General features: G+C 51.4%; 12 protein-coding genes and 1 pseudogene across 22 annotated transcripts; 8 read left to right on the forward strand and 5 right to left on the reverse strand.

The window, feature by feature from the left end:
* Window positions 1-20,238: 20,238 nt before the first annotated feature.
* Window positions 20,239-56,475, reverse strand: MED12 (mediator complex subunit 12). 2 transcript variants are annotated; one of them, XM_065643226.1, is made up of 44 exons: window positions 56,291-56,475; window positions 55,848-55,952; window positions 54,855-55,046; window positions 52,930-53,089; window positions 51,458-51,633; window positions 51,064-51,174; window positions 50,314-50,568; window positions 48,146-48,292; window positions 47,756-47,855; window positions 47,168-47,304; window positions 46,229-46,360; window positions 45,700-45,826; window positions 44,832-45,061; window positions 44,339-44,419; window positions 43,288-43,461; window positions 42,869-43,013; window positions 41,819-41,937; window positions 41,525-41,668; window positions 40,580-40,743; window positions 40,191-40,322; window positions 38,521-38,748; window positions 38,180-38,324; window positions 37,786-37,906; window positions 36,992-37,093; window positions 36,156-36,269; window positions 35,731-35,894; window positions 32,604-32,783; window positions 32,356-32,427; window positions 31,903-32,063; window positions 31,650-31,811; window positions 31,453-31,564; window positions 31,118-31,207; window positions 30,576-30,685; window positions 29,956-30,091; window positions 29,522-29,683; window positions 28,603-28,980; window positions 28,126-28,276; window positions 27,716-27,921; window positions 27,175-27,255; window positions 26,713-26,930; window positions 25,809-25,971; window positions 22,890-23,075; window positions 22,643-22,724; window positions 20,239-20,624 (listed from the first exon to the last, which is right to left on the reverse strand). In XM_065643226.1, exons 1-44 carry the CDS (start codon window positions 56,387-56,389, stop codon window positions 20,581-20,583), a joined length of 6,498 nt encoding a protein of 2,165 aa, XP_065499298.1. In that variant the 5' UTR covers window positions 56,390-56,475; the 3' UTR covers window positions 20,239-20,580. The 2 variants fall into 2 exon arrangements, with proteins under 2 accessions (XP_065499298.1, XP_065499297.1); XM_065643225.1 differs by having other exon boundaries at window positions 22,890-23,078.
* Window positions 56,476-57,324: 849 nt separating this feature from the next.
* On the forward strand, window positions 57,325-62,506 carry IL2RG (interleukin 2 receptor subunit gamma). 2 transcript variants are annotated; one of them, XM_065643420.1, is made up of 8 exons: window positions 57,325-57,466; window positions 59,327-59,417; window positions 59,640-59,824; window positions 59,980-60,125; window positions 60,235-60,397; window positions 60,841-60,949; window positions 61,021-61,105; window positions 61,208-62,506. In XM_065643420.1, the coding sequence occupies exons 1-8, from the start codon at window positions 57,379-57,381 to the stop codon at window positions 61,406-61,408; spliced, it is 1,068 nt and encodes a 355-aa protein (XP_065499492.1). In that variant the 5' UTR covers window positions 57,325-57,378; the 3' UTR covers window positions 61,409-62,506. The 2 variants fall into 2 exon arrangements, with proteins under 2 accessions (XP_065499492.1, XP_065499493.1); XM_065643421.1 differs by having other exon boundaries at window positions 59,983-60,125.
* A 604-nt stretch (window positions 62,507-63,110) lies between these two features.
* C12HXorf65 (chromosome 12 CXorf65 homolog) lies at window positions 63,111-64,660 on the forward strand. The gene is made up of 6 exons (XM_065643688.1): window positions 63,111-63,135; window positions 63,275-63,361; window positions 63,537-63,671; window positions 63,774-63,842; window positions 63,952-64,073; window positions 64,547-64,660. The coding sequence occupies exons 1-6, from the start codon at window positions 63,111-63,113 to the stop codon at window positions 64,658-64,660; spliced, it is 552 nt and encodes a 183-aa protein (XP_065499760.1).
* A 368-nt stretch (window positions 64,661-65,028) lies between these two features.
* On the forward strand, window positions 65,029-71,366 carry LOC135993351 (sestrin-3-like). Of its 2 annotated transcripts, none has more exons than XM_065643149.1 (9): window positions 65,029-65,184; window positions 67,102-67,305; window positions 67,512-67,694; window positions 67,810-68,046; window positions 68,132-68,243; window positions 68,506-68,624; window positions 69,057-69,247; window positions 69,569-69,713; window positions 69,995-71,366. In XM_065643149.1, the coding sequence occupies exons 1-9, from the start codon at window positions 65,119-65,121 to the stop codon at window positions 70,082-70,084; spliced, it is 1,347 nt and encodes a 448-aa protein (XP_065499221.1). In that variant the 5' UTR covers window positions 65,029-65,118; the 3' UTR covers window positions 70,085-71,366. The 2 variants fall into 2 exon arrangements, with proteins under 2 accessions (XP_065499221.1, XP_065499222.1); XM_065643150.1 differs by having other exon boundaries at window positions 68,506-68,609.
* A 3,009-nt stretch (window positions 71,367-74,375) lies between these two features.
* On the reverse strand, window positions 74,376-96,309 carry FOXO4 (forkhead box O4). Its single transcript, XM_065643413.1, has 3 exons — window positions 95,798-96,309; window positions 83,707-84,948; window positions 74,376-79,689 (listed from the first exon to the last, which is right to left on the reverse strand). Exons 1-2 carry the CDS (start codon window positions 96,179-96,181, stop codon window positions 83,725-83,727), a joined length of 1,608 nt encoding a protein of 535 aa, XP_065499485.1. The 5' UTR covers window positions 96,182-96,309; the 3' UTR covers window positions 74,376-79,689; window positions 83,707-83,724.
* Window positions 96,310-97,186: 877 nt separating this feature from the next.
* Window positions 97,187-100,589, forward strand: SNX12 (sorting nexin 12). The gene is made up of 4 exons (XM_065643224.1): window positions 97,187-97,382; window positions 99,152-99,247; window positions 99,452-99,576; window positions 100,047-100,589. The coding sequence occupies exons 1-4, from the start codon at window positions 97,218-97,220 to the stop codon at window positions 100,147-100,149; spliced, it is 489 nt and encodes a 162-aa protein (XP_065499296.1). The 5' UTR covers window positions 97,187-97,217; the 3' UTR covers window positions 100,150-100,589.
* A 1,475-nt stretch (window positions 100,590-102,064) lies between these two features.
* Window positions 102,065-105,266, forward strand: LOC135993683 (transcription initiation factor TFIID subunit 4-like). The gene is made up of 9 exons (XM_065643689.1): window positions 102,065-102,689; window positions 102,766-102,879; window positions 103,209-103,334; window positions 103,429-103,515; window positions 103,688-103,861; window positions 104,201-104,301; window positions 104,567-104,639; window positions 104,857-104,928; window positions 105,092-105,266. Exons 1-9 carry the CDS (start codon window positions 102,065-102,067, stop codon window positions 105,145-105,147), a joined length of 1,428 nt encoding a protein of 475 aa, XP_065499761.1. The 3' UTR covers window positions 105,148-105,266.
* A 5,622-nt stretch (window positions 105,267-110,888) lies between these two features.
* SLC7A3 (solute carrier family 7 member 3) lies at window positions 110,889-119,281 on the forward strand. Its single transcript, XM_065643099.1, has 12 exons — window positions 110,889-110,995; window positions 112,951-113,359; window positions 113,564-113,722; window positions 113,809-113,971; window positions 114,073-114,185; window positions 115,624-115,846; window positions 116,021-116,160; window positions 116,241-116,343; window positions 116,648-116,859; window positions 117,459-117,625; window positions 117,897-118,005; window positions 118,116-119,281. Exons 2-12 carry the CDS (start codon window positions 112,990-112,992, stop codon window positions 118,247-118,249), a joined length of 1,893 nt encoding a protein of 630 aa, XP_065499171.1. The 5' UTR covers window positions 110,889-110,995; window positions 112,951-112,989; the 3' UTR covers window positions 118,250-119,281.
* Window positions 119,282-122,229: 2,948 nt separating this feature from the next.
* Window positions 122,230-123,250, forward strand: LOC135993329 (serine protease 23-like; annotated as a pseudogene).
* Window positions 123,251-126,687: 3,437 nt separating this feature from the next.
* Window positions 126,688-129,963, reverse strand: LOC135993494 (nuclear cap-binding protein subunit 2). The gene is made up of 4 exons (XM_065643410.1): window positions 129,781-129,963; window positions 129,429-129,610; window positions 128,112-128,250; window positions 126,688-127,451 (listed from the first exon to the last, which is right to left on the reverse strand). Exons 1-4 carry the CDS (start codon window positions 129,865-129,867, stop codon window positions 127,353-127,355), a joined length of 507 nt encoding a protein of 168 aa, XP_065499482.1. The 5' UTR covers window positions 129,868-129,963; the 3' UTR covers window positions 126,688-127,352.
* Window positions 129,964-130,119: 156 nt separating this feature from the next.
* TEX11 (testis expressed 11) lies at window positions 130,120-165,361 on the forward strand. The gene is made up of 29 exons (XM_065643361.1): window positions 130,120-130,200; window positions 130,282-130,490; window positions 132,584-132,668; window positions 133,818-133,897; window positions 134,357-134,437; window positions 134,520-134,639; window positions 136,086-136,166; window positions 138,649-138,734; window positions 140,205-140,262; window positions 141,096-141,191; window positions 142,757-142,838; window positions 144,607-144,685; window positions 145,480-145,631; window positions 146,341-146,426; window positions 146,804-146,941; window positions 147,696-147,798; window positions 148,910-149,034; window positions 149,783-149,868; window positions 150,507-150,560; window positions 154,427-154,467; window positions 155,789-155,875; window positions 157,520-157,590; window positions 158,139-158,255; window positions 159,113-159,185; window positions 160,677-160,826; window positions 161,841-161,949; window positions 162,952-163,072; window positions 163,939-164,103; window positions 165,138-165,361. Exons 1-29 carry the CDS (start codon window positions 130,170-130,172, stop codon window positions 165,210-165,212), a joined length of 2,841 nt encoding a protein of 946 aa, XP_065499433.1. The 5' UTR covers window positions 130,120-130,169; the 3' UTR covers window positions 165,213-165,361.
* Window positions 165,362-171,882: 6,521 nt separating this feature from the next.
* DLG3 (discs large MAGUK scaffold protein 3) lies at window positions 171,883-250,449 on the reverse strand. Of its 7 annotated transcripts, XM_065643590.1 has the most exons (25): window positions 250,373-250,449; window positions 248,401-248,532; window positions 241,075-241,223; window positions 239,050-239,205; window positions 210,573-210,626; window positions 202,450-202,500; window positions 199,293-199,417; window positions 198,661-198,830; window positions 198,162-198,298; window positions 197,717-197,861; window positions 197,405-197,564; window positions 193,085-193,241; window positions 192,139-192,241; window positions 186,510-186,624; window positions 182,691-182,867; window positions 181,916-181,991; window positions 181,284-181,383; window positions 178,372-178,413; window positions 177,611-177,661; window positions 176,562-176,663; window positions 176,195-176,367; window positions 175,516-175,625; window positions 174,535-174,626; window positions 172,741-172,870; window positions 172,634-172,651 (listed from the first exon to the last, which is right to left on the reverse strand). In XM_065643590.1, the coding sequence occupies exons 1-24, from the start codon at window positions 250,386-250,388 to the stop codon at window positions 172,764-172,766; spliced, it is 2,700 nt and encodes an 899-aa protein (XP_065499662.1). In that variant the 5' UTR covers window positions 250,389-250,449; the 3' UTR covers window positions 172,634-172,651; window positions 172,741-172,763. The 7 variants fall into 7 exon arrangements, with proteins under 7 accessions (XP_065499661.1, XP_065499663.1, XP_065499664.1 ...); XM_065643589.1 differs by having other exon boundaries at window positions 171,883-172,870; XM_065643591.1 differs by lacking the exons at window positions 181,284-181,383; window positions 239,050-239,205; window positions 241,075-241,223; window positions 248,401-248,532; window positions 250,373-250,449 and adding exons at window positions 179,531-179,576; window positions 224,339-224,665 and having other exon boundaries at window positions 171,883-172,870.
* Window positions 250,450-250,906: 457 nt separating this feature from the next.
* On the reverse strand, window positions 250,907-262,305 carry GDPD2 (glycerophosphodiester phosphodiesterase domain containing 2). Of its 2 annotated transcripts, XM_065643311.1 has the most exons (16): window positions 262,233-262,305; window positions 259,543-259,691; window positions 258,323-258,426; window positions 258,157-258,250; window positions 257,871-257,930; window positions 257,401-257,499; window positions 256,924-257,017; window positions 256,332-256,477; window positions 255,781-255,863; window positions 255,096-255,246; window positions 254,327-254,542; window positions 253,331-253,482; window positions 252,829-252,976; window positions 252,511-252,593; window positions 252,034-252,062; window positions 250,907-251,726 (listed from the first exon to the last, which is right to left on the reverse strand). In XM_065643311.1, exons 2-16 carry the CDS (start codon window positions 259,654-259,656, stop codon window positions 251,674-251,676), a joined length of 1,626 nt encoding a protein of 541 aa, XP_065499383.1. In that variant the 5' UTR covers window positions 259,657-259,691; window positions 262,233-262,305; the 3' UTR covers window positions 250,907-251,673. The 2 variants fall into 2 exon arrangements, with proteins under 2 accessions (XP_065499383.1, XP_065499382.1); XM_065643310.1 differs by lacking the exons at window positions 259,543-259,691; window positions 262,233-262,305 and having other exon boundaries at window positions 258,323-258,648.
* Between the last annotated feature and the right edge of the window lie 16,602 nt (window positions 262,306-278,907).

Raw genomic sequence — 278,907 nt, forward strand, 5'->3', positions numbered from 1 at the left:
CATTTCGTTCTATCATTTTTTAAAGACTTTTTCCCTCCATCTGCCCATTTCCTCACAGCACAGAATAAAGGCACCCAAACAATCTCAGTGACATGCTCCTAAGCCTTCCTATGTTTGGATTGTTTTTTCAATTACAAACCCGAAAAATGATGCAAACCCTAAATCTGGAATTCCCTGGGTTTCAAATGCCTCATTTGAGATTATTACAATACCCCCATAACACATCTTATACCCTCATATTGCTGTTCTGTGCTCCGTGCTTTCTGCTGTAATTTCATGTCAACATAACATTTAGGATGGGAATTTAGATTTAATTTAATATTAACAGACTCGCATGAAAACCCAAGCTCAGCTGCCTTCATTGGGGGCTGTTGCATGCGCCTTGCATTGCTGCCTGCTGCCTCAACAGCTCTTAAGCTTCCCCTGGATCTTTCAAAGCATGCAAAATAACCAGGAGATCTGAGAAAGGACATTTCGTTCAGGGAAGCGGTTCCTCTCGCATCCCACGGGAAGTGGGAGCAAAACTTCCCCAGTTTTGCCGCCTACAGTGCTCCCGTTCTTCCCTCCAGCAGCGAAGCCAAACACATCCCCCAGCGAGGACGGCTGCTGCCTCCCTGCAGCCCTGCGCCAGGAGGAGCAGTGCCTGCCAACTGGAAGGGAAACCAGTCCGGGCTGGGCAGATACAGCCAAACTGGGGATGTTCAGATGAGCACGCAGCAAGGAGCCAGCAGGATAAAGACACTGCGGGCATCCCAGGTCGCTCTGCCAGACCGCTGGTGGGGCGAGCAGAGGAAACGAGGCTGCTAGCTGTTAGGGATGTTATTCATGTGCTTTGGAAAACAAAACCCTCTATCGGTATTTCCACGGCTGCACTGTCTGCCAGACGGCTCCCTCCTCAGCACGGAGACGCTCTCCATGGAAACCTGGGCGGGCGGGATCCTCTGGAAGCCTCCCTCGCAGATGCACAGTCAGGCGTCTCAACACCAGCCAGACGAGCCGGATCCACACCTTCCCTGGCAGGCGGCCGAGGAGATGCGAGCAGACAGCCTGCCCTTCATCGGGGTCCAGCCTCCTGCCCCCGAGCACTCAGGCTGACCCAACCCCAAGCTCATCACATTGATGCTGTGGCCCTATGTCCTGTGTGTTCCAGAGCCAGGACAGACTGCCCACACTGCCCAGCTGGCACGGATGGATGATCTCCTCCCAACAGCAAGTGGATGGGATGTCCCATTGCACCCTCTAGCCACTCTGCCTTACGCAGCTGGGCTCGCCATCTGACCTTGTTGTACCACAGTGAGAGGTAGCTGGGGTCAGTCCATGAACCCCAGCACAGACATGCACCCAGCAAGCAGCATGAGAAACCTCTGCCTCCTCTTCCTCAGGGTAAGCAAGCTCCAAACCTTTCCACCAGCCTGTGCTCTGGGACCTCAGGCTGATGCTCAGCTCTGAGGCGGCAGCACCTGCCAGATGCGCTGCCCACCCTACCAGCTGCTTTCCTCTGCCAGACAGCAACCCTGGCTCTCATCAACCCACGCTCCCATCTCACCTGTCCTGTGATGCCACAGAAACCCCATAGGAAACCCTGGGGAGCACTGAAGCTGCAGCACAACTGGACTGACATCCTTGTGTCCTGGCAGCTCCTGAAGAGCAACCCCCTACCAGCAGGTCTTGGCTCACACCCTCTGATGCTTGTGGCCTGGGTTGATGCTTAAGGATAATACTACCGAGTAAAGTTGGTGGTCATGTGCTATGGATTGTGCCCAGCTGGTCTTTCTGACCCACTCTAGGTTACCCATCCATGCCACAGGGAGATGTTTCCCAGTCCCACAGCACAGTGGGAGCAATTCCCAGGACTTCAGGTCCACCGCAGAGCCGGTGCATAGTAACAGATGGTTACCAGTGGCTCACCGTTACACCGAAAGGGGACGAGGGTTTCAGAAAGGTCTGCTCTACTGCTGCTATTGCTCTGCTTTTCCATGAATGACCTAAATGACAGTACAGAGTATGTTTTAAAATCTACATGACACCCAGTGCTTTGGAAGCTAGGATGGGAATTTGACATGCTCCTGACAGACTGGGGAAAAGGCTGAGAGATGATGGGCAGGGCTATAAGTCATTGGGAGGTAAAAAATTGCACAAACAGACCATGGAAGAAAAGACAGCAGCGTTTCTGCCAGAAAGGTCATAAAGGCTACAGAGGAGTACAAATGGAATGCGAGCCAGCATGTCATTGCCACAAAAAAAAGACAAGTACAGTAGGATACGTGAAAGGGCAGCTTATAAAGATATGTGAAGTAATTACTCTGTTCTCCTTTCAGCTCACAGAGGGCACATCAAGTAATTATACTGTTCTCCTCCAAAGAAATAGTTCCTTCCTCAAAAGATTTGGACCAACTGAGAGAGGCCACAGGAGACCAGCAAGACCACCAAAAAGCCTTAGGCAAAAGCCTGGAAGAGTGGGTCTCTAGAAAAGACAAGTCAGAGGATGCAGTTTTATAACATGTAAAGGTCACTGCAAAAAATGTCAGAACAGTCTGACTGAACTTCACGCTATGTAGGAGACACATTCATGTTAAGAATGGAGAGTCAAGTGTACACCAGGAAAAGTTAAAACACCCCATGCATATCTGCAAAAGATGCTACATGGCAGATGGATGGACCGAACAACCTCTCAGCAACCCCTCCAGCCCAGTCTCCTACACTTCTCATCACCCTGGCTGGCAGCTCCATCCCTGCCCTCAGTCGTTCAGCATTTGTCACCATCTGGGTAAACTACAGCCACCTTGGCCACGAAGCCTTCAGCATTTAGGACTCTCTGACAGGGCAGAACATTTAGGAGACTTTAGGAGACTTCCAAACACCATGGAGCCCATCGCATGTGTTCCTTAGTATGCAGAGGTCTCCCCCAGAGCCTGGTGTCCCACATCTCACCCTCCTCCTAGAAGTACATCTGCAGCACCTCTGATATCTAGGCACCACAGTCACTCTGATGGGATGGAAGAAAAAACGGTCAAAAACCTCACCCTCATTTGCTTCAACTGCAAGATACGTCCCTGTGACTTGCCTTTCCTAACTTCTTCCCAGAGCACCACCAACATTTAAAGCAAGCTGAACGTCAGAAGCCTACAAGACACTCCACTGCACATCCTTTGCCCTGGGGAATGAATGAGAGACTGCATGAGGAGTGTCAGTTAAGTTCCTTAGTGCTGCAAGAACATATGTGGGACAGAAGCTCTTTGATAACTCCCAGACACGTGCCAAGATCCTCGAGAGCTCCCATTCAGAACAGAAGAATGTTACCCAAAATCCCTAGAAACAGGCAATTTCAAGTGCCACTTCTGCTGTGGTGCTAATGGCCTCCTGCCGCAATATGGCCTGTCCCTATTTGCTCTGTGGCCTTTAACAAGTCCTTCTTGAAGGTGCCAAGCCTGCCTTGGGAAGGACACCAGGGGCAAAGCAGACCTTTCCCTTGCCCACACTTCAGCCTTTCCAGACATTTTTGGTGTTGAATTCCAGCACACTGTTAGATGCTTGGCTCCAGAAAGCACACTACCCAGCAGGTGAGATAGCCTGGTTCATTTCCAACTTCTGTTTGGCATCAAAAGCTCCAAAAATGCAAGGGGGTTCTCAGTGTCACTGAGCTGAGACTGTTGATGCCGCTAAAGGACAGCCAGTGAGCACTGCAGCAGGGACGGTGTTGGGGTCAGCACCCAATACTGCTGATGCAAGCAGAAAGTGGCTTCTATAGAGGACTCAAGGACAACTGTGCTTGAAAGCCTGAGCCCTTTTGGAGTAGGCTACATGCTCACCTTGAGCTGGTCTAAATTTCGACTGACTTTCCTACGTGCTTCCCAGGAGTCTGGTGGAAATCTGAGGCAAGGCCACGTGGCACCGCCAGCAGCTGCTGTATGAGCAAGAGGCTCTGCCGGGACAGATCCCTCGCTGTGAAGAGGGCAGTGGCAGCAGCCTCTTGATGGGCTGCTGGGTTTCCACGTGGCTCAGGGATAGCTGCTGGAAGTAGGCCGTTTAGTACCACGTTCTGGATAGAAATAATCTGGATTATCTCATGTTACGGCTTCCCCGATACCAGCATGAAGAAATGGCGGCAAGTTTTCTCTCCCTCACCTTGCTGCTTGCACAGTTTCGATTTACAAATGTTTCCCTGCAGGGGCAGAGGTTAATGAGAACCACTGTCTAAACAGCACAGTGCCCTGGCCTTGGCACGGATATACATGGACCTGCTCCCCAGCCAGAACAACTGGCAGCAAAGGAAGAGAGTCTGACCCAGCCTGGAAGATCAAAGAGCCCTGAAGGAGACACCAGAAGCCCCTGGGGTTGGGTCACCGCACACACGCTGCAACAGCTGGATGCAGCATCACTCTGTCCCGTTCTGAGTGTGCCTGGTCCGGCCTGACAGACCCACCACCATGGGGGAGTGCTTTGTGCTGTTCCCTGAAGGTTGTGTGAGGGGGGAGTGCAGGCTGCTCAGTGCCCCCAGCCCTGCCCGCAGGTCGGTCCCAGCCCGCAGGTCGGTCCCAGCCCGCAGGTCTGTCCCAGCCCGCAGGTCGGTCCCTGCCCGCAGGTCGGTCCCTGCCCGCAGGTCGGTCCCAGCCGCGCGGGCCGGGCGGGAGCTGTCCGTTCAGCACCGCGCCGCTCCCGCCGGCCCCTCCTGCGCCGGGAGAACGAGTCTTGGTTCTTCTCCGAGCAGAGCCACGGCACAGAGCTGCAGCCCAGATCGTCTAAAAGGCACAGAGTATTTGCAGGAAAAGCATTTGGTCTCTCTCGGGCCGTTTGTCTGGACTTGCTGTGCAAATGCTGCATCACCTGGGCTGGATGAGGGGCGACCTCATTGCTCTCTAGAGCTGCCTGAGAAGGAGACGTGGAGAGGGAGGTGCTTATCTCTTCTCCTTGGTATCCAGTGATAGCATGCATGAGAATGGTTCAAAGCTGCACCAGAGAAGGTTTAGACTGGACATTAGGCAGCATTTCTTTACAGAGAGGGTGGTCAAACACTGGAACAGGGTTCCTAGAGAGGTGGTCTGTTGCCCAAGCCCGTCAGTGTTTGAGAGGCATTTAGACAATGCCCTTAACAACATGCTTTAACTTCTGGCCAGCTCTGAATTGCTCAGGCAGTTGGACTAGGTGATCACCGCAGGTCCCTTCCAACTTGAATATTCTGTTCTATTCTAGAGGAAACAGCACTTCATAATTAAATGGAATAATTACTCCAGTGCTCACTTTGTGTGGGCAGGTGACTGACAATGCAGAAATGCATCCACAGAACCCTGGAATTTTCAGACATCTATTCAGGAGCAAACTGACAGACAATCTGCTTTCCACAAGCCCTTGGCACCAGCACAAAGTTCATGCCAAGACAACTTGCTCACTCTCCAACACATCACAAACAAGCACCAGGCACCTACTTTAAGGCATTATAATCTCACTCACAAATCTGAGATCAACACTCTGCAGCTAGTGACTGGAGTGCAAATCTCACCCAGTGAAGGGAAAGCTGTCTGCAGAAGCAGCATTCCCCTCACTTCCTTCTCCAGCTTTGGCAAGCCACGCGTTGACATTATCCCAGCTGCTCATCACCATCCCCCTCACATCTGCCAGAGTAATGGCTCCTATGTCCTCTCTCAAACAACAACCTTGGAAACTACTACAACTAGTAGAGGCCTCAGTTTTTAAGTTAATATGGATCATTATGACTGAACCATATTAGGGAGCAATTACACAAGCACAAGGCTCTTTTCAAAGCAACAAGCTTCCAAAACTCTAAGTCTAAACACATTCATATTTCTTATGTTAGCAAAAACAGGTTTGAAATTTAATAAAGAGACTTCAGTGACTCAAAGAAGCTGGCTTGATGCAATGACACCCCCATTTCTGAAATGCCCCAAACTAAGCAGCAAATATGAAACCCAGGTGCTGATGGAATGTCCTTCCCCAAAACACCCTCATATCCCAGTCTCTCAAGCTTCTTTCTGGGCACCCAGCCATGCAAAGGACATTGATGCCCTCCATCCAACTGGGCCATGGGCAATTTGCTCCTACCCAAGCCACTCCTTGTGCTAATAACAGGTCAAGATATCTCACACATACTCCAAGGAAAGCTGAAAATGCACCAGTGGCTAAAGGCAGGCTGAGGATGTGCACAACCAATGCATTCCATGGACTAGCATGGCCTGGGAGAGGCTTTGAAAGTGTAAGGAGGTGGGTTGGGCAGAGAGAAGCCAACTGCAGCTTAAAACACAAAGGCTTCCTGTAAATACAACTAGGGAGGGTGCATAACAAAACCCAAGAGTGTTTTGAATGGGAAAAGCTATACCCAAAATAAGTTGTCAATGTTTCATTTTTACTGACTTAGTGCAGGAAGCCAAAGCCACATAATCACAGGCTGTAATCCAGACTGTGGCTGTAAGAAACTCTGGTTTCAGTGGCAGAGCTGATAAAAGATTTTTTTCCTTTACTGACACCTGCCTCAACCACCAATTTCTGCCTGACATCACTGCTCACTGCTCTTCATCCTCTGAGCAAAGTTTTGTGGGGCAGAATTGTAAGCCAGGTCATGAAGGTGATCCTGGCTAAAGGTAACGAAACCCAGGGCAAAGAACAAATATGAGGAAAATAGTTGGAGACAAGCATGAACTACCTTTTCCACAGAAGCTGAAACATGACATAATTAGTCATCTTTCCTGTGCAGAGATAAGGTCACAAGTTATCTGGCAGTGTAGACACACCGCCTTCCTGCACCACCCATTGCCACCCTGCCTGGTACCATGGAACACCAACCCAGCCAGCAAGTCTGTGGAGCAGGGTGGCTCTATGGAGACAGCAAATCCCTGTGCAAGCAGGTGTGGGTGCCATCCCAACAAAGCCACCCCTCCAGGGTCACAGCGCAGGCAGCAGGGCCAGGCGTGCTTCCTCACGGGGCTAGAAAGCCCAAGTATTGCAGTCCAGCACCAAATTATTTCCTCACTGCAGAGTCCTTGGTGGCAATACTCAGAAAAGCTGTCCCAGGAGATGTTTGAGCTAGAATCACCTCCACCATCCACACCACTTCCATGTTGTCACTGTAGTCCTTACTAACAGGTGAAACACCAGACAGGCTCCAGGCAGACTCATGTGCCCAGAGCCCGGGATGCAGGACTGTGCCACACCATGTCCCCTGGCTTCCCACAGCTGGGAGAGCTGCAGGTGCCATCCTGCGCTAGAGAGATGCCCTGGCTGAACCCCAGCCCATGACCTTACTCAGGGAGACGAGTGACCCAGCACACTTGGCCAGCACAAGCTGCTGAGCTGTGTGTGTCAGTGGCTCTGATCAGAGATCAGACAGGATTTTCTGACCATATTGCAAGAATCAAGCCAGGGTCAGAGGAGCAGTGCTTTGTCTGGCCAGCAAGGAACACCCAAACAGACTGATCATCCTGGTGTCACCATGCTGGTGCCCCTTCCAGGCCTGACAGCATCAGCAGTGACCCACCGCTCCATGACACTGTGGCTTTTCTGGGGACATGGCCAGCACCGGCAGCAGCCACCAACGAGGACCAGGGCACCACTCAGTCTCAGCTCTGCTGTGGCTGGCATGGGTGACCATGATCATCTCCTCACAGCACTGGTCTCCTCATCTGCAACAGAGGGCTGCTCTCTGCAAAGCACTCAGAGGTGGGAGACCCAGAAAGCTCTGGAGTGGGGCAGGAGAAGGGGAGCTGTGACCACTGGCAGCAATGCACATGGAGGACAGGGCACGGGCCAGTGCAAGCTGCATTTGCTAATGCTATAACACCCATTCCCTCTCCTCCCGCCAGCAAGCAGTACTCCATGGAAATGTCAGGAAGGGAAGATCCAAATGTGAAGGTGAGAAAATGCCATCGCTGCTGGAAGCACCACGGACTCGTTTGTCCACGATATCTGTCTGTCCTCCCAGCTTGCTGGTGGCAGAGAGCACCAGGTCCCTCTCGCTTGCCCCTCACCTCCGCAGGGCAGGGGAGACCAGCCCCGGGGCAGCACCTCTCAGCAGGGCTCCTGCCGGCAGCTGGGGCTGCACACCCAGAGCCAACATGACACAGCGTCAAGCAGCCACGTCCTGCAGCAGCCTCAGCTCCTCCGAGGTGACGTCAGCCTCCGCAAGAGCTGGCAGGCAGGACATGCTGTGCATGCTGGCCACGCTGCTCCCAGACACCGCCTGGCTCCAGCAGACACCGTGGCCTGTGTTCCTCACCAGCTACGGCTTATCTACAAATTGAATTTCACACTTGCACGCTCCAGAATAAGGCACAGGTGCTGGAGAAGCCACCTTCCCCCTCCACATCTGTCTTCCCCCTCGCCCCACCCTGCTGCTGGGTGCCGGCACCGAGGATAATGGCTGGTGGCTGTGGAGGAGCTCCTGGGCAAAGCCAGTGGCCCCGTGCAGCCGTCACGGGCTCAGAGCGGAGCCGCCACGGTGCTGGCAGTGCCCTCCACGCTTGGGGCAGCACCAGGGCGAGGGGAGCCCTGGGCGCCCTGGCACAACAGCCACCCACACATGCTGCTGGCACGGCATCCAAAAGTGCCTGTCTGCAGCTGAATAAGGTAAAAGCCCGTCCCAGAGTTACTGGTTTCCCCAGAAACCCTAAAGGCTTTCCCAGGAACTCTAGAAATGCACAGATTTGCTACATGCTCCAGTGAGCAACCTAAAGGGTTTATATAGGTGTCATGACCAGAGATTGCCGTCGTCGTAGGTCATACATATAGCTGGCAGCCCAGACAGATTCAGTGTCAGTCACCTTGGAAGGATCGCAAGCTGTCAGATGGTTCAGGCCAAGCCCACTACAACCTCTACTCAACTAAGATGAGCAGCTACCTCAAGCAGGGAAGCGTGCCCTCAGCATGAGCCGTCAGCTGCTCACCTTCCCAAACCAAAACAAAAGCTGGTGTGACCGATCAGAAGACCACGGAAACCCTCTGGCATTGGAGGGTTAGTCTGCAGCCAGGACAATGCCACAAAGTCTGACTCTTGCTCATACAACCAGGGTTTGCTAAAGACTGGCAGCCAGGCAGGCCAGCAGCTAGGAAGGAAGCCTGTTCAAATTTAGTCCAAAATGTATTTTCTATTTTCCCTTGTGGCTTTCTCCTCCCATGTTTTCTATCTTCAAGCATGAAAAAAGCAGAAAGCCTAAAACCTTTGGAAAAAAAAAATCCTTTAATGTGTTTTTCTGTAAAGGCTGCCTAGTGTTAAGAAATAAGCTGGACCGGAGCAAATCGTGCAGCCTGGGGATACCCTGTTTTGCCTGAGGGAGCAGACCAGGATGAAGCAGGACATACAGGTAGGCTGCAAGGACCAGCAATGCCAAGGAAAGACAATCAATAGGGCCAGGAAGGCTCCTGTGCTCCCTGCTGCTTCTCAGAGGTCACCAAGGACAGCTCTGCCTCGGTAGATGCCCATTTTGAAGCATCGCTCCTGGTGGACACAGGACAAGGGTTTTGTTACAAAGAGCAGGTAACCACTTAGCTCCTCTTAAGGTCGTGAGCATCAAAGTACAGCAACTCCCTTCCCAAGTCTGCAACCTCAGATCCTCTTCAGGAGACCCCAGCAGCAACAGAGACCCAAATGGCAATGACACAGAAACAGAGATTGTTTCTGTCTTGAGGCACAGGGTCTGTCCCTTTAGGGCTGTTAGCCAAGGGCAGATTTCACTTTTGTGACTTCAAGGACACCACTGTGCTGGCTGGATACTTCCCTCAGCCCTCGTGGACAGTGTCCTCCTGGAAGTCACAAGGATGGGCAGTAGAATCCTCTTCATGAGCTTCAACCTTGCTTGGCCTCATCTTGCTGCCCCCCAGAACCCAAAGTCCACTGGGGACTGCTAGATCCCCAGCTCATCCTTGCATCCTCCTCTCCAAGTCTACTTCTGCCACAAGAAGGAGCTGGGGGACAGCCTTCTGGGACACCTCGTATGCCAAGCTAAGGCTGAACTGGACCCTGACTGGCAGTGGGACACGAGTCTTTTCTCATCTGGGCATAAAACCAGGAACAAAACTTGAGAGTGATGTTTCCTGACGTGTGTGAGAACAGGCAGAACCAGGGGACTGGAGGAGGGGGAGATGAAGATCAGATCCCCCGTGATCCTACAGTGCCCACCACGTGCAGGGAGTACCAGGGAACTGGGACAATGCCAGGACAAGACTCCAGCTTTGCTGCCCGCGTGTCAGGCGGGTGCCCTGTGCCCAGGAAACCAGAGGAAGCAGAGTTCTGCTTCCTCTTCTGCTACTCCTGCCAGGTAACACAGAAGGGTAGGGATATTGCCATCCATTTTTGAACCAATCAAATTAGCAACTGTTTAGTGGACAAAAGTCTGTCAGAAGTCTCCAGCAAAGGGTTTTGTGATGCTGAGGCAGAGGAACAGAGCTTAGCATAGGTCTCACATCTCCCACCAGCTGCACCTCCATCATGTGGGGAGAGCATCCCATGCTCTCAGCGAGGAACCAGGATTTAGCAGGCATCTGTCACCCTGTGCCAAGCAAAGTAACACAGAGCTGGATGGGGACAAACCCATCGTTCTTTACCAAAGCCCTGTGCTCCCTCCTGGCTCCACGTGGCTCTGGCAGGCACAACGTTATGAAAATAACAGCTCAGGCCAAGGGTCCACCTTGCCCTATGTACTTTCTTGCCTGTAGTCAGAAGCAATTTGCGGCTCAGCAACAGCCCAAGTCAGAGGTGGATCTTGGTGTATTTATTGATTCTGGGGGAACCTCTTGTCCTTCTTCAATTCATCCTGTTTCTCCTCAATGTAAGGTTTCACTCTTCCTGACACCTTGTTCTGAGGACTTCTGCAGTTTGATAGCATGTCTGTGAGAAGCAATGCTCCTCCTCCTCTTTGGCACCTCCTGCTAGCTTCATTTGATGTGACCTTGTACTTGCATGGAAAGAAACAGTGAATAGTTAACCTCTATCTTTTCTCTCCTGGCCTCCTGTAGGCATATCTTATCCACCTTCTGTTGTTTCTTTTCCAGTCTGAAGAACCCTGCCTTATTTAGCCTTTTTTTTTTTTTTTTGCACAGAGGCCGTCAGACCTCTGACCATTCCTGCTGCAACTTCCAGGCATTTGACTCCACAATGATCTCAACACCCACATGTCTCTCCTAAGCTCCCTTGGGCAGCTCTAAAGACAGAGACACAGAGCAACCCCTGCCCTCTTCTCTTGCATCACTGTCCCATGAGTCCTCAAGTTGCTCAGCAATGCCTGGAGTCATGTAAGGTTAGAGGAAAGATGCGAAGACAGCCAGACGCACAGCCTCACCTCCACAGGTCCTTTAGCACTGGGTGCTGGCACCAGGAGATGGACACGGCCACTGCCGTGGTGAGTGGCACACGGGCACTTTGGCCACACTGCAGACTTGGGCTGCTTCTCCCACTCTGTTAGAGCAGCAGCTAATGAATGCCTGATGAGGGCAAAGTCCCTGCAGCCCCTGATCACCACACCAAAGGGCATTCTCAGCAGTCACCTCCCCAAGCCCATCGCAAAAACCTTCCTGACAAGCCTCTGCCAACCATTCTCACCCTTAGAGAGCCCCAGGAGTCCAGGCCCAGACCCAAACAAGGCTTGTCCACAGTTACAAGCCCTGTAACATGCTCTGTCTTGTAACCTTTCCCAAACTTTGCCACCTGCTCTGCTGGCATGGCTAGAGCATCTGGCCACTGGGCAAAGCTTCGGCTCTGCTTGCCAGGCACCTCGCAGGATACACTCATACTGAGATGCAGTTTGAAAATAACAGATGTTACTCCACTGTTCTGCATTTTGCAGTGTCAGGAACAAGGCTTCTTTACCAACAATTCGCTGAGCTTCTTGCCAAGGCAGTCTCAGCCCAAACAGTGCTCCCCGGCACAGTCTTGCTCACAAACAACCCCCCCACACCGCACCATGCCACACGCCTGCCCCACTGCAGGACAGACAACGTGGCAAAGGGAGTATATTGCAAGGGCAGAGTTTCCCCACACAATGGCAAGACTAATCAGGAACACAGGTTTCGTCATGGACTACAACACCCCAATGCTAAGAAGCACAGACAAGCCTCCAGACAAATGACATGTACCCTCCTAACCAGGGAAAACTTCCAGGGGCTGCACGCACCAGACAGGACCTGGCAGCTGCAGCCAGAAGCCCTGTGTCTTTCCACCGCACCCACTTCGTGTCCATTTCCCCACAGTCAGACTCGCTCCAGGGTCTGAATGATGTGGGTTCAAACTGCCAGCTCTGGCAATTGCAGGACCTTTTATTCATTCCCCTCACACCCATTGCAGAATCCTGCTGAGGCCAGCAGCACACAGCGCTGGTCACAGCCCGCTCCCTGCCCCCAGCATTAGAAGACCACTGGAGCATTTAGTCCAGCACAGCTCAGCTCTGCCACAGTCCTCAAACCCAGCTCTCCTTGAGCACCCCGGTACCAGGAGTCACCCTGCCTCCTTCTGCTGGTGTGCCCCTGCCAGCACGCTGCGACCACCTCCCACCCGTGCCGACCCAAGACCCGCGCACGCCCCTGGCTGCGGCTGTGGATCAGGTACAAATGCCAGACTCTGATTAAGAAGCATCTTCCAAGCGGCAGCCAATAACCACAGATCATCAGGGGAGGAGTCTCTGCCTGGGATCCCACAGGGACCAAATAATTGTCCCATCCCAGCAGCACTGAAAGCCCTAAGGACAGAGCCAAGCTGTCCCTGCCCCATCCCTCTACACGTGGTGCACAGCCCCAGGACAGCAGATACTCAGCCCCTCTGTGCTTTGCTGTGAGATTTTACGGGTTCCTCCATGGCTCTTCCACAGGTCATGCCCAGACACATGCTCCATGTCTCCATCCACTGCTTCCCACCATTTTTCCACCCTTCTCCTGTTACTGGATTCCTCCAGCTGCCACCAGTGCAGCATGGACACCCCACACCCGTCTGTCCGAGGCCACAGTTTCTCCTGGACAGCCAAGAGGACTTTCCTTCTCCCCTGCCTGCTGTGTGGAAGTAGCTCCTAGTAGGAATTGTATGGGAAGACGGCAGCAAACTGCTTGGAAGGCAGCAGAACCACTGTGGCCAGGGAGGTTTTGGAACTGACTGAGCTTCAGGGATGGTTTAGGTGGAGCTTAGAGACTCGATGACCTCAAGGTCCCTTCCATACCTGCTGACCCAAAACTCCTCCTCCATTGACACAAAGACAAGGCCAATGTGGACCTGCCAGAGGATTTTGGCAGTCACATCTCCTTGCTCTTGCTCACAGATTCAATGTGATCCTGGTCAAATGGCACCTGGACTGGATCCCTGTCTTGTGCTTGACCTGAGCGCCCAGAGCAGACCCCACAGAGAGCCAGGAAAGATGCAGCCACCACAGCTGGAGTCTCAGCACAGCACTCTGCCAATTCTCACGCTGCCTTCTGAAGCCTTGGCAGGCCCCTGTCTGCAGACAAGGCACTGCCAGCCTGCACAGCAGCTCTGCTCACAACTCCCAGGCTCTGCCCATCCTCGCCACCCTGCTCTCGAGCACCTTCACCCCAGCCCTTTCGGAGAAGAGCCTCTGCACCAGGTCTGGGAAGGACCTGGTGCCCCAGATGTAAGGTCCAGGGCAGCACTCTTGGCACCCTTCCTCTCCAACAGTGCTGCCCTAGTTGCACATTGCATGTTGAATATGGGCAGTTGGAGGCTGTGCAAGGCAGTAGCGTGCAGACCCTGCCAAGACGGGCATTGCAACTCCATTTCCTCAGCGCATCACTGTGCAGGGCCCACATGCCCAGAGCTGAGGGCTACCCTGCATCTCAGCGGCTTTCGCTCATGCCCTGGTGCTCCGAAGGTTGAGCGCTGCATGTTTGCAGGTGTCCAACGAAACTCCACATCCTGACTGCACATGTAACCATGGCAACTGCACATGCAAGTGGCAAAGCCTTGAGCTGGGCTAACTGCAAATGCAAATGAAGCAAACACATGCACAATGCTAAAAGTGTGACCTCTAAATGTCAGTCTTTAACCATTTTGCAGACACCCGCTCTGGTGGTGGCCACATGCAGCGTGCAGAGCAGGAGGAGACCTGCTTCAGTGGGGACCTCCGGGCACCCAGCCCTGCGCCAAGGGTTGGCACAGGTGCTTCGGTGCAGAGCAGGGAGAAAAGATGGTACATGCCTTTCCCAGAGCTAAGAGTGACCCTTGCCTTAGCAACGTGCAGCTTCCTCTCTGGGGACACATTCAGCTCTTACCCAGCTGGCAGATGCCCCTAATTCCACAGAGCACCCTGCTTTCCAGAGGAAGGAGGTCCCACCAGGCTGATATGAAGCACGGCCAGCGCAGGGACTCACGGGGAGCTGAGTCTGTCAGCTCTCCCACTGCACCTACACTTGTTCAGCAGTAGGGGAACCTCCAGCCCCCCTGCCGTTGCCTGGGGCCAAGCCGGCAGCAGCATCGGATGAGAAACATCAAAAGACAGAAGGAAAATCCCAGCATCCAGAGTCACCTCCTTGAGGTCAGTCTGTGGCCTTGGGAAGGCACTGGGGGTATCACCATTTGGGAGAGTGTGGTCCAGAAAGATTCTGGCTGGCCAAAGGCCTCATGTCCCTCATCACTTCTCCTCTCCCTTGCTGCTGACAGCACCGTACACGGACAGGTGCTGTCGCAGACCATCACCCACCACCCTCATCCTGCTCTGCGGCTTCAAGCGAGACAGAGCCAAGCTCAGGTGAGCAGTGCTGACTCCAGCCACAGCACACGTTGGTGGAGCCACTGGCAACCCTGCAACCCTGCACCACGTGCCCGACCCACCACCCTGCTCAGGGATGAGCACAGCCAGCACGACAGAGCCCCAGTTTGATGCTGAGCCTGCTCCACCCCGGCTCCCTGCCCGAAAGAGAGACACTTTTGCTCTGGAAACCAATGACTAATGTCATTCCCTGTGTTATGCCAAATAAACTGAGCCAAGGGGATCTCCTGCCTGCCCTTGACCTGGGGATGCTCACGTCAGCAGCCTCGCACCGGGCATCGCCAGGCACATCCTTGCACCCCAAATAACCGATCCCGCCTGCACCGGCACCCCTAGCCCCCCCGACAGCCCCGGGGAGGATCGCAGTCCCTGGGGGCGGGAGCGCCCGAGCCGGGACAGCCCCTGCTCCCCGCTCCGTGCTGGGCCCGACGGGCTGAGCCGGGCTGAGCCGAGCGGAACCGGGCCAACCGGGCGGCCCCGGGCCGGGGATGCGGGCGGGGGCCGCGCAGCTGAGGCGGGCGCACAATCCCCCTTTCAGCGCGTCGCCATGGCAACCCGCCGGCTCGCCGCGGCCGCTCATCCGGCCCCGTTAACCCCCGCCGTTACCCGCCGCCGCGCTCGGCCCCACCCGTTAACCCCCACCGCGCCCCGCCCCGATGCCCGGCCTCGAACGCCCCACGCTACGACCGGGACTCGGATCGGGAAGCGGGATCAGGAGGGGGACCAGCCCCCGGCCGCCCCCGCCCCGGGAGCCCTATCACCGCCGCAGCGGCCAGCCCCAGCCCCGCGGCGCGGGGCTGCTCCGGTCCCCCCCGACCCTCCTCCCCAGCAAGAGCCATCGCGGGCCGGGCCGGGCCGGGCCGGGCCGGGCCGGGCGGGGCGGGGCGGGGCGCACTCACCGTCGGGGGCGGCGGCGCGGCTGGGCCATGCCGGTGGCGGCAGCTCCGCGCCCCGCGCTCAGCTCAGTCCGGCCCGACCCCGCACCGGGAGCGCGCGGCGCGTGCACGGCGGGGGCGGGCGGGGGAGGGGCCGTACCGCAGCACCCCTTCCCTGCCGCCGTCGGCACCGCCGCCCGGTACCGGTACCGCACCGGTCGGGCATCTCACGGCCCCGCCGCTGCGCTGGCCAGGCCCGGTACCGCATGCCCCGGGATCTGCACCGCACCGGGTGCTGCGCCGACGGGACGTCGCACCCGCCGGGCACCGCGCAGGCCGGTACCGCGCCCATTGGGTACCGGCACTGACCGCATCTGCACCCCCTGGAATCCCCCTCGGCCCCTGGAACCTTGTGCTGTGCGCGGCAACGGCACTGCCCAGCTACCGGCCCTGGGGGGCAGGGGTAACCCCCACCGTCTTGACCGGGACACCTGCACACACTGGGGCACCCTGCACCACCCCAGCAAAAGACACCATCTGTGAGGGCATCCGCGCACCACCCTGGGCATCCTCTTCTACCCTGGGCATCCTGTGCCATCCTGGGCACCCAGAATCCTGCCCCACTGCACCCACCCCACCTGCTCTGCATGGGTCTCCTCCACTCCCCTGTATAGTCCTGGGCTGTGCTGTCCTGGCACACTCCACAGCAACTGGAGCACCCTGTGCCCTCCAGCACCAGCATCCTTCCCCATGGCCAGGGGAGCAGCCCCTGCCTCTCCCACTTGCTCCACAGTGCCCAGCTGGCCCAGGGAGGACACCACAGGTACCAGTATGGGACGCCCCATCCCCAGCCTCAACCCTGCGGCCGGGGGCAGCTGTGCCACTTGTCCACCCCATGCCATGCACCGGGCTGTGGGCTCAGCAGCCACAGGCCCATAGGCCCCAGCAGCAAGATCCATCACCTCTGTCATTCCCCTTTTCTGCTGGCGTGCCCCTTCCCAGCACAAGGACACCTTCCCTCTTGCACACAGGAGCTGCTTCTCCTCCAGTCTGTCTCTGCCTATGGTGGGGCTACCTCCCTGTTACAGTCCTGCCTGATAGGATTACAGAAATCATTTAAAACAGGGCATGGATTTGGGTCCTGCTGGATGTGTCTGCTCTCTGCATCTCTCTGCCATAGCCAGGGCAGCATCAGCCATAATACCTGATCAAAGAGGAGGACAAGCAGACACCTCCATGCTTTCCGATCCAGGCAAGGAGACTGGGCTCTGCCTCCCTCCCACTGCCAGAGCTGCAACCCAGACCCTACCCAGGCTCCACAGAGCAGCCGCTGCTTCCCATTTAAGATGCTCGTGCAGCAACATGTGAAGGGCAGGCATTTATTTTGGCTCTCCCACAAGCCACCAGCACATGCACTGAGTGGGTGAACATGCAGCCGCAGAGAGACCCCTGCACCCCAACACAGGTTGGGCTTCACCCGCCCTAGTGCCTTCCAGCCACTGCTGCAGAGCAGGTCAGAGCTTTCCTGCCCTGCTCCCTCTTCAAGGGGCTGATTGTTGGTGGTCGGCAGCCTGACTGATTTTGTTGCTGGCCTGTTATAGGCAGGTTGAGCTACACATTGCCACCCTGCACGCCCTTGAGGAGACACCGTGGTCCAGCACCCCGTGGGATGGATGCACAGCCCTGCCCCATGCCCACCAGGGTTCATCAGCCCTGAGAAGCATATTGAAGAGGCCCCTGGACTGGTGCTGGGGTGCCCTACAGCAGGCAGGGCTCCTTGTGTCCTGCTGCCCAGCAAAACCAGCCCAAGATGGGGTCATGGTGCATGGCTGCAGTAGTGCTTCATGGCCTGCTCCCCACCACAGGCACCTCATGGGGAGGGTTGGGTGCTTGCAGAGTTGCTCCACTCCTGGCTTCAGCTGCTTGAGTGGGCAGTGTTGGATTTTCTTGCACACCACCAGCTCTGACAGTGCCTGACAAGCCACCTTTGGCCAGGACATGGTCCCTGGGGACCACATGTGACAGGCTGCCAGGTGGGGTGGGTGCATGGGGCACAACCTGCTCCTGCCCACCCATCACCCCATTGTGCCAAACCCTGTGCAACCTCAGGCTTCTCCCCACGTGCTGGGCATACACCATGCAGCACTGCCTGCACACGCTGCCTGTAGATCCTGCCCAGGCACCCCTTGGGGCTGTCCCCAGGGAGCCCAGCACCAAACACACAAGGCCCAGCCTGGACTAGTGGCCACAGCAGGACAGCTGCATGCCTTACTCAATGGGCAGCATGTAATAAAATCCATCTGGTCACCTCTGGCTCTGTCACAAGGAGCATTTAGCCACGACTCAGAGGTGGAGCAGAAGGGCTGGAAGCTGTCAGACCTGCTTAAAACCACCACTGCTCAGCACTAATGTGTAGCACAGCAGCTGCAAGACATGCAGCCAGGCTGGGCAGAGCACTGCTCCCCAAACATGCTCTGTACCATGACCAGGTCTGGCCCCAGTCCTCATGTCCCCTCACAGCCTCCCGCACCTGCTAGAAGCCTCTGGGCAGCCAGAGGGTCATGTGGGATCTTGGACACAGGCAACCCTGGGTCTGTCACCATGATGGAGCTCTGAAGTCCTGCTCATCCCACAATGACCTGGCCTGCCAAGCAGCTGGCATGGCTAGGAGGAGCCTTTTGCGGGAGGAAAGAGCAGGGGCAGCCTCATTGCTTGGGCATGCAATAAAGCAGGGTCACCTGGCAGCAGGCACCTGGTCCCTGGGAGGGACGAGTTGTCCCCTTTTCTCCAGAGCGGCAGGGTGGTCCCCGGGGCACTTTCACTAGACCCCCGAGGCCCTGAAGGGCACAAAGCAGGAGGTCAGCACCTGACGCCATGCGCTCCTGCTGCAGTGCCCCAGCCCTGCGAGCCACCCGTGGCCGTGGTGCCTTCTGCCACCCCGCTCCGGCGCAGGCTGCTGCAGAGCCGCCCTCCTCCCACCTCCAGCACGGCAGCGATGCAGAAGGCAGCATCCAAGATGCCGCTTGGCGCAGGCTCAGCTGCCTCCCAGGGCCGGCAGAGGAGGGGGCTGCTGGCCATGACTGCACACACCAAGAAAAGGGGCTTGTTCTGCACAGAGACTGTGCCCAGCTCCCCCAGGCTGCGGCTCCACTGGCCCCAGGCCAGTCCCTGCCCCCACCCCAGGCAGGATAGGGGGGAGCACAGCCCTCCTGCCCCAGCCACAGGTCCCTCAGAGCAGGGGCCAGCTGGCACAGCCATGGCTGTGAGCAGTGCTTCCACCTCTGGGGTCACCCAGCACCGGCTGGGGACAGGCAGAGCCCCTGGCACCGGCCTCCCCTGGGACATGGAGGGACGAGGGACCAGACAGGTTGCTCCCCAGCATGATCCTCATGGAAAGGGACAAGCAGGGATGCACAGAGGAAGCAGCCCTGCACACACGTCTGTCTCTTTTCATTAACAAGGGAGTTCATCTCCATCAGGTCTGGCCAGCAACACTTTCCAACCCACCTGCAACACATGGCAGGAGCGGTGCAGTTTGGGGACGAGCAGGGCACAGGGTGGGGGTGCTGCCAGGCAGCTCATACAGCTGTCCCCAAGAGCAGCTACGCACCTGCTCCCAAGAAAAAAGGGCTCAGCTCCAGTTGTTGGGGCAGGACAGGGCTCACCGACATCCCTCACAGCAACCTGAGCACAGCTGAGGGCTCAAGCCCCAAAATTCCTCCTCCCTCTCTGCTCCACAAGTTTGCCTTCTGGCTCTGGCTAGCCCTACAGAAGTGTATATTTGCCCTTAGACATGACTGCAGCTCTTCCATGAGTCCCTGCGAGCCTCACCATATCCCACAGAGATGGGACAGAAGGAAGGACATTGGCCAAGAAAAGCTACCAGGGGGACCACAGGTCAAATGGTCCACAAACAAATTGCTGAGGAAAAACCAAAGAGAGAAGGCACTGGTGATGGCGGCGTCCAGGTTCCACAGACGGTAGGAATGGAGAGCACTAAGCTAAAACAGCCTGCTACAGACAGAGATGAGTCTCCATGCCAGCAGGCTGCATTAGCCAGGTCAAAAGTTGAGAATGCAGCATGTTACTCATCCAGTGAAGGCACGGTGTCTGTCAGGAAGGAGCTATCAGAGGAGCCCTGGTGCTTATCAGCAAACCCATGCTGCAATAAGAAGTGTTGTGAGTGCACTCGGGCTGCAGCTCCTCCTCAACTGCAGAGGTACCAGCTGGAGCATTTCAGGAACTGCTGTGGCGGGGAAGCTGGGCTCATGAGTACTCAGAATTACCCTGCAATATAACTCCCTCTTTGCTTTGTACCTCTGTCCTGGTGGAACATGCCCCAGACACTACTAGTAAAGCTCTTAATCAACATACAAATCCTACGAAGCTTGTGCAAACCCTTGCTAGCATGTGAACACCAGCATATGAAACAGAGAGGGAAGAAGGGCTTTCTTTCCCAAACCAAACCGTTTAGCCATTCACAAAAGTTGAAAACGCAGACATGAGTTCTACTGAGAAAGAGAAAAAGACCATGTGTAGAGGTGCTGCTGGGCTGTACTGGGAGGAGGGCTGAGGAGGAAAGGCAGGCTCTGAATACACACTCCTTTTGCAAAGTAAGCTCTCTGTATTCATCCGAGAAGGTCTGCAGTACGGGGTTCATCTGGTATAAATAAAGTACAAAATTTTACAATGTCTTAATTATTATTTTAACAAAAATACTAAAAACTGAGTAAAAACTGAAACCAAAGTGGGAAGGGAGACTAATAGCCACAAGGGATCTCCATAAACGTTTGTAGAAATCAGATAATAAAAACACTTTATCTGTACAATAAAACCATCCTCCTGGCATCTCCCTGCAAGACGGGCAGCAGCAGCACAGGGGGCACAGGCCCAGGGACAGAGGTTGGGGGCAGCCCCAGTTTGTGGGCCAGGCTGAAGAGGCTGTACGCAGTCCACAGTGATGTCTCCCCTCCTGGATCAGGCTGAAGTGCCCCAAATCAGTAGCGTCCAAAGGGGTTGTTGTTCTGCTGTGTCTGTGTATCTGTTAGGGTCAAGACAGAGTTCGACAGTCACAAGGTCTGGTTCAAACAAGAGATCCCTCTCCCCACATGACCAGCCCAGTATGAGGAGTGTGTCGCTGCCTGTGAGAAGGAAAATATAACCTTTATGGCACTCCCTGCTCTGCTCATTTGTCTGAGCCTTTAGGCAGCAGCACAGTCAGGACTCCACATTCTTTGAGGAAGAGATAGATATGTGCCAGTCCCGATTCTGAAGCCTCTCCAGAGGAGATCTCTCCATCCCTCGTGGTGGAATTGTGCACCATAACAAAGCCCTGAAAGGTGGCAGCAAACTGGGAGGATGGGTTTATGGATGAATTATTTCTGATTTTTAAAGAAAATCAGCCCTGTAAGATTGCACAACACCTGTAGCCACACAAGCTGCTCAGACAGCTCGTGTCAAACACTCATCCTGAAGCACACACGGAAAGCAGAGTTAGTGAAGGTTTCAGAGACAACTACCCTGGCTCCCTGTCAGTATCTCAGTACAAATGAAGAACATGCCCAAAGGACTTCCAGATGGCACAAAAAGGGCAGGAAACATGGTAAAGTTATATTCAAGAACCTCATGAACTTCCAGACTGCTGGGACTGAAGTTTTGTGATGTACAGTGCTCACAGTATACTTGGGTACCATCCAATTAATAAAACTCTGCAGTTTTTCTCCTGAAGCCCCATCAGCATGCTTGACCTTAAGTCAGACTAAGTAAAAGGAGATCGGTGTAGCCTGGCCAGCCTGCTCTCCTTCTCAGCTCTGCTGGACCATACAACATCCAGAGACACCCTAGAGCCTCCTAATACAGCCTGTCCTGGGCCCAAAGTATTCTTGTCCCCCTCCTACAGGCTGTTCTTGATTTATGTCCTGCTTTCCACTCCATCTCAGGCGCTACAAATAAAAACTCCAGATGGCTCCTAGTGGAACCCAATGAGGAAGCACGGAAGCTACATGGTGACACATGGCTGCCTTGGACCCACGCACCTGTTCCATATAAAACAGCCCCATTTGCTGTACAGACAAGATACAAAAATATGGCTATTCTGCTATATTCAGATTCTTATATGAGGTCTTCCTATACTTGAACGTCCTGGCTGAATCCTTGCACAGACTCGTGGTTTGTGAATCAGGCTAGTGGCAAACTTAGCACATTAGAACTTCTGGTTTGGCGAGGTTTTTTTTTTTGGTTACAAGGACTAAGAATTTTCCATCAGGGAACAAGTATAAGCAAAGTTTCCAAGCCCCTACTCCACACGTTATTACATCTAGTACGGTCTCACACTGAACACACTGCAAAAAAAACCCACCACCCTGTGCAGTCCACTTCTGGGCATTTTTATGTCAGAAAAGCCAGTGAGCTGACAGTAAAACAGCAGGCCATTCAGAAGGGAACAGCACAGACACTGGGTTCTGTTTCCAGGTCCCCCAGCTAGTAGTTCCATGGAGATTATAGGAACATAGTGCCAGGCTGAACACCAGTTGTGCGATTTCCATCTGTGACGGCAGCCACAGAAGCCCACAGGACACTGCGAACACAGGTGTGCAGCAACACTTCCCAGAGTACCTTCCCTCCCTCCAAGAAGTCTTGTCCTGATCGCAACACAAACACAGCATCTCAGGGTCAGCCACCAAGTGAGTGTCCCAGGATTACAGCCTCCCTGTGTCCCTCTGAGGACATCTGCAGCAGAGGAAACACCTCTGAATGCTTTAAAGCTGCAGACTGGATCCTTTTTGGAAAGCTGCATGGCAGCCCCTAAAAACGCTCAGTTCCCTCGTCCCGCTGCAGGCAGCAGAAGGAAGGCCTGGAAGGTTGCTCGCAAGCTGGCAAACACTGCCTGCCCTGCTGCTGTGCTCCCTTGGGCCAGAAGCTCCAAATCCTTATGCCACCTCCCTGCCAGCATCATTTATGGCCTCAGTCTGGCTTGGCCTTGCTTCTCTACACCAGGGTACCTGCAATAGAATATTGGGGGAGGAGACTAGGGACAGGATCAAGAACACTAAGGCTTACTGGAAAGCTGCTGTTGAAGCTGTCGAACCAGAGCAGCTGTTTGCTGCTGCTGCTGTGTCTGCTGAAGACCCTGGCGCTGGAACTGCAAAGAGAGAAACGTTATTATAGCCACACCACCTGGCTGGCAAACTCAACATTTGCACAAGCCCTGGGAAGCACAGGGGAGGGAGGAGGAGGGGATACAGGTGGAACACCGTTCGGTTTGTGCTGGATTATCACGTCCCTCTGCCTCCGAGGGAACACTCACAATGGGCTGCTGGGGGGGAAGAGCCTGCATCCCCAGCCCCGGGGGCTGGCCCTGCGCCTGTGGCTGAGGCACTGTGGAAACCTGGGGCTGCTGCTGGGGCTGCGGCTGCGGTGGCTGTGGCTGCTGCTGCTGTTGTTGCTGTTGTTGCTGCTGCTGCTGCTGTTGCTGTTGTTGCTGCTGCTGCTGCTGCTGTGAAGAGAAAAGAGAAGGGACCATCTGTGAACTGTCTGCGCAATGCACACAGCAACAGGGCACAGGAAGGGCTGGAGGAGGAATGATGTTCCATGCAATGACATACTCTACTACATCACTTTCCTTACAGGTATCAAAATTACCCAAATTTCACCAGGACCCTTCCCTAGGCTGAGAAATGGCAAGAAATACAGTGACAGTAAGAAAATTTGTCTGCAAGATGAGGTATCAACTGATGGCAGGAGGAGAACTAGAAGTGTACTGGTCAGCTGGGGAATGACTGGGAGCAAACAAGATACAAGGATAGAAAACAACTAAGAGCTACCTCAAGAGGTTGTCTGGTTCATCTCTTGCCTCCTCATTAAGATCAGCAATACAAACTTCACTGAGTATTTGCCTGTCCTGTTCTCAAAATGTTCCCACAGGTAGCAACAGAGCTCCTAAAACCTCCCTACGTGATCCACTCCAGGTCAGAGTCACTCAACTACTGGAGTTTTCCCTAATCTCTACCCTGAATCTCATACACCATGATTTAAGGCCATTTCTTGTCCTACAGCCAAGGGACAAGAACAGATACAGGTTTTTTGGCTTTTTTTGAAGACAAAAAATTTGGAGACTTATCTCACCTCTTGTCTCTGCCTCTCTATCTCAACACCCAGCTATTTCAGCCTTTCCTTCTCAGTCACATTCCCCAGCTCTTTGATCTTTCTCGCTGCCATTCTCTGCCACTCATGCCAGCTGGTGTTGCACTTCAGTAAAAGGATGCGGATAAAACTGGGTGCAGTGCTCCAACCTAGATGTTGACAGAACTAGTCATGTTGAGAATATTCAGCATGTCGAATCTGGAGTCAGAATATACCCACAAATATCCTGGTTTTTTCATTTCTCCTAATTTTCAGACATTTCTCCCACATGCCAATGTAGTTTTGAACTCTCTAGATCAACAGAAGAATTTCTAGCAGAAATAGAAAACTACTAATGCTGCAATTAAAAAAAAAAACCACAATACGGTGATATCAGCTAGAGTTCCGATCGCTGGCTCAAAAGGGTAAGGTTCAAAGCTTGAACAGACTCAGAAAACAGACAAAAGTACAATCAGGAGAAGGGTCAGGATCTTATGAGAGGAGGTTAGATAAACCTGACCTTTGGAAGCTGCAAGTGCTCCCTAAGAATACGTTGGGTAAACACCAGAGAGAAAGAGCCAGTAAACAACAGGACACAGTGCACAATAATAACTGGCTACAAGACCAAGTCACAAACACACTGAGGCTGGGATCAAGGATGCAACCCAAAAGGAATGAGTTTCCAGAAGAGCCTCCGAACTTCCATCTCAAACCAGTTTGGCCACTTAGGTTCTTGAAATGGACAGTATGACCTGGGTATATAAGAAAGCAGAAGACTGACTAAAGGAGCCAGGATACTCCTCTCGATTTCATGTCCTATCTTCTTCAACAGCTGACTACCAAGCCACACAAGACAAACCAAAAGGCCACCCATCGTTTCCACAGGCCACTGCATCCCAACAGTCAACTGAAGCACCAGGAGTCTGTTGTGCATTTGGAACGCCTCTGATAATGCAGCAGGAGTGACAGTAATGGGAGATTTGGGGCACTCCACTTTTTTTTTTAAGCAACCAAGCAAGGTCAGCTAAAAGCTGAAGGTACATAGGAAGTTACTGAGCTAGGAGAAGTGCTAGCCATTTGTCTAAAGCATGTTCTTTTTCTAAGTATGAGTGATGGAGAATGCTAAAAGAAACCAAGTGAATAGTCAGAGGTTGCTACTCATCAAAAGGACTAAAAGCTGCTGACCATGCTACAGGCAGTCTCTTGTCCACTGCAAGGCAGCAATTCTCAAATATTGCTGACTGCAGCTCTCTGCAGGAACCACTGTCTCGCTCAGGGCCCTCAGAACACAAAGCCTCAGCACTCAGTGCCGCAAAGTCTTCCCATATTCTACAGGTTTGCTAGGCCTTGTCATAAGGTATGCAATTCACCAATTTATCCAAACTATTTCTGGTTTCTCTGTCAATTCAATACGTCTGTAACTCCAAGAAACATATTAATATCTGTATATCATCTAAATATTTAATATTCATAAGACCATAATGCAAATCCATGGAATACTTCACACCTACGAACTTCTTCAAACTTAGAGAGTTGGGTCTATCAGCTTACTTTGGATCAGTTTTTCACAATCCGCTATGAAACGTGGAGGACATGGACTGATTCACATCAGATTTCCTGCCATTGGAAACTGCAACTGACACTTATTTCTATCTTGTGAAAATGCAGATATGTCCCTAAAAATGACCTTGTAAGGAACAACTCTACCTGCTCTCATGTGGGCAGGGGGATTTTCATTTTGTTTCTAGTTCCTGCAGCACTTTTAAGACAGCCAACTTTCTGCACAATCTTCTGGGCTCAGCTTGAGCAGGAAGAGGTGGGCTGCAGGCCACGAGAGGACTAAACAGACCTTTACTGATCCCAGCTTCCCTTTAGCTCCTGCTGGGTGACTGGCAAAAGGCAGCACAGCAGCAGGTGCCTCCATCAGGAGTGGCCAGCTCTAAGGAAAGGAGAGCTGCCCAGCAAATTATTGCAGACAGCCCCCAAGAGAGTTGACAACCTTCCTGGCACAGAGGGGCAGGGCAAAGCGGTGCTGATACAGAGGTAAGCAGTACCGGGCAAACCTCCTCCAGCTTCAGCAGTTGTCTTGTCAGCAACCACTCACCCTCAGCATCTGCTGCTGCTGTTGCTGCTGCTGCCTCAGGTACTGCTGCTGCTGCTGGTCAGGCAGTATCTGGCTGGGTCGAATTCCTGAGGGGACTCCTTGAGGACCCAAATGGTTCATCCCACTCATCATGGGGGCTTGCTGTATTGACTGGTGTGGAAACCTGCAAAAGAAAAGGACAAGCTCATGGAGTAAAAGACTCACGGGCAGTCAGCTTCTTTAATCCAAGCACATTCAAGGCCAGGCTGGACGGGGCTCTGAGAAACCTGATCTGGTTGAATATGTCCCTGCTCATCGCAGGGTGGTTGGACTAGATGAGCTTTGAAGGTCCCTTCCAAGCCAAACTATTCTATGATTCTACGAAACACAACTCCTGCCATCAACAAGACAGCCTGACCAGCCCCTTGCAATCCATGCTGCTGCTCTGCAGAAAGCTGAACGACACCAGTGCCTCTCAAGGGTTTCACCCAACCTGTTTTTTCTAGAAGCCCTAAGTAACAGTCCTCAGCCCACTGTTCTGTATGGTTTCCCGGCTGGATTTATGCCTGCTCAGGAGCAGTGGAAATCCCAGATCTAGCCCTTAGATGGTGATCTGGTGGTTAGATTTAAAACCGAAACCATGACTCTCCCAGACAATTTTTCTCATACTTCCCAATTCCTTCTTTCTCTGGCTGGTAACACTGTCTCCTGCCCACAATTAGCATCTCCAAATTTCATCCTGTCTCTTCCTTCCCAGGACTGAAAGCTGGATGAAGACGTTCCCTTGAGGGTGTGAAGGACTCAGATGCTGTATAACACAGCACAGAGAACAGGCTTTTCACAGATTGCTACTAGGGTTGTCTGAGCAGAGCAGGGAAGCCCCTGATGAAATACAGTTTATTAACACCCATAGGGTGGGAGGTACCTCTGTGTGTTGCCCAAGGTGTGCCCGTAGCCGGGGGCCTGCTGGTGTACGTAGCCGCTTGGTCTCTGCTGCATCTGTCTAACAGGATCCACCAGGGCAGGATTAGAGCTGGGGTGGGAATTCTGGTAGGGTTGGCCAGAATAGGTAGGAGGTACCATCGTGCCTGACTGGGAGGGATGCTGCTGAAGGCCTATGTGGGAGACGTAAGGGGTATAACCCTGAAATGAAAGAAAAAAAAACCTTTCTCAGTCACGAGGTAAGGTACAAAAGAGAATCTGGAACACGGGACATCAGCCTCCTGCAAATACTGTCATAAGGCTGCTCATCTTTGGGATTCCGGTTCACGCCGCCCAGTAAATGAGTGAGAAGAGCCAAGATATTTCAGGATTTAGCAGCAGAAATGAAGATGCTGCCCTGTGCTGGAGCCAGATTCCAGTATTACCTGCAGTCACTGCGACTTACCTGGGAGGGCTGCAGTGTTCCATAGGATGGGGTGGGAGCCATCTGGCGCACAGGCTGCTGTCCCATTATGCCTTGGCCCTGCTGGAAAGCAACAGAGAAATACTTTTTTCAACATCTCCAAAAGGCAGGACGCTTCTTCTCTCTTCTCAGCAGTTCCCACCAAACCAGACAAGTAGCTTCACTGCTAAACCTACAAGGCAGCTGCATGGCACACAGATGATAACAACTTCTGCCTTGGGACAAATAGGCCATTAACATCCCCAACACCCACAGCCAGGATATGCCTCTCTCACTGCTCAACATCCACAGACGCCCCAGTGCACCTCAGTGACAGCCCCCACCAACTGCTGGTGACATGGGCCCACAAAGCAGTTGGCGCAAACAGTGCTGCACCAGAAGAACAGACACAAGAGACAGTGTCTTTCCAGGACAGAAACACAGACAGGGTTGGAGAGTTCTGGCTAGAAGGGATGGCCCCAGCAAACAGCTTGGGCTTATGTAGTGTGGGTCCAACAAGAGCAAGAGCACAGCTCTGACTTACCAGTTTTGCTTGAAGCTGCTGCCTCAGTATCTGTCCCTGGGAGACGGGAGGCTGCTGTCTGTACACTGCTGGCTTGTAGGACGGGTCGATGCCCATCATGCTCCCCATTCCAGGAGGCAGCACACCGCTGTAGGGAGGACGACTCTGAACGAGTTTCCCCAGTGGCATGCGTACAGGTCTGTAGGATGTATCCAGGCGAGGGCCACCTGCAAGAGGAAGAGAAACAGACTGACTAGTCACATGCTACTGCTGAGCCTTGTAGCTCCAAATGACTGTTGATCACTGTATCTAGACACATGACAGGCAAAAGGAGAAAGTGTAGGCACCTGAATAGGACCATCTCACAGAAGGGATCCTTACAAGAGGTTCCCAAAGAGGCGCAATATTCTCACTTCTCTTTGTGCACCTACCTGCTGGAAGAGGCTGGTTCTGGGCATAGAGACCCACTGGCGACTGCCCATATGCCAGCCTTGACATAGTGCTTCCCGGCTGGTGATGCAAGAGATCTGTAGGCATACCAACTCCATATGAAACCCCTCGGCTAGGGCCCAACACAAAATCCTGCAAAGACAATGGGTAAGAAAGACCAGTGTGCACTGAGAATTTATGAATGTACGAAGACTATGAAAGAGTTGCACAGTCCACAGGAGGAAGCCTGGGATGCTGAGCTGGGCAGCCTCCCTCCCTCCCATCAGGTATTAATAAAATGTCTGCCCTGCCCCAGGCTAGAGAACGCAGAATAGAGCTCCAGCACTCCCAGCTGAGAGGAAACACTTCCCTTCTTCACCATTACACCAGTCCCAGGCTCCTCAGGAAGACTCAAGGGAGTGTTTTGTGACCAGGAGGGGCAGACATAGGAAGTCCATAGCTGTTGGGCAGCAAATTACCTCAGTTTTGTTGGAAGATTGGTTGCGTTTCTTGGTTTTGCTCTGTTTCTTCTTGCGTTCTTCAGTAGCGGTGGCAGGATTGGAGCTTGTTTTATCAGCCTTGGCTGGTTCTGCAGCTTTCTTCTCTGTCTCTAAAGCCACAGGTGTAGGAGGCTCTTCCTCTTCAGGGGGCAGTGGCAACGGCTCCAGGTAGTAACTGCGGGGCTTGGGTTTCAAGTGTGTGTGGTACAGAAGAAGCCTCTGCTGCTCCTCAAATCTAGACACCTTGCGATCCACCCGGACTGTCCCAAACCATCCCCAGGAGAGGGGGGCTGAGTGCTTTAAGCCCTCAAACAGATCCCAAGGGGAAATCTTCTGCTTTGTAGAAACTTGCAAACCCTTTAAAGCAAAAGAGAGAACAACATCCAAGTCTCTGTTGTTTCCCCTGTGAGGGTACAGGCAACTTTGTGCTTTCTTCAGGCTCTACCCCACATGTCCCAGTAGACAGTCTGAGCTCTTACTAGTGGTCCCTGCTCTTCCATGTGAGAAAGCTGTCATTTCTAAAGGTCTTCATCAACAACAACTGCCAGTCTCCTTCATCCCATCTCTGCCAGTCTTCTGCACACTGGCACTGCCCGGTAACTCACGAGACAGGGATTATGAGTTTCTCTTTATCCTTTATACAGCCATAAGTACAAACCCAAAGTTTATAACTTCTCAGGCCATAGCAGCATATATCACCAAGCATTAACACCCAGCTTTGTCCTTTTTAGACATGGTTATGTGCCAGCTTGTCTGTGTGCAGCCAGTCTCTTCAAGCTCAGCAGGCAACAAGGCACTGCATACAGATGCCTCCCAAGCTCTGTAGACGCAAGGCATCAGAGGACAAGGTGACACCGACACTCTGGAGCTATGATACAGATGAAAAAGCTTCACTTACCTCCTTCTTGAAGATGGAGTCAAATCCAGCTATTTTATTGCCTTTGGTGTCAATGAGGGATCCCTGAGGTTCACAGGTGATGACATCTCGGGTCTGCTTGGGAAGCGGCAGTAGCTGTCGCACCTTCTCTAGGCTGTCAGATTGCCGGTCCCCCAGCTCTTTCTGCACAAGTGGAATAGAGAAGACTTGAAGATTCCCTCAGGAAAAATAATCCAACGGCCATCTGTGCCTCTTCTGGTGTCAACCTCCATCTCTGCATTACCTGTCACCTTTGCACCCTTCAGCCCTACAGAACCATTGGGGCCACCCTCACTGCTTCATCTAAACAACAGCACTAGGACAAGTACCATTCATGAGACACAGGTTAATCTGCATAGCTGGACAACCACAACGCAGCACACACTCCTCCCCACACAGGGCCTGGTGTCCCTCACCCTGAGTTTCTTGACAAGATTCATGTATGCCCGCTTGTTCTCCTCCATGCTGCCCTGAGAAATGCTGGACATATCAGCAGCCAGGGTGCCGTTGATGAGAACACTCAGCATGTCCAACACGGTGGTGAAGAGCTCACTGTTGGTCAGAGCAGAAAGGTCAAAGTCACCTGAGAAGCAGATACAAAGCCTCTGCCACCATAGTAACAGCAAACACTATTAGATGGCTGAGCGTACTGCCTACAGTCACAAGTGCCAAGAGCTCTTCAGACTAACCTCCCACACTAATCCTCCTTTTGCTTATACACCACATGGTGTTCACATTTGAGTCAAGTGGAGTATCACAGATTAAGATTGGCCTCCTGTCTATCCATTCAGCTTCTCCAAGAAGCAGGTCCAGACTCAGCCCTCCCCTGCTTATCTCTCTGCACTTGGAAAGCCAGGTTTGCTCTGGATACTGGGACCTACGTTGTAGCCTGCTATTCCTCCACAGTCTCTTTTGGCTGTCTCAGTATTTCTGACAGATCGTCCAGAGAGACAGCTAGCTCACATGAGGAAAGGGGCCATGCTAATGACTGCCTCCCTTGGGAAGTGTATGGATCAGAAGTCAGCCAGAACGTTACTTGTTTGACTGCATGTCCACGGTGCCACTGCTGATGATGTCCAGGAGAAGCACAGCCCATTCAGTCGTCTGCTGTGTACTGCGTTGAACTGTGTCAAACATTCCCCCCACCTGGCAGAGAAAAGTAGTTTAGTCACATGGACACCGTGAAGAAACACTAAAAGTGAGAAAGAAGCCTAAACCAGAGCAACTCCTATGCTAGAGCAACTCCTGCTGAGAGCTGAAAGAGACTGCAGTCAGCAGGACAAACCTCAAGTGCAAGTAGTAGTGGTGTGGATTGCAAAAGCACTGAAATGGGAAGGCACGTCTCCAAAACAGAGACCAAGGCTGTGGATTTCATCTTGGCGAAATAGAGCAAAGGAGTTTTTCCATGCACCCTATCCCACTCACAGCTCAAGACCTAGAAGGAGCTCAAGTGCCTCTCCTACCTCCTTGCCTCAGGACATATATAGCCCTTCCAGTGTGTGTGTGTTCCAAAAAAAAGGAAAAAAGGCAGGTAACTCTGCACTCCGTATTGTTAAGCTTTTTTCTGCAACTGCTCACCAAATTCAGTCGTAGTTTCAGGGCTTCATGCATCAGCTGCTTGGCTTTGCAGTCATCTTGGTACTGATCTTCCCGCCAATTTGTAACAATCTAAGAAATTTAGAAGATACAACAGACCTCACAACCTGTATGCGGAAGTTTATGGAGAGCAGCTTGTACTGCCCACTGTCTAGTGACTCCGTGATGGTCAACTCATGCACCCTATACCAACCAGGGTAAGATCTTTGCCCTATTGAGCATAGAATCAGACAGACGTCATCGAGGACGTGCCCAATAGCCTGCCTGCTGGAGAAGCGAGCCCTTGAGCAAAGCGAAGGGAGAAGCAAGACACCTACCTGCTGGACCTGACTGTACAGAGAGGTGAGGAGGCCTTCCCGCTGCTCATCCTGTCCTTTCAAGCATGTTAACACCAGTGACAGAAATGGCTGCTGGCTCAGCAGAGACATGCTGCAGAGAGAACAGAGATGGAGCAACACTGCTGGGCTGGAGCATCAGCACGGCCACCATCACCTGCCCTTTCCCCAGGACTCACCTCTTCTGCTTCTGGCGATCCCGCTCTTTGCGGGATGATGACCCCAGATGTTGTCCTTTCTCCAGTTCTTCTCCAGCAGCTTTCAGCACATGGCCCTGCACTGATGTTGGAAGCTTGGCAATCAGAGGGGCCACCAGCCACACTCCTGATCTCTCCAGGGAGCTGTGACAACACAGGAGAGAAGAGCAGTTTGCAAACCAACCTGTGGTTCAGATTTGTCTACAGGGCAGCTGCATGCAGGCACTACACCTACCTGAGGATGGGTTTGGATTTGTTGCTGGCAGGTGTAGCACTTGCTGAGCTACTGATGTTGTTGACTCCGTTGCCAGCAGAGCTAGCAGAGCAGGTCTCTGCTGACTGCTGGAATACCTCAATGGTGGCTTTGGCTATATTTTCTAACAAGGAGTTCATCTCCTGCAGAAAAGGAAGAAAAGATAAGTCCTTCTCTGAGAGCACCCACTGACAGGCCTGCACATTTCAACACAACTCGGTACAAACCCAGTTTGCCAACTTCCCCACGGCTACTGCTCTTCAGGTCTGACTCATTGCATCCTTCTCATGCTTGGCTTTCACAGACCCAACTCCCTCTTTGTTTTCTTTCTCCCTGTTCCCACTTCTGCCAGGTCACCTTCCCACCACCGCACAAGGAACCACTTCCACACTGGCACCACATGTCCCCATACGGTCCCTCTGAGCAGAAACTCACGTTATTTGCCGTTTGCTTAATCATGAGCTGCAGCTCCAGTGAGGACTGCCTCATGGTCCACTGGTCCAGATTCTGCAACACACGCATGCATATTTCACATGAGTCCTTATCTCAATTCAAACAATGTCAACCCACACCCTCAGCTCCCATCATAACAGGGGCCTCAGAGGGCTGCATTCTAGACAACCCCACCTTAATGCTACATTAGGCAATTACTAGGACACTCAGAGTCTGACAGGAGCCTGCACCTGTAAGATGCGTTTAATCCTCTGCCGCTGAGGATTTTCTCCTTCTTCGTTGTCCAGAAGCCTATGTGGATAACAAATCAGCTGCATCAGCCTCTGGGCCTGTGTGCTGCTCAGGACAGGGTCCTGCAAGTCATTGCTGTCTTCACAGAGGGACTTCAGACACCGCTCACCTACCCACTCCTGCAAGACCAAGGCAGAGTCAGCACAGCCAAACTGATGTCTGATTCCAAACGAGCGCCCCTACTTTCAATCTCAGAGAGATGCAGGGAACACATCAAACTCATAAAAACCTTATTAGTACACAGTTATGCCTGATAATCATTTCTCTTCATGAACTGTACTATCCTGACTCAGCAGGCATCAGGCAATCACAACAGAGGAAACATCAACTTTGACAAGTCAGCAGTGACGAAACACAGTAGCTGCTGTTTCTTGTAATAAAATATTGGTACAATTTAACAGTTCACAGTCACTGCCATGCCCAGGCTCCATCGACTCTGCAGTTTGGGCTCAAAAGATCAGAAGGGATTGCTTAAAATTATTTGGTCTATTTCCCGCACAACAAAGCCTTGGAGCTGTCCTAAATTAAATAATTCAGGGCTGCAGCTAAGGCTAAACTAGATCGTGTCTTAAGGAAAAGCACACCCCTTAATTCTCAAATAGTGATGGAAAAGACACTGCCATCCTTAGTAAAAAACAATGACTTCTCAGAGCCTTGAAGGGGAAACAATTGACTGGACCCAAGTCACAAATCATGAGAAGAAGGCAGACAGAAAACTGTTATTGTCAGGCTCTCAATTTCAGTTGGTGGTCCCTAAATGTATGATAATAATGAAGGCAGCAGTTTCCAAAACAAACATGAGGTAGGCACTTCTTCACACAATTTACAGTTAAACTGCAGCATTCATTACAGCAGGATTTTTTCATGTTGAAAATCCATTAGGCTAATTCATTAAATTAAAGTCTATAGAGGACTGCTATATAAGCACTTCTGCAGCTGCAGAGCAAGCCTGGTCAGAGAATTCTTCCACTGAGAAGTGACAACCAGAGGAGAAGAGATGAGGATCCAGTTTGTGAAGCGCAGGTGCTGGTGCTAAGCCTAGAGAGCTGGGAACAGCCCCTCTCAGCAGCAGACAGCTCTCCAAGCACAAAGTAGAGCAAAAAGATCAGAAAGGCTAAATCTCTGGTTTGAAACCCCTGTGAAACCACAGCCTAGATCTCCAGCTTCATCTCAGATGCAGTTTCCACTTTGCCAATACATGTGATCTGGTGATTTTTCCAATGCCTATTGCATTTCCCCCCTTCAGTGATGCTACGTCATAATCTCTTGAAACTTCCTTGCATACCTAACATGCATATCCTTGGGAAGACCCTTTTTATCAACTGCTTAGCTTCCTACAAGAATTCAGACTTCGTCTCTGATCAACTTAATCGGTATAATCACACAAATAAGTATGACGTCAACTACCATCTTCAGGCTTGAGGGACTTCTAGCCTCTTTTTCTCTCTCTCTGTGCAACACTTCTTTACAAAACAGCCACTTCTGCAGGCTTTGTACTACTGAAACAGAGCTCCTCATCTGCCACTTCACAGGAGAGCACTAAGGACATGTTTTTCAAGCACTAAGGACATCTCTACCATCCCAATCACCATATCCAGGTTAGCACCTTAGATTCAAGCCTCTCTCTTGGCTCCCACTGTGGTTTACCGCAGCTTTATGAAATTAAACTCTCCAAAGGCCAGCCACAATCATATTTATTACTTTAAACAGACTAAAGGGCAAACCAGCAATTATGTCATAATCATTTGCACCTAAGAAACCCTTAACTTGATTCTATAACCTGCTCCTTTTCCCACACCCTCATGATGAAGTCTATTATAAAATACACACCTGAATACGAGATGCAACATTTTTTGAGTTTGAGAGATCACAACCTATAGTTTAAACCATTCTACAGACATTTCAGAATTGATAGTGTGAGCTCTGCAGTGTCCACTGCTCATAGTGGAGGTGCTAATATAAAACACATCATTTTACCAGACCTTTAGAGCTGCAGGAACCCTGCAGGAGCTTTGGCACAATTTGGTGGTACTCAATGGTGTCTATTGGAATGCTCACTCCTACATAACCAGTGCTGCCAACAACTGGTATGAGTAGTGATACTTGACACTGCTACTCCTTCTTGTACACACACACACACACTCTAACCACTGTGAGTCCTTCCCACATAGACTAGGACCAGGAAGGGAATATCTACGTCTGTCAATGCTGTAGTCAGGTTTCAGTAACACCAAGTATGTTGAATTTATGCTTGTAAATAGGTGGCTCCAATTCTTCTTTAGTAGGCTGGTAACATTGCTATACAGCAAGCCAATTAATCAACAACAGCATCACAAAGCATGAGGACAACACAGCACTAACGTGTTGTGTTTACACATTAGGAATATAGAATACAGATTTCAAACTGTAACACTGCATCTTTCCTGTTGACAGAATAAACTTGCAACAAAGGCCAAGGACATCTTTCAACACCCATTTTCATACAGTAGTGGTAACAGCCACTCCACTCTGCAAATAAGTCCCTTATTAGCCAGGTTTCAGTTCCTCAAATGTCAATTTTCCACAAAGGAACAGAAATACTGGTGCTGTAAGATTAGGCTAAGCAAAAGATTGTTGTTGTTGCTCTTTTAATTAACTAAACAGGGGACTGCAAAGCCCAGGGTACATTAGCAGCCTAGCTGCAAGCAACACTTCAGCTGCATACTGAAAAGCACCATTTATCACTTCAACAGGCTGTCTTTCTCATGCTTATCTTCCTTGCCCCCAGCACATATCTCAGCAAACCACTCCCAGAACTCCCCTCCTGAGACATGAGCCCTGTGCTGTTGCCAAAGCAAAGGGGCTATGCAGTCCCTGCATATACCGCAACACCTAATTCTTGTCAACTATTTGCCTATATTTTGCTTATGGTGAGCAACCCTGAGCGCCATCACGTGGCAGAACCATCACAGGTTCTTCACTGCTCTTTCAAAGAAATACGTGCCAAACCCAATCTGCAGAAAGTCATACGGGAAACATCTGTCTGCAGAAGGGACAGGGACAAACCTAGAGATGGGAGAGACTCACCTGTTGACATATACTCCTTAGTACATACTTGGCATAAATATCCAAGCTAGCTGTTTCTACAGTTACTACCCGACCGCCGGCCTTCCTGGTGCCCAGCTCATCATCCATGAGGTCATCAACACCTCCAGGGTGGGAAAAGCCAGAGCCTTTCAGTTCTGCATCTCCTACAAGCAAAGCACAGGTGTCACTTAATCATCAATGCTAAACCCAAAGCCTGACCCACAAAACATCCTGAGCTTTTGTAAAGTCTCTCTGTGATCAACAATCTCTCTGCAGCTAATAGATATGAAGGGCTTTAGACAAGCCACAGACCCACCAGAACAGAGCTCCTCTGGCCTTCTGTACAGCCAACACATGCAACACAGTGTCTTTCTCGCACTCCCCTGAAAAACATTCTTATGGTTCAGGCTCACACAGGTACGCACCCAGGACAAACACAGCCTTCAGCACTGCAAAGACGGCTCCATCCACAATTCGATTCTGGGAAGCTGCCAGTAAGTGACGGTCACAGGAAGAGCGGATTCCCACCGTGGGTTTGTCTGCAAAGAGGACAATGGGGAAGGGCAACAGCCAGTGAGAAAGAAAGGTACAGGCTCCAGAGCTGCCTGAATTATGTGCCAGCCAGTACTGTAGAATCCAGCTCAGAGAATCTTGAGGTTATTCCTTCTCCCAGCTGTAACATGGGGTCAATTTAATTAAGTTTCGGTAAGCATAATGTCAGTCACACTGTGACAACCGAACCATGAAACACAAGTGGGGAGCAGTGCCTGTGTCATGAACTCCAAGCTCCAACAGTACCCTAACCTAGAGTGCAGGCTGGGTTTAGAGATCTAAGCTATCAGGATACTGATGAGGAGCCAAGAACAGAGCTTCCTGGACTATTTCCATCATCAGACAAAAAGAGAGTGCTGTAAAATAGCAGCTTCTGGCACCAAGTTAAGAGGCTACACACAGCTCTAGACATAAAAAAAAAAAAAAGTGATCATTACTCTAATGGCTTAGTGACTGCAAGGCCACCTCTACTGGCTGGTTTCCTGCCTCCAAGGGCCTCCTCCCCAACACGCCTTGCTACCATGGAGTGACATAAATGGAAGGATATTGTTCTTTGTCCGCTGCAGAAAGCAGTGTCTCAGGCTTCGCCTGCTTTATTCAAAGCAAGCAGGTCATGATCTCTAATCATAGGGTCTAGGATCTCTTTTCTTGGGGTGCAAGAGCCTCAGTACTTTCACAATAAAGAAAGGCTCTACTTTCATTCACTTACTGCCATCTTGCTGGCATGGGTTCAGCTGCGGAGTCTTAAACAGATGAAGTAAAATCCGGCAGGTCAGACGTGCTCCTGGTTCCGAGTCCTGTTCACTGCAGGCTATGTAAAGAAAACAGTCAGCTGAGATTTCTTAAGCACTGGGGCAGCTGACTTTCACTCCAAAAGCTATTCACAGCGCACTGCCCTGGAGCAGCCAGTTGAGAAGCTGCAGCAGACTTATTGTATTTACAAATACGGAACATGTGCCACAATTAACATGCAAGTGAGTAAATCCATCAGTATTATCCCCAATGACATGCACAGCATTCTGCCTGCTCCATCTTCCCAGCTCCACCCTGTCAGTCTGGGTGCTGCAGTCCCCAGAGCACTAGGAAGGCTAGTGGCAGAGCCAAGGCAGAGTGATCCAAGCGCTGTAGGCCAAACTGGTTGGCTGGCTGCTCTAGCCAAAATGCTAAGCTGAACTGTGTCAGCAGTGGGAGGTGTACTGCTGGAGTTCAGAGCTGCGTACACTGGTCAGACAGGGTGGCCAATAACATCTCTTTGTGCTTATTTCAGCTTGCACACAAACTCCAGAGAGCAAGACACTGAAAAACCTTAGCACAACCAGTTTTTGATAGAAACCAAAAGGACAGAAACTCTCTAAAGCAAAATGTTCAGTTCTCAAGTACCATACCATAAAAGAAGTGTCGGATGCATGTTTCATAACTGTGGGGTTCACAAGTATCCATTAAAGCACAGGCCTTTGGGCCAGAACTGAGACTAAGACCAGCTTTCTGCAGGGATGCACTTACCAGCATTGAGGAGCGAGGGGATGGCAGCACAGCGAATCAGGTCCTCCAGCAGCAAGCACTGCCGGGCAATGAGAATAGCAACAAAGGTGGCCAAGGAATCATGGAAAGATAAGTCACTGACCTGGAAGAGAGGAGATCAGCCAGTGATCACAACAGCCTCTGCCTCATTTCCTCTGTCAGCAACTCCTCAGCTTGCCTAGAAGCTGGGGGGTAGAAGGGCCCATAACCCCAGGTCAATGTCCATGATCAGCCCAGGCTGCAAACAACACCAAAAGGTAACCCCAGTACTCAAAGCCTTTCCCCTGTCCTCAGAAGACAAAGTCTCTGCCCTCTCCCAAGGGATCCCTCCACTCCTGCTTCAATTCCTTTTCCCCTTTTGAATGTTTGCACTTGCATCAACATTGCAGAGAAGATCATTGAAGCCACAGGTCCCATTATTGGAGGAACAGCACAAAGCTTTGAGCACACCCAGCCACTCGGCGCTTAGAGACTTGCAGTAGCCAGTTAGCTCAGCACACAGGATAGCAATGTCGTTCACCCTGTTAAATAAATAATGAAAAAAGCAGAGGGTCACCTTTGCTACTCATGCACGCCATCATGTCAGTGATTCTCTAAGGGACCCCAGCCTTGCCTCCTTCTTCCTCACACCCCAAGACAGCCAAGGAATGGCTGCTGGCTTTCTTACCCTCACCTAAAGACTTTACTATCTCAGTAGAACCAAGTTCTGCCTCTCACCTGTCGGGATCATGGTGTCCCACACACACGTGCATAAGTGCATTACAGACAAAACTGTAGCGGTTAGCTGGGTTTTCATTAAGGCTCTTGCCCAGGTTGGTGTACGTAAAGTTATGTGCAGACGGATTTTCAATAGTGTCAATCATGAACTCTGGTTCCCACAGCATGTTGGAGTCAGATGGCTCAACATTGCAGTAGATTGTGTTCTTCACCTTGGAGCAGAAGTCACTAAACAGGACAGGAAAGAGAGATTAGGAACACAAAAAACTAAGCTCCCACTGAACTCTGATAAACAAAGCAATCCTGTGCAAGACAAGCCCTCCCTGGGCAAGAACATGTGGAAACTCAAGATCACTGTGTACCCACAAACACTCTCCCAAAACAGTGAAGATGGTTCTTTGCTGTGGAAGCACCTGGAAGTTACCCATGGGCTCAGTGAACACAGCACGGGAAAGGCTGTTCCAGGTCAGGTTGGGGAAACACCTCACTCAGGCCTTGGTGTCAGAACAGCTGATGCCCAGAGAAGAGTTTGAGAGCAAGGCACTTCCCATGCGTAGAACACCACAAGCACTAGCAGAGTCCTACAGGACTCCTCAGGGAGGGATCACCCTCAAAATACAAACTCCTTCCCTCTCCTTGTCTCCATCTCAAAACTATTGTTTGCCTGCTAGAGGATGTTCCCTTTTTTGTGTGGCCAGTTATTTTAAAGCCTTGCTGAACAACTTTTGGCAATTCAGTTAGCCTAATATCAGGTTTTGCATTTCCGTATGTGTGTTGACTCCTTCAAAGAGCTCCAATGCACCTGTGACCACCTCTTGCTCTCAATTCAGTCCAGAGAGAGACTTAAAAGGCTCTCAGCAGCCAGGATTTAGACAGCTGACACCGCAGCACAAGCCACTGTCACAGCCCTGCAATGGGGGTAACACCGACGGTTAGATGTCCCTACAGCACACCTGCACTGGGAGTGCTAACGAGGAGCAGGGGCTGTGAGAGAGGACGACGTGAAGCACTGCACTGGGAAACTCAGTTGTCAGGAGAATTACCCCTTCACGGGATCCTGTGAGCAAAAAGCCATGGAGATCTGTGCGCTCCACCTCTGGGCTGCTAAGGAAGGAGCTCCACAGGGAGCTGGTGCGGGGACAGTTCCCAAGAGAAGAACTGCAAAGGGCAGAAGGCCACAGAGTAAAATAAGCCCACAGGACAGAGCCTTGAGGCAACATCAGCAAAGCAGAACCTGAAGAGCCAACAGAGGCAGGTAAGGAGTGCAAAGTAGCACAGGAACAAACCCAGAACCAAGCAGAGCAGGTTCGGAAGCACTCCAAAGATTAGGGAGCTGAGCACAAGCAGATAACAACATTTAGGATGAGCTGCTCGGTCATCAGAGTTTGGTAGGAACAGACCTCTCCTGTCCTCTAGGAGTGGAGTAAGAACAGATCTGTGGAAGTGCAGAGGACAACTGAAGGCAATTTACCCAAACCAACTTGACAATCTAAAAGTCAGGATTATACACTGGGTCATTACTGCCTGTAAAACAGGAACTGCTCCCAAGGCTTCAGTTCCCCATTGAGAGGATGTAAGGGACAATCCCGTCAAACAAGATCACAAGCAAAGCTTAAGCCAAGGTGCTACACTAGTCAGCACCCACTGCATCCCACCTGCCTCAGACTCACCTGAAGAGCTCCCCAAATTTACTTTTGAGGTGACTGCAGGAGGTATACAGGTCGTAGAGATAGGCCAGGATACAGCGCTCTGCTGAGGAGCCATCTGAGCGGTTCATGCCATGTTTCACTACCCCACACAAACTGTACAGAGACAAAAAAACGTTGTGGCAACACAAAAAATAAAAGCTGAAGAAATAATCTCATTATATAGATATCTTCCTGAGCTCACAGCAACAGTGCTCACCTGGTAACACACCCCGTACCCTGCAAATTCTGTGAGCTGAACCCTCAGGCACAAAGTTGCTGCCTTTTAGGAAGGACAAATATATCCTTGCCCCTTACAAGCCCCCACAAGATACATTGCTTCCTTCCACACGGTGAGGGGAAGATTCCCTTACCCTTCGAAGACCTGAGCCATCTGGTCCTGGTTCAATATAAGGCAGGAGTGATAGTGCCGCAGCACAGCCACAATGCACAGGCACAAGCTGGTGGTGTAGCTGCCAACAAGGTCGGAGGATTTCAACAGTAGTTCTGCCTCCACCACGCTCAGTTCATTCAGCAACTGCACCCAATGACAGAAAAACCCTTCAACAGCCACAGGGGTAAGGTATGGTCAGAAATGGAGCAGGCACACCACACCCACAGCCTACAGGACCTGCCAGGAAAGGGACTGGCAGGCACTTTCTGCCTAGAGATGTACTCCTGGAATAGTTGGCACCCGGTACTTAGCTACAATGTCTCACTCAGTACAAGGGGCTGTCAGTGCTTGGGTATCAGAGGGCAACTGGGACATGGCCACAGATAGTAGCAGTAGTTTGGTAATTCTGTCCTGCAAAAATCTCACTTGGCTCTCTTTTTAAGGCTAACAGCCTCAATTCCATCAGCAACCACAGCAAGGCTTCAAGGGATACCTGCCACAGGCTACAGAAACCGCAACAGGATTTTAGCAGGACCCAGAAGGCAGCCTGCGCTGCCGTGTGCCAAGGATCCTTCAAGGTGAGTGAGGAGGGAGAGCTGCCAGAGACAGATGATCCCCTTCACACTCGGAACAAGGCCTTGCTGCAGCCAGAGACAGAGATGCAATGCAAGTCCTTTGGAAACAACCCTGAAGCCTCTGAAAGAGCAATCCTCAGAGCAGAACATGTAAGACTACCTGCCACAAACTATTCCTAACAGCTGCAGCCCAGGAGCACAGCAATGACCATCTAATCTGACCACCTCCATGACACAAGCCAGAGGGTCACCAATGATCCCAGGAGCAGCCCAACTATCGCAGCACAGATCTGCTGCCGTTCAGGCTGATGAACCCCTCCCCAGGAAGCGTTAGACCACACTGCGCTTACCTGGATGGCAAAGTCAATAAGACCACTGATATTGAGTGAATACTCCATCAAGTCAAATATGAACTGCACGTGCTGTACCAGAGGCAGGTGGTACGACATTCCCAAGGCAAAGCTGGTGATCTGTTCCAAGACATTGCGAGATACCTGCAAGTGCAAGACAACACACAGTACTATCTCCCTGTGCAAAAGTCCCTCAGCAGGTCTCTCTCTCTTTCTCTCCAGAAAGCTGCTCTCAGTAATGCAAAGGGACATAATCATGGCCCAAGAAGGACAGTAGTCTTTAAAGTTTCATACCTGAGATGTGACTTGGTGCTGATCAAAGTGAGAAAGGTGCTGGAACTTTGCAAAGATATCTTCTGCTGTTGGGAATGCTTCTGGCTTGCTCTTTTTCCTCTTTTGGCCTTCCTCTCCACCTACCAAAGTTGGGAGGACCAGAAAACAGTATTAGGCTATCTTCCTCATGAGAGGAGGACTAGACATCAGCCATCAGCACGTGCCAGTCCCTCAGCAAGACCAGTCCCTGTCACGCAGCACAGCCAAAAAGCCCGAGTCCCAGACCTTAAGCTGATAAGGACCATCTTGAATTCAAAACAGTAAATTGCTGAGGAAGGAATTCCCAACTTGAGAATGACAGCAGGGTTAGCACCTAGTTTATACCAAGTGAAGATACTCTTTGGAGGGGGAAAATACTTTCTCGATTTAGAGATACACTGATTCCCTGATGAGAACAGATGTTTTGGATTGGAGATGTTCAGCCTCAAATTTCTTTGTCAGGGCACCTCATCTATTAAAGAATCATCTTGCTATCACAAGTTGCCTTTCAGAAATCAGACTAATAGAGAAAATAAATTGTAGCCAGACTCTCAGCTGATGGAAATCAGAGGCTCTCTATTGACTTGGCACAGCTATCCAAATTTCCCATCCTATGCACTTAGCATGTGCCCCAAGCATAATGGTATGCTACATTTAATCAAGGTCTTTGTTGAATATACACAGGCAAAGTCCTCTTTGCTCCTTTTGCAAGGATCTGGATAAAAGAACTACATAAAGGAAATTTGAAAAGCCAAAGTTTTGGCCAGGGTCTGACTCTGAACCTGATATAACTAAATCCTCTTCTGAAGAAAAGTTCAATTAAACAGGTACTGTCAGCAGAAATCCAATCATCTTACTTGCTGGTTAGTATGTTTGGGAACAGAGCACCATTCCAGACTCTCAGTGACTGATACAGCTTACCAGGCACTGTAGATTAGATGAAATCCTTTCACTGGGAGACTCCAGACAAAGGAGCCAGCCAACTAGAAAGATGTTCCTGCTACAGAAAGGACTGGCTCAAGCTCTACTAACCTGTCTCTGCAGTGCTCTTTCTGTTTAAGACTTTTAGAATGTCTTTGGTTATTTTCTTGATCGTATGCCGAGCATCATCCCGTTGTTTTCCAACCCCAAAAAGAACTACCAAGCGCTGGTTACACTCATGACTGCAGGACTCCTCCTGGGGAACCAAAAGAGGCAACTGCATTAGCAACTACGCGCCTGAATGCTTTAATCTTGTTGCACATCTGAATCTCTTAAAGGAAAAGGAAAGCTTCATCTCAGAAGTTGGTTGAGTAAGCAAGGAGACTTCTTAAGTAGATCATCTCCTGCAGTAGTGCAGGAAAGCACGACTGCTCCTTGCCCACCTACAGCAGTACCGCAGGGCAACGCAGTAGCCTCACAACCAGAGCACAAGGCAGCAACAGGAGAGCAGTTACGAGCAGGTCTCATACCTGAGGAATAGGAAAGTGTGTTGCATACTGGATGTGCCGAGGCTGGTCATACAGGGATGCTAGCATTCCTTCCACAGACTTATCCTTCAGCAGAGGCTTTGCTTCCTTTTCAGGATCTGGTTTCTCAGGGGAAGGGCTGGCTTTAGATTCACAATGCATTGGAGGAGAAAACATCTTGGGAGACATAAGAACAAGAAAAAGCAGTTAGGGAGCATGGCCATGCAACAGTGAAGATTGGTGAAGGAAGGTACATCTGCTCAGGTCTAAAAAGGAGAAGGAAGAAGGAGGGCTGGAGAAACATCCAGTTCTTAGGGCAATGACCAAGGCAATGTGCTAAGATACTATTCCCATTTCTGCTTCTGGTTCATGTTGTATATTGAGTTAAAAACAATAGGAAACAAATAACCATGACTTAGGATTTTGGGAATGCATAACCACCACATAACCACAGCACATCACACCTGCCTAACACATACCTTGAAAGGCCAGAAATGGCTAGACAAATGTAGGTACTCAGAGATTTTTCAACCACCACAAGTTATTTTTATTACTAAGTGCTTCATTCAAAGCATTCTGCAAATATGAACTATGCCCTCAAATATTACGAAGAACTGTAAAACTGAAGAAGTATGGAAGGTCACACAGTTCAAAGATAGCAGACCCATGTCTTCTCCCAGGTGATCAAGAAAACCTCTGCCAACAGTAACTGGTCACTCCCAATCTCCTGGTGCTATCATGGTCATCCATTTCCTATCCACTTCCAAGCAGCCCACTTTCTACTGTGCCCAAACACCAGGCTGGCAGTGGCCAGAGCGTAAGAGACCCCAGGAATGACCGGGCCTCACTTGACTTTGATGGACCCCGACCAGCATAAACAGGTTACATGGATCTTTTTACAGTGTCAGCTGCCTTAAGCCCAGCCACTTCCAGCATGCTGGTTCTACAGCAGAGAGGGAGCACTCGCACAAAAGCGAGGCACGTGCTGTCCCTGGTCCCACTACAACATACTGACCTACTTACTGAGTAGCAGGTAGGAAGTGCAGGAACATACCGAAAAGTCTGTCTTCTCCATGTCATCGAAGATCATGCTGGAGTTGTGGTCGATGTCCATGGGCTCAGAAAGACCTGTTTCCTGGGAACAGAGAGAGCAGCTTCACACCTCAGTGATCCACCAGGGAACAAGAGAGCATTTCTTTACTGCAGCAGTCGATGTCCATGTTGAACAGACAGCAAAATGCCAACACACCCATGGTTCCTGGCGAGCTGAACCCTAATACACTGCAAACATCAAGGATGGGCCTCATGATATGCTGCTCTGAGCAATACAATATTTTCCTATCTGCCCCTTTACATTCTGCAGGCCCTTTCCAGCCTTAGAATACTTTTGAAACAGAAATTCTACAGAAATAGCTTGGGAGAAGGAGAAGCATGAGTCACTGGTACATCCTCCAGCAGGTATTAGCAAGGAGGCTGCAAAGCTGGTAAAAACAGACAAGTACAACTTGAAGACATGTACAGGAGGGCCGTGGTGCTTGTGCTCTCACCTCTAGCTTGATGCCACTGTTTCCCTCCGTCTCCTTTCTGTCATGCTCCTCAGCAGGGTCATCGAAGGGTGAGGGCGGGCGAGGCCCATGAGAATCCATGGCAAGATCACCCCGAGAGATGAGTGTGCACATGTAGATGTTGTGAGAGAAGACATCATGTCGGATTAGCTCACAGAACAGCAGCACAAGGTTAAAGAACTCCACCTTCTCATTCTCCTTCCCAGGATCAGCTGAAAGGACAGCACAGACAGTCAGGGCTGAGTTCTTCTGCAACACTCTGAGAAACATCAGCCACATAACCTAGGGCTACAGAAGGTGTTTCCAGAGATCTCAATGTAATAAATGACCGATACACAGTTCTGAGATTACAGCACGGAAGCCCAATCTCAACAGCTGGCAATTAAGTCAAAAGCTCTCCAGTTAGTCTCGCAGACCAGAGGCACAGGACTTCAGCCTGAAGTGCCATTCCTGGATGTACAAACAGTTGCCTCCATCATTCAGAGCCATATTCCATCCCCCTTAATCTGTTTGCAGTACTTCCACTGAGAGACTATTCCAGAGCTTTGTTATTAATACTTACTAGTTAGAAACCTCCTTCTAGTTCTCAGCCTGAATTAATTCCCAATTAGGCTAAACTAATTTATTCTTGGCCAACACTCTGTTAACAGAAGTGCTTCTGCATTATCTTTCTGTTGTCTGGCCCTCCAGGCTGTTTTCCCTCCCTCTCCCAACGTATGCTCTGGATTGCAAGGAAGCCAGAGAAAAAATTAAGGTACATCCAAGACCTACAAGAGAATAGCACACAAATTCAAAGTTTGCAGAAGAGGGAAAGCTAGAAACTGTGAGACCAGAAGTTCTTATTACATACTTAGCATAGGAGCTTGAGTGTCAAGGAACTGCATGAGGACATCCTGAAAGACAGGAGCGCTGGCTGCTGAGAGAGAACCCGAGGAGATGGAACCCTTCTCGTCCACAACTTCAGAGTCTCCACATCTCTGCAGAAAGAGAAAAAAGTACCAACTGCTGCCACAGAGGAGAAAGTCACTATTCATAAACCCACAAAAATAGGCTTTCAAGAGAATTTTCCTATCTTACACTTTCAAGAAAGCCACCACACAGGTTTCTGTAAGGTACTTCACAGTTTCCAAGTATGCTAGTACTTTTGCACTGCCATCACCTGTCTTCAAACACATCCAAGAAATGGGATACACACCATCCCACAGGCTCATTTATAACCTACCTTGGGTTAAAGAAGCAAATGCCATAATTAACAGCATTAGTGCGAAGAGGCATTGTGCTGATCAGCCTCTGCCTTTTGGTGTAATAGTGAGATAACTGTAGCTCGATAACCTCTGCTCTCCTTTACCACTGCTAGCCTTCCAGGAATAAGGATTTACCTCAGCCTCTATCTCTGCTTGACGCTTCTCCAGAAGTTTGGCCACAACCATAGCCCTGTGGCGTCCAGAGCGTTTATAGCTGACAGCCCACTCGCACAGCAAGGCCACCACTGCATCGTCATCTGGGGAGATCTGTTGAGATATAAGCACTACAGTGAGAACCTGAGGCAAACAGAAGAGGTTGGCAGTCCCAAGGCCTTGGGTTGGATGTAACAGTGGCTTTACTTCTAGTAGAGCCCAGCCTGAAGACTGCTATATTCCTTTCTTCCTAACACAGACAACAGACATGAATCCAGAGCCCTCCTGCTTTGTCTGACTTTGATGGCACTTTGCAACATGAGGTGATGCACAGCCCCTGACAAATCTCCAGGCTGGCTTTGCTTCAGAAAATCACCTCTCTTTCAGCAGCACATCTATGGAGTGCTTATCTTAGCACAGAGTGAAACACAACTTCTCAACAGCACTATACAAAGCCTGCAAACTACCAGTCCTGCAGCTCACTTCCTGCAACCAATGCAGTATTGGTTGCAACTTGGTCCCACACATCATAAATATGTCACCTCCTAGGCTAAGAGGAACTTGAACTGCGAGGTCCCAGACTCCCCAGAGTTTGACAAGGCCAGCATTTACTTCTCTCAGACACATAACATGTCTTTATTGTCAATCTGCTATTCAGACTAATGTCTTCCATCAGAAGACTCTCCTCAGCTGTGTGGATTCTCTCAAACTTAACACATATTTGTTAGTGTAGACTTTCTAGAGCACACACTTCCCCCATTCTCACTTTAGTACCTCCCTAACTTAAAGCTGCATTAAATCCTTGCATCTCTTGGCCAAAGGCCACCACCTAGTCAGCTGTCTGCAGACACCAGACAGTAACTGTGGAATATAAACAAGAACATAGCCACGACCAAGACCAGCAGCAAAGTCCCAAGGTACCTCATGACTGTCTTTGGTTGGACCCAAACCAAATATCCTGTTGTACAAGGAATCCAAAGAGTTGCTGAAGTCAGATCTTTCAAAGCTGTGGCTGTCCAGAACTTCTAAAGTGTGCAAGACACGGCCAATAGTGAAACCTAGAAGGGAAGAGAGAAGAGAAATGTGTATTTGGAAACCACTACAAGCGACTCTGGAGCAAAAGTTTCTGTGAGCTCATTGCTCAGGAGAGTGCCTAAGGAAAGCTGTATCCATCAGGCAAGGGTCCACTCAGTTTAGTATCCTGAGTCTCACAGCAGCCAACAGCAGATGTTAGCAGAAAGCATCAGAACACGGCACATATACAAGAGTATAGTTCCCTGGTACACATTTCCAGCTTCCAGTAACAGAAACTCCCCCTATACCTGGGGAAATGGACCCATGCAAGATTTTGCGCTGGAAAGAAAAAGAGCCATTTGGTTTTTTTCACTGCTGACAGTAAACACCAATGGCAGCCAATAGGAAAAAAATCAAAGAAAATAGCCAGACAGGAAGTTTATCACAGTAACACACGGAACAGGGGGAAAGAAACTTTAACCTACAGCAAGTTACCTGCTGTGGTTTCCTGGCACTTGTCAAATGACCAGCGAACCTCCACAGCCTGGCCACGTTCCTTTATCTGCTGCTCAATTTCACGCAGCTTTGCCCGAACCTAAAAGCAATGGACTTGTGTAAACATACAAAAGGATGCCTTAGAAGTCTTGTGTACAAAATTATCAGGAAACAAAGAGCACAACAGTAATTCTACGCAAGGTTAGATTTTGCCCATCTTCCAAGGACATCACTGTCTTGCTTATAGCAGAATGGGAGCTGTTAATTCCTTGGTAGTGAAACAGGACCTCCGGGTCTGCTTATCACACAACGTGAAAAGAAAATCCTGAAAGAGCTGAGATTCAGCTATTATCCTGGAGCACAAGAGCTCCATTATTGAAGGCTGCTCACCTGCTGTGTAAAGGCTGAGTTCCCTCCTGGCATGGGCAAGTTGGATGGGGCTATAGGCAGGTGGTCCAGCGGAGAGCCAGTCTTTATCCTGCTATCAGTCAAGGAGTAATGCCACACAAGGGCACTTGGGCAACACAAAATTATACTCTGCAATAGACAGGAAAGTTAGTATCAATGAGCAAATCAAGGTCAAAACAATTAAGTAAGACTACTTTGTACAGAAATAACCACTCCTTTATCCTACTGCCCAGGCATTCATCATCCTGTAAACATATTTACTATTGGGTTTTTTTCTGTTATAAGCTCTGAAAGAGTCTTTGGGCTAAATACCATATTAGAGCAGAAAGGAGTAAATCAGTATTTTCGCTGCACTGAGTTTCTTGCCCTAGGTATGTTTAGGAAGCAAAGATCAGAGTTCCACATTATCCAAAAGCAGCAACATGTTGCTCCAGAGCTCCCTGCTGCTTCTAAACAGAACTTATTTTCTACAACTCACACTCCCAATGCAGAATCCAACCCTCGCAATCCAGGAGCAGCATTTACATTAGTGACTTAGAGCCTCCATCAAGACTAAAGTGTGAGAATAAATGAGTGAGCAGACCCAAACTCATTATACCATATTATGTAATAATTACAAGTATGATTATGGTAATGATTATAATAACAATGCTATTATATGTGCGTTTTCATTCTTTTATCTTGTGCAGACACCCACACAAACACAGACAAAACTTCACTGAATTATTTCTAGGATACACCCCTACAGCTTCTGGCTCACAAGACACCAGACATTAAGATGGGCAATGAAGGCTGTTTTAAACACTCAAACCAAAGAATCCATCATATCTTGAGAACATTTGAGCAAAAGTTAATTCCATACACTGTTAGAAACGCATATGTTTCCAGCCTGATTTTACCCAGCTCCAACTTCCAACCGCTAGATCTTATTCTGCTTTAGCCTTATCTACTTTCTGCAGATCAGGTCTATAGACCTTCTATCAGAAGCTCTTCTGAGACATACTAAAAAAGATCAGACTGTCATTAACCAGTTTGAACTTTTTAAGCAGGTTGTGTTCAAACCCCAAAACAGCCAAATCTTTGAGGTATATATGCTTGTATATTTTCCCTAAAGTAAGCTCCCCAAACAAAGGACTTTTATATTTAAAAGGCATGTTTTATCACACAGAAACTAGAAAATAAACACCTAAACTTTTTTAACTGAAAGTGACCAAGAAAGACTTAACAGGAATACAAAGGGGTTATTTCTAACCTCCGCTTTGCTCTCTAGTCCCTTGCAGCCAGATCCTTCTAGCCAACTATACTCTAGGAATTTTCTTTCTACCCTGTTTGAGAGCTGGCTGGCTACTTCTTGGTCCTGTCAGGGCTCCTTGATCTCAAGTTTCTCTGTTGAGCTGCAGGTTCCCAAGCTCTGTGCTCTCTTCCTCTCCACCTCCTGCTTCATCATGCGCTCTCTGGAATCTCCTCTGCTTTAGCGTGCTCCTTTCCTCCCCTGGAAGGGGCAATCTCCACTCCTGCAGGGAGCCACCTGACCTAGTCACTTTTACTGCAAGGTATGGTTTAATCAATTCCAAGTATAAAGATTATGAGTTCAGAGTCATTCCTTTTCATAGCCTGCTGCCACTCCTTAGTGGTCTGCCTAAACCATTAAAGTTCTTCCACAAAGAAGTGGGAGGGGTTGGTTTTTGTGCGTGCTGGTTGTTTGGTTTGTTGCGTTTTTTGTTCTGTGGGGGTGGATCTTTCTGATGAGGCGTTGTTTTTTAAGAGTTCGCAAAATTACAAAACACTCATTTCTGGCATAATTTCCTTTACAAGATGACAACCTGTTACTGACATACAAGATGAAATAACCCTTTCTTTCTCATCCCCTCTTCTGCAAAGCTTTCCCAGTCATCTGAGGCACCTCTGAGTAGTGTGAAAGGCTCTATTCCAACCCTTTTTCCTTTCTTCAATCAAGAGCACTGCTACAGCACTGATGTGTGGTACAAAAGCTCTGTAACACGTCAGCAAAGATCTGCCCTTTGGCGATCATAGTTTGATATTTCTGTACTCAGGAAGTTACTGACTCAGACTAATGATTATTCTGTGATGACATACAATATAAACTGTCCCAGTTGACCCCACTACCACCAACCGCTACTCAAACCTACCTGGAGGATGCAGCTGAGCCCATAGACCACTGGCCGGTGCTGGGGGCACAGCAGTAAGTCACTGAAAGGGCTGGGAGGAGGATTCCCTGCAGCTGGCTGAGGGGTGGGAGTTGAAGGAAGAGGATTCCCTGTCTGGGCAGACAGGATGTGGGGTGGGTGCCCACCAGCACCATCCAGCTGCATAGCAAGCCTGCGGGTGCAGAAGTAGGCCAGACGTCTGGACAGGTATGCTGACTGCACAAACTCTCCAGAGTACTGTAGGGAAAAGGGAGGAGGGAAACGTCCTCATTACAAGCAACACAACAGAAACCCTGTCTTGTACAGACAGTATCTTTTTACAGAGAGCTCCTTAGCATCAGTGATTACCCACTGGCTCCTCATCATCAGAAAAAAACCTTTAAATGCTCTACAGCAATGACTTCATGCATAAAAATGTACCCACACCCAGCGTTCCCAAGGCTTCAAAGGTCTGCCTAGAATCTGTTGCAACAGAAAGAAAGAAAAGCAGTTTCCAGATGCGACATGGGCAGGGATTAGCAAATCCAGTGCAGGGAAACAGGGTAAAGGAGGAGGAAGCATAAGAGAGCAGAACTAAAACAATATCCTTCCCTGAGCTAAGAAGGATGCTCAGAGGGAAACTCTCTAGTGGTCTTGGTACAAAAGAGGTCATCATCCCTTAGGCAATAGGAAGGGACTGACAACAGCAGAAGTCAGTGCTCTCCTGAAGCAAGCCAGGTACATATTTCTCACCCGCAGCAGCAGGGGTAGGAGCATTTTCAGAAATTCATCTTCTCCTGACCGTATTTTCTCAAAGCACTCCAGGACCCACGTCAGGAATTCATGCCGGTCCAGCATGCCATCCTGCACACAGATAAAGGCAGAGCAAACAGACAAAAGCTGAAGCAACATCCACTAAGGAAAGGCAGAGCAGCGGCAGCTGCTTGCTTTCTGACAGTGGAAATAACTCCAGAAGTTTGCAGAGTTCTGTACTATCCCTGTTCTATTACTAAGCTCAAAACTGTATCCAGCCCTAGCAGTCTATTCACAGAAAAATAATATACTGCAAAAATAAATCATTTTGCATCCACTTCCTCTAGCCCTGCACTGCTACACAACCACCCAGCAGCCCTCTCCAGTCCCCCACCTGGAACATGAACATAGCAAGTTTCTCATTGTAGTCCCACTGCTTCAAAGCTTGTTCCACCTCCTGGGGCATTGGTCCCGACGGTGAACCACAGCCTTGCCCTGGGAGCTGTCTGTAGAACTCCGCAATTTTCTGCAGCTGCTCTGACAGGTACTTGGTTATGATCTGTGTCCATTCTGGAGAAGAGGAAAAAGGTTAGCAACAAGTGCTGTGGTAAACAAAGGCAGGAAAGAACCAGGCCAGTGTGCAGGTGGAAACTCTAAAAAGTTCAGGAAAAGGCAGAAAGACAATGAAAGAAAAATAAGTTCCCCAATGTCAGCTTTGCTTGTGGCCTGGGGGTGGTAGGGAGGAAGAGGCATCCACAGAAGTAGGGAACAAGGGCGGCAGGGTTACTTTGTACAACAAAAGTTGGGAAGAAAGATTCTTCAACTGCAGTTGCTGTGAATCAGCCTGTGGAGAGAAGAGGCTTTCCAGCAGGGAGCAGTGTTAGGCCAGCTTGGTTTATCATCTTCCATAATCTGACAGACAGCAGAAACACTGGAAATACTTAAACTCTGAACTCACTCTAAATCTCTTTCAGACTTAGCAGTATAAAGACATGATCAATGATTTTTTTAAAAAATTGTTTTTCCTAAAATCTAACTGTATAAGAGACAAACTCCATACACAAAATGACAGCAGGATTATACTCCTCTGGGACAATGCAGATGGCAAAACCCAAGGCAAAATATGCAAGAATGTGAAACAAACAACACTGACAGGGTCAGCAGTAGGACAAACAAATACTCAAAGGAACAGGAAAGTAAATGGAATAAATATATCTAACAAACCAATCAACCTTAGAAATAGAGCTAAGAAGCCTGTGTAATTTTTATGCCAAAGATAAACAAGAAGAAAAAAAAAAGATATCCATGGACTGCAGCTGCTAGTACTGCTTTTCAAAGGAGTGTGGTCAGGTCCTGTAGGCACAGCCATACAAACCAGAAAACAGCAAGGGGAGCTCCCCTGGACCCCGGTAATCTGGAGGAGGCCAGGATGCAAAGGATGTTACATATGGGATCCAGTAGGGCTTAATGTAACTGGCAACACAAACAGGGAATAATATACTGGAATTCTCTGGGAAATGTACTTACTCACTTGAGAATCAGCTAATCAGTGATCACTAAATTACATTTACATTCTTCATAGGGTAAGAAAAGAAACAGGTTATACTGAAGAGGAGCACGGAAGACCTTAATAGGGAAAAAGAAGAGACAGACTCTCAGGAAGTATTTGTGGCTGCTAAGACTTATTTTTCAACAGCATACTCTCATAGGTGGGCCCTGTTGTTTTAGACAGTTACGCACATCAGAGCACTTATCAGCAGGAACAAAGTTTATATGGATTTCCAGGCTACCTCTTACTATTCAAGAGCAGGCTGAGAAGGAAGCATCTGGGTTGGATAAAACCAGTGCTCCACACAAAGTGCTTACCAATGAAGGGATCAATGACATGACGCTTTTTCACCTTGGTTTCCGTGATGGCAGCATAATAGGCACAAGTCATTTTGATGAGCCAGGCTGCTCTCATTACTGGAACAGTGTATTTCGCCAAATAACCAAAGACTTCTTCCTTCTTGCTAAAGATGGGCACCTGTAACAGAATTGAGAGGGAGAATTGCAACCAATGGCTTACGTGGGAACTATTCCAAAGCAACTACACATGCTGTAGGCACTGCAAGCTGTGAAAAAGGTAAAAAGGGAAAAGGTACTGTGTTGCTCCATATCTCAAAACACCTTTTGCAAGAATTCATGTCTGGTCAGAAAGCAACAGTACCACAGCTGCATTTCAGTATCAACAGAAACAACAAATTGAAAGAAGACAGAAAATAAACTTATATCACTGTAAATCCGCAACCTGAATCCTGCAAACAGCTTTGAGGATATCCTCCAGAGAGGATATAAACAACTACAAAAGGTACAGACTAAGGACTGAGTCAGAAACACAGAGTATCTTACTGTACAAACTGAAGATAGGACCCTTCATTTCACAAACAAAGAAGAGTGGTTACAAAAAGTCTTGTAATATCACGAGCAGCCAACAGAAGACTGTGAGAAACAGGCAACTGAGTACCATAGTACGAAGAATTAATTAATCCAAGATTCAAAATTAAAGAACATGGGAGGATACCAGTGAAATCATCAGACTGCAGATCTATAAACCAGGAAGCAATAACACATCACAGGAAAAAGTACAGCTGTGGGGCTCATTTCCACAGGATACTACAGAGAGCAAAAGTATGCGTGTGTTCATAGAGGAATGAGACAAATTCACAGAGAACAGGTCCATTTGGTAGGTATCTCAAAGTCCCTGAACTACCGACAGTTCAATCACTTACTTGCTATGTTTCTTACATTCTTCCCAATTACTCTCCAATACTTCAAAGACACAAAGACACCGACCAGTTGGCTACCGACAGTCACTGCTTTCTTGTCTAATTTCATGAAAACTGATGGAGCCTACTGCAGGAAACTGGGGAAGGCCTTGAAAGGTTCAAGCTTTCACAATGTCTTCAGGAAACCGACATCCAACACGCAGAGAAGGACACAAGGACTAAGTTTATAAAGAGACAGATTCGGGGAAAATCAGATTACTTTATTTTCCCCAAAAGTGAGTCAGAACACTATGGACCAGGCAAACTCCAGCTTATAAACTATGTGCTCTGCTACCATTTCGCAACTGGGAGTTACGTTTCTCCACAATGCCTACTAGATTGCCGAGTTCCTTGTTTACAGGCCCACCCTGACAGAGAGTTAGTTCCCCTTGTTATTGGGCCCAATAAAATGGCAGAGTAAGACCCTTCTTTCTTCTTTCATACACTACAGAATTCAATGCTACCAGGGAAATATGTAACCCCAGTCCCCAGGGCGCAGAAATGCTCTATCCTGGCTGAGACCAGGCTATAACACGCACATTCTTCTCAGCTTAAAACCAGAAATACGTCACTGCAACAGAAGTCTGGGAAGGCACTCAGCTGATTATTTCCAGTAATTCTCACTATGACTTTTCAAGAACTTAAAAAAACCTCCACAATAGGAATGCTCCTAATCTAAACAACAGACCAAAGGCTACAGTGGCAGCTCTTCCGAAAAACATCTGAACCTTAAAATAAATCAGTCTAAAGCCAAAAGGCAAAGTTGAACACAACCTCCAAACAATGGACGAGAGACCAGCTCTTCGTGTGGGGACAACTACAGCCAGTGCACTACAAATCCTGGATACGTTCTTCAAGCTGAAAGCTTCAGGAGATGTAGAGAGAAGAAACTTCTTCAAATAGTGAAAACCTTCTACTATAGACTTTGGCAACAAGCATAGATTAAATGCTCTGCCCTGTCAGGCAGCCTCTCCTGTAACCTACCTTCTTAGCGAGATGAGTGAGGGGCTTAGTTCCAGCCAGATCTGTGAACCAGTTGTTTATGGCACTCTGAGAACGTGCTGTCACCAGCCAAAAGTTATCCTTCTGATTCACCTGGGGTTTCCGTCTTCCTGTGTCAGGCAGTGTATTGCAACGCAGCTTTTCTGCAATAATACTGCTAAAATTTGAACTGATCTGGAAAAAAAAAAAAAAAAGATAAAAAAGGATCAATTACATTTCTGTGTGCCTAAAATCCCATTTATCATTCCTACCATAAGTCTCACCAGAATCAACTTTTGAAACACAAAATCCTGCCAAAAATTTCCTGTGTTATACTTGCAAAGAGGAATGCTTCTAGACAACTCAATACAGTAAACAAGCAGGGAGTCAAGTTGAGAGGGAACAACTCTTTATAAATACTTGTCAAACCAGACAGAAGGCTTCTCGGACAGACGTCAGCTAAGGAAAACAAATGTACTGTGCTTATTGATTGCCTTCCATCCCAGGTCATTACTAGTCCTCTTGTCAGGGAGGCCAGGAAGTTAACATCTTGATTTTAGAGACTGGAAAAAGGGAGCTGAAGCCTGTTATATAATTCCTGTGTTTAAACTGCCTGATGTTTCAAACATTCTCACTTCTCTTCTACCATGGCCATGATGTAACCAAACCAAATAGAACTTTCCTGCTTCTGGTATCCTAGCCTTCTGCTTTAATTGCAAAATATAAGCTCTAGATGGTGGTTTAACATGGACTGCAGATACAGACCTACCCCTAAGATGTACGAAGGAATAAAAGAACCTGCTCTCTCAGAGATGCGACACAGTTCCAGAAGAATGCAGAGCTTTGGTTCTACAGGGACAGAGGGTTAGGTCCTAAACCCCCTATCCTGAAGGGAAAGGTCTCCTGGTCCTGGACACAGGAAAGGAACCAGACGCAGGACCTGCCCCGACAGGCTCCAAGCCCTGCCGAAGCGCCCACCGTCCGGGTGGCTCTCACCTTCGCTGGGTTGAAATTGACATTTTTGGCGCTGCCGTGCTCGTCCCCGGAGACCGCGGGCTGGTTGTTGAAGCCTTGCTTGACGTTCAGAGCGGTCAGCTCATCCTGCGGGGGAAGGACGGTCAGCAGAGCCCACCAGGGCCCCTCCGCGCCAGACGCCCGCGGCCTCCGTCCCCGAGGCGGCCCGGCCAGCGCGGAGAGCAGGGCACAGCCAGGGCCCGCTGCTCCCGGCCGCCCCCCGGCCCTGGGTGCCGGGCACAGGAACCGCGGGTTCCTCGGACAGATCCCCCCACCCACAACCCGGGGCCCGGCGGGACGGGCCCCTCAGAGCTCCCCACCCGCACCCCGGGGGCTCCCAGCGCACCCCCGGGGCCTCGTCACGGGCCAGCCCCGGCACGGCGGCCCCGCACCCCGGGAACCCCCCACACGCCCGGCCCACGGACCTCCTTCTGCTTGGGGTCCTGCGGGTAAACGTCGGGCGGGCCGAGGCGCGGGCGCTTCAGCGGACGGTGCTCGTAGCTGAGGACGCCAAAGGCCGCCATCCCGGGCCGGCCGGCGGGCAGAGGCGGCCGGGCCACACCAAGGACCGCCGGGGCCGCCCGCGCCTGCGCCCTGCGCCGGGGCCGCCCGAGCGCCGCCGGAGAGGCCCGAGCGACGCGCCGCTGTCACGGGCGCCGCCGAGCGGAGGCGGAAGAGCCCGAAGCCGGAACGAGGAGGAACGAAGAGTGCCGAGCGCCGCCGGGGAGGGCCCGAGTCTGCGCCGAGAGAAGGCGGAAAGTGCCGAAGACGGACGGGGCGGCCCAAGGGGCACGCGGCACCCCCTGGCGGAGGAGCTCCGCCGGCGGCGCGCCGGGCTGAGGTCACGTGACTAACCCCCCCCCCGCCCCGGCACCTTCATCGCTGCCGCCGGGACCTCCCCCAGCCCCCAGCTGCCCGGTTCGCCTCCCCAGCGCTGCACTCACAACTGTCCCCCCTTCACCGCCCCCATCACTGGCCTACACGAACACCCCCCATAAGTGTCCCCAACTCCCTACAACTGCCCCCATGAGCCCCTTTGTGACCGTTTCTCCGCAGCTGCCCCCCGGGACTGCCCCAGTTACTCCCAGTTCCCCCCAGTTCTCAGGGACGCAGCCCAGGACAACTGTGGTCGGGCTGTGGGTTGGGATCCCCGCACCGGTCCTGCTCCTGGGGGGCAGCCCTGCGGGGGTGACCCTGTGGCATGGCGGGGAGAGCTATGGGAACATGGCAGGAGGAATTGGGGGTCCCGGTGGGGCAGGCGGTGGGGGTCTGAGGAGTGAGCTGTGGGGCTTGGGCAGGAAGGGTGGCAGGGCCCCGGTGGGATGAGCCGCGGGGCCCCGGTGTGGTGAGCTGTGGCCCCACTGGAGTGACCCGTGGGGTGCCGCGTGGGGTGGGCCCCTCGGTGGCAGGCGGTGCCGTGGGGCAGGAAGTGGCGCGGGTGCGGAAGCCGGCAGCCCTGCGCGGTGGGCTGTGCACAACAGCTGCTCACACGCGCCCCACGGCTCACCCCGCCATGGCGGTGCCCAGCGCCTTCCTTGTGCCTGTCCTCCTCCTTCTCTGCGGGCTGGGCCCCTGCCTCGCTGCTACCCGCAGCCCTCCAGGTAAGGAGGCACATGGGCCCAAGGGGGAAGAGTGCCCAATGGGTGGTGGGGATGGGTGATGTCGCTCTCTGATAATGGCGGAAAAGGACAGGACGTGGGGCTGCGTGGGCTGGTGAGCCATTGAGTCATGCGCCAGAGACGCCAGGACCCCACGATGCATCCCAGGACACCCAGCGCCTATATGGCCCCTTGCAGTGGGGCTGCTGGGGGAGCCCTGTTTGGTGTCCTTGCTCTCGCCCCGGCACTAGAGCATCACTGGCACCACCAGCACTATGGCTACTGGCCCTGCAGCTCTCCTGGCCGCTTGGCTCTACTGGCCACACGAGTCTCAGCCCTGCAGCTCTGCCGGCCATGGGGCTGCCAGCAACACAGGCAGCGCTGCTGAGATGGACCCTGGCCATGGGGGTCCCTGTGGTGGGGGGTACCCTGGCCATGGGGGTCCCTGCGGTGAGGGGCAGCGGCAGGATGCGACGTGCAGATCCTGTTGACCTCTTGCATCACCTGGCCATGGTGGCAGCCGGCAGATCTGTGCCACCTGCCCTTTCCATCCCAGTCATGTCAGCGGTGCCACACGCAGGCGGGGACAGCGGCTCCTCTTTCTACCCGGCACCATGGCCCCAGCCATTGTTTTCGGAGAAAAAAATCCACTTCTTGGCTGGCTGTCAGTAAACCAGCAGCTTTCCATGGAAATGCAGCCCGTTTATCCCTGGACGTCCCAGGCTGCCAGGAGGGTGCCCTCCCTCTCCACTTGCAGAAACAACCAGAGCGCAACTCCTATTTGCTCCATCGTGTTCCATTACAGCCCAGGAAAGCTCAGCTCTGGCCTTCTCCTGCCCCCATGGTGCTGGCTGATGGTTTTGGACCTCAGAAGGGACCAGATGTCCCATTGCCTGATTTTTAGTGGGAAAAATCCCTTTTTCTCAGAGCCTCCAGGATAGTTCTCAGCCACCAGCAGCCGATTTGGCACTTGCAAGGGCTCTGCGAGGCACCTCAGTCCATCGGAGGGGCTCATTCTTCAGCGAGCCATGCTGCTGGCCACCAGAGCAGACTGTGGCAATAACTGCTGAGGGAACTGGCGTCGCCCTGGTGGCCCCGCTGCCCCCAGCCAGCCCAGGATGTGGCCTCTGGCTGTGTGGGCAGGAACGGAGCTGGCACAGCACAGCGGAAGGATGGGGCAGATGAGCTGGCGTGGGCGCCTGGAGCAGCTGCTCAACCTCCCGGGGTTTGACAGCATTTACGGCAGAGACTAAACCACTGGGGCTTGGCCCCATGCCTCATGGCAGAGGGACTGCAGTGGAAAGCACGTCCCAGCATAGACCTCATCACCCAGACACAGGGACACATGGGCACCTGCAAGCACCCAAAATATTGACAGCAAGATCAGCTTAGCTAGGATGGAGACATCAAGCACAAATCCTGGAAAACCTGTGATTTTTTTATTGGACAAGCAAAATGGGTTGGCAAGGAAGGGTTTCTGTCCTGTCCTACAGTGCCAGGGGCTGCACACAGTGTCTGCAGATGAAGGAATTGGGGTGAAACAGCACATCTAGAGCAAGAGGAGCCAGTGGCATGAATGCAGGAGTGACAGCTGCTTGGCCAGCAGTCCTTTGGAGGCAGATGTAGTGTTGCTGGCAGCCTGGGCATCACCAGCATGGCATGTGTGAATGGGGTGGCGCTAGCGCAGCATTGCAGGCAGGCTGCACCGCAGCTCCGCTAGGAAGAGCCGGGCTTGTTGGGCTCACACGGAGGAAGGTTGACAGGGATGTGCAGGGACTCCTGGCATGTGTCTCCCTGGTGCACTCCTGGGCCTTGGCGCAGCCACCCAATACCATGGTGCCCAGCTGTGTCTGTTCCTCGCAGGCGTGGAGTGTGTCGTCTTCAACGAGGAGTACATGACTTGCAGGTGGGGGAGCAGAGAGACACTCACGGCCAACTACTCCCTCTACTACTGGTAGGTGCCCCTGCCCCACAGCCACCCCACAGCAGAGTGTCCAGCAGTGAGTCCCTGCATGGGAGGTTCCTGCCAGCATTGCTGGTCCCAGCATCAGCATGCTCCTCGTCCCCAAGCCCAGGGTGGGGAGGTTCTGACTCTGTGGCAATTGGGGAGGGAGGTCCCGGGGAGGGTTGGGATGTGAGGGGTCTTGGGGAGCCCCAGTAACCCCTTGCGGCACAGGTACGAGAACAGGTCCCCTGTCGTGGAGTGCAAGCGCTACCTGCAGGACCAGGGCATCAGTGTTGGCTGCCACTTCAACCAGAGTGAGATCATCGAGTTCGAGACTTTCCGCGTCCTCGTAAATGCCAGCCTTGGTGGCAGGACCCTGGACATCCCCAGCGAGCCCATGGAGCTGCAGGACCTGGGTAAGGAGCAGTGGCGGGCACCCACTCTTCTCCTCTTTGAGGCTGCTGCGGGGCAGGAGGGGGTCTGTAGGTCCCCAGGGCTGCCCCATCATGTCCCAGCTGGCGGTGGGGCCACTGGGGCATGGGGGCAGCACTCACTGGGCATCACCTGCAAGCAGTGAAACCAGCGGCACCCGTCAACTTGACCATCTGTAACATGAGCAGCAACCAGCTGCAGCTGACCTGGACCTCCCCATACCCAAAAGCCCAGTGCCTGGAGCACGCCGTCAAGTACAAGAGCAACAAGGACACCAGCTGGACGGTGAGAGCCCCTCAGACATGGCACCCTCACAGTTGTGCCCAAGGATTAGGCGTGCACCAGCCTCCACAGCTGTGCCAGCCCTCATTGCATGGCCCATGTCTCTCTGCAGGAGCACCAGGTGAAAGGTGATGTCTTCTCCTTCCCCAGCGTGGACTACGAGAAGTACTACACCTTCTATGTGCGCAGCAAGATCAACAGCTACTGTGGCAGCACCCAGCTCTGGAGTGAGTGGAGCGTCCCCGTGGTCTGGGGCAGCAACTCCACTAGCAAGGGTGAGTCCTGGGGGCTGCAGCAGGATGGGATAGGCTGGGATGTGATGGGGCTCAGCAGGTGAGAGATGGCCAAGCAAGTGGAAAACTGGCCCAAGGCAGCAGCTGTAGGGGTGAGACCCACCTGGGCACCTGGGGCACAGGCAACAGCACTGGCCCCCGTGTCCTTTGCACTTCTGGAAGCCAAACACCCCCTGCCAGCAGGACCTGCTGACTTTTACCAGGAGTTCTTAACCCTGGAGGGCTGCTATGGCACACCTGGTCACCAGCCAGTTGTGGTGACAGCGTGGCAGGGACTGGTGACAGACCCCTTCTCCAGCCTCTGCTTCCAGCTGACCCCTGCTGTGAACAGTGACATGGCCACCCACAAAGGACCACCAGTGTGCCCACCCCACTGCCATGGTGGTGTGTCGACTGGGGGCCCATGTCACCCCAGTTCTTTCCAGATGTGGTGGAGGAGCAGCTGCACTGGTTCTGGATCCACACGGTCTTGATCCCCATCGCCTCCTGCCTCCTCTTGCTGGTCCTCGTCGTCCTGCTGGTGCGCATGGAAAGGTGAGTGTGGGGGGCTAGTGGGGGACAGCAGCGCTGCGTCTCTTCTCCTCCAACATGTCTCTCCCATGCAGGGTGTGGGTCATCCTCATGCCCCGAATCCCCAACCCCAGCAAGAACTTCGAAAACCTTTTCATCACCCACAACGGCAACTTCCAGGTAAGGCAGCTGTGCGCAGCCCTGCGCAGGCTCGTCCCCTGCCCCGTGGGGTTGGGGCTGTGTTGTGTGGTGGCTCCTCTCACTCTGCTCTGCTCCCCGGAGGAATGGGCCGGAGTCCCCAAAGACATCGTGGAGAGCTTCAAGCCCAACTACAGCGAGAACATCTGCCACGTGTGTGAGCTGCCCCCCAAGGAGAGCTACGAGCCCCTTTGGGAAAGCAGCAACCACCCGCCAGTGACAACCAGCGCCTTGTCTGTCCCCAGTGAGCATAGCCCCTACAAGAACAGCTACACAGGAGTGTGATGCACTCCTGCAACCCCTGCACCCCACCTGCTCTGCACTCCTGCTGCCCTGCAGACCTCACTCCCTGCTCTCCCCTTATCTCCCCCAAATACCCAGGACCTCCAGCCCTGCTCCCTGCCACAGCCACACTCAGCACCCTGCAACTCGGCAGCTGTACTGCACCGCGGGGTGCTGGGTGCACTGCTGGGTGCACTGGCTGCACTGGGTGGTGAATAGGTACACTGCATGGTGCATTGGGTGCAGCGAGTGGCACCCCGAGTGCCCTGTTGCTCTGAGTGCTCTATGTGGTGCATCGGGTGCACTGGGTCACTGCTCTGGGTGTGTTGCAGAACAATGGGCGCGCTGCATGATGTGCCAGCACCTGCCCTGTCCTTGGGGTGTCCAGGAGGGAAGGGTGACATCCCACCACAAGCCCTGTCAGATGCAGGAACCCTTGTAGGGTTGCCGCAGCGGAACAGAGCCATTGGAGGGCTGATGGGCTCCTGTTAGGAAATACAGATAGTCTTAGCCTAAGTTCAAGCCTTAGCTTATAGAACTATTTAGTATACTGTTTCTTATATAACTTGCTTAGAAACTGCTTATAGAGAACTTGTTTATCATAACTCAGCATAAGTAAGCTTTAGGCCACAAGCTGTGAACTTCTGAACTTTCTGCTTTGGTAAGAAGGGCCCCAGAGTCAGTTCAAGCCAGAATATAAGGGAGCTTTTAATCATCATCAGAAGCAGCATCCCTAGAGATAAGCAGTGGAACAGCACGTCTGAAGACAAGAAACAGCAGAATGTGAGAACTTACTAATGTTTTGGGCATTGCCAAGGACTTTTTTCAACTTCCCAGCTGCAGGTGCAAAATAGCAACTGGTGGTCAGCACCTAGATTGAAGTCCAGGCTGGTCAGTCAAAGACAAACAACCACTCTCAGAGATAAGAAACACATAAATCAAGGCATTCAGTGAAGAACAGGGAAGCCCCAGACTCTGATTTTACAACTGGTCTGAATTGATGTGCAAGGGGTGGGAAAATTAGCTGGTAGGGTTAAAATTGACCTGGGTTTTCTTTGCTCAAGGTCCCTGTCCAGAAGCACCCAGCTTGAGCTGCGATATACCGCTGTACCCTTAAAATAAATGACTTAAGAAAAATTTCTGGAATCCATGCCTGAGACTCTGCTTTGGGAAACCTGGGGAAAAGAGACTTCCTCAACAGCTCACACTGCTCTCCCATGGAGCTCTGTGCTGGGCTGCTGGAGGCACACCAAGCCCCCTTCCCTGCTCCAAGGTGCCCAAAAGGACACCCAGGGATGTGTCCCACAAGGTGACAGCCTAGGGATCCGGCCCCAGCTGATGTCAATCCCAGCTGTAGCCAAGCAGGCAGGAGCCACTGGCCAGTGACAGGGACACCAGGGCTGGGGAACAAACACCAAGGGCCAGAGGGGCCAAGCCACCATGTCATCCCCAGCCCCGAGGGCTGCTGCCCCGGAGGCACCAGGCCAGCCTGGCTGTCCCCCCGGGGCCTCACTGCTCCTTCGCCTGCAATAAAACTTTGCTGTGCTGGGGGTCAGCCGGGCCCCCTCGCAGGCCCTGGAGGAAGTGGTGGCAGAGCCACCCCACTGACCTCCGACCTTACCAGTGCTGCAGGGCACGGTTCGGCCCCACTGTTCCCACAGTCCCAGACCCGCCATCCCCACCGTCCTGGGCTCACGGCAGCAGCATGTTCATCCACATCAAGCACGGGGGTGAGTCCCCTCCCGGCCATCCTGTGGGTTGCTGCTCCCCAGGCACGGGGGGACACATGCCACGGTCTTGCTGGGCTCAGCCTCTGTGGCCGCTGTCGGGGCCGCCAGTTGCCCTCAGCCATGGCCGCTCTCCCTGCAGATGACCAGTGCCTTCTGGCCAACACGGACTGTGCCGTCCTGCGGCTGCTCTCCTATGTGAGGAGGATGGTGGGGATCCCCGACACCGGTGAGTCCTGGCTGTGGGGCTGCAGCTCCCTCAGCCTCGGCAGAAGCACCAGCGTCTCATCCTGTCTCCATTGGGGTGCTGCGCAGGCCCCTTGTGATGTGGGCACAGCGGTGAGGTGGGGGGCCCCCGGCTCACCATGCCAGCAGCCCACACACCTCCCCCCGGGCTTTTCCAGACGTCATCGACCTGTGTGACGAGCTGGGCACCCCCAAGATGCTGTTCCAGGTGACCAGCCTGAGCGAGAGGGCCAGTGACTTTCTCCAGCCACATGGCACCTACTATCTGTGCAGGGTGGAGTTTAAAGTGCCTGGTAGGTGTCCAGGCAAGCGGAGCCCCCCGGTCCCTGGAGGTCCCGGCAGTGCCCAGGGCAGTGGGCACAGCAGGCTGGAGTGACCACAGGGCCATCCCACAGGGAGCGAGGAAGACCGCACGACCTGGTCCTTCACGCCCCTCCTGAAGAACCCCAGCTCAGCGCTGACAGGTGGGTGACGGGACGGGATGGGGAGCAGCTGGCAGGTGGGCACAAGCGTGGGGACCCGGCACGGGGGCCAGGGGCTGCCACGGAGTCCCCAGCCCCATCTCCGGTGCAGAGGGCCTGCGGCTGCAGGGCGAGCGCCGACAGAGGAGGGCAGCTGGCACCCGTAGGATGGCAGAGGACAGGAGGACGCCTGACACGGAGACACTGACCTCCACGGTGCAAAGCCAGGCAGAGGTAAGAGGCTGCCAGTGGCCCCCAGGGCAGCGGGCGCGGGCTCGCTTACCTTCACCAAGGCCACCTCTGCTCTGGGGACCGGGGGACACTGTCAGCCACAGGCCAGCCCTGCCCAGGGGACCATCTCACCCCTGTGGCCTCCAGCACCACATGGGCAGGAGCTGCCCCGTCCCCATGCCTGCTGTCCTCACGCCCTGTCTCCCTTGTACCCCGCTGTCCTGTCCTCATGCCTGATGTCCCTGTGCCCCATCACTCTCATGCCGCACTGCCCTGTCTCCATGCCTGTTGTCCCCAGATGTCATTATCCTTATAGCCCACTGCCCTGTCACCATGCCTGCTGTCCCCATGCCTGTCACCTTCATACCCTACTGCCCTGCCCTCCACCACCTTCAAGCTCCATCCCTGTGAGCACATCCTTGTGCCCCGTTGTCTCCACACCCCTCCAGCCCCCAGCACCCTGCCTCTCCGCACAGGGGAAGGCATCGGGGCGAGACCGGAGCAGAGCAGGGACAGAGGGGGCCCGGCGCAAGGTGGCTTCACCCGCCAGAGCACGGCAGGGGCTGGGCCAGCAGGACACGCAGCGCTGAGGCTCAATAAAGGCTGGGGCCGTCCCCATGGCACCGCCCGGGCTGTGACCATCACTGGGGACGGGCAGGGCTCGGGTGCGGCGGGTGGCCGCCGAGGGAGGGGACGAGGACAGGGGCGACACGGGGACGCTGCGCCTCCCGCACCCCGGCCCCACAGCGCCCCCCAGCGGCGGGCAGACCCGGCCCCGCCCCCTGGTAGGCGGGGCCTCCGCGCTTGACTGACGGGTACCTTTCCATCCCTGCCCACGTGGTGCGCCGAGCTTACGCCCCCTCGCGGCCGATTGCGGGCGCCGCGCCGGCGGTCCCGCCCCCTCTCGGCGCTGATTGGTGGAGGCGGAGCGGCAGACACGCCCCTCGCGGCTCGGGCTGCCGCGGTGCCCGGCTCAGCGGAGCCGGGGCGGGCAGGACCGGCGCCGGGCACCGGTGCTGCGCACGGCACGGGGCAGTACGAGCTCACCATGATCGTGTGTCCCCAGAGCGTGGAGCACCCCCGAGGAAGCCGGTGCCAGCGGCTGCCGGGGCAGGTAGGACCCGGCCCGCCGCGACCACCGAAGCCCGTACCGGAGCACCGGGCTCGGCCCCTTCTCGCCGCCACCAGCCCGGCTTGGCTGCGGCACCAGCAGGCCAGAGCATTTCCGCCGCCCGCCGACGGTGCGCGGGGCTGGCGGGACAGCGCTCTCCCGATGCGGTGGCCGGCGGCCCGGTGCCGGTACCGGTGCGGCGGCGCCGTCCTCGTCCTCTTTGTGCGGGATGCGGGAAGCGCCGAGCCTCCATCACTGCCAATCAAACTTGTTTTTCTCTCTCCGCCTGCACTGCCCGCGCCGCGCACCGGGGGCGCTGCCGCCGCCCGCACAATGGAGCCCCAGTTACCGTTCGCCGGTACCGGCCCCGACATCGTCGTGGGGGCCCCGGCACCGCCGTGGGGACCCCGGCCGCGGGCAATAGCAGTTCCTCCGGCCCCTCGAAAACAGGGTCGGACGGCCGGGTAAAAGGTGCCCGCCGCGGCCGCGTCCCCAGCGGGCATCACCGGCCAAGCCACCGGTACCAGCGGAGCCGCGGTCTCTCCTCGCGGGCGGATGGAGCCCCGGGGCTGGGGGTGTCACACCGCAGGGTCTTGCCCTGCTGGGCGGGGGGGAGGCGGGGTCCCCCGGCCCTTCTCCCGCGGCGCTGCCCGGGCTTGTTCCCGGTCGCAGGGCGCAGGACCGGCTGGGCTCCTCCATCCTCTTGCTTGCTTTACATGCAAACTGCTGCCCGGCGATTGGCTGGCTGGGCAGCGCTGGGGCATCGTTCCCCCGGCAGTACCTGCCCGGGCAGGGAGGGGGTGAGTCTGGCGGCGGGTGCTGGGTCGGGGTGCCTATTGGTGTTCAGGGGGCTTGGACACACAAAAGACCTGCAGGGAGAGAGGCGATGCACCCACCGCCCGGGTCTGTGGGTGAGCACAGGAGAGGAGAAGGAAGATTATGACCGGGGAGGGTGAGGAAGGTGATACCAGGGGTTATGTGAGAGGCTGGGGAGGCAAGGCTGGGGGGATGTGGCTGGTGATGCCAGCAGGAGAGACCCTGGGTGAGCTGGTGCTGTGGGGAGCTGGCAGGAGAACCCAGCTAGGGGCTGAGGGCCAAGGTGGGGGGCTGCCCTGCACCTTCCTTCAGCCTCCCCTTCCAACCCATGTCTGCCTGGTTGCTCACTCCATCCTCACCTGGACAACCAGAGTGAAGAGAGCTGGTCGCCCCAGAGACTGAGCCGCAGGCTGGTCACACAGCTCCTTGCTGGGGACCATCTTCTCCTGGGGGGCATGGAAAGGCCCCCAGCTCCTCCACCTCTGCGCACCAGAAGATGAATGTCTGTATCCCCATGGGTGTCCTCAGGGCAGCTCATATTCCCAAGCAGGGGGACTTTCGCAAGTCACTTCTGGTTTGCACCTTCTCCCATGGGACAGACAAGCCAGTGCTCTTCCTGGTGGGTGCCAGGACATCGCTTGCCCCTTGGCTTGCCGGGGCAGGAGCCGCTCAGCTGGCTCCACAGCCCTTCCCCCCTCCCTGGATGCTCGGTGCTGGTGGTGCCTGGTGGTAAGGCTGATGGGCTGTTCTGGGAGGTCTTTCATCTGTCATGTTTCTCCTGCTTTGACCTTGCATTTGCCTCTAAGGCTGCAAGGAAACATCACTCCTAGTTTGCTCTTTGCTTCTGCTCACCAGGCAATGCCCTCTCCCAGGCGGAGACCAACCTGTGTTTCTTGCAGCCTGTCCTCCTGCTAGCAGTGACCCCACTAAGCAGTGCTCTGCCTATCTCCCCCACCCAAGTCCTTCTGACCTGGTGGTGTCCTTCTGGTAGCACCAAGATGGAAGAGGGGATCCCAGCCCCTCGCAGAGCCCAAGTGTGGCTGGGATGGGCTGCTGAAGCAGGGGATGCTCTGGGGAGAGCTAAGCAGAGCGCATTCCCTGCAGGTAGTGAAGATGTCCGGCAGTGACCCCGAGCGTCCCCAGTTCCTCTTCGTGAAGGTGCTGGCGAGCCGAGGGCGGCTGGAGGCGGTGACACAGCAGATGGGCTACCACCCGCAGTACCTTGACAGCTTCCTCAAGATGCAGCACTACCTGCTGCACATGGACGGCCCGCTGCCCTTCGACTGCCGGCACTACATTGCCATCATGGTGAGCCCTGCTGGGAGCTGCTGGAGGGGACGGGGGGCTCCACTCAGCCCTGCGAGGCTCCCTGCCCTCCCTCCACCAGACAGCCTGTGCCGCAGGCTTCTCTGCCAAAGCCAAAATCATGATGTCCTGGAGGTTGGGCAAGAGGTGGGTGTGGGGACCCAGGATGCCTGACGCAGTGTGGAGATGCTGATGTGCTGCTCTTGCAGGCAGCTGCCCGGCACCAGTGCCGGTACCTGGTGAACCTGCATGTGCTGCAGTTCCTGCGGGCAGGGGGTGATCCCCAGTGGCTGCGCGGCCTCGACTTCATCCCCCCGAAACTCCGCAACCTCAACGAGATCAACAAGATCCTGGCACACCGGCCATGGCTCATCACCAAGGAGCACATTGAGGTATTTAGCGGGGGGATATCAGCCAGGGACCAGGGCAGCAGTGGGAACAGCAGCACCCCCAGTGGGTGCCAGCATGCTGTCCGTGTTGCATCACTGGTCTGTCTGTGTCCTGCAGAAGCTGCTGAAAATCAGTGAGTGGAGCTGGTCACTGGCAGAGCTGGTACATGCCGTTGTCCTCCTGGCACACTGCCACGCACTCGCCAGCTTTGTCTTCGGCTGTGGCTGCGAGCAGGACGAGGGGCCAGGAGGCCGAGGCTCCCTGAAGCCCTTGTCACCCGGGAACCAGTGCTTCTGCGAAGCCACCGCTGGCAACGGCTGCAGCCAGGAGCTGCTGCGCATCAACCGCAAGCGGGTGAGCCCCCGAGTGTGGGTCTGTGGAGGGACGGGGGAGTGCGGCTGGGACCGCTGCCCTCACCCCCAAGCCTGTGTCTCCGCAGTCCCTGGACTCCTGCATGGAGCTGGATTCCCTCCGGGAACGCATGCAGCGGATCCATGTGGAGACTGAGGGCAGGGAGGAGACGAGGCTGCTGCAGCAGGACAGAGAGGAAGGTGAGGGGCAGGAAGCAGGGGTAGGTGTGCAGGATGGGAGTTTATATGGGATACCTGAGTGTTGTTCTTCCATGTCTATTCTTATGATTTCCATGAGGTATGGTTCAGAGAGGGGCTGCTGGGATGCTGGCGGCAGGGGAAAAAAATCAGTGGCACTTCCCAAAGAGTCACAGCAAGGCCCAGCTTTTGACACCTGCTGCAGCTGGGAACAGGGCAGCTGAGCATTGCTCTGACCCGTCTGTGGGGCTCTCCCCTCTTGCAGATACCGATGGGGAAGTCACCAGTGCCACCAATCTTTCATGCTACATGCAGGACCCTGACTTTGGATACCAGGACTTTGCCCGGCGCGATGAGGATCAGACGCAGGTATTCAGAGTCCAGGTGAGGTTCCTGCTCTCTCGGCGGGCAGCAGCCCGGGCTGCCACCTCTCCTCTCTTCTCCACTCCTGGTGGGAAGCAGACAGTCATGGGGGTGTCCGTGCAGCCCGGATCTGGCACAGCTGCTTTTGCAAAATGCCCAAGTGGGGAAACTCAGTTCTGAGGGGGGACCTGCCCCAACTAGGGTTGGGGAGAGGGAGGTGACCGGTGACTTCTGTTTCCGAGGGCTGCCGATTTCTTCACATGGCCCTCAGGGAGGCAAGGGTTGAAATAATTCAAAAGCTGTCTGATGAGGGATGTTGTGGTTTGTGGCAGAGCTGCCCTCAGAGCAAATCTATTGAATTCTGCTGTGTCCCAAGGTCTCCAGCCCTTTTTCCTGGGAACATGCCTTGGGCTCCTTTTTGCAGTTACGAAAGCCTCTTGCTGTGTTCAATAGGATTACTCCTGGGAAGACCATGGCTTCTCACTGGTCAACCGGCTCTACTCTGACATCGGGCATCTCCTGGATGAGAAGTTTCGGATGGTGGATGGTCTGCAAAGCAGTGCCATGGCCAAGCGCCAGGGCTGTGAACCCTCTGTCTTCAAGCGGGGCATCTGGAACTACATCCACTGCATGTTTGGCATTAGGTAGGGAAACCAATATCATGGTCCAGGGGAGAAAACAGAGCTGACCCAGGCAGCAAGAGGGTAGGGCACTCGGGCTGTCTTGCAGGTGCGTTTGGAAAAGAGACAGAGGTGAATTGCCTGCCTGGATGTTGGGCCAGGCAGGGAAGAAATACTCAGCTGGCCAGGGCAGGGGGCTTTGGGGACAGGACTTTGGTGCCTGGTGGCTGCTGCTGCGTGTCCCCCTGCCCAGGGCACAGCTGTGCTGTGCCCTGGGCAGACTATGGGTGAGATGCTCCACAGGGACACAGTGCTGGCCATGACTCGCCCCTGTGCTCCCCGCAGGTACGATGACTACGACTACGCAGAGGTGAATCAGCTCCTGGAGCGAATGCTCAAGGTTTACATTAAAACCGTAACCTGCTACCCAGAGAAGACAAACCCAGAAATGTTTGACAGGTTCTGGAAGCAGTTCAAGCACAGTGAAAAGGTGGGACAGTCAGCCCCTGGCTCTGACCGGCTGTGGTGGGGCTGGGAGTGGGCAGGGGCTGCAGGCTGGGGTGATGTGGGGAGGGTGCAGGAAACCATTGAGCCACCAAACCAGTCCAAGGCTGCAGGACTGCATGGAGGGGGAAAGGACAGCTGCCTATGTGGGAAAAATTGGTGGCATTTCATCTCATGCCAAAATACCACTAGCCCAGGCGGGCGCTTCCTTGCACTGCTGCCCACAGCACACTGCAGTTGCCTGAATGCCTATTCCTTCTCCTTTAGGTCCATGTGAACCTGCTGATCCTGGAAGCCCGAATGCAGGCAGAGCTGCTGTATGCGTTGCAGGCCATCACCCAGTACATGATCTCCTAGGAGGTGGAGAGCTGCGCTGCGGCAGGGCCGGGCAGCATCCTCTATCCCTGGACTCATGCATGTCCCGTCATGCTGGGACGGACAGCGAGGGATCACTTGATTTAGTTTACTTGACTGTCTTGTTCTTTTTTTTTTTTTTTCTCCCCTTTGTGGGGCTCGCTGAGTGGCCCCGTTACGTGCAATTACCAAACTGTGAGGCAAGTCCATGCTGCTGAGATGTCAGTGTGATGCTGGAGACTTGAACCTGTCCAAGGAGGACTGCCAAAGGCTGGGGAGAGGGAGGCGGGAGGGGACTGGGGGGCACTTTAGAGGGATGTTCCCCCATGAGCAGAAACTCCTTGCCTGGGTGCTGCAGAAGCCTCAGCTGCTGCAGGGAGGGCAGAGGGGAGAGCTGGCTTCCTTCCCTGTGCTGCAGTGGCTGCCCCGCTTGCAGGCCACCCTTGGGCACCTGGCCTCGTTGGGGTGATGCATCTTGTTTGGGAACAGGCAATGGGTGCATTGCAATGTCTTGGGTTGCGTGGTCAGGCAGGGAGGAGCGCTGGCTCCGAGCGAGGGCCATTCTCCAGCCCAGGACGGGAAGGGGATGCGCTTGCTGCTTACATGTCCTGCCCTTTAGGTCTATGTGCCAAACCCCTCTAGCATGGACAAGAGATGACCCAGGAGAACTTCAAACTGTGAAGCTCTTGCTGGCAAGGTGCCCTAGTGTTCTGCCTTCTCTGACAGGGGGTGATAAAGTGTCTGACAGTGTTCAGGCTCTGGAGGTTTCTGCAGGGGACTTCGGGCAGTCCTCGGGGAGCTTGTCCCAAAGCCCCTCCTCTGCCTCCCTTCAACAGAGGGGCAGGAGGAACAAGGGAGGCTTCCTGAGTTCACATGGCTTGTATCTTCTTACCACGATGAGAGGGCTGAGGTCCTGTGCCCACTCACTGCTCAACAGCATGGTGGAGGAGCCTGCAGTTGGCACCAGTGAGCTACAGGAAGCTTCTCCTTGAACAGGACGGGGGTCCTCCCTGGGCTGTCCCAGTTCGAATGGAGACAGCCTGTGCACCAGCCCTGCCCTCTGCCTGGCAGGCAGGAGCTCCCCAATGTCCCAGGGCTGCTCCCTGCCTGCACCACAGCCCCTGGCTGGGGAAGTATGAGGGACCTGGAGAGAACGAGGCCACCCGTGATACGTGGGAGCCTGAAGCAAGGGCAGATGTTGAGTCAGCCCAGCACACGCTGCTTCAGTCGACCTGTTTACTGCGTAAATGTACGGGGAGAAAACCTTGTGTATGGAAGCTACAGAAAAAGCCTATTTTTGCTATAAATATATTATGTTTGACATGGACGTGTGCTCCGTTTCTCCGTTGGGAGTGGGGATCCAAACTTACATGGCTGTTCTGAAGGCAGGACAGCAGTGCCTCGCTGACTGCAGCCCTGAGATGGCTCCAGCTCCAGAAAACCCACGTCCCCAGCCATGGTGGGGTCCTGTACCCACAGCTCTGGTTCAGGGCCAGTGGCTGGTCACTGAGGCTGGACCCACCCTGTTCAGCTCAGCTATGTCCCCTTCCCATGCTCAGATGAGCAACTCCCACAGCGTTGCATGTTCAATGGGAAAAGAGGGAAGATTTTCAAGGGTCTGTGGTGCTCTGGCAAGGAGGAAAGAGCCAGAAGAAGGAGCTGGCTTCTCCCCTGCTGGGGACCTGGCCACGGGTGGGTGAGGTGTGGGTGCTGCTTCTGCAGCTGAGGAAGAAGCATTTTGCTCATGAGAAAGTGCTCAGTGAGCAAGGCCAGAACCCAGGAGCAGCTCTTTCCCCAGCCCTGTTGCAGGTGCCCTCCCTGCAGCATGGGCTGGAATGACCTGCACTGGGGCTGGGCCAGCGTGTACTAGGCCAAGCTGGTGGCTGGGCAGTACTGACTGAGTCAGTACTGGTGTCAGGACAGTGGCACCAGTGCCAGGATGACTGGTGCTGGGACAGCTGCCACCATTATCCACAGCAACCTGCCAGCCCTTACCCTGCAGAAGCAGCTCTGTCCCCTGCAGAGCTGGGACATGCCACAGGAGCCAGTTACCCACAGGGCTCACCGCTCCCAAAGCAAAGAGCACATCTGCAGCCTGGCACAGCCCAGGGCTGGCTCCCAGCACGCTGCCAGCAGCAGCACCCTCGCCCCCTGCCATCACCCTGCGCTGCTGGGGAGACAGAAGGGAGTGACAGGCTGGTGCTGGCTGTGGGCGAAGAGCTGCCTGTCCCCAGGAGACGTGAAGCAGTTTCCCTTTTGCTCCCTATCTCTCTGTTTCTGCACAATGAGCTGGCCTTGCAGAAGCCAGGGCAGCTGCCACATGATCTCAGAACTAGAAAGCAAGAGATGAAGCAATCATCTACTCCCATCCCTGCAGAGCCAGCAAAGTTACTATCGTGTCCCAAGTAGGTCTTGTAGGAGATGACTCAAGTATGGAGAATTGTGTCACTGGGGAGCCTGTAAGGGTCTTGTCGACCAGACACTTCAGGGCAATTCTATACCCACACCAGTAACTACTGCTTAGCTTTTGAAACCCATGAGCTGGTCCTTAACCTTACCAACACCCTCTGCTCCTCTCCTATGCCTGGCCAAGCTGTGAAGCTGTTGCGCTCAGCGGAACCAGGCTTTGAGGCTCCCTGGAAAGGGCAGAGCAGGCACTACACCATTCGAGGTAAGCAAATGACTCTTAAGACGTGACATGCTGTGAGTCTGGCAACTTCAACACTTGGGACCCTGCCCTGGTGCCTCCTGCACCCTTCATCTGCTTACACTAGGATATTCCTCTCTATTGCTCTGCAGCTGGAACAGGGAGAGCTGCCAGAGCCTGGGGTCCTTCTCTGCAGGAACCCTCCAGGATGTCCAGCACAGCCACGAGAGCCAGGCTACTGTGACCTTACCTGGAATTACTGAGGGGAGGATGCAGGCACACATCCAAAGCAGTCACTGAGCTGCTTGCAACAGCCCATAGCAGAAAGGTGTGCTGGCAGGTGCAGCCAGGACTGCTTTTGTAACAGCCGACCCATCCCCAAGCTGGGCAATGGGAGGAATGGTGTGTCCTAGCTCACAGAGAACAGTAAGCCATGCTGCAGCAATGGTTACTGTCACAGCTCCTACAACCCACCCATTAAAAGCCAGGCCTATGGATGCTCGTCTTACCACAGCAGTGGAGGGTGAAAAAATAGTACATGGGAGCTGGGGATGGACTGTCCTGCCAGGAGAGCTCAGGAGCACCAGCTCCCCGTTCCCCAGGCTGCCTGCCCCACGCACCAACTATTCCACCACAAAAGCCACATGAACTAGGGCAACAGCCTTCCCCACTGGGCTTTCATATGTGGTCCCACCACTGGTGGCACAGGAGAAGCGTCCATCAACCAGCAAGCATCGGGGCAAGGCAGGGCTCCAGTCAGAAACTAAGCTGAGCTGAAAAGTTGGTCAAGTTTTTGCACCGGTTTCAGGTACTGCCGCTCAGCAGGCCACTGCTCCACAGGCCAAAATGCTTATGGTGGCAGCTCAGGAGAGCTATAAGGTCACCAAGACTGCAAGAAACACTGACTTACTGCAAAACAGGTGTGCTGAACCCACGAAGGTGTTAGGACAGAACATAGCAGGGCTCAGTGACACACAGCAGGACTCTTGGTAACTACTGCAGGCGGTGTCACACACATCAGAAGCAACCATAAGCCAAGGCAGCCAAGTCCCAGCCTGGCATCCGTTCTGTGCTTTGCTTTCCTTGGCAATGCTTAAGTGTCATAGGCCAATGCTTAAATCCACATAAAAAGTGTTAACAGCTACTGGGGGAACTATGTCAAGCTTCGAATGCATCCACTCTGATCTGATCAACAACTAAAAAAAAATCCACCCTTGGCATTTTTTCTCCAACAGAATCTACTGTCACATGCTTGCAGGAAGCCCCAAGAAGTGCCCAAGGAACAGGCGAGGGACAGACAGTTCCTTTAAGTCTTAATCCCCCATTTTTGGAGATTGGCTTAAATCTTGAAGCAGGAATCTTAAGATCCCTTCCAGAGTTATTTGCATTATCTGGTTTAGCTCCAGCTGGCAACTAGGACCACACAGCCACTCGCTCATTCCTCCTCCTCCTGCCTCCCCCAGTGGGATGGGGAGGAGAATGAGGGACGATCACACCGTGACCTTTCCACCTCTGGCCAGCTACAGGGCATTTCAGCAAGGGGTTGCCCTAACAGGTAAGGAGGGCAAAGGAAAGAAGCCAAGGGCAAGGAAAAAAATAACTGGTCCTCACCAGGGAAACAGAACAAACAGCATGAGACACAGAGCAGAGGATTACAGGTTTTTATTTGTCAAACATTCCCCTCTAGTCTAGCACATTCTACAGTCTTGCTAGCACAGATGGTAACAAAGAGCCTGTAATGGTTCAGAAGTTACATTGCTACAGAGAGCAAACAAAAGCAGAGATTTATTATGTAAAAAACTTTATTGTGAGAAACGGGTGAGAGAGTGCAGAGGGAATGGGGTGGAAACTACATCAGCTAGTGGTGCCTGCCCTGTGTGCGGCAGACGTCTGTGCTAGCAATGCTAAAACCCTTCCTGGGATCACACCAGGTGAAGACTCCACTGTGCTGGAAGCATCATTTCACAGAACCATCCCCATTGCCTTAAGAAGAAGGCTCCTTTCCGAAGAAGTGACCTATCTTCTACATAGCCAAACCTCTCAAGACTTCTCGGGGAGCACCATGGCACCAGCTGTGAACATCCCCTTCTACCACACACCATAATGCTGCCTTAGTCGAAGAACCATATACACAACACCATCATCTCTTTCACCTTCAGCTTCTGCTGTTCCTTCTCCCTGCTTTACACCATGATATTAGATGTGATTTTGATTCCATCACAGATTGTTTTCCATCACCTACAGACACACTGGGCTTCAGGGAGAGACATAAAGGCTACTGAAGAGAGGGGATCCCTTTCTTGAAGGGTGAGCAAACTGTGGCAATGGGTTACCTCATGCTACCGAGCTTTCACATGGACAGATCTTTCAGGCTTCAGGAGACACCTCTTTCTTGCTTTTCCCCACATTAATTACAACAGGTTTTTCATTAGACATGCAACTGAGGCAAACCCTAAGTTATCCCTGCTCATGTCCCAAAGTTGACTGATTTTTTGTGGGTTGACTGATTTTTTTTTTTTTTAAATGGGTCCAAACTTGCAATTATTTGGTGACAGTCTAGGACAGCGCTCCCAAAGGCACTCCTACCCGCGGCACCAGACACAGATTTCTCACTCCTGGAGCACGGCTAACCCTGAAGCATTTGAGCATGGCTATAAATAAGCAACTAAGTAAGAAAATTAACAAATGATGATCTACATAAAAGCTTTCTAGGCATTTCCTTTGGAAAAGCTGATTAGTGCTACTTGCTTCTAGTATGAGCCTGGTTTATGAATACACCCGGGCTCTGGAACGCTCCCACTGCTTTCATTCCTCACTTACCAGGATGACATGACTGCTGTTTTTAAAGCAGCACAGGGTAGGGGATGACATGATTTTAGACACACCAACAAGGAAAATCAAGGGCTCCAAGAAGCTTTCAATATTCCAAGCTCTCACAGGAAGCAGGGAGAATAATAAAATATACTTAAGTTATAAAGAAGGCTCAAGCAGTTTGCTAAACCCAGCTGTGAATAACAGCAACAAGTCTGTCTCCTAGTAGGCCTAGTTACCCAATTCTTTCATGGTCCAGAGCTGCATGGTGGCTTCATACCATGCAAGATGGCATTTGATCCTCTGGAGAGGAAGAAACTTGTTACCTGAGCTGAGTGAGGACAAGGAAAACACATAGAGTGCAAGAGCCTCCTGTCCACTGCCCTCAGGCACTTACCCAGGAGCATCCGTCCCCATGTCCCCAGCCCCTTCCATCCCCACTCAGCTCACAGCTGTTCTCAAAATCCCAGCCTAACACCTCGTTAGAGCAAAAACAAGCCCACGAGTACAGGGCCTCTGGTGCTAACACTGAACGAAGATCCATCAAGACCCCATCCTGAATCCAGCAGCAGTCAGTAGCAAACACTCTGGGCAAGAATACAAAAAACCTGGGCAAGCATTGAGAAAACCCCTGCCAGGTGCAGCCTTTCAGCAACCAGCAGTTTAGGAACTTTAAATTAGTCTTCTGTGTTCTATGAGGAAATATCCCAGGCTAGAAAAGCTCAAGGTTTATGAAAAGGAAATTATTTGGGAAGGGGCTGGAGAACTCCCCAATCCTCTGCATCCCTGCCCTCTGTGCCCATGATCTGAGCTATCCTGCTACGCATACAAACGAGAAGTTGCCTGCATGAGCCTGCAACATTACATTCATGGTGTATCAGCACTCCCAGAGCACCGTTAGTCTTCCAAACACCATCCTCAGCACTACAATGCTCTCAGGCTTCTTCGGCCACTGCCAGCTCCTGTTGTATGGAGACAGAGAGCACCTGCACGGACTGCCACCAGACAGAGAAGTCACTGTCAGCATGCTGGTACAGCAGGATTCCAGCCAGAGGTGCTCCTGTCTCCAGTGCTGTCCCCAGGACAGGCAGTTTCCCAGGAGTCTGGCCTGGGAGTATGGAAAATAAAAAATAGTGTGTATATATATATATATATAAAAAGATAGGTGCTCTATTCCTTAATAAAAGGAATAAAAGGACAGGGTGTCTTAAAAACTCGCACTGTAGGGCACCAACCATGATGAGCTTTGGTGTACCAGGGCTGCAGCTCCTTCAGCTGGAACAGGCTGAGCACACACACTAGCCAGAGTACATCAGATCTCCCCAGGGCACAGGGATCAGGCCAGGTCCCCTGTGCTGTCACACCTAGGGGACACCTTGGAACAGCCAGAAGACAGCACTTCTTCCCCACAGACCAACCCAGCCAAAAACGCCTCACTGCAGATTTGCAGGTCTGAAGCACTGGTTACTAATACTCTCCCTTCTATTGCTTTGGGCTCTGTTTTCATGAGAAATGAGCTAGAGATTCACATAGAACATAATCACGCATAGCAGGGTCTTCTCCTTTGATACACGGCTGGGAAGCACACGCAGCCAGTCAACTTGCTCTGGATATCATGGCATTCATGTCCCCTCAGGGCCCAAGCTGACAAAGTGGTGTATTATGTGCCAAATAACATGAATCCTCCCAGACTTAGTAGCTACAGCCCAGGATGGCTGATTCTTCTTTGAGGCACATGCCGTCAGGTGTTTGTGGAAAGAGTATCTCTCCGTTTGTGTAATTGACTAACTGCAGTGCAAATGTGCATCCATGACTCAAGTCTGCAAGACCTGGAATCCCAATTTAGGATCTTGCCTTTGTTTGTTTGTTACAGTGAGGTGTGGCCAGACATGCAGACTGTGGGTAAATTTGAAATATATCACCATGAAGTCTGCCATGACAACAGCCTTCAAAGCAAAGGTTATCAAGCTACTCAAAGACTTTGATGGTAGAGCACGCTGAAGATAAGACTGTTGAAGACTCCTTATTGCAGGTAACCTGACAAACCACTCCTCTTCCAATCTCCACTCAAATGAAATGAAACCCACGAAAACACGGCAGACAAGGTGGTAAAACAGTACAGCTGATTGCACTGCATGATACAAACCTTCTGAACAGAAACCACCACCACCACCATCTTCAGAAAGGACAGGAGAGGCTTTCTGCCAGACCAAGCCTATCAGAACACCATGAAAGCACGTCTCCCACAGATCGTGCCACTGCAAACACGAAAAACGTGAGAGGAACATGACAGCTAATGTTCTGAGCTAACCTCCTGACTCCCAGCTTCTGTCCTGCAAGAACCAAGAGATCGGCCAGGATGCTAGGCACGTCCCCAGGGCTGTCCCTACAGGCTTCAAGTTCCCTAGCAGTAGCAGAAACTTCAGCAAGAAAATTAAAACCTTTGGAAACCAAAAAGCAAGCTACCAAATACAACTGATCATTGCCCTCCACAAGGGCTACCCAGAACGTCAGCAGATCCAGCACGATCCAGTCCACACCATCTTCTTCATAGACTAGGGAACCTGTCCTATGTATCAGCTGCAGTCCAGCTACTTAAGGGATTAGCCAAGAACAAGCACACTATTAATGATTAGCGTTCCCTAACGTTGTGCTCTTGGTTTGGCAGGGATGCCCAGGCGAGGACAGAGGCTGAGGAACCCCCAGGTACAACCCTGGTGCCCTTCCCGCTTCTCCAATGACACTTTCAGCTTCTTGGCCCAAAATGCCTTTGGCCTGCCCCCTCCCATACTGTAGTGTTATCTGGTATCAAAGGGACAGCTGCAGCAAATATGTTGGGTTTGTGTTTTTGTGTTTTTCTTTTTCTTTTTTTAATCCAATAATCTCATTTTCAATTAAAATATATAATATATATTTAAAAAGGTTTAGAAAAGCTTTTATGTAATTTGCAGCTACTTTTACATATAGATTACAATAATGTACAACTTTTCCCCAGGGTGGTTTGAAACCACGGGGACCTGCTGATTCTTTCCTCTCAGTCATATACATTATCAAACATCGAATGTGTTTGTTCCTAATATCGCTCTAAAAAAGAAGTCTGTCACTGGTACCTTCTCAGAGGGAGAGATGCCTAATACGCCTAATAGGGACACACTTAACATTGGCTTCATATTCACTGTAGAAAGTCCTCAGATTAGTAAAAAAATATTTCATCTATAGAAAATGCCCTTCTGAAAAGCAGCCAGAGCTCTGTTAAGGCCAAACCCAGGCTTTCCATTTCTCTGCTGTAGTAAGACAGATCAGAAACAAACCCAAAATTATGTTTTTATGTCCCAGAAACAGCTATTAGCACCTGTGCTTATTTTACAGCAGCCTGGTGTATCAGGAAAGTGCTGAGAACAGCATAGGGACTTCTCGAAACATGCTTCCGACTTAATGGGGCTCAGTTGGCACAGTGAAAAACTCAGTGTCCTCCTTTTCCACTCGGGTGGACAAGAGGAAGCCTTCTACACCATGACTCTCACCCCTCCCTGCAGAACACCAACGGGTGCTCTGGAGATGGGTGCACCGAAACCAACCCCCGAAACAGCGCGCCCTTTTCCCACAGGGCTTCCACCAACAAGCTCCTTCTGATTCCTCTGCAAGTCTGTGGGATACCAAGTGCACATCTGGTGGCTTAATGAAAACATCCGACTACTTTGCCCCAGAGGGCAAACCAAGTGAGAGCAGAGCCAGCCCTCCGCCAGGCCGAGGCACTGGGAGCTTTCTGCCGGAGCAGAGAGAGGACAGCCGTTGAGAGATTCCTCCAGCAAACCCAAATCTTCACATGGGAAAATGCTGTTTGCCTGGCACAGAGTATTCTGGCTGAGGTTTTCTCCGGGGCTCCTCTTTGGACACGTACAGCCCAAGGTTTCTCCAGATGATCCGAGGCAGGGTCAGGTTTGTAGGAAGAGCCATGGCACATAACAGGATTATTATTTTAGAACTCTTCCTGTTGCAGCCAGATGCAGGTTGCCCCTTCTTCCCAGCTGGGCAGCCACTTCTGCCCAAGGCATGGTGTGCAGGGAAACCGAATCCAACGTGCTTCATTCTTTTCTCTGCCAGGGGTGGGAAGTGAAGTCAGAACCCGATGTTCAAAACCTGAAGGACACTAGGAAGAAGAAAAACAGAGTGAATGGTTAGATCTCAGCTTCAGTGGGAATCCTGGATGCATAGATAAGGAGTTAGTTACTATCAATCAGCCCCTGCTGCTTGAAGTATGCCAACTTCCAGCAAGGAACAAACACAGATCACAAGAGAACTTGATCAATGGAGAGTCAACTGGAGGATGTAACTGCTCATGTCCAAGCTTCAGAGTACAATTGAGGCAGAAAGACAAAACAAAAGCACAAAGGTCAAAAGCAAGTACTCCTGTACTCCTGCTGACAGCAACAAAGGTCTGCAAGATAAGGAGGTTTAAAGAAGAACTTGGCTAACACCAGAGGCATTGCAAGAAAGCAGCAAGGAAGAAGAAAATTCCTCTTCACCTTTAGCACCCACAAATATAAATTGGTACAGAAAAGACTAAAAAAAGGATTTTTAGAGATCAGACACTGAAACTGTTTATGCTTACCCACTTAAAGAAATCCTGTATCTACCTACGAATAATTAAACATTCTAGATATCTCATTTCCCTGCAAGTCTAAAGATCCCTTCTCAGGTCTTCTGACTCACCTCAGTGAAGCTGCCACAACTCGTTCGAACAAGCCTTGGAATAGGTCTAAGCGCTTAAAACACTGACATAAAATGCATCCAACCAGTTGCATCCAGTAACAGTGAGCACGACAAAGTTGTGGAAAAGGAAAGAAGCTGCAAGAGGTAATCAGCCCCAAACAAGAAAAAACAGTAACTTAAAACAGATGCCAGAGCAACAGGCTACTTTGGGAAACTGCAAGTTGATGGGGCTTTTATTTATATATTAATGTTCTGGTAGACAAAAATACTGTGTTTGGACCAAACGGAATTAGACAGAAAACCTTAAGTCCAGAACAAGCTGGGCAAGGGATAAAGAGTCTTCCAGGCTATGAATCTACAGGGAGTTTAATTGAACAACTAAAGATCTTTAACTGATGTCCACCAGAAGAGTGGATGGACTTCACACTTGTCAATGAGGCACAAACTGTACCACTGTACAAAAGAGGCAATTCCATTCCCAGGTATCCCTCCTACCAGCTTGCAGAAATACACAACACAGAGGTAGATGAGCAAGGCCAGAGGCCTTGAGCTGCCCAGAGACAGCCAGGTGGCCACTCACACTTCCCACGACCAGAATGGAGGACACTGAAGGTAAGAGTGGTTGCCCGTGATCCAGCACCTACATGCCATGGTCTCATTCCAGCTGTGGCTACTCTTTTCCCAAGACCTTGCGCACTAAGGCTCCTGTAGGTCACTCGGTATGGCTGCCACATCAGCACTTTAACCAGTGAAGGGTTAAGGCTTACAAATGAGCTGCAGCTACCAGACAACAGCAGCTGAAATTGTAGAATTTCTATTTTTCTTAGTTAAAGAAAGCATTCACACCCCAACTTTCTTCTGCAATTAATAGCAAGGTTTGTGGGTGCTGTATTGCTGCTGGGCAGAGGTAAAGTTTCCGTGTTTGATGTACGGTCTCCAGGAGACAGAGGCTTCAGACAGACTCCTGGGGAAGCTATGGACAAGGTCTTTAGCATTTAACTGGCAAGAAGGGAACAAAGTCAGGTTAACTCTGAGCACCACAGGTAACACCAACTAGATTGTGTCTTCCCAACTACTGCGGAGAGACTAAGCACTTATTCCTGAAGATCTTCTCTTGCCTATAAAGATAAATATTTCCCCAGCTCCAGTTTCATTCTGGCTGTTCAAATCACAGAGTGAGGTCACTGGCATTTATTGATGAACAGTTTTTGCTCAGCATTACACCCAAAACTGACTCAGAAGCCTACAGGTTAAGCCCACAGTAACTACTTGGAAGGACAACTTTAGGTTAGCAGAGTAGCTTTTTCCAATATGAATTTAACACGGAGAAAACACATTCACAGAAAGGATATGAAAGGAACAATACCTAGCAGCAGCCATGCTTTCCCTAACAGCAATTTCCAGACAGGAACGCCAATAACTCACTGCAGTAACAGATTCAGAGAGATGATGTCCTCACAGACACTGATGTCTGCAACTCACATGGTTTCAGAACTTGTAAATTTAAGAAAACATTGTCGTCTTTTCCCAGGGTCCTTCCTGGCCTCCAGGAACACTCCCATTTCTCTCCACACACACCCTGTTCCCCCTTTCTTAGAAACCTGACCCACCTCTCTGTCTTGGCAGCATTTTACACAATACCTGCTCTCCTTTGGGGAAAAAGCTCTCCTTCATCCCACACTCCATGACTTCCAGGATACAGGCAAAACTGAAGAGCTTTGCAAAGCTCAGAAAAAGCAAACATAACCTAAGGACAGTAGAAAAGGCTTGAAACAAAGCATGCTGAACAGGGTGACGCTTCTCCAAGTGCAGTGCTGCTGCTAAGAATCATTCACCCAGAGGTGTGCAGGTGCTGCACCTTCTGCTGAAACACAATATTCCTTCAGAACTTGTTCCATGTCTCACTCCTCTCTTGGAGAGCATGTGTCCAACATCCTTCCCAGAAAGTATCACTTCAACTTCATGCATGGAGCAAGGTAAATCCAGAGTTTCCAACATCAGACAGCTCCTCTGTTTTGATTAAGCAATTCACATGCCAAGTATGGAATAAGATGGAACAAGATCATAACCATGCTCTTAAGAGCTCATGTCCTCTCTCCTAAGCATTTGATTATAGCCACATCTTCACCAGTACTAGACCCTACCCTTTGATAAACATTTCCTCAGCTTCTCTGCTGTACACTCTTAAAAAAATAAGCTATACCTGATATTCTGTAGACAGAGGTCTTGTCTACCCAGTCCAGGTAATTAACACACCCAGGAACAGCTTGCATATGTTTTGAAAACATGCCAGTGAAAAACATTTCACCCCTGCAAAGTCAATGTATTCCCCAAATATGATGGCCCACCCTCACATGGCATGAAAAAACCCCAGAAAATCACAAAAGCTCAGAACAATATCCAGTACAAACACTGCTCAAAAGGTCACAGCCTCTGTCACTAACTTGCAAACAGTCCTAACACAAATGAAGGATGCCAATGTTGTGTCAACCAAATTTGTCTTTCAAATCAAAACTTAGTTTCTGTATTCCACCTGAAGTTAGGATATTCAATTTAAGATAGACACTCGGTAATTCAGCAAGAGCACAGTTAACAAATGCACAAGACTATAAAAACACTCATAACGAAACAGAAAAGATTGACTGATCCTTCCTCTCTCTATAGTAAAGAGATCTCTTGAGTACAGACAGAAGAACGTAACTAATAAATGAAATGCTAAGCAGTGTGGTGGGACTTGGAATAAGACGGAGTTAAATTGCATTTAAAAAGTCAATATATAGCAGTGTATCAATATTCATCCACACTGCATACTCCTGTTTCCCATTCCAATAATGAGTACATAAGCAATTCAGCAGTCAATGCTGACGAACCAGCTTTCCAGACTTTACAGACACTATCCCAGATAAAGGAAGAACAGAAGGTCTGACAACTGAAAGCGATTGTGTCCTGCTACACACAGGGCAAAGCAGGCTGTCATGACACAGACACACTTTGCAACTATACATACTAGAAAATTCTGCATGGATAATAATAACCTGGATAGAAACACAACATGTGCTTGGCTCAGTTCAACCACTCTCTATATATAGGATCGTGCCTTTAGTTATGGAATCAGCATATGCTCTCATGTCAGCTTCAAAGCTATAGGCATTGCATGGCAGAGATAGACGTCCTATAACAGTCATCTTTGGTAACAAAGGACAACAGGAATTTCATTCGGGTTGCTGCTCTACTCCATAAAGGAGTTTAATACCTGGTAAGTTAAATCTCCCTACCTTTACTCAGCTTTTTCTCATTCTAAAATGGGATGCGGCTCTCCCAGAAGTCTTTTACTCAAAGGGCACCTGCACTTCCAAAGAGGTATCTTTAACTGCTGCAGAGTTGGGCGCAGGAACCGTCTCAGACAGGGCTGTTCCCACTATAGAGCTGTGGCATTTTACATCACTACATGTACCTTTTTGTGCTCCTGAAGTTAACTTGGTACCCAGGTTTGGTTGGAGGCCTGCGAGGTGCTGGGATAGTTGGGAGTACCCAGAATGGGTTCAAAATTGAAATCCAGTCCTTCTCCATCCATGAGTTCACTGTTGATTATGTAATCCATATCACATTCAAGGTTCTCCATGTACATGTCAATGTCCAGGTCAATGGGCAGCCTGTCCTGGTTCAAGCCCAAGGGAGCAGGGCTGGCAGAAGAAAGAAGCAGTGGACTGCCCAGCTGGACCGACTGGGCAGTTGTTGCAGAAACTGGAGCCTTCAAACTGATGATGCTGGCAGTGTTTTGAGGAGATGTTACCATGGGAAGCGTTGATGGCAAAACACTGGCACCGACTGGTTCCGCCTGCTGCTCTGTAGGCTTTCCTCGTGAATCGCCTGAGCTCATCTTACTCTGGGTAGTTTGTCCACCTAGAAGCAGAAGAGTTTGGCTGTTCATCCTGTTACCAGTCTGCGGGAGAACTGGATCCACCTGAGTCATCATAACATCCCTCGGAGGTGGAGAGCTGGGTGTCAGAAGAGCTTCCAAGGTCTGAGGGGCAGTGAAATGGCTGACAGAACTCTGCAGCGAGATATCAACAGGGTTAAACAGGGAATTGCCAAAAGTAGTGGTCTGACCAGCCGCATTTGGGCTCCGAAAGGAAAAGCTGGAATCTCTCTGGATCTGACCACTTGAGGCAGATTGCTGGGTAGATAACACGGATGAGCTGGGAGACATCAAATTTAACCCATCGATGAGCTCAAGTTCCTCGGTCACAGTTGGCGGAACATTGCTGGATGCACTGGAGTACACGAGAGAAGGAAGCAGCTCTTCATCGTGAAGGTCATCCTGCTCTGTCAGGATTGGAGAAAGCCTGGCACTGATGGTGCTTGCATTGGAACTGGTTCGAGGCCGGAAGGTGTTCCACACGTCAGAGTCCTCGTTGCTTCTTGAGGACGGGCTCCCAGGCCACTTAGGGAATTGGGAGCCAGGACTGTCAGCAGTGGATTCTGGAGCAGACTGGAGAGGCGGCTTCTTTTTGGATGCTTTACCTCTCACTTTTGCGAGTTTGCTGCTGTTGTCCATGGAGGCAGCTCTTCTTCTTGGTGCTTTCCCACTTTTACCACCCTCAGGATTGAGCATCCACCAAGAGCTCTTCCCTGTGGCTTCATTATGGACTTTAATGAACTTGCTGTGCAGGGACAGGTTATGTCTAATAGAGTTCTGAAAATAAATTTAAAAAAATAAGAGATGAGTACCTGACAGTTGACACACATCCCATCTAGAAACTTCACAAGCATAAACGCATTCAGACAGTATCCAGAGAAGAAAGTTATAACAAAGACCTACCCATAAAAACCTGCTATTTCTGCCTGAACATGCTTGACAGCACCAGCAAGTAGTGCCATGTCTCACTGCAGCACCAAGGGTGAAACTACCATGAAAACTAGCAGCTTCCAGCTAGCAAAATACCAACACAAAACCTTTTTCAAGACCATATGGAATCTGCAAACACTAAGCGTATCACAGAGCGAATAAGCAAATTCCCAAACACAACATGCAACTTCAACATGAGCCTCACTGAATTTGAGCAAATGCTGCTCCCACCCTTCTGCCAGCCCCGTTAGCCAGCATAAGCCTGGCTGAAGGTTTTAATTTTCATATGGCCAGCGTTCAGATGGATTCAAGCAAAGCATAGCAGTAAATCAAATCGATTGGGTGAAGAGAAATGGCAAAACACTTCTAATTCCGTATACCCATTACCATCTTCATCCTAAAACCAGAGAAACGAGAGAAACTTTGTGGAACAAGAGTCCTAGTAATCCTGGAACCTGGCAGCCTCACTCTGCAAGGAGCCAGGACACCATCCTCCATGTGCATTTCTAATGGGGTAAGATGTTCAGCAGATAGAGAACTCCCATGCAGCACATGCCAGTTTTAGCCTCTCCCATCTTCCCGTTTGGCAAGCTACGCATCCCTTGCCTCCCCCAACTCCCTCCTTTTGCTGTAGTTTTGCTGGAAGCTGCAAGCTAACATATCTGTCCACTATCAAACTGAATTTTCATCCTGCAACTGATAAACTCCCTGGTATTTTAGAATCAGCAAGCAATAATATCGGTTTGAGCAGATCCTCCCTACACTCCCCTTGAGGCCTGTGTTGCGCATTTGTTTGATATTTGCATTTAATTTGTTCAGATGGTCAAATTACACATCATTAAGGGTGCTACACTGGCAGCATAACGGCAGTCCAAGAGCAACAACTTTTTCTTAAGTCTAAAAGGTATATAGCAGCCTTCAGCTTTCATGCATGGTCTCGGAATTTTGAACAAAGTTAACTGTGCTTTTATCATCTTTTCCCACCACCTCTGAACACAGTTCTTTCCTGCCTGCTGCTTTCCCTCTCCCCACCCTTTTCCTCTCGGACAAGTCCTCACCGTGCTAATTTTGGCCACTTCACCAAAAGTACTATCCTAGAACAAAGCAGATGTGTTATAGATGAACAATACAGGCAAAGCAGAAAGTTTTCAGAGAGGGGGAAGAAGGATGATTCTCCATTAGTTTTCATTTCAACCTTGGCTGTTGAGGACTTGGAGAAGACTGTCTGCTTGTTTTGATCCATATCAAAGGACACGTTTGCTCTTACTTGGAGAGCACCCCAAGGGTTACTGCAGAGCCAGGACCTGATAGAACATGTGTCAGTCAACGCTCTTACATAGTTTTATTAATTGAGTTGTTCACAGTAACAGCTACACAACAATCCTGCCTGGTGTCTTCTCTAAATAAAGCTTTCTTTTCTTTCAAGTCTCAAAAAAAGTAATTCAGACTGGTAGCCTGTCTCCTGCTTTTATTTCCAAAGAATTGCCCCCCTTTTTCCAGGTAAACGTGCATGACTCTGAATGCATATTCCTGCAGCGGTAAGAATCACTAGGTAGTCACTAATTCTTCATTTATTCTGAAAGTAAAACGTGAACTCATGATGACGCTCAGTCCCGTCATGAACGACCCAGTAGCTTGTACACACAGTATACATTTGTACTCTCATAATCATAACAATTTATTTTTTAGCTCAATTTACTAAAATGGAATTTTAAATGAATAGGTTCAGGATATCAAAATTTCACAACTAACTATATTATGTTTTCTTCTCATGCATGACTACAGCCAGGTTTTAATTCCTGTGTCAGTGAAAGCACACTGCACTGGTGCAAGTATTTCTGCACTGGTACAAGTATTTCAGTAACACTGAAACCTCAAGAAAAATCAGCACCACTTCAGGTATCATAACTGACAATTTCAGTAACTAGTTTTCTAGTTTTTTGGCTGAAAAGCAGCCCGAAATAAGACATCTTGGAATAAGACTAGGATTCACATGAACACAGATATGCGAAGCCTGATACCAGTCTCGAAGTGTTTTTACATGTTACTGCTAAACTGACATAACGGCTAATAGCTGAAGAAACAGATAATTGCTGGATCACTTCTTCCTTCCTCATCCTCGAGCTCTCCTCCTCCCATAACATAAGCATCTGTGACCCTATGAGCTGGTTCGGAGAACTAATCCAACCAAAAAGCAGCCCTATCCTTCCCTGAAAATTACTTTTATCTCTGACTGTTTCCTGAACTAACTCACTGGGGGGGTCAGACACTGAAAACTAAGGAAGCGAACAGAATATGTGGTTGGAGGCAGAGGAAAAAACCCCAACACTTCTTACATTAGGGTTAACTGCTGTCAAAACTGCAATGCCTCAATTGTCACTTCTGCATCTCTCCCACAGGCTTGGCAAGGCAGCTCAGCACGCAGCACCCCGAGCCGCAACACACCTGTGTGACTGAGCTCACCTGCGTACTGGAGACTCGAGTCCAAAGAGTCCCAAAATAAAATTTAAGTGATGCACCTACCAGCCTGGGTGCTGCGAGACAGCACAAGAGATTCGCACTTGCATACCGCACGCTCCCTAGCACAATAATGCACCTGCTAGAATGATTTAATACACCTAACGCATGGAGGGCACTCTCAAATCTCACTGGGAAAGTGACAAATCAGTTGTGCTACAATAATCTCAGAGCTCCAGGTCAAACCTGAGGGGAGAGGAAATGACAGAGTTCTGTCACCCAGGCAACCCTGACGTATTTCCTTTCTCAATGTTAAGAAACTCAAACCAGAATCATACAGACAACATTAACTTTTTAGATGCTCAGCTTTAGCAGTGGTTCCTCTGATCACCTGCAACCCACACAGGGTCTCAACTCTGCAACATCTCTGACTGTAAGGCAGCGTGACCTGAAGGAACAGGCACAGGCAGGAACCCTTCAAATCCTTAGGGACCTTTTCAACAACTAGCTAGGGGTGGTTATTGCTGTTTATTCAGATATCTTAGAGAGGTTCTTATGGCTCAATGTTAAGTATGGCTGTGAAAAAAATGCCAGTTTGCGTCTCTAGTCCATCGCGGATCAAAGATGATTCCTGCAAACCACATTCAGGAAAAAAAACATTCTGAAATTAATGACAGATACTATGTAAAATATAAAGTTTGGCTAGAGACATTTATTGTACACTGAATGGTGGACCATTCACTAGGTACCAACCACTGTGTGTACAACTCAGGATATATGGACCAGCCAGAGGAGTGTGCCTAGCAGCACACACAAACTATTTCCTAGATCTCAGTTACCACAGCCTTAAATTTTCTTCTTTTATAAAAATCTCCTAGCCCTATTTAAAGGGCAGGAACACTCCTCACCATTGTACCAGGCCTGCCCCCACACCAGCGCCAGTGCTTTGGTCTCAGGATGGGGAATTAGCCATGGGAGCTGGCAGCAAAACCAAGCAATTATCCTGCCCGGTCAGCCTTCTGGACATCTGCCACAGACACCGAGATACCCGAGTAAATGCACAAATGGGTCATACAGAAGACAGAATGACAGTGACAGCCTCTCCAGGGGACCATACAGCTTTGTAGGTAAGGTTGAGGTTATCTACCCTAAAACTGAGTTTTACTCAGAGCAGGCCAGAGCATTCAGGATCGTTTGTTCAGACTTCAAGGTTCCAAATGCTAAAAAACAAGCTTAAACTCACCCTCCTGTGATGTACTTTCTTCTAAGCACACCGATGTGACAGGAGCAGAGGGAGGCTCTGGTGCCCTGCCCGGAGCTCGGCCATGCAGCAGCAGCGCATGACCTGTGCTAACAGAGCGCTCGGGGCCAAGCACAGGCTGTGCTGAGAGAGACACAAGAAACAGTGGCTACCCTTGAAAATTTTGTGCTTGCTCACATTTGTCTGCATTTTTAATCATTGCTCTCTAGCACCAGGGCCATTCTCCCAGGAAATGTCAAGTTTCTGCTACAAACCACAGAGGCACCAGATTTCTTAACAAAAAGGCTCTCTCAAGAATGAGCAACAACAAGAACAACAAAAAGAAAGATATGCAATCACTGCAGCTGCCTGTAATACACTTGCACTGCCTCGGAGGCACACAAAGAACATGGTCACATCCCAGCATGAGGCCGTGTTCCAAAGCCAGGCCTATAATTGTGCCGAATTATCATTTGTCATGGCATTCTTGGGAGGCTGCAAGGGGAGAACGCCCCGCCTGCTGCATTTGTCAGTGCCTGTCTCAGCGCTCACCCGGCCGCTTGGCTCAGAAGGCTTCAGGAAAAAGTCTTCGTTCCTGAGATTTTGCAAACTTAGGCTCCAGCAAGTAAACAACTGCTCCAGAGCCAGAGCTGAGACATTTCCCCAGCAATCTCCTTCCAGAAAGCACACGTGAGCACAGATGTCAGGCTTGGCAGACGAGGAGCTGTACCTTGGGAAGAATATTTTCCTTTCTGCAATTTTTCAATGGGATCAAGAAAATCCTGGTCCTCTAAAAAAACAAAGACTGAGGTGATTTACAAGTTCACCAAGACAGGCAGGCATATACAACAAAAGCTGCTCAAGATTAGATAGAGCAGAAGAAACTTGTTGGAACAAGTAAAACCAGCAGCTCAGGAGCAGCCGTCTCCAAGTACTGCCTGAAAAATTAAGCTGTCCCGCAAGGAACAATCTTTCAGCAAAGCAGTTTTCCAGAACAAACTGGCAGAGAGCAGGAAAGAGCAGCAGCAAAATCTTAAGGTAATTAGATTGGCATTGTTCAGGGCAGACGGACTTTCATCAAAAAGATGACCTCTGCCCAACTTTTGAGGGGGACAACTACACTATATAAGGCTTTGAATTAAAAAAAACAAACCAAAAAACCCCACAAACAAAACCCACACCACCACACATAAAAATAACCCACAAAACTTCCATACTTACTCAGGGCATTACACCCTGTTTGGAAGAGGGGGCTATTAATGTCACTTTAATGAGGGCTAAGTATATGTCACTACATTGCAATGGTGGGCTCTCATTGCAGCTGCCTACTAGTCAGTAAGTTTGATCCCATCTGAGAAACAGGACACCTGGTGACCCCACACTTGCACCATCACCCTGTTCCTGTGCACTGCCACCGGCCTCATCTTCAACACCCAGCACTTCACCATCCTCCCATCCACGACGCCCTGCCAGGCCCAGCCGCCTTCCTCCCTTCCCACCTGGCCCTCACCTAGGCCACACTACTTACTGGGGCCAGACCACTTAAGAATTGGATTAAAAGGTAAAAGATTCCGTTAAAAGAAAGACTGATGGACAAAAGCCACCCATGCTCCTCAGATTTCCACGCTAGACTCTTCACTACAGCCTCTGAACAACCATTGTTCAGCTCCTGTTTGTTATTTCCCCCACTGCTTTGAGGAAACCCAGCGAGGTTGTCAGCGGCCGAGACAGAGAACATCTCCCTGCTGCCAGGACGAAGCACGTTGCTACCACCATGTGAACGCATCTGGGGGCACACAAGGTAATGGCGAGAGTCCAGCAGCTTCCACCCATCCTGGAATCGAACAGCCAAACCTTCCCTTCCTCTTGCAGGGCAGCAGCTTCCAAGAAACCAAAATAATCCCAACTTAGTAGAAAGCAGCACCTACAACACCACTAAAGATTAACTGGACCTTAACTACTGACGATGACAGCAGTGACATGCCTATTCTGATTCCATTTACAACACACAATTCTTCATTTTCAGTGTCAGAAGGTTTAAAGGGGAATTGGATAATTTCTGGAATATAAATAACTGGGTAACAGGAATTGTATAATTTCAGGCATGTGAACTTGGGAGAAAACACTACAGGCTTTCTCATCACGATCAACAGAAAGTGGTCACCTTTCCTCCCAGACTGAGGTCGATGGCTCTGTGCAGAGAGAGACCCAGACTCCAGACTGAGCCTCCCCTGTGCACAAACCTGCATCGGGCTGGGTCACAATTATACTCTGCTCAGAGCTAAGATGCTGAGTTTTAAGTTTTATGTTTCCTTTTTCTTTACGGCATCAAGTCGGTTATGCCTCAGTGAGCAAAGACAGGGAAATATTTTGAATATCTTCTCAAACCATCATCTTGAAATTATCATTACCAAAAGCAAACCTATGTAAAGCCCTCCCACCAGATGTTCCTTTCCAGATAAAGGGTTACTTTGTGGAAATAAAGAAAGCTCTCCTGATAGTGATTTTGGCCCTTACCCATCCATGTTAAGAAGCTACAATTCTGACAAGTCTGAGCCAAAACACCTTCAAGGATACAGGGACACTCCAGCACAGTCCAGATGGATATAAGCAAACAGCTAATGTGGCTATTTTAAGAACTGACCATTGCTTTTTGTTGTAGATCTGACTACAGGAAACAAACAAAAAACCAAACCAAAACTGGCTAACAGCAGTCAACACATTAAACTTTTCAACTTTACCGAAACAAGTGTTCACGTAACTTTTTGTCTGCTGAACTGGGATCTACTTGCAAGGCATAAGGATAACCTGGCAGAACCCAGCAGCTGCAGCACAGCAGAAATAGTCCAGTAGACAAACAGGCTTGCTTTTGTCTGCTGGTCTATTACTGTTTCATGCAGGAGCTTCAGAGGGCCACGGGGTGAGCAGCTGCTCCAACCTGAAGGAGCTCCGTGCATCTGCCAGGTGACAGTGAAGTCACCATCATGAACTGAATTGCAAGGTACGTGCAAGGAAGCACCTGAGAGCCCTCAGCCAGGTCTCTTGATCCGTCTGGTCAACTGTTACTGTCAACTACATGGAATATGCATGTAACACAAGCATAAAATGGAAGGGTTTAAAGTAAAATGCTGCCCACTGGAATAAATATTAAGAGGTAGCTGAGTTTCTCGATGGATGACACCTTCTGTTTCAGGCAAGCAGAATGCTTGTTAATTTTTAATTTGTAATACAGCTACTTGAGTTGTTTCACATATGGATGTGTATGTATATGTACACATTTGAATTGAGGTGAATGAGAAGTACCAGAATGCAAGGTGTGACTTCAGCCTCCTATAACTAACACAGTACTGCACAATCATTTGTTCTTTCCTTTATATTGCACGCATAGGCAACATCTGATTTTTGCTTCAGTGAAGTATCTTTGGAGGGTGAAAAGGATGGGTTTAAAGTTCATTTTGTTCCTACAAGGGGAAGACAACAGCTTTGGGAGACAGACTAGTCCTTAACGCTGCTCCTCGCTGTGTCAAACTTGCTCCTACTTATGGATGTGAAAAATGCAACAACCAGTGCGAACTGCTTCAGCGGGCTTTATGCACTTCTACTTCATTCAAACCCTCAACACCTTCCTCCCGCAAGTAATCTCAAAGCCAGAAGGAATTATCCTCTTATACACAGAGCAGCTTGCAGGGCACGAAGGGGAGGATTACAAAGAAGCCCCACGACACACACCTGCAAGGACACTTCTGCCTCTCAGGCTGGTTAATCCTTAACTTGGGCTGAGTTACTGTAGGGAAAGGACAGGCTGCACACCCAGCAAATCTGTCCTGTACAAAGCGCGTGAAGCAGTTCAAGAATGGCAAACTGCACCTTCCTCGAAAACACAGATTCTTCCGGAATTCACTGAGGTTACACCCCGGCAGCCTGTAACAGCTGTATTTCCCCCAATTGTATAGTGGAGTAGGACAGCTGTAAAGTAATTATGAAGTAACAATGAGTTTATGGGGTTTATATTAACTCGAGTAGAATAAAAAAACATCCTCAAAGACACATTTATTTTAATTTCCCATTTAAAACTCTTCTATGAGAACTACACTACATACAAATTGGACTTACTATCAGTATGGCCATGCCGAAACACCACAGAAATACCAGAACTCTAAAAGCTGTAGTACTATCTTAACAGGCATCAAAATGCTCAATCAGCATTTAGCAGCAGCTCCACATTAATATCCTTTATCCAAACTTATTCAGTCCAAAACTGAGAAATCAATAAAGCTAAGACAACTCAAGAAGTTTTTCCTTTACTTTACAACTTTAAAAATATGCAAGCAGAGCTTCTTAGCTTTAAAAACAACATGGAACAGCAAAAACAACAACAAAAAAACCCCAGGCAGGTCCATTCCTCAACTGAAGAGACATGCTTTGTTTATTCAGTTTGTCTTATATTTACTTTAAGTCCACAAACCAAAACCGAACTGATTTGATTGATTCTACATATTTAAAACTGTAAATGTCTAACCTGCCTTCATTTAATGCACCTTAATGCAAATAGACTAAAGTAACTAAAAAAACCAAAACCTCTTGCAAATCTGCATAACTGCATGTTAACATAAAGCAAGACTAGAAGTCAGAGCTCTGTGGTCACATGTGATGGGGGACATGTCCTGCCAAGAGATTTGAGAGAGCGAGCAGGGAGGAAAACAGAGCAGAGGGAATATACCACAGCCCCTTTTGCCTCTCCTGGGCACATAAGAGTAACTGCGTACTCCCTACATATCAACCCAAACTTTCACAATATTTGTTAAAAATGAAAACAAGCTTTTATGAGACTTTCCCCTGGCATTTAAATAGTTTCAGCTGTATTTCTATCATGGTTTTCTGTCTGCTGGTTAAAATCAAGGGGTTTAAATGGCCCTAACCATAAGACAGGCTGATTCCCACCACAGCTGCTGTTGTTCTGCCCTCCCTCATCTTTCCTGGCAAGAAGTTTCTGTTCTCTTCTCCTACTAAAGCCAGCCTGAATTAATCCATTCCCAGGCTGAACAACTACAAACGCATTTCACACTGAAAAGTCATCATAGAACAGCTACAGCAACAGTGTCTGAGCAGGGACCTCAAGCCTTGTATGTGCACAAATTCTCATCTCTTTCTGAAAGTTAAATCCAACTGTATGTTTCCCAAAAGTGATACACGACTAAAACACAGAGTAAAACCAGAAACTGATGGTCTCGTTACACGTGAACAAATATTACAAAAGAACAGCCATACTGAATCAAGCCACAAGTCCACCTACTCCAGCTTCCAGTCTGGCAGGACACTTCACTATATTCCACCTTCCCCACAATATCTGGGGACGCATTTCAGAAGCCAAACTGAGCTTTAGTCTCAGGCTCTACTGCCAAACAGCTACAGACACATTCCTGAAGAGAAAATGCACCAGTTCCATAGACTGTCTGCCAAAATAATGTGACTCCACACAGCAGCAGCAGGACCAGGACAACATGCCTAGCCTGAGGAAGCAACAACTATATTTCAGTGAGACCACCAAATCTTCTCAAGAGAAAGAAAATTCAGTGAGACCACCAAATCTTCTCAAGAGAAAGAAAATTCACCCAAGCACTGTCCCAAATCTGAACTTACTAAGGAGGATCCAACTCGCACTCTCTAGGAATTGTCAGTGAGCCAGATAAATGGGAAAGGTGAAACATTTTGTACCGACCTGTGCCAGCCTAAGCTGTGACAGCTGCGCCCCTCTCACCATATCCCTGCCCTCTCTCAAGCAAACATTTGCACTTATGCAGCCACATGGTGTGCCACTTCAGAGAGCTGAGCCAGCTGAGAGCTAACCTACCAGAAAAAGCTATCCATTTTTTTTGCAAAATTAACTCCCTGTGCTGACTTATTGCTCGGTCACACAGGCAGAGGAACGCGTGGCTAGAGTCATGGAAGCCCCAAACCACACTGGCTCAAACTGCCACAGAACTGCTGCATGGACAATCTGCTAACCAAGACCACAAACAGAGAGGTACACTGCAAACAAGAGCATGGCATTAAGTGTAATTCCAGTCTGCAGCAAGAGGAATAGATGACACTCTTTAGACTCCAGTCACCATGGTATCCACTGCGATATATTGGGACAGCCTGAGGGCCCATTTCACATGCCAGCTCTCACATCTCCCCTTCTCTTTAACGACGTTTGTTTGACTAAAGAGAGTGGGAACATCAGGCTGGCACCCACAGAGGATGGAAATGGAGTTTAGCTCTTTTAACAGAACTCGTTTCCCAAGTGAAAGGAGAAGACTATGCTGAGAATTTGGAGCAGTATATTGCTTTCCCTCTTCCGAACTCCAGCAGAGGTCCCCAGTCCCTGCACAAGCACAGCACCAGCACTGCTCTGGGACACAGCACTCTCTTTAAAGGGAGCCTCTTGGAAGCCAAGAATGCCTACCATGAAACAGTTATTTATACTTGGCTTTAACACAGTCAGGTCACAAAGAACCCTGGCCTTGTATTTAAAAACCCTTTAACTGGCACTTTGTTTTGTGCAGAAGCTTTTAACTGACCCTCGGCTCCTTTCCCGGAAAACATTCCAACCGCAAAGGGCACAAGGAGAAGTCTCACAGGGCCACACCATAACCACCCGCCCAGAGAAGCCCACCGCTCTCAGCTCCCACTGCACAGAGCTTAGGCTGGGCCTGACAAGACCCTGCCCCACACTCGGGGGCGGGCAAACACACCAGCCAAGCGGCTTTGGGCAACGCTGACCCCCGGGCTGCAGCCTGGGGACCACGCGCTGGCACCGAGGCCAGGTGTGCGGAGCCGGGCTGGGGACGGGCGGTGACAGGTGAGTGCGGGGCTGCGCAGCCGGCAGGACAGGCAGCAGCACCGGCTCGGGAAGGCACCTCGGGCCCCGCTCCTCACCCGGCCGCACCGCCCGCCCCAACCGCGGCACCCCGCCGAACGCCAGGCCCGTCCCTCCCACCCCGGCCCGGCGCGCACCTTCCAGCCGGCGGAGCTGTTGCTGTCGCCCTTGTCCTTGAAGTAGGGGACGGAGCGGACCATCCACTCGTAGATCTGCGCCAGCGTGAGCCGCTTCTCGGGGGCGCTCTCGATGGCCTGGCTGATGAGCTCGGCGTAGGACTGGTTGCCCCAGGCGTTGCGCCGGGAGCCGCCCTTCCGCGCCGCCGCGCCGCCCGCCCGCACCCCCTCGGCCCGCCCGGGCCCCGCCGCCGCGCCGCCTGCGCCCTCATCCGCGGCGCCCGCCGCGCCGCCCGCCTCCGCCTCAGGCCGCGGCAGCGGCCAGGTGCAGGAGCGCGGCCGACTCTGCGGCTCGAAATCGGGGTCGATGTCCGGCGCCGCTGCGGCGCCGCCCACCTCCGCCATGGGCGCCCGCCTCAGCGCCGCCACTGCCGGGTGTGAACCGCTCCGCCGCCGCGCATGGGCCCGGCCCGCCGCCCCTTTGTGAGACCCGGGCCCCGCCGCTGCCGCGCCGCTCTGTTTACCAGCGAGCAGCGCCGCGGCCTGCGCCTGCGCGCGCGGGGCACGCCGGGAGCGGTAGTCCCGACGGGGGGAGCGGCGGGCGGCTCGGCCCGGCCGATGGACTACAACACCCAGCATCCTCCGCGCCGGAGGGGCGTGGCGGGGCGTGGCCCTGACGGGTGAGCGTGGCAGGCGGTGCGTCAGCGCGACTACAGCTCCCAGCGGGCACCGCTGCAGCCGCGCTTACATAACCGGCCCCGTTACCTCTCACCGCCCCGGCGGGCGCTAGGGCTGCGCCGAGAACCCCGCGGGAGGAGCCGCTCCTTCCGCCCGCGCCCTAGCCTGTCTGCGGCATTCTGGGGCGTGTGGGCACGGGAGTGCTGCTCCCCCGTCCCGTACGGGAGCCCGCTTCCGGGGCACGCCCCGGCGCAAGGCGTGATGGGCCCGCGCCCCGTCCCGCTCCGTTTGTCAGGACCAAGCTGCCAAGTTCGGGGCCCTGGCACTCCCCGCACCATACAGCGGCGGGGGCTGAGCCCGCCCAGGACGCTGCATGGCGCAGTCTCTACGTTCGTTTTTCGGTGGCGCGGCTGGTTTCCAGGCCAAGCACCCAGCGCAGCCGACTCGGACTCGGCTTCTGCGCCGCCCCGCGGGGATCCCGGCTGCGACAGCCCGGGAGACGCGGGGCGGCGGCGACAGCGAACCCGGTGCGCAGGTTCCGGGGCGACGCCATGCTTTGCCCCGCGCCCTGAATACCCGCTCCGCTTATGCAGGCAGCGGCGCTGGCGTGCGCGGGCGGGGCGGTGGCTGAGGAGCCCCGAACCCTGGATACCCGCTGTGTTATGCATGCGGCGGGCGGGCGACGCCGCGTATTGCGCGGGCGGGGCCGGGCGGGCTGCGGCAGCGGGCGGGGCAGGCCGGGCGGGGCGGCGGCACCAGCACCATGTCGGAGGCGGCCGTGGCGGACACCCGGCGCCTGAACGCGAAGCCGCAAGACCTGACGGACGCGTACGGGCCGCCCAGCAACTTCCTCGAGATCGACATCTTCAACCCACAGACCGTGGGCATGGGCCGCGCCAGATACACCAGCTACGAGCTCCGCATGCGGGTGCGGCCCCCGTGGGGCGGGCGGGGGGGCGCAGGCCTCAGGGCCCGCTGCGGGCCCAGGAGGGGCTGGGCTGCCCGGTGACCGGGGGTATGGCCGCGAGGGGCGGCAGCGCTTGGTGCGCGGTGCTGGGAGCGTCAGGGAGTGGCCGGGGTGGGCCTGTCGGGATGGGAAGCGGCAGTGTCTTCACAGGGAGCCCAGCCAGGGAGGCCCCGAGCAGCCCGGGGGGAGCTCCTGGGGCTTGTGTGCGGCGGTGGGCGCTGAGGAGGTGGGCGCTGAGGAGGTGGGCCCCGGGCCTGCAAGCTGGACAGTGCCTGGCTGGGGCTGACAGCTGGCCTGCGACTCTCTGGTGGGCCGGGGCTCAAGGTCAGAGCACTCATGGCTGGTGGGTTTGCCAGGGCCCTTCGGCACCCAGTGAGGACTGATATGCACAAGGACAAGGAGGGTACTGCCTCAGCAGGCTCCTGTTCTCTCTCTACAGCTCCAGGCCTGGCAGTTGGGTACCGTTGGGTGGTTGCTGAGCAAGGCACAACTGCATGCAGCTGGTTATCTCAAGCAGGGCAGGAATGCTGGCAAGCAGTATCTTGGGACCTGATCACAGTGCAGCCTGGCTACTGCTTCTGGGTCAGCTTGATCAATTTACAAAGAGCCAGTGATCCAGGAGTGTGCGTAGCAGGCTGAGCACTTCTTAGAGTTCTCTTCACTGGGCCTTAACTGAGCTGAACTGGGGACCTCTTCACAGCTCTGCATCTGATAGCTGAAGGAAGGAAAATTGAGCTTCCTCTGAAACGAACTACCTTTAGTGTATGTTACAGTGCTGATGTCAACTTCTGTTCATAGTATGATTTAACTGTTAAGTCTCTACTGCTTTTCAGAGTAATTGGGTGTTAGCTTTTTTTCTGTTCTGATGCTTGGTTTCCATCAGCCTGCCAAAGGGTGCCTGGCAGGTGGCAATGAGAACCTCGTAGTCCCACCGAAACTAGCTCTTGCAGAGGTGCTTTGAAAGCAGCTGGTTTTATTTTGCAGACCTCATAAGAATATAGTTACACATGTTTCAGCAATACCTGTGTAGATCTGGGTGCTCCTTGTCGGAAGGTTTTGCTGTCTTAGTTGCTTGAATGTTTCAGGCTGTGTTCACAGGGTAAAGGTGAAGTTACTGTAGTTGTCAGTTTTTAGACTCTAGTGGCAGAGGAGAAGGGTGGGGAATTACTGCACATTCCTCCAGTGACACAAGCCAGATATGAAAAAGCTGCTTGCCTGTGTAGGGTAGGCGATCTCTTCTGAGGGAAGATTGTAGCACGAGGTCTGGCCTTGAACAGTTGCTGGAACAACATTTCTTCCCTTAGTTCTTCCATGGAAACACCAGTGTCAGGTCAGAGGTTCTTTTGCTCTGCAGGCTGCTGTCAAGCTCTCTTGTAGATCACTCCAAAATGGAGTGACCTCGGGGGCGGGGGGGGGGGGGGCGGGAAATCAGCCTTCTCTGTATTGTGAGCTCTGTTTCCAGCATGTGCCCCTGGGAGGGGGTGTGATCCTGAAATAGTCACCTGAGGGGGAGGGAAAGGCTGACTCTGAGTAGCCTGGTAAGTGCTTGCTTGATTCTGAAGGGCTTCAGTGCTTGTGCTCTGTCCTGAATAAAGAGGCTGGGTGTTCTTGTGATGCCTCCTTCTCAGGGGGCTTGATTTTCTAAATGCAGCTTCAGGTTTTAATTACATCTCGAAATACTGTCTGGCTTCCAAAGCAACCTGCAAATGAACTACTTCTCTTCATTACAGACAAATCTCCCAATCTTCAAATTGAAGGAGTCATGTGTGAGGAGACGATACAGTGACTTTGAATGGCTGAAAAATGAGCTGGAACGAGACAGTAAGGTGAGGCCTGGCTCGGACCTACCAGGACATGTGGGAACAGTTTGAGCTGTGGTCTTGAGCTGCCCAGAAGAAAGGTTGTAGTGGTGGGCAGCTCTTGGGGTTTGATCTCTGTCCACGTAATGGGGCTGGAGATGAGTGTCGAACAGCAAAGGGCACCTGCTTGCAGGTGGCTGTTCTGCTGACAGAGTGATTCTGTGCTTTCAGATTGTAGTGCCACCGCTGCCTGGAAAAGCTTTGAAACGACAGCTTCCCTTCCGAGGAGATGAAGGCATCTTTGAGGAGTCCTTCATTGAGGAGCGGAGACAGGGACTAGAACAGTTTATTAACAAGTAAGCTTGATGTCCTGGGTTGACTGTGTGCTGCCTTTCTGGCTACTGCCAGTAGAAGAGGGCTGGCTTGGAAGAAGTCTTGATCTGCTGCACACAGGTGCCGTGCTAAAGGATGAAATGATTCTGAAGCAAATCCTGCCTTGGGTGTGGGTTGTTTTCAGTGCTCTCATCTGAGAGTGAAGCAAATACTAGCAGAACAGCTGTGCTGCAGAAACCAACTGTCAGGGTAGCATTGGCTCAGGGTGCTTGTGTCCTGCTGCAGGGCATGTTGTGGGAGGGAACACCCTGTGCTCAAGCACCTCTTGCTGTCCCTATTGCACACCAATCTGGTGGCCTTGGCCTGAGCCTCGTGTGCTTGGAGCCGGCTGCCTGTTAGAGAGGAGGTCTGCATTCCTTGCTCCCTACAGAGAGCGGAGGTGCGGGGGTCTCAGTGGTGGCTATACTAATCTCCACATCTGATTTTCTTCCAGAATTGCTGGACACCCACTGGCACAGAATGAGCGCTGCTTACATATGTTCCTGCAAGAGGAGACTATTGATAGGAATTACGTCCCAGGGAAAGTGCGCCAGTAGGAGCACCTGGCACTGTCTTCCTCCATTCCACCCTCCCTCCTGCAAAAATGACATTTATTTTTACACTAAATCTGTCTTCTCTGAACCAGCTTTTCCTCTCTCGAACCTCCCAGTTTGTTCAGTATTTTCCTCTTTTGTAACTGGCAGCAGCTTGTTCTACTGGGCTCTGGTCTTGGCCTAAAGGTATGAAGATTTATGCAAGTGAGCATGTTGTCCTGCACCTAGAGGCAGATGTGAATAGGTGTGGAGCAGGAACTTGCTTGTGGCATTGTGTAGGAGCTGCCTCTGTCCCTGTACAGGAAGGTATGAGCTGACCTTCACTCCCCTGTCTGTGCAGCCCCAAGCATCTCTGCAGGAGACTTTGAAGAATAGCAGTTGTCATGTTGGTCAGTGATCGCATCAGGTATTAGAGTTTTAGTAAAGCTTATCCAAAACAGTGAGTAGGTGCCTGGGTGTGTTGGTCTTTTGTCCACCCCATTCACCCTGCATGAAACCCCCATTCTTCACTGTCTGGAAGTGCTGAGACCCGAGACCTACTCTGACCCCGCTCTCAGCCTCCTGCATTAGAGACCCGTTTGGTGTATTCCTGTTAATCCCCCTCCTTTCTAACATGCTGCTGGCAGCTTGAGGGGTTTCCATGACGTGTGCTCTCATGATGCTCTGCGTGGGCAGTTTGGCGTGTGGAAGCTGGGATAGCCTGGGCTGTAGCAGTGTGTGCTGGAATGCCTTGGCCCAGGGTTTAAAAAACGCCACAGCTTGCTCTGCTGCGGGCTGGTGTGGTGGCGTTTCCAGCGGCACCCTGCTCAGGTGAGCTGTGGTGACCTTGTCCTGTGCTCCAGCTGCAGCGGGGAGGAGGTGGGTCTGGCTGAGGAGGAGCAGGAGAGGACTGGTGGGGGCTGTTGTCGTGTGTGGCCCTGATGGCTGCCACAGGAGGAGCCCAGCGGTGGGGCCTGGGCTGAGGCCACCTCTCCAGTAAGGGTTGGCAGAAAATGGTTGGTCAGTCTTGGGTTAGATGTTTGCTTACGAAGCAGGAGAAGTAATAATGGCTTTTGGTGTGTTCTCCCCTGTTCTGCAGTCAGCTAGGCAGTTACTTGTGTGGAAGTGAGGACACGAGACTGGTCAGGGAAGCATTCAGAGCTTGAGGGGGAGCATGAGGCTGTGACTTGCTGCAGCAGAACTGTCCTTTGGAGGCTCCTCCAGCTGCCACAGCTGCAATGAGTGAGGTTGGCCTCAGCCTGGGGGGCTCCTCAGGTCAAGGCTGACTGGTTTATAAGCGCTTGGTCACTTTGTGGCGGCACATTTGAGCCTTTCTTGGAGCGTACGCCTGCAGTGACTGCCTTTCTGTTCCTGCCAAGCATGTTCCCCAAGGTCCCTGTCGTGTCGCCTGGGTTTTCTGGTGAGGAACTGGCACTGCTGGGCAATAGGTGGCTCTTGGGGAGGAGGAGAATTTGCTGAAACTGGGAGGGAACTGCTCCCGGGGCCAGCTCAGCCCGGGAAGGGCTGCGGGGCAGCATGGAGGCTGGTGCCGGTGGAGGTGGCCGCGGCTCAGCCCCCGTCCCCCCGCTTGGGGCAGCCCCTTTCCTCCTGCCTGTCCTGCCGCGGGGCTGCCATCCACCCAGCTGTCTCCACCCTGTCCAGTGTAACGTCCCGGTTCCGTTCGCATTAAACCACTGTGAAGCCAACTCTCTGCCTCGTCCTGGGGGCTGCGGGGCGGGGGGAGCACCGGGAGGGGGCGCATCTCCCGCGGCAGGGGGCGCTGCGCGGGGCGGGGGTGGTGCGGGTCGGCCTCCACGGCGACAGGGGGCGCTGCAGGACGGCGCTGAGCCGGTAGCGGTGGGCGGGGCCGGGGCGGCAGCAGCCGTTGGAAGCGCTGGGGCGGCAGCGGTTGGACGCGGCAGCGGTTGGACGCGGCGGGATGTGGCGGTCGGAGTCGCCGCTGCCGCTGGGCCCCGGCTCGCCGGCCTGCCCCGACCTGCTGCGTCACGTCGGCAGCCCGCAGTCCTTGCCCTACCGGAGCTTCTTCGAGGAGGAGTGCCGCACCATCGTCAGCCTCCTGCTCTCTGCGGCCGCGCCCTCCCCGGGACCGGCGGACGGCAGCTCCCTGTGGCCCGACCCCGCCGGGCTCGTCACCTCCACGCCGCTGCACGCCTCGCCGCCGCTCCATGAGCGGGCCGCGGACAGCGCCAGGCCCGCTGCCCGCCCGAACACGGGTGCGGGTGAGGCCGTCGCCCCGGGCCCGGCCCCGGCCCGCGGGGACCCCCGGGCCCTCCTGCCGCCCGCTGCCGGCGGCTGCCCCGGGCCAGTGCGGCCTCGCTCCCGCCTCCCGCGGGCCCCGTCCTGTAAAGCAGCCCGGCGCAGCACCGCACAGCCCCCCTGCGGCGGGCCGGGCCCCGCGGGCCGGCCCCGCACCCCTGCCCGGTCCCCGGGTCGCGGTGGTGGCCGGCTGACCGTGTCCCGGGCACGGGCTAATTTGGGTCTGCAGCTCCCCAAGGTCGGCAAGGGGCCCAGTGCTTCGGGAACAAGGATCCCCCAGTCCCAAGGTGAGTTGGGTCGCTGAAGGGAGCCCCAGTGCAGCGACTGCTTCCCCGGGGCTGCAAAACCCTCCCTCTTCCCCAGGTACCAAGCTGATGCTGGCTGCCAAGTCCAGTCTACAGCATCCCAGCGGGGCTTCACAGCTGGCACAACCTTCCGCGGCTTCCAAACCCGCCCCCCGGGACACAGAGATGAAAAGTAATTCTGCACCTGCCAGTTGCCTCATGTAAAGCAGGAAAGCTTGGGGGGATTGATGCTACAGCGAGGAGGGAGAAGGGGGAGGCCTGGGCTGCAGAATGGGACAGGGAGCAGGCAGGTAGGAGCTCAAGAAAAGCGCTGATGCTCTAAGCACTGTCTGGCCTCCTGCCAGTGACCTGTTGGCTTGCAGCCCTCACCCCATGGTCTTGTGGGGTCGCAGTGGGGCTGGTGCCTGTGGGCCTGGGACAGGTAGCCTGGCTGAGCCCTGGGCTGTCCCAGGTGTAGCTGCTTTGGGGTGGCAGCCTCTGCCTCATATTTGTCCACTATAGCTGCTGGCAAGGTTGTGGGTTGCAGACAGCCCTCCCAGAGGTTCTCTGCAAGGATTCCTGCTGTGGCTTCTCGCTCCCGACTGCCGTCGCTGGGAAAAGTGCCTTCCCCCAAGCGCTTTTGCTCCGGTAAGGGTGAATCTGGACAGAAGTCCCTGAGGCTCCAGTGTTATGGAAGGAGGGAGCTGCTGCTCTGGAGAGAATGTTGATGTCTCTGCTGCAGGGTCAAGACTGATCCCGGGAAAAGGACAGGAGGGGGCAGCGTGTGCTCGGGCTCAGAGGAAGGAAAGTGAAATGCAGACCAGTAATGGTAGGCAAAGTCCCTTTTTCTTGACAGGCACTCAGCAAAGAGCCTGAACAAATCTGGTGCTCTAGCTCATCCATGGTACAGGGAGTGGCCCTGGCCAGCATATGTTGCTGTCAGGGCACTCTCTGAGGAGGGGCTGATACTCTTGACTTTCAATTGCTGGACCCCACTTCAGGATCGACTATGCAAGAGCTGATATGCAATACAACCCAAGAGCTGATACGCAATACAAGCCGAGAGCTGATATGCAATACGACTCGAGAGCTGATATCCAATAGGACCCAAGAGCTGACAGAAAACAATGAGAGCAAAGAACAGCTGGTTGCAGCAGGGACTCTCCTGGAAGCTGGTGAGCAGTATGGAGGTATGGTCCCAGGCAGGGGTGGGGAGCTGGAGCTTGCTCCCCTGTAGAGAGGAGCCCCTCTGGAGCTTTCCTGGCTCCTGACTGCCAAAGGCATGCTGAAAACCAAGTGTCCTGTGAGTGTACCACAGTGAGCAGAGTATATGTTTCTCCATTGGGCTCTGGTGGATTCTTACCTTGTATCAGCGGGAGTGTGGGGAAACATGGGCAGCTGCCTAGGGCCTGAGCCCTGCAGAGGATGAGGAGGCTGTCTCTGCCCTGCTGGCCTGTTTGAAGAGGGGCTGGGGATGACAGTTATATTTCTAGTGGCAATGCTTGTCTTCACAGGTAGGGTTGACCAGACGTGGGAGTCTGTGGGGCCATCTTTTTTCAGTGAGTTGGTTCCTGGCCTGACTCCAGGGTGTGGGGATGCAGTCGCTGCTGAGCAAGTAAGAGCCAACTGTGTCCTGGCACCACAGGGCACTATTCAGATGGTAGCTTGGGCCAGCTGTGCCAGAGGCGGGAGGTGATGAGGCTTGAGGCTGCCAATTTCTGGGCTGGCAGCTGAACTGTTTCAGCCTTTCTCTGGGTTTTACACAAGACCTCTTGCATTTGCTGCAGGGCTTTACCACCTTTCCAGTGCTTAGGGAACCACAGGCTTACTTGTTGGGGGTGACCACCCGCTGCATCACACTTACACTCTGCCCTTGCCAGTCTACAGGTGGTCAGCTGTCCCAAGAGCTGAAGTGTGTAAGGAATGAGCTGGAGCGAGTGAAGGGCGAGCTTGGTACGTGGGGCTGGTTGTTTTAGGAGGCTGTGGGACACCTGCAATTCAGATGACACCCCCTGTGCTTGTACCTGGAGCCCAGTGCCTGCAGCTCCATGGGGATGGGGCTGGTGTCTTGTCTGGGGACAGAGCAGGATCCCAGCCTCCGCCCCAGAGGGTCTGGGGATGAGGTGTTTGGGACGGGCTGAGCAGACACCTACTTGCCTCCTGCCTGCAGCTGACAAGACCGCTCAGTGCGAAGCATATCGCCAGACGATCTCCTCCTTGCAGGCTCAGCTCAGAGCAGCAGGTATGTTCCCTCACTCCTGGGTGGGCTGCAGGAATGCTCCGTGATCCCTTGGCAGTGTAACTGAGGGCTGCCGGGTGGAAGGGACACAGCTCGTGGCCTTCCCTGCAGGGAAGGTGCTGAGTGCCAGGAGCAGCAACGCTTTGATGCTGCCATTGCTCCCTAGGAATCTGTCCAGAAGGTGCAGCAGTGGAGGAGAGTGGTGACTCGGGAAGAGACTGACAGCTGGCAAATGGGGACAGACTCACAGCAGCCACTTGTCTGGCTGCCTGAGATGCTGGGCCAGTTATGTTTGTGGAGCTCTTGAATTCATGATTTTTTAATTCCTTCTGTTTAAAATAAAGGTGTCTTTTCGCAGTGGTGCTTGCTGTCTGCTGGGGTCAGGCCAGTGCCTGGTGCTGCCTGCTGTTCTTCAAAGGGCTGGGCAGAAAGGGCAGGGCTGTGTCCAGCTGTGGCTGGTTCTGCTCAGCTGGAAATTTGAGGTCTGCTGTGTGGAGGAGGTGGGTGCTTGAGGGAGGGAGGCACAGCATGGCTCTGGGGAAGCCTTTCTGGACAAACCTGGTGCTTCCAGGCAGGATGCTTGGATGTGTGGTGGTGGCAGGCAGCTGTATGGGCAGGTTTCTGCCTTAAACTACCTTCACACTGGATGTGAGAAGAGCAAGTGCTGGCAGATGGCACATTTGGCTTCTGCAGCCGTTAGCTGCTACTTACCATTTTATTAGCTGGCGGCTTGTGTCAGTGCCCAGGTGGTGGGGAAGCAGCACTTGGGACCCAGTTTCTCACTGTTCCTGCCTGTCAGCACAGGAGGCTCTGTCCTGCTGCCTTCTCTCCAGCAGGCTGACGCAGACACCTTGTCACGCTGCCTCGTGTCTGGGTGAGGACCTGGAGAGTCCCACTGGTGCTGGCAGCCCGCGAGGCTGGGCCAGGAAGGATGACCTCCTCCCGCTCCCCTGTGCTCTTGGTGGTGTTTCTGGCCACCACGGTGTGCCGCAGGCAGCCTGCACCCCTCCCTGCGGTGGCTGCCGTTGCCCGTGCGCAGGAGTGGCTGTGTGGGGACACTTGTTCCGCCGTCTCCCACCCCTGCTGGGCACTCAGTCGCTGAGGCGAGCAGCTGCGGTGCCGGCACCATCTGCAGTTTTCAAGAAGGGTGATTACAGGCCTGTCAGTCTCACTTCAGTGCCTGGTAAAATTATGGAGAAGGTTATTCTGGGAGTTATTGAAAAGCACTTGAGAGAGAGTACAGTCACTGGTCATAGCCAGCACAGATTCACGAGGAGAAAGTCCAACTTAACCAACCTAATTTCCTTTTTTGACAAGATCATCTGTCTAGTTGACCGTGGGAAGCCAGTAGATGTGGTGGGTTTGGATTTTAGCAAAGCTTTTGATACCGCCTCTCACAGTATCCTTCTGGATAAACTGTCCAGCACCCTGCTAGACAAGTCCATAATATCCTGGGTAAACAATTGGCTGATGGGTCGGGCCCAAAGGTTTATAGTAAATGGGGTTACAACAGGCTGGTGGCCAGTCACCAGTGGGGTTCTCAGGGCCCAATTTTAGGGCCAGTGCTCTTAAAGGTTTTAATAAATGATTGGGATGCGGGAATCTAATGTACGTTATGTAAGTTTGCTGATGATACTCAACTAGGAGAGGTGTGGACTCCCTCAAAGGTAGAGAGGTAGAGAACTGGGCAATCACCAACTGTATGGAATTTAACAAGAGCAGGAGACGAATTGTCTGCTTGGGACAGGATAATCCTGGGTATACTGTGGCAGATGCACTTGGCACGCCCCCCCACCCCAGCCCAACCAGCAGCAGTTTGGTACAGACTCCAAAGGAGGTAAAGGCGTGAGCTGCAGCCTGGCCAAGAACTCCTTCTAGGAAACCCACAAGGAAGCAGAACAGTGCACTGAACACCAATAAGTTGTGGGGGCAAGGAGTCTCGTGCATACTTTCCCCACTGTATGCAATTTGACTATGAACCAAACACTTTATTCTATAGATACTGCAGCCTGGGTGAGCCCACTTTGAGCTCTCTCTGCCGAACAAGCTGGCTGCATGGCGATGGTTTTTACTACTCACAGATCACTGAATGAGCCCAATTTAAGTTTCATATCAGTTATTTAGCTTAGGTAAATGGGTACTAAATAGAATGAATCACCTAGAATTATAAGGTTGTGTGACTTTTCATATACTGTCTGCTTCATGTTACTTAGTAAGCTGAATTTGCTGAAATCTTAAACTGTTTGCTGTGAAGTTCTCATATTTACCAAACTTCCATCTACTTCATGTAAACAGAAGCTCCTACACTGAATATCTGTGAGACAGGGCCTGTTTTGCACTTTGCTTGGAAGAAAAGGATTCATTCAGACAAAACACCACCTTCAAGGCTATGAACTATAAACAATATCTACAGCTAAGCAAAACAAAGGCCCATCTGAGATCAGTAAAAAAGAAAGAAGCAAGTGAGAAAAGTGAAAAAGTGAGAAGCAAGAAGACCCCAGCCTCAAATACTGCTGTTGAACTGAATCATGGTGTGAGGGACAGATGGATAGTCTGTAAGGATATAAAAATCCAGGGACTTCTATGTGTGTGGGGAACCTCTGAAAAAGGCACCCAGCTCAAGCCAACCCTCCTGCTATACTACTTCATTAAATAATTTATTTCTATGAACTCCAGTGCCGGAGAGTTTGCTTTGAGAGGCCTGGGATCCAGACTTTGGAGCAACCTGACACCAGGCCCATGGAGGGGAGGGGAACAGGCTGAGATGCAGAATAATGACTTTGAAATCCTAGCAAAGCAATATAAAGAATTGGATGTGCACATCCAATTGTGCATATAAATATACATTTGGCCATAAATACTTATAATCCCTTATATGTTTTCCCTTACTCTATATGTCTCTTAGACTTAAACCGTTGATGAAGTCTGAGGCTAAGTTTGGATCCTGCAATACCTGGGCTCCTCTCTGAGAAGGAGTTTAGAAAGCAAGGGGGTCTGTTCTGAACCTGGTGCCTCAACAGGAGGGCCTCCCTCTACCCTTGTGCATCTCCTGTCCCCAAAGAAATCACTCGAAAACAACTGTCACCTGATTCTGCATGGCATATTTTCTCCATGCAGTAAGTTATAGACTGAACATTGCCATTGAACTCTGTTAAGCTGCACTTTTCTTTGAGTGATCTAAACGTTGTTCTGTGGCAAGCAGGACTCTGAATCACTTGTCTGCAACAATTATGTGAGTTTGCTGACAATTCTAAACTAGGAGGAGCTGTGGACCCTCTTGAGAGTAGAAAGGCTTTACAGAGAGGTCTGGATAGACCAGAGAGCTGGGCAATCACCAGCTGTATGACATTTATCAAAAGCAAGAACTAGATTCTCTACCTGGGACAGAATAATCCTGGTTATACACACAAACTGAGGGACAAGAGACTGGAGAGAAATCTGGGGGTTTGGGTTGATGGAAAATTGAATATGAATCAACAGGGTGGCCTGGCACCAAAAGGGTCAACTATGTCCTGGGTGCATCAAGCACAGCATCGGCAGCTGGGTGAGGGAGGTGACTGTCCCGCTCTGCTCTGCACTGGCGAGGCCTCTCCTGGAGTACTGGGCGCAGTTTTGGGCACCTCATTACTAGAAGGACATGAGACTACTAGAGCATGTCCAGAAGAGGGCGACCAAGACGGAGAAATGTCTCGAAGGCAACACTTAGGAGGTCACTTGGCTTGTTCAGCTTGGAGAAGGCTGAAGGGCGACCTCATCACAGTCCACGACTTTCTCACAGGGGGCAGTGGAGGGGGAACTGCTGATCTCCTCTCTCTGGTGACCAGAGATAGGACACGAGGCAATTGCATGAAGCTGTGTCAGGGGAAGTTCAGACTGGACAGTAGGAAAAAGTTCTTCACTGAAAGGGCAATTAGTTACTGGAACAGGCTCCCCAGGGAAGTGGTCACAGCACCAAGCTTGTCACAGTTCAAGGAGCATCTGGACGATTCACTTAGTCATATAGTTTAGTTTTAGGTAGTCCTGCGAGGAGCAGGGAGTTGGACTTGATGATCCTTATGGGTCCCTTCCAACTTGAGATATTCTGTGATTCTATGCTCCAGTCATGGAAGGTGATGGGGTTCCAAAGGCTGAATTTGATCTGCTTCTGCAGGGCTTTTGGCCCCCTCTCTGGGCTGGAGCCACTTCCTACCCTCCTTGGTGCTGGCTGTTCACACGCTGCCACTGTTTGCCTTCCTGCTGCTCCTGTCGGGACGTGTGCTTGGCTCGCTCCATGCCTCTGCCTGCTCCCAGCCCTTGGCCTGTGCTGCTGGATCAGGGCCCTGAACAGGGCGGAGGGGAGAGCTGTAGACTGGGGGGTGAGGATGGGGCACTGGCACATTGGATGTGGAGCTGCATGTGAGGTCTGGGAGCTGGAGCATGTTCGGTGCCCCGGTGCTGCTCCCTGCCCGAAATTTCCTCCCAACATCTGCTGTCGCAAGACAGTTTCTGGGAATAGGCGAGTCTTGGCGTCATTCCCCGCCTCACGACTCTAGGTACTCAGCATCTGCTTGGCTGGGCTGGGGTGCCCCCCCATGGAGCCCTGATGTGCCCACGATGCTGCCAGTCCTACCCAAGAGCACCCTCAGCAATGCTGATGCCTGCAGTGCTGCAGGCAGCGGGGTTTTGGCTCGGCAGGTCCCTGCCTGCTGCAGGCAGCCCAAGAAGGAGCAGGAAGCATCCACGCACTAACAGCCACGCTGCAGGGGATTTCTAGATCTTGATCTTGGGCTCACTTCCTTGATGGGGAGTGCACAGCCAAAGAGGGGAGGAGGCATGGGAGGAGGCATGGTGAGCCACGGTTCATTCATCTTCCAGGGCTGAGAGCGGGAGGAGAGCCTGCATCACTGCCTGGCAGTTGCACTCACAGAATGCTGCGTGGTTTCCCTCACCTTGAGGTCATTTTGCTGAGCGGAGATTTTTTGTCTCCCTGGCCCTCGTGTGCCCACCCCCGGGGGAAGGCGGGGTGGGCAGGCACCCAGCATGGGGCCTGTAGAGCCCTGCCCGGTGCTCCTGCCTGCTCCACTGCCAACGCTGGAAGCCTGTTGCCTCTGCATCCTCGGCAGTGGCGCTGAAGCAGAGTCTTGCCCGTGACGCCAGGGAGGGGCTGATTCACCTCCCAGCATCTCTGCCTGTTTGAGTGGGTGCTCATGACATGCGAACGCTGGGTTACATCAGGAGCCAGTTTTCTGTGTGGCTGGTCCCAGCCTGCGTGCTGTGCTGGCTGCCGCCTCGCTGCTGGATGCTGGCCTGAACGGTCCTCCCAAGACTGGTGTTTCTCATCACTTAGAGCTGCCTGTTGCTCCCGCAGCAGAGTTGAGGAGGCTGTAGCGGAGCAGTGCGGGCGCTGGCCGGGACCCCCTCCCTGCGGAGCACATGGGGGTCGGGGCAGAGTCCCCCTCTCCGCCTCGGGCTGAGCTCCGGCCACACTCCCTGTGGCAGGGCTGGCCTCCCCACTGCGCCCCAGACCTCGCCTCGCTCCCAGCCGCGGAGGGGGAAGGCTGGGCCAGGCTCTGCCCCCTCCTGGCACATCTAGGCTCGGCGGACCCTCAGCCACCTCCTCCGTGGCTGATGCCACCGACCGTACGGTCCCTTGCCCTGGGCTCGGCATTGCCGCCCGCAGCAGCCGCACACTCGGGCACCTAACCGCGCCGGACCCGCCCACCCCCCTGCGCCCCGGTGCTATTTATGACATATATATATATATTTTTGTTTGTTTGTTTAAATCTGTGATCTTGCGGATCTCAGGGTGCGTGGAACTGGGCACGGGTGGGGCCGAGAGGGGACGGACATCCTGGGATGGTGGGGCGGGTCTGCGGGGCGGCCACCCCGGGAGTGCGCCTGTAAACGGGGCGGCTCGGGGGAATGCGCGGGCAACGGGCGGGCGGAGCCGTTACGCACTCCAACCCCCTCACCGGCAGAGGCGGCGGCGCCAGTCCCGAGGCGAGCGGAGCTGAGCGGGACCGTACCGGAGCAAGCCCAGCTGTACCGAGCCGAACCAAACCGAGCCGAACCGAACCGCACCGCACCGCCGGTGAGTCGCGGCGGGCGCCGCCGCCGGGCCAGGCGGGTCCTGGCGCAACGGCTGCCGCGCTTGCATCAGCCGCCGCCCGCACGTGGAGTCGGTACAGGCGGCAGCCGGGTCCTGCCACGGCATCGCGCTCCCGTCCCGCCATCTCCGGGGCAGCGCCGGGCTCCTCGGCGGGGCGGGGCGCGGCTGGCAGCCCCCGGGATCAGAGATGCCCCCACGGGGGCTGGGATGAGGCTCTTGAGCGGGGGCTGGCGGGCCCCGGCACTTGCCCCAAGCCGCGGCGGGATGCGGGTGGGCGGCGGGATGCGGGTGGGCAGCGGGATGCGGCGGGCAGCGGGATGCGGCGGACAGCGAGAGGGTCCTGCGGGCGGGAGCTATCGCCCGACACGTTGCATGTCCTTCTCTGCGCGCTCTCCATCGCCAGCGTGACAGCGTGCCTTGATCTGTGCGTCACCTCCCCGGCCATGGGCTGAGCCTCCCTGGAACCAGCCGACCCGCTTGAGCGGCTTTCCCTAGACCAGCTCTGACGGGAGCTGCTGGGAGTCTCGGTGCATAACGTGTTCCTTTCACCGGGCACGGCGAGTCCCAGCACAGCAGGGCCCGCCGGCGTTAGGAAGGGGAGGCTCTCACACATCTTCCTGCTTGGTGCTCTTCGCGTTTTTTTTCTCCGCCGCTGCTCTGCTTCTGCTGCCAACCGCAAACAGAGCTCGCATAGAGCTTCAGAAACCGTCGGAGCAATCGAGCAGAACTGGAGAAGGCAGCCAGAGCTGTGCAGACAGTGGCTGGGGAGCGTGCCAGTGCTGGGGCACTTTTTGTTCCCCTGAAACCTGGCCCAGAGGCTGCCCTGAGCTGGGAGATCTCCTTGGGCCAAGGCTGAAATGTGTCACATACCAGCTCAGGAGGAGGTTTCTCCAGAAACGGGCTGGTTTGCTAGTTATAAGGAAGCTGGTGGCTGCCACTGCAACTCTGGTAATCCCCTTCAGTGGAAAAGGGTCACAAAGTCATCCTTGTGTGTACTTTACGCTGATTGATACAGCGCAGCGTTGGTGCTGCCTCGGGCGCTTGCCTGGAGCATGTTTCATTTCCCAACAAAGGGAGCAGCCTGTGGGGAGAAGGCGCTGGTGGATGGGTGGTCCAGTGCTGGGCACAGGGTGCCAGCTGCAGATTTGAGCACTGGGGAGCTGCTTACCTTGTGGCTCCGGTCAGCCTGCGCAGGCTGCCTGCTCTACAGGGTGCTCATCCTCCAGAGGTTTTTGAGGATGAGTGGCTGCTGTGAACAAAGGGAGTGGGAGTGTTGCACATTTAGGGCAATTGCAGCCTGCAGAGGATACAGGCTGCTCAACAAGGACTGCCAGCAAGCGACGGATGTGTGCCGGGGTCCTGCGCTGTGCATCTGGCCATACATCCCTGCTGAGGGTGTAGTGCAGATGCTGGGAGCAAAGGAGGAATGGCAATGTCCCAGTAAGTCAGCCCAGCCTGCCAAATCCTCTGCTGGAGGAATGCTTTGTCTCACTGCCATCCCTGTTGCACACACCCACGCATCAGGCCGGAGGGATGCTCCAGCAGTCAAGTTTGGACTGAGGGATCTCCAGGCTGCCAAATCAGTGGGGAGTTGCTGAGAGACAGTGGGCAAGCTCTGGGACATGCCCAGCAGCCCTGTGGTGGGGACCACACAGGGCTTGCACAATAAGCCTGTTTCCCACTGTGGACTCGCTGAGTTTCTCCCCTGCCTTGCTTTCCTGGTACAGGGGCTGTGCAGGTAGGGTGTGCGCAGCTGCACGGTGCTTTGAAGCAAGCTGCCATGGTCTCTGCCCCACCAGTGTGGTGGGGACTTGGTGCCGACGGGTCAGCCAGGAGCAGGCACAGCTCCTGTGCGTGCCCGCCCTGGTCCCTGCAGTGTGGGTTCTGCTGCCTGTAGGACACTGAGCTTCATGCTCCTCTGGTCCCTTCTCTTTCAGGAGTTTTGAGCAGCTGAGCACCACCCACGAGAGGACAAGATGTTCAGCGGAAAAATGACCAGTGTTGGGAAGAAGCTGATCCGCCGGCGCGTGGTTGATCTGAGCTCTGAGGACACTCATTTCGCTCGCTGCCTCTCCACGCTGGACCTCATAGCCCTGGGGGTGGGCAGCACGTTGGGGGCGGGCGTGTATGTGCTGGCCGGGGAGGTGGCCAAGGACATGGCTGGTCCCTCCATCGTCCTCTGCTTCCTGGTGGCTGCTCTCTCGTCAGTACTGGCTGGACTCTGCTACGCAGAGTTTGGAGCACGTGTCCCCAAGACTGGCTCTGCCTACCTCTACAGCTACGTCACCGTCGGTGAGATCTGGGCTTTCACAACTGGCTGGAATCTCATCCTCTCCTATGTGATAGGTATGGGGCCAGGCAGGGTGTTGGCATGTGTGCCCAGGGTCCTTCCAGCACTGCACTGGCAGTGTGGGGGGGCTCATGGGGGAGCGTGGTGCTGCAGGAGCAGAGTGTGGGGTGGGATCAGCAGGGAGGTGGGTGCTAGGATGGGAGTGGCTGGTGCTGCTCTGCCCTGCGCTTGGACTGATGAACAGGTTTTTCATTGACCAGGTACGGCCAGTGTGGCTCGAGCCTGGAGCGCGGCATTCGACAACATCATCGGCAACCACATCTCCAACTTCTTCACGAACAAGACCACAGTGCACGTGCCAGGGGTTCTGGCTGAGTACCCAGACTTCTTTGCTGTGATATTGATTGCGCTGCTCACTGGTGAGTGTGTAGGAGCAGCTCCGTGGCACTGCAGGTGGTGGCGTGGGAGCCTGGCGAGTACCCACTCACCCCTTCTGTCTCCGCAGCATTGTTGGCCTTTGGCGTTAGTGAATCCGCCCTTGTGAACAAAATCTTCACGGCAGTGAACCTGGTGGTGCTGGGCTTTGTCGTCATCGCCGGCTTCGTGAAGGGAGACATCAAGAACTGGCAGCTCTCAGAGAAGGACTACATCAACCGCTCGGATGTCAGGTGAGGAATGCAACCGTGCCAGGCCAGGGTCTGGCACAGGGCTAGCACCAGCCCCACTGTCCACGCACCACATGGCAGCTGCTTTCTTCCCTCCTTTCCAGTAAAAAAGCCTTCGGCTCTGGCGGCTTTGTCCCCTTTGGATTGGAAGGGATCCTGACTGGTGCTGCCACCTGTTTCTACGCCTTCGTGGGCTTTGACTGCATCGCCACTACAGGTACCATGTTGGGTGAGGGTGGTGACGGCATTTCCCCAGCGCAGAGGGCGGATGGCTGGGACCTGCTGGGGAGGATGCTCCGTGGCGTGGGAAACAGTCCGTCACACCGTCCCTGGGAGGCTTCCCTGCAGCAGCTCTGTCCCCAGCTGGGCCAGCACAAAAGGACTCCCAGCCTGCCCTGCCCCAGGAAAAGGGGCTCCCCACACTGCGCGGTGGGAGCGGGTCTGCACCCTGCCTGCGCAGGCAGCTCCCAGGGCAGCGGGGAGCCTTTCCGCTGCTGAGTCGAGGCTGCAACAGCGCTGGGAATTGATAGTGCCTCCTGGTTATTTCCCAGCCTCAAGCAACATTTTTCTAAATGACCGAGTTCATGCAGAACTGCCGCTCTCTGGAGCGCAGGAAGGCCTCTTAATTTCCTCTCATTCCCCCAGGAATCTACTTAGTGGGTGGCTGGTACAGGCTGTTCTGCCTGACCTCCTTGCCTGTGCCTCCCTGCCTGTGCCTCCCCGCCCCCAGGAGCTGCCCGGCAGCTCCCTCCTTCCCTCCTGCGGTCCCGAGCCCCTTGTTGGGGAGCAGGAGAGCAGGGCTTTTGCAAAGGCTGGGGGGCAGAGGGCACAGTGGCTGTGTCGCCCTGCCCGTGCAGACAGAGGGTCCACATTCAGCAGGCTATGGTGGGGGCAGAGGGCTGGCACGGCTGGGGGGGCTGCAAGCCCAGCTGCCAGGCAGCCGCATGCCTGGAAGCGGGGGCTGTAGCCACATGCTTCTGTTCTCAGGAGTGCTGAAGCCTTTGCCAGCATAGCAGGACGCTGGGGATCCCTCCTCTCCAACAACCCCTGCCTGTGCTGCCATGTAAGGTCCCTGCTGCAGCTCATTGCCCGGAGCCCGCTGCCCTGCTCTGTGCCACGGAGGGGGGATGGATGCTCTGGAGCCCTCAGTACAGGAAAGACATGGTTCTGTTGGAGCAGGTCCAGAGGAGGCCACAAAAATGATCAGAGGGCTGGAACAGCTCTGCTGTGAGGACAGGCTGAGAGAGTTGGGGTTGTTCAGCCTGGAGAAGAGAAGGCTCCAGGGAGACCTTATTGTGGCCTTTCAGTACTTAAAAGGGGCCAATAAGAAAGATGGACACAGACTTTGTAGAAGGGCGTGTTGCGACAGGAGAAGGGGTGATGGTTTTAAACTAATAGAGGGGAGATTCAGGCCAGACGCGAGGAAGAAATTTTTTACAATGAGGTTGTTAAAACACCAGCACAGGTTGTCCAGAGACGTGATAGATGCCTCATCTCTGGAAACATTCAAGGCCAGGCTAGATGGGGCTCTGAGCAACCTGATCTAGTTGTAAGTGTCTCTGCTTATTGCAGGGGCGTTGGACTAGATGAGTTTTAAAGGTCCCATCCAACCCAAACTATTCTATGAATCTATGCTGCCTCTTGTCTCCACACAGGTGAGGAAGCCAGGAACCCGCAGCGCTCCATCCCCATTGGCATCATCGTGTCTCTCCTCATCTGCTTCGTGGCTTATTTCGGGGTCTCTGCAGCCCTGACCCTCATGGTGCCCTACTTCCTCCTGAACAAGGAGAGTCCTCTGCCTGAGGCTTTCAAGGCGGTGGGCTGGGAGCCCGCCCGCTATGCCGTTGCCGTTGGATCACTCTGTGCCCTCTCCACCAGGTAGGACTGTCTCTCTCCCTGGTACCTCCTGGGGACCATCAGCAGGAGTCCTGGCTGCGCTGGTGATTTGCCCTGTCCAGCTGCTCTCCTGCTCCCAGCACAGAGCTGGTCCTGTCCCTGTCTGGGTGTGGACAGCTTGCCTGGCAGGTCCTGAGCCATCTCTCCCCACGGCAGCTTGCTGGGCTCCATGTTCCCCATGCCCCGCGTGATCTATGCCATGGCAGAGGACGGGCTGCTTTTCAAGTTCCTCTCCAACATCAACAGCCGCACAAAGACCCCTCTGTCAGCCACCATTGCCTCGGGTCTCCTTGCGGGTAAGGCTGCCAGCTGCCACCTCACACTCAGCCCCATGGTGGTCTGGAGCCATTGCTCATGCTGTGTGTCCTCGTTGCAGCGGTGATGGCCTTCCTGTTTGACCTGAAGGACCTGGTGGACCTCATGTCAATTGGCACACTGCTGGCCTACTCCCTGGTGGCGGTCTGCGTGCTAATCCTCCGGTGGGTGCCTCCTCTCACGTGGCAGTGCCCGGGGTGGATATGCCTTGTGTCGAGCCTGGGGCTTGTGGCCACAGCTTTTTCCTGGAAGGACACAGCCTTGGGAAGCATCAAGCCCCCAAGATGGGGGCTGCTCACAAGAGCCTGCGCCGTGTCTCTGGGCATATCCCTGTGGTGGCTGTCACGGGGCCACTGCTGGAGCAGCATGTGGGGCTGGAGGAGTGGGAGGGGTATGAGGGTGCTACCCGCTGTCCCCCTGGGCTGGGAAGTTCCTTGGGCTCTGCTGCAGCTTGTTCCATCTGCTCAGGTACCAGTCCGGGCAGCTGAACTCCTCAAAGGCCATGGAAATGCTGGAGCTGAATGGAAATGAGGAGGAGAGGGTGATAATGAACCCCATTGTTACCGCTGCCGGTGCCCAGCAAAAAGAGACACTGTCCCTGGCAAAGCTCTTCAACCCACCTGGGGACATCCCCACCAGGATCTCAGGGCGCATTGTCTACGTCTGTGTCTCTGTTATCGGTGAGTGACTGGGAGCTGGCGGCCTATGTCTCCTCCAGCTAGGGGCCGGAGCGTTTTGCTGTGTCTCTGCAGAGCCAGGAAGGGATGGTGGGCATACTGGGCAGAGGAGAGCAGGCATCAGACCTGCTCTGCCCTGAGCAGGGTGCCAAGCGCAGGGCATGGCTGAAGTTTGGGATGCGTGGGGGCTGATGGAGGACATGGGCGCTAAGCCAGGCATGTGTGGATGGTCATGGGAGCTCCCTGTGACAAGCCTAGCCTACGCTGGCCACCCAGTGAGGCCAGCCCCAGAGAGTGCTGGGGCTTGGCCAGCAAGGTTTGATCTGCCCATCAATGGCTTCATTGTGCAGCCAGAGTGGGGAGGCTCAGCCAGGTCTGGGTAAGCATCAGAGATGGGTTCAAGCGCAGCCGAGTGCAGGCTCCCCTTGGCTTGCGGGGCTGGTGAGTTCCCCTGGCAAGGCACTTTCCTGAGGTGCTGGGATGGGTGTTGGAGCCACCACATGACCAAGAGGAGTGAGTACCTCAGCCCAGCTGTTGGTGAGGCTTGGGGTCCCAAGGAGACTACGTGCCATGCAGCCTCCTGACTGCTCCCTCCGTTGCAGCTGCACTGATCACGGTCATCTGCGTGGTCCTGACCCTCAAGGTGACTGCGCTGAAGGATGCCAGCGTGGGCTGGATCACGGCTCTGGTACTGCTCCTTGTGGCTCTGCTCATTCCCACCATCATCGTTTGGAGGCAGCCGCAGAGCGATGCACGGTTGAATTTCAAAGTGAGTGCAGCCCCCTACAGCCTAGTGTCTGCACCCCCATGGGCCCCTGGCAGGGTCCGGGCCACTGCAGGGTCTGCCAGGACTCACTGTCAAGCAGTCACCGTCCAGGAAAGCCCAGGTTCCTGAGACGTGGCTCTCCAAGGTGCAGTCCCCAGCAGGGAAGTGCCAAGCTGCTCTCTGGGCTGTGGGAGCCCTCTGTGGCCAGGCGCATCCTCGAGCCTGGCTGCAACCCTCAAGGCACAGCTGACATGGCATCTCTTGTCCCTCTCAGGTACCTTTCCTCCCACTCCTGCCAATCTTCAGCATGTTTGTTAACATCCTGCTGATGGTACAGCTGAGTGCTGGCACCTGGGTACGGTTTGCCATCTGGATGGCTGTGGGTAAGTGTCCTGCAGAGGGGAACGTGGTACTCACAGGGTCTCCCCTGGGGGGCTGTTGCCCAGGGTGGCAGCCCACTGCTGTGCATTTCAGTGGGGAAACTGTCCTGCAGGTTTTATGATTTACTTCGGCTATGGGATTCGGAATAGCGTGGAAGGGAAAAATGCAGAGGAACCCTGCACCACAGTAGAAAAGCCTCTGCACCACCCTGGAGTGGACCGTGGCCCCAGCACTGCTGCGATCTGAGGGACTGGGCACCAGCACTCTGTGAACCTCTGCCAGTATTCCCACTCGGGGACAAGGTCATGATCCACATGGTACATCCATCCCATCCCGCAGGGAGCAAGTCCCAGGGTCAGGACACGGAGCCAGGCTATGCGCTGCCCTTTCCCCTCGCAGAGCAGTGGTCACAGAGACACGTCCCCAGGCTGGTTGGGAGCCCTGGTGGCCCGGGGCTGATCTCTCATCCCCCAACCCTGCCAAGTGGCAGTGACACCAGCATGGCCCTCCCATCATGGAAGATACTGTCAGAAATGCTGCTTTCCCTGTGCACAAGAGTTCCCATGTGATGGTGCAGCTGTATTTGTTCCGTCTGTCCATGTGGCTGTGGTCACCACCTCCTCTTTGTGCTTTCCAAGCACCAGGTGTGTACATGGCAGCTATGACTGGAGCCTTGCGATGAGGCTTGCGTCTTGTTCTGGTACTGCCAGCAGCCCAGTGCTCCTTGACAGCACAGGGCTCAGCTGGCCAAAACCCAATTTGTGCCTGGGATTCGCATCCCACACTGAGCCCTGTGCTGTCCTGGCAATGCTGCTTGGTGTGAGCGTCTCCCTTGGTTGTCTGTGAAGATGTCCACAGTGTAACCACATCAGTGTCCAACCTTGTATGCTTTTGTATAGTTGGTATTTTAACATTGACTTTTATACTTACTAAACTAAATGTCTTTTAAGTGCTTGGCTCTGTTGGTCCTGCTGCATCTTGTGTTAATGCCCTGTGGTCACAGACCCCACGTGTTGCCGGGCCGGGTGCCAGGCTGGTGCCAGTGCAGGGCAGGGCTTGGCTGTGCTGGGTGAGCTCCCTACCCCAAAACTGCCATCTGGAGCCACCAGCCCTCACACTGTCCCCAGGGACCGTGAGCCAGGAACCATGGAACAGCGCTCCAGGCCAGCTGTGGGCAGGACACCAGCCTGCCATGGCTCTGCTGCATGGGACTGTGTTACCAGGTCTCAGGGCAGCAGCTCCAGTTAAGTCCTTGGAAATACCTCGAGGCTCCAGCAATGGCCTGTGGAAGAAGTGTGGCCAGGAGCTGGGCTGCATCCCCTTGAGAAGATGATGATTTCCCCAATTCTGGTCTGGTCTAAATCAGCCCTGACAGATTATTTTGCAAAATAAACTAATTTAGGGCAGATGGATCTTGCATGGTTTTCGCATCTATTTCCTGGCAGTGGAGCACGGTCAGTGCACGTTCAGCAGTGAGGGCCCCCACACCATCAGGTCTGCTTGGCCCCTGGGCTGGAGCTGAGCCCCGCCCCAGGGCTGTGTCTGGGGGGACGGTGCTGCAGCACCTGCTCCGGCCCCACGCTGAGCACTGCCTGTCCTGCTGCCCTGGGCCAGAGTGCCCTGCCAAAGCCTCCAGCTCCAGCCCTCAGGTGCAGCTGACTCCTGGCACTGGCTCCTTGCAGGTGCTTCCAGCTCTCTGGGCCACGCCAGTGGCTCAGTGTGCTGCACTGGGTCCCACCACCCTGTCTGGTGGGTATCTTCTGGCTGGTGGCAGCACATGAGGCCCTGCTGAGCCCGCAGTCCCCCCAGCACCCATGCACTTGGGTTCAGGTGCTGTTGCCCAAGCCTAGCAGGCAACGGGGCAGTGATAACGGCTGCAGCTCTCACCCCCTGGCTTGGCACTGCTGCAGCCTCCCATGCCTTTCTTTGTGCCCATGTCCCCATGCATGTGTGCATGTCCACACCCGTGGCTGTGTGTGGGTCTGTTCGTGCCCATGGGCATGTGTGTGCCTGGCTCCAGGCCATCCCACTGAGCACTGATGTCCCATCCTGGGCACCCATTGGGACTGGCAGAGCTCCGGACATGGAGCAGGGTACTGGAAGCCCTGGGCAGCTCCCACTGGGACAGCCCAGCAGGGAAGCAGCTGTCTGGCAACCCCCAGTCCGTGCCGGTGTGGTGGGCTGGTGCCATCCCGCCATGGGTGCAGGTGCTGGAGGGAGCACAGCAGCCCTGTCCACCCCCGTGCCCTGTGCTGGGCACCCTGCCCTTGGCTGCCTGCCCGGGGGGGGGCTGCCCCAGCCCCGGGACTCTGCATCCTTCTGCCATCTGCCTCCTTCTGCCCCACCTCAGCTGGCAGAGCTGCCAAGGATGGCACTGCATCCTCCGCCAGGCAGTGCCTCTGCCTTTCCCAGGCCCCGCTGGCATTATTGTACACCTCGGTGTATCAGTTGGTGGGTGAATAACACCCAGCCTGAGCCCCAGCATGTTGCTGGCACAAGGGAGCAGCCCGTGCTGCTGCTGCGCCAGCCTGCGTGTGGGCTGCTGAGATGCTGTGAGAGCAACCCGGGGCTCCATCGTGCAGAGAGGGGCCCGGATGGAAGCGTGTTCCTGGGTGAAGGCTGCCAGGTGGTGGGGGCTGCAGGGTGTGCTTTCCCCTCCTGTGCCAGTCTGGAAGGGGCCATTTTCGGGTTTGAGAAAATGCAGCAAAAAGCACAGCCTGGCTTTGCCACTGAGGGGCCTGGTCCCCAGCCTTGCACGCAGCTGCTTGTAGTTTGCCTCGTCAGCCAGGGAGTTTCCACCCAAATTCAGAGCACAGGCTCTGTTCCTGCCTGCCGCCCGGCCATGGGCCTCCCTGAGGCAGCACCAGCCCCAGCGGAGCGGCTGGCAGAGCCCCAGAGGGAACCAAACAAGCTTGGAGCTGCTCCCCTGACTGTGCCTCTGCTGCAGCACGGGTGCCAGGCAGACCGGGCACAAGCGTGGGCAGGAGTGTGGGCAGCAGGGAGGGCTGGCTCCTGTTTCAGTGCTGTCTCGCTGGCTGTAGTGCCATGAGGGCTGCTCAGACAGGCCCCCTTGGGAGCTCCAGCCAGGGCTTGGTTTGCGGTTCCCCTCTTGTGATCCCACCTGGATTTAAAGGGGAGCTGGAGGGCTGTTTGCTCTGGCTGTGTTTGGCCCCAGCCATGCTGAGGGGCAGGCAGTTGGGGCAGCACTGCTGTGATGACGTGCTCTGGTCGTGGGCCATGCTGTGGATGCAGCACGGGTGGGTCAGGGGGTGCAAAGAGCTAGTGGGTCTCAGGCCCTCTCCCCACTTGGCTCCAGCCCATCCCCTGTGACTTTCATAACCCCACGCACTGCCACATGTCTGGTGCAGACCCTGGCTGCCTTCAGGGGACACAGAACTTTCCCGGTGGAGGTGGCATCGAAGCAGCTCTCTCTGTGCACCAGCTGCTTGCTGAGGAAGAGCCTTTTTTGAGGCTGCCGAGAGGAGCCCATGTGGCTACACAGGCTTGGGACAGGATGGAGATGGAGGGCTGTGTCGCTGAGCGGTTGGAAGGAGAGCTGGCACTACCAAACCTGGCCCCTGCACTGCTCCCCTGCCAGAACAAGGATGGCCCTGGCACGTGGATATAGCAGCAGATTAAATTTTAAATTGGGTACAATGATCCGTTTAGGAGTTAAAATAGGCTGGCTGGTCTGCACTGCCCTGTGACATCAAATACTTCAACCCAAGGAGTTAATGTGCATTCTTCTTCCCTGCAGCACCAGCGAGCAGGTACTGTCAGATCCTCCTCCCCACAGGTGGCTGGTGGAGTGGAGCTGTGGCAGCTGCTCACTGGGACGCATCCATCAGCAGGGCTCTAGCCTTGGAATCTGGGGAATACACCCTGGGGCAGGGGGGGTTACTGGTGCAACGGAGCAAACTCATCAGCTCATGGTATTTCTGCAGCAATCTTGGGTTGCACTGCAGGGCCCCACTCTCCAGGAGAGCTCCAGGAGAGCAAAGCCAGTGCTGGGTGAGATTCTTATCTCTCCTTACTCACCCAGCTCCAGGCAGGTCCCAGCCTTTCTACTTTCTGTGGTTAACGGCTTAAGTATACGTGACCCAGTAGACGGTAGGAGGCTGTGAGTGCCTGATAATCCTCCCGGCCCTGAGCCGTGGCAGGTGGCCCAGCTCTCTAATCATGCAGACTTAAGGCTCTCTTTGCTTTGCCTTTGCAGGTCTGGCACGATGACTTGCTGCCAGGTGGTTGCTCTTCTCTTGCTCTCCTTTCTTCCCAGTGCTGCAGCTGGTAGCCTAGTTCCCGCTCCTGTTCCCCAGTCTGTGCTGCAACTCACCAAAGGGAGCTGACAACACGCTGCAACGACACCTGCACCCAGCTGGAGTCTGCCCTGGTCCCTGAGGACTTCCAGAAATAACTCTTACGAGATGGTTTATCCCAATGGCACCCGTACCCTCACCATGGTGGAAGTGAGTCTCCGGGTAAGTGGTGCAGAGAAGAGACAGTGGAAGTGGCATGTGTGACGCAAGTGGCAGATTTCTGGCACAGACAGGTGGTTTTCCATCAGCGGAAACCACTTGCCGATGAACTCTCTGCCACTGTCAGGATCTCCACGGGCTGCATGGCTGTAATGGTGTCTGAGCAGCACATCCTCACTGCTGCCCACTGTGTTCATGATAGCAAAGAGTACGTGAAGGGGGCCAAGAAGATCAAGCTGGGGTTCCTGACGCTGGCGCAGGCAATGGGATGGGGACGGGGAGGCTGGTGATGCGCTGGGCTTGGGTCCGGCACATGCAGGCACCCGTGGACTGGATCCAGGTCCCCAAATAGGTCAGTATGGACTCCAGCTATGCTTTTCTGGAGCTGAGCAGGCCACACTAGTGCCCACACATGAAGCTGATGGCAGCTCTGGCAGTGGATAAAATGGCTGGGAAGAAGATTCATTTCTCAGGGTTTGACAGTGACCAGCCAGGTGAGTTGATCTACTGCTTCTGTGGGGTGGAGGATGAGATGGTCCATCTCATCTACTAGCACTGCGATGCCAGGCCGGGTGCATCCAGCTTCAGGGTGTTTGGCAAAGTGTGGAATCCCATATGACACAAATGGGAGAGGAAGCTGATCAGGGTCTTCTGAGGGCACCAGTGGCTGGAAGCGGCTGGGAGACACCACAATTGTAATGTTGCCATTCATCTGACAGCTCTGAAGTTTGCTCAGGTTTATCACAGATTCAAAGGGGACTATAAAAGCTGAACACTCACACTGAATGAGAACCGCAGCCTGCCTCTTCCCCTCCCCAGTGTAGATAGCTTTGACTGTGGTGTTCCTGAGTGAGAGTGTGGCCGAGAAGCCTGAGAAGGAGCAACATTTCCTGGCAAAACTGCTCCACTTTATTCTGTTCTCTGTCTCCACAGATCACAAGGAATCCAGCAGAAACTCACTGGAATCCAAGTCCTGGTGCCCTAGGAAGCCTGAAGGGTGGTTTAAGCTCCTTTGTTTGGTGTTGGAATGAACTCAGCATCAGGGGTCTTTGCAGAAAAGAGCTTGCCTGTCGGTCAGGGAACACGGCCTCTGCTTCCAGCACGTTAACAGCTCACAACCTGGAGAGACAGCCACATGTTTGCTGCTAAGCTGTACCTGGTTTCTCTTGGGTCTCATCAGGTCTCTCATTCCATTGGCTGTGCTGACCAGCTTGGTGCTGCCCCAGCAACGAGAGGACAAAGCGCTTTCTCTCTTAATATAGGACCTTTGTGTGCTGATGAAAGGTGTCTGAAAGGCAGCCGGGGAGCCTGAGTCTTGTGGGCACAGAGCGTGCCATGGCCAGGAGCCTGGCCAGGGCAGGAGAGGCTGCTCCAGGACCCTGGCAGCCACTGTGCTTGGGAACGCTCTTGGCAAGGACATCTCTTCTGACTGATGCAGCATAGTGCCATGTGGGTACCTACACATGGCAGCACGGGCCACGGGCTGGGAGCACCTACTGACTTGTAAACTTTCTCATCTCTCTTTGGTTCTGTCTGGGATTGCTGTAGGAGGAAGGGATCCTGACATCTGCTGCAGCTGTAGTATTTGAGATGGGTTCTTTTAGGCAAATACATGTATTTGTAAAAAAGTCTGCACAAATCTCTTTGCAAAGGTTATGTTGAAAGAGGAAAGGTGCATAGATTGCTAGCCCTGGTTTGGGACTCGCTGAAGGAGACACTCTTCCTTCAGACTGAAGTGAATGCGACAGGGAGATCTGTGTAGAGCTGAAATCACAGTATCTTGCAAAAATAGGGACTGATGCCTTCTGCAGTCATAAAACAGCCCAGGCACCTGGCTGAACAGATCTCTGCATGTTCTGTTACACACATAGGACTGGTGTGTCCAATTGGCCACACCAGGCTCTTCCAGGAACAAATGGAAAGCTTGCCTTATGTTTCCCTACCTCATACACAAGAGATTCCTTTGCTAATCCTAGAGTTTCATGGCTGATATCTCTCCCTGTCTTCCCTAAGTTTTCCCATGCCCAGGCAATTATTCCCTCTGTAATTCATACTCTCCATGAGGGACCTCATGCTGATGCTGCTTTGCCAGGCTGGACAGATGCCTGCTTGTATTTTTTGCTCTTAAGTCAAATGTCCTGCTCCTTTTCACTGCATGTCAGGGGCAGCCACTTCACAGGCTTCTCAAAGCTGTCATTGCTCAAACCTGCTGAAGACTAAACACACAGTTCCTTTAAGACCTGTGACAGTTATACAGGCACAGCGACCTGACTTGAAAAACAAACAGGTAGGAGACATTTCAACAAACGAAATATAACAACCCTCCTCCCCCCAGTTGTCAAGACTTCAGGGTAATGTGAGTGTTAAACTAATTTAAATTGTATGTCTGGTCTGCAGATGGGTGTGAAACAGTTTCTATTATCTTGGATGAGATAATGCATGAAAAATCACGATTACACATTATTGGGCAGGGACCAGCTGCTATTATTTACATAATAGAAACAAAATTTACAGACAGAATTTAACTTGTTCAATGGAATCACCTGCCATAGCTGAGAGGTTCTTTGGGACAGATCAGAAAGGATTTTCAACTCCTCTGCTCTCTTGTTTAAGAACAGGTTAGAGAGTGTCAGCCATGCTCTTCTTAAAATGGGAAGAAAGCCTGTCATAAACACAGAGGAGTTCCTGGTTCCCTCCTCTCCGAAATGCGGAGTGGGCCTTTGCTTTGCTTTATACACTCCTCTGATTGTGGAAGAGGTGACAGAATAGAGAAAGTTCTCCTAGAACCTACCAATGTGAAACATAAGGCTTGTCGTATTCAGAGCAGCCGTTCACTTTATAAGCAACTTCCTTCTGACATCAGCCATCAGCCATCAGCTATTGCAAAACCGAAGAGGAAGAAAAGGCAGCACCAAGGTGGAAGCTGAAAGAAAAACAGCGAAATTTGCACCCCTTTTTAGTGTCCATCTTTGTTTGCAAGTGACAGCAGCTTTAACACACAACAGGAGATGTTGCCCCCCAGTTTGTGTGATAGAGCAAGTGGTTTTGATGCGCAAACTGCAACAGGTACAGGACTCGCTGTTGTAGTAGGTTGACCCTGGCTGGACACCAGGTGCCCACCAAGCTGCTCTATCACTCCCCTCCTCAGCAGCACTGCGGGCAGGAAATAAGATGGAGAAGAACTCACACCCTGCCCCTCATGGACCAGCCTCCTCAGGGCACATTTCTGTATCACCTCACCCAAAAGTTGTCTTCTCTTACACCAGATGACACCAGATTCCACAAACCCTGTAATATGCCCAAAGTGTTAATTAGTAGTATTAAACGGCTCATGTAAGGGTGAACAAAGACCTTGGGAACCTGCATAATATAACCACCCACATCAATCCCAGGTAGGAAGGAGGAGACGTATTCCCTCATCCTCTCTGCCAGACAGCTCGCTCAGCAGAGGCCATGAACGCCAGCACAAAGCACACAGCCACTGCTTGTACTAACATGTTCCCAAGCTCGGCAAAATACAGATATGCAGTACAGCCAATAAACCACATGACCAGCACAGAAGCTTGCTACTTAGTAACTAGTATAGCCATAGCATGCTTAATACAACATTGCCCTTGGCTCGTGTCCCACCTTGGGTGCCAAAAGGGACTGTAGTGGGTTGACCTTGGCTGGCTGACAGGTGCCCCCCAGGCTGCTCTTGTCACTCTCCTCCTCAGCAGGAGTGGGAGAGAAAATAAGATGGAAATCATGGGTCAAGATAAAGGCAGTTTAATACAGCAAAAGCAAGGCCATGTGCAGAAGTAAACGAAACCAAAAAATTTATTTATTATTTCCTGTCAGCAGATGTGCAGCCACTTCCTGGGAAGTAGGGCTTTAGTAGGCACAGCGGTTGCTCTAGAAGACAAATGTTGTAATAACAAATGCCATCCCCATCCCCCCTCCTTTCTCTTAGCTTTTATTGCTGAGCAGATATATGGTATGGAATATCCCTTTGGTCAGCTGGGGTCAGCTGTCCTGGATCTGCCCCCTCCCAAGATCTTGCCCACCCCCAGCCTACTAATGAGGGGGGAATGTTGGAGACAGCCTTTATTTGAGATACTGCTCAGCAGAAGCCAAATCTCTGGTGTGTTATCAACACCTTCCAGCTATCAACACACAGCACGGCGCTATGAGGGCTGCTAGGGGGATAATAACTCCAACTCAGCCAGATCCAATACAACTGTTTATTTAAAAAATTAAAATAAACTTTTAACAAATCACACCAAACAGTGAGGATCTGAAAAGCCAGGCAGAACTGGGGGCATCATAAAGAGAAATGCTCTGCAGGCCCTGACCAACCCAAGGGTTAAATGCGGAAATAAGCACCTCCAAGTGGATGACAAGGCCTTGTTCCACTTCTCTCATCCAAAGAGCAATACTGCTTTGTAAGCAGATGAGGTTGTAAATTAGAAACCTGAATGTCTTGTGCATCCTCACAAGATGCGCAGACACCTGGAGGGCTCCAATGGCGGTAAGCTTTTAAGAAGTTCTGTTTGAGAGCAACCATGGCTGTGGTTGCAGCTTGGAGAAAGTCACCTGCTTAGCTGCAACATGAAGAGTATGGCATAGCACAAGGTTTGTGTGAAACGCTGCATTTCTTCTTATCCAGAATCCTGCAGAGCTGTCCATTTTTCTTTCCCTTGTTGCCCTGTATCAGTGCAGAACATCCTCTCTAGCCCAGAAGGAAAGGGAATGAATACATGTATATCCACAGTCTAAGGAGGATCACCTTTTTGCTGGAACTTGGATCTCACTCCCTATCCCGATCCTAAATGCGAGAACAGGGCTAGCTCTGGAAGGACAGAGGCCTCTACAAGCTAGGACCCATGAGGAAATTAATAGATCGCAGGCTGATGATTTGCCTTCTGCATCTGAATGATCTTGCCAAAGCCACCTCTTCCCACATCGTAGTCTGTCCGGTACTCATCTCGCACCTGGGGCACAGCAGTAACACAGATATTAGTACTCTGCACTGCCTAGACTTCAGAATCATCACCCCCTCCTTGCTCAGTTGGTGGGGAACTGAAGTTCAGGTTAGAAACACTTTGACTCCTTTAAAATCTGTTCAAATAAGCCACAAAAAAGGTGGTGAAAATTACAAATGAGGATATATGTGATGGCTGAGGTCTTTTTACACAGGAGGCAAAGAAGACCCCAAAACACTTCCATTCAGCTTTGCAGTCCGGCCTTCTGAATTGCCAGGCATGGCCTCCAGAATATTTTCTCCCCTCTACCCTGGAAACCTGCAAAGGAACCTCACACCTTCGTGCTGGGGCAAATGGCTGCATTATGAGATTGGCCTAGCAGCTACACTGGCCCCCTCCATTCAAATTCTGCGTCATGTTAGGAATACTAGCTTGGATTAGGGAAGATTCTGTGCATTGTGGAAGTCTGGAATCCCTGACAGAAATGGCCTTCAGTTCTGTTTCTAGCTTTTAACACCAGGCATCAGTTACCGAAACAACCTGGGGGTGGCTGAAGTTCATTATCAGCTCTTTACAGTCTACACATTGCTCTGCATGGGACAAAAGCAGCAAAGCAGAACACAATCTTAGGGGGATGAAATTCAAGGTATGAACCGGTATTGCCTTTACCTGTCCTCCAGTCTTTCCTCTTCCATATTGTCGCCCCTCCTTAAACCCTGCATCCCAGTCAGTTCGAATGATGCGGTCATCTAGCCGTGTGCCATTGATAAATCGCATTGCGTGTTCAGCATCTGCTCTTGTGTAGTACCTGAAGCATACTATAAGGAGAACTAAGCGTGTTATAAGGAGAACTATTGCATCTGAGAAGTAGAAAAACTCTGCCTCCCAGCCTTTTCTACTCTTCCTGCTTTATCTATAGGATCAAAAACTGTGCTTATATAAACCCAAGCTAAAAATAGTTCCCAGACAGGATTCTGAACTTTAATGTTAGTACCTGCGCAGACAAGAAGTCGCTTTGGATCACTTATTTCAGCAGTAAACAAACATGTTAATACCCTGCTAAGGGCCAGAAATCTATCATGTGCCTTTTTTATGTGAAACTTGACTCAGTTTGAACAAGAGGCGCAGGCCTCACAGGAGAGCTTTGTGAAGACAGCTCATAGTACAACTTGTACAAGTGTGTACCCTGTGCTTGGGAATACCGCCAATGCTTATTCTGCTGCTTCATTCAGATGTAAAGTTAAGGTGAGAAAGTGAACACGTGCTCTGGCCAGGCAAGAGGTCAGACTGACGATTGTAACAGTTCTTATTTTGGCCCTAAAATCATTAAAGAAATTAACAAATTAAAGGAACTTTCTGCCTTCTCCAGCAAGCACAGCAGCAGTAACACTTTTCACCTACAGCACCACTGTACAGTGTGTCTCTCAATTAAGATGGTGGTGGGGAAGCAGCAAGGTTGGAAGGGAAGCACCTGGTAGACAGCACTTGACAATCTTATAAGGAGCAGCTGAAGGAGTTGGGGCTGTTCAGCCTGGAGAAAAATAGGCTGAGAGGAGACCTTATTGCTCTCTACAGCTACCTGAAAGGAGGGTGTTAGTCTCCTCTCCCAAGTAGCAAGTGATAGGACAAGAGGAAATGGCCTCACATTGCAACAGGGAAGGTTCAGATTGGATATTAGGAAAAAAATTTATTCATGGAAAGGGTTGTCAAGCATTGGAACAGGCTGCCCAGGGAAGTGCTGGAGTCACCATCCCCGGAGGGGTTTAAAAGGCGTTTAGACGAGGTTCTTAGGGACGTGGTTTAGTGCCAGAGTTAGGTTATGGTTGGACTCTGTGATCTTGAGGGTCTCTTCCAACCAAAATGATTCTGTGACTATCGCTCCTTGTCAGGTTTTCCACAGCAGTACAGCTGGGCTTGCCGTGCAGTGAGGAACTAAAGGTGGCAACCGCACACGGGCTGGCAGTAGCAGGGAACCAGAAAGGATACTCGACAAAGCAGAAGCCACAGGGGGTTTTCTTGATCTTGTCCAGCCCCATGACGATCCTCTTGACATCCCCGCACTTGGAGAAGAGCTCCTGGATCTGTTCCTCGGTGGTGTAGAAGGACAAGTTGCCAACGTACAGCGTAGAGGAAATCTTCAGGGATTTCTCCTGCAGCTGCTTGCTACCCTAAGGGCAGAGAGGAGCGGGCAGCGGGGTTAGCACTCCTGCCGCCGCGGCGGGCACCTCCCGCTCGCCCGGCCTTGCTGCGGGCCCCGCCCGCCCTGTCAGAGGCCGCTCCACCCCCGCCCTGCCCGGGCCCCGCCGCCCACACCCCCGCGCCTCAGGCCCGGGCGCACCCGGAAGTGCTGGTCGCGGTACTGGCTGATCTCGCAGTAGGAGTCGCTGTTGAGCCCGCTCAGCGTCGTGTGGAGCAGCCCCGACATCTCGCCTGCGCCCGGCCGGGCCCCGTTCCCGGGATCCTTCCAGAACGGCCGCGGCGCCCACCGGACGGCGAGCGGGGGAGCCGGTCCGCCGCGCCATCCGACTGGCCCCGGCGCCTGTCACTCGAGGCGGGGAGGCGGGGCGGTAGCGCCGGACACCCAATCGGCGTGCGGAACCACCGCCAGCGTTGGGTTGGGTCCGGCCGTGGCGCCGGGCCCGGCATGCTCCGCGGCGGCGCGCATGCGCAGCGGCGCCGGGCCCGGCCCTGGGTCACCTCAGAGCGGCGCTGAGGGGCGGCCCCGCCATGGCGGGAGCGCGTCTGGTGGCGGTGGAAGGTGCCGTCCGCTGCGGGGCCAGGGCTGCCTCCCCTGGGAGCCCGGGTTGTGTCTCACGCCCCCTCTCGTCCTGTCTTGCAGGGCTGGTGCGGGAGCTGCTGAGGGAAGAGGCCCCGTCCCGCATCGCCGCCCTCACCGAGCAGCTCTTCCAGGCGGCGGGCAACATCTCTGAGGAGGGCGGGGGGGCGGCTGAGGTTGAGCTCCGGCCTCCCGGCCCGGGGCCCCTCTCTGAGCCGCCTGAGGAAACGGGGGCTTCGTGTGTTACAACCCCCGCGGCAGCACTCGCCAAGGTTGGTGGCCGTGGCTCCCGCAGCTCTGCCAGCCCCTGGCCTCATCCAGCCCCTGGCCTCATCCAGCCCCTCCTCTCAGGCCTAGTGTGTAACTTCAGCACTGTTGGGATCTAAGGACAACAGTTTATTAGTTTTTCATCTTTTAACCCAGTCGAGCGAAAGTCCAAAATAAAGTGGAAGACACTACGTTTAAGAAGTCAAAGCAAAATATTGATCCAAAAAGTATGCATCAGAATGGGAAAAGTTACTGGTGTCTTAGTGATGTTAAGGTTTTTATTTTGTCAATTTTCTGGTAGTATTTAATTGTAATTTCAAGTAAAATGTAAGTGTAGAGTACCGATGCATTGAGAGTTTGGTACTGGGTAGAGGAGAGGTCCTTCTTGTCCTGTGCATGGGTTCCGACAACGACAGCAGATGCTTGAGGAAGAAGAAACAAGCAAGTGTTTTAACTGCCTGGTAAACCCAGAACATAGTATTGGAGTGGGAAGTACCTATTTTCATACATTATGAAAGTGGGTTAGGTTGTTGTTAGTAATGTTTTTATTTTTTTTTTCCTTCCCTGTATTTCCTCTAGAGGAGTACTTACAAAGTAGTAAACGTCTACTTTAAAAAGCCTTTTTCAAAAAGAAGTCTGATGAGTAATACATGAATTGGGAATAAAAACAAGACCAACTGAGATATTGTTCAACCTTTTAATCTGAAATTATATTTTGAAGAGAGATACAACTCCTAGCAATTGTCATCTAAAGAAGACTGATTTTGAAAGTCCTAAACTTGTGACAAAGACCAAGATTGGTTAGCAAGTGTCACACCAGAAAGTATGCTTAATGCAGTCTTTATTGAAATATGTGAGCATAAAACTGGCATCTTTGTTCTTGAATCAGTTGAGCTAAATTATTTTTAAAGAAAGGAGATATTAATTTGTAATCTGATCTTTTCAATAAAAGGGGTCTTTAAATGTCTCCTAGTTAGGCAAGAGTGCATTTTTAGGCCAGATCTGCTATGGAAACTAGGCTGTGAAGTGATGGAAAGTGCCACCCTTTGAGGAGCTTATTGTCTTTATGTAGGCCTTTTTAACATGAGTATATAGTCAGTAGCCTTCATTCTTTTTTTGCTAATATCAGAAGTTTATCGATGTAGGTGTTTAATTAAACTACTTAGTTTTCATTTTGATAGGAAGAAGAGGTGAAGCCTTACTGTAAATATGTTAAAACCTCATGCAGTTCTTATATTTTTTTTCTAATCCCTTCAAATTTTGCGACATTTGTTTAACATGTACATAATATATTCTGAAAGCTGCCAGCGAATCAGTTGTGTTTTGGACATAGTGATGTACTATTGCACGAATTTGGTATCTATGAATGTTTGTGAGAAAACTTCATCCTGGACGGATAGAGTGAGGTTGTGTGTTGCTAAGATTGGAAAAGGACTTGATAGAAACATGGGTTAGGACATTTCAGTAATATGGCAGATTAGTGGGACTTGGTTAGGAACATATGGGAATGTTTCCGAAGTTCATCACTTTACTTACAGAATTGGCTGTTACACATAATTTCAAATTGGAGGTGGAGGCACTGATGGATGATGTGACATATATGTGCTATTGGTCATAGGATTAATTAGTTCTTTTTAGTTTCAGGTCTTGCCAGCCTTGGATTTACACAGTCATGTTCTTTCTTACCTTGCTTCATCTTAGAAATGCTCTCATGTTTTTAGAAGATGTAAAGTAGTCTTTTATAACACTGAATATATCTTACAAAATATACATATGAAAAGAGTATGTGCTTCCTGCCAGCTGCTTATAATTCTGAAATCATGGATCTGTAGAAAAGAATGATCCCTACTTTTAGCTGAAGAAATGCTACGTGGTCCATTCAGCATGCCTGTTTTCAGGTCACAATCCCTGATCTCCCTGGGGATCATGGGACTGTTTCATGGAAAACTTACACCTTTGACTGCAATGTAAAAGGAAGTTGCACAAACATGTGGACAGGTCATTACTGTGATACACATAAAAGATGATTTCCAGTAGTGAATTTCAATGTTACTCAAATCCAGGACAAAATTAAATCTGATGGAATTCTCCTACTCAGGTTGAAGAGGGTGCAATAAACCTGTGGAACTGGACTGTGACCAAGCACACGGGTTCTGTTGTCAATGATGAGCAAAGAGCTAAATGTACGTATGTGTTCTATATACATAGAGCTGTAGATTTGTTCGGATCTTTGCAGATAGGGTGTAGGCAGATGAAAATATACAGCTGGGCTTGTATAAACAGTTCTGGAAGGAGCATCCTAGTGTAACTGATCTTGTTGTGACACAGAATTGGCGTAGGTATTCTTATCCCTTCCCCTTTCTGTGCCAGAGCATCAGTAAAGAGGTGATGTGACCAAAGGAAACTGTGATTTGTCTTCTAAGGCTATGGTTTTAATCTAAAAATGTATGGAAATAAAATAGATGTATGTTTTAGACTGTTGGTCACATAATTTATATCAAGTGAGATTTTTTCTTTAATGAAACTATCTCATCCATGTTCACATAGAGAAAACCTCTGGATCCCCTTTTAACTTCCGTGCTTTAGCCAGGTACACAGCTGGTGGGTTTGCTTGGAGCCAGGAGCAGGGCTCGGGAAAAGCAAAGTAAGATTTTGGTCTCTTTCCTCAACCTGTTCTTTATGTGGTTCTGCAGGATTGCAGTATCTGGCCTACATCTTTTTCTTGAGGGATTATAGTCAAAATTACGTATAACCTGTATAATATAAATTATATCGGGTAAAGGGAAAAGGGTAAGTGTACACAAAATAAGTAGTAATTGTAGAGTGTAATGTTCTCAGATCTTGTATCACAGCTGAAGGGCCAGGGAGAGGCTATTTTAAATACATTAAGTGGTGTCTTTTCCACCCCTGGTGTATAAGGAAGGCCTGAAAATATTTTTGCTTTTTACTTTGAAACTGTAAAGATTATGAAACTTTATTTCCTTATTGTGCTGAAGGCTATTTTGAGGCTCTCAAGACATGTTAACTGTTAGCACCTGCAAGGTAATTAAGTCTTTGAATACTATGTATTTAACTTAAACTCTCTCTAAAGTGTTTAATAGGTATTTTGATGAAAATTTTCTTTTTTTTTCCTAACTGCCTAAAAAGCCATTTTAAGCAGTTCGGCTAAAATTCAGACTGCTTCAACTCCTGAAGCTTCTGAATTTTTCTCTCTTGTAATTTAAAATGACAAGCAGTCTTTCGGATACGGCAGGGCCTGACTTTGGAAAAATTTAAAAAAAAAAAAAAAAAGGAGGGAGGAACTTAAGAATGTCTGCGCTGTTTTCTTGCAGTACGGTTTGTTGCTTGCAGACTGGTGTGCCTCTGTGAAGGCAGTGATCCTCCAGAGGGAACTATTCGAAGACAGATTTTGGTAAGGCCAGCGGTGTGTGAGCAATGAAGTACAGTTGATCACCAAGGGAAACCTTCAAACCCTATCATGGTTGCTTTGGAAAGGGAGCAAAATACCCCTGAAGTTCTGGTGAATATGCACGTTGAAGGGAGCCTGTATTGTCACGGGGATCTCTTGCTGAGGCAGCGCAGTTAGGACTTTTCTGGACAGTGCAGTTATCATCATGTCTTTGTCATATGGTAAAATGTTACATGAGCAGCATATTTATTTCAGTATCTTATATTGTCTAGTAGGACACCGTATGTCTTATGCTGCATCTGAGTGTTAAGGACTTCAATCAGATGTGAGAGGCGCTTGTCAGAAATTGAAGAGCTGAAATACCCCTTTCTATGTTAGATATGTGCATCAAGGAGATGAGATCTAACATTACCTTTCTTGAAAGTGACTGTATTTTCACAAAGCACTTATATTCTCCTTCAGATGTCTATGAAAACTGGGAAAGGATGGATAGATATTGGAAAAGCTGGTATCGCCGATGGATTTCTAGAGACTGCCATGAGCGTAAGTTCTTATCCAGTTTTAATTTCTTATAAACACACCTATTTGTAAGTTCCATGAGTGATGCCTATGCTTTGTTTTCCAGAGTATAGAAAAACTGTATGCAAAGTTACTTAAGGGGAGCGATGGTGAAGCAGATATTAATGTGCACAAAGCCGATGTGGAGAAGAACCTCTTCAAAGTTCTCGCTTATCAGGCTGAATCAGTATGTGTTCTTTCCAGTTTTTCTTATAAGTCAGTAGGGGTATAGAGGGAAACTCTGACCCAGTTATTAGATGTATGAATGCTTGGCACTGAAGACTTGCTGAGGGATGCATTTCCTTCACTTAGATGTAAGATAGCAGATCTCGTGTTTGCATTCAGTGTTGCCATCATTTAATGATTTTTAATTTACCTAATTTATTGCAGTCTTTTCTGCTGTGGTGTTTATATCTTCTAGTTCAGATTTGTTGCTCTATAGTGTGGCTGTTTATAAAACAAACAGCTGCCTTTCTGAATCATGAATGTGTCAGTTCCAAAGGTGTCCCGTGCTTGACTGGAGAAAGGGGATAGGACTGGTGTAGAGCCTGGGTCCTCCAAACCGCATTTGTGTAACATGTGCACAGCAAGACTAGTCACATTGGAACGCTCATCATACTGTGCTAGGCTGATTGGAAGTATGCAAAGGTATTAATAGTGTTCACCATGGCTGCAGATAGCCAAGGTTTGTATCTAACAAATAGATATTATAAGCCAAAGGTGCAAAGTCTTCTGTAGCTTGCAACTTTCATGACTGCAAACTCATGAACATCATCAGAGATCTTTCTATACATGAATACCCTCTCTTCCATGACCTTATATGTGCTGCTTTCCACATATAAAGGCTTTAAACAGTGAGACAATCAGAACAAAATTACAAGGTCTGGAAACAGTGAGTTCTATGGCATTTGATATTTTCATTGAAGTCTCAACCTCTGGCATCATACAATGAGATAAGAATCATGGTGATAATTATGGAAAAAAAAGCCTAGTGCAGTATGAGAGAAGTCTGAAAAAGTGCTAAAGGTTTTATAGGGGATCAACACCACAAATTGCAATAATTCAGAGTAGGTGACTTAGAAATTTTAAGTTTGGTGAGGCATTGTTGTGCTCGACTGAAGTTTCTGAGTACTTTATCAATGCTATAGAGTATTACTGGCATATGAGTGTAAATACGAGAAAATATAGTTACCTGCATTTGTTGATAACAGCACTGACCTCAGTATCTACAAGGGAAGTACTACCTTCAACATTCTCAAGAGCTTCCCTAAAAAGGCCAAAGCAGTGGCCAAAATTTTTAATTTGATCATGGAGACAAAAGAAGACTTTACGTTGTCGGAGAGGTGGTTTAAGGTTTGCTGAACTGTTGTATCATCTTAACATCTGAATGAACTTCTATATATCTGGCCTTTTCACACTGCCTGAGCACTGCAGTGTTTTTCTGGATATCTTTGTCATCTGGCAATATACAGAAATACAGAATTATTGTAGCACTGTAAGGACAGATAGCTAATCCCAAACCTAGCTTTACTGAACGTGAAAAACCCAAGTCCTGTTTTAGAGAATCAGTCTTTTAATGAATTTTAAAGACAAGTTGCTCACAGTTTGTTGGCATGCCCTACTGCTTTCTTAGGCAGTTGCTCAGGGGGATTTTCAGAAAGCAGTGATGTGCGTGCAGCGCTGCAAAGACATGTTGATGAAATTGCCAAAAGAGGTAAGTGAAATCATCCTTTCTTTATCATTCCAAACTTTGAAAATCTGCTTTCCTCTGTATGTGTTAAAGAATCACATATGCCAATAACATTTGGAAAAGTACTCTGAGCTGTGTATCTCTCCTGTAGTTGGTTGCTTCTTTGAGATTTTCTTATTAAAAATTTTGCATGAAAACATCAGGTTTTTTTCTTCGAAGTTCATTTTTTTCTTGTTTCTTCAAAGTTTTTCTATTCTCAAAATAGAATGATAAACTAATGAATGAGAGAAGACAAATCAGCAAGCAAAGCAAAAAGATTTCTAAATGGAATGGGTGACCTACTCTTCTACAGAACCAGCTGCATTTTACATCTTGATTTTGTGTATTACTTCTTCACTTGTACCCATGTGAACTGTTGTCTAGAGACAGATGAGACAAGAGAAGAGCTGAGTTACTAAGTTTTTGATATGCAAGTCTATCACTATCCTCAGTACTAATCTTTGTCTTCATAAAGCTGTAGAGCTATGAATGGAGTCCTCCCATTGCACTAAACTGTGTTCTTTATAGTTCTTTTGTCACAGAACAATGTCCAGAGAAAACAAACTCTAGCATATGCAGACTAGCTCTTTGTTTGCAAAGATAAAAATCGAATATGTTTATATCAGAATAAACTTTCCCACTTTTATTTTCATTTGCTTGCTTTAATGTTTTTCCAATATTTAGGAATAATTTTGTTTCTGTCTCTGTGGTACAGGTAATAAAATTAAAAGGGGTAGTTGTGAATTCTGAAAGGGAAATACTGGAAATATGTTTGGAGTTTAATTTGGTTGAATTTGTTTTTTGTGATCTGCGGGCCTTGTTCAGTGCGTCTGAGGGACTAAGTTGCAGGGGTCTAGCTTTTATTTGAAACATAAGAGCAGAGCTTCTCACTGTGAATTGTTGAAAATGCTCACTGGGATCTTTGCATTACTATTCCTCATTTCGGTTTAGATTAATTTCATACTTTCGGCTTAAACTCCTCCATTAAATAATATTAAACTTCTCATGATGAATGCTCTTCACAAACCAGGAGCACCAGTGCAGACAAGGAAAAGATTTCCGATTATGAAAGATGCAATGTACTTCTCATGGCAGTATTTAAACAATGAGGAAAGAGTTAGTGATTGCTGAGTGACTTCAAAACTTTTGTACTGCTAGGTAGCTGTCGGTCCTTAACTTCCCCAGGCTCCTGTTGTACCAGAGAGCACTTGCAGAACATCACAAGGGGGTGATTGTGTTATGGTAATGTGTGGTACCACAGATCAGCTGAGGATTTGTGGCTTGTGGATCATCAGTGATCTATGAACCGTAACTGGGAACTCTTGCCCTACAGAGCGAAATGCCGGAATTGCTCCAGACGCTTGTTGTTCAGAGAGGTGCCAGGTTTATAAGGGTATTTAGTGTTATGCTTGAACACAGTAATTCACTGAAACAGTATTTTAATTATCCTTTGAAATACTTCTTTTCAAAGCATGCAAGTAAATGACTGGGGTATGCCACAGTATGCGCACAGCATTATGCTAAACACTTTGCGTGAAACCTTCAATAGAGTAACCATTCTGTTTCGGAAAGAAAAAGTTCATAAATAAACTTATGAAAAGTAAGGGTTTCACATCTGAGAGTGATCTTTTGTTGTTGTTCATGCATACTGAATCTGCTTTTGTCTCTGGATTGCAATGAGAAAAACAATAAATTTGAAGCAAGATGCTGTGCTACCTCACTACTTCTTGCCTGAGGATTTGAAATCTGTAGTCACTTGAAAGAAGCATCATTTATACTTGGAAAAGAAAGTTACTGCAGATGCAAAATGGGTGTAAATATTGGTAGCCTGTTAGCATATAAAATGGCTTTTCGTTCTCTTCTTTGGATGACATATGACAGCTGCAAATAATTTCAAAGGAAAGACAAGTTGTTATGAACAGACATTGCCAGGGCTGGCTGATAAAGCAGAAAGCAATAGTGCTCTGAATAACTAAGCATTCAAAACCAGTTTTCTTTTAAGACTTGTAATGTGGATGATCCTTTTTTAACCCCAAAGAGATATGCTGGGAAGAAGACTACCATGGAAGAGGTAGAGACCTGTTCACTTAACTGTGTAAAACATTTTTATAATTTAAAAAATTGAAGTTGTAATATTCCAGTTTTTCCTCTCAAGTTTTAATTTTTTATTGGTTGTTTTACACAGTTCTAATGCTTTCACCGAGATTTCTGAGGAACTATGCTACCTCATGTATTTCAAGGATCCCACTGTTTTGTGCGTCCTGGACTGATTAATGATTCTTCACTTTCCCACACAATTACAATTCCATTTTAGTCATGTTCAATACCTCCGTGTATAAGGTCAGAAGTGATAACAGTAGATGTATCTTTAAAGTAAAATGCATTTTAAAGAACCAGAGACTGGAGTGCCAAAGGTCTAATGATGTTTCTACATGTACGTTATAGAAACAGGAGTCTTTTATTGCAGATCTGTTACCTGTCAATCCTCTGTTACAATTTTGGAGTGGAAACCTATGAATGGAAGAAGTATGAACAGAGTTCCTTCTGGCTCAGGTAACGTGCGAAGGCAAACAAAATAGAATCCTGCTTTTGAGATGTAAAAATATGTTTGAAGGAGAGGGGGGAGCAAGATAAAGTAGAGGTTTAATTAAAGTGTGAGAATACAAGGTTGTAGTTGAACCGAATTAGTTGAGCAGATACTTTGTGACTGTCTTACTCTGTTGCCTAACATTTGTATCTGCTCTCCACATTGGTTTTCATGCCATTGGAATGAAAGTATTTCCATAGTTCTTGTCAATTCTCTCCCTAACACTTCTTCCAAAAAGATTATTCTTATGAAGAGGCTCTTTCCAGTTCTTGTGTCACTCATAAGTGATAGTGAAGGGATTTCAAAACTTTGGAAAAGACTAGACGAATTCTTCTGGCTGGTTTTAGGTGGATGTGTTTTAAACAGTATTTGGATTTCTCATAAAGGAGTCTCTTCATTGAGAGCAAGTCCTTGACTGATGAAAGACAGAAGCATCAAGGTGAAAAAGAAATAGAGATGGTTTGGGAAGGATCCAAATATTTTTTTTTTATATGCAAGGAAGAAAAAATGTTGGTTATCGGGAAAAGTATCCTCATGCCAAGCTCACAGCCTCAGCTCAGAAAATTTGTTTTTATTTCTTCTTTTCTTTTAAATAGTCAGAAGAAAACGAATGGCAACATATGACATTAAAACCAGTTATGGTCACATATGTTGCCAAAGAGGATTTGTAGAAATGCTTAGAATTAATTACAGCTGGTGCTTTGGAGATTATTTTATATTTTATATTTTTTTCTTGTGGAAAATTAAAAATTGAGTCCTCATGGCAAAATGTGAAGAGGAAATAAGCCTTTGCAAAATGCAAATAATTATCTGGAGAAAGAGATGTGGCTCCACCTAGTGGTTTAAGATTTCCCTGTACTTAGAATGTATTAGATTAGCAAACAAATGCCCAGTTATTGTTTTTCTTTCTAACAGTTCTTCATTCACAGCATTTGTGATCAAATCTGGTTTAGTGGAATTACCACTGTGCTTTCTACTGGGTGGTCCTTTGTGCTGTCATTTAACTTTTAGAAAAAGAATGGGAAATTATGACTCCCAGGTTTTGTTTCTGTCTCTGCTATTGGTTTGCTGTGATCTTGAGACCAGGTCATGTATAACTGCTGTGTATGACTATATTATATGTCAGGTGAGAGTGAGAACACTTGCTTCTTCAAAATCCTTGTGGTTAAGACTGATAAAGCTTACTGAAATTTGTGAATAGGAGATGGTATAGAAGGTGGTGCAGCAGGCTGAAGACAGTAATTGAGTACAATTTTTAATGTGGGGATTTAGAAAGAAGGCAAAATTTTCTCTAGTCAGAGTGAGTATTGAGATTAGTTTGTGTGATTTAACTGGTTAAGAAGCGGGAAGGGGTAGGAGCGTTGCACATGTGAGAAGGTTGTCTGAACTTACCTCTGTGATCCCATTTAATTCTAACTTTCACTTACCATTGATAGCCAGAGTTATGACATTGGGAAGATGGACATGAAATATTCTGTTGGCAAAGAAATGCAGGTAAGAAATAGAGACATTGCTGTTTATAAATAGGAGGGTTTTGTTAACCTGGCTCCACTGTATCATCTGCCTCTGCTGTGCCAAACCTGACCAGTGAGTCTTTGGCCACCACTTCAGTACTGTCTGCTATGAAGTTTGGCAAAGTTACTGTAAGCATCAGTCTGAGAGTTCAGTCACTAATGGGTGCCCTTAAATCACATTTAAATCTACTATTTCAAAAAATTAAATTGTAGAACGTAAGGCTGAAGTGGACCCTGAAAGACCAGCTCTTCTTCCATTCCCCCTCTTCTTTCAAGGCATCATCCTTCACATCTGTGTCATTTCTGATAAATGTTCCTCTGTCTCATTCATAAGCCTCATTTTACTACCCACAGTGGATATGGAGAAGATTTTAATCTCTTTCTCCTTATATAAGTTATCTATATATTTGAAGGCCATTATGTATTCTTTGTGTTGTGTATTTTGTTTTGTTGTTGTAGTGTTTTGTTTTCTTTTTTTCTTCTCTCTCAGTGAAGTTTATACTTTGGGTTCCTTCAGTTTCTGCTTTCATTCTGTTTTTTTTCCAGATCCCTGATTTTCCTTGCTACCCTTCTGTTCTCTGAACTCTAGTTGATTCATGTCCTGTGTGAACTGCAGTGCTGAAGACTCGATATGCTTCAGAACTGAGCAATAATTTATACTGATAGCAGGCAGGCATTCTTTTGACTCAAAGAACTTTTATTATTCATGACCTTAAATTTTAAGTCTCTTGTATTCATATGTATGTTCATTTGTGGCTATTTTTTCCTGCTCTTCAGATGGCATTTAAACTTCCAGTTTGTTTTTCTTTCCAGGCTAAAGTGCTGCGATTGTTGGCTACAGCCTATTTTGAGTGGGATTGCAATCTGTATCTTGACAAGGCATTGAAAGCGATAAGCTTGGCAAATCAGGTAGTAGTGTGTTACTGTATTTATGGTGTGCAAGGGTCAAAACTCAAGCATTTATTAACATAATAATATGCACCACGTTAATAATTTCTGTGTTATCCTTGACATCACATGGAGGTGTGTTTGCTTTGCTTTGGTTTTTCATACTTAGAAGTATGCTTTGGTGTTGACAGCTTTTTTATAGAGAGATACTTTTTTGCATGTAGATGTAGAGCTGGCTTGCTGCCTCATATCTATTAATAATGAGGTCCTTTGATAATGATATGACTAAAATTTCTCTGGCACATATTAATAAAAACTGTACAAACAGAATAAACTACAGTGGTCTACCTGAGATTTAGAGCAGCTGGCTTTTTAGGCACCAGACCTTTTGTCTTGCTTTGGGTTATAATGGATATGTCCACTCTACGTTTTGGGTCCCCATCTCATTATCTGTACAAATACTTGAGCAAGTGCCAAACAGAGTTCAGTTTTGAAAGCTGTGTAGCTATGCTGCATAAGTCTTATTTTAAACAGTTAAATTAGCTATTGCACTTTACTAAAATGACTGTATTTCTTCTGGAACCTGAAAAATGAGCTGTATAAACATACCAGCTACCCTGAGGAAAGTTCATATATCTCTAAGCAGTCACCGCAGTGAGGTCTCTTGCTGTTGTACAAATTCCATTTCCCATATAAAGACTTGAATTAATTTTGTGCTTCTATTTTTGCAGGTTAGTTAGAGTAACTTAAATTTGAAAAGTTCATATTTGTCTTTGGTTGACCATCTTTAGATTTCCATTATCAGTTTCATATGAAACAAGTTTTAAGTATAAATCCTGTTTTAAATAAATAAAAGCTCAAATTCAGTTTTCTACATGCTGTTAAAACTTTCAGATAGATTATGATGCGCATGCTTATGAGATCAGGATAAAAGGCATTGTAATTTAGTAATTCAAATAGCATGCTACTACAGTATCTAAGGCCTTTGCAGTTTTTCTTATATTTACTTTCACACAACTTTTTGAGATGGAATTGACATGGAATGTTTTAGTATTGTATGAGGGTATAGAAAACTAGAAAATTTTTATTTTAGAGTCTGAAATGTGCAGTGTTTTAGTGAGAGCTGTCTTAATTATTTCCATTTGCTCCCATTGTTGTTCTCTCCTAAGTTTTGTTTTATTATAAGCTACTTTAAATTCTACTCATATTAATTCTGGAGTAATCCAGCCAATTCACAGACAGAAAAGCAGGAAATGTTTCTATCATTCAGTATTGTTCAGCTTCTATTTAAAAGTGTTGGAAATGGGCCACAGCAAAATGAGAAACATGTATCTCTTGCTTTCTTTGTCCTCCTGGTCTTTTGGCAGTATAAGAATAAATAATAAAGATGCACATTGCATTTAAGAAGAAAATATAATATTACCATTTACTTACCTGTTGCTTCAGTCATTAAAATGGAACTGAAGAATGTAGTGGAGTGTATGTAACTTCCTGATATTTGTCTGTGTTATGAATGTGCTGGGCTCTCATGGGATCTGTATTCTACAAACAGCTGTCCAAGTAATGTGTTGTTTTTCTTTGTGCAGGAGAAAATACATCCAGCAGGGTTTTTTTTGAAAGTTAAAATTCTTCTTAAAAGTGGCGCATCAGATGAAGATATCAACTCAGGTATCACAGATCTGTATAGGTTTCACAGTAAGGTCATACTACTCCATGTGTAAGAAGTCCTGAGTTGTAGATAGGAAAGAAAAAAAAGTTAAATCCCTTTCTTGTGCGTTTTAGAGGAATCTTCATTAGCTAAATATCATTCTGGTTTTGCAGTGTGAGACATAGCAGTCAGTGCTCACAGAGGAGTTATCCAGGTGCTAATGTAAGTTTGAATTTATTTTTGTTGCAAATTTAAATAGACTCGATGGAAGTAGGAAGACCGAAGCCTGTTAGAATAAAGACAGTGAAAATACAGCAATGTAGAGGTGTGGTTTATTTTAGACATATGCCTAAGGTTACTAAAAAAGGGTGAAGGTGAATTGTCTCCTACGCAGTCAGCACAGAAGAAAGGCTTGTGAAACATTGCTGTTCTCAGTGTGCGATTTTGCAGATTTTGGCCAAGAGACATCAAGTGCTGATCAGTGCGTTGTTATAAACGTGTGTTACCAGAGTTTATTTAGGCTATCTAGGTCATATGAAGTCTTTTCTCCTTATTCCTCAAACTTGTGATTTGAAGAGAACTGATTTTTCTATTGGCATGAGAAGAGAAGAAAATTTTTGGGGAGACATTGATATAAAAAGGGTAATGTATCAGTAGAAACTAATTTCCATAAATAATGAAATCTTAAGGAAGAGAGACTCTGTACTCTTAGTGGCTGGAAAGCATCAGACGCCTAATGAATGCTCTAGGAAACAAATGCAGCATGAGGAATTTCTTGCAGAGAGCTGAATGGTTTGAATGCTGCCAGACTAGCAGGAATGGAAACTCCACTTCAGATTGCTCCTGGGCAATTTCAGCCAGTGTTCAAGTGGACAGTTATTCAAAACTTACCATTGCAGTAGTTGGCTTCTGTTGTGCAGTTGGGATTGAGATGCCATAGTGTTGCCCATCAAACCACACTCTGCTTATATTTAGTGGCACTAAGACCCCAGTCAGTGTTTCATGCAGGTTTATAAATGAGTGGATATCTGTCTTTTCTTTTATGGCTGGCAGAAAAGAGTGTTCTTTCTGTCCATGCACTGCAACTTCTCTTCCTTTAGAGTGAAGGTTCCTGCTAAGTTTTTGGGATATGGCTAAAATCTTGAATTACACAGGTGCCTTAGAAGTGCTTCCTTTAACAACTGTCACATCCTTATGTTGTTCCTTATCTCATTCAGACTACAAATGTATAAATCTTGTTATTAACCATCCAGGACAGTCTGGCAATTTTTAAACATTATCCAAGTGGTCTAAAACGGATACCTACTTATCAGCACCAGTCAATTCAACAGCTGATGCTGAAGGCATTAGGCTTAAGTAGTTCCCATTGCAATGTGATACCACCACACAGCCTGAGCACTGACCTCAGGCTTAAGTGGTTCCTGCTGGATAAAGATGAGACAATTCGATGGAAAGCAGCTTGAGGCAAAAGTTTGTGCTGATAATGCTTGTGCTGTTCATGTTTAAAGACACAGAGGGCGAGAATTCCAGGGCTAAGAGTCTGTTGCCTTTGCATAGTACTACATTAATTGTACAGCAAAAGGAAAGTCAAAGCATAGCAGACACGCTTTATTCTTCCTTTGGTTTTAGAACAGTTATTTTGGGCTTTTTTTTCCTTTGGTTTGTGTGTAGTGTTTTTTTTTTCCTTTTTCTTTTTTTTCCAGAGAAGCTGTAAGAGGTAAATGGTAAATTGAGCAGTTAAGTGTCTAAACTGATTAAATAATCTCAACTGCTTTGTGTTCTGTCTAGCTGTTGCAGAATTCCTGCACCATGACATGTCTTTAGACTTTTGTCTGAATATTGCCAAACTGCTGCTGGAACATGGAAGGTATGAAAGCATCATTAAGTGGGGTGAACACGATATGTGGGCTTTGTACATGTTCTTTTATAAGCAAAGAACACCTATTATACAATGGCGCTTTGTTTTAAAAACTCACAGAGGTAGATAAACAGATTTGAGAGGGAGCCTGTATTTCTATAGCAAGGTAATACAGATTATGGCAGCAGCAGAACAGGGTGTGAAATTATCTTGAGTGGGAGTTTGAAATGCCGTAGCCTCACTTTGGAATTGTAAGATTCTCCCTATGTAGTTTTAGTATATATACGGAATAATATATCTGGAATTATATATATATATATATATATATATATATGAGTTTGGGATTATCTGATGGAAATGTTTCTTCCATGTTAACTAACCAACCCTCAGAATGAAAGTTTGGAGTCCTTAATTCTTAATAATTCTTAATTAATTCTTGTGAAAAACAGTATGAGGATGAACAAGTTACTGCAAAACAAATTGAAGCATGGAATTTCGCGCTGTCGAATGCTCCGTCGTGATTACCTATGTATATGCTTCTATCTTGCAGTAAATTTTTACTCTTTCATTGCGAGGAGCAAACTCTCTTGTGAATACTGTAGAACAAGCATGTACTAATAGGAAGTTACTACTGAATAGATGAACTGCTGTAAATTAATACCTTGGCTCACTCTTGTCAGTGTGATTGTGCACCAGTAGTATTAATGAGAAACACGCTGTATGGTGTGAATATGTAATTCTTCAGAATGGAAAATTAACAGCTCTTCTTGTGCAGCCTCTTAAAAATGCATCTGTATGAACAGGGAATCAATTGGTTTTGATTTTCTGAAATCTGTTCCTGAACGATTTGAATCTTCGCCTGACCTTGGAAAAATTACCCTGCTCCACATCGAGTTCCTGTTGCAGAATAAGAGGGAGCTGCTTGCTAAGCAGAAGGTTGAAGAAGTTATTATAGGTCTGTATCCATCTTTTGCTGCTGTTTACTCAAAGCTGCATTTAGTTGGCTAAAGTATTGAATTCTGGTTTTTACTTTTTTGCTTATTCTCATCTTTCTTTCTATTTGTGTCTGTATTCCCTTATGTTTCTTTTGCATGGCAACTCTCGACTTCCATAATGAGTGACAATCATGATAAAGTTCAGGGGTAAATTCACTTGCTAGAACAATTCTTCCTTCTTAGTGTAGACTTTGTGTGACTGATACATGTGGGATTAGAAAGATTTATCAGAAGTTCTGTGTAATTTTAATCCTTTGTCCAGCCGGCCTAATGTGGTTTCGTTTGTTGGTATTAAAACAGGTTGCATGTCCTTGTGTGACCAGCTGAATAACAGTTTCTTTTTCAGGTCTGTTGCACCTGTAGCACTGTAGTATTTTTTGACTGCCAGATCTGCTGGAAATGAGACCATATTTTACATAGCATCGAGCTAGGTGCAATAGCCACATGTATGTTGTTAAAGCATGAAGATATTTATTCTCCTACTCATTGTTTGTTTTTTTGTTTTTTTCCAGAAGCAGGATACGAAACACTGGGTTCTGGCTGAAACTATTGCTGTGTCACTGTTTTCTGTTGTAGTCTATGGGACAGACTTTCTCAGATAGTCCTTAGGTGCTTCTCAGAATCCTTCTTAAAATTCTTGTTAAGTGATGGTTTGCAGTATCTTTTCAGGTCATTATACTGGGAAACACCTGTTGCCTGAAGCCTTGAACCAGCTGCACGTCATGTTGTGGGACAGAGCTGCCAAACATTATGAGGTTTGTATCATGAAGAGAGAGGTTTTTTGAAACAATATTTCTGTTTTGTGTTTAGTCATAAGGATGTCCTTTCTGGGTCAGATGAATGACCCATCTAGTCCAGCGTCCTGTCTTGATAATGGTGATAAGAATCAGGGAAAAGTAGGAATAGGTAAAGCATCAGTTCTCCTAATGAATATTAGCTACATTGTGGGACCAACGGTTGCTCTTCTGGGGGAAAGGTTACACTAGAATGTATTTGATTATCTAAATATTTCATTTCCTGTGACCTTTTTTTTTAAAAAAAAATGGGCAAACATAGGCAGTTTTATCACCCAAATAAGGTTGTGGGTTTTTGTTTCTTCGTTTATTTGTTTTTTTAAATTTCACTTTCCTAGGCAAAAAGCTATTCTGAAGCTCTTCACTGGTACAATTATTCTGTCGGCTTCTACACACCTGGGCAGATAGATCAGAACTTGGCTAAGTTGCAGAGGAACATGGCTTCTTGCTATCTTCATCTGAAACAAATTGACAAGGTATATATAATATATATGTATACATATTTATTTATGTATTTGCATTGTTTTTATTTTTGTGTCTATGTTGTTGGGACTTAATGTATACCTTTGTTACTGTACCTCTTTTGCTTTGAGAGAGGGAACTTTGCTTGTGTGGCATCATCTGGCAGTGAGACGTTCATCATCTTCGCTGCTGTTGGGGTCTCTTGTTTCGCCTGTCATTCTAATGGGGGAAACAGTCTACAAGTTGTGTGACCATGCCTCAGTATATCAGGTTTCTTCTTAGATTAGGGGTTCTCCTCTCTCCAAAACAGAGGAGCCCTGGCAGGAAAAACATTTGTGTCTCACTAGAACTTCCACTGGCAATGTGTTAGCCCTCACCTCTGCAGAGAAGCGCACTTGCTTTTGCCTATCTAGGCCTTCTGGTTTGGGGGTGTTGAACTTCACAATTCAAAGCAACAGAAGGGAGTTTAATTTTTCAGCATTCTCAGGAGTTGTCTTGCTTTCTGATTCTGCAGCCCAGATTTTGAGGAATTGGCTTTTTCCTCAGCCCAGTCTTTGTCAGCCTTTGGTGCCATCTTCTGCTCTCCTCATATCATTTTTTTCCCAAGGAAGATGTTGCCAAATCAGACTTCTTGAGTATCATGATGTAAATATCAACAATGTAACCATTAACATTTTGTGTGTCCTTTTAGCTGTCTTCTATTGCAAATTATATTGCCGATTTCAAGATGTCATTGTACTGATTTCCTTTAATCTTTTCTGTGAATAGGCTAAGGAGGCAGTTAAAGAAGCAGAGAGGTGTGATCCAAACAGCATCTTTACTAAATTCAGTGTCTATAAGATTGCAGTGATGGAGAAAGATACCGATAAAGGTAGAACTTGAAAGATAAAGGGTCCACTACAAGGAGGTGAAGTGCCGAATATATTAGATAATACTAAGCAGATTTAGACTGTTCATCTTGAGAAAGGCACAACAGAGGGTAACTAGGAGAAGGGGGTCTATAAAGACATTGGAACTCTCAGGCTGTAGATTTAGACTGTCAGAGTGGGATGTGTTTTGCACAGAATATGTAAGATGTGGAGTCCGTTGCCATGTCCGATATTGTCTGGATGGAGCCTCTGGCTAGGAAGTCTCTAATCTTGTCATGGGCAGAAGCTATAGTAGCGTCCCAGGGTGACAATCATTGCATATGTACTGTTTCTAATATTCTTCTGTATGCATATACAATATAAAAAAAGGATACTGAGCTAAATGAACCTTAATTGAACCATTATTGCTACTCTCAATTTCTCTAGACAAGTAGGGCCTGAAGTTACCAGAAAATACATGAATTATTGAGATGACTTACAGAATGACATATCTCTGTAGACTCTTTCTTCTTTATAATGAGTTCTGCCATTTCATATTTTAATGAGGATCTTAGTTCAAGTAATGAAAACTGAGAAATATAGTCTATACTTACTTAAAATACAGAGTAACATGCACAGCTTATTTTCTGATGAGTTCTGTGCCAATTAATTGTTCTCTATACATCTTTTTAATGACAGCATAATTTGCTCACATAATATAGAGTGGGAACCACAGCACAGTGTGAACATAAAAGCAGCAGCACCCTTAGCATAAGCCAAGATGTAGGAGCTTGGAATCACGCCCAGACAATGTATTAGAGAAAGTCCTCTGTCTTTGGTGACAAACAGTTATTTAGCAGAACAAAATTAAGGATGTGAGATAGAGTTTCATTTGTATGGCATCCTTGTTTCCTTAGATTAGTAGCTTGGAAAGCCTTTTGGCACTTCTCTAGGAAGAAATGCATTATTGCAGAGAAGTGCTGGTATGGTCAGGTTTTCTTGTCTTGGTTTTTCATGTAAAAAAAATTATAGCCTTTCATAAATCGTTTCTAAAGCCTCATTAAAACAGTAGAACTTTCCACCTTCCAACTGCTTCTGTAAAATAAAAATAATTTTTCCCTATTTATATTTCAGCTGTGGAAGCAGTTGTTGAAATGGGGAAGCTAGCAGAAAAGTCATCTCAACACAAAGACAAGCTGAGAGTGGATGAAAATACAGGCACTAACCTCCTGAGTTTAGCTGCCCAAATTGCTTTAGAGGTAGGAGCAGATAATGTTGTCTTTGCTTTATTGATATAAGTAGGACAGCTGTAACCTCTGCGACCTGGCCTACTTTTAATATTTCTATTTATTTCTTGCATTTGTAAGTATTTCATGCTTCCATGACTAAGGTCTCACTTGAGTGTGTTGTGTAATACAAAGTAGAAATTGATTTCACATGTAAAGAAATTGTATTTTTAAATATTTCTTCGGGAAAATAAAGGATTTTGAGTTATAAATTTTGGTATCTGGAAATGACATGGTGTATTTCTGTAAAATTCTCCTTAGCAGAATGTTACATCTTCTTCTGCCTCTGGGATTTGATTTTTGATGTGCTAGGGGGAACCTCTGCACAAAATACACTTAAGTTAATGATGAGAGACTGAAAAGTCACTTGTCCCTTCTGTTTGCCTCTTCGTTGGTGACTTGAGTGATGTCTGAACTGGCTGATTACATTGGTATAATTAGAAGAGGCTTTTGGTTGCCTTTTAGGGCTTTGTTCATAGCACCATAAGGCACGAAAGCCTGCGCTGATCCTGTTCCTGCCATAGGCTCTCTGTGCCTGGAATCATATGATTGATCTCTCCTTGTGGTTTTTTCTTGACTCTGAGGCTCTTCTGTGCAGAGTCCTTTGTTCTTTTTCCTGCTAGTAGACTGCATGGACTTTTGGAATATGCTGTTGCTTTTTTTTTTCTGGGTGGTAACTGAGGTAGTGCAGTTTATACAGAACCTTCTAATTTCTTTTCAGAATGAACAACAAGTTGTGGCTATCAAAGCTTTGGAGTATTTGTCTGAACATTTACAAGACTGCCGACAATTAATTGCAGCTTTAAAGTGAGGATTCGGTATATTTACAAGGAAAGACACATTTTTCTGGTTTCTTTTTAAAAAATAATTTGTTATATTGAGGAAGGTGGAAAATAGAGTAGATGAAAGATTAGTTAGCAGTCTTTTTGGTGCTGCAGATGTTCCTCAAGCCTGAACTCTTAATATCCACAGATATTCCAAATCTCTCCCAAGCAAATACAATTAGTTGCTCTGAATTTTATTATTACATTATGATTTAAGCAGATGACCATTCTAATGAGATTGCAACAATGTATTTGGTGAAAATACCAGTTCATTTGCATCCTCTGATGAAGCGGTATCTTCTTATTCAAATATGCCATCATGTATAGAAGAAGAAATATTGTGAGACAGATGTATTTCTTCCAATATTTGCTTAAAGCCCTTGTTAAAGTACATTTATTTACTTACTATTATATTACATGATTTAACAAAGTGACAAATAAGTCAGTAGGGTGGGAAATAGTATAATCTTATTCTTATTGTGACACTTTGAATTATTCTGTGAGTTCTACAGGCTGATAGCATAAGGGAGAAAAGTGGGGTCCTTTCTGGAAAATTAGTCTAAAGTATACTGTTGAAAAAAATATTCTTGTTTCTTCATTGCTTGTTTTTCTCATATTTAGATGTTTAGTTCGTCTTACATTGTCAAAGGTCGTGGCAGAACATGAAGAGACAAGGTGAGTCCATTTGCAAAACCATTTTCTTAAGGTGGATATGTTGTAGAAATAGTGTAATGTTTTCTTGCTGGGCTTATTTTCTTGCAGAGTAATCAAGAGATTAGTTTTTCTGCTAGTAAAAAGTCCACCCAGATGACTTCCCGGCTTGACTTAATGACATCACATAGCAACATCTTTTCTACTTGAATAACCTTCGGGACTGGTGCTACAGGCAGGGCTTTGGGTTCTTTGATAACGGTTGGTTTTATAAGACACCAGTCCGGTCAGTGATATGTGGGAAAGGTTTATCCCACAGGGGTAAAAAGATGCTGGGACAGGAATTAGCAGGGCTCATTTGCAGGGCTTTAAACTAGATTTGAAGGGGGATGGGGTTGTAGCTGGGCTTGCATCAGTGGGGCAGCACACTGGAATCAATAAAGACCAGGAGGCCCCCCAGGCCCCTAGGGTGAAATCGGTGTACTCGGCTCGCTCCCTGAAATGCCTGTACACCAATGCGCGCAGCATGGGGAATAAGCAGGAGGAGTTAGAAACCTGCGTTCGGTCAGGAGATTATGATCTGGTGGCATTAACAGAGACATGGTGGGACAGCTCACATGACTGGAATGTGGTCATGGATGGCTATGCCCTTTTCAGGAAAGACAGGCTGGCCAAGCGTGGTGGTGGAGTTGCTCTTTATGTGAGAGAGCAACTGCAATGTATAGAGTACTGTCCAGGTGCGGTTGAGGAGCGAGTTGAGAGTCTGTGGGTGAGAATTAAGGAGCAGGCTGGCAGGGGTGACACTGTTGTGGGAGTCTATTACAGGCCACCAGATCAGGGTGAGGAAGTTGATGAGGCCTTCTACGGGCAGCTGAGAGCGGCCTCACAGTCACAGGCTCTGGTTGTTATGGGGGATTTTAACTACCCTGATGTTTGCTGGAAGGACTACTCAGCCAGCCAGCCTCAGTCTAGGAGGTTCCTCCAGTGCATTGACGATAACTTTCTGATGCAAATGGTGGAGGAGCCGACTAGAAGAGGTGCGCTGCTGGATCTCGTCCTCGCTAACAAGGAGGGTCTGGTCGAAGCAGTAAAGGTGGGGGGCTGCCTTGGTTGCAGTGACCATGAGATGGTGGAGTTCAGAATCTCCTGTGGTGGGAGCAGAATACCGAGCAGAATTGCAACCCTGGACTTCAGCAGGGCCGACTTTGGCCTTTTCAAACAGTTGCTGGAGGGAATCCCGTGGGCAAGGCTGCTTGAAGGTAAAGGCGCCCAAGATAGTTGGTTAACTTTCAGGGACTGCTTCTACCAAGCTCAAGATCAGTGCATCCCGACGCGCAGGAAGTCAAGGAAGGGAGCCAGGAGACCTGCGTGGTTAAACAGGGAACTGCTGGGCAAACTCAAGTGGAAGAGGAGGGTTTACAAATCATGGAAGGAGGGGCTGGCCACTTGGGAAGAATATAAGGCTGTTGTCAGAGGATGTAGGGAGGCAACTAGGAAAGCTAAGGCCTCCTTAGAGTTAAACCTGGCGAGAGGGGTCAAGGACAACAGGAAGAGGTTCTTCAAATACATGGCAGATAAAACTAACACCAGAGGCAATGTAGGCCCACTGATGAACGGGGTGGGTGCCCTGGTGACAGAAGATACAGAGAAGGCAGAATTACTGAATGCCTTCTTTGTCTCTGTCTACTCTGCCGGAGGCTGTCCTGAGGAGCCCCGTACCCCTGAGGCCCCAGAGGAAGGCAGGGCAATGGAGGAGTCTGCCTCAGTTGATGAGGACTGGGTTAGGGAGCAATTAAGCAATCTGGACATCCATAAATCCATGGGTCCAGATGGGATGCACCCGCGGGTGCTGAGGGAGCTGGCTGAAGTCATTGCTGGACCGCTCTCCATCATCTTTGCCAAGTCTTGGGAAACGGGAGAGGTGCCTGAGGACTGGAGGAAAGCAAATGTCACTCCGGTCTTCAAAAAGGGCAAGAAGGAGGACCCGGGCAACTATAGACCGGTCAGCCTCACCTCCATCCCTGGGAAAGTGATGGAACACCTTATCCTTGGTGCCATCTTAAGACATATCAAGGATAAGAGGGTCATCAGGGACAGTCAGCATGGCTTCACCAAGGGGAAGTCGTGTTTGACCAACCTCATAGCCTTTTATGAAGACGTAACAAGGTGGATTGACGATGGCAGAGCAGTGGATGTGGTCTACCTTGACTTCAGCAAAGCATTTGACACCGTCTCCCACAGCATCCTCACGGCAAAACTGAGGAAGTGTGGACTGGATGATCGGGTAGTGAGGTGGACTGCAAACTGGCTGAAGGAGAGAAGCCAGAGAGTTGTGATCAATGGGGCGGAGTCTGGTTGGCGGCCTGTATCTAGTGGAGTGCCTCAAGGGTCAGTTCTGGGACCAATACTGTTCAATATATTCATCAATGACTTGGATGAGGGAATTGAGTGTACCATCAGCAAGTTTGCTGATGACACCAAGCTGGGAGGAGTGGCTGACACGCCAGAAGGCTGTGCTGCCATCCAGCGAGATCTGGACAGGCTAGAGAGTTGGGCGGGGAAAAATTTAATGAAATATAACAAGGGGAAATGTAGAGTCTTGCATCTGGGCAGGAACAACCCCAGGTTCCAGTACAGGTTGGGGAATGACCTATTAGAGAGCAGTGTAGGGGAAAGAGACCTGGGGGTCCTGGTGGACAGCAGGATGACCATGAGCCAGCACTGTGCCCTTGTGGCCAAGAAGGCCAATGGCATCCTGGGGTGTATTAGAAGGGGGGTGGTTAGTAGGTCCAGAGAGGTTCTCCTTCCCCTCTACTCTGCCCTGGTGAGACCTCATCTGGAATATTGTGTCCAGTTCTGGGCCCCTCAGTTCAAGAAGGACAGGGAACTTCTGGAAAGAGTCCAGCGCAGGGCCACAAAGATGATTAAGGGAGTGGAGCATCTCCCTTATGAGGAAAGGCTGAGGGAGCTGGGTCTCTTTAGCTTGGAGAAGAGGAGACTGAGGGGTGACCTCATTAATGTTTATAAATATATAAAGGGTGGGTGTCACGAGGATGGAGCTAGGCTCTTCTCGGTGACAACCAACAGTAAGACAAGGGGTAATGGGTTCAAGCTGGAACACAAGAGGTTCCACTTAAATGTGAGAAGAAACTTCTTCTCAGTGAGGGTGACAGAACACTGGAACAGGCTACCCAGGGGGGTTGTGGATTCTCCTTCTCTGGAGACATTCAAAACCCTCCTGGACGCCTTCCTGTGTAACCTCACCTAAGTTTTCCTGCTCTGGCAGGGGGATTGGACTAGATGATCTTTTGAGGTCCCTTCCAATCCCTAACATTCTGTGATTCTGTAACCTTTCCTTTAAATATTTGCTCCTAGCCTTCCTCTCTTATTAACGCGCCAGACTGTCAGGTATCTTTGATGGGGAATGTGAGCTGAGCAACCTCTTTAACTTTGGCACTAGGAGGTGGTATCTTTCAGAAGTTCTGAGTGAGAACTTCAGAGTGGGACGTCCCTTGCTGAAGACCAGCCACTTTGCATATGGTGTGTTGGCTTAGAAGTAGGAGAACTGTACTGCTAGATTTTCACCATCAAGAAAACAGGATAGTGTTGGTGGGGTTTGAAGTTTAACCCAGAGCTCCAACAACTGAGAAGATCTCCCGCTGCACTCTGCAGCGACCTTCACGACTGCAGATCAATAAAACTTTTTGCAGGCCTTTAGTACTACTTCTGCATCTTCAAACACTAGAAGATTCTAATGCCTGAGATGTTTGTCAGGGGAAGAATGGTTATATCCATAATTATGGAGATGTTGTATTCCAACATAAATAATGTCTTCTGTTGTAAGAAAGTTAATCAAACATTTTCTAAGACTTATTTTTCCTCTGTTCTAGAGATGACGATATCAACTCAATGCTGGCTTACTTGACTTTGGGTATGTTTTTATTTACATTTTCTGTAGTTCTTCCATCTGTGAACATCTTATAATATGATTAGGTCCATACCAACCAAAAGTTTAGACTCCTTATTTCAGTCTAGGCTCCCAACTTCCCACTAAAGTCAGTGAAAATTAAAACTGGAGTTTCAACAGGGTTGTGAAGTCGGATCTCAGTGCTACAGGTTTTTGCTATGGAGAGCTTGCAGTCTAGCGTTGGAAAAACTGTTTGTAGTAAAGCCCATACTTGGGAGGTTCTCTCAGACAAAGGGGTAGTTTCTTCTAGGCGGTTTCCCTTTAATCCTTCATAAGGCCGTGCATGCAAACAACAGATATTTGGGTACAAGCCACAGCCTGGGTGGCCTCAAGTGACAGTCTCCTACTCCGACTGCATTGGCAGGAACAAAGTTAGTATCTTTAGTAGAAGGGCTACCACAAAAGGAAGAAGTTTGGTTTTATAAAGTGAATTAACAGCATAACTTTCTACTGGCATTAATTATATGCCAATAGTGGTCTCTGCTGTTCTAGCTGTTTAAAAGAGAGCATTTTTTAAATTAATGCTTTTTTTTTTTTTGCCCCAGAAGGCTTAGAAAACTGCAAGGAGTAATAGCAAATTGCTGAAAGATGGGAGAGGCTTGTCAGAATTGGTTCCCACTTTTAAGTTGTGCTGCCCTTTGAAAAAGAATTGTCTTGTTTGCATTGGGAAAGGTGCAGGAATTTTACAAAGCACTTTTCTTCATCAGAATAAATACTTACGTTCACTGAATCTTTTTTACCACTCTCTTCCTTGTCTTGGACAAGTAAGTTAATGAGATTGTAGAACTTTTTCTACACTAGCCATTCTTACTGCAGCTAGGAGAAGAGAATGAAGACTAGAATTAAATTAATTAAAGGTTCTTTTGTTAAGGAAGTTGTTTCTTTTTTTTCCCCCTAGGTTTTTTCAGTAAGCTAAGACAGTCTATTCCCTAACACCTTGAAGAAAGGCCTCAAACCTGTTATTAAATTTCAAACCCCTCAGCTTTTTGTGAAATTAAGTAAAACTCCACTGTATTAGACTTAAGTGTCAGTAAACGTTGAAGAGGATGTACTTGTTGGCAGTCTTGTGTCTATTATCTAAAATGCAGTTTGAGCCACTTTTTGATGTTTTTTATAAGCCTTTCAGGTCAAGCATATTAGATTTAGGTTGCAAGAATAGCTCTTCATCAGGAATTATGTTGGAGTGTTGGAAACCTCTGTTTTATAGTGTAATTGTTAGACTTGGAAATGTTTTTATTATGCTTAGTAAGTGTTACTTATGTATTGATCAACACATTTTCTGCAGCTCACACAAGACTTGCTGAGTCTTTCACAGAAGAGAAATTTACAGCGGATGTGAGGATCCTGGAAGCTCACTGGTTTAGAAAAGTTGGTAGGTTGCACTCTCAAAATCTAAACCAAATTGCCTCCGCCTCCACTTAGCCAGACTTTAAAGAAGAAAGAAGTGTTTAAAGGTGTAGTAGATTTGTAAGACTTGTCACCTTTGGCAGTCGCTGCCTTAACTAGTCCTAAAGTTCTTCTACTGCATTTTCTGTCTTCTGAAACTATCTGATATGGCTCATATTTTAAGTCAGTTATCAAGACAAATACTCACACAAGGTCTGTTGACTGATGGGACAGCTGATACATTATTCCCTTCACCACAGGAATTTTATGTGTCCATGAGACAATTCTTCAGAGTTCACCATTTTTCTCTTAGTTAGACCTTCACTACCAAGACTCTGTTACAGAAGCAAAATTTAAGATCAGGCAAATAGAAAGAATAATGGTTTTCTTCAATGCCTGAAAAAAAAAAAGCTGCTAAGAGCAATAAAAAAACTTTACTGCCAGTTTGGAGTATGTGTGTTCTTACGTAGGCAAAATAAAAAGTAAGAAGTTCAGATGAGTGTACTGGTGTAAGTGGTGCAGGATGAGCTTACATCTGCCACCCAGAGAGACTGGATTAGTCCCTTAAATCAGCCGTCCTGGAGTTTGCCTTGAGCTGCAGTATATGAAATCCGAACAGCAAACAGTAGCAGGGACAAAGTGTTTCCCAGTGGGAAATGCAGCTCCTGTGATGCTGTCCTAAGCACTATCCACAGTGCGTCTCTGGATCCCTGTTTGGTGGTCGTTGTTACACCGTTTTGGTAAAGAAGTCAGTGCATTTGCTGTCTATAAATAAAAGTGTAAGTGTAGGGTAACAGGTTGAAGCAGTTTTTCAGATTCTTGGTTCTGCCAGGGCATGCAGGAGAGAAAATAGTTGAAATCAATAACAAGACAGTTGTTGTGATGAGCTTCTGCACACATCCTCACAGTGTAGCTATGCTCCAGTGAAGAGTAGCAAAGGGGAGACAGGAGCAGCAGAGGTCAAATAGAGTAACAGGACTGGAATGGAATCTGTGGTGACCATGACCTTTTCAAGGCAGCATTTTCACTCACAGAATAAACAGTTCAGAGACTACAAAAACATGTCCTAGGGAATAAATTAAGATGAAAGTTAGAATCTGCAAAGTCACTGGAGAATCTAAACATTTAATTGGGTCACATTCTCATACATAAATAATTTGATTGTCTTTAGATGGCTCATCCATTTATTAATCAGAATTGCGTGTTTAATCGCCACGTACTTGACCCTGCTGGGGTAAAATGGAGAATGTTCCAAAAATGTTTTGTGGGTTTTCCGCCCCCCTTTTTAAAAAAAAAAAATTTCTTGGGAATATTGTTCAACGCTTTTATTCAGCTACCAGTTTTGTGTACTAACATGCTTCCAATTCATGCTCTTGTGGGTAGGGTGTGTGGTAGAATGGATAGTTGGTTATGGTGAAATTATTAAGACAAAATTTGAAAGTATGAATAAGCTATTTTAACAAATCACTAATATTGGTGTTTCTTGCTGTTGTTAATTGAGCTGTTGATTATATTTTGATTAAGAAATGTAATTGTAGAATGTGAACTGCCTATTACTAGAGATTAGATGTGAATATCTGTAATGTTGAAGATTTTTATTCTACTCTTCATTTTTTTATGTCTTTGTTAGCTTGGAACTTAGCTGTACAGTTCAGGGGCTGCCCTGAAAAGATGAGGGATTTTTTTCTACTGTCTTTCAAGGTATGTACTCTTGCTAATAGTGTCTCTGATGGAGGAATGTTGTCATCTGTCTAGTTCTGTTGGAAGTTACATGGGTGCATCAGGCATCTCCTTGGAGACGTGCTTGTATGCTCTGAAGATGGAGCACTTCTGTCAGAAGGAGACTGACTTGTAATACAACATGTAAGCATTATTGTCATACTTTATTGCTTAAAATGGCATAAAAACCTTAGACCTCAATGAGAACTTTCTAAAATAAATGGATTTTGATGTTTGGAAACTGTATCATTAATGCAAACATAAATACAAACATCTAGTCTCGATCTCCATACAGAACTTCTACAAACACTGTCAGTTTTGTGTGTGTTTGTAGAGAGGGGTCTCCAATGCTGCTTTGCACTTAAATAGTCTCCTTGTGTAATTGTACAAGTAAAATTGCAATATGAATATGCACTATTCATGACTGATTACTAGAAGTGTCATAGAGGAGACTCAGCAATTGTCTGTTCATCAGCAAATTCCTTCATAAGGGCAGGATTCTCAAAACCTTTTCCTATTTTTGGTGACAGTTTTCCCAGTTTTGTCCTTCGGACAAAGCTGTTCTAATAGCTCAGAAGACATGCCTGTTAATCGCAGCTGCAGTTGATCTGGAAATGGGGAGACAACAAGTAACACCCTCCGAACAGGTAGAGCGTTGCTCTGCATTTTTTTCTTTTGATCTTTGAAGTCTTAGTTTTTACACTCAGAAGAGGATATTGAGAAGGTAAGCATGAGAACCTTTCATAGTTAATTAGAATCAGTGCACCTAGTGCTTTCCAGACAATTGTAAATATTAGATTTCTGTAAATTAGTTCCGTTGACTTCAGTGGATTTGAACAGATTTAGATCAGCAAAGGGTCATGCTGATCTAACCTTCTCTTAGAGCAATTTCAGTCTGCCTTGTATATTATGTAAGGAGTCTGCTGCTAAACATTAGTTGGTAATTACTATATTTTTAGGATTATGCCATTGCTGAAAGTAGTTACCAGTATGGTTGTGATAAAGCTCACTTTTTTCTTCACTTTTTATGCATGCATTCTTTTTTTTGGGGTGTTGTACTTACTGTGGTAAGAAGATTAAGGGAAATGTAGAGTGGCTCTGAAGAAAGTACGGAAGTCTGCTGCACACTGATTATTGTAGAAACTTATTTTTGTGGACAGCAACGCACAGGAATTTGTGTTGTGGGATTTAGTGGTTTGTCAGTCTCAATAGCGCTATTTTATGCTTGGGAGCTAAACCAAATGATGTCCCATAGGAATCCATATGGTTCTTTCTGGACCAATGGAACGTTGAGCATGAACAGGCTTTGTTTGAGATGTGGAGGTCTTTGAAAAAGAGATAGGAAAAAAAACGCAAAAAACTAGCTGGTGTAGATGATTTACTAGTTAGGGTAGTTCTTTATTTGTTTTATAGTTCAGTATAAAGATCCTGTTAGTTGTGACATGTATATTGCTTTCACTTTTAAAACTATGATAAAAATAACTTCTTAAATTTTGTAAAATAGGCAGAGCTTTTGACTCAAGCCCTTCAACATCTCCAGGCATGCAAGGACATATGGAAAGTTCTGAAATTAACAGGTAAGCTGCAAAGTGTGTCTGTTCAGCACTTGTAACTCTAAGACTTAGTCACTGTTTTCATGAAAAACACGGGGCGTATGGAATTGCTGTCTCAGCTGAAGAGTGTTGAAGCGGATATATGGCAATATGATAAAAGAATTTGCAAAGCCAGCTACTGTTTTTGTATGTCATTGCAGGCTTTTTATTGTATAGGTGCTGTGAAGCGTGGAACAATCTTTCAGAGTGAAGTTGGGTTGACTGTACTGTCTTAAATGTTAAGAAACTCCAAGCCCTTTGCTCTAGAATGGAGTCCCTCTCGCGCTGTTTTAATTTTTACTAGTCTCTTCCCATATAGGGCATTTCAGAATAGAGAAAGTCCCACTACTGCGCTTTGAAGTGCCCAAACCCATCTTCTGTTCCCTGACTATTCCATGACAATTTAGATCAGATATTACTGGAGACTGGCAGGCTTTCAGCTGGCAGCTGAGATGCTGAGTGACTGTTAGCCTAGAGGATGCATACTTCACTTTTTTGGTAGTATATTGGTAGAAAAATTCTGTTAGGCATTCCTTGTCTGTCCTGCAGCCTGGTTTCTTTTCAGTTATAGGTTTGGGACACAGTGGAATTTCCATTGTAAGATGCATTATATTTAACTTTCATCAAGAAATTTACTTCTTGGTGTTTGGTTTGTTGTTTGGTTTGGTTTTTTGGGTTTTTTCCGCTTAAAATTTCAGAATGAAAGGTTCATTATGTGGCCTGGATTTGGGATTCTCTTTGCCTTTTTGCACTGAAGGTAGGATAACTCAGGAAGGTTTCTTCCCTTTTTATTTTCCATCCTTAAAATCCCAAGGGATTGATTGTCTCAGGACAGGGACATATTGGAGTTTCTCCTGCAGAGGTCTGTAGAATGGTAACTTGGCGCTTCCTTCACTTCTTTACTAGCTCTTGGCTGACTTGTGGACAAATCTGTAGCCCTGGAGGAAGCTGAGAATGTCTTTTAGATGTAAAACCCAAGGTCTTTGTGATATTTCAGTAAAGGATTGTTTGGCATTTGTTTACACCTTCCTAGCAGTTCTACTGTTCTCCCACCCTTCTGTGTTTAAGGATTCTATCAGAAAGGGGACAAGTCCTATAGAAAAACTTGAAGCCGATGATAATTTCTTTCATAAGCTGACCTGAGCTGGTGGCCTTCTGTTATCACTTGTACCTGCCTATGGAAATGGCTTCCCTAATAGCTGTTACCTTGCCGAGGAGGGTTGCATGAATTTGGCCATTTACAGGCTGTCCAGATTTTTGGGGGGGAGTGCGGAGGTATGGTGGTTGGTAGGGTTGTGCTTGGGGTGTCTGAGGTTTCTGTCCAAGACTGCTTCAGAGCTCAGCTTTCTCTACTGTTAAATCTGAGCACCTTACTGTTTTTCGTGTGTGTTGGAAGCAGAATTTATATCTTATGGTACACTACGTGGCTTTAAGACAATGAATCATTACATACAGGCAATTCTGTCTCTTCTGTAGGAGATTTTGCCAAAGACCCAACAGACACATTGTTGCTGCTTTATGAATTTGAAGCAAGATCCAAACTGAATGATCCAACGCTCCACAACCTTATGGAGTCAGTATGGGAGCAACCACAAATAGAGGCCAAGACGCTAGAAATCATTGCATGTAAGGACTACGCTTGTACTTTTGTAGTTCTTCAAGTCATGAAAACTAGCTTTTGTTGCTCTTTCCTGTTCATTTGAGATGACCAGGGTTGTCATGTATTGCGCAGCGCACAGAAAATGTGTCTACCCATATATATTTCATCCTGAAGCAAAGATGTTTAGGATCTCAGCAACATTAGGAGATCTGTGTTTTGAAATACTGTATTATGTGAATGATGAACCAGAAATTAGTGACATCCTTCCATTTCTGGACCCTGAGACATTTGTATAGGTTGTGAGTCTGGAAAAGTTTATTCAGATAAGCTTTTACAAGCTCCAGATTGGAAAGGCCAGATAATGTGCCTAGCTGATTCACGCTCCAATACAGAAGTTTTAGGATGTGGACTTCAGATAGATATGCAGTTTCAACTTAAAGTTAGCGTAGTTAATTTGTAAACAGTACTTCTCTATAGTGTACTGTGCTTCCATCACAAAGTTTTAGTCATGCCTTCTTTAGTCATGCCATGCAGCATCCAAGGAAGATGAGTAAAATTTAGATCTTTGGAGACATTCTGTAGGATCGAATAAACACCTGCTTATCTCCCTTGTCTTGAGGGAGTACACACCTGGGCTTGGAAACACCACACTGACATCTTGCTCCTGTCTAATTTTTCCATCCAGATTTTCATGTTCAAGGAGACAAACAAAACAATACTCTTTACTTTAGAGGATGTGTGCCCCTCCACCAAATTTTGGGTTACTGTACCAGAAGTACAGCAGTAAACAGCAGTGCAAGTACTTGTAAATTATGAAATCTACTGTGCTTCTGATTTGTAGTCCTCATTGATGATGTGCACAGTAAGAAAGTAGTGGAGAAGCACAGGTTGTGACTAGCCCAGGCATTAAGCAAATCTCTTCACTTGTTCATCACAAGGGATCTGGCAACATTCTGTAGTTTATTTTAGTGACCAATGGGATTAAAGTCTGGCTCCAGTAATTTCTTTTTTCTTCTTCTCTATTTTCTTTTGCTTTTAAGCATTAGCCATGGAATCTCCGGCTCGGTATCCTGTACTGTGTAAGAAGGCTCTCAAGAGTGCACTAAACCTCCACAGAAAGCAGACTGTCATTGATGCTGTGAAATTTAGGTTAGTGTTATCACATAACTTTGCCAGGAGCCTGTGGCTGGAAATGCTGACAGGGAATAAAGCCTGCAATTTGGAACAAGTGGATTTCAGCTTGTGTGCAAGGTTCTACTTGCTGGCCAGCCAATGTACATCTCAAGTATGACTGCCTAATAGAGGTGTTAAATGCAATTTGTATACTTGGTGTATTTTCTGAAACAGTTGTATTTCCAATAAATGAATCTATTGAGGAAGGAAAATGAAAATTTGATCCAGAACAGATCTCTGGCTGTTTGTTGTGAGAGAGGTGTTCGTTTCAGATGCTACCCTGCAGTAGTGAACTAGGTATCTCAAAGACAATGAAGTCAAGTGAAATGAAAGACTGAGAAGAAAGCCATGAGTTGTAAGTTAGTGATATGATGCTATAGTACATACATGATTTATTTTGCTGTATAACTGGCTCTCTAACAGCTGTACCTTACGGAATTTGAAAAACAACCTGGCGTGTGTCCTTCTCTCTCACTTGTATCCCGTAAAGGATTTTTATTTCCTTTCCAAGTTCCTTGCAGTAACCAATGGGCAAAGGCAGTTGTTAATATTGCCTTTCTCACTTGACACTGAGTAAGACAGCTGTGGTTTTGGAAACCATGTGTTTGTTACTGATTTTGTGAGGATACTGACTACTTAGTTCTTGTTGGTGAAGGTAGGAAAGGCACTGTTTCCTTGCTGTCATGTGTAGCACCCTAGAAAATATTATGCCTTTCCTTCTGTGTTACTTAAGAGGCCAGCAGTGAAAATAATGAAGTGCTTGCTGCTCTTGGCTCTCTTTTTACATAGTTTGTATGAGTGAGATCCAAAACTAGGAAAATGTATGTTTCTGCAATAAGAATGTGTAGTAAGCACCAAGGTGGACATGTCCATCTGACGATCACAGAGATATCAGTTAGTGTGCTGCTGATACTAAAAAGTAGCTGTTTGTGCACGTGGCAATTAATGCTTCCACTTTTGCTCTGTTTCAATTCTCAGCAAATGCTTACATAGTTTGATTAATCTTTCTTTGCCGACCGGATTAACAGACTTGGATGCCTGTGTACTGCAGGAGGTGTGGGACTACTTTGAAGATGCTCTGAGTGTAGTGAGCAGCACAGTAAGTTGAACAGGAAAATGAGAAATTGGGAGATAATCCTGAGCACATTTTTAAAAAACTCTCATCAGACTGAGAATAATTAGTAGAATTAACATTATATGGTGTTATGTGTGGAGCAGCTAAGACTTCCTCAGTAAAAGATACACTGATGTTACCTCGAAAGAAATGCCTCTTGGATATTTAGAACCAAATTATGAATTTCCCTGGATTTTGTAAGGGCTTTTTTAGAGACATTTAAGGCCAAATTTTCAGTATCTATTTTAGAAGCATGACAAATAAATAATGACTTGTCCTCCTTTTCCCCAGTCGAATCAGTTCCCCACCAGGTTCAAGGTATTGTTGGTACTCTGGCTTCTGTTCTGCAGTTACAAGGGCAGCTTTCACTCTGGGATGCTGTTGCCACAGTGCACAGGGACATTCTGAAGACAAAAGAAGTGCTGCTTATAACCTGTAGCGAGCAACTATGTCCTGCTATTCAGAACTATTTGGATAAACTGGGAAGTACCGTGGCAGCAAGTTCAGCCTGTCTACAGAGGGGCTGTTGGAAAGCTTGCTTCCATTCTAGCATCATTCCCAGTCCCACAGAATTTTATTTTCTGACCTAACAATAGGTAGGTAATTGCATCATCGTCCGTGTTGGAAACAAGCTGTTTGGCAGTAGTACAGATTAACTGTGAAGTGCAGGATGGCCCTGAAGGAATTGTCCTTTGCTTAGGAGAAAACAAATAAACACACATGCACAAAACCCCACAAAAAACAACTGTTTTCTCACTCTACCATTAAACTCTAATGCACTCTTTACTTGTCAGGTTTAAAGTGAAGAGTGTATTTTCTGATGAGCTGCTGCTTCTTGTTTGCTATTCCAGGATGCTTACCCAGAGATGGAGATCCTTTGGTTGATGGCAAGAGCCTGGAATACAGGAATATTTCAATATACCGTTGGTAAATATAAGGAGGCTGAGCAGTGGTGTGGATTAGGAATGCGTTTCCTCAATCACTTAGGATCTCTGAAGAAAAGCTATGAAGGCCATGTAAGTGTAAGCAGGTGGATTTGAGGATGTGGGATTGGATGTCTGGCCTGAATTTGAGATATGGATATCGTTGAAGAAACCACTACAGATGATCTTTAAAGAGTTTCAGGAGAAGGACAGTACCTAAACATTTTTGGGGAGCTTGATGCTAAAAGACTTTTTCAAAGTGAGGCCAGGAAAATTTTAACAGTCAGTAGAAAGAGTAATGTGGTGTCCTTTTACTGGAAGGATCATGTAAATGGCTGACTGGAAATAAATTTCTGACAACTTGTGGCCATGGGAGAACCTTTGTACCTGGCCTGCTTTCACTAAAGTCAAGGTGCTGTACCAGTTCACTTAAATCAGCTGTTGTATGAATACTTTCAAGCTTGGTTTCTATTATAAGCTAATGTCTTATAAATGGGGTTTAAGCTAATGTGAATAAAATCATTAAAGCTCATCTTTTCAGGTGTAGCTTAGCCACTTCCTGCGAGGGAGAGATTTCAGGGCTAGTAGTACCTCTGTAGAAAGCAAGGGCACTTTTTTACTCTGTCACAACTAAGCTTCTCTCTACAGTTTTTCACTGCTGCTCCTACCTTGATTGCAGTGCAGTGCAGCCTGGCTGGTGTGTGCTGTCCTCATTCATTCTGCTATGCACAAGCCAGGCAATTAAGAGCTGGTTGCAACTTTTATACCATTTTAAGTACATCAGTTAAGACAATAAGAACTGAGATCACTCCCTTCCATCCTCAGCTATTCTCTGACTCTGTGAATAGGTTTATACACTAATGTAAGGCTCAGCTATAAACTATGCTTTATGTTGGTATAAATAAAATCACCTTTGGTTGCGCTGGTTTAACTATGTTTTTCTTACACCACTGCATTTAAATCTGTGCCAAAATCTTTATGTCAGTATGAATTTTTAGGTTTGAAAGTTGGTGGTAGTCTCCCACCTGTTGCCTTGCTTCTGTTCCCTGTCACTTTGTTGTTTTATCTAGTTGAATGATACAACTTTATCTGTCCTTGTTGACAACTATGGTGCTTATATTCTCCAGATGATTGGTCTTTACAGTGAGGTTCTGGACAAATTGGACAGAGTAAAAGGCTTTCTTCTAAATGAAGAAGAATAATGACAGCCCCAACCGCAAAAAAGGAAGACAGCAGTCTCTCTTGGAAACATTCTGCTGAATGAAAGAGTCTGTGAGCTCTGTGAAGGGTCATGGGAGCAATGGAAAAGAAACCAGGATCTCCTTCTTTTTGGCAATTAAGTTACGTATTTTTTAGGAAGTGTTTATTGAATAAATGTATTTTTTTTCCTCTAGGGAATAATTTCCTTCTCTGGAGCTATATAACAGATAAAAATAAACTTTTTCATGAGATGTGTCTGCTGTTGTGTAACAGGCTGCTTTAAATACCTGATTTTAGTAGTAAGTGGCAATGAGAACAATAAAAGTATTCCAAGACCGCTTGTCAGAGTGTCAGAGCTGAGTTGCTACATAAATATTTATCAGATTGTTTAGTTTTCAGTCTACTTCGGTATGGACAAGAATTCAGAGCTGTTTGCCAGTTTCACAATTTAGTTAGAATAAAAAAGAGCAGGTACTATTTAGCTCATAGAAAAAGCTAAAGCTTTGGCTAGATAGTGCTGTTCATAGACTGCTTTGATGGATGCGCTCCTGTTAGAACTGAGCTTTGGTCCAGGCAGATGCTCAGCGAGTAGGCCTAACCAAAGTTAATCCTGTTGTGTGAGAACTCAGCACCAAACCCCAGAAACACGGTTTGGCTGGAAACTGCGTTAACACAGCAGAAAATCTGACTACAAATCAACCACTTCATAAATAACTGCAGCTATGAGGGTCCGTTGTGCTTTTGTTTTTAAAATTTAAAAATATATTTTACTTAGAACCAGATTATTAGTGCTTATTCAGACAGAGGATAAGGCCACTAGCAGCAGGATGGTGGCTATAGAAAAAAAAAATTGTATTAGCTGTAGTCCATTCTGAAAGCCTGACATGCTCTGGAAGAAGAGCTTAGTACTGTGTTCAGCGCAGTGGTCGGGACCAAGAGGTAATTTAAAAGCTGCATTGCAGTGTCTATCCATGTTCCATGTCTGTCTTCTTTTAATAGTCTGAGTAAACCCAAATAGTAGTGATTTCTGCTTTTTGTGCGCACCAGGCTCCACTTTGCGTCCTCTGGCAGAAGCCAGCCCTTGGCACAGCTGCCACCTCCGCCTGTCTGTTGTGCAGCTGGGTCCAGGGTCATTTCCCAGAGTCAGGTACGTGCAGACGTGTCAGTGCGGCATTTACAGCAACACTGAGGAGGAACGTCTTGCACTAGATGCTTTGCAGAACTGCAGGGGTTAGTATCAGCATCTGGGTTAGTACCAGCGAGACTGGTGTGAATTACACTGAAGGTAGCAACCGGGGAAGTACTGGGAAGTTTACAGCATCTAGTGCTGGTGACAGCAAGGTACTGGATGCTGGAGCTGAGACTGGTGCTGCCAGAGACTTTGTTGTGAAGCGTCCTGTTGCCCTTCAGGCTCAGCTGGACAGAGCTATGTATCAGTAGGAACAGGAAGGTACCTTTGTGGATATAGTCAAGCAGGATGCAAAGATGAAAGCAAAAAAATAATTATGTTCAACTGGAGGTTATGTATGTGTTCTTATTCAGGAGGTTTACCACAGGGCCTTAATTCTTCAGGCTGAGGCAGTATGAGCAGTGGAAGGCGCTTCCCCTGACCTTCAGTGGCATTCCAGTCATGGTGCCCTGGCAAATCACCCTGCTTGCCTGATGCAAATGGCTCCTGCGAGACACACACAGGAGGATGGATCTGTTTAGAGTAAATTCTGCACCCTGTGCTGCCTGTTCAACTAAGAGACATCTCTGAACCCACCAAAAGCCAGGTCACAAATGCTACAGGAAAGCCTTTTGGAGTCACAGTTTAGGAGATGTGTGTTCCATCACATTAATGCAGGGAGTGTAAACGATGCCATAAAAGTCAAAGGTGCCCATTGCTGCCTGTAGCATCTCTTTGGTGCCTGCCGGGCTGGCTTTAATTATGGTTCTCAGGTCTGACTTGCACAAATACATAAACAGGTAAAGGTGTCACACTGTACCAGATGAGAAGGTCATGTTTGCCCAGGAAGTGTAGCAGGTAATTACATACAGCCATAGAAGGCAGCAACCATTAAATGTGGTTCTTGCTACAGCCAGAATTGTTTGAATAGTTCCCTTGGAGATGCCCAGATTAATTTTTTTTATGCTACAGACTTTACTAAGGAGTCCACACCAGATCAGTTACAGACTCTGCTGATAGTACTTCTCACCTCTTCTCTGCATGTTTTTGTGTTGTGCATTTTATTCTAGGATTAATATTTGCCATAGGTTTTACGTAGGGCAAGAATTCCTCTCATAGTTGAATCAGACCTTAATTAGCTGGATTTCCAGTGACCATTCCCAAGAGGTAGTTTGTGTGCAATCCCTCTGCTTTGCAGGTCTTTGTGCACTGAGTCTGCTTGTGTAAATACAGGCTGGGCCACTGGTTATTTTACTAGACTACATGTTGCTTTATAGTTCAGGAGCCCAGCGAGGATGACTGTGGGATATAAACCTTTTTTAAGCCAGCAACAGCTGACCTGGGGAAAAAAATAATAATAATTAAAAAAAAAAAAAAAAAAAAGCAGTGGTTTGTTTCAGCTTGGACAGCCTGGGTGCTCACCCCAAGATGATACTAACAGATCGCTCCAGAGGGCGGCATTGCAGCTGTAGTTTCTGATTTATACGTTGTTGTGGAAGCTACAGAGTGTGCTGGACACTTGCTCCGTTAACTGCAGATTTCCTCTTTGCTTCCGAGAACACAAACGTATCATCAAGGGCAGCAGTTCACAGATTTCCCCCCTTTCCCCAACGTGTACTTTGTGCCCTTTTTTCCTAATCTCATAATTTTTTAACTGTTCTGGCCCCCAGGAACCCATGGTAGGAGCACTCATTCTCCAGGAGCTTTCACTTATTTGGGGTGCACCTGGGGCTACCTCCCACCACACCGGCTGAGAAGAGCTTCACTGGAACTAAGGGAGGAAGTGCCACTGTCACCCCTGCAGTGAGCCAAGTGTGGCCCCAACAAGGTCCTGCTGGTCCCACAGTGCTCCCGTGCGCTTGCACCATTAACAGCTGCTGCACCAGCTGACCCAAACAACTAATTGTTTTTCCTCAGGGGTAAAAAAAACTAGAGTCAAAACAACATGACCTTCATTTTGTAGACAAGGCATATAAAGAAACACTAAGCGTCAGGCAGTACCTAAGGATTCTTCAAGGAAAGAGACACCTTTAACATGATAACTTTACCTCCTGCACAGCAGATGCTTCAGTGCCATGGATCCTGCTGTGACAGCTTGAGGAGAGCAGAGAACAGCAGGCCTTGAAGGTTATGTTGCCAAGCATCATTAGCAAGAAAAGCCGTATCTAAGACAGCTGTCCAGGGAGAAAATTTTTGAAAAAACTATTATTAAATTCATGTATTAATAAAACCCATCTTCCAGTAGCTTCACAGATCCTGTGCTCCTCTGCGTAGCAAGGGCCAAGACAGTTAATTAACCAGAGCTGCAGCCAGAAGCATAGACATATTTCTCTAGAGCACAAGCAGCTTATGGTCTAATTTTCTAGAAGTGTCTTAGGGCAGATTAGTTTCATGCCTGTTGCAGGTATTTGTAACAGGACATCTTGGGAGAGAAAAGAACCACCCCCACCTACATTTCACAAAGAGACAGGACCATTAATGTGATGATGCTCTGCTATTGTGTGGTCCAGAAGGACTTTGCTAAGGTCCTGATAGGCAGAGTAATTTGTCCTTAGCCAGAAAAGCAGCTTGTTAAAAAGCTTCGAGGGAACAATTCTTTCTCTTCATGCCACTCATGTGGGTTATTCTTCCAGTGATTGTCTCCACCTTACAGGAGTGGCATAATTTGAGAACATAATCCCCTATTCCTCTCCTCCCAGGAATCTTAATTTCACTGTCAGAGCAGATCAAGATGACACATCACGGACTGCACAGGGAGCGGTGTCTGCAGATCCACATCCTGCAGCTCAGAGCTGCTGGAACTTCATGGACTGTCCAGAGAAGCCTGGCAGCCACTGGCAGCCGTTAACCGACAATGTTCCTGTGATACTTCAACAACTTCATCGTGCCAAATCCATCACTATGTAAGGAAACAGTCTGAGTTTTGGGAGTGGTAACGCCAGCATCAGATCTGCTTAGCAGCTGTTTAATCTTCCAGTGTTTTACGGACAACCGTCACCACAAGACTGTTGGTCTAATCAGCTAAAGGAGTTTCTAAACTGTGTTTTATTTGTCCAATAAACTTCATATACTGTGAACTGTCTGCAAAGAGTATGCCCATGCTCAGTGGGAAACCCTGTTCCCCTGAAATCTCATTTCTCTTGTGTGCAGTTTGAAAGAAAAACTCAACACATTCAAGACTTAAAACCCCAAACCCTCTCACCTTTCGATTAGCTCAGCTAAATGACAAAGCAGATTCAGGCAGGAATGTATAACACCCCCCCATTAACCACATTTGTCTTCCAGTGACCATTCCTGTTCTCTGCACTTAAAGGTACTAGAAAAAGATACTAGTTGTCTTTCCAACTTCTTTCATCTCTCTAATGCCTAAACACTCTATTAAACTGTAAAAAGATGTTCTGTATTAGCCAGACTATATGTTTACTTAGCTGTCTTTATATCCAATACAGGAACAATTATGTAGCAGCATATAAACTCTATTATTTGATCTGCATTTGTAAAGCAAACTCCCCACAATTCAAGCCATGACCCAAAATACATCTATGGTGTCACATCATCAGACCAGAGTCAACCTGTGTTACAACAACCCAACCAAAAGAGCTGGTTACAGCTGTAAATAGTAGCCCACTTCCTTTTTTTTTTTTTTTTAATTTTTAAGGTTCCTTTTTCTTTTAGGCAAGTTCTCAGTGACAACCTTATACTAAAAAAAAAAAAGCAATTCTTTTTTTTAAAAACCATTGTCAATGCATAAAATTGCTGTGGAGAGATCATATCAATAGTTGCTAAGATCAGTGCCAAAAACCCCCAGATCTGGCACACAAATAATCAAGGACTCTACAAGAAGGCCTCCAAGACAGAGTTCTTTGCAACTCTCTGTTTATTAAAAATATATGTCTCCTTGGAAGAAACACTGATAACCAACTAGTGTTGTCATGATCGATTCGATACTGCCAGCTATGCCATGGAGTACATCATCTTTTTCTCCATGTGACTTGATGAGAGGGAGACAGGCCATTAAAGAAAAAAGAAAAGACAGGAACGGTGTGACTAGCAACTTAAGGACTTGAGTTTCACTTACTCCACTTCTCCAGGGACGGACGTTTGCGGCAGCTGGAGCAGCGGGGCAGGAACCCCGATGCCGAACAGGAACCCATTGCCAAAGTTCGCTCCTTTAGGGTTGGTCCCACTGACAGCAGGATCCTTCCTGCCCTCCACCGCGGCACGGCTCTGTCCCGGGCAGCTGCTCGGTCCCAGCAGGGCTCCTCGTGATGCAGGACAAGTGAAGGCAGCTTCTCACCACGTACAGTCTTACAGCAGTTCTGGTTCACACTGAAAACCGTGACCTGTGCGTGCTGTGCGCCGACACACAGTAACCGTTACCTTCAGGGAAGGGGACAGGCGTCCCACACGTTCACTTATCCCTATAAAAACGGTGGGATGTTGGGCCAGGACTTACCTGCCCGTGCGGTGACCTCCTTGGTTCTGGTGCCTGGCGCAGCGTCTGAGACAGCGCTGAGCAGTTCTGTCAGAGGAGGGTGCTCCGCCACCTGCACCACAAGTGCCCGGTGACACCGCTCCTTCCCACGGGCTACGCCAGTCCCCCCAGCGTTGCACAGGGCTCTGCTCCCATGATGGAGCCTCATTCCAGCATGGAAGCCAAAGCGTCCTCAAAGACAGACATTTCTCAGCTTAGGGCCAACTGTCTCAGCATCGTCACCTCTCTTGAAAAATCCTCGTGCACAGCAGATGGGTGCAGCTTTGCGCCCCCCTGCCCCACCGACCTGCCAGCACAGGGCACCCAATTCCATTTTCTAAGGTGACCTTCAGAGAGGGAGCAACACCCAATTTCAGAAAGAGATTTATGCAGAGATGTCAGAAACAGAATCAGGCCAGGCGGCTGCATGTTTGCCTGACAAGCCCCAGCTCCCGCAGCAGCAGGTGAGGTCCCTGCTGTGCTGGAAGGATGTCCCTGTCACCCGGACGGCCACCACCTGCACCCAGCAGAGCCAAGGATTTAGCACGGAGCAGAGAAGAGAGGGAGGAAGTTTTTCAGTCCTGTTACTGATGTGGAAAAGTGCGAGCGTCCATCCAAGGCACAGCTGGGGGCTCCTCCTGCCAGCGGCTAACGCTGAAGGGAATGTCAGTGTGCTGCTGCCAGCCAGAGCGGGTCATGTCACCTGTGCCCACAGGTATAGGGCCAGCCCAACATCCCAGGTTTTCCACAGCAACACAGGACAGTGAATACATTTGTTTCATGTGGCCGGTGGAGGATTTCCTAACTAAGCACCGCAGATCTAGATTCTATTTACAATAGAGCCAGCTTAAAAAACAAGTTAAAAAACTGGATTTTATACCCATTCAGTTCATTATTAACAAGAGAAAAATGGAATAATGAAAAAAAAAAGCCAACACAGCAACACAATATGGTTTTGGTTTAAAATCAGCTTAAAAAAATAGAACCAAAAGGAAACCTCTCATGCAAACACATAAGGTGGTGTGTAAAACAATGTGCAATTTAATATGTAGTATCATCCATTCTCTTGCTCTGCAGCCTCCTGCTCAGTCTCGGCCTCCCAGCCTCACTCAGATCAGCTGCTGCTCCTTGCTGCGTTACCCTGGACCTCTGGTCCCTTCGGCACAGGCAGCGCGTCAGTCTGCTCTGCCCCACAGGGCCGGGTGGCTGGCAGGAGGCTGGTCCCGATGGGAGACACTTCCAAAGCACCTGGTACCGTTTTGAGCTCTTCCTGCCCAAGTGGACTCCCTATGCCCAGCGGTTGGGACAGAGGAACTGAAAGATCCTTGCAATAATACAATACCTATGAAGAGAGGTCCCTCAGGTTTCCTAGTCCACGTACGTATATATATATAATATATATATAATATCTCTCTATATATTATATATAAATTACATATACAGATAAATAAAATGCTTTCTGCTGCCTTTCCGTCGCACTGTTCAGAGCTGCTAGACAGTTGCACTTGGAAAAATACCCCTGGAGCGCCAGTACTGGCTCATGTGCTCAGAGTCCATTGTTTCACTCACTTCTTATGTTAGTCCTTAGCCACCTCCTCCCATCTTGATTCTTGGTTTAGTTAATAATAATAATAATAATAATAATAATAATAATAATAAAAAACGACCTTGAATGGGTTCTCATCTGTCTCTAATGGAGCAGTTGGAAGGTCCATGCAGGAACGGTGGGAACAGTCACGTGATGAATAAGTTCATCCCAACAAAAGAAACAGGACTAGAAAACTCAATTTTGCGACGATCTAAAAAAGGAGGCAGGAATAGTTTTCATATCCTCCCCCTTGGGGCAGAGGGCTTGGGTGGGGTGGGACTTCGGAGATCTTCTGCTCACAGGGAAGCAGGTGGGGCACATCTTCAGAGTTTTTCTGGGGATGAAACCCAGATGTAGTGCCCAGACTGGTCCTCAATGATCTGTTTGATTTTGCTGTAAATCTCTTCAAGAGAGTCTCCTTGTACGATGGCTGGAAGAAGAGAAAACAAGCAAGACCCTGAGCACCAGGCAGCGCTGCGCCTTCCCTGCCATGAGCTACGGGAAAGGACTTTCACCCCGCAAAGGGGCCGGTGTGACACGGCCAACAACTAACGCATGACACAACTCCTGCCAGAGGAGCTGTGACAGGTGCCCGATGACAGAGGGTTAACCCAGTGTGTCCGAGGGGATTAGCGCGAGCTGATCCCGCGCTGGCAGAGCTTCTCACCCCTGTGAAGTGCCGGACAGGTTCTCCACACCGGGCTGCTAATCAGCTTTGCAAACTGTGTCACGCCGCCGTGCCAAGGCTGCGGGCGGCCGGCACTGCCGCCCCTCCGCTGGCGTGAACCAGGGGATCAGCCGGTCTGCGCCCAGCGCGTCCCCCGAGGTGGCAGGTTTGTCCATCCCCCCTGCTCGGCTGCTGAGGGCTCCTCGTGTTTGGCGCTTCCTCTGCTGCGGGGTGGGAGTCGCAGCCCCGTCGGGCTGGAAGAGGCCGGCTGAGGGCTGTCGCTCCCAGCAGTGACTCTCGCCCAAAAACCAGCGACAGTCGCGCTGTTTAGCATGGACACAACACTCGGCACCTCACTGTGCTTCCTACAGCTCAGGAGGAGGATGCATGTGGAGGGCCAGCGTGCTCCGGTAACTCAGCCAGGACTGTCCTCTAGCATCTCTCTTCCCTCATTACAAGTTCCTGGTGCAGAACGTGCTACAGCGACCATCTCTCTGCCCATTACCCACTTCTTTCAACAATGGGTTTCAGGCAAGAGGGTTCATTCGTGCTCTTCCTGGAAGAGCTCTGGAACTGCTGCCTGGGACAGGAGGCCTGGGGAAGGCTCTTACTCTGTTTGTACCCATACATTTGCTCAGCTGAGATCCATTTTTGGAAAATGCTCTGCTTGGGATTTTTCCTGGTAGCTGTAGGGTGGGTAACACAGGGTTTGGCAGGATTACCACTCCTCAGCTTTAGAAGTAACAGTTACTACACTGGAAGAAAGATGGAAGACCAGTTTCTCTGCCTCTTTGCCTGTCCTTGATTTTCCAGGATTAATCATGTTACAAACATCAGTTCCTTAATGCACAAGGATGCCTGTGTCATGAGCAGCTCATCTCTGCAGGCACAAAGTGCCAGGCAGTCCCTGACTAGCTCTTCAGAAAAGACTAGTTAGGAAGCCAGCCAAACTTCCAGTCTTTTTTTGGGAGATGTTTTGTAACAACTCAGGATATTTGCCACCATTTAAGTCACTAATTTTTTATCTTCCCTCTTTAAAATAACTCTGTTCTCTTTTTGAAAATGTTCACCTTTCCCCGACACAGGGAGTTTTATTTCCTATGGCCTTGTAGTTCCCTGAATCTATGCTGGGCTTCCCCTGCCTGGGGATTTTTTTTATTATTATTAAAGTTGGCAATAAGCTTTCACAAACTCAGAAAATCCTGCCTGACAACTTGCCTCCTTCTCTAGAGCTCATTTACTCTTATCCACTGATGGTGGAGCCGTCCCTTCGCTGAGCCCTGATGGCAAAATGCCATCTCTTCTTTGCTTTGATGAAGCTGGACATTTTCCCATGACCCTGCAGTAAGACAGTGCTGGTAGAGAGGTCACAGCTGCCAGCCAGAAAAAGAAAAGAAATTGGATACAAACCCACTCAGGACACTCACCTGTAAAATACTCTCCAAACTCTTGCTCGAGTTTCATGGCTTTGTCAAAGACCTTGTTGGCCTGTTCATACGTCTGTCTCCGGTTCATCTCCCTGCCGTGTTAAAAAAAAAAATTAAAAAAAATAAAAAGAAACTTAGCTCTTTTTCTTAGCAATGAACAGAAGTAAAAATAGCCCATGGAGCCGGGGTGCCTGGGAAGCCTCTGCACACCAGGAATGGAAGCTGTGCAGGACCCAGCTCTTTGCTGCCTTGGCACTTTGTCTCAACTTCCAGCAGTTCTCATCAACACCACCCCCCCGTTTCACTGTGGCACAGAATTGGACTCAAATGCAGACAATCCTCTGAATTTGCAAGACCACTGCACAAGTCTCCCTGCTTTTCCACAGCCTGTCACCACCCTCTTCGCCTAGGTTTCCTCATACAACACCCAAACAAGCAATTTGATCCCCTCTGGCTTGAGAGGGGGTTTTCCCAGTCCCCTTGGTGCCAGCAGAGACTCATTTGATCCCAGAGTCCATCTCTAGCTACCGAATTCCCTCATAGACAACATTCTCTGCAGCTGCTTGAAGAGTTGCAAGCTCAGCTCTTACATCCTTTCCAGGCTGCGCTCCCCAGGGCCAGGAGCAGCAGGACAAGCAGAAGGTCCCCCTTGGGCACACAGGAGATGTCCCCTCTCTGGTCCCCAGGGCTGCCCTGGCTCAGCCGCCGTCCAGCTGTGAGCCACCACTACCGGCTGTCAGCAGCTGTCCTGGCTGGACTCCGGGCCCAGGTGAGCAGGTTACATCAGGCAAACTTGGGAGCATTTTTAGATTTCCACCAGAGACAACAATGCGCCCAGCTCCTCTTAACAAGGGACAAGTTCAGTGCCAGCAACAACCTCTGCTGCTTTCTAAAAAGCAGAGGCAGCAGACAGACATACAAACCCCTGACATGCCAGAGCTGCTCGCCCTGGAGAGGCACAGAACACAGTGTTGCACTTACATGAGAGCTTCAATGGATTTTGGTTTGATGAAAATGGCAATGGGATAAAGTTGTGCTTGTTGCAACCTCTTGATAGCATTGCCAGACACATCCAGGATGCAGTGTTTCCCCTGGAAAGGAGACAGTCAGGATCAGACCTATCTGCAATCTCCTCTGTGCAGAAAACAGCTTGCTCAGACAGCTGTGCTTACAAAAGAGAGGAGCCACAGAGATGAAACACCAGCCCTGAGACACAACCCAGCTCCCAGTGGCCTTACGTTCCTGCCTGCTTAGGGCAGGACAGCAGCAATGCAAAGGGACTGAACCTTCCTCTGAACACGTGAAACCATCATACACTCCAGTGGTCCTGCGGAGGAAACGTCGCTGCCTTGCGGGGTGCAGCTGGGCACCTTTGCCCTGTGAACTCCCGAGCACGAGGCTGGTGCCGCCAGTGCCCAGATTTTGGGTGGAGTTTGGGTGACAAAGGTAACAGAGGTACCACACCGAGGTGGAGTAACACGGCTGAGAAAAGCAGCCACATGGCTTGGCAGGACTCCAGAGGGAGGAGAGGCAGGTGCCACACTTGCTTAACGTGGTAACAGCCCTTCATTAGCAACACGGAGAGAGGAAGGGAACTGCCAAACGCACCTGGGTTCGGGCTGGATGTGTCCCGGTCCCAGGAATGCCACCTGACACTCACCCTCTCCGCCACTGCCCGCACTGACTGAATGCTCGTCCCGTAGAGGTTGTCGTTGAACTGCCCGGCCTCTATGAACTTGTTGTCCTGGATGTCTTTCTCCATCTGTTCGCGGGATACAACGAAGTGGTAGTCTTGTCCATCCACCTCGTTCTCGCGCCGAGGCCTGGTAGTGTCTGGAGGAGAGCAGGCGCTGTGAGCGAACCGAGGGTGACGCAAGCCAAACCTCCTGGGACAAAACCCACTGGTGCATCCAGCCCCCCCCCTATGCTGTGGGTGAGACCCTGCATGCAGCAGAGACCCTGCATGCAGCAGAGACCCTGCTGTCCCCTCACTCCAGCCAGTGCACCGAGCACCAGCAGGGACTTACGTGGCACGCAGGAACCGAACTTGTGTGGGAATTCGGAGATGAGGTCATCGTTAACTCGGTCCTTTGTTGGCCCCAGGATGATCACCGGCCTCGCGTAGTGAACTGCGAACAAGAGCCACAACCTGAGGCCCCTCCTGCGCTGTGGGCAGCTGACCCTACCGCTGCTTTTGGCATCACCCTGCCCTCTCCCCGCTGGCAGCAAGGGCTCCTGCTCACACGGGCACCCAAAGGTGCCTCCTTTGGGCGACTTTATCTCCTCCTGGTCACGGTTAACATCTTCCCATCTGACTCAAACCATCTGAGCTGCCCCAGGGAAGGTGCTGTGGGTCTCCAGGGTTGGGATCAGCAAAGCTCCTCCATCACTTGGGGCAGGAGTCAGACAACCGGGACAGTTAGGGGAGGATGCTGGCCCAGGCTGCCCAGAGAGCTGGTAGATGTCCCATCCCTGGAGACATTCAAGGCCAGGCTGGATAAGGATCTGAGAAATCTGATCTAATTGAAGATGTCCCTGCTCATTGCAGGGGGTTGGACTAGATGAGCTGTGAAGGTCTCATCCAACCCAAATTATTCTGTGCCACGGAGCTGGGGGAGTGACAGCAGCCTAAGAGTCTGATCCTAGCTTCTGGCAAGGAGAGACCACTGAGGCTGGGACTATTCAGCCTGAAAAAGGATCTGCAGGGATTGGGCACTGAGCAGAGTAAATGCTGAGGGCTGGGGGGTTACTCTGCAGCAGGGACCTGGGCAAGGCAGGGAGGGATAATCCCGTCCTCAGCTGGGGACTAAAGCCCAGCGCAGTTGGGTCTTGCAACCCAGACCAGGTCACAAGTCTTTTCTGCTAACTAAAAAGGGGTGATCAAGGCCAGGGAAAGCCCCATAAGGTAGTGTGTATGCCCAGCTCCTTGCTGCACACAAGAAACTCCATGTGTGTTCACCCGGTGCTGTGCTGGTACGACACAGGAGGGGGAGGTTGCACCGGTTGCACTGGCTGTGCGGGGAACACCGGTGCCCATGCTGGAGCAGGCACGGGGCAGCTCAGCGCCAGGACTTACTTTCTTGCCGTGTCACTGGCTCATAAGACAGGATGGTGTCCTCTTGTCCTTCTGCAACAGAGCCGGGGAGAGGCAGGTGAGCACTTGAAGTTTTCCAGCCCCTCCACACCCACAAGGACCTGGATCCTGTCCCCACCAGCCTCCTGCGGCCCTGGGGACATCTCCAGGCTGCCCGTCACACCAACAGCTGACACGGAGCGTGACGGGTATGCAGTCACCAGTCCCTGAGCCATGTTAATCATTCACATCCCAGCCCTGGGTCAAGCCTTCTGTTTCCCTCCCCACTGACGTGGGTTTGGGACCCACTGGGATGCACCGTCCTTCCCTCAGGGTGGACATGTTGCAGAGATTTAGAGAACCCGTTGGGGATAAAGAGAACATTTGCTGCAGCTGGACCCCCACAGTCTTGTACAGGCTTGGGCTACATGAGCCACTTCTGCTACAGATCCAGCCTCTGGCCATTGCTTCCTGCCACAGGCACTGAGGATGGGGGATAACATGGACGTGGAACCCACCACCCAGCCCTGGAGCAGAGCGCTCAGCCAGGAGAGAGCAGGGAAGCAGGCAGGCTCGCTCCTGCCTCCCCAGCTCCTGCTTCCCCCCGCCCTGAGGAGCGAGCTGGCTGCAGCGTCTCAGTGTCACCAGCAAGAAGGACCAGCCTCCAAACAGAACCACCACTGGGGGAAGACAAGATGGAAGTGCCAAAACATGCACACACATACATGCACAGGGCTGGGAGAACAGGCGAGACACACACTTACTGGAACTGCTCTCGCTGTCACTGGTGTTTGATGTCACACCCTCTGCAAAGCAACCAGAGAGAGCTCCTTCAGCAGGAGCATGGGGACAGCCCAGTTGTCACCCAGCACGACTGACCCAGGGCAGTGCAGCACCGGTCTCCCAAAACACCCGCACCCCAGCACCTGGTGAGATGAGCCTGTGCCACGTGGGCAGGGCAGCATCTCTCACTCTTTGCTGGGAAACCAGGGACATGCAGGGGGACGCTTGGCTGCTCCAGGAGAAGGCTGGGATGCCGGGAAGGGGCTGCCTGGCAGGTGTGGGCAGGTCTGAGCTTCCCACACCGAGGGAGGGAGGTGGGGTGCATGGGGAGGAGGGTGCTGGGGTGCAGCATGCACATAAGAGGACACGGCTCCACACCGGCATGGGGATAGGGGAGCCTACCTCTGGGGACAGGGCTGGGACTCACAGAGACAAGACAGTGACAAGATAGGACAGAGATTGGAGTTTGGCTTGCTCAGGCTGGTCCCAGTGCTGCAGCCACCCCACAGAGGCTCGCTGGCCGCTGCGTGCCCCAGTCGGGCTCTGCACTGCTCAGGGGCGTGCAGAGCTCAGCAGGGGACTCAGACCCAGCTGGGAGGGCCAAGGGGCTCCCGGCATTGTTGTTTTGCAGCTCTGGGTATATGGCCACAGAGGCAGGTGGCAACACTTCAAAACACTATCACCCATCCAGCTAAGAGGGGACCCATCATGGTCACAGCCACCTCCTGCCCGCACTGACAGCAGCTCTGAGTCTTTGAGCACTTAACCAACCACCAGCCCAGCCAGGAGCAGGAGGAAGAGGAAGATGAGGAGGCATAGCTCACCCCGGGTGTGGTGGGCAGCCCTCAGCTGGGCTGCTTAGGGTATGGAAAACATTCCCAAGCAAACCCCCCACCTTCTCCTGCGTGCAGCAGCAGCACCGCTTCACACCCAGCAGCCTCCGCTGGCAGATGTGGCATTCCCTGGCAGACACCCCGACACACACGGCATTCCCTGGCAGAGGAGCAGCGCCCGTGGGGCTCTTCCTTCCCCGCACCCCGAGAAGCGCAGCTGCCCCAGCCGGAGCCCAGCCGTTCCCCGGGCACCACCAGGCATGCCAGTGATGGAAAGTGTGAAGATGCACATTGAAATTCAACTTACTCAGGTTCTTTGCTCCATAATAATCGTCACTTAACCCAGGGAAGTCCTGATTTCACAGACAGCAAGAAGGGGAGAGGGGGAGAGAAGAGAGCGCAGGAGAGGGCAGTCAGAGGGACAGGGGAGACAGAGCCAGACCAGCATTAGTGACAGGTGTGCAGAATGGCCCAGAGCTGCAACTGCAAGTGAGGTTAAATGTTTTCAGAGCTGACACCATCAGCCCTCTACCAATGTCTCACCTTGTGCAGCTGGACCGCCCCCACCCCCAAGCTCATCCTCACTGCCAAAGATCCCCCAAGGGCCACCCTGGGTCTAGGGAGGGCAGGGTGGCCACAGCAGCATCAGCTGGCACCAAGCGCTTGGAGCACCGAACTGCTGGCAGGGGGACGAGGTGGTTCTCCATGGGCTGTACTGGTGGGACACAGCAGCTCTGCACTCCCCTGGAACAGCCCAGCCACACCAAGGGTAGACACAGCACAGCTAGTTCCCTAACGTGGGGCAGGGTGGCACGTTTTTCCCCATCTGTCCATGCCCCAGTGCTTGCACGGGCTGTGGAAACATGGGGGAAGGACCCCCCACTGCAAACTGGGATGGACGGCAGCAGAGCACGGGGAGGGAGCTGGCTGCTGTGACACGGGCTGTCAAAGAGCGTTGCTTGCCCCAACCCTGTGCCATACATCACTGCAGGGCTGGCCAAGGGCAGTGTCCCAGCGAGTCCCCAGCTCCAGGATGGGGCTAAGTGGAGTCCAGCCACATCCAGGAACTACGAGAGATATGCAGACACACAGGCCTAACCTTCACTGCAGGCCAGAGGCTCACGCTGGCTGCCAAGCTCACTGGAAGCCGGTGCCAGGCTGGCACGGGCAGCACAGGGATGAGGGCGGCCCCAGAGCAGCCCGGCATCAACCTCCTGCCTCTGCATCACCCCAGGAGAGACACAGGAGGGAAGGGGACATGCTGTGCCAGCGCCAGGGCAGAAACACTGCTCTGCCTTGCCCACATCCTCTTCCCCAAGGTGTGAGGACCACAAGTCTGTCTGGGACACTTGCCAAAGGAGTGGATGCAGTTTAGCATCTGGCAGGATGAGGGGCTGGGTTCGGCATGCAGCTCCAGTGCTGCCCACATCAGGATTTGGGGCAACAAGCTGGATGTTCTGCCTTCGCTGGGAGTCCCACAGTGCTGCCAGGTGAGAGCTGGGGACCCCACAATGCCTGCAGCAAACTACCCAAGATGTGCCTCTGTCACGGGTGGGCAGCTCCTCCAGCAGTGAGGGCACGGCTTCCCCGTGCCCACAGGGTCTAACCCATGGGAAGGGCTCTCAGATGGGAATACGTAGCTGCAAGTCTGTTCTCAGGGAGATGGGGAGCACAGACCCTCAGGCCTGAGAGGGACAGGAGAAGCCCTGCTGGAGGCGACCAGCCCCTTGCTCGGAGGGGAGCAGCCCCTGGCAGGCAGAGGGAGGGAGCAGAGCCCACAGCAGAGAGGGGAGAGCAGGGAGAGGCAGAGCAGGGGGTCAGGCGGATGAAAAGATGAAGACATTGAACATGGAAGTGAGAGAGAAAGAGAGTGCCAGCCCGCAGCCGCTGCTTTTGTTTCAAGCTCCAGTTTCTCCCTAGCTGCTGGCATGACTGTGGAGCACAGATCCAAATGCGAGCAGATGCCAGGACCCCAGCTATGGAAACGTGCCGAATCTCTCCCCTCAAGGCAAGGGACCTGAGAGTCACACGCTTGCCCTGTCTGGCCAGCTGCTACTTACGTTCCTGTCCGCTGCTCTCCTGGGCCAGGTTCTCTTTGCTCTTGTAAAATGGAAACTTTCGAGAGAGGCGGAAACTCTTTTTACGTTTCGTTTTGATCGACTGAAGAACATGGAGATGGAAGGGAGGACAGAAAAAACAATGGTGTTTAACGCATGTGGGAAAAATTAAAATGAAGAGACAATGAGGAGCTGTGGCAGGGCAGTTACCCTCAAAAGAAATCATGGAGATTACATGAAAACTGTAATGCAGGAAAAAAAATTAAGCATGTAGAAAAACATGATAGGGATGCTGGGAAGCCAATGGAGCAATCAGCAGCTCTGCAGGGGTAGCCAGGCCGTTCTCCCTTCCTCGTCTGCTCACCAAGCGCTCCGCATGAGGGGTGAGGGCAGCTGCCTGCACCGGCATGAGCTGCCTGCAGTCAGCACCAGCCATGGGCTGTGGTGGGATGGGCTCTGCTCCCCCACCACTCCAACCAGTGGTCTTTCACCTGCCTGGGGCAGGTCCAGTTGTGCTGCTCTTGGCTTTGGGATTTCTCCAGCTGCCCCACCAGGAACTCTGGCTGCTGGGACTCATCCTGCCCCCGCTAGCTACCGGCCCCAGGTGTCCCGCTGAGCCCCAGCTCGGCACTTACCCTGTTGGACTCAATCATGCCGGTCCTGGCGTGGAACTTCACTGTTTTCAACCGTGCTCTCTCCTTCTTTTCCACCCTGATTGGAAGTTAAAGTGGAAAAAGAGCCTCTAGTCCCCTGCATGTGCCCTCTGTGCTGCCTGCTCGGCTCCCCAGGCAGCTCAGTGCACCCTCAGGTGGTGGCCTTGCTGGCAAAGGGCAGCTCCTTGCCAGAGAGGGACAGAGGTGGAGCTTCTGCCTGGGGTCTGGCCAAGGCCAGAATCTGCATTAGCAGGAGAGGGGACAAATCAGCCTGTCCAGGAGGTGAGGGCTGGAGGACAGAGATGGGGCTGGCTCTGCAGACGTGAAGGCAGTGCCAGGCAGCTCCTCTGCTCCCTGACACTTCCCCTCTCAAGGGACCTGGCTTGCAGAGCTGAGCACGTTGTCAGACACAAGGAGCAGCCCACAGTCACTGCTGTGACTCCACTCTCACTTGGAGCCCTGGACTGGCTAACACCAGCTCTCCATCCCCATGGGGACCACAAAGGGAGCTGAGTGCTTCTCTCTTCACCTGGAGTCCCACCCAGCTTTAGAGAACACCACCCCAGGGAGACCTGCACACACCTCCAGCTTGCGACCATGGTGCCCTTCACACGACACAGCCACAGAGAGGCAGGTGGGCTGGGACCACAAGGAAACCCCACCCTGAACAGACTCTCCCCGAGGGCCGCAGGGCTCACGGAGCCTGGGGAGCTCCAGGAGGCTCCACGCGTGACAGCTGCTGCTGATGGACACTCACCTCTTCTTGCTGGGGATGACCCCGATCTGCTCGCTCTCGCCGTGGGGTGTGACGAGCCTGGCCTGCCACCACTCATCATCAGAGGCATTGATGACATGCAGTATGTCCCCGTAGGAGAAGCTGAGCCCCTGGCTGGGCAAGCAACTGTCCCGGGTCCGGTCGTAGTCAAACAGGGCTCTGCGGAGGGGCAGAGAGAAGAGCGATGCCTTCCCTGGGCACAGCCAAGCAGTGAGGGCAGTAGCCCTCCTGGGGCACTGTCACCTTCATACCTTAAAGGATTAAAACCCAAACTTTGCGGAAGCCTCCTGCTGAGGCAAGGGGCGTCATGCAGCCACCAGCACACCCCTGAAGCATGCAACACAGGAATAACAGCGCTGGACCAAAACAACTTGCTCTTGACCTTCACTGCAAGGGGCAGACGAACCGCAGAGGTGTCAAAGGCAGCTGTGGTTAGTGAGCAAAGCTCATGCAGCCCCGAGAAAGCAGCAGCGTGCAGGACGCCAGTCCTCCCCAGAGCTACAGGGCCAAGGAGTGGGATGGGAACATCAGACCCTGGGGCTGGTGGAGTGTCGCACAGACGGAGACTGCAGGGCGCTTTGAGCATGCATTTTGTTTACATATGGGGGTACGTTAGTCCAGAACCTGTGAATTAGGAACGTATCTGAGGGTATATATATCTGCTTCTACAACCGAGCCTTTCCAGCATCCTAAATACTTCCCCTGAAAACAGTTTATTTAGTCTAAAATTACCTTTGATATTAAACTAACCAAACAGTGTTTTGTTTTAATAACTAGAGGAGCACTAATACCCTTCCTGCGCACACTTTATCACACACAGCACTGCAGCCTGTACCCACAAGTTGCTCTCAGTGGCTTCATGTGCAACTCCTTCTACTAATGTCAAACCTCAAACCACGTCTGCTTTGATGTATCCACTTTGCAACAAACCCAACCAAAGGAACAGTCACTAAAAGCAGCAATGCTGGCAGCACAACCCCTGCGCTCGCTCCTGGGACATCAGCTCTGCTCAGCCCCAATCCCGACACAATCCTAGGTGCTGCAAACACTGGCTGGCTGCTGGTTTAATCCTGGCACTAACAAGACTTCCTCAACCAGGAGAGACACCCTCTGTCCTGCTCCTTACCCCTTTCTGCTGCAGGGACTCCTCAGGGGGCCTGAAAGCACAGGGTGCAAATGGGAAGGCTGAGGGACCATGCGGCAGGTCCTCAGGGAGCAGCAGAGCTTGGAGGGCACTTCTTCAGTCAGATCCCTGCTCCAGTGCTACCAGGCGAGTGCTGGGTGATGAAACCTTTTGGGTCACTTGGGACTGGGTCAAAGCAGCTGGTCTTGAATGGGGAGCAAGAGAAAAAGGGCTGCCCTGTGGCTTGGAGAAAGCTCTTTGGGACAAGACCCGATGCAGCCCTATGCGTCCAGGTACACCCAGCCAAGAGATTGCTCCCCCTTTCCCAGCCTGCTCAGGGCTGGGGCAGCTCTTGTGCTCGGTCCCTCTGCACCCCAGCACGCTGGAGCTGACAGCAAAGCACCATAGGGCCCTGAGGCTGGCGATAAGCAACCCTTGCAGGCAGCTCCTGGCCAAAAGAAAGGCTGCGTGCGGCCGGCAGGCCCCTGCCAGGCCAGTGCTGTCAGGAGCAAAGCACGAGCCAAGGCCCCAGGGAACTGGTCAGGCCGGTTCCTGAACCAAGATGGGCTGCGGGGCGCCCTGCCCACACCTCGCACCCTGCCCGGCGCTGGCCCTGCGGCTCCTGCCTCCTCCCACAGCAGCCACCAGCATCCCAGGGCCGGCACAGCAAGGTCTGGGCAAGGGCTGGACACCTGCAAAGCAGCGGGACGAGGCATTTGCTTCCCCGAGGCATGATGCTTCTGGAGAACAGCCCCTGGTCACGTTGGCACCCAGGACCCGCCGTGGCTGGGTGCTCCCCGGGGCACACAGAGGCCTGATGGCAGCATGATGGCTCCGCTCTCCAGCTTGCATGGCACTGCAGGAGCAGGCAGGAGAGCAGATGGTTTGGCTGGAGGGCAGGGGAGCGGTGCCAGGGACTCGACATGGCCCCCTCCCAGTGCCCGGGCACAACGCCTGCGTGACCCCCGTCCCCGCCCGGCACAGCCCCAGCGCCAGCGGACTTTGCCCCGCGGCAGCGCAGGCGGCAGGCAGGCAGCAGCAAACCTGCCTCGTCCCTGCCCGTGCTGCGCAGCTGCAGCCCCAAAACACATGGTGAGCACCAGCACCCGCAACTCGGCTCCGGCAGGCACTCGGGGTGCCTGGCTCCGGCCCTGTCAGCAGCACACGGGGTGCAACGCAGCCTCACGGGGCTGACTTAAGCAGCTGGGTAGCGAGTCCTGTAATTGGTGTCCTGTCCGCAGCGCAGCAGCAGCTCAGCTGGTTTCGGCTAAACTGTGCTCGAAACTACCCCGCCCAGAAGGGCTGGGGCAGCCCAGGCACCCGGCAGCTCTTGCAAGCGCATTTGCGGGGTGCATGGCTGCCAGAGCTGGGGAAGGCCAGGAAGGGCCATGCAGGGGGAAAGCTCTCCCCTGCGATCACCCTCTCAGCAAGGCACAGCCTAGCTCCTGTCTGAAGCCACCTGGGTTTATGTGAGGGGACACAGTAATGTGGAGGCCGCTGAAGCCACTTAAGGGGATGCAGCAAGAGATGCAAGATGCTACAAGCAGCCCAAAGGCAGTAGGGAGCTCTCTGGCTCGCAGGCATGCCCCGAGATGCGCAGCACCTATCCAGGCAGGGAACAAGAGACTCATAGGCTCAACTCAAGCTGGACTCAGCCTAAACCCTGCTCCACTCATGAGTGTGTCCATAGGACAGCAGGGGAGCAATGGCCAAACTAGCAATGTTTTTCAACACGGGGCCCAGCTCATTGCATACCCCCACCATGGAGCCCAAAGATGCTAAATCAAGCAAGATGCCTGCAGAGCCTCACAGGAAGGCATGAATGGCAGGAACCCAGACCTGCAGCTCTCCCCTTCTGCCAGGCCGGGCTTGCAATGGGTCCAGCAACAGCCTGGTGCAGCCTCGGCCCTTGTCAGCCTTCCCACAGGGAAGGAGAAGCATCCTCTCCTCCTGCCAGCCCCCACCTGCAACATGCTGTGCAGGGTGAGGATTTACAGGATTATTTTAATTACCAAGTTAAAATTACTCATTAGCTGTCACCTCACTAGCACTGTGGTAGGCAGGAGGTGGCAGGAGGCAGCAAGTGAGCAGGGGCTGACCTGGCAGTGCAGGACTTGCAGCAGTTAGAGCTGCATGGCTACTTAACCCCTGCCTGCCCTGCGCCTGGCTCCAGACCAAAAGCACATAGAGGGCTCAGAGCAATAATCTTCCTAAGAGCTCATCTCCCCTCCAGCTAGATCCTGTTGCAGAAATGGCGGGAGGAGATGGGGAGAAGCCTGTTAGCAGGGAACGGTTCGAGGAGAGTGCCCTGAACGCTGCCCTGAGCTATCTGGGGCAGAAGCAGCACTAGATGCCCAGTGTTCCCCAGTGGGTCAGCTTGGCCAGCAGCCACCCAGGGCTCTGTAGAAGACACCACTGCTTTGCAAAGTGGAGCAGCCCTCGAAACAGGCACTTGAATGCAGAGTACCCCGTCCCAGCAAAGTGCAAAAGCAGCACTCTCCCTGCTGCAGCCCCCCCTGGACTTCATAATACATCTATCACACTCGCTTCCCTGGCCTCCAAAACACCCGTCCACAGAGGTGCCACACGGCCCAGGCTGAACTGTCCCACCCTGTGGGGATACACCTGTCCCACTCATCTCCAGCTGCCTAAGCAGGTGGGGGGGTGCTGAGCCTTACCGGACATAGAGAGATCTCTTCTCACTCGTTCGGAGCGAGCCGGAGCCGGAGCTCATGCTGCTGTTCATCATCTGCTCCCTCAGGTCGTGGATCTTTGACTCGAAGCGGCTGTACTCTGCGGGGAGAGAGGCGGTCAGTGCAGGCAGGAGCTGCCCCCAGGTCACTGCCCCGCACCGAGCACAGAGAGAGGCAGTGACAGCCTGTCTGTCAGGCATCTTGCCCGTGAGCCCACCCGTCCACACACAAGCTGAACAGGCTACAGCACCCGGCGGGAGTCCAGGCAGGGCATCTGGAGTAGGTAGGGCACCGGCTGCTTCCAAACCCACACCAAGCCCCTGCTCATGCAGCTCAGGCAAGGGCTGCAGAGACCCTGAGACCTCCAGCACTACTGAGCTGCACCTCAGCAAGGGAACAGCTGGGCAGGGCTCAGTGAGCCGCTGACCTACAGAGCAGTTCAGAACTGCAGAGAAAGAGCCCCTCCAGGAGACCCCCACCCACCGGCCAGAGCTGCAAAGCACAACCGCAGCCATCAGGGTGTCCCCCTTACTGCTCCACCAGCAGCAGAGCCCCTCAGCCCAGCAGGCATGGCAAACAGGGAGGCAAAGCATGGTCCCCCCACGGAAGGGGAGCGGGGAGAAGGAATTCACCTTTCGCTCCTACATACCGGCAGCAGAGACCCACAGTAGGAGCCGGGGGACCCTCCAGAAGCCGTCGGCAGCTCCCTGCCGGGCGGCTGGATGGGAGCAGCCACCACTCCGGCTCCTGCTGCCGCGCCAGCCCGACCTTCAGCTGGGTGTAAAGGTCGGGCCGGCCAGCGGAGGGTGGAGGCACCGGCCCTGCTTACCCAGGGCCAACAGGGAAACGTTTGCCAGGCAGCGAGCAACTGCGGCACTGTGGCACCAGGGAAGCTACCGGCACCGCCACAGCCCACCCTGGCAGATCTCACCCTTGATTTCATCCCCTGGGTACACCCTGGAGTTACATCCCCACATCCCGGCGAGAGCCTCATCTCTGCTGTACGACTTGCCTGGAAAGCCTTCTCCACAACCCAGTGGTTTACATGTGGTTTGGGTATATTTTTTTTGTGTGTGTGAACTAGAGCACATCAGCTCGACAGCAGAGGCACGTGCTCACTGCACACAGAGCCCCAGCAGCGCGGGGGACCACGCGGGCAGCTGCCTGGCCTGCAGAGCTGCATCTCGCAGGGGTGGTGGGAACAGCATGCTAAGAAATGTGCTGCGGGCTGCGTTTGAGAGCCAGCCCCTCAGCGTGCACGGGGAGAGGCGACTCTCGGTGCAGACACCCGCAGGGCTGGGGTTATGCAGCTGCAGCTCAGCCTTTCCTGGCTCTCCAGCCCTCCCCGCAGCTGGACTCTCCCAGGCATCCCCCTCCTGCACCCAGCTGCCTAAGATGCATTTTTACTTAAAGACTGGAAGAAAAAAAAAAAAAAGCGGCACATAGAAACTCCACATGAAGCCCTATCCCCTGCCACAGGACATCAAGAAGTGCCACAAGCTGGGCAAGGTCAGCTGCCTAACGCAGAGGTTATCAAACCCCCACCTACCCCAGCAGCCCCATGCCGAGGGGCACCCACCCCCCCCGCCTGCCTTCCTGCCAGCAGAGGGAAACTCGGGAGCAGCCAGGCATGGCCAAGGCTTATTTTATAAGAAAAACAGATTTTGACACCAAAGCAGCACTTTTGCACCCGTCAGCCTGCACTGCGGTTTTACGGAGCTCCTGGCAGAGGGAGGTGAGCTTCATCCCCCTCCATACTGCTCTCCCCACACCAGAATGGACCACAGCATTTGTGGCACAGCTCATTCTGCCCCAGGATGCCCATTAGCTCTTGCATCCCAGAGGGAGCCTCTGTTGAAAGCACATACAGCTGCTCCATAAACCCTCTTCACTATGGAAGGGCTATTTCCCCCTGAAAAGCTGCTCAGCTGGGTGCTACAAACCCCATCCTCAGACAAATCATTCCAAACCCTGCTGGGGGCACAGGAAGGACCGCTGCTCCCAGCATGCAGGCTTGCATCCCTCCTGTGACACTCTTCTCCACAAGAAGCCTGGTGTGGAGGACGCACTGCCCAGGATCGGGCAGGCAGCGAAGGGCAAAAGCAGGTTTAGCTGCCACTGGTATCAGGGTGGGGATGTCAGGAGGTCAACCTTTGGGTGCCACCACCCTGCCAGCAACCATGTTCCCTACATGCAACCCAAGGGCAGAGCTCTCACACGCCCCCGCTTCAGCCAGAGCACTCCATGGACGGGACTTTCCAAATTTCGCTGGAGCAGCCATGCTGCTTGCAGGAGCTGGGAAAAGCCCACTAGCATGACAAGAAACACGAGCCAGGCTGGATGCAGGAAACTGAAGAAGGACACAGGGGCTGGAGAGCAAATGTAATCCTGTTCTAGGAAGGGTCTCCCAAGGAGACACCAAACCATGCTTGCTCCAGATGCAGGAGGGTGCAGGGCAGAGGAGCAGCCAGCCCCAAAAGCAAACCTGCCCCCTCCCTCCCAGTGCAGGGGAGGCAAGGTAACCCCGGGAAGGAGCACGGGATGCTCCCAGCTGCCACCAGCCCCTCCTTATCTGTGCACTGGAGCAGCCTCTGAGACAATTACTGGCAGGTAAGCCCCAGCAAGCAGCTCTGTTGCCTTTGCTCCCTGGCTCACAGCCACTTTGCCTCTGCATCCTGGAAGGAGATCTCCCGTGCAGTCGGAACTCGCCCGAGAAGCTTGCCCACGGCACGGCAGGGAGGTGAGCCACGACTGATCCCCACCTCCCCGGCATTCCACGGGACCCAGGTGCTGGACATGTTCAGGCCACGCTTATCAAAACCGAAAAATATGCAACAGGTGACCCGGCACCTCTTGCCGTGAGTGCCACCGCGGCACTGCGCCGCATGCCAGGAGGGGCAGGACGTTTGCTGTTCCCATTTAGCAACTCAATAAAAACCACCGCTCCACCCTTTCGCCGCTCTTCCCTTCCCAGGTGTGGGTGCCCCTGGAGCTGGGCCTGATCCTGCACCACGGGGTGAGCTCAGCATCAGGAGCAGGACTGGGCCCTGCAATGCCTGAGCGCACGCAGGTCACAGACCAGTAAGATCAGGCCGGGATCTCCTGCCTGCACCAAGGATCCCAGCACTGGCACACACTGGTGTGGTGCAACTGTAAATATACCCAGTGGACCCAACAAGACAGCGGGTCTGCAGTCGATTTCTGGGCAGCAGGAGCCAGTGCAAGGGGAGAAGGTGCTGGTAGAGAAAGGAACTACACTACATCAGAAAGCAGCCCGTGAGTATGCACAAAGCCTCGTGTGTGTGTCCTGCTCTCTCTGACATGCAAACCTGTCTGCCCAGGGCCAGGCTGGCTCTGTCAGACCATTGGCAGAGCCCAGGGATGCTCAGCCATGGGCTTCAGCCCAGACACTGGTAAAAACTATCCCCAGCTCCTTCCTTCCCCTCAAGCCTAGCACTTTATCACCCTGATCCCACACACCTTCCAGGTGTGGGATTAAAATACAGACACCTCCCTGCACAGAGCACACATGCCGCAGGCTCAGGTAAGCGGAGGGGAGCATAGCATGGGGAAAGCTTGGAGTCTTTTAAAGGTCATCGCGCAGCCTTGGCACTTCCCTTTGAGCGGCCAGCTCAGAGAAATGCCATCACACATGTTTTGGTATTTTCAGGTTAGGAATATCAAGGCTTTGTTGCATAGGGCGTGAGGAGGGGGAACTGCCAAACCCAAGTGCTGGTGATAGTGGCAAAGGCCAGGGGGAGAAGTGCTCAAAGGGAAGGGCTCATCCAGCACCACACAGGCAAGCCCTACCTGCATTCACGTACGAGAGACAGGAGCCATCCTCCGCCTCTGCTAGCAGGGGGGAACTTCCCAAAGCCCCTTTCCACCAGTGTCTCCTCCTTTGGGCATCCTATGATCCAGCTCTCCTGCTACTTCCACAGCCATGACACACATAGAAAAGGCAAATGTTTGGGAGCACACATCCCCTCGGGGGGACCCAGCCTCACCCGCACCCGGGGCTCATGCCAGGGAGACCTTTCTCCTTGGCTGCCAGGCCTTCAAGCCTTCGGAGCGCTGAGGTCAGCTCCCAAGATACAACAGGCTGTGTTTCACAGCAGCCACGCTGCCTCCCGGGACAGCTGCAGCCCGTGTGCCAGTGCTGTTGCCTGCATGTGCCAGAAGCCATCGTGGACCCAGAAAGCCACTGGCTACAAAGCAATGACATTTCAGCCTCAGTCTAGAGAGATTTCAAAATGTTTTGCCCTGTTTGACATTTAGGAAGCACTCTCTGTTGGTGTGTTTGCCAAATCTCAAGTGGCAAAGGGAGCCAGAAATACAAGAACTTTAAGTGCTTCCTGGAAAGAAAGAAAAAAAAAAAAAGCCAAAACAAACAAACCCCACACCCACAGCACACCCTGAGTGGCACTAACGGCTCTGCGTCCCAGCAGCCTCTGCCATGGGAAGGAGGAGAAACAGTGGGGACAGGGACCTGCAGGGCACTGCTCAGCAGTGCCACCGAGAAGGCAAAGGGCAGCCGAGCAATGGCACGCTGGCCTCGGCAGAGAGAACCAGAGCTGCTGAGGGGAAAAAACCAGCATGGCCCAGGAGAGACACCTTCACCAGGGGACGTGACTTGCTGCATCCCAGAGTGGTGCAGCTCGGAACACGGCAACAGCGCAGCAGCAGCCCCGGGAGCAGCTCCCGGCCCCTCGCCCTCCCCAGCGCTTGTCCTTCCAGCCCCCGGGTGACGCTTCAGCCCTGCCAGCCGGGGAGGGTCTCGGTCAGCAGCCGCCAGCTCCGTCCCCGCCGCGGCCAGACACTGGCTGCCCCACGCAGGACTCAGCCAGCCCACGCGGGACCACCGGCCTCCGACACCTCCGCCGAGGGCATTGAAGGCCAGCCCTAACGAAAGGCAGTCGCTGGGGCAGGCGGGATGCTCGCAGGCGGGGATGAGCCCCCGCCCAGCAGCGAGGCGCCGGTTCCAGCCCCGCCGGCCCGGTGGCCGCAGGGGGACTCCCGGAGCCCACCGCGCGGGTGGGGGAGGGAGCCGTCCCCCAGGACGAGGGGCGGCCGTACCACTCATCAACCTCTCCGGAGCACTCCCTCGGTCCCGGGCCGCACAGCACGGCCCACCGAACCCCACGGAGCGGGACCTCGCGGCGATGCCCTCCGGTAAACAGACACCCCCTCCCGCCCGCCTCCAACCGGAGACGACCCCCTTCGCGGCGAGGCCCTGAGCCGGCCCAGGCCCGAAGAGGGCCGCCCGGGCCGTGTCGCCGGGCCAGCCGCAGAGCCGGGGAGGCGCGGGCGAGGTCGGCGGAGTCCCGCTCACCTGTACGCCGGTGGGGGGCGGCGGCGCCCCCGGCAGCAGCCCCGGAGCCGCCCGGCCCGCACACAAAGCCGCGCAGGCACCGCCGGCGGGACGCCACCGCCCCGCCCCCTCGCCGCGCCGGCCAATCGGCGCCCACACCTCCCCCCCGGACCCCGCCCCGCGCCAATCGGCGCCTCGCAGGCCGCCCCCCGCCCCTGCCTCCCGATCGCGCGCCAGCCACCGCCCCGCCCCCTCATCTGCATGCAACGCCCCGCCCCCGGCCCCGCCCCCCGGCGCCGGTACCTTCGGGCCGGTACTGCGCGATGATGGTCACCGTCTGCCCCGCCCGCTTCAGCGCCGCCGCCGCCTGCTCGTGAGTGGCATTGCGGAGGTTCACGCCATTCACCTGCCGGCACAGAGCGGCTCCGCTGCATCGGACCGACCGGGGCTTGCACCGACCGGGTCTGCCCTGTGCCCCAGCGCTCGGCACCGCTGTCAGTGCTGCCCCCGCCCCTGTACCGGTGCCCGCGGTACCACACACCCGGTGCCTCGCCACCCAGCCCCTGTGCCCCCAGTACCATCTCTAGTACTGGCATCTCTGGTACTCGCACCCAGCCGGCCTGGGCACCGGGAGTGCCCTACACCGGTGGGTGGGCAAGGAGCTGGGCAGCCCCTGCTCTACCGCGGGTCAGATCCCAGGCAGGCTGCTGCTCTGGTCATAGAATCGTTTTGGTTGGAAGACACTCTCAGCATCATCGAGTCCAACCGTAACCTAACTCTAGCACTAAACCATGTCTCTAAGAACCTCGTCTAAATGCCTTTTAAACCCTTCCAGGGATGGTGACTCCACCACTGCCCTGGGCAGCCTGTTCCAATGCCTGACAACACTTTCCGTGAAGAATTTTTTCTTAATATCCAATCTGAACCTTCCCTGGCACAACTTGAGGCCATTTCCTCTTGTCCTATCGCTACTTGGGAGAAGAGACCAACCCCCTCCACGCTACACCCTCCTTTCAGGTAGTTGTAGACAGTGATAAGGTCTCCCCTCAGCCTCCTGTTCTCCAGCCTAAACAGCCCCAGTTCCCTCAGCCGCTCCTCATAAGGTGCACCCCGCAGCCATGTCCACACCAGCACTGGGGACGGACCCTGCCGAACCGTGTCTCAGGTGGCAGGGGACAGGTGTCCTGCCAGAACCCGCCTGGGGCTGTGGGAGGCTCTGGAGGGGCAGCGGGTGGCCCCACCAACTCACCGAGAGGATGCGGTCTCCTCTCCGCAGCTCCCCGCTCAGGTCCGCAGGGCCTCCGGCCAGGATGAAGGACACAAAGATCCCCTCACCATCTTCCCCCCCAACGATGTTGAAGCCCAGGCCGGTGGAGCCTTTGTGCAGGATGATTTTCCGGGGCTCCCTGGAAGGACAGAGAGGGGACAGGGAGACATCAAGGTGAGGAGCAGCGAAGATGGTGACAGAGTTGGCCGTGACTGGGCTTCCCAGCACACTGGTGGGGCTGGAGTCACCCTGAGTGTGACCTGGCGTGACTCAGCCCTCGGTACCAAAGAAGCTGATAAACCATGAGAGGTGCAGGCAGTCACACAAGTGACATGAGACAGAGCACAGACAGAAACAGAGCATCTGCCATGAAATCACACACAGAAATGTTGGACTGTGAGGTGGCATCGGATGCTGCGAGCCTGGGCATCGAGGACAGCACAGCCATGCCGGGAGAGGGGGATGAAGCCCCTCTGCACCCGTGCAGCACGGCAAGTGTGCCTGCAACCCCACACCACAGGCCCTGCGCGGCTCAACAGAAGCCCTACATTTTTTGATGATGACTTAATTCTTTTGCAGCTCAAACAATAGGCAGGCAAAGGCAGAAAGACTGCCTGGCATTGCAAAAATCCTGCGTCAGTTTTCATCTGGGAAGAAAAACCAAGTCTGATGGGAACAAGGGCAGCTCTCAGCTCAAGCGCTGGATTAAAATAAGAAGGAATAAATAACACCAGACAATTAGCACAAGCTGGTGGTGACTGTCAGCCAACACACACTGGGGACCATCAGCATGTCCACGGTGGTGATCGGCTGGATCCTGGCACTTCGGAGTGTACTACAAGGACTGAGGACCTGCCGGTGAGCTCAGCAGCCTGATCAAGAGGGAGATCTCCGGGGCACGGTAGGAGAGATACTGGGGCACCAGGCACAACACAGGCTGAGGGCATGTATGGTGGAACCTAAAATGCCAGCAATACTAAGGGGACCCTGGGGCACCTGGGGGGCTGGCCCAGCCAGTGATAGCCAGGAAGGAGTGGGGCTCAGGCGGCATGAGCAGAGCAGGGACCCAAGGGAATAAAGTTTCGCTGAGCAGCCAGCACGAAGCCCTGTAGCCTGGCAGCATGCTCCCAGGACAGTCTTGCAAGAAAATATATTTCTCAGCCCCCGCAGCAGGCTAGAGCACCCCTGCCATCACCTGGGCAGATGGGGGAATGTTTTGATGCTTTCACGGATGCAGGCAGCAGGATGTGTCTCCAGGGACACCTGACAGCACCCCAGGAAAAATTTCCCACCATCCTTCCCCGTGGAGGAGTCCTGATGGGCTGAATGCCACTTAGCTTTGGGCAACCACCTTATAAGGAGCAATAAGAGCAGGAGACAGATAGACAGAAGTGCAAGAATGCCTTGGTGGGCTTCTGGCCTGCCCAGACCCCAGGCTCAGCACAGCCTGACCCTCCCGGCTCTTCCCCAGCTCCTGTCCTTGTCCCCACGCTTCCCACCGGGCACAGCAGCATTGCGGTCCCCTACCTCTGGTCACACTTGCTTCTGTGGCCTGGCTGCTGGCTGGAAGGGGACAGGGATGGCTGTCCCCTGTAGGACATGGATGACGAGACATTGACGGTGAACATTGTGGTGTGGCAGGCTCTGTTGGTGGTGCCAGCTGGGAGGCGCAAGGGGCAGCAATATTCTGAATGCTCCCTGCCACGGCCGCCCCGCGCTGCCTGTCTCTGCCGCTTGCCGGCTGCGGGGCCGGCTGCTTCCCCGATCCACACACATGGTTTTTTATGGAAGCGCTGAAAGGACGCAGCCTTCGCTCTGCTAGACCCTACAGACTTAACTCCTTCCTGCCCCTGCAGGCACGCACAGCACGGCCCCAGCTGAGAGAAGCAGCCAAATGAGGGTAAATTCGCAGCCCGGCTCCCGGTGTCTGCATCTCCACACACACTGTGCACCGTCACAGCCCCTTGCCTTCAAAAGCTGAGGTACGGCAGAGTTGTAACTCCAGCTACACATTTCTGATGTGGCAGAGGTTGAATCTACTTTGTGACCTCCAGAAAATTCCTGCTTCATCCTTACCGCCTTTCAAGGAGTTCAAGATCTGAGCTAAGCGGGGCTCAGGACTCGGCTGGACAGTAGCATAGGGCTGGGATGCCCTGAGACCAGGAGGAGACCAAGGAAACACCATGGAAATGTCACGGGGGTCAAAAGAGGCTCAAACCCAAGTCCTCAGGATGCCACCAGCGCTTGGCTCAGGGGCAGTTGTGAGGGGGCAGAGATGGCTGCAGCCATCAGTCCCTCTGCAGCATAACTATGCCTGGAGCTAGAGCTCTCCCAGGGGAAGACATAAGTCAGATTTTTGGGTCTGCAAACTCTGCCTCCAACCAGCTGATGAACTTGCTCTTCCCCTTGGGTTTTGCTGCTGCCCAAGCAGAGTGCAGGAACCACCACCCCAACTTGGCCTGGTGAGAAGCATCCCCAGCAACCATGAGGACCAGATGGTTTGGTGGAATGTAGAGAGACACTCCAGGAACCAAGGAGAGGAAATAAAGCCCCAGACAGGTACATCTCAGGTCTCAGTCATGACGCGCACTCTCTACTTCCATCCTCATCCCAGGAGGCAGGACATGGATCCTGCAGGCAGATTCCACACTGGACATTGCAGCATCAACACTGGGACCTTGGTCCAGAGTGACCACTGGGATCCTGTGGGGCTGTGCTGGGTCTGGGTTGCAGTGGTGGAGCTCATTGGAAGACAGATGCTCAGGTCGCTGGCTCTGGGTGCTGCAGGACACAAGGGTCAGTGGAGCCACCTGCAGCAGCACTTGTGCCCATGGGAAGGGAAGAGGCTTGATACTGGATCCAGGCCAGGACCTCTGCTTCTCCTGGAGAATGGCTGGCAGGAGCCTCCTGGGAGACAGTTGCTTTTTTAGGGGGGTCACTGCCTTTTCCCACACCAGTAAGATGAATTTGGACTAGACTGGTCCCAGTGCACAATCTTGCTGATGCACGAGCCAACAGACTCATGGCAATGAAGCCACTGGATGGGGGTCAGCGATGCACATATCCTGGGATGGATGGGGCAGGTGTAGAGCCTGCTGCAGACTGCGAATCTGGTGGGGAGCAGCGGGTTGTGGCTGGGGACAGTGACACAGCCGGTGTCAGCCTGTCTGCAGCGGGGCCCTCCGCAAGGCAGCACCATCCTCTAGCGGCCACCGGCACGTGCTGCACCGGGGCCAACGCCAAGCCACCGCGGAGCCACTGCCGAGCCATCACTGTGCTGGTCCGGCCTGCTCCGCTTTCTGGTCCGAAAATAAGGATGTTGGCACATGTAGGAAGGGACGCCCTGGTGGGACTGGGATCCCTGATGAGAGACAGATGGTGCATTTTCCGAGCACTGGGACTCAGTCCATTCTGTGGTGCAATGTAATGGCAGAAAGCACTGCTCCTGCCTGCAGAATCATCCTCATGTGCCCTGACAGCAATAGAGTTGCTACACCCGGTGAGGATGTGGCACCGGGAGCAGGCTGGAGAACCCGCATATTTGGTGGTGAGACCAGGCGAGAGAGACGGGGCGCTGGTGGAGGCCAGTGCTGCACAGGTCACAGCGCACAGAGGGACCTGGCCGTGGCTGAGCACCAAGAAGCAATAAATTCCTGTGACTAAGGTGAATGCAGCTGCTCTCTGGAAGGACAGCAGGACTGACACCTCAAAGCAACTCAGGGTGTCCCGCTCTGGCATCTGTAAGTGTCCCACAGAACGGGACAACCCCAGTCAAGGCTACGGCATCTTCCACTGCAAACGCAAATCTGAAACCAGCCTGCGACCTCACTCCTAAATGCAGAGCCATCCCTAAGCCTAACCTGTCAGTCCCAAGAATACAGCCTGAGCCCTACAGCCCTGGCTCTGGGGATGCCAAGCCCAGAGCACAAGCTCCACTCTGCAGCCTGGGAGCCTGTGGCGCTGCCAGCTCTGGATGGCACCATAAGGGCAGGGAACACCTTGTATTCCAGGTATTGTAAAACAAGTAAGAGAATGAAGCTGAACTGCAGTTGTGTAAGGCTTGGGGAGGGGGAACAGGGAAGCAGGGGATGCAGCAAGCCAGGGAGCAACACAGCAGGGCTGGTCTCAGGAAGGGTGAGCATGGAGCTCACTGCAGGGGCCTCAAGATTTGCACCAGGTACCCACAAACAGGCTTTTGGCCAAGGCTCTGCACTGGCAGCAGGGATTAGGTCAAGCAACTATGGAGGGAAAGAGAACGAAGGAAAGGAGCAGGGATTAGGGATGCTCATGCCCAGCACTTACCTGGTGAAGTCGTCATCCCCAATCATGTGCCGAGGGATGGGTGAGTACCGTGATGGAGTCACCTGGGGCGGGATGGGGTAGGCAGGCTTGCTCTCAACGCTGCCCAGGTAGCCCAGACTGGAGTTATGGCTTATGTGATTGTCAGCCAAGGCTGAGAAGGCTGTGAGGGAGGAGAAGGGCATCAGGAGCAGAAATCCATCCGCAACGTGGATGTGGCAACCAGCCCAGTGTTGCCCACCACCCCAGCATGCTCTGTGCCCCCCAGCCCTGCGGTGCCTGGGCTGCCGCACCAGCGGCCGGCGGCGTACGTACTGCTGGCATAGTCGGGGGGCGCGTACATGTCGTTGAGGTGGATGTTGCCAGGCTTGGCCACTTTCAGATACACCATGTCGGAGGTGTTCTTCAGGGCGGCCACCGCCTCCTCGTGCCGCACGTCCTGCAGATTGGTGTTATTCACCTGCCAGAGGGAAGGGGCTGGGTGAGGGGGTGTAGGCAGGAGGGCAGGGGACAGTGCAGCAAGTGGGAGGGGAGCCGTTTCCTGCAGGGTCGGCGCTGCAGGAACTCTGGAGACAGAGCCCATCTCCATGGGTTTGGCCAGTGCTGCACCTGCCCCTCCCACAGCACTGTCCCAGTGGGGATCCCAGGGAAGGGGTGCGGGGCTGCTGGCGGGAGGGGTGATGGGGTTCAGGATTGGCACCGCAACACAGCAGGGCTTGCCCAGCTTCACCTCTCGGCCGGCTGTGGGCACAGGGCTTACCGCGAGCAGCCGGTCCCCAATCTGCAGGCGCCCATCCTTCTGGGCAGCACCTCCCTCGATGATCTTGGTGATGTAGATGCTGTTATCTCCAGGGATGTGTTGGTTCCCGATGCCCCCTGCGATGCTGAACCCCAAGCCTGAGTGGGAGTGAGAGGGCAGGTGAGGGACAGACACATGGACAGACCCCTGGGCTGGCACCATGGCCTCTCTGTCTCATTGGGCTTCCCACCCTGTCCCAAACCCAGCAGACAATGGGCCACTCCACTGCTGCGTGGGGACAGCCCAGCCACCCTGGGTCTGTCCCACACCCCATGCTTCACAGCATCGCACGCTGCTGGGTCACCCTGCAGCATCCTGCACCATGGCGGTGCCACCTCGCATCCCACATCCCCCCTGATGCTGCCTTGCACCCCGTGGCATCCCACACCGAGGGGACACCCCACACCAACCCATGGGGCAGAAGGGCACCTCAGTCTTGCAAGCAGAGTGAGGGGTTCACCTTTGGGACCCTTCATCAGGTTGACCTCCATGATGGTCTCTGGTGGGGGCTGCCGGCGGCGCACCACGAGCCGCACCACAGGGCCCGCTTCCTTCAGGGCCTCCACAGCTTTGCTGTGCACCACCTCAGACACGTCCACGTCGTTCACCCGCAGCACGCAGTCGTTCACCCTGCGGGCACAGGGTGGCCCTGAGCTCTCTGGGGAACCACCAGCCTGTGCCACCCTCCTCTGGACACCTCTGAGGCCCTCCTCCAGCCGCACACACCCTTGTGCGAAGGAGAGCTGCTCAAGCTGGCCAGATCCTGCCCTGCTGGTGTAAGAGAGGGTCTCCCCCGAAGGAACCCTCATGGACATGGGAGATGAGGGGAAAGGCTGGATCCTACTGAAGGCTGCAGGGGTAAGGATGGGAGATGGAGTCTGGGGCCGGGAGGGGAGGAGGGGTGGCTGCAGATGGGCACCTGGTGGCAGGGGACCACAGGCATCCCTGCACTGAGGGAACCTGGCTGTGGGGAAGGGGCCAGGGGGGCTAGGCATCATGGCAAGGGAGTAGGGCAGGAGCTGCCTAGAGGGTCCCTGGGGAGACCCCAGGTGACACCCTGACGGGGCTGCTCCCCTCGCCTGGTACACTCACCCCAGACGGCCATCCATGGCTGCCGCTCCCCCGGGGATGATTTTGGTGATGAAGATACCCGGATCATCTGGAATGTGGGGGTTGTCGATTCCTCCCGCTATGCTGAAGCCGAGGCCGGAGTTACCCTGCAGGAAATCAAACACCACGTCTTTCCCCCACAGGCAACCGCTTGCTGCTGGCTCTCCCGAAGCAGTTCCCCCCCAGCCGCGGCTGCCTGGGGTGCGGGAGCCCTTACAGCATCTGTCTCGCCCCAGGGTGCCCGGCTCAGGGGACAGAGGGATGCACGGCCGGAGGGGAGGCTGGCGCTCATCAGCCGAGGCGCTGGGTGCAGCAGCGCAGAGCACGGAACAGATGGAGCAGGAGAGTGGGAGCCGGCGAGGACCTCCCTCACTGCCGCGTCTCCGCTGAGAGACTCTGAGGCAGGCAGTGAAGCTGGAGGAAGAGGGGGTGGTCCTTGGCGGAGAAAACCTCCCCTTGCTGGCTGCTCCCCAGGAGGAGACACCAATGCTGCAGCCCACACGGAGCAGCAGGGCTTGTGCCAGTCACCAGCGTCCCACCCCTGCCCCTCTGCACCCCGGGACGTAGCCCCAGCACGGAGCCAACCCGGGGACCAGCAGTGCTGATGCCAAAATTTTCAAGATTGGGTGGAGGGGGCTGTCAGGATGGAGCAGGGTCTCCAGTTCTGCCTCCTTTTCCTCCCGGATGTGCTTGGAGCATCGCTTGAGCTTCATCCTGCTGAAGCCTACCCAGGGTAAATGCAGGGACCATGCCATGTCTCCAACTCCAACCTGGCAGCATCCCAGGACCAGTGGCCGTGGCCCCTGCGCTGCATCTCCCACTTACAGGATACCCATTAGCGACCCACTCCTAGGCGCTGCTTCCAGCTCCATGCTTGATGCAAGTGGACAATTCCTGCTTTTTCTGCTCTGCCTTGAAAATCAGATGGCTCCTCGCCTTGTTTTCTCATGCGGAAGAGCTGACACTTAGTCACATCCTATCGTGCCTGCCTCTCTCATATACAAATGGGCTCAGGCCAAGCACTCTCCTGCCTGCCCATGGCCCCAGTGCTCAGCATTGGGTGATGGGGAGCAGTTCCCTGCGGGGGGACCTGCGGCCAGGAGAGCTACACTGGAGCTCAGGCTGCCTGGGATCATCCAGCACCAGCATCTGGCTGGGGCTCCTGCTTTTCCCCAGCAATTTAGGCTCAGCATCAGCTCTTGTGGCAACGCAGAGGTCTCTGGTCTGATTTTATGCCACTCATTATGTAGTACGTGGCACCTCCAGGAGCCACCAATGCCTCTCACTACACAGCGCTCCCAGATGCTCTCCTGCTGGCTGGGATTTGGCCGGCATGTGACTAGGAGGCACTCAATGGTGAAAGGTCTAAGGCCGTTGCCCTTACTCTAAGCTGGATTCTGGTTACCTTATGCTCAGCTCAAAAAAGCTGCCGACTGTCACCGAAGACCCAGCCTGGCCCCAGAAAGGCAGGTCATTGTGGCTGTCTACAGAAAGGTGCGCTTCGATGCTAGCCACAAAACCTGGAAATGGTCCGTGAGGTGTTTTTTTTTAATTTTTATAAACCCTAAAATGGAGTTCAAGGGCTTTCTTAGCTGGCATTGGGCTTGATGGAGACACGAGGTCAGCTCCTGCTGCAGAGGTGTGGTGGGTAAACCCAAAGCCACGTCCCTCTGCAGATGGTGTTTCCTCAGTTATTGCCCCCAAAAAGCTGTTGCATTTCCCCTTGTCTTTACAACAAGGACAAACATTAATAGCAGTGACAGAACAGCAATTTTGGGTACACTGAGGTAATCTCTGGGAGCCAAACACCCCAGCAAGGGGACAGCCTCACCTGCAGGCACGAGGGTGCTTCTCCTGCAGTAAGACAGGCCTGTTGGATCCCAGCAGGGCCCTGGCTATGGTCCATGCTGGCGCTGGCTACTAAGCACTGAAATTCCCTCATGGTTTCTCGCTGCTGGAGAGGGAATCGCTGCCTGTGGCTTTGAAATGGGGACAGCAATGAGCGCTGCCCCTCTGTGCCACCCTGCCAGCTCCCCTCCCTGCTTCTGCTGTGGGCTGAGGACAGAGGATGCTCTGAAGAATCCCCAAAAACAAGGCTTTTGCCTCTAAATTGAGCCCGTAGCGAGAAGCGCTCAGCCCAAAAAGGAAGCATCCCCTGGGCTGGTTTCGTCAGGCACGCTGGGGAAGCAGTGGGTGAGGCAGCAGCCCCAGATAACCTTCCGTCCACCCACCTCCGTGATGCAGAGCCAAGGGGAGGAGGGAGATGACTAAAAGCAGAGAGGAACAGAATAACGAGTGATGTGTCTTCCCCTGCGATGGTGGCCACATGGCAAGGCCGAGCCATCCGGCACGGCAGCAAGGAGGAGGAGGCAAGGCATGCCATGGAGCACAGCCTCCCGCCCCGGCCATCCTTGCTCAGCAAGGCTGCGCCCACCTCTTCGAGCAAAACTTAGGCCAGCTTTTCCCCCTCCCTCTCCATCCCTCCATCCCTGCGCACGAAGGGAAAGCCCTCCCTGCTCTGTGCTGGCTTGCCCCTGGATAAGCCCCATCTGCAGGGGGAGCTGACTTTAGCCACAGCCGATATGGTGCACGCCATCAGCTCTGCGTTGCCAACAGACAAGAAAAGCCTTGAGCAGAAACTCCCCTCGTTGTCATCCGGTTTACTAGAAAACACGTCCTTGCCGCTTAGCATCCCTGCGCTGTGTACGCCGAAGCGACGGGGAGTCCGGTGATGGGGAGGCATTGGTCCCCTGTGCCTGGCTGGCGGATGCACCTGCACGAGCAGAGCTCCCTGCATCGCCATTTTCCGGCAAAGACGGTGACAAAGAGCCTCACCCCTCCCAGCTCCGCGTTGGCGCGTTTGTGGGGGAGAGGGTGTGAACAAGGGAGGCAAGGGAGAAGCCTTCCTCCCTCCCTTCTGGAAGGGTCTGTGGCAGGGGGAGAAAGCTCACCTTTCCCCACGCCATGGGGGCTGTTCGGGGAAGGCAAGCATGACACCTCTCCAAAAGCCACCAGAGAGATCAGGGAGCAGAGACCGACCTATCCCCATCATCTGGCGCAGGGATGGGGGCTGCACCAGCGGGAGGGTGAGTGGGAAGAGGCAGCAAAAGCTGTCGGCAAGTGAGTAAAGAGCACTTACCCTTTCCAAGACGATCTCCTCGTATTTGAACATCCCATCGCTGCCGTTCACCTGGGGAGAGGGAGACAGCACGTTACGGCTCTGTGCCCATCTCAGGGGGATTTGCTTTTCCCCTCTGATAGCTGAATGTCAAGAATCCAACCTAAAAGCTCTGCCATCACTGCTGAAAAAAACCTTAAATGCAATCGCTCAAGCCTGCCCTGGAATTAAACCGTGTGCTGCTTTTCTTTCTGGGCATGAGCCAAAGCCCACTGACTTTAATGCACTTCAGTGCAAAGCCTTTATTCTCCCAGCTTATTTCTCCAGCCATGAAAAGGAACACAACCGAAGGCACAAAAAGAAATAACGCCTTTGTTACGCAGCATGTAATTAACCTCAGGAATTCACTGCTGCAGGAAGGAAAAGGGGACGGTCCATTTAAAGGAAAAAAAATAATGTCTGTACATAATAACATAATAAACACCTTTAGCTGCTTATATCTTTAAAATCTTTTAGTAGCATGACTGTGTTAACAGAGAATTCAGAATAATTTCTTCTACTGAATTAGCTGGGTGCAAAGGAAACAAGGCGCAAGTGTGAGACACAGTAAGAGGGGAAAACATTGTGATGTCCTTATATAAAAAACTGGTGTAGCTGGTCTCAATGGTGTACACCGCACTGAGCCCCACGCTTAAAAATCTTCCATGCCCAGAGTGTCAAAGGAGAGTTCTGGGAAAAGTAATGGCTAGAAACAAAAGGGATGCAGGGATGTAGGCTCTAAAATAAGAAATGGTAAATGTATAGGTCAAAAACTTCCATTTTACCCATAAGCAAAAATGCACAGGAAAATAAGGCAGCAGTTTCACTCCAGGTCATCAGGATCAGGCCATAAACATCTGTCGACATCTAAAATTTAGCAAGATTTGCAAAGCAATTGGCTTTTAGAACATCCAGAGCTGTTGCACTCAACAGCAACAGTTTTGGAGGGGACTGGACTTAACCTCACAATTTGAGTCACTCCAGGGAAGAAGGGATGGGGCATGGGCAAGTTCCTATGGCATGGCAGAGGTGGTGGGACCTGGGGCTCAGCAGGAAAATGCCTCTCCATCATCCAGCCCCGCCTCTGCCTATGGGCCCTGGACAACATGCAGGGTTCCTCATGTGGATTTTACACCCATCGTTAATTGACAGCTTGTAGATTGTACGGAGCCACTTTTTGTATGTGCTCTGTACCCCAAACCAGAGCTGCCATGGCTTTGTTTGGCCACAGGTCCCCTTCTTCGGCGCCAGCACGCCAGTTGTGTTCTGCTTGCCCAGGTCCCTGCTATCCGTCCCCATAGAGGCACAGCCCAGCCTTCCTCCAAAACCCCGCAGTGCTGGGTCGTTAGATGGAGAGGACAGCAAACATCATTTATGATAAAGCCATCATCTGACACCACGGAAGGAAACTCACCGAGGCGGCTGTGAGGCCCTATTTATAGCTAGGAAAAGGAAACAGGAGTTTTTCTAGTGGGAATAATCAGGTACCCAGGTGGAAGAGCAGTTCTGCATGCCAAGATCTGGATGGGGCTGTGCCACTGGTGATACATGCAGCCTCATCCCCTGCCTGCTTCAGTCCTGGTGAGGCCAAAGCAATCCCATACTCTGTTGTGGCTACCGCGCTTCAGGGTGGAGGAGGCTGGGGAGAGTCTGGAGTGGAGGGATGGGATGGGGGCTCTAGGGAACATGGGCTGAGAGGGTTGTCCCTCCTCAGATGTGCTCCATGCCTGATGCCTCTCAGCCATGGGAAGATTTCAGGGCATGGTTCAGGGCCAGGAAATCCAGACATTCCAATATCAGGATGCTCTAATCCTCCCGGCACATTGGGAAAGGCTTTGGTCAGCTCTTGAAGAGAATCCCTCTGCAGAAAAGCACTGGGAGTGGTGGGATTAACCCACAACAGGATTCCCAACAGCCTCAGAGGGACAGGGACATGTGGCCGGTGCCACCTCCTGCCACAGCACAGCCCTGGGCTGTGCTGCCATGGGCTGGGGGACATTGCTTCCCTCGCCACTGGCTCCCCCTTTGTCACAGGCTGTCTTTCCCTCCTCGCATCCTACTGTACTGACTAATCCCGAGCAGGGCTGGCTTGCTGGCCCACGCCGCCCTCACAGCCTCCCTTGCTGCAGCCTCCAGGCTCATCTCGTCTCCACAGTTGGTAGCCCCGTGCGTGGGGCGCGGCGTCGCCTCTTCCCAGCTTTCCAGCAACTCGGATTCCTGGCACCCTTCCCTACTACACACATTGTCCTCTCTGCTTTGGCATTCAACGCAGTTGCCACACAGCCAGCCATATGCACACCCACGGCCGCAGAGGAACAGCACATACATACCTACAGGATGGGGATGTGCAGAAAACTTTGACAATCTGTGAGCCGCAAAGGGAGCCAGCAGTGTGTCAGCTCCGCCAAGTGAGCGGGCGCTGCCGGCAAGTGCCCGGGGCGCAGACACTCAGACGCACAACCCCGACAGACACCCTGCTGCCAGGCAGGTGAGTTTGGGGTATCTCCGCTCCACAAATCTTGGGGCTGCCAATGCTGAGCGGTGTTTTGCATTGCTCCCTGAAAGCGAGCGGTGTTGGCGCTCAGCTGGTGTGGTGTGTGCAGGGAGCAGACCGCTCCAGCTGGGCACGCTGGGGTCAGCCAGGTCTCACCATGAAGTTTTAGCTCTGATTACGTTTCTAAAATCCGTGTAACAGAACGTCATTTAATTGCATAAGGAAGCCAAATGGAGAACTTAATATATACCATGTAACCAAGGGAACGAGCCAACAAAGCAAACGTTCCAGCGTCGGAAAATTGAATACCAGTCACTTACTGACGGCAAAACCTCCCCGCGGCACCCACTGGAGCCGCCACGACCTGGCTCTGCCGCAGGCTGTTCCCCCTCTCCTTAGCTGGTGCTCTGTGCCCTGCCAGCCCTGTTTGGGGCCGTCTTGGTGCTATGGGCTCAGTGTGAGATGCCCAGCTCCACCACTCGTGGGCAGGGAGAGCACACCTCACCCTGCTCCCATTTCCCTGTGCAACGTCCGCAGAGCTAACAGAGGTGTTGGAGGCTAATTAGCTGTTCCCGGGTTATCCTGATCCTAAGCACCATCTGATTTCTCATGGGAAAGAGTAAAGGTATTTTTTTCCAAGCCCTTCCCACACAGCAAGCCCACCTGAGGGCTCAGGAAGAGGCCCCCTTCGCTGGCCTTTGCTTCCCTTTTGTGTTTGGAGCAGCAGGGAAATAGTTAGCGGTGATGACATTTAAATCATCAACAGAAGGCTGCAGAGTTAACACTCATTCGATAAACAGAAGAGCACACACCTTCCAAAGCTACTGCAAGCTGTCTGCAGGCTCCGCCGGCCAACATCGCACCAGTGCACGTGGAATGCGATTTGCAATTTGCTAGAGAGTCGGGATTTTTTTTTTTTTTTAATTAAAAAAGGAGTCAAAATTTAGAAGACTAAGATGGGGTTCCTCAAACCCAACCCAAATAGCCCACCAAGCTGCAAGAAGAAATAACCTTGCAGGAAGGACAACACTGCCTGCAGCCACTTTTGGAGCAGGATCTGGCCCTTATTTTGTGGTTAGGATGCAATGGGAACAGGTGCTGGGGCCCGGTGGTGGAGCAGCTGTGTACCAACGTAATCATAGAATCATACAATGCCCTGAATTGGAAGGGACCCACAGGAACATCAAGTCCAACTCCTGTCCCTGCATAGGACAACTCCAACATTCACACCCTGCATCTGAGGGTGTCCAGTCGCTTCTTGAACACTGTCAGGTTGGGGCCGTGACACCTCCCTGGGGAGCCTGTTCCAGTGTCCAGCACCCTCTGGGTGAAGAACCTTTTCCTAATGTCCAACCTGAACCTCCTCTGGCACATCTTCCTGCCATTCCCCTGGGTTCTGTCATTGGTCACTAAAGAGAAGAGTTCGGCACCTGCCCTCCTGACCCCTTGTGAGGAGCTGTAACCGCAGGAGCTCTCCCCTCAGTCTCCTCCAGGCTGAACACACCAAGTGACTTCAGCCGCTCCTCATACGGCTTCCCCTCCAAACCCTTCAGCAACTTCATAGCCTTCTTCTGGACACTCTCCAGTAGCTTTTTATCCTTTTTATACTGTGGTGCCCCAAATTGTACACAGGGGTCCAGGTGAGGGTCAGTCGGAACCAGGGGCAGAAGGCGCCTGGCGATGCCCCACGCGTGCCCCAGCGAGGGACAAGGACATCAGCCCCGTGCTGGGGCAGCAGGTGCGCTGGGCACCTCCGGGCTGGCACCGGCAGCGCTGGCGAGGGACAGCTCTCCCTGCCTGCACATGGCAGGAGGCCCAGAGAAAATAGGTCAAGAGCTCCCTCCTTTCACCTCCCTGTATCCACGCATCCTGCCACAGCACTGAGACCTACTGACTCGCTTCCAGCTAACCCCTGGCCTCAACCCCCTTGTGTGCATTGCCCACAGTGTCGGCCGTGTGCACAGAGTAAATAAACGCTGTATTTCTGGTCAGCCTTTTGCTAGAGGGCCACGGGGACAAGCCTGCTGAGCTTGGGTAAGAGGAATGGGTTTGAAGTCTGACAGCCCCAGCACACAGCTCGGGGGGTTCCATGGCCACACTGTGTGAAGGAACTGGCAGTGGGATGTGCCACTTGCGCTTGGGACCAAAGCGTGAGGGTAGCAGTTTAGTTTTGATTTTTTTCTGGTTTTGTGTTTGTTTGGGTTTTTTTTTGGCCAGGCTTACGGGCAAGTTTTGCCCTGCTCAAAGGCATTGGACCGTGGCGGTCATGTCTGCTGTCCCACACCCTGCAGTGACTGCGGCTGGGGACCCTGGCAGCAGAGTCAATGTTGCACAAGGAGGTTGCTTCTGCACTCAATGGTGGCAGAGCCTGGGCCTCCCATGGTGCTTGCTGGCTGGGATCAGGCCTGGGAAAAACTTGGCTTCCTCAGCCCTGGCTTTTAGAGGTCACGGAGGTGGTGGCACCTCGCTGCTGGGCAGCAGGGCACCACAGGAGGGCTTCAAGGACCCAGGCTATGAAACCTTCACCTCCTCAAGGGCATTGGAGTGACCTTCCCTGCTGACTTTGGGACTGCCTGGCAGCAGTTGCCATGCACCCTGGGCAGCAAGAAGTTATTTCTGCTTCAAAGAGGCAGCTCTGAAACTCAGAGACCCTGTCCGCCATGGGAAGTGGGCTTCCGATGCTCCATTTCCCTGCTATGGACCTGCTGGGCAAAATACACCAAGGGGTGAAACTGTGAGCAATGACCTGGGGCTGGCATGGGTGAACTCCCCACACACCCGTCCTTACCCTTCAAGGGATGCTTTCAATATAGTAGGAATTTTATAAGGATTTATTTGGGTTTTTGCACCCTGGGAGGTACTGGGCTCCACGCAAGCCACAGGCAGCAGCGCTGAGCCCTGCCCCTGGTGGTGAGTGGGACCCAGTGCTGCAGCTCGTACCTTACGGCGCTGCTGGTGCCACATGCGCTTGGGGACGGAGGTGGGTGGACAGAGAGACTGAAATGTGGAGCAGACTTCTTGATAAACAGCCGGGGCCAAATTCAGCCCAACAGCTAGTCCAATGCAATCAATGGAGCTAGAACAGGAAGGAACTAGACTACATCCATCTGTTTATCATTAAGGAAAGCATTGAATAGTTAAGTAATTAAAGACTGAAAGATGTGACTTTAACCCTTCTGAATACATACTGTACTGACAAGCTTTAGCTTTTGGGTTTGTAAAAAAAACATGCTTCCAGATTTGTCATTTTGGTGCGCTCTTCTGCAGCAAGCCCTGGTGTGGCTCCTTTGTTGACCCGGGAAACAGCTGAACGGGAGGTTTTGGGGTGTGTTCTCCCTGAAGCCTGAGGAGCCTAGCACCCTGGAGAAGGAAAGGATGGAGCAGGGCTTTTTTCTGTGCTAGTACGACGTGAAGCAGACGTCGAGAGGGTTTCCAGGCTGGAGGCTGAGAGGAATCAAAGTGAGGTGTCTCCCCTGCCCTGGGCACAGGCTCCTCTGGGCACTCCACAGATGGCACCTGCCTGGGCATGGGGCTGGTGGTCCCTGCTTTGCACAGCAGATGACAGCCACAACCTGCCCCTTCTTTTTAACCACCACAGGGCAGATTCCCCCCAGGCATATGCTGCTGGGGTCAGATGGATGGGGTAGACGTCTTCCACCCCAGGGTGATGCTGGTGCCTGTCAGGGGTGCAGAGCAGTCCCTGAAACCTAGCCAAACCCACCCAGGGGCTGCGGGAAGGGAGCTCCCATCCATCATGGCAAGAAGGTGCTGTGGCCAAGGCACAGGGAAAAGGGGTGGATGGGGATATGGAGCTAACGACGTGGAGGGAGAAGGGGTGGGATGGATATGGAGCTAATGAGATGGAGTAGGGGGAGGCAGCCAGGAGGGCAGGAAAGTGGAGTGCACTGCGGTGGGAAGAGGCAGCCGCTGGCTCCATGAATGGGCTCCCTGATGCTGGCTTCTACAGGGCTCGGGAGCCTGCCTGGGGTGATAGAACCTGTCCTTGGATCTCAGGGTCACCTCCTGCCGCTCTTGGGCACCCAGGCAGGGAGGAGGGACAGGCATGGCTGGAGCCTGGAGAAGGATGTGTTGCTGCTGGCTGCAAAGGTGAGTAGGCAATGTTCCCCCAGGGAAGAGAGAGTGAAAAACAGATGTTAAAAAAGGCTTTCCATCCAGGAATATCTCCCTGCCCACAGTACACCCCTCACTCACCCCTGTCCAACCTTGTAGTGCGTCCTTCCCCTCCAGGAGAAATTGTCCTTTGTCTAGTTCCCTATAGAACACCACCAGCCAGATGAGCGCTGACAGCAGGCTGCAATGTTGCACTGCGCTGCAGCGGGGGAGCCCAGCACGCTGCAAGAAACCTCCAACCCCACAAACACTCTGCCACGCCATGCATTTGGAGAAGGAAAATTTTGAGGACAGCAACTCTCTTCTGCCACATTCACACAAGGCTGCTGGACCAGGACTACCACACTAAGAGAGGCACTGTCACCTTCCTCCGCGATGCCAGGTGGCTTTGGTTCAACATCCAAGGCATAATTAAACCATCCAGCCAGGGTTGCAGAGGTCTCAGCTGAGCTCTGCTTCCTTTTCATAGCCCTGCCCAACCAGACCTGCACAGCTCTTATGCACCCTGACCCCAGCAGAGGCCGTGGGCTGATATCTGCAGTTCTTTACAAGGAAAGTTCAACCACCAGAAGCCACCTGCAGCCCTCCACCATGACTCCAAAGACAAACCAACCCCAGCTCTGAGTCCTCATGCTGCTTCATTAATGTGGAAGGCAGATGAAATTTGCTGCATCAGAAGAAAACCAGGTGCAACGCACCCAGCCCTGGCAAGCTGTCAACTGAGCTCCCTTTGGGGAATAAAGGGGAGCACCACACGAGCATGGAGCCAATGCTGCAGAAATCCACGCTGGCCAACCTGTTCCCTCCATTCCCCCAGCAGGAATGATTTGCATATGTTCTGGGAAGAGATGCAGCAGCACGCAAACCCTCTTTGCAACAAACTGAGGAGGATTATCTTTATACTACACCAAGAGTGCCAAATGTACTGTAGCTGCAAACACTCACAGTCACCAAGCACTGCTCAGCTGCTGGCAGCCTTCGCTGGGAGAGGAACAGCATCTGATGGGTTCAGCTGCCTTAAGGACCAGCAGGTGTGATGCCCCAAGTACCCAGATAGAACTGTCTCCCTCCTGAAGCTGCCGAAGGGGCTGAGGTGATGCGGCAAGGTAAGGGATGCCCCAGCAGAGCAGACACCCTGCATGGGAGGCTGAGGATAACCCTGAACGCAGCCAGCCAACCCAGCTCCCCCTGCTCTGATGCCTGCTTACCCCACAGTGTGCCCCTCCAAGTGCCTCCTGCCTTGTACTCTCTTTGTCTTGGAGTCCCCAGCATTGCTTGCCGCTGGCCTTGGCTCTGCTCAGCATCGCGCAACCCCAGTGAGGTTTGGGGTTGGGGTGTGCTATGGGCACATGGAGCAGATACAAAGCACCTCTGCTACCTCGCTGAGGCCTCCTTGGGCTGGAGGAGCCTTTCATGCACTGCCAAGCAGGAAAAACACACCGTTTGTTCAAAGGAAGCAAAACAAAACCAGGAGACTTACAGAGAGCCCTTGTTCCAGCGAGTCTGTGTTCACAATAGTGGGAGCAGGGTTGGCCTGTGAGGAGACAAAAGCGGGATGTCACCGAGCTGAGCGATGGACCCAGCCCTTCGCGGTGCACTGCCTCTCCCCTGACTGTGCCACCACAGGCAGAAGAGGGCAATTCAGGTATAGGTCTGCTCTTGTCCCTCCTCCAGGTGCCCAAAAGCCATGGGAAAGGAGCAGGGCCGCAGCACAGCTCTGATTGTCAGTCCCATCAGGCCTGGTGTGTCCCCAACACTCCATGGCCTTGGCTGCTGGCAAGGAGACAGGCAAGACTGGAAACTCAGGCCAAAATCCCACCAGCACCAAAAATGTACTTGAAATCCACATTACTGAATGATTAGGAAATAGGAGGAGTAGGGAAGGAAGTCCTCCTGAGGGAGGGACACACTGCCAGCAGACCAGCCCAGAGGCCTTCATGCACCTTCCAGGAGCTGCTGCTGACCCTTCTAAGCACAGGGCCACTACGCCCTGGGAGAGGCAGCAGAGTTTGGTCCTCATCCTTGTCATCCCTGGGGTAAACACTCTGCTCGGCAGCCCCGGCTCATCCTCCCCGCCACCACATGCATCCCCCCTCTCTTGAAGGGCTCATCATAAACCTCTCCCCGGGCTCCCCTCCTCCTGCGCTGCCCGTTACCTGCTTGCACATCACAGGAGGGTCACACGTGCAGAGGGCAAGTGCAGGCAGGAGAAGGCAGGGACGAAGCCCTAAAGGATGGGGGCTCCCCCGGGAGAAGGGCACGGGGGAGGCTGCAGCGCCGGTACCTGCAGGGGCGGGGGCGGCTGGAGCCCCCGATCGCCGCCCGCCGGGACCCGCCGCGCCGGAGCTGTCCAGCACCGCAACCTCCTGAATCAGAGAATCATCGAATAGTTTGGGTTGGAAGGGACCTTCAAAGCTTATCTAGTCCAACCCACCTGCCATGAGCAGGGAGACCAGGTTGCTCAGAGCCCCGTCCAGCCCGGCCTTGAATGCTCCCAGGGATGGGGCATTTGCCACCTCTCTGGGCAACCTGGGCCAGTATTTTACTACCTTCATTGTATAATAAAAAAAATTCTTCCTCATGTCTAGTCTGAATACCCCCCCTTTTAGTTTAGAGCCATTATCCCCTGTCCTGTCATAACACACCCTTCTAAAGGGGGCAGGGCGGTGTGGCTGCTGGAGTCAGGGAGCAGGGGAAGGCATCTGTCTCTGAGCGGGAGAGTGAGGGAGAAGCAGCAAAAGGTGAGAAATTGAAGATTAATTACTGGGCTGACATTCCTCACTGGCGCGCAACAGCAAGTGGTCCAAAATCTGGAAGGACCCAAGGGAATAGCAGGAAGATGTGTCAGGGGAGGTTTAGGTTGGACATTAGGAAAAGAGTCTTCACTCAGAGGGTGGTGGAGCACTGGAACAGGCTCCCCAGGGAGGCAGTCAGGGCCCCAAATCTGTCAATATTCAAGAAATGATTGGACAACTCCCTCAGACACATGGTGTGAATTTCAGGGTTGTGCTATGCAGGGACAGGAGTTAGACTCGATGATCCTTTTGGGTCCCTTCCAACTCAGGGCATTCTATGATTCTGTGAAAATCTGGAAGGCTAGGGGTGAGTCAGGATTCACATCATCATTCTAAGGCTTGTGTGGATAACAACAGTCCAGTGATGGGGGAAACAATAAAAGACATGAGCTACAAGGGGAAGTGAATCCTCTGCCTTAGAGCATCAGAAACATCAGAGTCAAGGTCAGGTGCAAGCAAGTCAAGATGTGGGCTAGTGCAGCAAATGACAGGAACCACTGTTTGTCCAGTTATGTGGGTGGTTGGATTGCACAGCCCAATGGCCTCTGCGAATCTGTGATATTTTCTCAGGAGCAGGTTTTCTCCTCATTGCCCTCCTCTGGGTTTATACACTCCCGACAGAGACCAGCCTCCTCACATAAACCAGTGTGGCAGTCCCTAGCATCTCCTGTTTTAGTTGATCGTATTTCTGAACTTTTCACTGTCCTTATTTTATAGGTGGAAAAGTTAGGGGTCAGCTGGACTGTGGTTTAAATCTTGCCCTGAAAGGTTCTGCTCTCATATGGATGTAGCAGGAGGTAGTTAATTTGATTTATTCAGATGCTTTCTGATCTTTCCTGCAGCTGTAACTATTGGTTACAAAACCATAGTTTTTATGGCAATTAATTCTCTAGCTCAGGCAAAGATGACCACTTCTAAGCACTCAAGCCAAACCCCTCCCACACACATAAGAGAAGCACAATTTTCAGGTCCAATGTCTTGGGATCTCCATGGCCCAGAAGCAATGTTAAACTGGGAATATCCCCTCTCTGGCAGTACATAGTTCTTGTATTTAATCCAGATAATTTGTGAGATAGCATATATTAAACCTGGCACTGGTTTTTATTAGTCCCCAGTGCAATTCTAGGAAGGGATTCAACATTTCAAGGCAAAAAAGAAGCACTTCTACTGCCAGCAATTAACAAACGATGGATGTTTGAACCTTGACGTGCCAGAGGCCAGCTTTTATTAGATGAGTTTCCAGGAAGGATGCAGAAGATGCAGCCTAAATGAATGTAGCCCATCACATGCCCCATGATTTATGACATGAATTCAACTCCACAAATGATGCTTTGGATCCCTCCCAGGGAGAAGTGCTCTGTATGATAATGTTATAGAGGCTTTTGCAGGTCCAGCTCGAGTCCTCCACTGAGCCCCACTGCAGTGTCTTTGTTGAATTACTAATAGCCCACAAATCACACATCACATTGCCCCGCTCTCACAGCAGTGAGCCCTAAGGACACGTTTTGTCCAGCCTGCTCACTGTGCACTGAGCATCCTTTGCAGCCATTCCACACTAGTGATTTTTACATCTCAAAATACTGCTAGAAGCACAATTTCCCACTCAGGCTCCAGATGGGACCCAGGAGATGCCGAATGTGAGTGGCTGCTTAAAACAAAGTCACACGTGGTCAGGAGGAATTCAGACCAGGAAATCCCTGCTTGTCTCCTGTGGCCAGCTATTCCATCTACTACAAGGAAGGTGTTTGGATATTAGCTCTGACTTCCACTTGCAAATATTCCAACATTTGCACCTTGCCTGTTCTGCTAGAGAGTCAGACAAGACCCAAGACTCAGAAATAAGCAGAGGGCTTGAAAAAGAAAAGCCTCTGCCTCCCTCTGTCAGACAGGTGCATGTACCAAGCCCTCTACTAGCCAGGGGAGGAGAGAGAACATCATCATTTTTTGCTGGGCAGCAGGAACTTGCTGGTGAATTAACCATACCCTCAATTCTATAGGGAATGGTAAGTAATTTATGCCCTAAGGAGTAGGGGGTTGCCGCATGCAGGGAGGAAAGGGAACAGGGCTGTGCATTCAGGCCACATTCAATGGGGGCTGTCAGATCTCTTCCATCTAAACCATTTCATCACACTGTTATTATTTACCAAGCCCTGTTTGTGCTTGGAGGGTTTACAAAGGGAAAGAGAAGAGGTCCAAACCCTATAATGCTCACCCCATAGCAGCAGGACCACCAAAGCCCCGCAGAGCTGGAGATGCCCCGGACTCCCTCCATCAAGCAGAGGTGCAGGGGGCTGCACAGATCCTTGGGCTCAGGGGCTGAAGGCTGTGAGGAAGGTGGGACACAAGGAGGACCCTGAGGAGTGAGGGTGGTCACTGCATAGATGCAGAGAGATTGATCTAGGCACAAAGCCAGTGAGGCAGAGGACAGCTGCTGGGAAAACCTGGCCAGCAGCAGGAGTCAAAGGGAATAGTGGTGAAGGGGGATGAGGTTTGAAGGTCATGATTCAAGAGCTCTCTGGTCTTGCGGGGGCTGAGAGAAGCCGAGTCTTGCATTTACCTGTGTCCAGGCACCAGCACTCGAGCACTACATGATGGTCCCAGTGGCAGCCACAGCCCAGGTGCTAATAGACAGAGCAGCAACCTGCCCCATGCAGCCCTCAGCCAAGCCCCAAACATCTACAGGAATCACCCTTCACCTCCATTTCTATCGCTGTCATCTGTTGGGGGAAAGGTAGGATTTGCAAAACGTGATGATTTTCCAAACCTTCCAACCAAAAGAAAAACTGCAATTAAATGCGAACAGAGGAGGTTCATTAGCTTACTTCTGAGGGCTGAGCATTGCCCTGTGGCATCTCCCCAAGGACTGCTCTCAGGGCTGGCCCATGGGAGCCGAATAGGGAGACTGAAGTGAAAGTTCAAGATATTCTGTGCACAAAAAGGCAGCATGGGGGCCAGCCCACAAAGATCAGGAATTACATACCTCCTCCAGACAAATTAAATGCGCTGTAGACGTCCCAGACCAACAGCAACTGGATTGTGCCCACACATAAAGCCATTTCCGTCTTAACTAGCAACGAGACTCAAAGAGGAGCCTCCAGAGCTGACAAATACCAAGCCTAACACACAGAGCTGGTCTCCACCGGAGGCCGGTGTAGACCATGTGTCACACACCAAGGGGTGCGCAGGACAGAGTTGACTATCTGTGATGCTGGGCTAGTGCATGAGAAGCAAAGCGCTAACTTAACTCTTTTATTTCTGCAACTTTCCCAGATTAGATCACAGTGAAAAGTCAATATGCCTTTTAATATCTTTTGCTTCGTACCATCTGAGGTATAATAGTAACACTCAAAAGGAAATGGCTCTGGAGATAAGTGAAATTCAGTCTTTACGTACTTTTAAAAGCTCTCAAGGGCAAAAGCCAAGTGGGGAGATGCCCAACAAAAACATCTAAACAGAACGGACACACTGGGCTGCTTGTAGCCCAGCTCCATCAGCTTTGATTTTTTTTTTTTTAAAGGGTGTCAAACTGTGGAGAAAGCTGTGCATTTACAGCTATGAAAGCAGCTGCTCTGTGGCAGGACCCCACAGTGCCGGGCGCTAGCTGTGAACTCACAGGTACCAGCTCGGGGATGCTGAGGAGTGCTGCGATGCTGCCGCGGCAGCGAGGTCGGCTGCGGGATGCCTAGGCAGCAACAGGCTCCTGCTGCCAGGGGGAGTGGGTTTGCACCAAACTAAATAATTCATTTCACAGGAGCAAGCCCAGGCCCTGCCGGTGCAGCACACACAGCGAGCCCACGCTCCCTGCTACTCACCCTGATAAGCACTGACACACTCATCCGCTTCACGCCAGACTTCCCTGCCCTTCGCAGAGATGCTGGTTTTTCCCAACGCTGGGGCTGCCTCCTGCACCAACCCAGAGCCCATCACATAGCTACCAAAAACATCACCTCCCAAAGCACCTGAGATGACACAGCTCCTCCACAGCAACCTGAAGGCACTTCTGAGGTCGAGGCAGGACAGAAACCTACTCCTGAGGCTCCCCATGCCCAAGGCAAAGGAGGGGACAAGTCCTGGCTCTGCCCCTGCAGGAAGGCAGGTGTGTGGAGCCGAGAGGTGCTGGCACCGTCCCTCCAGGCTGCTCTGAGCACCCCCAATGCCTGCACGCCTACAGACCTCCTTGGCTTTCCCATGGCCATGCCCGGAGAAGCCACCTCACAGACCTCCTGTTGAGAAATTATGCATGGCACATCCCTTCCCAGACCAAAGCCTGGCTCCCAGCCGGCCCACAAGATGAAGGGCTTTTCCTACACGTCAATAACGAATCTATGCTTTGGTTTTCCTATCCCTTCCCAAGGGGAGAGGTACCACACTGCTGCCAGAGGCTGGTCCCCTTCTCACAGCTCCCTGCGCTCACCTATTTTTGCCTTCACAGGCTCCAGAGCCGATGGTGCTTGGGAATGTCGGAGGGCTGCAGAGCTCTGAGGGACAGCTGCATCCTTCAGGGCTCCCATGGGCTGGGACAGGGAAAGGGAGCAAAAGAAAATGGAGGCTGGAAACTTCTGGAGGCTGAAGAATTTAATGGCCATAGATGAGTCTTCATTCCCTTTAAGAGGGCTGGACAAAATAACTCTCTTTGCATTTTTTTCTCACACACTACAAGAGCGAGCTGCTGGCTGACACTGTTTGGGCAGGGGGAAGCACACATAACCTGCCAGTGTGCCTACACGAAGGGGAGCAACAGGCTGAGCCTGACCCCATGCCCTCCTTTTGCACAGCTTGAAATGTGGCATAAATGACATAGGAAACGATGCCAGGGCTGACTACAGAGCTTGCGGGTGCCCAGACCCCCTGTGTCTGTCCCTGCTGGCCAGGCACCGGCTGCTGCCCGTGCCCTTGTGCTTGGCTCCCAGCCCGCACAGTAGCCAAGAGCAGCCCTTCTCTCCAGGCTGCCTCTGGGAGACAGAGCTGGGCTGTTTCGGTGACATGATCAGGCTGCAGTGATGTGGTGGCAGAGCCCCTGCCCCGGTGCTGCGCCTCGGCACTGGCACAAAGCACCACGGCCATCCGGAACTGGGGAATGCAGGACTTGAAAGGTCCCTGGTCACAAGGATCTTTGGCAAAGCCACCAAAGTGCCCAAAGTGTAATGCGAACACAAGCAGCTACTGAGGGTTTAATCTTTGTTTTGGTGCCTTTTTTTTTTTTTTTTTTAAAGAGTAAGTTTAAATAGAGACTGGAAAAAGCCTTCACTCAGCGGGGAAGGAAGAAAGCTTCCCCAAACAGAAGCTCTATGGAGTCTAAGTTTCCATTTAGAAACCATTAAGGCCAGCGTGTTCATACTTGAAAGTTAGACATCCTGTTCCAGGCTCAGCACGCTAAAATAAGTGACCCAATTTGCAGAGGTGCTGGGCTCCAGTAGCTTCCCTCTGACCTGGTGGCACCAAATAAAATTGACTCAATTCCTTTTTTCACAGGAAGAGTGATTATCATCTGAAAGACTCACGTGCTTTCCTCACCCTCCCCTCAGACAAATACGCATGTACATGGAAAAAAAAAAAAGGGAATAAGGGACGGTGTTAAAAGATTTCTTTGGTCCCTGGGATTCAAATACCCTGTTTTCTTCTCTTCAGTAAGTTCCAGTGCACACCTAGTTACAAAGCATTAAAAAACGTGTTGCTGTTGGACAAAAGCAAACCGAGATCCATCAACAGAGCCTCAAACTAAATTCCTGTTATGACGAAGGTGACAAAAGGGTATTTAGGGCCTGGTCTAGGGTGCTCTGAAGGACCAGGTGTCCCCCAAAATAATTGCACCCTCTGAGCAGTCCTTAAGCTAGCCACTCACAGAAAGTGAGTTTCTGCAGACTAAACTGTGAAGTTCATTTCAAATTTGGGTATTCTGAACTTGTTAAACACCATATTAAAAGTTTTCATCTCCAAGTTCCCAATATATGTTCACAGCACACTGTTGGATTTGCAATGAGGGCCCTTGAGGGATCCCTGCATTATCCCATCTTCGCATGTGTTAAAACCAGCTGTGAGCATTAGCACGGCCCATTGCACCCACAGCGCTGGCACGACCTTACAGTGAGGGTTATGCCCACTCCAGAATCGCAGCTGCAAAGCTGAGCCAGAGACACATCATCCCTCCTGCCAGCACAGGGGGTTTGGGATGGCACGCAGAGCCCCCAAGTCCCAACCACACTGAGCTCCTTGTGCCCCTCATGTTGGACCTGCTCTCCCCTGGGACCCAGAGACCACGGTCCCCTCAGGGAGCATCCTGCACGAGGCTGTGCACCACAGGCGCCCAGCACACAGCCACAGCCATGGCTGATTATAGCCTGATTAAGTCTTAATGAATTCTTCTGTCTAAATGAGCATCTGCAGCTAAGGAAGGAGCGGAAGCTCCTCTCCTCCCATCATGGCAAATGAAGCACCGAGGAGCTTACCCGCACGAGGCAGCTCTCCAGGGATGGCGGCGGCTTCTGCTTCGCTTCCACCTCCCACCCACCTGCACTCCCAGGGTACCCGGATAGGACCCCTGGTTCAGCCGTCCCCGGGTTTCCCTCTCATGCAGCCACCCGTGGGACGCTCCTTCCTGAAGCACGTCCTGAGGATGGCCAGCAGATCCCTGCCAGATCCCCAGCACCAGTCAGGACCAAGCTCAGGCAGGTCCCAGCCACGTAACACTCCAAACCATGGGGGAAGAGCCAGTGGAAAGCAGAGCCATGGGGATGCAAGGAGCACCCCTCCAGCAGTGGAGAAGGCAGGTGCTGCCGTGGCGGAGGGTGAAGGTCTTCCTGCCACCCCCAGGTTCTTCACAAGGAGCCACCTCCTCCACATTGGCTACATCCCTGCTGAAACCTGCCCCTGCTTGGCCCTGGCTGTCGCACCAATAAACTCTCCTCCTAGTCCTCCTCCTTTGCAACATGGCAGGGCCACATCCTCTGTTTTCAGTGGGTACTTTCCTGTTCTTCTTCACATTGTGCTGAGGGGGTCTCTCCTACCTATGTGACTTCAGACACTGCCTTTACAGCAGCAGCTACATCTCAGTTATGGCCAGTTTGGACACCAGCTTTGGTGCCTCTTTTTGTGCTGCTCCTGGGGCCCCTTTGGCAGCTCAACACCCCAAAACCAGCAGCGGGGTGCAGCTCCAGGGCCACAGTCTGTGCATTTGGGCTGGCTGGCAGGCAGCAGTTGGTAATCCAGCCGGACAGGAGCTAAGCTCAGTCCTTGAACTCCCCTTTTTAATTCCAACATTATCCCTTTCTGTACTAATGGGATGCGCCGGCAGGGTCAGCAAGCACTAGTGCACAGCCCCTGCCCGAGGGATTCATAACCTCAAGAGAAGGGGGAAAAGTCTTAGCAGTGAATAAAGAAACTAAAGAGAAAAAATGTCCTCAGCTGCCCATTCCTAAATGAACTCGGTTTGTTTTGGGAAGGAGCACTGAGAACGACTGACTCACCTCAGCCCAGTCCAGGCAGCGGGTGACAGCAAGACCTGGGATGCTCTGGGTGGGACAAGGGGAACCAACTCACCCAGCATCTGGGTCTTAAGGCACGAGTTTCCCCAGGAGACAAACAGAGAGGGGGAATTACTTTATAAAGCATTAACTGAGCCTTGGTTCCAGCTGGATGGCCAGAAAGGAAAGCCAGGTCCATCAGAAATATCGGTTGACTCCCAGGTCCAACGGGCAAAGGGCCGAGGGTGGGCACGATACTGGGTTTGGGGGAAGGAGAGCAGCTCAGTGCCTGGTTATAGCAGCTCAACTGGGTGATGACGGCAGGATCACCAGACGGAGGTGCCCAAGAAACAAGCTGAGAGGTGAAATCAGATGGAGGGAGATATATTAGGAACAGACACGCAGATTTACACATCGTGAGTGAGGAGGTGACAAACAGGTCTGTGGGATGGGAATCAAAACTCTCACAATGAGGGAGTGGAGTGTGATGAGGAGTGGTGGAGAGGGAAGACTCTCCTGGGACTCCGGCTGGCGGGAGGACATGCTGGAAGAGATGCTGGAGGTGGAGAGTGGGCAAGGGGACCACCAGTGACCGGGACCGAGCAGACAGATGGGGTCAGGAACAGACAAGCACCGCACTGAGCGAGGGAGCCAGACGCGAAGGGCAAGTTTCACTACAGTTGTATCTACATTTAGGTTGCCAAAAATACCTTTCACAGATTGGCTGTCTTTAATTAAAAGGATGTCTCCTGTGCTCCCGGCACGATGCAGAGCTCGTCCTGCCACGCAGGGCTCTGCATAGATGCTCTGTGGAGGGACTTGCCCGTGACCCCCCGCACCCTGACCGCAGGTCAGGCAGTGGTGCTTTCCCCCAAACGCCCCTCCACGGCACAGGCACAGAGCAAAGGAAGAAAACTTCACCCCCTTCTTGTTTTGGCTTCTCTCCTTCCCTCCAAACGTGGAGAACGCCTTCCTCCTCTCTCCTCCTCCACCTTCCAGTGCAAAGATTTAGCTAATTTCTTCTATGAATAGCACAGGAGTAGCCATAGCAACATCACCCTGCCAACCTCACCACCTCCACTGCCTCCGTGTCCCCGGCACCCTGTTCCTCTCACCCTCCCTCGCACCTCCCCAGGGAACATCTGGGGCTTCAGCCATTTCCCACGAAGCAACTGGCGTTTGGCTTCCCGCCTGCCCCCCTCAGTGCTCTCCCTCCTTCCTTCCAGCCGTGCCTGCCCATCGCTCGGAAACCCAGCCCAGACCCTCATAGCCTTCCCAAATCTCTTTCTTCGCCCCCACCACCCATGCCCAAAGAGCCAGGAGCCCCAAATCCAAGAGCATGCAAAGGCTCAGCAAAAGCTGATCCTTCCACCAAGATATGCCACCCTATGTTCACCTGCTCTGGGTAATTTCCCAGTGCATGGGAGGAACTATAACAAGCAACCTTTGTGCATGGAAAAACACTGCCTTCGGTGAAGCACTCACTGCAGAAGACAGGCCGGGGGGACCTGTCCCCCTCCTCCACCTGCCAGGCCATGAAATGCCTCTGCTGGGGGAGCCACGCAAGCCTGGCATGCTCCAGGCACTTGCAGGTGGTCACAGGCTCATTTCAATGCTGTTCTAATCCCTCCCCCTGCACCCTCCTGACCCCCCAAGAACAACAAAGGGGCTGCAGGAAGAGGAGACAGCAGGATGTTGCATTTTTGGCCAGGCGGGGTGAACAAACCTGGGGCGGCCCCGGTGGCAGAGGGTACTTCCCAACCACATGCTGCAGAACTGCACTGCCCCGCGCTCCTTCCCCAGCCATGAAAGGAGGTGCCTCTGCCCCAGTCACCCCAAATGCACACAAAAACACTGGTGAGACCCTTGGGAACCTCGTGGGAGGGCTCCGCTCTGGCCACTGTGCCCAACACCAGGGACCTTGGTGTGAACTAAGCCACAGGGCTGGACCTTCCCTGTGGGAGGGAAAGGTGCCGGCTGCTGCCGGACCCTCAGTGCAGGGAGCAGCACAGGGGAAGAGGGTCAGGCATGGCTGGGCAGCTCAGCGCTGCTGTACTGAGAGCCCGTGGGCGTCACTGTGCAGGGCAGAGGAGGGGTTTGAGCGCTCTGCTCCTCCGGCGCTGTGCATCAGGGATGCTCCCCTGGATCGTGCTGCCATTCCTCCCCCACAGCCGGGAGTCCTCCTCTCACCCTGGTCTGGCTGTGGAGGACCATACTCCCCTGTCAGCAAACAAGGGGGTTCAGCGACAAGCTGGCCAGAGAGATGGTGATGGGAACAATGGAGGATGGCAGTGACAGCAAGCACAGGGAGTGGGGACTAATGAACAGGGGACATGGATAGATAATGGAGAAGAAATGGAAGAGATCTCAGAGGAGAGATGAAAGCCAAAGCACAAAGAAATGAGAAATCCAGAGCTCAGAGATTTCCTCCCTCCCTATGGTCAGGATTAGGGGTTCTCAGTTACTGGCATTGCCTGAGCAAGCTAATTTGTGTCCTAGAGAAGGGGAGAGGCACAAGGAGAGAACTGACAGGGCACCGGAGGTGGGAGGAGGTGCGGGTTGATGTTAGGACTGTGCCGTGTGTGGGGCAGCACGTGTGGGCACATCTCACATGCTGCAGAGCTGCACGCAGGGCCTGTGAGCACGCATGATGTCAGAGAACATACACCACCATATGCAACCGTGAGCACGTTTCCGATGACAGAGCATCCACACACGCGGCCGCGCCAGCGCATACAGCCAGTGAACACTCCTCTGCTTGCATGAAGAAGTAAGGGGTGAAAAAAGGCTTAAATGAGAGGCGGAGAAGCTCTGGGGGAGGTGAACAGATCCCTGCTTTCCCAGGGAAGCCTCCTGGCCCACACATCCCTTCCCACCTTTGCTGCTGGAAGTACTTCCAGAGACAGGGAGCTCATTTAAAGGGGCAGCCCTGAAAAATGGCACCCTACCTCTAGCTGAGGCTCTCGAGGACACGGAAGCTGCCTTCTCAGCTCCTGTGAATTAGACCAGCTTCACATCTGCAGCATCTGGACAAATCTACCCAGAGCCCAACATCTCCCAGCTACCCAGAGCCAAACCAGTCTGCTTGGGCACAAGCCATGCCCAGCTGTTTCCATTTTACCACCTTTTGTCCCTCTGCTCGCCACTGGACTGGGAAGAACATGGATTCCTGATGGCTCAGGCATTTTGCACCCTCGGATCAGAAGGGGAACATTGCTAAGGTATTTGCTGCAAAGCTTTACTCATTGCATACATTTGCTACACACCAGGGGACAATCCTGCCTGCTCTGATAGAGGCAGCGCACATACCACACACGTCATATTCTACATGCAGACCCTGCTATGCTCACGTAGCCTCACACATTGGCATCCTCTGTTGCTTGCAACGCCGTGAGGAGCTTTTGATTTTTTTTTTTTTTCCCCATCTTCAGAAAGGCTAAGGCCGAGCAGAGATTCCCAGCATGGACTTCCAGAGCAGCTCAAGCCCCGGGGCTCCGTGGCAACACCACAGAGACAATGATTTCTCTTCCACCATTGCAAAAACATGAAAGGCTCCCCTGCCCAGCCTGCTACAGCAGCAATGCAGCTGGCATCGCTTCCTTCCCAGCCTGCTTGCGATCATCTTACTAGGAACCCTGGGCCGAATCTTTCACGCAAGCAGGAGTGGAAAGGAGGGAGCAGACATGCTTCAATTCCCTGCTCCTACCCAGCTCCCCGAGCTTGCTGCTCTGGATGGAGGGAAGGAAAGAGATAGCAAAGGAAAGATGGAAGAATGCTTGCCAGGAATCAGCAGGCAAGAGAGAGCTGAGGCTGATTTTGATGCAAAGAATGCAGAGAAAGAGACAGAAAGCAGGACCAGGCTGATAGGAAGGTGGCTGGGTTTTTGGGTGCTTTCTGTAAACATCATCTGAGTGTATCAGCTTTGAATCTAATTATTTCAGCCAGAGCTACAGACTGAGACAGTAATGAAGAAAAAACAGGGGAAGAGAAGAAGAGGGTTGTGTTTTCTGAGGGGAAGGGAGGAGAGAATTCCCATTGATTCCCGTGTGTCTGCCTGCTACAGCATCTTGAAATAATAATTAGAAAGATCAATAAGAAATCATGTGAGGTTTGAAGATAATGAATGAAAGAGGCAGAAGCAAATTGAAATGCCTTTCTCTAAAGCAGGGCAAATTGTTTTTCAGGCAGGGTCTAGCCTCCATTTTAATGCTTTGCAAACAGCTACAACCATTTTCTAAGCTGGCTTGTGGGTTCAGGACAAGACTGGTCTTTCCATTTAGGGGAGAAATAGAGACACAGCCTGAGAATGGGTCCTGGAGGAGAACACTAATAAAATGAATGTGTGTGGGAAGAAATGGAGGCAGTGAAATGGGGCAGAAAGCACACAGCATGCCAGTGACCAGAGCAGGGTTACGTAATAATCTCGGGGAGCAGGGACGTAGCAGCAAAGTGAGGAAACCACAACTCAGTGGAGAGTGGGTGCCAGTTTGGGAGTGCTGGCAAGCAGCACCTTAAGCCCATGAGGCTGCCTGGCAGGCAATGCGCCCCACGCCTGCTAAACACAGTATGATGGGATGCCCTCGACACTGTTAGGGCTTCAGGCAATAGCATCGTAAGCAGCGAGAACCTCAGGTGAGGTGTCTGAAAAACATCACACCCAACGCCTGCCTTGTGCCGAGCAAGACCCAGCTGAGCCCCGGGGATGCTGCTTGGATGCAGAGCTCCCACGCTGGGCAGGACCACGGTGGCCAGCCTGAGCAACAGCGATGCCAACCTGAGCGACGCTGGCAGCCAGCCTGAGCGATGATGATGGTCAACTGGAACAACACCAGCGTCCAGCCTCAGCAATGCCAGTATCCCCCCTGGCCGCCCGCGACACCCCAGGGGTGACAGCACACCCTGCCACGACCCCGTCACTCTCCCCCATCGGCCGCCCGCCCCGTCCCATCCCGTCCCGCACCGGGAAGCCGCTGCCCAGGGCTGGCCCGTACCTGCTCGTACCAGTCGCGGCTCGAACACGTGCACTCGGGCCACCAGCCCGGGCCGCTCCCGTTCACCTTGGGTGCGCTCTTCCCCGGCGGCGGCGGCGGCGGCTTCAGGGCGGCGGGTTCGCGGGCGGGGGGCCCCAGCTTGGCCTTGCCGCGGGCGGCGGGCGCGGCCCCCCCGGGCGCGGGCAGGGTCTGCGAGCCGTACCCGCCGTAGCCGTACTGCTCGTGCTGCCACTCGCCGTAGGAGGGGGGCTCCATGCGCCGCAGGGCCGCCATCCGCGTCACCTCGTAGCACTCGGGGCACTTGCAGCAGTGGTGGTGCTTGTGCATCGCTGCCCTCACACCATAGAGCCGGCAGGGAGGGAGGGAAAGAGGGAGGGAGGCGGCGCGGAGGGAGGGATGCTCGGGGGGCGGCAGCGGCCCCCGCCCCGCGCAAGGCGCGCCTGCCGCCTACTCGTCCGCTCGGCGCCCCCGGCCCCGCGGGCGGGAGAGGGGGAAGGAGGAGGGAAGGGAGGAGGGGGGGGGTTACAGCGCGTCGATCTCCGCGGGGGCGCGCCGCGGCATCGCCTGCAGCGCCGCTCAGTCCCGCGGCCGCTCCCGGTGCGGGGCGCGGGGCAACGGCTCCGCCCCGCTTCGCTGCATGGGGCAGCTCAGCCCGGTTCGGTTTAGCCCAGTCCGGCTACGGTTTAACCTGGTCCGGCTCAGCTGAGCCCGGTCTGGCGCGGCTCGGGAACGCGGAGCGCGGCACCTGCGGCGGCGCGAGGCATCCCTCGTCTCCTCCTCCCTCCTCGGCGGCCAATCCGCGCCGGCGGAACCTCCGCGCCCCGCCCCGGCGCTGAGCGCGGCGGCTGCGGGGGAGCCGCTCGCCGTGCGCCGCGGCCGCGCTGGCCCCCACCGGGCGGGGCAGTTCCCGGGCAGCGGGTCTAAAACCCGGCCCCGGGGGGTACCTGCATTGCTCCCCGGCAACCTACGCTGGCGGAATCCAGCAAGAACAGAAATTCTCCGCTCAACAGCCTCATTCATCACCTGCGGTGCCCTCACCGCATCCCCAGGTGCACCAGGCAGCTCTTGTGCAGCTCTGTTCCTCTAGCCCCAGCACGGCGGTGGGCGGCCCCGCCAGCTCTGTCGTTGTCACCAAGAGGTGTTCATTTCAGCTGTGAACCACGCTGGAGTATGAAATCATTCTTCCAGACCTGAACCGTGGGCACTAGCCCGGCAGCAGCATCTCTGTTGTATCCCCACATCAGCTCTCATCCTGCTTTGCTGGAAATGTTACTGCATGCTCCAGCACAGCACCCCGGGGATGCTGCCGTTGCCAAGTGAGCCATGGGTGAGTGCAGAAACCTCAAGGGCCTTTGCTGGGCCTTCCACCACCGCCATCAGGGGATGGTAAAAGAAGAGCAGAAATGACATCTGGTGCAGCAGGGCGAGGGCTCTGCTCCCTGTGCAGCTCAGGCAGCCCCTCACCTCTTGCACAGAGTGCGAGACTAGAAGTTCAGAAGCGAGTCATCATGACAAATTGAAGGATAGAACGAAAAACCATTACAAAAAACCACTTCTGTTCAGTCAGAACCTGAACCTGGCCTCCTAATGCTTAAGCGTTATAATAAACACTAGAGTGGGTGAAGAATTATTGGAAGAAACGGTACATAAATATGTAGAAGAGCAACAAAAGGTACACGATAAGGCTTCCATGGGATATGGGTAAAGGAATGAGACAGAAGTGGGAGAGGGCCACAAGTTGAGCTGCAAGATGTGGTGGTTCAACACCCCAATTCAGGCTGCAAGATCTGCAGGCTCCTGCTGGCCTCGTGCATCCAGCACAACACGGCCCTGCCCACCAGCAGGGCCGCAGGAAGAGGAAGCGTGTGACAGCTGGACAGATGAATGCCCCTGCCCGCTCCGTGCTGCTTTAGCTCTTTAAACTGCAACGCAAAATTACTTCTGCATTTGACCACTGCAAACAGAGGTGTTCCTGCAGTGTTTGCTCCCAAGTGGTCAAGTGAAATATTAATAGTTGCTCCTGGATGAAGGGGAAGAAGACACCCCATAATCGGGATCTGCATTGTCTCCAAGCCCCATGGTCTTCACCATGTGGTGCAGAGCCTGTACTCTTCAGCACTGCCTGCACTTCATTGCCTCTGGGCTGCTCAAGTTACCTCCATCACAGGTTGGAGCCTATGATCACGTGCTGCTCCATGCTTCATGCCATGGAACAGTGCTGTGGCTCAGATACATTACATTGAAATTTCCCCAGCTGCAAGCTTAGGGCAGTCATAATGTTTGTGGACAAGCAAGTCTATAGAGCCTGTCCCCACAATGCTGGCCTGGAGCAACCGAGCACAGCTCTACTGCTGAGCCCTGAAAAACAGCTCCACAGGTGAGGCTCACCCTGCTGCTCCGAGGGGCTCTCACTGATGAGCAGTCACTTATGGGACCCAGGTGCATTGTGGCACTGACCCAAAGACCCAGAGATGCAGCAAGACAAAGCAATGGCTGCATGTAAGAAAGTGCTTCTAACCTGCAGGGCTCAGTGCCACAGGACACTGCAGACCCCAGAAGCTCACTGAGGCGCAGAAGGATTGGATGCCTCCATGCAAAGCGAGCTTGTTAAGAGTTATTTTAATCAATGAAAACTGTGTTTGTGTGCATGGAAGGAAAGCATGTAGTGTTGGCATTAATAGAGAACTTCACACTTCAGGCTTTAAGAAATTAAGATCACTTCCACATCTACTGCTTCTTGTGCCATCTCCCACAGCACATGGTGCTGGCCCTGCAGGAGGACGCTGGGCTGACAAGCCCTGTGCTCCGGGGAGATGCTGTGCCTCCTGGGCAGCCAGGTGGGACCAGGGGGCTGGGGGTGTCCGCCATGGGGAGAGGGCATCTTGTAGCAGTGAGAGCGGAGGTGGGAATGAGGGGAGGGCCTGGGCAGGGATGAAGCTGAGGAAGGGACTTACTGCACCAAAGCAGAGCAATAAGGCTTGTAGACACAGGCAGGTGGCCAGTGTTTCCCACATGAGAGTAAAAGGACATGAAGTCCATCTTGGCTACCCACTGTCTCCCACCCTTCAGCACCTCTGAGATCTGAGTCACTTCATCAACGAGATGTTCCTACAATCTGTAACACAACCATAACTAATTACTGCTCCAGCCCAGCTGCAAACCTCCTTCCCATGGCAGTTCTCACCCTGGGATGGCACGGTTCGGCTGCAAGGACCATGCAGTGTGTAGAGCCCCACTGGCCACCCAGTGAGGCCCTCTCCACTACCATGGGCTTCCATCAAAGCCATGTTTGGGTCAAGGTCAGGCAGAAGACCCATGTCTGGAAGCATCTGACTTCAGTGGGAGGAGGGCATTGGGGGAGGACTCATGCAGAGTTTGTAACCCTAACTGCTCACACCTGCCCCCCTCCAGACATGTCTCCTCCTTTCACTCAGTCCCATGGTGGGGGCAGCCAGGGACATGGGTGTTCACTTAGGGGAGAAGTGCAAAAGCAAAGGACAAGACCTGTTAGGGAAAAACACTTTAATAAGGAGCTGATTGACCAATTAAGAGAAGCATTTGATTTTTTTCCCCCATAGCAGATTGGAGTGTGTCCTCCACAAGGAAGGTCTCTGGTCCTCTCCCTGCCTGGTCTCTGGCAGCCCCACAGGGGGGGTAGTCATGCAATGGGTATCCCCACATGGGAAACAGCCTGGCCACCAGCCCTGGCATTCCAACACCACTGCCTCCACCCCATGCTGCTCACCAGCTCGCAAACTCAGGAACGGCTCCATGATCTAAGAAACCTTCTTCTGCTTCCCCCAGCTCTATCAGTGCCTCATCGCCACCTGCCAACGGAGTGGCCTTGAGCCTCAACTAGTGCAGCTCTGACGGAGCCCTTCCCCACCTGCTGGCAGTTCCCATCCTGAAAACCTGCATGTCCCAATTTAGCTGCCACAAGAGTTGTTTAATTCCTACTCATTTGTAGTGAACTGCATCTGCTGCCTGCTAGCCCCAATTAAAAGGACAAAAAAAACCAAAACAAAAAACCCTGGTTGCTGCTGCCTGCAACACTCCCTAATGCTGCGTAGGGCTTGGGCCATGTTATTGAGCTCATCCTGCACTTCTCCAGCTTGCTTCGGTGAGTAGTGGCGTTTTGGCTACTGGGAGTGGCACTGCCAGAGCCCAGACAGCGTGGACACCTGCTGTGGGGTGCCCAGGCGTGGGTCTGGCAGGGCAGGCGCAGTGCCCAGCACCTCCAGGCAGCTGTGGGCATCTCACCCCAGTGATGTGGGCATTGAGCAGAGCTAAAGGACCTGGGACCTGATTTCTCGGCAGGTGCCTTCATGGAGGTAGGTGATTCAAGGAAACCAAGAGCTCTTTTATCCTCTACCCTCTTCCTACTAGAAGCCTGCCTGTCTTATTTAAATTCAGCTTTGGCAGCTGCACTTTTCACAGGTGCTAATTTCAGCAAATTGCCAAGAAATCCCCGGAGATGGTGCTATTTACATGGAACGAAGGTGGCACGGAGCTACGTTTTATCTGGTGTTGCCGGCATTTCAGCCCCTGTTGTAGCCTCCTTCCTCTCACATGAAGTCCTGCGGGAAGAGGAAGGCAAGTGTGAGGGACCAGGAGCTGGGGGTTTGTTGCACCTACAGCCTTTCTAGGATCAGAAGACAGGGCAGGCTGAAGGCAGGCAGGTCCTTGTAGAGATGGCAGTCACATGAGCGCCATCGTGCTGCCCCTTGCCTTTAGCCCAAGCAGGAGCTGGGTCCTTCCAGGGGAACCGAAGCCACATATTAGCTCTGAGCCTGGGTGCTCATGGGGAAGGTGTCATCTTTGTAATGACATCCATGCTGGGGGAGGAGATGTGGGACACTTTGGCATGGGGGAGGTACCTTTCTCCACCACAATCACCTGCAAAAAGCTACCCAATGCCCACTGTGCAAGGGAGGCAGCAGGGTCTGCGGCCACCCAGCTGAGGACGGGGGGGAGAGGAGCACCAGGAGGTAAATGCATGGGGGGAAGCAGGCCACAGCAAAGGGAGGAACCAAGCAAACTTGGTTTAATCCATCAGTTTGTTCCTTAGCGCTACCACAGACCCCCATCCAGCAGAGATTTGCTATTTGCTGTGTTTGGGGCTTGTCGAATGGAACTTGAACAGGCAGAGCCAGCTGCACAGCTATGGGCAAATGGGGCCGGCAGTTCCTGTGAGTGTTGAAGGGTTTGCGCAGTCACGAGTGAGTGGGACAGGGCAGGATAATGAACATCTCACGCTGAGACTGTTCCTCCCTGCCACCGGCAGCAGTTCACGCTGGGAAATGTGCAACTGGGATAATAATAACTAGGCATACCAAGGGACTGATAGCTCTCAGCAGTCTCAGGGCAGTTGCCAAAGAAATTATTCTCCTCCAGGGCAAAACCATTTTCATTTTGTTAATGATCCCTGATACGTTGCCCACTGCTACTACACAGTTCCTGTATCCTCGCTTGTGGCAGAAATGATGCGAGGGTCTTCAATAAACACCACCAGTCGCTTTCTGCAATTGGAATTATGGCCAACGTAACATCTTCCATGGCTACTCTGGCAGAGGAGAGAAGGTCCCTGCAGCAGAGCCATGTTCCCTCTCTATAAAGGAGAGCCTGGAGGCTCTATTTAATAGCAATCAACTGCAGCAGGCTTTATGGATTTCCTGACAGCCTCACAACGCCCACTGCCGCTCTCCCTATCACCTGGCAGGGAGGCTCCTGCCTTGTGCCGGAGCACTTGGAGCATGGGCTGGCTGTGGGCTGCCTTCCCAGGGAGCCCTGCTGCTGCGCGGGCATAGCAATTACGGCACTGCCATGTCCTGTGGTCTGTGGTGCCCAGTCCTTGTGTGTGCCTCACGGCCTTTAGAATAACGCACATTTCTAGCCTAATGGAGAAGAGGGAAGGATTGAAAATGTGACCAGGACACAACTTCACCACTTCCAGCCAGAGTCAGAGCGAGGTATTTCAAAGTCTCATATCTTTAAGAGAATGGGTTGATATTGTTTTGGTCCTGTACCTTGATCTCCAGACGGTTGTGCCTAGTGTCACCCCACCAGACATCCTGTTCCTCTGCAATTTTCACTAGTCCCAAGCTGTCCCTGGGTATGCTTACACACTCAGACTTAGCGGCAGCCGAATATGCCCCACTCATGCTGTACAAGGCTGTTGGAGGTCTCCTGGACAGCCCTGCCTAAGGTGATGTGTCCTTGGGGCCACAAAGCCCCACGAGCCAGGTCTCGCAGGTTCCTCATCAGGAGCCATCCTTGCAGGAACCAGTCCCACCCTCGGAGTGGGTCAACATGTGGCTCTAAAAGTGCTGCAAGGGCTCACTCAGCACCACTCTGCTCAGATCTGTAGCTGCCCTGGGCAGCACAGATGTGCCCAAAGGGACCTTGCCCAACATCCAGGCCCAGGGATATCCTTTCCTCGATTATTCCAACCCTGTGTGGGGGATGAGAAGGAGAACTCTGTGGGTCCACACTTTCTCTCTTTTGCCTGGCCAGCCCTGCTCCAGCCTGCCCCTTCCAGACAGAGCAAAGCCCATTCAGCAGCTCCCGCAGCCCCCAGCCAGTGGCTCACGGGGATATTAGTGCCATGTCTGGGCTGTGCTGCCCAGGACACGCGTACCTGCGCAGGGGACAAAAATGAATGCTGGTGTCCCTGGGAGCCCCGGGCACTTGCGGTGGACTGTAGGTGGGCGCCCGGCTGGCCCTGGCCCTCCCTGCCACCACTGTCCTGTTCCCTTTAAGAGAGAAAGGGCTGCTCGGCAATTTCTGAATGGCTGGCCCCGCCCCTGCCCCGCCTGCCAGTCGCTCGACCAATCAGCGCGCGCGCCGCAGGCCCACAGCCGGCTCACGGGCCGCTCTTAAAGGCGCAGTGCTGCCACCCGCCCGTCCCCTTTGCCGCCTGTCCAGGAGAAGACACGACCGTTTCGGAACCTCCGACGTGACCTTCAAACCGTGCCCAGCCGTGGGGAGAGGAGGTGTTCCCACGGCACGGGCACACCCATACACGTGTGTTCCAAAGGAGCAACACACCAGCAACACAAGCCCTAGGTGACAAATGATGTCAAGGGATGATGTGCAGCTCCCCTGTCCCTGGTTTGGACAAGGGATGGTCGGGTCCTAGGGACTGGGCATGCACAGGGGCCAGAGTGCACAGCTGGGTTGAGTTTCACCCCAAAGGCAGCCAGGCTGTGAACTCTGCCCCTGAGACACAGTGCAGTGAGGGCAGGCAGCTGGGAGAGCTCTTGTCCTGAACCAAAGCAGTAATGCAGGAGTGCTCCCACAGCAGCAGAGCCTCAAAACTTCCCCACAAAAATACCCCAGGAAATTCAGCCATGCAAAATCTTCCACTATGCAGAGGGGAAATAGCTGCGCAGTACGTGCCAGGGGAGCAGGAATGAACAGTGCAGCAACAGGACTGCGACACGTGAAGCAGCAAGCAGAGCTTGCACCTGGCTTCAGCAGTGAATCCAGCTCCAGGACCAGCCCAGGTCTCCCCCTTGCACGGCAGTGCAGTGCCCCCTTACTTGCTCTGCCACAGGTCCTCCTGCAGTCTGCTGTAGCCTGGGCTGTGAAATGATCCGGCTTAAAAATACTCCTTAAAAGCGGGGGACAGCCTGGCAGGACGTTGCCACGTTTCCTGGACACATGCAGGTGGGAAGCTGGTTATGAGGCAGGGCAACTGACACCAGCCAAGCATGACGCTTTCCATGCCAGTGCTTTGGGCACAGATGCTAGTGTGCCCGAGCGGTGCCAGCCTCGAGAGCTATCTAGGCCACAAACCGCAGGAGGTCTTTACCTGAGTCTCAATACTTGAAATTTAGGTGCAATGTCAGTGAGGCTCCTGCAAGGTGCTTTGTACCTGCAGGCTGCAGGGCTCCACTGGGCACTGCCCCGGGGCAAACTCTCACTTCCTGTAGCAGAGCACGAGGTTGGCTTGAAATACTTGCACTGCTGCAGCCATGCATGGTCCAAACCCCCAGAGCAGGCAGAGCAAAGCAAGAGGAGGCAGCAAAACCCGAGGGGAGGCAGCACAAAGCAAGGGGAGGCAGCACACAGCAGAGAGCACTTTTCAAAGGGCTCATACTTGGATTCACAAGAGGAACAATTCCCAAACCTGCATTCATCCACTGTCCTCCTGACCCTGAAGTTCCCCTAGCTCAGGGGTGTCCAGCTCATTTTCACTGGGGCCACATCAGCCTGGTGGTTACCTTCAAAGGGTCAAATGTAATTTTAGGACCTTATAAATGTAGGAGTAGTTGTATTTATAAGGTCCTAAAATTTTATTCGGCCCTTTGAATGCAACCACCAGGCTGATGTGGTGAAAATGAGTTGGACACCCTTGCCCTAGCTGCTACCAGTGCCAGGGATAATGGATCTCTCAGCATAGCTTGATACTGATCCTTCAAATCCTAAAGACTGAAAACCTTCATGAGCAGTTACCGTGGCTGCTCTATTTATAACTGCTGGTATTGCCTCTGCTACCAGAATCCTGATTTCCGTCCAGCCTGATGCCATTAAGATGCAGTGACGTTCCCCCAGCTCCAGCGCTCCAGATAGAAAGCAGCTGGCCTGCCAGGCTCTGCCTTCAAGCTTGGTTTGTTACTTTAAAAATGGTGAGGAGAGACCATTTGTTTTGCAGAAACACACCCAGGAGATTTGTCCTCAGCCTCCCAAGATGCTGGGGTGGCTGTGAGGGAGAGAGGAGCACAGAAGCTCCGCACTTTGAGAGGCCCTGGTTGGTTTGTGGTATGGGAGATAGGCTCCAATGCTTCACTTTGGTCGCAGCAGGAACGTGGTCAGTTACCTGACAAGGCAAATCCGGAAAGGAAGGACCTGGGGGCTGCTGTGGGGACTCTGCACCAAGGCTGTACCAGCTCATTTTGGAATCTTGATGAGCAAAGCAGAGACCCAGCAGGGACAGTGTGGTGGCTCATGGAGCTCCTGACCAAGGTGCTGAGGGGGCTGGCCCCTGTTCGGTCCCCATACAGCTGAGATGCCTGTGAATGGGCTCAGTTTTGCTTTCAGAGCTACACATGAAACCCATCAGTGTGAATCCCAGTGTGTGAGTCTCCCCAGCAGTTGTACTTGTCTGGGGACGGGCAGACACATGCACTAAACGGAGGCAAACGAAGCTGAAGCATGAATCTGGAGGGAGCATGGATGGACTCCAGGCTTGTCTGGATGACTCTGGAGGGTGACTGTCTGTGGGACACTCGCCAAAGCCTTGCCATCACCGTACCCTTTCCGCCAATGCACACACTTGCACCATCACAAAATACCTTCAAAACAGTGATGATGACTTGGGTGAATGGACAGACCAACAGCCCTATGTCTAGCAGGGCTTTCCTACCCTGTGCAGCCAGAAAAGCCTTGTGGTCTGCCAAGGTTCTTCATTTTGCTTCTGGTTTTAGACAGAAAGTCCCCAAATAAAGTAGGAATTGGTGGCCACACATGAGCCTTTGGTTTGCCAGCCTAGTGCGTCTACTTACTTCTTCATCCTTTGCTGAAGCTGTATATTGAGCTGGGAGAACCGAGAGCTAAGTATCTTCTCGTTCATCTTGGCAGCAGGAATAGCAAGAGCCTCTAGTAAAGCTGAGGTCATTCAACCCCAAGACATCCACTGAAGTGACAGTTCTTACACACACAGCCCATGCTGACCCCTCTTTGTGCAGCAGCATCCTTAGGACGCAGGCAGCCGGCTGCCCAGCTGGGTGTCCGTGCTGTGCAGGGCTGATGCGCGGTTCAGTCTGAGCATATTACTGCAGACAGACACCCTCTTGGCTTCAGCACTTTGGCTTTCGAGTCTGTGTCTGCAATGTCGAAACACAACACTGCTGGAGAGCATCTGAATGCAGGGCCCTAAAGCAACCTGCACGCATAAAGCAGCTCAAGCAACACCAGGGCAGCAGCTGGGGCCTCTGGGCTGTGGGTTGCTGCTTTTTTTCTCTGCTTCTCTTAAAACTGAACATGCTCTCGAAGGTGCATGGGGCTGCAATGGGGAGGTGGGGTCCCTCTGGGAGCTGGCTGCTCCTCTGCTTCCAATGCTCAAGCATTAGCCACTTTCCAGGATTTTGGGGTTGCAAGGGCTGATAATGATGGGCGTGAGCTGAGATAAAGCAGTGGCCAGTCTGTCTTGCAGCGATGGCTCTGGCTGCCTGCCCAGCCAGCCCACAGAGAGCCCACATCAGGGCACGTGCAACCAAGCAACCTCATGGGGGGGCTTCTTGAGGGGGCTGCATTAATTGTCAGACATTCGCCTGCATCAGAGACCCACTTCATTTCCCTGACGCTCCTTGCAACAGCAAAGAGCTACTTTATGCTTCCTCTCTCACACACCTTGCAGAGAAAATGAAGAGCGGTGGGGCTGCAGCCAGGGCAGGGGAGATTGAATTGCTTGCAGGGGGCATTTCTGCAGCTGCAGCATCTGCCACATGCCAGCATCATCCTGACCTGCTGCAGGTGCCCAGAGCTGCTCCTGCCAGGCCAAGGTGCAGAGCACAGGAACACCCTTCTCTTTGGCCAAAGGCAAAATGGGAAAGAGGAAAAAACACTCAAGAGGATGAGGGAAGCAGACAGCCGGTCACCACGCTGGTGGCACAGCCTGCCTTTCTCTGCCAAATCCCCTGGGCGAGCCCCATGAACCTTTTTGGCACTTGATCTGTGGGTTATAGGACAGACGGATGCATCTTCTTCAGTGGCAGGTGCAGCAGGGAGGGCTCCTAACACTCTGCCAGGACATTTCTGCAGATCTAGGCTGTGTCCTCGCTGAGATGCAGGGAGGGAAGGGGACACTTCTGGCCTTGGCCCAGCAGGGCTAAAGCCCAGCTCGCACCTGGCATGCTGCGGGAATGCCAAGCAGCATCCCACACCCCCACAGCCTGCGAGAGCGGCAGCACACCCCACCAGCAAGGTTTCCTATTCACCGGTGATTTCGGAGCACACATGGAATGTCTGTCCTCTGAAGCAGTCTCACTTGCTCTCTCTGTCACGTTAAGACCTGCTGTTGCTCAGTGTCAGCTCTTGGGCTGAGCGAGGACAGAGCCGCGGTGTTGGCATCGGGCAGCGAAGCGATGAAACCCTTGGCAGGCAGGAGGGAAGGAGGGACACACGGGCAGGCAGCCGTGGGAGGGACAGCATTGCACTGGCGCGATGACAGGAATGAAGTCAGAGCGGCTGCAGAGCTGTGTGGGGAGGCAGGAGAGGGTGGCAGGGGAAGAGCAGCTTGTCCTCGCAGGCGCGGAGTTTCTGCTCATCAGCAGCATTGTTCCTCTTTCATTTATCTTTACAGCTGGCTGCTCGCTGCTCCCTGCATGGAGGATGAGAATGGTGTTTACTGAGAGAAGCAGCCTTCCTGCCAGCCTGTGGGTGCAGGCAAACGGCACTGGCCACGGGAGCATCCTCATGGGTCTTCCCAATGCAGATGCACACAAGCCCTGAGCAGTCCTGCTAAGGCAACCACTGGGCTCGGGGAAAGGTTGAAATAGAGGATTCAGCAAATAAAACCCCACAAACCCCAGAGTGCAGGCAGGATTGTGCCTCTGAGTGCCTCAAAGGGGCATTACAGCTGGCTGAGTCCCTTTGCTCTTGCCCTGTTGAGGGATGAACATCCACTTTCTCAGGGAGGGATTGTTTCAGCCCACTCAACCTCGCCATCAGGAAGCACGTGTTGTTTCTGTCTTTACCAGTCTCACTTCCTTTGCAGCAGCTATTTGCACACCACAGGGCTACTTGGAGTGCACACATATCCTTGCCAGCAGACAGAAAATTTCCTGTTCCTGGAAGTGTTTGTGTGGAGAGGCAATTTATTCCTCATGCATCTTCCTGGCTAAAGCAGGTTACAGTGGCTTTTGCTCTGCTATCACCATCAGGGAGAGCTGCAGGCAGGGGAAAGGACAAAGCCAGGAGAATAGAAAACAGATTTACGTTGATGGATGTGATAAGAGAATTACACTTACTTTGGACAGGACAAGCCAGTTCATCATCTTGCCTTTTATCAGTGGCAGGGTGTCCACTAGAGCTCTTGTTCCTGGTCTGATAGCATCAGGGGGGCGGCTGCTCTGCCTTGCAGCTGGTGCCCCTCTGCCCTAGCATTGAATATCACCTATTATAAAAACTTCCCCAGTTCTTCCAAGTGCTGCTTGCCATCTCGAGTGTTTTCCTGAAACCCACTTTGGAAATGCCCATGGCAAAAAGCACACACGGAAGGCTGAGGAGCAAGAAGTCACTGTGGAGGTGGGCAGGAGCTGGGTGTGTAGGTGTTACCCAGCCCCGACACTGTCCTGCACGCTGGCGCTGTTGAGAACTGACACAGGAGCTGATGCTGGGCAGAAGCTGAGGTGTCCTCAGTGCCTTCACGCAGGTGTGAGGGATGAGAAGCAGGGCCCCGTGCTGTGGTCCATCAGCACAGCCTGCCCCAGGCACAGCCGATCCCATCTCATGGTCTGGATCGCTGACATGGGGAACTGCTGGAAATGCTCCCGCTCTGCTGAGGCAAGGCCTGTGTTCAGTGATGGAGATGACATCTCAGGGAGCAGGCTCATCGCTGTGTCAAAGGCCCCTGTATCCCAGCACAGGGGATGCTGCAGAGGAGCAGCACTTGAGTCTGCAGCTCTCCAGCACCACTTGGTCCCAATTTCCAGGAAAGCTGCTGGGTGTCCACAGACATCTGAGCTTCAGGCAGGACTACAGGCATGGCTAAGCTCAGCACTGAACACTACCATCCTGACGGTTTTTCCCCTCCAGGTCCTTATTCTGCCTGCAGGCAGGCTGTGAAGTGGCCGTCTGGCACAGGCTGTCCAGAGAGATGCCCCATCCCTGCAAACATGCAAGGGCAGGCTGGACAGAGCTCTGAGCAACCTGATCTGGGTGAAGATGTCCCTGCTCATGGCAGGGAGGCTGGACTAGCTGAGCTTTGAAGGTCCCTTCCAACCCAAACTATTATATGATTCTCTCATCTTCTGGGCTGAAAGATGCTGCAGATGAGAGCGCCTTGCCAGAGCACAGCCCTCCCAGAGCCCTGTCCTGCCCACCCGGGTCCCCACCACCCCCTCCCTCTCGGGGTGGTGACCCCTGCTCTGGGCCAGCAGCTGTGTTGTCCCCACGGATGGGGGACCTTGAAAGCACCAGCACAGCACAGCCCAGCACAGAGGACCAGCTCCTGACCCATACCGACATAGGCTGGGGAAGGAGGCGGCTGAAAATGAAAAAAAAGCTTTAGAAAAGAATGACAGGAATTATTTCAGGGCTGGAACAACCTGCCTCACACTGAGCGAGTGAAGAAGCCAATCTGTTTAGTTTATCTAAGGGAAAGTTAAGAGGGAACTTAGACGCATCTATAAATACCCACATGTTGGGAACGTTTCTGATTGCCACAGCCCTTTATCCTAGCAAACAAAGGCAGCAAAATTTCCTGGGGCTGGGACTTCAAGCGAGAGAAATCCAGGCTAACAGCAAAGTGCAGATTTTTAATGGGAAGGATAAATAACCATCAGGTCAGCCAGGCTGGGGACACAGCAGATTTCCCATCGCATGAAGTCTTAGAATCAAAGCTCCGTGGCTGCTGCTAAAGGAGACATTGCAACCAGCAGACATTTGGGGGTGGATGCAAGCGCTGCTGCACTCCACAGCCCGGGACAGTTAGGAAGAAAACCCCTTAAAATATGACTGTTCCCAACAGATCAGGCTCTCCCCCATTGTATGTTTTGCCCCATGACTGCCCCACCTGTGGTCGTGGATCCCTCCCGCTGGTGAACAGAGACCAGCAGCCAAGCTCATCCTCCTGTTGTGTTCAGAAAACCATTGGCCCACCCTTCCAAAACTGGCAAAGATTTGGTGAACGTTTGGAAACAGAGAAAATAGCAAGAGCAAAAGGAGAAGTTGAACAGTAAGGGAAAAAAATGGGGCATTACCCATTTTATTGCAGTCCAGAATAAGAAGAGAAACATTTAAAAAGGAGATAAAAGAAGCAGTTCAATTTTTGTATTTAAAATATTTTGGAAGAAGACTTTGACTTAGCAAACAAGCATTATTTCAAACTATGCCAAAGAAAACAATATTTTCTTATAATTTTAAATCTGCAGTGAGCTACATCCATCCCAGCCACTCCATCCCTCCCAAAAGTGCATTTTGCCCTTCGCTTGTCCCTAAAACTCCCCTTGAATGCATAGCCCAAGCAATGCACTCGCACTGTGAGGAAGCTGAGATTTATGATGCACATCCAAATAAATGGTGTCTCCAGGTAAATAAGACAGCAGAAAAAAAAAGCTCCTGGTAAGCTGAGGAATGGACCTGCCATTTAAGAGCTCAGAGAAAAAAAAATAAGGAAATCTGCAATGTGGGAGTGTGCCAGCGCGGGGGTGAGAGGGATGGGGCTGGAAGGATTTCCAGCTCCATGCAGCCTCTTTATTTCTGCACCACATCCCCCTGCCCTCTGAGCCCTGAGGGCTGACACCAGGCCGTGGTAAATGCTAATGTGAGGGGACAATTTTGGTGTCATCCAGCCCCCTGGATGACTGCTGGATTTCCTAGTCTGAGCATCACCAGAATAGCCATGAGGAAACACTGCCAGCCCCAGGGGAGGAAAACGCCTCCCCAGCACCATCCCCACAGTGCTATGGGGACACGGCCCCGGTGCTGTCCCCTCAGTGCCAGCTGCTGGCTGGGGAGGATGTGGCGTGGGGCGCACGGAGGCTCACCTGGAGCAGGGTGCTGCGAGAGCCCAGCACCAGGCTGCAGACGCTGGCTGGTGCCTCTGTCCTCCGTGCTGTCACCCTCACCAGCCGCGGTGGCGTCCCCGGCGCGCTGTCCCCAGCCCCTGTGAGAAGCCTCTGCTCAGCATCCTGGGATGGATCCTGAAATGAGACAAGGGGTACTTGTGGGTAGGGCAGCCCAGCTGCCTCCAGGCCCTCCTGCTGCTTCTGGAAGGGCCAAAATGAGCTCTCCCCCATGCAGGGGGCTCATCCTGCCTTCTGTGAGCATGCCCCTGTGACAGCCTGCCCTAGCACTGCCCCATGGGCAGGGGGCCACTGCAGGTGACCAGCCTGGCCGGCAGGGACTCCGGGGCTGAGGAAGAGTTTCTTCTTGTGGTTCACCAGTCGGCTTAGCACAGCATAGATTTCATCCCCACGCAGAATATACTGTTCCTGATCTTTTTCAATCCATTTATATATCAACCCTTTCACATGTACATCTCTAATAGCATCAGACATATCACTGTAAAGATGCACCTGGTCAAACTCAATGCCATGAGTTATGAAGTAATCAACGACTGAAGAGAGCAGCATCATTTCAGGAAGAGAAAAAATGTTCATAAACTGCTTAAGTGATGGACCCTTGCCCTAGAAGTCACTCGTCTGGTACAGGGGGATGTGCTGTGTACTGTGCAGCTCCCTGTTGCATTTCATGTTTCAGCAATGCAAGATGCCTCAAACGCGTTTTTTGGAGAAAGGAGGAGGGATTTAATGGCATTGATGGGCTTGGGCTGTGTTCGGCACAGGGAAGCCCCAAGACCAGCTGCTTTGCTCATCTCCCTGAGTTCAGGGCACTGTGCGGGCAGCAGGACCACCCCTCATGCCAGCTGTGCCAGGCCCACAGCTGCTTCCCCGCTTGTTTCCACATTGATTTTTAAATGTCCTTATTGACTGTCACATCTCCTTGGGGCCTCACAGACTGGCCTGGATGCAGAGACCAGTGGCTGTTGCCAGCAGGTCTTGCTGGTGGGTGAATCAAGGCTGCAGGAGATCCAGAAAACCAGAGTGGGATCCCACTACCTACAGTACAACATTACTAAAAATTTCTTTAGAAACACAGACTAGATCTGCAGGTTTGCCTTAACTAGAGGGACTGTTAATGTGAAGGTGGTGAAGGCAGTCAAGAAAAAAAATGCAACTAAAATGGTTCCTGAGTAGTGCGTAGTTTTGTCTCCCCTGGTCTTGATCCCCAACTCCTTTACAACATTCCCCATCAGGAGACGTCATCCCTGTGTGCTACTCAGATTTAGTGTTCCCACAGGTACATGATGGGAAGCCAGTTCAATCTGTGAAATATGGTGTTTATCTGATAGGGTTATTTCACCAAAAGGAGGAATCCTCAAATATTCCTGTATCCCTAGTTCAGGGGGACCCGGCAGCATCCCGTGGCAAGGCATGAGGCAGTGAGACTGGGTCAGGAAAAAAGCCTGCAAAGGCACAAGGCAATTTTATTTACCTTGGTGCCTTTGCTATAACTGAGTCCCTACTGCTCAATTCCTGCCTCCCCACCTGGTGCCATATCTTTTAAAAGGCCATTGAAAATTAAAGAGAATGCAAATAAGAGAGACAGAAGTTACCTGAGAGCTGGGAAAAAAATCCTGAAAAGGGAAACTTAAAAGACTCAACCTACTTCACTTATCAAAAGCAGCCTGCAAGGTGGCTAGATCAGAGAGCTGAAATGTCTCTGTGGGAAACAGTGTCAGACGGGAGCAACTAATCCAGCTGCAACAGCAGAGCAGCAAGCAGAGCTGGAGCTGAAGCTATTTGCATTAGGGGTAATTCAATTAACACTTGTGAACTAGAGAAGTTGCCTCATTAATGAGACAAGCTATGACAGAGGATGCGTGGGAACACTCTGGGTTTGAGGTGGCCGGGCTGCGGTGGCTAGCAGACCCCCATGCCCCTTGCCTCCCCCTTGGTGCAGGAGGTGCAGGCTCTGGCCCCACAGCACCGTGCCAGAGCAGCTCTTACCTTGGGGAGGTTTTGGAGCTCTCTGGGTATGACTGTGGAGCTGGGCTTGCTGGCCCCGTGCTGCTGCCTGGCTGTGTCACCACGTGCATCCGGGCTGGGAGGCTGCAGGGGTGCGGAGCGCAGTGTGAAATCGTAGAATTCATGGATATCTGCAAAACAGCATGAGAAAAATCCACAGGACCAGGGAGGCAGCAGGATGCCAGTGTCCTCCGTGGGGTGAAGCACCTGTGCGCAGCTGCTCTGCCCCTAGAGCATCATACATCTGAGCCCTTTGTGAGAGGCTGGCACGTGAGTGAAGGGCTAGGACAGGGCTCTGCTGGCTCCCAGCCCTTGCCGTGCTGCCCACCATGCCTTTCCCCAGCAAGGCAAGAGGTGCAATGTGGTGCCTGGCTCAGGGCGCAGTGCCCCACAGCTGTGGAAAGCACAGACATTTCCACGGAGAGATGACCATATGGTTCACAGGGACTAAAAGCAAATTGTGCTCAGCAACAACAATCATAAACCCACCCCACACCACTCTTCTCCAGGCTGTGTCAGCCCCACACATGGTCCCATGCCCCTTCTGCTCTGAGAAGCCTCCTGCACCAGGCAGCCCCTGGTGCTGCCAGGCTTTTCCCTCCCCAGCACCCATGGACTGTCGAGGGGTCGCCTTCCCGTGGGAGCAGGCAGAGAGGGCACAGTGCACTGGGACAGCAGGCTCACGGTGTACAAGCTCTAAAGCTGGTGGCTACAGCTGTGTTATCTCCAGCTCCTTCCCTGATAAACTTCCTCTTCTCACCTGGCATGATACTACCTGTGCACTGGCACAAGCAGATGCCAGGTATCCTCGCTTGGGCTCCAAGGACCTGAGGCTGCTGCTGTAAATCATAGTGGCTCTGGAGAGAGGTATGAGAATGGGGTGTCCCAGCCCTTGCTGCTCCAGAGACAGTTACGGGGTCACAGCAGGACCTGATGGCAGCTGCTGCCCAGCTGTAGCTCCAGAGGGGCTGTGGGAGCCCAAACCCTCTCCTACCCCTGGCCAAGAGCATTTTACCTTCTCCCTGTCACACGTGGAAGATTATAGGGAGCAGCAGGGCTGCAGTTGGCTTCGTTCCTCCCTAAGGAAGCCCCCACTGCTGCACACTTAGGCAGCTGCCACCCCCAGCAGCCCCCAGCTCAACTCCAGAGCCAGGACAGACATGGACCTCCAGATCTAGCACCTCTGTAGGAACAACGAAAGCCAATACGCCCCTTGCAGAAGTGTTTAATTTCAGAAAGGGAACTACAACAAAAGTGAGCAGCTTTTTTTTTTTTTTTTTTAAATGAAGAAATGGATAACAAAGAGGGTAAAATATTTGTGGGAGGCACTGAGCTAATTTAGGGAGACCCCACTGGGACATCAGAGCAAACACACAGTGCCTGGCCGAAGGACACTGTAAAGGCGAAAGGGAGGAAAGCAAGGCTGGACCGCAGGGCAAGGGAGGCTATTAAAAGTGAGAAGACATTCATCTAAACAGCTGAAGCTGCATCCAAATGAGAAAACCAGAAAGGGTGGTAAATGCTGCCAGGTTAAAGGTAAGGCTCCAAAAGGTCAGCCAAAAGAGTGTGGTAAATGCCTTGCAAAAGTCATAAAAAAGTAATAAATCCCTTCAAGCATCTGGGAAACAGGAAGCCTGGTGGAGTCACGGCAGCATAAATAAGCACTTGGTGTGGGGAAAGCTGCAGCAGGAACCTGAGTTCATTTTCTGTACCTGTATCTGCTGCGGAGGAGGCTGGAGAGCCCCTCCTTTGCCAGCAACCCCAAGGGCAAGTCATGGGTCTCAGCTCAAGTGGGACGCGGCCATTCCCTGGGCGTTCCCTGGCAGCTCAGGGTTGAAATGGCTGCACCAGCCCTTTGGTGTGCGACTTCTCACCTGAAACTGTGCCACATCGCAGCACCACGGGCTATTAAATGCCCACTTTATAAAGATGTTCCAAGGAAATCTGGTGAGCACTGGGCAGCGTTAAGCAGGGACCTGCTGAACACTGCCTGAAGCTATTTCCCAGGGAGGTTTTCACAAAGCAGGATTGCACCCCCAGACACAAAACCCCATCCTCTCCCTGTGCTTAACCACATACCGCAGCAGCGCATCCATGTTGCAGACAGGATGGAGAGCAGCATCGACCCCAAGCATCCAGCTCCTGGGCGCTGCCTGGTGACCTCCCAGACACAGGGAAAAAGCTGCTATAAATCTCGGCTGCTAGCAGAGCAGCTTTAAGTCCACAGGGTGCCCAGCCAGGCTGTACAGCCACCCAAGTCCAGAGAGCACTGTGCCAGTGCCTGGCTTCGATATCACTTTTGGAGCTGCTGCTTCTTGCTGCATCATTGCCAGTCTCTGTCCTATACCCCGGGAGAAATGGGACAGCGGCAATGATGGGAGGTGTGGGAGTCCCCAGATCCACCCACTGCACCTGGGGCATCCCCTCCACAGCACCCTAAGGTGCCAAGCACGGCAGCTCCCAAAGCCCTCCCAAATCAGCCATGAGGTCACGGCAAGCAGTCACTGCACAGCCAAACAAACAGGACTTTGTTTTCATGCAAAAACATCTCTCCCTCTGGTTATAAAAATAGTCATTGCGTAACAGGATAGCAGGGGCTCATGGCTGCGTGGATTATGCTTGGAATGCACAAAACTTTGCAAAAATGAAAACAGGATTTGAACAGCCCTGTCACAGGGGTGCACTGCTGCCGGTGTCCCTGTTTGTCACCCGTCTCCTGCAGGAACACAGCCTTGGGCAGCCAAGCTGGCAAGGCGCCTGTGGAGCGGGAAGCTTGTCCTCCAAAGCAGCCGCTCTGCACCTCGGAAAACCTCAGCCCATTTAGATGTTTGCCAGGAGAGGGAACCTTTGCCGGCACCAGGGGTTAGAGGAGTTTGAGGACCGAGGGACGGGATTCAGGCAGTGAAGGATGCAGCTGTAACAGGTGTACGTTTTAGGATGCATGTGGTATTAAAAATAATCTAAGTATGTTCTGTTTTCCTTCATTTCTTATAGGCGTCACAAGTTGCACACAAGTCTGCCTCACCTGCGTACTTTAAAAGCAGCACTACCTGAAAAGCCTCAGCAAAAGGATGTTGTAGCAAAAGATGATGCTGCATGCTCTGTCTTACAGCCCAAATCCTCTCTGGGTGTAATAAGGAAGAGTAACTCAAGATTTACAGAGATTAGAGTTCGTCTAACAATTTCCACCTGGGATCAATACGTCAAATAAATATCACTAAATATTTCTGTAGCACCAGCATGCAAGGGCTAATGCAGCACCCTTGTGCCAGCTGGTACACACACTTCCAGAAAACGACATTTCTTCTCCAACATGTGCACTGTCATCAGCTGCGTCACTGCAGATGTAGCCCAAGCAGAAACTCCAGCCTCACCTCGGCCTCCCGCTGCCGTAGGGAGGATTCACACCTACAACCGCCACAGCAGAGCTTTCAAGCAAGCTGCGAGTTTCCATCATTGCCTATGCCCTAATTTGTAAGAGGAGGAGTCCTCAGGGCTGGGAATCCTCCAGATTCCTCCAGTTTTCCAGCCTGGCTCCTGCATCCACCTGGTGAAGCCACAACCACCATCCCCAGCGATGATGCTGGTGAGCCGAGTTCCCAGCTGGAGTTTTGTGCCCAGGGAAGCACTGTGGGTCAGCAACCGCCTGCCTCTCCTCCTGCCTGTACAACAGCAGGGCTTTCCACGAGGAACCTTTTTTGGGGTAGGCTGCAGGGAAAGGCTGGGGACCCAAAAAGACCTCATTGGGGTCTGTGCCAGCCACCGCTGGGGCACAGGAGAGGAGCAGAGACCCAGAGGGCTTTCAGGAGGAGCTATGCCCTTGGGGCTGCTGGCAGCCAGGGTGGCTGAGTGCACACAAGCTGTGCCTGTCCACCCAGCTCTGCCTGCTGCAAAGGGCACAACGGCCCCTTTCAGGAATGAAAGGTCAGGGAGCTGCTTTAGCATGTGAGCCCTGTCCTCCCCAGCAGCATGAGACACCAAGCATCTCCTCGAGGGGCTGCAGGGAGCAGAGGGAAAGCAGAGCCACGATCACCCCAGCCCAGCTGCAGCATCCCCAAGCCCAGGCTCCTCAAGTGCCCTTTTGCTGGGCTGTTTCCCTGCAAGTCACGCGCTTGGCTCCATGGCCTCAGATGCAGGGAGAGAGGGGCCAGGAGGAGGGAGACAGCACAGCCTGCTTTCCCTCTGCGCCGCCAAGGAATTTCTTTTGTGCCGAGCAGTGGTTGACGCATTCCAACGCAGAGCAGCTCCCGCACCGCTGCACTGAGCCAGCTGACACCGTCACCCACTGGGGCAGTAGCCCTCCTGGCAAAGCCAGCCTGCCCCAGGGCACAGGCAGCTCCTGGGAGAGGGAGGTGAGTCTGGCACGGTGGCCACAAGGATTTAAGGGGCTGTGTTGTGCTCAGAGGGGTCTGGCAGAAAACAGTGCACGTGCAGAGCAACACTGGGCATGATGACAGTGACAGATAAATCCAGCCCTGGACACCACATAAGCTTTATCTGAACATCCCAGCAGATCCTCCCCTGGAACTGGGAAAACTGGGGCTTTTGGAGTCCACTAAACAGCTTATTCTTAAAAAAACAAAAAAAAAATCCAAAAACCCCCAAAAAAACCCAAATGAAAAGCCGTATTTGTGGTATTTATCATGTGGGTCAGCTTGGAAAACTCCACGACACTTGGCACTTCAGGTAGCTCTACTATGGCATAATGCATTTTGGTGTTCAAACTCAAGCTGGCCAACACGTCTTCGGAGAGCATTACCCGTAGGAGCATGCAAGCTGAGAACAAGGATATAACATGCTCATGCATTCATGTTCCCCAGGGGCTGAAAAAACAAAAGCAGGGCCAGGTGTCTGAAAGGCTGCAAGAGGAAAGGTCTCTGCAAGCTGAGACCTTCCTGGAGACAGAAGCATCTAGCATGGTGTGGGACAGCGAGATGGAAGCCTTTGCACTGGGAGGTGTACCCACGGCTCTCCTGAAAATCCTCCTCCCTCAGATAAACTCCAAACCAGCTCTGTGACTCAGAGCAAACTTCAGACAGAGACACAGCAGCCCAATGGGAAAAGGAAAAGAGTGAAAAGCAGATAAAATAGAAACACTCCACCACTCTCGCAGAGCTGTCACCATGCTCCAGTGGGTCCAGACCGTGGATATCGAGTGACCTCAGTATGTGCCCACTGTGTGCAGGCACAGCAAGCACACAGCCGGACACAGCACCACACGTGTCCATGCAAGGACAGAGGAATTCACAAACCCACGCTCTGGTGGGGAGGTAGGGGGAAGGAAGTAATTCATGCAAATTCCTAGTTATGTAAACACATCTAGAGAAAGCTCGCTCTGGCACAGGGAACTAATATCCTGTTAAACCAGTTGAAAAGGTCACCAGCAATCAAGCGACACTCCCTTGTGCCAGCGCTGACAGGACACCAAGACAGACAGCTCGGAACAGGGAAGCCTGTGCAGCCTCCACGTGCCAGTGTGCAAACCGCAGCCAGCTCGGCATGCGTGCAGACGTGTTCTCTCCAGCTACGCTCTCTTCGCAACACTTTTGCACTAACATGAACGGCCCTGGGCTTTGGGAAAGCTGCTTTGCTGCCTTCACACAGCCCTGGGGAGGGCTGGGGGAGCACACAGAAGCAGCCAGGGGCATTGGGCTGGAGTCAGGTTTGCCAAAGCAATCCCGCTGGGGACCACTGCCTTTTAGTGTGGGACTAAACATGGGCTGGGGACCATTTTGAGAGTGGTTTGTGTAAATGAAGAGGCAAGAAAGGAGATGCACTCTGGTCCCTTCGGCATGGGGGCCCACTGCCCCGGGGAGCCCCCCCATTGCTGTGTATCTTTGCTGCTGATGGCACAGAGTCCCAGTGCAAGCCCTGCACAAGTACACACTGGGGCTGAAAGCCGCCACGTGATGCTCCAGCAGCAAGAACAAGAAAAGGCGAGAATAAAATAGCTCAGGACACACTGCTCATCCCATGATTGCATTACATTTTCAATTGATAACCTGAAGCACAGAGGAGCTGCTGGCAACTCGAGGTTCTGTGGGCACAGAAATGGGTCTCTGGTTGACGAGGTGCAAAAAGGCAAGAGCCGTCAAGAAGGGAGAGCGATGGCAATGGCGAGGGGAAGCAACAGGGCTGAGACAGCCTTGGGTCAAAACACACCAAGCATGAGGCACAGACCACACGTGGAGCTCTGCATCCCGGGCCCGGGTCCTCCTCTGGGGTGCAGAGCTTCTGGGGGACTTTCCCTTCCTTCCCAGCAGGGACACTTGGCTTCTGCCCTGGGAGGCCCAGGAATGGAAACGGCCAGGGCTGTGCATGCTTCCTCAAGGGCCACAGGAAGCGGGACTTAAGGAGAGGAGCTGAACGGGAGCTTCTGCCCCTCTCAGCACACTACAGCTTCTGCAAATGGTTCTCTGGGATTACAACCAATATTAGTGCCCTAAGTGAACCCACACAGCCAGCATCTGGTCTGCTCTGGCAGAGAATGGAGCTGACCAACTTCAGAGTCCAAAACCATCGAATTTTGTTTTTCTAAAAAATATACTTCACAAAGAAAGTGCATTTTCAAATGACCTCATTCAGCGAGACAGCCGTATGTCTTGCACGGAGAAGTTGTGTAGCACGGCAAGACTCCAGATGTGTTTGTCTAAATCCACATGGAGAACTTTATGCTGTGTTCCAAACAGCTTTTTTCTGGTGCCCAGCTCCAAGAAAGCCTTGCTGTCAAGTCTGTTCCTTGTGTGCAATGGAGCCGCTTGCACAGTGTATTACTCGCAAGTGCTCATAGGTCTAAGCACAAGGAAGGCCAAGATACCTCAAAAGGAGCTGGGTAAGTGTGGATTCTCTCTCAAAGAGAGAAAAATTTAGCCTCCCTTCAGGTTGGCAGCAGGAATGGAAAGATGCAGGTTGTGATGAGGCTGAGGGGCACGGGGAGGAGCGAGGCCTCATGGTGGGGTGTCCTTGGTACAGCAGCAGAGCTGGAAACCCAGCAGTGGCTGTGGCCACACCATGTCTGCGCTGCACAGGAGGTGCTCACAGCATCACAAGGCTTTACCCCTTGTCCACAATCACCAACTGAAGAAGCCTGTTTGCATCGCAAACACCCAGGGACTGCAGCCTCGAGCCCCTGCACCTCCTGCCCAAGCCCTGGAGGTGAAAGACAGCCCAGCTCCCTGCTGTTACAGGCCCTTGTGTGTTTGCACAGGATGCAACCAGTCTGGCCAGTGCCAGGCACCTGTGCAGGATCAGGCTCCCAGGAGAACCCACTGACCCCAAAGCCCCAGGGACCACAAGGTAGAGGCTTACCCAGCAGAGCCTGGAAGAGTTCACTTTGGAAGATGTGCGAGACTTTTCCAATGGAGGCTTTTAGCTCCTGCTCCTCAGGGGACTGCAGGGTGCTTTGGTATCTGGTCAGAATTTCCACTGCCCGTTCAGTGTCTGCAGGGATGACACAGGAGTAACAAGTCATTAACGCTGAAGGATGGACAGACATCGTCAGGGAAGGATTGAGTGCAGCCTTGGAGCAGTGCAAAAGGCTCACCCTGGATAATATCTCAAGTTGCCACCTCCCAGGCAAAGAAGCTCTTCAGGAGCTGGACACATCCTGGTTGCACAGGGACACGAGTACTACCACAGAAGTCTCCCACATGGGGCTGCAGCAAAGCTGAGGGCAGCCCCACTCACATAGCACAAGATATTGCAAACAGTTCAGCTACATGAGCGTCAAAACTTAGCTTTCTACAGGGTCAAGTGTAGGAATTGCTCCACACAACAAGCAGCTTGGGTCAGCAGGAGACACAGTGGGAAAGGAACATGATGCCTTGGGGGCAGGGAAGGAGGGATGCTGGAGGCTGCCATGAAGCAATATATTGGTTAAAGACTGAGCTCACTAGAGCTGTGAGACAACCTTGGACCTAAAATAGTGGAGCTGTGATCTCTGTGTGCCAGGACACCTCCATGGTTTTCTATGCAGATGCCCAGAGCCATCAGTCCAGCTCCAGCCCAGATGTGAGCCATCTCTCAGGCGGATAGGGAGCTCCCATGGACTTTGAGTCTGTCCCAGCCCTATCAGTGAATATTTCCCTTTGTCACCCAGGCAGCCCACAGACAAAGACTGTCTGTGTGAGGAGCGGGGGAGCCGTCCCGCCACTGTTGGGGACTCATCTTTTAACCCAGCAACTCATGCAGAAAGGATGACCCTGCTCATCCCAGAGCTCTTGGCAGGGAATTCAGGTCATCGAACAAGGGTGCCTGTGTCTGCTTGGGTGTATACCACCTGCTGTCCCAGCTCTCCCAGCCAGCTCCTCCCCAGCTGAAACTGGAATGGGTCCTGCCTGTATCACCGTCCCACACTGACTCATCATGGGAGCAGAACAGAGAAAGAAGCCTGGGGAAGCGTGAACAGCTCCTGCTGGGCTCTATGCTGGCTCCAGGAAGAGCAGAGATTTCCCCAAGTTCCAGATTTATTGGGCTTTAGGGGCATCCCAGCCCTGTATTATCACTAAGGGCTTCCTTTTCTGCAAGATCAGACAGTGGCTTCAGACATTGCCCAGCATTCCATGAGCACGGTTGAGTCATCTTCGCCTGGTCATTCCTGACCTTATCAGCAGAAGCTGAAGAAGCAGGTGGAGAACCGTGGCCACCACACCAGGACACAAAGACTGTGAACCTGGTGTTAACATCCTACTCCAGCCCAGGCTGCACAGAATGAGCAGCATGCACTCTGCACTGACCTCTGTGCTGCTGGCCACCAACACTGGGTGACAGCCAGCAGGGGCAAGGGAGCGCTGGCCCTGGACCACCAAACCCAGGGAAGTGCTGTGCCTCCAGCACAGGGGAGAAACTGGAGCACCCTTCCTACAGCACCCAAGAAAGAGCACATGGTGTCCAGGGCCCATCTCACCATGCCTCAAGGTACCAGTCCCACTTACAGATCCTTCCTCACAGGGCCCACATCCCCAAAACCCACCTTCCCCCCAGCACCCACGGGTGCTGCAAGCACAGCATCCCATGGCAACCCGCTCTGAGCCACAGTGGCATGAGGACGTCTCCCACAACCCAGTCCTCAAGTCTCAGCCTTGGGAGTGCACCCCGGCAGGGCTGCCCGGCCGGTGGGGAGGAAGGGAGAGAGGGAGAGAAGGAGGGTGGGAGCTGCCCGGGAGGAGCGCAGGGCACCGGCTACAATCCCGGTGCCGGTACCGGCAGGGCAGACACTTGTTGAGCGCGGCGGGCCGCGGTGCCCGGCGCTGCAGACAGGGCAAGGCTCGGCTCTCCTTACCTTCCCGGCGGATCATCGCTCCGCCGTAGCCGGCGGCCGCTCCGGTCGCTGCCAGCCCGCGAGCGGCCGAGCCGCCGCCCGCCCCGCCCCGCGGGAACCGGCCGAGGAGCCGCCCCCCCCACGCCCGCCGGCACCGCCTCCGGGAGCGGCCCGGCACCCACAGCGCACCCGCTGCTCTACCCCGGGGCGTGGCTGCTCGGAGCCCGCCGGGCTACCGGAGCGGCTCGGCGTGCGCACCCCGCCCCGGGAGTCCTGGCAGGCGCGCCCGGCTCGGCCTCCCCTCCCTCCCCGCTGCGGAGGGCCCGGCCCGGGGGAGCCGCTCGGCCCCCGGCACCGTTTCCCGGCGCTGTCACTAGGTGGCACGGACGCGCCGCGGATCCCCGCCTGCCCCGGGTCGGTGCCGGCTGGGCTGCGCCTGCCTCGGCAGCGCTCCAGGCAGCCGGGACCTGCGGGTAGAGGTGGTGAGGGGTGCAGGGGAGCGGGAAAGGGGGAGAAAGCAGTTACACCCAACTCGGCCCTTCGGAGTCTGCCTACCGCTCCGCTGATTTATTGACATAAATACGCAAGAACAAGAGCTGCGCCCGATCACCGTTTCCAAGTTCAAGGCCCTGCTGCAAAGTGACCAACGCCGAGTCCCACCGCTCCCCTCCCTTGCCCACCTCCACAGCTTTGCAGCAACGGGAGCGTGACCGTGGTTCTGCCAGCCTCAGACCCCCTACACCCCCTCTCCCTTTGCCCCCAGAGCAACACGCACTAACTGCTGCACGGGGAGCCAGCACCCTGGCCCGCAAACATGAGGCCTGCAGGAGCAGGACTTGGGTCCAGCATGGGGGTGGGAAGAGCTCAGCTCCATCTAGTGAAAAGCTCCCTTCCCCTCCCCTGCAGACCCCTTTCTATTCCTCAAGCCATGGGGCAAGGCAGGGCCCATGGCAGTAGCACTTTAAACAAAGTTTCCCACCACTGGCTGCAGAGCTGCTGCTGACAGGCAGAGGCTGCCCTTCCCCTGCATCAAACAGCGACTCAAACCCCCACTAGTCGCCAAACCCCACAAGCCAGCCCCAGGAAAGCCCTGCAAAGGCTCCAGTTTCTCACTGCCAGTGGGAACTGGGAACTCAGCTCCAGGTCTTTTCAGCTGAGGGCAGTTGTGCACCACACGAGGAGCCAGGAAGGCTACGGGCGACAGGAAGCTCAGAAGGAGTCTATAGAGGAAAGCAGCCTCGAAGCTGGCCTGAGGAGTGCTCCCCACTTGAGCTGTGCAGGCATCCTGCTGCCCCTCCCCATGGCTGATGGAGGCGGAGGGGTCACTCTTGCATCAAGCTGTTGATCTTTGTGAGCAGCACGTCCGTCTCAGACTCTGGGGAGACAGAGAGGAAAAAAAAAAAAAAAAGTCATTGCAGGCAGCCAGCATCCTTCAGTGACAGACAGAGCAGCCTGAAAAGCAGGTTTGAGGAAACTTGGGGAATGAGGGATTCCCCAGCACTGTCCCACAGGGCTGTTTGCCAAGGGCAGGACAGGAACTCCCTGGGCTGGGATTCCCTTCCCTCCCCCAGCCATCCCAAACCTCTCTGGCACATTTGGCTGGAGAAAGCTGCCTGCCATGGAGAGTCCCACAGGCAGAGCCTGGCTCCAAGGGAGGGGAGCTCACATCCGTGTGCACTTACCCACTGTCTGTCTTCTCCAGGAGCATTTCCTAGGAGATGGAATACGATCGATGTTAGAATGTCAGTCCAGCCTCCCCCTTCCCGCCCCCAAGCTCCCAGCTGGAGACTGTGGGGCCCCACAGGACACAGTCCCATAGAGATCTGCTCTCAGTGCCTGCAGCTCTGGTAAAGGAGTGGGGCCAAAGTCCCCCAGCCTCAGCACACAAAGCCCTGGGGTGCAGAGTGAGCTAGTAAGTGTGAACTACGGCATCCAGAAGCTCGAGGAAGGGCCAGGCCAGATTTTTCACTGCAGCCTGGTGATAAAAGTTGCCTCCACACACTGCTGTCTCAGCCAGACAGGAAAGGACCCCTGGAATCTGAGTCCAGAGCAGGGTGGCAGCAGATACAGCTGGCTTTGGGTATGTACCAGCCACCCAGGGCACACTTCAGCCCCCCCCAGCAGACCTGCCCCAGCAGAGGGAAAGGGATCAAACATACTTCAGCAAGAGGAAGGCCCAAAGGATGGCAAGGAAGGAAGTGCAGTCTGCAACAATCCAGATCATGAGGTACGTGCTGCTTGGCTGCAAGGCAACAAGACAAGCCATGAACACCAGCCAGGGGTGGTGTGCTGGTGGCACAGCCCAGCCTGCTGTGCCAGCAGTCCCTTCTGCAGGGTCACACATTCCCATACAAGCACAGCACTGAGCAAAGCCACCCTCCAGGCAGCTGTCTGCCCAGAGCTGCTGCAGAAAGCAACCTAAAAGGGTCCAGGGCACAGGGCTGTGGGGCAAGGTGAAGGATGGGGAGGTCACTTACGAGCAGCCAGATGGGGTGTTTCATCTCCTTCAGCACCTGGCAGGCGTTGGTGGTGACAGAGCTCACCCCAGAGCACCACAGTACAGAGAAGAGCCAGGGCTGGTTCACCACATACAAGTTGACAGAGATGTTGTCCTGGCGGTACTGCCTGCATAGGGACAGCTGTGGTCAGAGCAGCAGACAGGAGGGTGCCAGCACGTTCGCTGTACAGCCAGAGACGACTGTATATCTGGGATGCGATCCAGTGTTCACAGCCACATGGAACAACTGTCTGGAGAGCCAGACCCAGGGCAGATTTGCCAGCAAGGCAGAAGGCTGCAGCCAGCTCCATTCCCTGCACCAGCCCTGCCTGATAAGGCATGTGTGACCACAAGGCTGTAACACACACCCTGCCCTTCCCAGCAATGCACCAGCTGGCCCTCACCTCTGCTACCCTCTGGGACAGAGCTAGGACAGTGCCCAGGCCCCACAGCTTCCAGGCTCCTGGGCACAGGGCTCTCACCTGATCTCCTCAGAGCTCATGTCCTGGTAGGGCAGATTAACATGCAGCAGTGGCTCTGTCTCATTCTGGAGCCTCTTCCGACCATAAACTTGCTGAACACCTGGGGCTTGCTGTTTGACCTGTTCCCTGAAGCCATCCGGCAGCCAGAGGACCTAGGCAAGAGCCAGAAAGCACATGCAAGGGAGAGGTGCTCCAGAGAGCTTGCTCTCTTCTGATATTTCCTCGCAGGTCCAGGCACATGTGGTGTGCTCAGACAGCTGCTTCCTGCACCCCTCTCCACGCTCAGCTCCTCCAAGAGGATCTCAGTCAGGACAGTCTCCTAAGAGTTTGCCCTAGCCAAGAAGTAAGCACAACAGACCCCACTGACAGGAGAAAGCAGTTCCAGCCCAAGAAAGCTGCAACAGTTATGTCTTTTGTGGGTCCTTAAATGGATCAAGCAGAGCATCACTTTGGCCCCAACTCCACAGCAAGAATTCACCTTGGATCAGCACTACAGTACAAGTCTTTGCTGTGTCCCCTCCTGCTCTGCATTCCCCAAAAGCCAAGAAGGGAAAGTCATCTGGGTGCTACTTCACCCCGCCAGGGCAGCACATGTCCTGTGCTGCAGAGGTTGGGTGAAGTGCAAAGGCAGCACAGGAGGTTGCAGCAGGAGTCCAAGAGCTGCAGGGAGAGGTGTGATGAAGCATGAGGAGGTGGAAACCTGAGCATTGTTCTTCTGCTCTTGCTAGCACTATTGGTCCCCACCCTAGACTGAGTCACTCTTTACACACCAGGGTGGCCAGTGCTGTGGAACTAGAGTATCTGGAGGGATCTGAAGCTGTGGGCATTAAGCCCTAACTATTGGCAGCTTTTCCCAGCTAGAGAACCCCATGCCTGGAGAAGGTTCCCCACCAGGGATCACACATGAGGATGTGGTGTATGGCATGACAGGGGCACCTCCTGCCATGGCAGGGTGTGACAGCAGGGTCCAGCAGTGATGGGACAGCAGGAGCTCACCTGCTGTAGTGGGATGCCTGACTGTAAGATCACTTCCAGGGTGGCATTGACGAAGCTCTGGTAGTCACTGTGGTTCTCAGGCCGGAGGTCAAACATGATGGAGATATTGCTCTGCTTGGCTGCCTCTAGCACCTGTTCTAGGGATGGGATCCTCTGTTTGGTTGCCTGGTAGCGATCACCATCAGAAAGACTCAGCACGGTGGGAAACGGCCTCCGCTGCAAGGGCAAGAGAGAGTTAGTCATGGCAGGCTGACCCTCCAGAAGCTTCCACCTCCCAAATTGATGCCCATCTCTGGCTCTCAGTTTCCTACACTGGCCTTTCCACATGCTCTCCAGTGCAGACAGGCCCAGAGATCCTTCCCCTGCACATCCACGGGGCACACCTTTACCCTTCTCCCCACTAACAGCACAGTTCAAGCAGCCCCAACATCTGTGGGCATTTAGAGCTGCTCAAGAGTTGGTTAGTCACCTTTTGGGAAGAGCCTTGCCACAGCTGCCTCCAAGCCCAGGCAGGCTGTGCAGCTCCGAGCAAATGCATGAGACATCTCCCCTCAAACCAGCCTCCTCCATGACTCAGCTGAGGAGTGAGAACCAACCCCAGCTTGGGGCATAACCGCACCCGAAGAATTTGTGCAGGCATGGAAGTGCTTCTGTGCCCTTGTCCAGGTGTCTGCCCAGACCAGCACTACAGAAGGAACCTTCCCCAGGACAGGGCTCACACTTTGCCCACAAATGCACCCATCCCTGACCCCACCAGGGGCATCCTGACCTCCAGGAACCAGCTGCCAGCATCCAGCTGCTGGAGGTCTGTCCAGTTGAAGGCGGTGCTGTTCAGGGCAGCTCTCTCAGGGAACACAGCCTGCACATTGGTGGTCCTGGTGAGCTCCTCATCATGCATGAGGAATGGGACCCCATCAGCACTGACAAAGGAAGCAGAGAGGGAAGCTTTGTGTTGCAAGCTGTTTGTCTCCTATCCCTGCCCCATCCCAGCCACCATGTTAGGGTAACCCCCACCTTTCTGCCTACTTGTGGTCCTCTACGCAAAGAGGTGAGTGTCTGGAAAGCGCAGAGCACCTAGAGACCAAGCTAGGAACCAAGTAGTTCCTTGCTTGCTGCAATAGCTGTCCCCAGAACAAGATTGCATGAGATGAACTAGAGCCTGGGTCTGTTTTTCAAGCGGTGCCCCTCCCCTGGTGGTACCTCCCTCCTAATTCCCTGGAAGGCAACCTGCGTGGGGAGGACAGAAACCCAGTACCTCTCCCAGATCATTGGGACACCAAGCTGGAGCTAGTCCCATACTGGGAAGGTGGGAATGGCATAGCCCTTTGAACAGGGCTGCTTCCAAATAGAGGCTATATCAGTCCTCCAGATGTGTTCCAGAATGCCCCATGCAGGAGGTGACATCACAGGATACACAGGCCCCTTCCCCCCTTGAGTCCCTGCTGCCCCTTTACCTCACCATGACGTCTGTCTCAAAGACTTGCACATCACAGTCCACCGCCTTGTGCAGTGACATGAGGGTGTTTTCAGGGGCCAGCTGGAAAAGGAACAGTGTCAGTGCAGAGGGCATGGCCAGTAGGCAGGTACTCACCCTGCCTGGCTGCACCCAGCAGCTTGCCTGTGCTCTAGGGCAACCCACAGTGAGACTGGGGAGAACCTGGTAGGGTGGGGGGCTGGAAAAGGGCTGGGTATAGATAGCCAGAGCCTGCCTAGCCCCTGCTTCCCAGCCAGGCTTTTTCTGCCAAGAGTCACCTGCTCCTGGTCCAGCAGCACTCAGCAAGCAGCTCTGCCCTGTGGCTGCTGCACCCACTCTACTCACTCAGCGCTCACCCACCCTCCAGCCCTGTGTTGCCCTGGCTGCTGTGGGGATCCCTCTACACTAGGCTGGCCAGAGCTCATCCAGCCCTGCAGCAGTAACGGTCTCCGATCTTTGTACCCCATGGCCAGGCACAGCCCCATCCACCGTGACTACCACACCAGGATGCTGCCAGTGCTGGTCACTCACCATGGGGGCTCCTCGGTGGCCAACCAAGGCTGGCTTGGGGGGCAGCTGGTTCTCCTCCATGATGCAAGGGGAGGTGATTGCCAGGGGAGCCAGATACAGCCCAATCATCACCACGCAGTACACAAGCAGCAGGAACACCTTGAGACCTGCAGGCAGACACAGAGAAGATAGAGGGGTGAAGTACAGAGGAAGTGTTTTGCAGGCTGTTAGGAATAAGCCAAGGCTGCTTCATCTGGCATTAACTTATGGTTGCCCTAGATCAGGCACTGCATCCCCAACCTCAGGAACACTGCAGATTTATTCTTGGCCCACTACATGTCCTTGCACGCCAGCCTAGAACTTCTGCAAGACTCAGTCTGCCATCCATAGCCCTCCTTCAGCTGCAAAGCAGTGAGGGCTGAAGTTGTACCAAAGGATGAGCATGAGAAGCAGCAACCAAGAGCAGGTGTTACTACCAGGCTGAGTCCTGGGGACATGTTCCCACTGTGCCGATGCTCTCTGTACATGACTTTGCCACTAATGCTGCTTAGTTGGGTGGGAGAAAGCAGGGCACAAGCTGAGGGGGAAGGTGGAGACCTTGGAGGGGGATTACCTGTGTTGCGGGTGCGGTAGATGAAGCTCGCCAGGGGCCAGGCAAGGAGCGTCATTCCCCACACGATTCCAATGTGCAGGAAGGGACCTGTTGCCTTGGGAGGCAAAGGCAGCATGTCAGCCTACATCAGCCCAGCCTCTATCCCCAAAATCCACATGCTCCAATGCCAGGGATCTGCTCTGCAGCCAGCAGCACTGAAAGAACCACATAGCCAGGGAGGGAAGGACAGGCCTCTGGGGGGGACTGAACAGACTCTCCACTCTGGCCCAGCCACTGTTTATCATCCTGACTGCAGGTGCTCCAGGCTGCAAGAGCAGGAGAAGCACCTTTCCTGGCCAGGCAGCAGAAGTCAAGGGCAGGGAGTTAACCATGATGGCACACAGCCATGCTGGGGGCTCCAGTCACCACCCTTCAGCTTATCCCCACAGGCCAGGTACTGGGTACAGCAGGGGAGTCTCTGGTATCGAGGTGACTCACCTGCAGCGAGATGTGTGCACTTCTCCACTCCTCCGCCCACTTTATTCCCAGCCCTGTGAAGGCTGCAGCCACCACCAGGGCAGTTAAGATCAGCAGGGTCTGTGGAGCAGGGCACAGGGCACTTAGGGGAGCACACAGCATCCTGCAGGCCAGCTGGGCTGTGGCCTAGCAGGGCAGGCAGTGTCCTCCTCATCCTACCTTCCTGAGCCCCTGCAAGTCCTGAGGCTCCACTTGCCCCATTTGGGTTTGCAGCTGAGCTCTGTACCCCATGCCTTGAGCAAGGGAATATTACCATCCCAGAGATGTATGGCTGGGGGACTAACAGCTGCAGCCCTGCCCAGCAGGGACACACAGCCACTCAGGGTGGGGGTCACAGCAGCTGTACACAGCCCCAGTAGGCTGGTCACAGCTTCCCAAGGTGAAAGGGCAGCCAGGGCAGGCACCATCACCCTCCACTCCCAGTCTCTCACCTTGTGCAGCCAGTGTAGCTTCAAGGGCTGGCCACAGAGCTGCAAGCACAAAGCAAGGACCTGAGAGAACAACAAGGAGATGTCAGAACTGGGCTGTACCCCACAGCTCAGCCCTCTAAGGGCACAGCCCCCCCAACACAGGGAGGGTCTCTGGCCATGCTCAGGCTGGCACAGCAGGCTGGATGCTGCAGGCTCCACCTGGCTCTCTGTACAGGGCAGGGCAGCCAGCCTGTGCTCAGCACAGCTCTGTACCCACACCAGCCCAGGCAGGATCAGCGGGGCTCACCAGCAACACAGCCGAATAGGTGATCAGCATGGCCGTAGCTATGAGCAGGACCAGGGACCAGTCCAGCCACAGCTTCCTCTGCTTGAAGATGAACCTGCCAGCAAAAGGGATGGTCAGAGGGGAAGGGGCACATGGGGAGCAAGGCTGGACATGGGATCCTACTCACTCATTGAAGTTGTGGAAATCATTGAGGATGATGATGGCGAAGTAGAGCCATACGAGTGTGAAGAGGAAGACGAAGAAGAGGAAGAAGAACCAGCTGCAGTCGCACTGAAAGCCAGAGATCACAGCTATGCACACACCCGCAGTGCACCTAGCCCCTGACTGGGTTGTTGAGACCCCTGGGGAGCACCCAGCCTGCAGCAGGGTGTACAGGGCATCACAGCAGCAGGCACTGGCCCCACAGGTCCAGGCACTGAGCTGTCCCATGGAGGTGGAACAGATCTCCCCAGGAGAGCTCTTTTGGCTGGACCCATGTTACAGGAAAATGGACCAGCATATCCTGTTAATACAAGCAACTAAAAAGCTGCCTATGGCAGGCTGGGGAGAGCAGCCCCTGCATCAGGACTGCCCCTCCTTTTCCATGCAGCAGCCCCTGGGAACAGGCTGGCACTCTGGGCGTGGGAAGGGATAGAGAACCAGGTCCTGTTCCCTTCTAGCTGGGTGATCTGGGGTCTGGGCAGATGTTGAGTGTGCCTCATCCAGCTTCAGGGTCTCCAGCTCCCAGCCCTGTGGGGAGGTGAGAGGTGCCACAGGTTTGGAGCAGGACACCCAGCAGCCCAGACCAGCTCACACATTACATTCCAGGCAAGACGGGACAAGCAGCAGCACAGCCACTCCCATGGGAGTTGGAGACCACAAAGAATCCCAGGGCCTCACCCCTCCCAGGTTACAAATTGCCAGGGACACCCCTTCCCAGCACCCCATCACCGGGGGCCGCACCCAGCCAAGGAACCGTGCACCCCACGTGCCTTGCCTGGCATTCAGCGCCCCAGGACCTGCCTGCCATGCTCAGCCCTCGGGGAGCGCAGAGCTCTGCTCCAGGCACGTGTGAGCCCTGCCGCAGACACACGCCTGGCCAGCATGGCCATGGCTCAGCCTCACTGCTGCTGGTGTGCTGCTCTACCCTTCTTTTCAACCAGTGCAAACAGACAACTCACCCTCTCACTGCTCCAGGCCAGGGCAGTCCCTGGACAGAGAGGGTGCCAGGTAGCAACCCCAGCTCTCCCGGGGCTCAGCCCTGGGGAGCAAGACCAATGGCAAGGGGTCAGCAGCCCAATGTCTGGGCTGAGCCCCTCAGCCAGAGCCCTTCCTCACACCCCCACCACTCTGAGCTTCCCACGCAGGGGCTGGCAAGCCCCATCTCAGCATCACTTGTGCTGTCACCTTGGTGGTTCTCAGGCCCTTCCTCTTCTCCTTCTTGGCGGTGATCCACTGGCAGCTGTAGAGGCAGAGCAGGCAGGTGGCACAGGGGCGGCAGCAGCCAGCAGGGTCTGCCATAGCGCTGGGCTGTCCCAGGTCACCGGTCAGGCGTCCTGCAGGGAACACACAGAGCATGTTCATACACACCTCCCAAAACACACTGCCTCCCTGCTCCATGGGGACAGGGCCCTGCAGCATCCTGGGTCCAGGTGCCCTGGCAAGCGGCTGCCCCAGCGCCCTAGGACATAGCGGGGCTGCTGGCTGTGTCCCCAGGCAAGGCATGGTGCCAGGGAAAGCAGGAGCGCAGGGTGCAGTCCAACCTGTTCAGCCGGCTGCCCTGGGACCCTTTGCTCAACCAGCCAAAGCAAGCCCAGAGCTGGCAAGGAGCAGGACCTGCTCCCCAGCCCAGGGTTCAGCACTCCACCTGGGAGCCAGGGGCACCATGCAGGCTCCAGCAGTCCTGCCAGCCAGCTTGGGCTCCTGCTGCACAGCTGGGGGTGTGTGCAACAGCTGGGAAGGCTGTGTCCTCCCTAAGCCCAGGTCCTCTGTAAGGCAACACCATCCTGGCAGCTCTCCAGCTCAGCTCACATAGCAAGGGCTCCCCAGGGGGGCTGGAGAAGCTGCAGTGGAGCAGGCACTGGATGATCATTAGTCCAAGCACTATACTGGGGGAGGTGAATGGCAGTTATGGGGGAAAACTCATTGCTACAGTCACAGGTGAGGCCAAGTGCAGTTCTACCACTGTGTTCCCCATGCACTGAGAAGGGGACAGGGCCAGGACACTTTGCTGTCATCCCCAGATTCCTGGTGGTCAGCTGGAGGAAGCAGGGAGCCCTGAACAAGGTCTCCCTTTATCCAGTCCAAGTAACCTGATGTTTATTACCCCTTGCCCTGCTGCAGAGCTGCTCTCCTTCCTCAACCCAACCTCCCCAATAGGCCAGGCACTCCACACAGCACTTATCACCTCACAGATTAAGCCAGTCTCTGCAGTTTCACTGCAACTGCTGAGCCAGGCATGGGAGCCAGCTGGCCACATCCTCTCTAATGTTGGGGGCCAGGGTGTGCCTAGCAGGACAATGTCCCACTCCAGCCTGGAGAGGGGGAGCAGAGCTAGCCCAGGCCAGCCACACCAGGGAAGCTCTGCTGTGCCTTGGCTATGGCCAAGGTCAGCCTGGTCTCCCCCATGACAAAACAGCACAACAGCATGGCACCTTGCTCCCAAATACCACCAGTGTGTTGGTCCCCAGGGCTGAGGTACAGAGTCTCCCCCAGAACCCACCTGGAGCAGTGGCCACTGGGGCATGCACAGCCAGGTGCCAGCCCAAAAGTGGGACTCCTAACCTGCCCAGCAAGCTGGTGGTGGGGGGAGGGGGGTATGAGGGCTGCCATCAGCAGGTCCAGCCAGCCAAGGTACAGGGGATGCCAAGCAGCACAGCAGTGCCCACATTCACTGCCCCCCATCTTCTAGGGACCAGCTCAGCAGCTGTGATCTGCTCAGAAATCACACTGAAGGAGCCAGCCCTAACACAAGTGCAGCGAGCTGAGGGACCAGACAGTTTCCCTCCCTGATGCCCAGGGCTCTGGCTGCAGGCTCATACCCCTGCTGTCACCAAAAACAGAGGCGTCACTTTCACCAGGGAGTAGCGGGCTCAGCCAGCATCCCCTGGGACTTGCCCTGTCCCCCCCTTGCTGCTCACACAGGCAGAACCCTGGTGCCAGCAGGGAAACCCTGCCACCCCTTCAAGGTACAAAGTACAGGAGGAGTGGCTGTGGGCACCAGCTGAACTTCAGGACTCAGCAGCTCTGGGAGGCTGTTACTGCCAGGACTGGAGCTTGGCAGAGCAGTGACACAGGACTGGCCAAAAATCTGTGCCAGTAGTGCTGTCTGGCGGATTTGGAGGAAAAATGCCACCCTGTTCCCAGCTCAGAGTAGGACGGCAGCAGCAGCACCAGCAATTATTGTGCAACACCCCTGCACAGGGCACAGGTCCCAAACGGAGCTGGGCATGCAGCAGACCCTGCTCATCTTCGGCACCAGCTCCAAGGGGAGAGCTGCACAGTGGGAGCTGGGTGTCCATCAGGAGCCACCATTCAGCCCCCCGCCCCGACCCCCAGCCCTAATGTGGGAAGGGCACAGGGGGCTTAAAGGAGTGACAAACCCATTGCTGCAGTCACTGACACGGCAGTGTGCACTCACAGCTCCGCAAGGACCTTTGTGCCCCAGGGGTGCTGACACAGGACAACTGGGTGGCCATGGGCAGGGCAAGACTCCCTGCGTGCCACCAGGCAGGCCAGCAGGAGCTGACAACCAGCCCCACTGTCCCCTGACCTCACAGGAGGGACACCAGAGGTCCTGGGGAACAGGGTGACCACAAAACAGCAAAAGCAGTACAGCCTGGTCCAGACTCCCCACTCCCAGCCTCACACTCCACATCTCCCACATGCAGTCAGCCCTTGGCTCCCCATTCCTGCTCTACAGAACATGGGAAAAGCATGGGCAGCCCTTTACCCCCACCTTCAGCTACACACAGAGACAGGACGATCACCCCGCTTGCCGCTCTGCCAGCTCTCCCGCAGCTCCTGTGGCAGCGCGGTGCAGTGTCCCCATGCCACAGGCTGCCACCCTGGGGCAGCGAGCCAAGGGGCCAAAATACCTGCTGCTCCCTGCAGACGTCGGGTTCCTGCAGCTGGGACGCTGGCAGACCAGGTGAGTGCTGGGGCTGGGCTTCCCTGCGCAGCAGAGCCCTGCTCTGCCTGCTCACACCCTCCTGGGTGTGTTTGTGGCCCGGCAGCACTGCCGATGCCGCCTGCAGGTCTGCACAGGCTGGCAGGGACGGGCTGCCTGCAGCAGGCACAGCAGCCCGGGGTCAAGGCGGGTCCCCCCAGCAGTGGCTTTGTGCCCCGCTGACCCAGGCGCAGTCTCCGCTTTGTGGCCGCTGGGAAAGCGGAGAAGGGGCCCAGGGGGGCGTCGCGCGCCGCAGCACAGAGGAGTTTGCAGGCAGCCCACGCTCCAGACAGATTAAGGCTCCGGGGAGAGCTCTGAGAGCGGGGCAGGCAGATGGAGGCAGAGCTGCATTCATCGCTGGGCCTTTGAGCAAGGGCTGTGGGAGCCCCTCTGTCAAAAAGAGACTTTTCCCTTCCTTGCAGAGGAAGCCTGGGACAGGCACATCCCAGGCCACTACACCTGGCGCAGCTGACACTTAGTAGGACATGCTTTGAAGGTGAAAGCACAGAGGTAAAAGTGGTTTCTTGTCTTGGGCCAAGAGAAATGCTTCAGAGCCAGTGCACCTGAACTTTGCTAAAGCAGCAGATGAAAGGAGGCTCCGAAACAGGGGCCTGATGCCACCTGCAGATGGATGGGGTGACACCCTCCGTCTCCCTGGCTCCATCCCTGTGGCACAACACAGCTGCATCCCCCACTCTCAGCTCCAGGTCTCAGCAGAGGCACAGCCTGCAGGATGAGAGCCAGGCTGCAGGATGGGCACTCAGACCTTTCCATGTCAGTGACTTGCTCCATCATTGCCTGGGATCTCAGGGGACCTCTGTGATCTCCTGCCAGTTGCAAAACAGCAAAGAAAGCCGGTTTACGGGGAGGTGATGGCATCCTGCAGTGATGCAGCAAATGCCAGGCTAGGCAGAAACCTCAGCACTCACCCTCACAGCTGATCCTATTCCACACCATTATTAACAGTCTTGGCACAAAACATTGAACAGCTCTGAGAAACATGCTGATCAAGTACATCTGTGAGACCTTACCAATGGAGGGTCTGGAGCACTGCAGGAGGAGTTGTGTAATAACACCCACTGCTCTGCACCCAAAAGAGTAAGCTGAAAGCATTGCAGTCGCCAGGAATGCCCCTAGGATGAGCAAGCAGCCCTGCACCCCAAGTTTTGTCAGCTGTGAGCAGCCAGTGGCAAGGTTCACCTCCCGCATCCGTGTGCTCTGCTGGCTCCGGCACAGACCAACTGTGGTGCCACCAAGCAGAGCAAACCTGTGGGCAGGGGTCTTCCCAGTGGGATTGTGCCCCAGGAGAGCCCCGGGATGCAGAGAGCCCGTTTTCCCAGATGGTTGTTGTGTTGGGGACAGGCTTGCAGGTCGTCAGGAGATGAAGTGAGCACTGCAGAGCGGTGAGCAACCACTGAAGCCAAGAAACAGCTTAGGCAGTGGGGAGGGGAAAACCGAGCATGAATAAAGAGATCGAGGTGTTACTGGAAGAAGGGAGGTTGGAGCAGAGCTCCTGGAGACCCAAAAGCTGTGAGCCTTAGGAGTGTAAGGTAAAGCTGACGGGAGAGGCACCCCTCCGCCAGGTGGAGCAGCGGGACTGGCAGAGCCCCCAGGGATCCCATCTGACCGCGCCAGGCGGGAGCCCCCTTCTCCCTTGAAGGCCAAACTTCGGCTCTATGGAGGAAGAGAAGCCACCGGGGAGCGCACCGGGGGCCGCACCGGGGGCCGCACCGGGGGCCGCTCTCCACCAGAGGGCGCTGCCGCCGACGCGGTTGCTCTGCCGCTCCGGAGCGCCGCCCCGCACTCTATGGTCTCGCAGTCCCTCCGGCCGCACCGGCGGGTCTGCTGCATGCTCATGGCCCGGCGGTGTCCGGACACAGAGCAGCTACAGGGAAGGGGAGCGGCGGCAGGGCCGCTACACCCGTGTGAGCCCTCGGCTTCAGCACCGTGTGGAACGGTAGCCTTTTTTTTTTTTTTTAATTCCCGCCGCGTGATTGCGGGAGGCAGCCATATTGAGCGAGGGCGGAGTCGTCGTGCTGGTGCCTGCGGGTGCCATTTTGAGTACTGGCACAGTACACTGGCCTTGCCCGGTCAGTGCCGCCTGTCAGCCGCCAGGGGCCGCGCTGGGCCCGCGCTGCCGCCGCCTCAGCGGCACGTTTCGCTCCGCGCCGCCGCCGGCGCCCCCCCCTCAGAAGGGCCCGGCCCCTGGAGCTGCGTGGGGGCTCTGGGGGCTGTCAAGGCAGCTCGCCGCGGGCTGTGGCGACCACGCTCCCGCCGGCAGCTCGCCCGGGCTCCCCTTTGCACCCAGCTGCAGGTGCCAGAGTGCAGCCCTCACCAGGAGCTGCCTCAGGCTCGGAGAGTTTTGGTGCTGTAAAAGGCCAAAGGAGGTGACATGCAGTGGCATCTAGTTTGCTTCTGTCCACATTTAAAGCTCACAGAGCTGAAGTGCTGCTGCTTTCTGAGTAAGGAGATCGTAGAATCATTTTGGTTGGAAGAGACCCCCAGGATCATGGAGTCCAACCATAACCTAACTCTGGCACTAACCCATGTCCCTCAGAACCTCGTCTAAACGCCTTTTAAACCCCTCCAGGGATGGTGACTCCAGCACTGCCCTGGGCAGCCTGTTCCAATGCCTGACAGCCATGAAGAATTTTTTCCTAATATCCAATCTGAACCTCCCCTGGTGCAACTTGAGGCCATTTCCTCTTGTCCTGTCGCTACTGGGGAGAAGAGACCAACCCCCTCCATGCTACACCCTCCTTTCAGGCAGTTGCAGACAGCGATAAGGTCTCCCCTCAGCCTCCTGTTCTCCAGGCTGAACAGCCCCAGTTCCCTCAACCGCTCCTCGTAACACTTGTGCTCCAGACCCTTCAGCAACTGCACTGCCCTTCTCTGCACTCTCTCTAGTTCCTCAATGTCCTTCTTGTGATGAGGAGCCCAAAACTGAACACAGGATTCAAGGTGGGGCCCCACCAGTGCTGAGTACAGCAGCACAATCATTTCTCTAGTCCTGCCGGCCACACTGTTCCTGATACAAGCCAGGATACTGTTGGTCTTTTTGGCAACCTGGGCAGATCTGCCTTGTGCTGCCTCTGTTCAAGGTGATCTCCATCTGAGGAGCAGGCTTTGGCTGCCCAAGGCTGCTGCAGCACAGGAGGGCAGGTCAGAGAGTCACCAAGAGAAAGGAGCAGAAGTTACAGATGCTTCACGACCAAGCCCAGGCTGCCATAAACAGGGGCGTCCTGGGCACACACTGCCCTGACAGCTCAGGTGCTTGTCTGACCTCCAGGAGCCACATCATAGCTGAACAGTTAAAGCTCAAAACCAGAGTGCATAGTCAAGCTGGCTTAGCTCTACAGCTGTCTCACCATGAAGTCAGATGTACCAGAATTAGCTGGAAAGACAACAAAAAGTAGTGTCCCCATCAGTACAGTTGAATCAGCTCACATACAACATCAAGTGTTGCATTTCTGAGACTAGGGTTTGTGCTCTGCCTTCACTTGCGAGCAGCCTTGTCTGTCAGTGTTCTTTCAAATTCTAGTAAAGTTATAAAAACCAATGCACAGAGGAATGGTCTAAGTGAGCAAGGAAACTTATGTTGATATATTAGAGTTCAGCTGGTTATCTCCCTAGACTGTTAACTTGGGGAGCAGAAAACGCAATTTCAACATATAGAAGTGGTTTAATGGCTTATATAATATTTCTTTTTTGTGAGCTGAACCAGTCAGAAAGCAGTCTTTTCATAAAAAGATGTAAGCCACTCTTTAAATTACTTCTGTTTTTCCCTATACTGCTTGTAATCTACAAGAAATGTGGCTTTTACATTTGACTGTTTTGGGGGATGTTTTCCCTTCATAGTCCCGTAGGACTCAAGACCTGGGATAAAAGGTTAAGGCAACACAGGTTTCTATAACCATTATTTCACACTCTCTCAGCTTGGACACCAGAAATTTAGTGCAATTTTGGACACCAAAAATTTAGTGCATCACCATTCCCCTGCTGCCAACACTTTGGCAGATTGTGCTTCCAGCCCAGCTAGGAGCTGACCTACATAAACTGGTAGGCCAAGGCAAAGATCTCTCCATCACAAATCTAAAACTCTACTTGCTGATAATCTGCAGTAATATAGAACTTGCCACATTTTGAAGCTATCTTGCGTAGGCACAGTAAGAAATGGAGCTGTTAAAAAGTACTACTCAGAAGGTAAAATGCCTACTTAAGGGAGGGTATGTGGATCATGGCACTAGTCTCAATGGTTAGGTTTACTTTTTCCTAAAGGCCAGCAGCTTATGAGAAATCAAAGTCTGTGGTGAACAAACTTTGGATCACAGTTTCCTCCCCCCGTCAAAGTAGGTCAGGAGTGCAAATTTTAAGAGTATTGCTCAGCATGAGAAAAACGTCTGTAAAGAGCTGTATTTATTTCAACTCATAACACTGAGTTTGCATGATACAAAGAAAAATCACTTGACCCAAAATTTTCACGGGTGGTCCTTATAGTTTTCATTTCCTAAGTACTTGAAAACTGCATGGGGCTGATTTTCAGGAGTGCTAATAATTCATTGTTGTAATTGAGATGAATGACAGGAGCTCTGAGGATCGAATGCTGACGAGTGTTAAGAGTTCAAGTTGCTCAGTAACAGCAGATCTCACTGTACCAGTGCAGCATTTGGCCCCACTGTTTTCATAGGAATCTAACACCCCTCAAAGGTTTATGGAGACAAATTTATTAATGTACAAATAACAGACTTTTAACAGAGCACAGTAGAAAAGCAGAAGCTAATCTGTTAGTAAGCATTATACTGTATATATACAGTTAGGAAGTGATTTTTTTTAGGCATTGTGTCATGGGATATCTAAAATTGATAATAAGGCAAACAAGATTTTTCTTGGGCTCCCTGAAAAAAAAAAAAAGAGGAATTCATACAGGCAAGTCTTGCTTTCATTTAAAAAAATTAGTTACCAGATTCTGATATTTCTATCAGATCTGTATTGTAAGATTTAAATTTACATAATTGACGAGTTCAAGGACTGAAATAATTGTTTTTGTTCAGATGTAGCCTTCCCTTTTTGGAACTTGAACTAGTTTATAGTTTGAAGATGTTTATAATTTGCCATTTCCTAATTTCCTCATCATTGCATACTTAAATGAATCCAAATCTTAAGTATTACATTTAAGATACATGAGAAGAGATGCTCAGAAGGCATACTCATGCAATTTTGCATCTTAAACTACATATTTTTAGGTCTTATGTTATCTACAAAGGAAGCTGACTAATAAAATTGTAGCAGACCTGTTTATCTAGTTAGTTTATTTCCTTTATAGAGATAACTAGCTTTACTAGAAGTTAAATTGTAGGCATAGCTTACTGAATGGGGCAACACTGATACTCTGCAGATCTAGTTCCACTTCATTTACATTGATAAACATACTTGAACAGTATCAGGGGTTTATGTTATTTTCTGACCAATATTTGTGGGTTTTTTTTCTGGAAAAATATAGTACTTCCCTTGTCAATAACTGTAAAACATCTTACCTACCATTTCTGTTGTTCTACTACAGAAACTTCCATATATAGTCTTTTTCTGTTGTTTACTAACTTCTAAGACATATCATTATTTTTGCACCAGGACAAGCCTTTGCTATGGAGTCTTTGCTTCTGATGCATCTCTAATTTCTATTCAGAGCTATAGTTACTGTAGAACAGCATTTTTCCCCTTTCAGGGTATAAAAGCATCTGTGAGATCACTATGTTAAGGCATGCTATGGAACACAAAAGCTGTTGTCTTTTTGTTTCGGAAGCCTTCCGTGAAGTTGTTACTGCTCACTGCTGTTACTGTTAAGCCACATACTTTGTTCCAGCATTACTAGAGAACTAACAGCAGTGTAGATGGGGTGAGACACTGGATCAGCATTGATGTCAAGAACAAGGCACTTGACAAAGAAAAGCTCAACTCCCAAACTGTAACATGCACCTATTAGGCTGCAGCCCAAGCTCCTAAGCACCTGACTCGTGTACTTACTTTGTATTCAACTATCAACACAGATAGTTGTTCAAGTCCATCCTTACACAATGAATACTACTTCTGACCCCCTACTAGCCTTATCATTCATGGGATTCTATCCTCTCTATAAATCCAGGTAGAGAGAACAAAGCTCTCTTACATGTCTATTTTACTTTTATTCCCCTGTTCTCGTATAGGTTCTTCGAGGACAAGTAACACTTCTGAGAGTCATGATGTGCTGCAGTCAGTAATACCCACATTGTACTTCCAGTGCTACTGCATTTTTTTTCCTAATATCTATAAGCTGTTGTCATTAGACAGGTTCACAGAACTGTTAAAGCCTTTCCTGTTGTCTTAAAGGAAGCAATTAATTTATATTATGCACTTCTATAAAAGCAACTTTTCAATGCATGTAATTCATCTGCATCTCATATTTCACAATTGCTGTGAGGTATTAGTTTAAGTACTTTAAAAAACAACAACAAGAAAATAAAAGCAGGAAAAAAAAAAAAAGAAGAAAAAGCCCCAAACTAGCACACTTACCAGATAGAAGCAGCTTCTTGTTTCAGGTTCTTTAGTGTATATAACCAGCAGCTGTTTGCCATTGCCAAATTTATAGGACCAGCCTCCAGAGTACTGTGCTGAGAGTGGGTTTATATAAAGGGCCCTTGCTAAGGGACTGGTGAGTGAGCTGGTAGGGAGGTGGTGTTGTCTCTATGTGTGACTTTAGATGGTTGAGGCTGTAGCTGTGTTGAGGCAAAGCCAGTGTATAAAATTATTAATAAAAAAGTAGGTTTTTTTTTTTAAAAAAGCAATAATGTTTTAGGTCTACATTACTTAGTTGAGCTTTGTTTGTTTGCTGTAAGTACAATTTCCTGGTTATGTTTGTTTATGGCTTATTTTCTTGAACCTCTTTAAGACCTTTTCAGTTATAAATATCTTTGGGTAGAAGCTCTACTGAGTTGTTTAGTATAGCTAAAATATTTCAGTAGATAAAGAAAAAAGCCTTTAGTAGTGTCTACCATCTAGTGGTTTTTTTTACTTGACTGTTAACTGTTACAGTTACCTTTTATGAGTATCTATAAGGGCTATGTTTTAGTAACCTCTATGTGAATTTTTTTTTGAGACTTTAACTATGGTAAAGGGTTGTGGGGGATTTCTAACTAGTGGTTTGCATTTGTATTTTTTCTATTTATTTTCTCAGTAATCAGTACCTCTGGAGCTTAGTGTCAAGCTGCCTGTGGTTTCTCATGTTCAGTGTTTATGGGCATAAATTCTTATCTTTTGAGGGAAAAGTGTCTGCCTCTCAGATTACAGAAGGTGTTTATGCAGTTATGAAGATAATATTTTCTTTATCACATGTTGGTTGGGGAGGGAAAAAAAGGCTGCTCTTGCACTGAAGTTAGGAAAGTGCAGTATAATTTTTTCTAGCTTGCCTTCTGTGAGACCTGGGCTGTAAGAGACACTTGCTGCTTTTTTAGATGGAGTGGTTGACAGCATGGAAATGCTTGACATCATATCTGATCTGATGAAGAGTTGCTACCAGAAAGTGTAGCAGAAAGCTATTTGGATTGTTCCAGACCAGTGCTTTGGCTTCTAGCTGAGGGACCTGCTGCAAATGACTGATTTTGGCAAATTAGATCTGTCTTAGCTTTTGCAGGTAAATACTGTCCAGAATCAGTGTTCCTCTGCTGTCAGCTTGAAGCGGCTGTGTCTGTTTGAGCCTGTAGAGTAGCTAAATACCATTTCTAATGAGTGAAGAGAATGTACTATGGGAATGTATTAACAGCTTAAATAACTTGTAATGAAGTATATCTCTGGAGGTGCATTCTTAGTTGCTTGGGAAATGATTTTCAAGTAGACATGTATGTGATGCTTTCTTTTAAGCTTATTAGCTCCTAGCTTGTTCCTGCTAAGTTTTAATTGATCACTGGAAATAATGCTAGAATAAAAAAAAGTAGTACTTCTAGGCTGTTCTGCTTTTGAGTCAGAAAAAGCATCATAGATTCAAATACTATAAAGACTAGATAAATAGTAAGTTAGGAGGTAGTGGTATTTAAACCAGCATGTGTGTATCATTGGAACTCAGTGGATTCAGGTGGGTAGGATAAATAGGCACATATGACACTAATGCCTACAGGTAATGAACTTTATGCTTAATTTTGTTTTGCTTAGCTACTTCAACAGATTGGAGTATTTTTGGCAATTAATTTACCACTTGTATATCTTATCAGTGTGTTCTTTGAGCTTTCTGAAATATTCCTAGCTTTTGGTTGTGCATTGGCTAGCTCTCTATTTATCAGTGGTGATTTGCCTAACTGTTTTTTCTTTCTTTCTTAGTGTTAATTGATGGTTTACTATGAATTAGCTAGCATCTAGCCATGGATTTGAAGAACTTCTGAGTGATTTCCAAACAACTACTCATTGTTCTGCACTTGTACCTCTTGAATGATCGTTGTTACTTTGGTCCTTTTTTTCCCCAGCTTGCTTATATTTCACTCAAATGCAAAGCTCATGCAGTTAACTACCTTGTGTAGTTGAATGACATAACAATTGCTTTTGTCCACAATGTAGATGATAAAAATCTCAGTTCACTTTTATGCCTTTTGCTAAGTTATCCTTGAGTTTTGCTGTTAAATTAACTATTTGATCTTGTGTCCAGAACAGACTGTAATTTGTATTAGGAAATGAAAATAAAGTTGCAATTCTTGTCTCCTATGTTGCAGCAGATGTGTTAATCCTCACTAAGAACTTCTAGGCATCTCTGTGAAGTGCTCACTAGATAAGATACTTATACAGAGATCTAACATCAATTCACAGAACTTACCTTTATTTTAAGAAGGTGCTTGAGTGCTCAGAAGGTGTTCTGTTCTTGTTTGGCAGAACTGCGCTGGTCCATGACTTCCAAGTGCACAGTGGGTTTAGAATTTGTGAAGTTCATGAAGAGCTCTGCTGCCTTGATCACTGCGGGGTGATGCTGATGTGGGAGGGTTTGTCACCTAAAGTCCTTATCTCCAGTGCTGGGAAGAAAAGAAGCACACCTGGAAAAAAAAGCCTTAAGAGCAAGTCCCGAGAGGACCTTCAGTGGTTAAAATGGATACTGAGATGAAAAAGGTCACTCTCTAAGTTTGCAGCTGTCATACTTGGAGCTACCATCATGGATGGTACCTCATTACATTTGACGTTATACAGACAAAGATGAAGGTGATTGTTGCCTCAGGTACTCGCACTTGTTTGCCTTGTCAGATACAGACAGATGGTTGCGAGGAACTGAGAATATGTAGAGCTCAGCATGAGGGGCATTTGTCTTGGCACTCTAGCTGTTTTGTCACTGTCAAGCTTTGTTTCTACATTCTGCAGAATTACACAGAAGCTGAGCAAGTACTGCATGTGTTTGAGACAGTCCGCACATGTGAAGGCTAGCATGGGAGAAAACAAAACATGCTTGTTTGCAAAACAAAAGAGGTGGTGAGGGGAGTGTAGAAGAATGCATTCAGGATGAATCTAAATGGAACAAGCCGAAAATAGGGATGCAGCAGTAACTGAAGCTTAAGCTGAGGGCTCTAGTTGTGTGATAAAATGTTAGGAATAAAACTGCAAAATGTGGATGAGGCCTTGTGTCCAGACTGAGTAGTTGTGTGACACTGGCATTCTTCTCCTGAATGTTTTTGGTAAATCAGTGGTTTGAAAAATAGTGGAAAGCTTGCAGAAAGCTTTTGGGGTATTTTCCAGCTCTCTTGAGCACTTTTGGAAACCCAGGATTAGATGAAACTCTGATCTAGTCTGTGGTTCGCAGAGGCTACTGTGTGCTTCCTACTACGGTGTAGTCTAACCTGTCCCTCCCATGCTTTGTGGTGCCGTGGGGCTGCTTGCTAGGTTCTCCTTGTCTTTGTTCACTTTTGTGATCATGGATTGCTATGTTTGAACAGGACAGCTTGAATAAGCTTTATGGGCTGTTAGATTAGGCTAAGAATCATTTAGTGTTAACTGCAAGCTCTGGCTTATTCCTGTTCTGCTCTATTGTAGTGTAAATACTTGTGCTGATTTGCACTGTTTTGCCGGTCAGGTCTGCAATATATAAACTACCCTTTCGGATACTAAATTAAATATTTCAAGTATCTTGACTAGAAATGCTTTAATCTAATAAGAATACTACTTGAAGTTACTGCTACCAGAAGGGTATTTCCTTGAGTTATTCACCAACTCTGTTCTAATGACATCAACAGCTGGACTGCTAAATGCTGTTAATGGAACTTTTTTTTTTCCCCCTGACTACAAGCACGTTATCACATCAGTCCTAATCTAAATATTGAGAAACACTGACTTTGCAAAAACAGTAGCAGGTGAGAAATTCAACCCATGTGGAATTCCACTAGGCATTACCAACACTCAACAGCATTATTTGAGAGAAAGGATTTTACTGCAGAAGCACAAGTCAAAGTATTTAATGATAAAAAAAAATGAGGGACAGAAGATGCTTTTCAAAAGAACACTACGTGGCACAGGAACAGTCAATTTGCAGGAACAAAAAGGTCAGAGCAGAGAATGGAAGTGATCAACACCTCATTGCCCAGACTGCAGTATCATTTCTTTGGGAAGTGGTTCTGTCATGTCCTGGCTGGTGGTGGGGAAAGCCACTCTTTATCTGATTATGGAGCCTTGGAATATCATTATGGAGGATGCAAGTCTTAACCTTGATTTAACTGGCATAAATGACTATGCTGTCCAAAGGAAAAACCTTAGGATCCTGCACTTAAGAGGGAAAATGATGTAGATATTAGCTGTGCATGGTAGTGTGAAATGAGAATTGCAGAGTTCTTGGAGAAAGGCATTTGGGTTCTTTGGTTAGATTATGGCTTGCTGTACAAAGCAGCAGATACAACAGGTTAAACAAGGTCAGCAGATCAGCAGCTAGAAGCCTGTCCAGTAATCCACACATGCAGTGAGAGTATAAGTAACTTCATAAGTAAGAACAACACCATGATTTACAGTGCTAACTTGTAAATGGAAAGGGCAGTAACAAAAGCGGTGAGGGCTGTGCCAAACAAACAGGGGTAAGAGCACTGGACTTGTCTGAGCTGCTGTTAGGAAAAAACCTCAATGTGTGCAATCCAGTGGGTAATCCATTTCCAGGTGACTGTGGGCTGTTTGAGAGTAGGTTGATCTGAGTAACTGATCTTGTCTGTCCTAATCCGATGTTTTTGTTCAGGAATTCCTTTGACAGACAACTGACAGTCAGGTCTCTATTCCAGCTGAAATAATTGTGCCTAAACTACCAGTGAGGTGAAGCAAGGCTGCTGTGTACTCAGAAAATTCTATAAATATTTTAGCTAAATTATCTGTTCAGATTTGTGGTGTTTCAAAGTGAAGCTTTTTGTATGCTCTAGAGCAATGAATCAATTTTGGTTTTAATGCCCATCTGTGCAACTCCCCTCCCCTAACTTTGTTGTCACTGAAATTGCCAAAGGTATAAGTGAAGAGCCCTGAAGAGGAGACAAGCTAATATTGGAAGTAAGTAACTGTAAGTACCCTAACAACTGCCAGGCTGTACTAAGCTTTACTGCACAAAAATAACTGTCCCCATTGCATCTTTCTTGTTTCTCTAAGTTTAAGTGGTAATTAAAAGATTCCATTAAGAATGCCAGATTTCTCATCCTCTCGGTGTGTGCATACACATGCATATGTGTAGGGAAGGAAGAAACTGTTAGAAACAAAGTCCTTTCTGCAGCAAATATTTGGTTTACCTGGGAGAGGGTTTACTTTGAAGGGCTGCCCAGAACAATGGGTTATGCAGTGATGTGATTTCTGCCCTCCCAGCCTGTCACATTTTCATTTAGAGATTATTTGACATATTTGCTTGAATCAGCCGGAAAATGGCAGTCCCATCCCATCTGGCATGATGCATTAATTTTCAGCATGCTGAAGGCAACTCAGTGGTTTTACACAAGTTTCCTGGTACCTCACTTGTGCAATGGGAGAACATGTTGAGTATGAAATTGAGTTAGGCTGAGTAGTTCCTGGCTGAGAGAATCTGTAGAGTGTCCAAAAGCTGCTGATATTCTTTTAGGCTTATATTAACTAAAGCAAGCGATGGTAATGAATGTCTCCAGACTCTCAATAACCTGAGCATTTCCTCACCCTACAAAGCTACTCATGCACAGAAGTGATGCCACTAGGTTTGCTCCTACTCCTCAGGTACAAAATTGAGGACTGCAAGCCAGAATTCTTGGGTTCTCTTCTTTCTGGCAGAGGACATCTGGTTTAGTTTCTCCATGACCTCTGTGGGAAATGGGTTTTACATGGCCTAAGAACTCACCCTCAAACATGGCCAGGCCACTTGGAAAGTGGATAAGGAAAAAACCTGAAAAAGTGTTGATTTTTCCACCTCTTGGACTCCAGCAAACTAAAAATAGGTCTCTCTTAATAGAAATTCCTGCAGTGTGCAAATGTAGCCCTGTACTTTTGAAGTCCAAGCTGCAAGATGTTTTGCATTAAAATATTCTGCTGCTACACTGGTGTCTGAAAATTACTGTGGATCATTTTATGGAAGCAGAAGTCTTGACAGGCTTCCTTCATAGAGTTGTTCTTACTGTAGATGACATCTGCTATACCTATGAAGTAGTTTATAATGCTGCCTGAAATTATTTATTAATGTAGCTTTTATACTAGGGAAGAAAAACTGTGCCAGAATTCTCTAAATAGGTTTGATTCTGCTATGTTGATGAATGCCATGTATCTTGTCACTGTATTGTTTACCTTCCTACATCATGCAGGAAGCCTGAAATGTTATTTGGTAGGGAATAGTCTCACATAAACTAATAAAAAAAAAAAAAAAAACAAGATAATGTTTATAGTGAAAGGTTCCAACATGTTTTTCCAAAGAGTGTAGAAAAAAAAACGCTGCAGTGTCTCTTTAATGCTAAAGTATGTTTCTTCTGCAGACCAAACTAGTTATTGCCTTGATTTGAAAGTGTCTAAATTTAGAGCAGGAAAGAGTCCAATATTCAAATTATCCCAGAACCTGTTATCAACAAGCAGAAATCCCACTTCTTGTTTTAGTGTTGCCAATTGGCTTGTGCTCAGGGGGCATTACTGTGTGAAGGCTTTGTGGCTACAAATGATGGATGGTTGTGCAGTTGGATAAATTGTTTTCCTTTTGAGGTGAATAAAGTGTGGTTCTTGTTACTCTAAAAGCATAATACCTATATTCTATATAGGACTCCATCCTTTCTGTACCTTTTCTTTCCTGATGGCAAAGGTTGTGGGAGGATAATTAAATGATATAGGCAATTTAGGCAGGCAGAGATGCAGCAAGTTTTTTAGGTTAACCTCATCTTTAGTGGATTTTCCTGGCTTTCAGTGTAGTGACAAACTGCTTCAGAACTGGCCAATCTGTTGAACAGTCTGAATCCAATGTTGCAGAGGCACATCTGGCACAGATAAATGTAGCTACATCAGCATGAAGAGTTAAGTTTCTGTCCCATGTCTGGGGAAGGCAATTATCCACCGACTCAAACACAGCAGGGGTGTCAGTTTGGGCATTCAGGCTCTGTGTACCAGTGTGATTTATTCTTTTCTCTGCCTTTGTTATAATCCCCGATCTGAAGTTCAACTTAGTTGATTTTTGCAATAACTGGTAAATAAATGACTAACATGGAACTAGGACTTCAGTGTTAAGGGTAACACTGGAATAGTGGAAATAGGAAAACATTCTATACATATTTGCTTATTGAATCTTATGTTAAAACTGAAATGAAGGCCTGTGAATGATTCAATGCCTTGTGTCAGCTGTGATAGTGTGGATTAATTCAAATGGTTGAGATAGTTGATTAAAGGCAAAGGAGGAGCATCAGAACTGAAATTGTTAAGTGTGTGGTGTTTAGCCTCCTCCAAACTTAAATATTTGAAGAAAATCCTCTGTATGTTAGCTTTGTCATCTGAGACAATTTGGTAAACCCTTGATTAAAATACCTCTGCCAGAGCCAGTGTGTTAATGCTGTGCATGATCTAGGATGCATGGTTGTATCTCACAGGAAAAGCAGTTCTTGATGTGGCCAGAGAGAGAATGATAGTCCTTGAATGCTAGGAAGTGAGCGCATAGACTATGGAATTGCTTTGCATTTCCAGTGTCTCTGGAGTAAAGGTAACATTCAATATGAATCTGTTCAGCCGATCGGTTACAGTATTTCAGATACAGGAATTGCTAAATACTGAAATTTGCATGTAATCAGTAAATTACCCTAATTGAAGGGAAGGATATAAAATGATCAAAGAGGCTATTTCTGCCTTGACTCCTTTAAGGGTAGAAGACACCATGTAGGAGGTGAAGACCTGGAAGGGAGCTAGGGCCCTCTTAATTCTGCAGACCAGCAATTACAGATAATACTTGATGATTGAGTCAGGCTGTGGAGCTTTGCTCATCTGTGATGTTCTGTAGGTTGGCACGTTCAAGGAGTTAAAGATCATAAACATTTAGGTACTGTGACTTATGGGCAATGCTACTTATTTTGAATATGCAGTCTTGATGGTATGCCTTACACAAAGTGCTTTGAAAATTCACTTAAAATTTATCCAAATTTGAAATAAAGGATTAGGTTTCCAGCTGAGGCAATCTGTTGGAAATCCAGCTCTTTTGGTTATCACCAGCCAAGTACCTCTTGATGCTTAGAAAAGACGATGTACTCAGGCAATCTTGAATACAGCTTCCCCCAACTGAGGGAGTAAATCTGTTCCTGTTTCTTTGCCTGCTCTAGAATACCTCTGAGAATGAAAGGACTGAAAATAACTTAAACCAAAATTTTCTCCTTCCATACCCATTGTGCTTTTGGAGTTCCTTCCTCCAACATTTCTGAAATGGAAGAGCTAATTGCAAATATACAAAGGAGGCTGCAAAAAGTTGTGTTTTAGTGTTGTGGATATTTACCAAGGAACCTTTTAATTTCTCAGATCAAGACTTTTGGCTAATGCGTATATTTTTAGTTGTTTGGGGATTTACTTAAGCAATAACTACTTTGTGTGCATTATGTAGGTGTTACATATTACGTTAAATCCTGAGCAAGGCTCCCAGGATGTTTGACACGTACTTAACAGAGCTAGTTAAAATTAATATGACCTTTAATTTGATGAAATATTCTTATGACTTGTTTCTAAAGGTTTTTCCCTTTTTGCTGGGGCTAGATAATAGTTGCACTTTGTTTCCGTAAAAAACAAAACAAAAATCTCCAGATGGATATTGTTAATAGGAATGAGTGTATCTTTTATTTCAGTATTCTTATACTTATGTTTTTGCGATAAGCATATGGGAGATGTGCGTTGTGAAGAAATGAGGTATAACCAGAGTTATTTCAAAATGCATGCTGAGCTTTAATACATTATGGCATCGCTGCCAACGAAGGGTTGGTAATGTCAATTTTATATTGCTGATTTTCTGCAATATTAATACATCTAAATCAATAAGCTGAGGTCATTATAGCCTTTTGTTCACATAAAACCGTCTATAATCAGCAATCCATTTTTCTTGCAGGAAGAGTAAGGCTTCTGTAAGCATATTTTGTCTGCATATGTATGTGGAAAAAAAATAACAAAGAGCAAAAACTTGAATACTGCTACCATGGGATCTTGCTCTAAATCTGTTGTAACCTAAGCAGAGATGGCAGGTAACAACCTGACTGCAAAAGCTACATGAGGTGATTATTTTGTTGTTGTTGTTTTTGAAACAAAACAAAACCAACATAGTCACATTCGGTCATGGAGGGATGAAGCATTTGGAGTAGCTTCCTAAATGGCAGGGGACTGGTAACCCAGATGGTTCTTTCTGGCTCTTTGTTAATCTCCTACCCCAGTGTCTTGTGTTAATGAAGTGCCAGAGTTGTCCTTTCCTGTTCCCTTTGGAGAAGGGCCTGATGTCTCTTTTACAGATCTTGAAGGGAATTCTGTGAGGAGCACAAATGGGATTGTTGAGAACAGAGGTGCATTTTTGTACAAGAGCATAGACCATTCCTGGTGGTATTCCAAGTCAAAGGAATGCTTTTTGCGAACCTGTGCTGGCAGTGGGTACATTAATCTGCCCTTGGTACCTCTTGAAGTGTGTGCTCTGGTTCCTGCTTGTGCATCAGGCACCTCAAATCTGTTAGGCAGTTGGTTTTCACCTCTGTGTGTATAAAGTTGTGTGCGTGCTTGATGGCCAGGGCCCTAAAAATCAAGGGCATCCGCATACTGAATTTCAATCTGAGCATATTCGATGAAACTTGTCTGAGATTAAATGGCATGTGAAATAATGTTTAGCTGGGAAATATATGAATTTACTGCTGGTGAACAGAATGAAAACAGCTTCTGATAATAAAAATAAAACACCACGTTGAAGAAACTTAAACAGATATTTAGTGATCCTTCTGTATACAATGTGATAGTACGAATGAGGTTGCCAGATGGCACAAGACAAACTTGCATAGATCCTAACAAAATAAATGACACTTCTTACAGTGAAAGTCAACAACAAGCAGAAATCCTCATAATGCATTCTTTTACAGTAACAGAATATTCATAAACAAATAATAGATTCCAGGCTAATCTATCACTGCCAGAGGGAGATGCCAACATCT

Source organism: Caloenas nicobarica, chromosome 12, assembly GCF_036013445.1.
Source record: "Caloenas nicobarica isolate bCalNic1 chromosome 12, bCalNic1.hap1, whole genome shotgun sequence".
Taxonomy (NCBI): domain Eukaryota; kingdom Metazoa; phylum Chordata; class Aves; order Columbiformes; family Columbidae; genus Caloenas; species Caloenas nicobarica.

Bases quoted from the DNA above. Each gene is read 5' to 3' on its own strand.
- MED12 (XM_065643225.1), bottom strand. From the start codon at position 56,389: ATGGCGGCCTTTGGCGTCCTCAGCTACGAGCACCGTCCGCTGAAGCGC. The intron at 45,827-46,228 runs GTAAATCCTTAT...CTCTTTCTGCAG, and splicing joins AAGCAGAGATAGAGGCTGAG to AGATGTGGAGACTCTGAAGT. The intron at 23,079-25,808 runs GTGAGTGGTTGC...TTCTCTTCACAG, and splicing joins AGCAGCAGCAGATGCTGAGG to CAGCAGCAGCAGCAGCAACA.
- IL2RG (XM_065643420.1), top strand. From the start codon at position 57,379: ATGGCGGTGCCCAGCGCCTTCCTTGTGCCTGTCCTCCTCCTTCTCTGC. The intron at 57,467-59,326 runs GTAAGGAGGCAC...TGTTCCTCGCAG, and splicing joins TGCTACCCGCAGCCCTCCAG to GCGTGGAGTGTGTCGTCTTC. The intron at 59,418-59,639 runs GTAGGTGCCCCT...CTTGCGGCACAG, and splicing joins AACTACTCCCTCTACTACTG to GTACGAGAACAGGTCCCCTG.
- C12HXorf65 (XM_065643688.1), top strand. From the start codon at position 63,111: ATGTTCATCCACATCAAGCACGGGG. The intron at 63,136-63,274 runs GTGAGTCCCCTC...CTCTCCCTGCAG, and splicing joins CATCCACATCAAGCACGGGG to ATGACCAGTGCCTTCTGGCC. The intron at 63,362-63,536 runs GTGAGTCCTGGC...GGGCTTTTCCAG, and splicing joins GGTGGGGATCCCCGACACCG to ACGTCATCGACCTGTGTGAC.
- LOC135993351 (XM_065643149.1), top strand. From the start codon at position 65,119: ATGATCGTGTGTCCCCAGAGCGTGGAGCACCCCCGAGGAAGCCGGTGC. The intron at 69,248-69,568 runs GTAGGGAAACCA...TGCTCCCCGCAG, and splicing joins CACTGCATGTTTGGCATTAG to GTACGATGACTACGACTACG. The intron at 69,714-69,994 runs GTGGGACAGTCA...CTTCTCCTTTAG, and splicing joins AGTTCAAGCACAGTGAAAAG to GTCCATGTGAACCTGCTGAT.
- FOXO4 (XM_065643413.1), bottom strand. From the start codon at position 96,181: ATGGCGGAGGTGGGCGGCGCCGCAGCGGCGCCGGACATCGACCCCGAT. The intron at 84,949-95,797 runs GTGCGCGCCGGG...ATTTATTTTCAG, and splicing joins ACAGCTCCGCCGGCTGGAAG to AACTCTATTAGACATAACCT.
- SNX12 (XM_065643224.1), top strand. From the start codon at position 97,218: ATGTCGGAGGCGGCCGTGGCGGACACCCGGCGCCTGAACGCGAAGCCG. The intron at 97,383-99,151 runs GTGCGGCCCCCG...TCTTCATTACAG, and splicing joins GCTACGAGCTCCGCATGCGG to ACAAATCTCCCAATCTTCAA. The intron at 99,577-100,046 runs GTAAGCTTGATG...ATTTTCTTCCAG, and splicing joins CTAGAACAGTTTATTAACAA to AATTGCTGGACACCCACTGG.
- LOC135993683 (XM_065643689.1), top strand. From the start codon at position 102,065: ATGTGGCGGTCGGAGTCGCCGCTGCCGCTGGGCCCCGGCTCGCCGGCC. The intron at 103,516-103,687 runs GTAGGCAAAGTC...ACCCCACTTCAG, and splicing joins TGAAATGCAGACCAGTAATG to GATCGACTATGCAAGAGCTG. The intron at 104,640-104,856 runs GTACGTGGGGCT...TCCTGCCTGCAG, and splicing joins GCGAGTGAAGGGCGAGCTTG to CTGACAAGACCGCTCAGTGC.
- SLC7A3 (XM_065643099.1), top strand. From the start codon at position 112,990: ATGTTCAGCGGAAAAATGACCAGTGTTGGGAAGAAGCTGATCCGCCGG. The intron at 116,161-116,240 runs GTAAGGCTGCCA...TCCTCGTTGCAG, and splicing joins TGCCTCGGGTCTCCTTGCGG to CGGTGATGGCCTTCCTGTTT. The intron at 116,344-116,647 runs GTGGGTGCCTCC...CCATCTGCTCAG, and splicing joins GTCTGCGTGCTAATCCTCCG to GTACCAGTCCGGGCAGCTGA.
- LOC135993494 (XM_065643410.1), bottom strand. From the start codon at position 129,867: ATGTCGGGGCTGCTCCACACGACGCTGAGCGGGCTCAACAGCGACTCC. The intron at 128,251-129,428 runs GTATCCTTTCTG...AGTATGCTTCAG, and splicing joins TGTGGCTTCTGCTTTGTCGA to GTACTACACAAGAGCAGATG. The intron at 127,452-128,111 runs GTAAAGGCAATA...GCTGTGCCCCAG, and splicing joins GAGGAAAGACTGGAGGACAG to GTGCGAGATGAGTACCGGAC.
- TEX11 (XM_065643361.1), top strand. From the start codon at position 130,170: ATGGCGGGAGCGCGTCTGGTGGCGGTGGAAG. The intron at 149,869-150,506 runs GTGAGGATTCGG...TCTCATATTTAG, and splicing joins CAATTAATTGCAGCTTTAAA to ATGTTTAGTTCGTCTTACAT. The intron at 150,561-154,426 runs GTGAGTCCATTT...CCTCTGTTCTAG, and splicing joins GCAGAACATGAAGAGACAAG to AGATGACGATATCAACTCAA.
- DLG3 (XM_065643589.1), bottom strand. The intron at 198,831-199,292 runs GTGAGTGTACCA...CTGTGCCCGCAG, and splicing joins GCCATGGATGGCCGTCTGGG to GGTGAACGACTGCGTGCTGC. The intron at 193,242-197,404 runs GTAAGTGCTGGG...CTGTCCTTCCAG, and splicing joins GGGGATGACGACTTCACCAG to GGAGCCCCGGAAAATCATCC.
- GDPD2 (XM_065643310.1), bottom strand. From the start codon at position 258,585: ATGGGACAGCTCAGTGCCTGGACCTGTGGGGCCAGTGCCTGCTGCTGT. The intron at 257,931-258,156 runs GTGAGCCCCGCT...TTGTTCTCTCAG, and splicing joins CCTATTCGGCTGTGTTGCTG to GTCCTTGCTTTGTGCTTGCA. The intron at 253,483-254,326 runs GTGAGCTCCTGC...GCTCTTGCCTAG, and splicing joins CAGGCATCCCACTACAGCAG to GTCCTCTGGCTGCCGGATGG.